Raw genomic sequence first — 288358 nt, forward strand, 5'->3', positions numbered from 1 at the left:
GAAGCAGTACTTTGTATATCCACATGAGAACCCACACAGGTGAGAAGCCATATCACTGTGATACATGTGGGAAAAGCTTCAGTCAAAGCAGTAATTTGTATATTCACAAGAAAACTCACACAGGTGAAAAACTGTTTGCTTGTGACACATGTGGCAAAAGCTTCACTGATAGAAGTACCTGGAAATACCACCTTATCACTCACACAGGTGAGAGGCCATATCCCTGTGATACATGTGGGAAAAGTTTTACTCGAAGCAGTCATTTGTATATTCACATGAGAACCCACACAGGTGAAAGGCCATATCCCTGTGATACATGTGGGAAAAGTTTCAGTTCAAGCAGTCGTTTGTATATTCACAGGAGAATCCACACAGGTGAAAAGCTGTTTACGTGTGAAACATGTGGGAAAAGTTTCAGTCGAAGCAGTACTTTGTATATTCACAAGAAAACTCACACAGGTGAGAGGCCGTATACCTGTGATACATGTGGGAAAAGTTTCAGTCGAAGCAGTCATTTGTATATTCACAAGAAAACTCACACAGGGGAGAGGCCGTATACTTGTGATACATGTGGGAAAAGTTTCAGTCGAAGCAGTACTTTGTATATTCACAAGAAAACTCACACAGGTGAGAGGCCGTATACCTGTGATACATGTGGGAAAAGCTTCAGTCAAAAAAGTAGCTTGATGTGTCACAAGAAAACTCACACAGCTGAGAAGCCAGAGGCTCATAAAACATTTCAGTGTGAGTAGGAATTTGATAGACTGCATGAGAACTCTCACAGGTTGTTTTCCAGAAATATCTGTCTTTTATGCTGTATTCCTGTTTGTGGTCACTGTTTTATTTGAGACTCAGAATCCCTCTGGCCTTTTCTGCCTGCTTTAGTCTGTAATGGTCTCTTTAGAGCACGTTGTTTCTTCTCATGCGTTCATTTATTTTTTGATTTCATCCACTTGTTTTGGGGTTTCTTTTCAGCCTTTAGAGGCGATAGTTAAACTTGTTTTTTTTTGCAGCAATATGTTAACATCCAGGCATCCATGAAAACCGAATTTATTAAATTTAACAAAGTTAGCCGGGAGTTAGCTCGCTAGCTTCCATCTAAGCATGATATAGCATGTTCTGACTGAGAGATTTCTGAATAAATTCAAACGTACAGCTCTGCTATCACTTCCAACATAAATGAAGACAGGAAACTAAACAGCAGTGACGTTTGTAGGGTTACTGAAGTTGGGCTAGCTGGTATATAATGATGCGCTACGTGATCGCTAGCGACACAGCTATGTTAGCATAACATAAACACAGTGAAGCTGGAGGACGAACGCTAACACTTTTCCACTCCATAAAAGTTAACGTGAAGGTTCCTCATGGTTGGAGACAAATGCAATCGCATAGCAGGATGCTGTAAACGGACCAAACTTCAGTCAGGAGAACAACTGAGATAATCCATCCACAATACGAGGTTAGTCATTAATATACTGCAACAACATGGGAATAGAGCAGCTGTGATAGAATACAGCATTGATGAATCAATGGTACAGAAGTGGAGGAAGCAAGAAGAATGAGCTAAGTAAAGTTTGACTCATCTGACTGTTTTGTTTCGCTTAAAGTGCCTTATAATCCAAAAAATACGGTATGTATAACACATAAAGGTGAACTGAAACTGGAGTCTGTTCCAAAGATGATTAAAACGCTGTACTGTTGTGCATATCCTGGCAGAATTCATGATTTCTTAACCATTTTTCAGACAAGTTTTTCTTTCACTCATGGTTAGTGGTTGGCTGAAGACGTTTATTGTCAAACAACTGTGTTTACTCTTTAAATCACGATCACTACACAAATTACCCAAATGATCCTGATCAAAAGTTTACATACCTGGTGAGTGGGCCTGATGACATACACAGAACTTGACACAAAAGGGTTAGAATGGCTATGAAAGGTAACTGTAGAAAGGACCGTGACCCGATACACTGTTCCCCTGGTTCGGCACATACGTCCACCAGCTGTCTGGCGCTCTCCCGTCTCTGGTCTCCAACCACAATATAAAACTTCATTAGCTTGATCATGTCCACCTGTGTTGTGTCCTGTAATGACTGTACCATATTGCACCACTAGTGGGTGGTGTCGTGAAATAAGAGTAAAGTGGAGTTGGTAAAATTTTAGAATATAGTTAAGATGGCTAACTGATAACTTGATGCGTCTCCCTATGATGTAAAGTCTGTGCTGAAATCATTAAAGAGCACTATTCCTTGATGAGGACTGGTTCATTACCGGCCGCTGCTACATTTTGGCAGCGAGTAACCCTGCGTGGTTTTTCTGCTTAGTTTTTTGCTGAGTCATCGTGGCTGCAAACGTCCATCCACCGCCGATGTTTTTGCCTTGCCCTGGAGATCCTGCTTTGCCCTTCAACATGTGGATGCGTATGTTCAACAATTATTTGCTTGTGATCAATGCAACAGGGAATGCTTGGCCTGAAGCACGAAGAGCTACTTTACTTCACTGCTTGGGAACAGAGGGACAAAGGATTTTCTACTCACTGCCAAATACAGGTGATACTTTCGCCTCTGCTGTTACTGAACAACACTTTTCAGCCAAGGTGAATGTTGTTGCTGATATCTCTGAACTGAGTTGCTTCTAAATGTGAGTTTGATGACAGGACAGAAGAAATGATCTGTGATCAGCTACATGTGTCTAGCCCCAGCATAAGAGAGACTCTTGCTTGAACCTCATTTGACGCTAACAACGGCCACAAAAAACAAAACCTTTGTACTGTTCAGTTTGTACTGCTGCTCATTCCTGTGCAATATCCCCTCTACCCCCCCTCACATTCCTATTTAAGATTTTCTTTATTCAATCACTAGTGTGTACATATATTTATATATACACATACATACATATATTTAGTCAGTTAACTGAAAATCTTTTTTCTTTTACTACATCTTATTAATATTTTGCTCTTTACTATTTTTCTATTTATTTTTTATTATTTTATTTTCTTCTACTGTACCATTCTGCTGAGTGACTGTCTTCTGCTCGTTAAAAAATACATTTCATTGCGATGATGACCCTGTGCTAACTTGCATATGACAAATAAAACTGAAACTGAGCTGCTGATTACAGTTCAATAAACCGAGATAACTTCAATAGATTGGTGGCTGTTTTATTCACATCCTGACCGCATGAGGCCACGGTGATAACAACCTCCACCTTCCTTTGAACCTCCTCATTAACAGCAGGTTTCCAACCTTATAAACAGTGTTTGCTCTTTGAACTGTCTTTATTTCACATTTCATATACAAGGCTCAGTACTACAGGCGCAAAAAATCGGTGTGCCATGGGTTCCCCAGTTTCACCCATTGTGGCTAATTTGGACATTCAGGAAGTAGCACTGGAGTACTGAAGTGCTCAGCAGCGGTGCTAGTTTCAGTCATTATGCAAATGTTCAGTTTTGTTGGAAGGTTGGGGAAACCTGCAGTCAGCTGAGGCTGAAGAAGTTACTTAGATGAGTTTCTCCAACTAAAAATGTCCAGTTGAACAGAATCTACTTTCTGTGGTAAAATAATCACGGTTTGTTCAGAATTGTCAAAGAGCTCAGGTTGTGTTCACATGCTGCCGAGTCCTCACTGAGCGGCCTCCACAGGTCTGAGTCTCTGCCTGAAAGTGCTGCGCTGGACATTTACCTGGGGTCAGATCTTCCTGCAGACAGACTGAGCCTGCAAGCTTCATAGGATGTTCTCTAAACTTAGTAAGGATTCAGTCTTTTTACATCGGATGAAGAATCATCACCACATCATCCATTTCCCGTCCTACAGCTCACAGTGACACATCACCTATGAAAGCAACAGGTTGGCTAAATATTCATTAATGTTGTGACTCACATTTCATTCCATGAGCTGCTGTTCGTGGTTGAACTGAGAAAAGAAGTAACTGGTGTTAGGATGGTGGAGCGCAGAGGGGGCTTGGAGATGGTGAGTATAACTGGTATTTTGCTTACTTGTAGCCGGAGTGGAGCTTGGCTTTGAGGGAAAGGCGGTGAGTAGCCAGGTAGGTTATTGGTATGAGCTGGCTGACCTGAGCTCTGCTGTGTCCGAGAGACTGAGAGATGGGGGAGGGCAGGCAGGTAAGGATCAGAGAGGTTTCCAGACTGGAGAGATTGTCCTAGAGAAGCTGCAGCTGAAGGTAAGTGGCGTGGAGAGTCCAGGTGAGTGGTGGCACAGGACAACAACTTAAGTGAAGTACAAAGAGCCAATAGCATGGAACATGGAGCCAATTACCAACTTGAGGTAGCTGACAAACTGGCGGTGAAGGAGAGTCAACGCAGAGCTTAAATCCTCAAACTGATTACCCAGAATCAGCTCCAGGTGTGTGGGACTCTACTAAATCTGATGTTGACATAGGGTGAACCTTTCCTGTCTCGTCCTTTGCCTTCTGTACCGTGTTGACAGCCTCTGTGTAACTTATGTTGTGAACTACTTTAACTTGTTTGACCTCCATGGCCTTCTTTCTGACTTCACAACGCCCATAATTCTGTGCTGCCCCCCACAGTTACTGCATTTATCCTGTACACTATCCCCACATTCCTCACACCTGTGTTCACCTCCACACCTGGGGCACCTGTGTTTCCCCTTGCAAACTGCAGCGATGTGCCCATATCTTTGACATTTATAGCACCCGAGGGGCAGGGGAACATATGCTCTAACAGGAAAGCTCATGCATCCTATTTGAACTCTATCTGGCAGGATAGCCTCCTGAATTCCAAAAGTGCTGACACGCTACCAGCCCTCTTCCCATTCATTGTTTTTAATAGTCTTTTACCCTGCTGACCTCACCACCATGAATAAACTGCTTGAGCTTTTCTAGATCCTCCTCTACTGCAATACCTATAATCTAAGAAGCCTTGGATGAACCGGGATGTTTGTCTCCTCCTGAAGGCCCGCAACACCGCCTTCAGGTCAGGAGATGCACACGCCTACAGCACAGCCAGGGCTAATCTAAAGAAGGGCATCAAAAAAGCCAAACACCATTACAAAAAGAAGGTAGAAGAACACTTCTCCAACTCCAACCCCCGACGCATGTGGCAAGGACTCCAGACCATCACAGACTACAGGACCACCAAACCCTCCCCCGCATCCTCTGATGTCTCCTTCCTCAACGAGCTCAACAACTTTTATGCTCGTTTTGAGCGAGGGAACCCCACAACCACAACCAAAGCAGACGTGACGCCAGACCACCAACCTCTGACTCTCTCCCCCACCGATGTAGGAGCGGTGCTGAGCAGGATCAATGTCCACAAGGCTGCAGGCCCTGATGGCATCCCCGGGCGTGTTCTCAGAGCGTGTTCTGGGGAGCTTACAGGAGTGCTGACAGACATATTCAATCTGTCCTTGGCCCACGCTGTGGTACCGGCCTGCTTCAAATCCACCTCCATCGTCCCGATACCCAAAAACTCCAACCCATCTAGCCTCAGTGATTACCGCCCAGTAGCACTCACCCCCATCAAGAACAACAACAACAACAATCTTTATTTATAGAGCACATTAAAAGCCAGGGGCATGCCAAAGTGCTTTACATAAAACAATAAAACAATAAAATGATTTACACTAAAACATCGGAGTCATATAAGTGTGGGATTATGTTCACAGGTAAAAACCACTAATAGGAATAATCTATAGCACACAGCTATAGCAAAGTAGAACTGTACCATCATACACAGTGATAGAGAACATAGACAACGCAACAATAAAATAATAAAAATAATTAGCACTATAACGTCAGAGTCATATAAGTGTGAGATTATGTTCACAGGTAAAGACCACTAATAAGAATAAACTATAGCACAGAGCTATAGCAGAGTAAAGCTGTAAAGCTGAACCATCAAACACAGTGATGGAAAACATTGACAGCGCAGGACAACGCAAAACAACCAGACACATTAATAGAATAACTCACAGAAGCGAGGCGAGAATTTAACTAGTGGAAAAAGCAAGTTCAAACAAATATGTTTTAAGCCGTGATTTAAAAGATTGAATAGAATCAGACGCCCGGATGCCAATCGGGAGATTGTTCCACAGCTCAGGTGCAGCTAGAGCAAACGCTCGATCACCTCTAGACTTCAAGCGAGATCTGGGCTGAACCAACAATAACTGTGAGGAAGATCTTAAGGCCCTCGTAGGAAGATATGAATTTAAGAGTTCCTTAAGATAACTTGGCCCTGTGTTATTAGTAATTTTAAAAGTAAACAACAGAATTTTGAATTGAATACGAAATTTCACAGGCAACCAGTGCAGATCAGCAAATCATCACTAAGTGCTTAGAGCAGCTGGTCCTAGCACACTTCAAATCCTGTCTCCCCCCCACCCTGGACCCCCACCAATTCGCATACCGCCAGAACAGGAGCACAGAGGATGCAGTCTCCATCGCACTGCACTCTGTCCTCTCACACCTGGACAACAACAACACCTACACCAGAATGCTGTTTATAGACTTCAGTTCAGCATTCAATACAATCCTTCCCTCACAACTCATCAGGAAACTGACAGACCTGGGCATCAGTTCCCTCATCTGCAAATGGTTACTGGACTTCCTGACCAACCGCCCCCAACATGTCCGGCTGGATAACCGCTGCTCATCTACCATCACAATGAACACCGGTGTAGCACAAGGCTGTGTGATGAGCCCTTTCCTCTACTCCCTCTTCACCCACGACTGCAGACCTGCTGATGGTTCCAACACCATCATTAAGTTTGCAGATGACACCACGGTGATTGGCCTCATCAGTGACAACGATGAGACCAGTCTGGTACGGGAACTGCTCTGCCTCGGACCGGAAGGCGTTGCAGAGGGTCGTGAAAACTGCCCAGCGCATCGCCGGAGCACCACTTCCTGCCATAAAAGACATCTACAGGAAGCGGTGTCTGAAAAGGGCTGGGAAAATCATCAAAGACCCCAGTCACCCATCACATGGACTCTTCACCCTCCTGCCCTCTGGGAGGCGCTACAGGAGCCTCCGGACTAAGACCACTAGGTACCGGAACAGCTTCTTCCCCACAGCTGTCAGACTCCTGAACTCTGCCTCCTGACATCTGACCAACGTTAACACATGGACTGAACATACACACACCCACAATGGACAACTGTACCCTCAAACACACAATAATAACATGGACTGAACCACCACTCACAACCACCAGCACTTTATATAGCCTCTGTAGAAACTATCCACACCCTCACTTATCTTAACTGCACTACTGTATAGCTCTGTGTAAATAATCATTCTGTACAATATGATAATTTTTAATCCTACAACTGTTTATAACCTGCATAGTTCCCATTTCTGTATAACTGTATATCTCAGATTTCTGTATAGTTTTTCATATTTATATCCTGTTCGTAGCCTGTACATAAAGTTCTGCTCAAGATGGAAAGTTTGAATCCACTGGAAGGGCTGAAACTAGTGGGGATGTCGACACCAGTCTCGGTTCATCAGTCTAAGCTGTATATGGCTGCCATGGGACTGGACTCTGAACCCGACACCAGGAAAATTGTGTTGCTGCTCACGGTGGCTGGTCCTCACACCGCTGAAGTCTTCAACACGTTCAAGTTCGAGGAAGTTGGTGACAGAAATAAGCGGTTGAAAAGTTGACCACAGAAGAACACAGTATATGATAGGTACATCTTCTGATCTCAGATGCAGCAACCAGAAGACACTTTTGATTGCTTTGTGACTGATCTGAAGCTTAAAGCACAGTCATGTGATTTTGGGGGGTAAAAAAATTCTGTGGTCTGTGATCCAATTGTGAATGTGATCCATGACAAACGGACTAGAGAACGGCTGCTCAGACGTGCCGAACCAACTGTGGATGAAGCAGAAAGACTGTGTCATGCAAGTGAGTTAGCTTCGCAGCATGCAAAGGCATTTAATGGAACAAGTGTCACTGCAGTGCACGACAGTGTGAAAATAGCTGTGGTTAAAAAGAAAATGAAGAAGAATGTGTCACCAGCAAAGATAATCCAATGTACTCCTGAATAGGGATGGGTATCGAAACCCGGTTCTTGTTGAGAACCGGTTCCCACTGTTTCAATTCCTTGGAATCGTTTGCCATTTTTGCAAACGATTCCTTTATCTATTCCAGTCGCCCCGAATGCAGAGCGTCATTTACCTGGCAGGAAACACGGCGCGTAAGCGGCTCAAAAGTTTGGTTATACTTTACGAGAACGGATGACAACAGGACAACTCGCAATACTTGCAAGTAGATATTTCATTTAAGGGAGGAAACACTACGAATATGCAAAAGCATTTGCTCACAAAACACGCGATGACCTTAAATGAATGTCGTGTTTTTAATTCTGCTCCGGACTCGTGAATCTCAACCGAGCAGCAGCGGTAACGTTTGCACGTCCTCTGCCGTTAATGCGGCAGGTAAATAATCAACTTAAGCTGGGCAGACACTGTGCGATTTTTTTCAGTCGCGCGATTCAGCTCCTGCTCAAACTGCACGATTGACTCGCAGGGGTTAGAAGTTCATAGGTCACGATGCAGGTCTCACACTATACCGCCCGATGCTCTGATGCGACCTGAGTGCTCACACTGTGCGTCCATAAAATGAAGGTTATAACAGAAATTATGTCGCTCTCTCTGTCTTTCACTCACACAGACACACCACTTTGATAAATTGCTAATGAAAAACATGATCAGCTGTGATTGAGCAGCATGTAGATCCAACTATTTTCACGGTTGTTGTGGTCGTGATAATTTTGTGAGGCCACATCGAAAAGGCTCGGATGAGCTTTCCAAAGCTCTACAAGTTGTGCCTCCATTGCTTGTGTCCAGTTCACGCGCTGCACAGCCGTGCTGCTCCGTCTTTTTCACCGACATTTATATGTTTGCACGTGAGCAGTGTGAGAAGCTGCGGTGACACCCTCACGACGGTCGTGAGGATTTCAACCAACCGACCAAGCGATTGATGATCGGGGGCTGGTCTTGAGGTGTAAATCGCTTCTCGTTACCCCACGTATACTACACGTCGTACGATTAAGGCCAAAATCGGGCCGATCACCAAAACGGTCGCACGACTGACAAATCGGCTCAAAATGGGCCAAAAAGCCGCACAGCGTAAGCCCAGCATAACAGTGCATATTATGTTAGCGCGATCTGCCTTATTACAAACCTGCCATCACTGTGCATTTAGATAACCATGATGAGAGACACAGAGTCTGGCTCAGATGCTGGCAGCTCTCGCTGCAGTCTGCCGGTAGCGTCTCCTTTCAGGCAGGATAGACGAATGTCACCGAGCAGTGACTCAGTTTGTGGTCAAAGGCTTGCAGCCGTTTGCCACAGCAGATGATTTTCGGTAAGTGAATGTGTTTAATTGTAGGCAGGGACATTACTGGATATTCTTGTGTAATTGCTACAGAATAATTTATGTTATACTTTGTTATTGCTACAGAAGAATATTTATTTTATTATTTTACATTTACAATGTTTTTCCTGGGGACCCTGTGACACCCCATTGAAGAGCCGCAGGCTGGATCTCTTAAGATCTCACTGTTGGGTTTGTAAGGCCATGTTACTCCTACATTTCTATCTTGTTCAAAGAGAAGATATAAAACAAAGTTCTGAGCTAATCGACCTTAGTGTTCTCCTTTTTTAAAGAGAATCGATAAAGAATCGATAAAGAATCGAATCGTTAAACAGAATCGAAAATGGAATCGGAATCGTGAAAATCGTATAAATACCCATGGACAAACGTCTCCGGGTGTATTCCAACCAGAAACCCTGGATGACTAAAGAGGTCCAGGTCCTGCTGAAGCAACGTGACGCCGCTTTTAGATCCGGTGATGGTATGCAGTACAGTGCAGCCAGATCTCAGTTGAAAAGAGGCATCAGAGAGGCCAAGGCAGCGTACAAGAGAAGGATCGAAGACCACTTCACCACCAACAACTCACGACAGGTATGGCAGGGAGTTCAGCACTTAACCAACTACAAACCTGGCAATACCACGTTGACTGAGGGTAACGCGGAGCTTGCAGAGGAGCTGAACCACTTCTTCGCACGCTTTGAGGTGAAGGGACCAGAGGCAGCAGCAGCAAAAACATCGGACAGCAGCAGCCCAAGCCTCATAGTGCAGGAATATGAGGTGAGGCGCACACTGAGGGCAGTGAACCCCAGGAAGGCCACCGGACCAGATGGGGTAACCGCAAAGGTCCTAAAAGAGTGTGCAGACCAGCTGGCTGGGGTCTTCACAAAGATCTTCAACACTTCACTGTCCCAGTCCTGCATCCCGCCGTGCCTAAAGTCAGCCACAATTGTCCCACTGCCAAAGCGTACCAACATTAGCAGCCTCAACAACTACCGACCAGTTGCTCTAACACCTGTTATAATGAAGTGCTTCGAGAAACTGGTCCGACGTCACATCATGTCCTGCCTGCCACCCACACTCGACCCGCTCCAGTTTGCATACAGAGCTAACAGATCAACTGAAGATGCCATTGCTACAACGCTCCACACCACCATCTCTCACCTGGAAGTGCAGGGCCGTTACGCCAGGCTGCTCTTTGTTGACTTTAGCTCTGCTTTCAATACGATACTCCCGGACAGACTAATAAATAAACTGCTGGAAATTGGACTTCCTTCCACCACCTGCCGCTGGATCAGAGACTTCCTCTCAGACCGTGTACAGAGAGTTAGAGTGGGGCCTCATCTTTCCTCAGCCCTCAGCCTCAACACCGGCTCTCCACAAGGCTGTGTACTGAGTCCCCTACTGTACACTCTGTACACACATGACTGTGTTAGTTCCCACCCAGACAACACAGTCATCAAGTTTGCAGATGATACCACTGTGGTGGGGCTCATCTCAGGGGGAGATGAGACTGCATACAGAGCTGAAGTTCAGAGGCTGTCAGATTGGTGTGCAGACAACAACCTGGACCTCAATACCACCAAAACAAAAGAACTGGTAGTTGACTTCAGAAGGAGGAAGTCCGAGCTGCAGCCTGTCAGCATCAACGGGGAGTGCGTGGAAAGGGTCTCCAGTTTCAAGTTTCTGGGTGTGCACATAGACACAGACCTCCAATGGAGCTCTAACACCTCTGCGGTCTTAAAGAAGGCCCAACAGCGTCTCCACTTTCTGAGAATCCTCAGAAAAATGGACCTGAAGAAGGAGCTGCTGACCGTCTTCTACTGCTGCTCCATTGAAAGTGTGCTGACATATTGCATCGGTGTGTGGTTCTCCAGCTGCACCACAGCACACAGAAAGGCACTCCAGAGGGTCATCAACATGGCCCAAAAAATCATTGGACATCCTCTTCCCTCCCTGAAGGACCTGTACAGCACTCGCTGTCTCAAGAGGGCACGCAGCATCCTACGGGACTGCACACACCCAGGACACCGGGTGTTTAAGCTGCTGCCGTCTGGCAGGAGGTTCAGGCTGCTGAGGTCCCGAACAAATAGACTCAAGGACAGCTTTTACAACAGGGCAATAGCCCTGATCAATGCTAACAGCTGACCTGACTGGATACCTCCCTGGACTTTTTAGGGGGAGGTAACAATGTTTAAAACGATAACAATAATATTTATATTTATAACAAGGTGCAATAATAATTAATGTGCAATAATAACAGTGTGCAATACACATACACTTATTCTTCTTTTTTATACTAAGTTAATATACTGTGTTGTGTTGTTTGTTGCGTTGTGATGTGTCATATCGTGTCGTGTTGTGTTATATGTAGTGCCGACGTAGGACAGTTTTTCCAATTTCATTGTACTACTGTACTATGTATGACTGTGCAATGACAATAAAGAGTTATCTTATCTTATCTTATCTTATCTTATCTTATCTTATCCCTACTCCTGAAAGCCATGTGGTGGCAGACATGAACCCTGACAGTGTCCTGCTTATGGGAAGGAGGTGCAACTTTCTTTGTGGGCACAGTGTCTCCTGGAAATGTAAAAACTGAACACAATAAAGCAGAAGAAAGTGAGAGGCACTCAGGTTATGAAGCATATACTCCCAATAACATTGTTATTTAAGTTATTAGGCTCAGCAACACACCTGTTAACGTCCGTTTGAAACAGTTATCAACATTAACAGACTGAACTGGGCTTAATAACAGGAGTGCATCATTTTAGCAGATTATTCTGGTGAGTATCAGCTGCGCTGGGTTTGTAAATCGGGCCGTCCAGCTGCGGTGCTGATCCGACGCCACTCGTGCCAAAAACCCGGACAAATGTCACTTGATCAAGGAGCAGATGTGCATCAGATGAGATCAGCTGACTGCATGCGCTGTGCACAGCGGTGTGTGCTCTGTGTGTTAACAAGGAAAACGCAGATAAGAAAGTGGTGCACAAAAGCAGAGTAGTGACAGAATCGATGCGCATTACTGATATTTGAAGCATGTGTACCTGCACCTAACACACGGGTACTGCGGAATATAGTTTTACTCACCTAAGGCGCTCGTGCTCTCGTCCACTCCCAGCAACAATTAGCAGCTGTGCGGCGTCTGTGGCGTCGGTGCTCTCATCACATGCGATGGAGTCAAAATCAAAAGCACAGCTTTGTCAGACAGTTGCAGTTTAATGTTGGCTGACGAGTCTTCAGTGCATCGCACGACTGGATTTCTGGACACGCTGACGTTGTTGAAGTCCTGCACTTTTTCCACATTATTTCGGTGACTTTAACGAGGCCGTGTTTTATGAGGTCTCCATCTGAAAAAGGCTCGCCATGTCTCGCGATGAGTTGGGCGACCTCATAGCGGCTATCGGAGCCTTTTCCTGGACCTTTCGAGCACGAGATAAATACTGTTGCTGACCCTGCGGGAGAGTTAATGTCTGCTCTGGCTCAGCACCAGTGCCGGATGCACAGGCCTGATGTTTGGCTTCATAATGACGTCGCACATTATCCTCTTTCATAACTGCCACAGTCTCAGTGCAGATCAAACAGACACACTTGAGTTCTTTGAAGAAATCTTCACTCTCCCACCGTGTCTGAAATTTTCTGCACTCACTTTCTACCTTTGGCTTCTTTGGTTCTGACCTGTTTAGTAACTTGGGGTACATTTCTTCTGTGATTGTCCTTTTTGGTGGAGCAACTGCCTTGATCAACAGTAGCTCCCCCTGGTGTTAAAACGAAGAAGTGCAATACACTCGCAAAAGTTGAAGTGCGGCCTTATTCTATTCTATGGTGTTGTTGCTCCCAATATTCTCTTAGACAACCTCTGAGGCCGTCACAGAGCAGCTGTATTTGTACTGACATTAGATTACACACAGGTGACTCTATTTAGTCATTAGCACTCATCAGGCAACATCTATGTGCAACTGACTGCACTCAGACCAAAGGGGGCTGAATAATTACGCACACCCCACTTTGCAGTTATTTATTTGTAACAAATGTTTGGAGTCATGTATGATTTTCGTTCCACTTCTCACGTGTGCACCACTTTGTGTTGGTCTTTCACCTGGAATTCCAATAAAATTGATTCATATTTGTGGCTGTAATGTGACAAAATGTGGGAAAGTTCAAGGGGGCCCAATACTTTTGCAAGCCACTGTACAGTGTCCAGCTGAAAGATGATGCGAAGCCGCTAATCCAGGCTCCACGGAGAGTCCCAGCTCCGCTTAGGGATCGTCTTAAAAAAAAAAAAAAAAAAAAAAAAGAGCTGGACAGGATGTCACAGTTGCAGCTCATCACAACAAGTGGAAGAACCGAACTCAATGCTGTGCATGGAGAAATGGAACAAAACTAAAAAAACTGCGAGTATGCATGGACCCTGGAGATTTAATCTAAGCATAAACAAGAGCACTGCCAGATACCACCACGTGATGAGATTAAAAGTGAAATGGCCAGAGACATATACTTCTTTAAGTTACATGCAACACGGGGTTTCTGCAAATAAAGCTGCGTGAGAAAAGTTAAAAAAACTGAACTTTTATTTTGTACTTGTAAATCAGATTGTGTAGTTGCGAATTTTGTAACCTTGTAAACCAAAATATGTGTCATACATACATCAGGATGCAGGTTTTTAGGATCACCTCTAAAGGCTGAAACAATAACAAGTGGATGAAATCAAAAAATAAATGAATGCATGAGAAGAAACAACGTGCTCTAAAGAGACCATTACAGACTAAAGCAGGCAGAAAGGGCCAGAGTATTTAGTATTTTAGTATTTATTTATTTATTGTCATTGTCAAGAACAATGAAATTGCGTTTGGGGCTTCCATACAACCCAAAAAAAGAAGAAAATAATAAATACCCCTTAAAACCCAAGTGTACATATTTAACCCAGTGTGACTCCAATGCAATAAGACAATCCTTAGCAATAATGTTCGTAGAAATTCAGACAAAGACCTGAGAAACATGACAAAATACAACAATGCAACCCATTCAATATTATTGTACTGTGAGATATGATATCAGATATGATAGTTATCTATTTAAGAAAGGGGGGGGGGGGGGGGGGGGGGGGGCAGGAGGGGGAAGAGAATAAAGATATGATGCACCAATGCAGACCAGTTCATTGCTATTAAGAAGTTGGATATGGTTATTGTCCGTGAGAGGGGGGCAGAGAGTTCAGGAGCCTCACAGCCTGTGGATACAGGCTGTTGGCCAGTCTGGATGTTCTGGCCTGTATAGACCTGTACCTTCTCCCTGAGGGCAGCAGATGGAAAAGGTGGCGCGCAGGGTGATGTTGGTCCCGCAGGATACTGTGCACCCTCCTCAGACAGCGAGTGGGGAAGATTCTGAGGGATTCTGAGTCTCAAATAAAACAGTGACCACAAACAGGAATACAGCATAAAAGACAGATATTTCTGGAAAACAACCTGTGAGAGTTCTCATGCAGTCTATCAAATTCCTACTCACACTGAAATGTTTTATGAGCCTCTGGCTTCTCAGCTGTGTGAGTTTTCTTGTGACACATCAAGCTACTTTTTTGACTGAAGCTTTTCCCACATGTATCACAGGTATACGGCCTCTCCCCTGTGTGAGTTTTCTTGTGAATATACAAAGTACTGCTTCGACTGAAACTTTTCCCACATGTATCACAAGTATACGGCCTCTCCCCTGTGTGAGTTTTCTTGTGAATATACAAAGTACTGCTTCGACTGAAACTTTTCCCACATGTATCACAGGGATATGGCCTCTCACCTGTGTGAGTTCTAAGGTGGCGTTTCCAGGTACTTCTATCACTGAAGCTTTTCCCACAGGTATTACAAGCAAACAGTTTTTCACCTGTGTGGGTTCTCCTGTGATTATACAAATAACTGCTGTGACTGAAGCTTTTCCCACAAGTGTCACATGGATACGGCCTCTCACCTGTGTGGGTTCTCATGTGGATAGATAAATTCATTTTTTTATGGAAACTTTTCCCACATGTATCACAGGGATATGGCCTCTCACCTGTGTGAGTTCTCATGTGATCATACAAGTGACTGCTTCGACTGAAACTTTTCCCACACGTATCACAGGGATATGGCCTCTCACCTGTGTGGGTTCTAAGGTGACGTTTCCACGTACTTCTATCACTGAAACTTTTCCCACATGTATCACAAGGATAGGGTTTCACATCAGCGTTGGGTTTCTTTCTTTGGGCCTGACTCTTGATGGATTTTTGGCAAACATCAGACTCTCTACCTGTGGCAGCATTGCAGGGACTCTCTGACACAGTCCAGCTCTCCACATCATCCTGACGTCTGTCTCGCTTCTTCCTCTTCTTTGGCACTGAGGTCACAGTTTCACTTAACCCTGACTCTTCACACTTGCTGGATTCTTCATCTGTGCTTTCACTTTGAGGAGAGTCATCACAGAGGAGCTGCTCCCCGTCTCCTCCTGGTTCACTGTGCTCTCCTTCCTCAACAACAGTCACCATAAAGGTACCAGGCTCCTCCTTCAGTCCCAGCTGCTCTCCCTCCTGACTGCTGCACAGTTCCTCCTCTTCCTCTTTAATCTGTGGAGCTTCTGGTTCCTCCTGCTCCACACTGGAGCTCCTCTCCTGGTTCCAGAGCTGCTGCTCAGGGAGAACCTCCTCCTCCTCATAGATATGGTGCTGTGGGACGTCTGGAGAGAAAAATCGGATACATGAAAATGGTGAATATATTCATTATGCTATCCATTTTCATAAACACTTCTGCATCACCCAGACAGCATCTCAGCTCCGGGCCTACTGAGTTCTCAATAAGCTCTACAAGGCATTTGATCAACTTCTCATTCTAGGAGCAGTCCTGAAACAGCTACTGCTGACATCACCAGTGAGCTGGGACCAACCTTATCACCATTCTTATCAGCAGTGATGCTCCTAACCCTATCTCCCATCCTCTCCAGTTAGAATGACTGGCCAGTATTGGAATCATGTACACAGCTTTACGATATTTTACATCCTTCCTATCTGACACAAAACAGCTCGTTCACAGCAGAACCGTCAGTGTTGGGACTCCTCTTATTTACAATCTCTCCCTTTACTCTCACAAATATTCCCCACCATTGAGAAGTACAGTTTCAATTTTATGCTGATGACACAACACTTTACATCATCTAAGTAGCTCGGAGAGAAAAGCGTCTGGACTTCTTTAAGTTGCTTAAAGTCGTTTCACCTCTGAACCAGTTTTTGTCAAGCACGACATCCCAGTGTATTTCACACCCAGCAACACACTCCGACAGAAACTGGACAGAAGTCCTAAACAAACTTAACAATGTGGTGTTTGCTGTACAGTGTAGCGAGGAATGCTCAGACCTCTACATTGGAGAGACCAAACAGCCACTTCATAAATGCATGGCACAACACAGAAGAGCCACCTCCACGAGACAAGACTCGGCCGTCCATTTACATTTAAAGGTCAAAGGTCACTCTTTGTAAACTTGTTAAGACTTACAAGACTGCGCTGTGATCGTGGCAGGAGACTTTAACCATGCAAACCTGAAATCTGTCCCGCCTGGATTCATTAAAAACGTTTCTGACGAGGGAAAACAACACACTGGACCAAGTCTGCACCAACATGTGTGGGAAGCGCATCTGTAACCTGAAGGTTGCCGGTTCGATTCCTGGGCTCTCTGGCCGACATATCCTCGGCATAACCATGTATAATATCCACAAAACTTAAAAAAGGTTATACACACAGTACGGTAATATTATGTTGAAGCACAGTACGTATTAGAGATGGCACGATACCACTTTTTTATGTCCGATACCGATATCATAAATTTGGATATCTGCTGATACCGATATGAATCCGATATAGTGTTTTTTAATCAACAAAACTGTTTTTTAAATATCTTGCTGCATTTTGTATAAGTTCATACTCAAGTTTAAAACAACAACTACACTAAAGCTATTCTGTTATACCTGTATGCAAAAAAAAAATATTTCATAGTTCAGCAATACTGATCAATCTAATAAACTTAAACCTACACCATCCTCCCTATTCTGGTATTTTAAAGAGTACTTAGCGTAAATATTAAGCAACCTAACTAATAGGGTTCCAACTCCCAGCAACAACAAAAATAAAAAAATAAAAAATAGGGAACCACCCCTCACGCTCCACCTCATGATGCTTAATCGACGTAATCAACCTTAATTTGATGTAGTGTGAAAAAAAATGCACAGAAATCAATTATTTTTCAAGAAATATTAAATAGATTCAACATCTTTCTTCAACAAAATTGCAGACTGCACAGATGGTACCTTCCCAAAGTAAAGAGTACTATAGCTTACTAGGGTATATATATTAGACTTAATAGTTACTATATACAGTAATTGACTTCTATTCATTTTACTTCAGATTAAAACTTTGGGTGTCAGATAATTATTTATTAAAAGCTCGACATTTTAAATGAGAATAAGAAAGAAAAGTATGTCTTTGTGCCCCCTTTTCCCTGTTAATGCCCTATCGGCCCCCCTGGCTAAACTCTGCTAGATCCGCCCCTGCACAGTTACGTCAGCTGTAGAAAAAGATCCTCGAGTAGAAAGTAATATTAAATACATTCTAACAACAGCTGATCAAGCTTAAACGTGCTGCTGTTGTTCAGCCACTGGTTTCCTCTTTCTGGTGCAAAGTGGACCAAAAACAAACAAGAGAGACGATCAGCTGATCATTGATCAGTTTCATGATTGAAGTAGCAGCCGGAGAGCGAGAGGCAGTCGCTTGTTAAGCTTAATGCAGGAATGCTTTACAAACATTCAGAGATGGACTTACACACTTGCTTTACTTCTCTCGGGATAACTTTGTCGGAGATGAAATGCCGGGTTGCTAGCGAAGCTCCACGTGCTATCCAGACCACCACAGGTCCCGCATGCCACAGCCGCTCTATCACGTGATGCATACTGCTCCGAGTGCTAACGTTCTGAGGTGAGTTACGGCGCGTTGCAAGTTTTGTGAGGTGCTTTCGTGATATTTAATGGATCGGATTACATTTTTTATTTTTCTCCGATATCCGATCCAGTAATTTAGGTCAGTATCGGACCGATACCGATACGTAATATCGGATCGGTCCATCTCTAGTACGTATCACTCCGCGAGGCTCCGCCTACGATAGCCGTAATGCTCCCACAATCCATCAAGCGGTGCGGCTTCGTAGCTCAGCAAAGTCGTACTGAAACATTTGACAGATTTTCGAGCGCCGTGCACATAAAATCGTTTCGAGGTCAGTAAACACAACCAGAGTTCATACATGAGGCACACGGGATTATAAGGGGCTCTGTCGACTTTCAGAAAAATCAAAGGATTGATTTTAAGTGCGCCGTATTTTCCAAACAACACGGTAATAACGACGGCCCGCTAGCATGCGCTACCAAAAATAGTGCTTTGTTGTATATCTGATGGACGAAAGCCAAACCAGTTCCACACCAGTGAAGCTGCAGCATTTTTACAAACCAGTTTTGGTTCATCGTTTCATTCAATGATCCGCTTTCGCTCTTCTCCTTCTGCGTCGCCGCCGTGTGCGTATGTAAACAAAGGCACTACGCATGCGCGTTTTACCCATATTCTATCTCCATGTTTCATTTTCCTATCGTTGCCCAACATTATACTATTACCGTGAACGGTATGATATGGCCCAGCCCTAACCCTAAACCAGTTCTTTATCTGCTTCAACCAACGAAACAGGGACACCATCACCCATCCTGCCGTTACAGAGAGGGACGACGCCCCCATCCAGCTGGAGCAGCATCAGGTCAGAGCCACACTGTGCAGAGTCAACGTGAGGAAGGCAGCTGGTCCTGACGGTGTAGCTGGTAGAGTGCTTGAAGCATGTGCAGACCAACTAGCAGAGGTTTTCACCACCATCTTCAGCCTCTCACTGCTACAGTCTGTAGTACCATCCTGCCTTAAGTCAGCCACCATCGTTTCAGTGGCCAAGAACACAGTGAGCTGCTTGAATGACCATCGTCCACGTGCTTGAGCAGCCATAATTACCAAATGTTTTGAACAGCTCATCATGTCCCACATTAAAGCTGCCATCCCTGCAGACCTCGATCCACACCAGTTTACATACTGGGCAAACAGGTCGACAGAGGACGCCATAATAACAGCTCTTCACACAGCCCTCACCTGGACAGTAGCAACACCTGTGTGAGAATGCTGTTTGTGGACCAGCTCTGCCTTCAACACAGTCCAACCCCACAAACTGGTTAATAAGCAACTCATGACTCAGCAGCTCACTGTGCAGCTGGATACTGGACTTCCTGCGTGACCCCAGAACATCAGGATGGGAGAGCACACCTCCTCCACCCTCATCCTGAATGTAGGTGTCCCACAGGGGTGTGTCCTCAGTCCCCTCTTATACTCACTTTTCTCCCATAACTGTTCACCAATCCACACCAGTAACACCATTATAAAATTTGCTGACACCACCATCATAGGACTGATCGACAACAGCGATGATTCAGCTACAGAGAGGAGGTTCAGCATCTGAAGCGATGACGACAACAACCTGCATCTGAACACAGCCGAGACCAAGGAGATGGTAATCGACTGAGCACTCCACCCTCTACATTGATGGAGGAGGTGGAAAGTTCCCCGGAGTCCACATCTCGGCCGGCCTCACCTGGTCCACAAACATCTCCCACCAGGTAGGGAAAGCACAACAAAGGCTGTACTTCCTCAGGAAACTACGTCAGGCCCAGTTACCCCAGAGACTGCTAATTAACCCCAACCGCTCCACCATCGAGAGCCTTCTGACCTCCTGCTGCACACTCTGGTTCAACTGCTGCACCATGGAGGGCAAGAGGAAACTGCAGCGGGTGGTGAGGGCAGCAGAGCGGGCAATCGGCACCTCACTGACCCCCCTCAGAGACATTTATACTGGCAGACTTCAGCAGAAAGCCCCCCCCCCCCCCGCCCCCCTTCCCTCTGGTAAACATTACAGGTCCATCAGGTCAAAAACAAACAGACTCAACAGAAGTTTTTACCCACAGGCTGTCAAACATGCCCTACCTCCACCCTGACTGGAGGATAAGTGCACCGCCAACACCCATAAATAAGGTGTAATGTCCATAAATCGTATTTCTATTTATACTTCAATGCAACCAACACCCCTACCTCTTTAAACTGTATTACACACACACACACACACACACACACACACACACACACACACACACACACACACACACACACGGGTCTAGAAATGCTTTTTGAGTAAAGGTTTAACTACAGCCAGCTTGAAGGCCTGTGGTACATAGCTGATCATTAGAGATAGGCTGATCATATTTAAGATCGAAGAATTAATTAATGGCAGGACTTCTTTGAGCAGTTTTGTAGGAATGGGGTCTAAAAGACACGTTGATGGTTTGGAGGAAGTAATTATTGAAGTTAACTCAGAAAGATCAATTAGAGAAAAAGAGTCTAACTTAACATCAATGGTACTAAGAGTAGCTGTAGATAATATTACATCTGTGGGATGATCATTGGTAATTTTTTGTGGTTCAGTGGTTGTTGATCAGTCATGAGAATTTGCATAATTAAGATTAATGAACTGACCTCACAGCCCATTGTCCTTCAGTGGGCTGGTTTCAGTCATTATGCAAATGTCCTGTTTATAAGATTGAAACCTGCAGTCAGCTGAGACTGAAGACGTCACCTGATGATGATAAAACGTTTCTCCCACAAAACGCTACGTCCAGATGAACAGAATCAACTCTTAATGACCTTACAGTAGGTCTGCCACGATCAGTCGACTATCAAAATTGTGTACGACTAATTTAATAGTCGATGCGTCGTTGGAAACTCTGTAAGATCCTGAAAGAATCAGGAATAAGTAGGATTTGAAAAACGCAATAACGAACTGAAACAGAAGATGGCAGCACTGCATCTACAAGCTGCCGTTAAATGCCAAGGAAGAAAAAAAAAAAAAAAAAAAAAAAGCAGTGTCCAAATTTAGGTGCCGCATCCTTCCGAGGGCGCAATTGTAGACCGATTAATTTCCCTTAGAGATCAATAAAGTATTCTGATTCTGATCACATGACAGCGACGTGACGAAGGCTGTCCAAATTTAGAGACCCCTCCAAATACACCCTTCATTTCCCCAGATTTGAAGGATGGGTCGGGTGTGTCCTTCGTGGCCCAACCTATCCCAGAATTCATAGCGCGGCCCAGCTCAGTTTCCAACAATGGCGGCAGCTAGTTAGTTTTAATGTTACTCTTATTATTCTTTCTGGGTCACAAAATAAACGTTTAACATATTTTCAGGCGAGAATGTAGCTGTGTAAACCTCAAATATCTGCTCAGTTTATCAAGACACCGCATATTTTCAAAAGCGCTCCGACGTTTTCGGAGACGTCTGTTACCCACTAGCTCGATAGCTAGCCGGGGGCTAGGCTCACTAGAGCCGTGAGAACACCGGACTCCCGGCAAATCGTTTTCAAACCCACCGCCGTCTTTCGCTACTCAGGTTAAACATGATATATGAGTCACTTAGATAACTTAAAATGTTATTGTTTGGCTTTTTTAGTATTTTATTTGTTCCTGAGTAAATCAGTTTGGCTGAGATTAAAGTTTTTACACAGCTGAATAAACGTCAAGCAGACAGCTGATTATCAGAAGTGTGAGATGCTCCAGAATTTACTCCGGTGTCCTGTTATATTCCAGTTTGGATTCAGGAGACAGACACTTTCTCTACTTTCAAGATCAGGCTTCAAACTTTTTTTTGCTAAAGCATATCGTTAGGGCTGGACCAGGTGACCCTGAATCCTCCCTTAGTTATGCTGCAAAAAGCCATCAGTCACCATGGTGATGTACCCAGTAAGAAGTGTGAGAGGAAAACCCCAACCCTGCCTCACAGCAGCGTCCTCGGGTGAGTTTAAAGCTGAATGTTTGTTTAAACAGAGACACATCCACCTTCTGTCCTCCAGAAACATCCCTGCAGCCTCAAAGTAAACGTCCCGCAGAGCTGTGATCAGGATCCTCCCTCAGAGGGACACTCACCTGTCCTGTGCAGCTTGATTTGGGGTTTCCAGGTGATATCCAGCAGTCTGCGCTGACGCTCCATCTCTTCCTCGTACTGCACAGGATCATTATGAACTTCAGGCTCCTCCTTCAGTCCCAGCTGCTCTCCCTGCTGACTGCTGCACAGTTCCTCCTGTTCCTCTTTAATCTGTGGAGCTTCTGGTTCCTCCTGCTCCACACTGGAGCTCCTCTCCTGGTTCCAGAGCTGCTGCTCAGGGAGAACCTCCTCCTCCTCACAGACCTGCTGCTGTGGGACGTCTGGAGGACAGAAGAAAGAAGTCACAACCACAGAAACATTAACAGGACTTTACAGCATGACTGCGTCGCTCGTGTGTGAGAGTAAAGCCGTCCAGTCAGCTGTAAGTCACTGATCTCAGATCTGCATTTATTCAGACGAACATCTGGAAGGTAAAGCCCCCTCAGCACAGCAGCAGCACCGCACTGCCACTACAGTTCATAAATTCAATATTAGGTGTCACTGTGCCGAGCTGCACATTAAACTCTGTGTCACTTCTTTCAGTCGCGTCCGTGACTCTGAACAACAACATGGTGGACTTTGTTGTTCTCACACGTGTGTAAATGTGACCACAGGAACCGTGCACGTGCTGTGTACCACTTTAGCTTTTATGTGACATCATCACAAAGGGCCCGGGCGACCACTCTGACGTCACTGATGGAGAAATAAAAAAGACGTATTGTTATGACGTTAACACTGAACTCTTTACAGCTCTGCAGAAGAAGAAAGGAAACCAAGGAAAAACCTTTTCAGGCTAGATTACTGAGTTTAGAAGGTGCACCTGAACGCACCATCAAACACACGTTTCACCGCCAAACAAAAAGTTTTTCAAACGATTCACAGGATTGAGTGATGGATCCAGGTCAGAGAAAAGCTCAAATCCAGGCTGATTTCAGCGCCTGCTGTTTGCATGGAGCGCAGCGCAGTCCTGTCCTCTGTTTGCTCTTTGTTAGCTCACATCTCCAAAAAGTCCTCACAATCAGAAACGTCCCGCAGAGCTGTGATCAGGATCCTCCCTCAGAGGGACACTCACCTGTCCTGTGCAGCTTGATTTGGGGTTTCCAGGTGATATCCAGCAGTCTGCGCTGACGGTCGATCTCTTCCTCGTACTGGACGATCGTTTTTTCAAACTCCAAGAATATTTGTTCAGCAGCAGCAGTTAGTCGCTCGTTGATGAACTCTCTCAGATACTGAACTGAAGGCATCGTTGCTGCCGCAGCTCACACACTCAGCTCACACACTCGGCTCACACACTCGGCTCACACACTCGGCTCACACACTCGGCTCACACACTCAGCTCACACACAGCACAAAGCCTCCAAAAGTTCACGCTGGAACAACCAAACTGCCGCTTTTAAAAATGTTTACTTCCGCCGGATGTCCCGCTCTGAAGTTCCGGCAGGAGGAGGATGTTCAAATACTTTGTTCCGCTTGGAATAAACGTCCTTCTTTCTTCCTAAAACCTATTTAAATGTACCAAACTGAGCCATAAATACATAAACAGCGTGTTACAAATAATAAAGGAGAGAAAATGGAAAGAAAAGGCCTCGTTCAGGTTTTTATCCATAATGAATCATATCCATTCTACTACTGATCATTCATATACTCAACACCAAAGAGTCTGACGTGAATGAATACTAACACACGGCTTTATTTTATTGTTTGATGTGGGTCTAAAATAAATGAGGAATTACACACGCTGTTCATTAAATGTGTTTGTGGCGTGCTCAGAGTCTTCATTGGTGGAAATCAGATCAAACTTCAGGATCTTCGACGTATTACTGCTGTGTGATTTTTATTACTATTAATGAAATGGATGAAAAGCTGACCCTGAGTAAATGTGGTTATCCCAGCTGGACTTTTGTCAAAGCTGGAGAAGAAAAAACCCTCAGTGATCCCGTATGTGTCAGCAGTATGGGAACAATTGAGACCCATTTTCTCTAAACACAGCGTCTTTGTGGCTTTTAAACCACAAAACAGGTGAACTCAGGTGCCTGTCCACATTCATGAGTGATGCAGTCATGCTGTAAAGTCCTGTTAATGTTTCTGCGGTTGCATCAGTAACTTCTTTCTTCTGTCGCTCCAGACGTCCCACAGCAGGAGGTCTGTGAGGAGGAGGAGGAGGTTCTCCCTGAGCAGCAGCTCTGGAACCAGGAGAGGAGCTCCAGTGTGGAGCAGGAGGAACTAGAACCTGATTTATTGCTATTACTGAAGGTCCGCGGCTCCGAACCATAGGAAAGGGACCTCTGACTAATACGTCGGGTTCGTGTCGGCTCGTAGCCGAAAAATAGCTTTACTTTGTTGTGTGGGTCAACTTTGCTAGCGAGAGACAGAGAGAGGCGTTGAAAGACTGCTGCAACAGAACTTATTGTTTCAGAGGAAAACACGAACACGGTGTACAGTCGAGTCTTAACAGCTTACTTTCAGCTGGGCTCGTCAGGCACTCTTCTTGGCTGCAGTGGTTATTATTATATTTACATGCTTCCAGCTCCCGTTTCTGCTCCGTGACAGCTCGTACTTTTCCTTTATCTCCCTCCCTCGCTCACAGACACATAACGAGTATGGCGGTCCATTCTCGCTGCAGCACGGACTATACTGCCCATGAGGCTACATTCTTTAGGGCGATGCCTGTAGCATTCTGCCTGTTAGCTTAGCCCAACAACAACAACAAAAAGGCGCTCTGTCACCCAGGAAACACACAGTCGCAGAGAGAGAGTGTCACCCTGTAACCATGGTAACCGTAACGCTGCCGCCTGGAACAACAGAACGTAGCTGTACACTTCTGTGGAACCAGCTTCCAGTTTGGATTCAGGAGACAGACACTATCTCTACTTTCAAGATTAGGCTTCAAACTTTCCTTTTTGCTAAAGCATATAGTTAGGGCTGGACCAGGTGACCCTGAATCCTCCCTTAGTTATGCTGCAATCCGGTTGTTCAGTGATGACGCGACGAATCCTACTTCCGGGTCTAAAGTAGTCTGCGTTTAATATGGCTTTTGTGTTGTTAACATGTTTAATGTTTTGTATTTTCTTCTATTTGATCTCAAAAAGCTCTTAAAACAGTCAGTGATCACTGTTGACCTCCCTCGGCTTTTATTACCGCTAATCATTTATTTAAGCTCAGTTTTTAAAACCTTAGGATGTAACTACAGCCCAGCCCATGCAGCAGTATATTAATGACTAACCTCGTATTGTGGATGGATTATCTCAGTTGTTCTCCTGGCTGAAGTTTGGTCCTTTTACAGCATCCTGCCATGCGATTACATTTGTTCCTGACCACCGAGAACACTCACGTTAACTTTTATCGAGTGGAAAAAAAGTTAGCTTGTTTATATTATGCTAAAATAGCTGTGTCGCTAGCGGTCACATAGCACATCATTATATACCAGCTAGCCCAACTTCAGTAACCCTACAAACGTCACTGCTGCTTAGTTTTCTGTCTTCATTTATGCTGGAAGTGATAACAGAGCTGTACGTTTGAATTTGTTTCCAAAACCCCGCAGTCAGGACATGCTATATTGTATTTAGATAGAAGCTAGCGAGCTAACTCCCTGCTAACTTCTAACTCCGTTAAATGTCATAAATTCGGTTTTCATGGATGCCTGGATGTTAAACTCAATTGTTACACCTGGTAGAGCAGAACGCTGATCATTTTATTAAAGATGAAAGACTTTAGACAGTTTTTCAACTCTCAGTAATGCCACAGTGATCGTTTGATATATGGACCTGCAGCGGAGTTTAGGTCCAGACACGGCTAGTGACGTCAGACTGAACAACCGGATAGACATAGGCTGCCGGGGGATTCCCATGATGCATTGAGTTTTTCCTTTCCAGTCACCTTTCTCACTCACTATGTATTAACAGACCTCTCTGCATTGAATCATATCTGTTATTAACCTCTGTCTCTCTTCCACAGCATGTCTTTATCCTGTCTTCCTTCTCTCACCCCAACCAATCACAGCAGATGGCCCCGCCCCTCCCTGAGCCTGGTTCTGCCGGAGGTTTCTTCCTGTTAAAAGGGAGTTTTTCCTTCCCACTGTTGCCAAAGTGCTTGCTCATAGGCGGTCATATGATTGTTGGGCTTTTCCTCTGTATTATTGTAGCTTCTACATTACAATATAAAACACCTTGAGACAACTGTTGTTGTGATTTGAAGCTGTGTAAATAAAATTGAATTGAATACATATGGCTAAAAGGATTCAAATGCAGCAAGTATACACGTTTCACATTAATGTAGTCTATAACCTAGTTATTTTCTGTAGCCTGCATAATTAACCTCCTAGGACCTGGCGTCCACATATGTGGACATCACATTTTGGGTTGCGTTGACCAAAATACAAAAGTTTTCTCTATAAGGGCCTGATATCCACTTATGAGGACATTACACTGCCACTGTCCTATCGAGATTTAAAATGAATATCCTCATATTTGGATCTAATTTTTCTCAGAAACGAAAATCAGGTGAAAAAAAAAATACATCAGGTAATTCTTTGTTTTAACATTCATCTGGTCTCAATCAGCCCAAATAGCATAAGAAATTAAAAATGCATGCCAGGGAAGAGTTCGGGTCTTAGGAGGTTAAACATCTCAGTTACATAAACATGTCATGTACTGTGTAGCCTTGTTAGAAAAATCACATTGTTACATGTTTACATTTACACAAAATGAAAGAAATCTGCACCTTCATAAACAAAAATTAAACCCAATTTTTCATGATTTGTTAGGTTCTCACTCTGGGGTCCAAAATATAATTGTCTATTTTGACTCCTTTTGGTTTTACATTATTTATATGTCACCTTCAAATGTTCTGACCTTTTTTGGTATCATTCTCTTCAGCTCAACCTCATGGTTCTGAATTTAGTTATTTTTTCATTGACATACTGTGTTAACACAACTGATCTGAAATCATAAAAAACAAAAACAAAATCCTAGCAGTAGTTATATTTTTTACTATAGAAATCACACCCGTTTAGTGAATTATTTTCATAACTTGAAATGCAAATATAAATTGTACATGTTGAAAACGTATGCACAAATTTTGTAAACAACTATTTATATAAAAATGCAATGCAATTTGTGTACAACCATTTAAAAATACTGCTATAACTAAATAAGAGAACAATCAGGTGTCACAATAAGATGGCCCACAAACTGTGCCAGTAAAAAGCCACAAGACAGAGGAGGACACCACAGACCTGAACCCTGCAGGCCTATAAATATAACGCTAAACAGCAAAAACAAACTTCACAACTAATTCTGAACTAGATTTTTCAAAATGAAAAGAAACAGCTCACAGTATAATTTGATAAATCCGTGGCAACAACACACTTCCTCTTTCCTGTAAAAGTTTGCATAGACAATTTCCCAAAAAATAAATAAATTACTACTTAATGAGATGCTTTTCTGTAAGAATCCAAAGGACAGCTTGACACCTCACCATTAGCATGAACTCTATCCTGTTGGCACATGTCATTAACATAATCACAGTGAAGCACAGTCCAAAGGTGCTTTCAGTATGAGGACTGCTTTTCTTTTCTACTTTGAAAAATGTATGCATCAAATAAGAACCTGCTACACGTGAGTCCTTTTCTAGTTTCCCACAACTACAGCGTCTCACCTGAGTGCCCTCTCATGTGGGCAGTAAAAATACCACGATCACTGAAACTTTTCCCACAAGTCTCACAGAAATACTACTTTGAGTGTGTTCTTACGTGGACTAACAAGAGTTCACGAGACCGGAAGCTTTTTCCGCAGAGCTCACAGGGATGTGTTTTCTCGCCTGTGTGGATCCTCATGTGGACAGACAGAATATTTTTCTGAATGAAGCTTTTCCCACATGTTTTGCAAACATACGGCTTCTCACCAGTATGAGTTCTGATGTGTCTTTTAAGTGTGGAGGAGTCAATGAATCTTTTCTCACAGATTTGACAGGGGTAAGGTCTCTCGCCCGTGTGTGTTCTCATGTGGATGTTTAAGTTATTACTTTGACAGAAACCTTTCCCACTAATTGTGCATGAGTACGGCTTCTCGCCCGTGTGAACCCTCATGTGATATTTCAGTGTTAGTGTGTCTCGGAAGGTTTTTTCACATACATTGCAGGGGAACGGTTTCTCCCCTTTGTGGATCTTCATGTGAACAGATAAATGGCAGTTTTGGCTGAATCGTTTCCCACATGTTTTGCATGAATACGGCTTCTCGCCTGTGTGCGTTCTGTAATGTATCTGCATCTGAGATTTTTTCTTGAAAGTTTTTTCACAAACGTAACATTTTACAGACTTCACACCTGTACCTGTGTTACTCTCGCTCTCTGACATAACTGAGCTGTCTGCATTGTTATTCCGATGCTTCTTTTTTGACTCTGACTCTACGGTTTTAGTTGATCTTGCTTCTTTATAATGTTCTGCTCGCTGATCTCTGCTGTTGTTGTTCACAGAACTCTCAAAGAGAAGCTGCTCCCTGTCTCCTTCTGGTTCACTGTGGTCACTTTCCTCATAAGTTTCAGTCACCATAAAGGTATCCGTCTCCTCCTTCAGTCCCAGCTGCTCTCCCTCCTGACTGCTGCACAGTTCCTCCTGTTCCTCTTTAATCTGTGGAGCTTCTGGTTCCTCCTGCTCCACACTGGAGCTCCTCTCCTGGTTCCAGAGCTGCTGCTCAGGGAGAACCTCCTCCTCCTCCTTACAGACAGGCTGCTGTTGGACGTCTGGAGTGTCAACAACAAATGAAAGAAGAGACATGATTAAAAACACAGCAAATAAACTCTGGTTAAAATCATAAACCATAGAATCCCCTGGTAAAATGCATATGTTTACAGCCCGATACAGAAACTGGTTTGGTTGCTACAGATACAACATCCTCCTGTATGGTGGACGATGTTGTTACAACTCACCTGTTTTCATTGGATTAAGGCTTAAATTTTACTAACTCAAGTCGTCTGTACAGAGCTCTTGAGTTGTGCTGTTGGTGTATTTCTAACGCAGAATCAAATCATTTGAATATGGTGACATGTCCACGCTATACAAAGAGAGAAGTACCTGTGGCCAAAAAGCTGAACCTCGGTCTCATTAGACCAAAATGTTTTTGGAAGACTTACTGTATTTTTATGCCAACTGTAGCCGGGCTTGGATGTTTTCCTTTGTTCGAAAAGGCTTCCCTCTTTGACACATCCCCCACAGTCCAGACTTATGAAGGGAGACGGCTGTCACTGCTTAACAGAAGTTCTTGCAGCTCCTTCGGTGATGCTGCAGGTCTTGCATCGCCACTGTCGTCCCATATTTTGTCTTCATTGTGTTCCAGGATAAATCTAATGCTGTGGAATTTATTTTCCTTTCTTCTGACTGATGTCTTTCAACAATGAGGTTGCTTTCATGCTTTGTGAGCTCTCTGTAAACTAAGACATTAACCCAAGAAGCCTGAAAGCAGTGACTAAATCACAGTATTAGTCTAAGTGTGAGCACACTCATGCAACCAGCTTGACCTGACAGATTTGTTGGACTGTACAGGTTAAAGGTCACGTCAAAGGTGGGAAGGTGCTTCCAGGTCCTGTTCCAGGTCTGCCCTGACCTGCTGTTCCAGGGTAACTACTGCTAGCTTAATGAAAGAAGAAACCAAATTAAAAATAAAGTGTCAAACACGCCTGATCACGCGCTCTGATGGACTGATGCAGAGGAGCTGTCACACTCCTCCACGACGCTGTAGAACACCTTAGAGATGCCACGAGAGCTTTGCAGATATTTACTGAGTGTGTAAGCAACAGCCAGGTGCTCATAACCAGCTTCACAATGAGCTGATCATTGGCAGTGTGAGCCTTGCTATGAAAGCAGATGTTTTGTTGGTCTCGAGCATTCAGGTGTGTGTTAACATGATGCTGAGGAGGAAAGACATCAGCAGTGATCTTAGAAAAGAAACTGCAGCTGCCCATCAACCTGGAAAGGTTATAAGATCATATCAAAATAAACCAAAGTCCATCATTCTGCAGTGCAGAAGATTAATGAAACAGGTCAGAGCATGCAACAGACCCAAGAGCTCATCTCAGACTCTTCAGTTTGCAGGTTTAAGCTTAAACTTCATGACAGTATGACTAAAAAAAAAGCAGGGGAAGGCCTCTTCTGTCTAAAGAGAAAGCCTCCTGGAGCAGTATCCTTCAGACAGACAAGACCAAAGTGGAGATGTTTGTCCATAACGCACAAAATCAAACCCAGCATATCAGCAAAAACACCTGAGAGCAGCTGTCAGCACGGTGGAGGAGGGACGATGATCTCAGTGCACCGTGAACTCTTGTCTAAGTGTTCTAGAGTCAGTGTGAGGCCGTCTGTCCCACAGCTGAAGCTCGGACCATCAGCAGCAGCACAAAGATCCAACAGAACGGCTGAAACAGGAACGAATGGAGCAACTACGATGGTTTGGTCAGAGTCCAGAGCTCAACCTGAGTGAGACGCTGTCAGGCTCTCAGGTTTGGATTCTGATGAGTGGCTGAGTAACTGGTTTTTATGTTGCTTTGTTTACATATTCCACACTCCGTATTCCAGATGTTGCATCTGTAGATTCCTCGTTTTCATTAAATGATCCTGTTGACAAGATTACAGAGCTCAGCAAAAAAAGGCCTCTATGTCCAGCTGCACTGTTATCTTCAGACAACAATGAAAGTCTTTTTATAAAAGTGAACAAAAAGGCCTCGGCCTCCTGTCTCTGTCTTTCTGTAACATCGATGAGGAGCCCACATTTTCCTCACCACACCACCGATCAGCTGGACAGCTGATTAAGTAGAACATGAGCAGAGAAATAAAAATGGGGAAGAGGTTAAAGTGGATTCAGCAGGAGGGAGAACCCTTGAACCCATCACAGTGCAGCAAACTCAGTTTGATTAGCAGCAGTTTTATGAACAAACACAATGTGACAGATTTAAAAACATGAGGACTTCCATGTGAACGACAACTTCCTCCAGCGAAACTCTGATAAAACATTAATTACTGGTCCCGACCATATGATCTCAGAAATTAGGCAGCATTTCAGCTTCTGTTAAACCAAGCCTTCGAGACCTCGGTGTCGTATTTGACAGCTCGATGTCGCTTGGTCCACAACTGCTTTCATCGTCTAAGGAATATCTCAAAACTCAGGCTAATGGTGTCAAAGGCTGAAGTGCAGATGATTATTAATGCTTTTATTTCTTCCGGTTTGGATTTTTGCAAAGGTCTTTCTACTTGTTTTAGTTCTAACCTTTCAGGCTCCCCAGTGCATATCGGACCTGCTGAAACTGCATTCATCGTCCCGAGCTCTGAGGTCATCAGGTCACAGACTGCTGGTCGCCGCACGCACTCCATTTAAACTCGTGGTGATCGGGCCTTTCAGGCTGTGGAATTCTCTTCTACTGTTTTTACGCTGAAGACATTTTTATATAGACAAGCTTTCAATTAATTTTTATGTTGTATTTGATTGTTTTACATTGTTATTTGTTGTATTTTGATTCCTAGTATTGTGAAGCACTTTATGATTTTTATCTGTGAAAAGCGCTGCATTACAGAAGTGTCGAGCTGCCACTCAGGCAAACAAAAACCAGAGCTACATCATGTTATAATGCAAAAACTTTATTGTTCTAATAATAAACTTTTCTGCCGCGCTTAGCAAACGTAAGCTTATAATACGGTAGGAACATCATGTCAATTCAGACTTTAGAAGCTTCTTCGGTATTTAATCCGGAAAAGGACTGAATTTGATGAATAAAGCGCCAAAATGTCACAGCGTGATAATAAAAGACCCTCGGCTAGCTCCAGAACAAAGCTACTGCTAAAGGCTAATGCTAGCCAAACAGCCGTGTTGGTAAACCAACAACTGCCGTGACTACTCGGCTATTTCACTACCTCTCCCAATAACTGAGGATGTGATGGGCGAGTTTCCACCTCTACCAGTCTCATCCAGCCAGTCTCCGGCGCCAAAGAAAGGCGTTGCGCTCAAAGGAAGATAGCGTGGATGTTGCTGAAACTATCAAAGCTAATAAACGAAAGAATGGATGACCTCGCGTTACAGATTGCCGGAGTCAGAAGAATGGTGGGCTTTGCATGTGAGAAGATAAAAGATGTCAAAGGCAGAGACAAGCTCCAAAGAGGAAGAGCGTATTACACGCCTTATAAAACACTTTATCGACGAGGCTAATACTGAGAATTCCTACAGCACAAAGTGGGAAATTTGAAACAAGTGTTGAGACGGTGTGGGGCAAAAAAAGTCGAGTGCAGCAGCAGAAGAAAATCAGATTGTTCTGTCATATATTGACTCCCACCAGACGAGGTCTCGGAGGAGGACAGATTACGTCTTAGGACCTTTCAATCTAAACTGGATGAGATTTGCGCCAGAAAGCTGAAGGAGCTTTTGTTCGTTCAGGAAAAAGATGGATGGACTTATTACTTTAATTCCCAAACCTAAGAAGGACCTACTTTCTACAGACAACTGGAGACCAACAAGCCTCCTAAATAATGATTGTACAATATTAACTCTATTGCTAGCTAGAAGAATTAAATATATTTTGGATGATATTGTAGATGAGACACAGTCTGGTTTTATGACAAACAGGCACATCTCCAATAATATTAGACTCGTCTTGGATATTCTGGACTACTCAGCATCTGATGACTCATTGATCCTTGTCCTGGACTTCCATAAAGCCTTTGACTCAACTGAGCATGAGTTTATATTTCTCACACTTCAGAAATGTGGTTTTGGTGATATCTTCTGCAGAGCTATCAAAACTCTGTATTCCAATGCTAATAGCTGTGTTAGAATGAAAAACAGCACCACTTCTCGTTTTAGTCTTAATCGAGGTGTAGGCCGATCAGCGCGGATCTTTTTACTTTGCACCCAAATTCTTGCCTCTCATATTTCGAATAGCCCTGTGAAGGGTATAAACATAGCAGTCAGTTGGCAGATGATACCACAACCTTTCTTTAAAATGCCAACCAGGTGCTGACTGCTTTACATTTACAGGATTTCTCAGAAGGGTCTGGATTGATGCTAAACTTCAATCAATAAATGTCAGTTATTACCTGTCAAAGAGTGTAATGTTCAGAGTCTTTGTAATATAACAGTTAAAAATGAAGCAACATATTTAGGTCTGATGAGCAAAGATAAAAAACAAAACAAAAACAACAGAATTTTACTAAATTTTCCCCAAATTATTAAAAAATCTCAAACCAAGTGAAATCAGTGGTTGCAGAGAGATTTAAGTTTAAAGGGGGGGTATTGCTCTGAAAAGCAGAAGGTCTGTCTCGACTGACTTATGCAGCAATTTCTCTGCATGTGGACGGCAAAACTTGTAAGGATGTTGACCGAATGCTCTTCCACTTCCTCTGGAAAAACGGGACACATTACATCAGCACGAGTGTAGTGATGAATGACGATGAACACAGAGGTTTTGGATTCCCTGCTCTAAACAATACATTAAAGATTAACCAGACAAAGCATTTTCCTAAAAATCAGGTCTCCATCTGGAATTGTATTCCTCACTACATTTTCTCTAAGTTTGGGGGTCTAAGTTTTGTCTTAGGTTGTGATTGTAATATAGATAAGCTTCCAGAAAACCTGTCGACGTTTCACAAACAAGTTCTATTAGCTTGGTCCCTTATATATAAACACAACTTTACTCCCCCAACGTGTTTAATCTGGAATAATAGGAACATAGTGCATAAAAATAAATCATTATTTTTTTCTAGGTGGGTTGAGAAACAGATTGTTTTAGTGAATCAGCTGTTTAATCCTAATGTGCAGCTTATGTCTTATCCAGAATTTTTAAACACTTATAAATTTTCAGCCACATCCAAACAATATGTCGTATTATTTGATGCAATACCTCCGCGTATTATAATGCTTTCTACAGGTATTCAACCTTGCATATCATCTGCCTCTCTGAACCCTGTGGGTTCACACACTGGAAGAATCTGTCTGCTAATACGAATATTCCTGCTTTGTTCCAGAGAGCATCTCTTATTGGAATTCCTTTGTCAGTGACATTAACGAGAAAAATTCCTAACAAGTATCTGGGAAAAATTAAAGTGAAATAAGTCTCATTTAAAATACTTCATAAATATTATCCTGCTAATCATTATATGACAAAGGTCAAAGGGGACATAAATATGAACTGTGGATGTTGTGGAAGCCATCCTGAGACTGCGCAGCACCTCTGATCTGTTCACATACAACGTTTTGGACTCCGGGACATTCATCACTGGACATCTCGACAAGGACTTTACTCTGAAACGGGAAAATGTTGGATTTTGTTTATTTCGAAGGCAAAAAAGAAGGTGATATATACTTTACAATAAATTTGTTAGTTATCTTAGCTAAATTTTATTTCCACAAATGCAAATACAGTATCCAAAACCTAATTTAAACTCTACTATAATGATACTCTCTTACATAAGATTGATTCGTGGATCACTTAATAAAAACGATTTTGTGCTATTTAAAATCATTTGAACATATGTAACTTCTTAATTCGTGCACATTCTCTGTATACTGTTTTTTAATAAAGGTTTTGGAAAAAAGAAAGAAGAGAAAAAGTCGGACCCGAGAGGAAACCGGAGCCGAGGCTCCACCTGCGCTCACCTGCCGTGATCTCCAGCAGAGCTGTGATCAGGATCCTCCCTCAGAGGGACACTCACCTGTCCTGTGCAGCTTGATTTGGGGTTTCCAGGTGATATCCAGCAGTCTGCGCTGACGGTCGATCTCTTCCTCGTACTGGACGATCGTTTTTTCAAACTCCAAGAATATTTGTTCAGCAGCAGCAGTTAGTCGCTCGTTGATGAACTCTCTCAGATACTGAACTGAAGGCATCGTTGCTGCCGCAGCTCACACACTCGGCTCACACACTCGGCTCACACCGGAGCAAAGCTAACGGTCCAGCCACCGGATGTCCGTCCTCACAGTTCCGGCAGCTCTTCTTCAACTTCCGGTGCATTACCGCCACCTTCTGGATGAGAACAGCTTTTTTGCTCTTAAAACCCTGAAACTACATCACCTGTGTCGCTTTGTAATATTTCTTTTATTCATAATTGAACTCTATTTTTCTGAAAGTCAGATTTGCCTTTCCCGTCTATATTAACCACATTCTAACATTACTTGCTCAGATGATCCTTTTTAGTGTCATATAAACTGTATGACCAAACCTTAGTGCTGAGATTATATCTTCTGCTCTATGACTTCTTCTGGAGTTTAATCTCTTTTCAGACGACAGAAAAACCCAAATGTTCTATTTAAAAGAAAACCATCAGTATTCATACGCTCTGTGATTTATTCCCACAGGCGTTGATTTAGTTCAGCTTTATCATCGCTCCGTCCTGACAGAGCTGTTTATCGAGCTCCGACTAAAGAATAAAAACAGAATTCAAACACAGGACTTAACGGGTACAAACGATCCTGTTTCAGGGTCACATATTAACAGTTGTAGAAAGCTGTTTGCTGCCAACAGGAAAAAGAAGAAAGGATAAATCTGAGAATCTGTTTTTCCTCCAGAGGCTCGTCACAGAAACACGAGACTTTGGAGAAATGTCTGGACCTCCTACGAGGGATCTTCCAGGAATGGTGGCGTTTTCCGGAGCTCTGATTGGTCAGCAGGCACTTTCATACCTGCTGATCTCAAAGCTGTTTGCAGCGTAGGTTACCATGGTGATATGCCCCAGTAAGAAGAAACCAGGGTTAACGCTGGTGACGTGGATTAGAGCTTTAGTGCACAAAAACAACCATAAATAAACTGAGTCGAGTCATTTTGTTGTTGTGGATCAAACAATGACGAGCTTCCAGCTGCTCGCCGCAGCAGGTCAGTCAATGTTTTATTGACTCGAGGGGGCAGAGTTCAGTCAGTGGATGGAGAGCATCCATGTATGTCTGAATCTGACGGGGTCATTCTAACATGTGAACTTGCTCAATCATTTTCAGTTATGCTCTATTCTGTTTACCCGTCACATAAAACCCCCAGCACATTTAAATTTGTGGCTGTGACGTGTGGAACAGCTCATAGGTCATAATCGTTCAGGGGGAGGGCAGCTTCTCTCAGAGTGCGAGGTGAGGGTGAGACCGCTGTGACTGAAACTTTCTCTTATTTCATAAACAGGGCAAAAGAAAAACATGATCACAATTTAGAAGAAACTTTATTTATACAGGTTACTTTAACAACAACCTACACTTTGTTAGTGTCACCTCTACAGTCTGAAATGATACAAAGTTACCGTAAGTATGACACACGAAGGGTAAAATGAAACTGGGAGGATTGCAGCCACGACAGAATCCAGGTCAGGAACCGTGGAGGAGAACATGACAGGAACAGAGCGCGTCGGTACGGTTACGGTTGGATGGACGAAGCAAAGGAAAACGGCTGCGTGAACGACACGAGCTGACGAGCTCCTTTGCCGTCGGAGCCAAAAGTCGAGGCGGGAGGCAGACGCCAACGCCCCGCTCCGACCTGCAGCTTTCCAGGCTACGACTCCTCACCTGTGTGAGTGTCCAGGTGCTCCAACAAGCTGCGACTAGACGGAAAAGTGGCGCTGCACGCGTCGCAGGGATACAGCTCCTCGCCGGCGTGCGTCTTCATGTGCACGGACAGGATGCTTTTCTGACGGAAACTTTTCCCGCAGCTCTTGCATGAGTACGGCTTCTCGCCCGTGTGCGTTCTCATGTGCACGGACAAGATGTTTTTTTGGCGGAAGCTCTTCCCACAGGCTTTGCAGGGATACGGCTTCTCGCCCGTGTGCGTTCGCTCGTGGATCGTCAGATCGCTTTTTTGAGCGAAACCTTTACCGCACGTTGTGCAGGAATACGGCTTCTCGCCCGTGTGAGTGCGCATGTGCACGGACAGAATCTTTTTCTGGCGGAAACTTTTCCCGCAGGCTTTGCAGGAATACGGCTTCTCGCCCGTGTGCGTTCTCATGTGCACCGACAAAGTGCCGCTGAATCGGAAACTCTTCCCACATTCTTCGCAGGTGTGCGGCTTCTCATCGGTGTGCGTTCTCACATGGACCAATAGGTGACCCCTCTGAATAAAACCTTTCCCGCATATTTCACAAGCGTATGGCTTCTCACCTGTGTGAAGCCGCATGTGGCTCAGCAGGTGACTGCTCTGAGTAAAACCTTTCCCGCACGTTTCACAGGAGTACGGCTTCTCGCCCGTGTGGGTTCTCATGTGACCCAACAGGTGAGCCCTCCGAGTGAAACTCTTCTCACATGTTTGGCAAGTATACGGCTTCTCGCCTGAGTGGATTTTCTGGTGTTCCTTTACGTAAGAGTTTTTCTTAAAGGCTTTTCCACAAACATTACATTTAAAAGGCTTTTTACTCGAGTCGGCGTCGCGCTGACTCTCTGACACCGGACAGCTGCCGGGAGCGCCGTCAGAGTGAAGCTGGTGACCGTTAGCCTCTGGTTCACTGTGGTCACTGTCATCAAAAGCAGTCACCAAGAAGGCGTCGGTCTCATCCTTCAGGACGAGCTGCTCATCCTCCTGGCTGGTGCGCACTTCCTCCTGTTCCTCTTTAATGTGTAGAGGCGTCGGCTCCTCCTGGTCCTCACTGGAGTTCATCTTCAGGTCACACAGCTGCTCCTCCTCACAGACAGAGAGACAAACCACGAAAACATTAGTTCAAACTACAAATGACACAACAGTGTCCTCACACACACACACACACACACACACACACACACACACGTATAGTTGTTGTCTGAAAACGAAGCATCTTTATTTCAGTTTCATTGCCACGGGATAAAACAGATTGGTTTTTAATTCAACACGTCGTCTTTTATACATTTCTGGGATTCCCTCATCCTCAGTCAGGTGATCTACGCTACGCTGCTCTTTGTGGACTTCAGCTCATGTCCTGGTCACAGACCGGTGACCAGCTGACGACCCCTCACTGCCTCACTTCTGTGTGATTGCTCCCAGGGTAGACGAGCGGGGCCCCACATCACCCGAGCCTAAACGCTGGCTCCACCCTTTACACCCACATCCACACCCCCACCCAGTCCAGCAATAGCATCATCAATTCTGAGGACGAGACAATCCCAGTGACACAGAGGAGGACCTGACCCGCAGCACAAGCACAGTACTGGTTTAAAAGCTGCTGTGTCCTCCTGTCACTGCAAAGGGAACGCCCGGACATGCTGTGTGGTTGTCCAACAGCACGGAGGAACGCACTCCCAGAACATCTGGAGATATATCGGCCCCGTTTGTGAAAGATGCGTCTCGAGCCGGACGCTTTGTGTTTGGAAGCTGCACATCAGGAACAAGGACAAACACTTTAAAAGACAACAAATCGTGCGAGACGTGGAAATGTCTGGAACATGTGCTGCTTTTGCGTTTCATAGAAAACGCCAAAAACCGTCTAATCAGAGGCGTTTGAAAGCTTTAATGACATCACTCATTTATGAGCTTGACCGTGCGGCACCTTTGAACACTAAAGAACCACGTGGACAATAAAGCGGCCGTATATACACGAGACAGGAAAGCATGTTCCTACAAAACATGTAACATCCGAAACAGAGACGACGATCACACAGCGTGGCGTATTGTGCCGCACGCCATGAATGATGACCTCCACTTGTGTCCCTAATCTAATTGTTTTGCCTTTAACAGAAACAACAACAGATCCCGACCCTCGCCTGTCTGCTTTGGTGGCACTGATGTCACATCCTGTCAGTATCTGGGAGTCGAGCTGGATGAGAAGCTGGAGAGGTCTGCCGGCCGGACGCCGCCTACAGAAAGAGTCTGAGCCGGCTCAGATCCTTCAGTGTGTGCAGCTCTGAAGCTCCCAGCCTGGAGGAGGTGATCAGTGACTCCCAGTTTCAGCAACAGGTTCCTTCAGCCTGGCTGTGTGAGGGAACAGGAGCTCGTTCCTTCTGCTGCTGTCATTCATCCACTGGTGTCAGATCCACACATGTGGAACGGGATTAGTCACACCTCATAGTTATCTATCAATATCTCTGCTTCTACGCTCGTTTTATACGAGCGCTTGTTGTTGGTTATATATTTGTTGCTATGACGACTTAATAAAGTCTCTCTGACTCTGACAGGGTTTCTGGAGTCATGCTCCACCTGGTGGCAGACGGCTGCATGACATGTAGGAGGAATGAAAACAAACAATGGGGGTTTCCTGTTCCGCCCTCTCTCATGACGGCCGCATAGACACACCTCCTCCGATCAAAAACAGAAACATGTCCTGCAAACTGAGATTTAAAACCTGTTTGATGTTAAAAACGCTGAAAGCAGGAAAAATGGAAACGAGAGGAAAAGAAAGAAGAACGTGACGCAGTAAGTGGATGAGGACTGGTGGGCCTGCTATGTGCTGGCAATGCTGAAGACAACATGAGGCAGACATCCCTCCAACCTGCCGGGCAAATACGGAGATTATCTTACAAGAAATTCAAGAATTTCAAAAGGAGAGCAAAACACACAGCTCGAAGATATAAAAGGTAATTTTACCTTAGATGTCTTAGACCAAGAGGAGAATCGGAGAGGTGGAAAACCGGACTGAAGCAGGCGAAAGCAGAGCTCAAATACTGGAGCAGGTGATGAAACATGTGCTCAAAGCTCCAGCCCGACACGATGGAGAACTTATGGGCCAGGAGGAGCCAGGAGAGACAATATTAGGATGTATAATGTCACAGAAAATGAAGAGGGGAGGTTTTGTGGAGAAACTCAGAGAAAACCTGGACAGTCCACCCGACACTGAGCTGCACACAGAGCGCTCACCTCCAAGCCTGCCTCCACTGAAAGACTCAGATCGATGGTGATCACATTTCACACTACGAAACAAAATTCTGCTTAAAGCACGTCTGTGAAGGTTCTCAGTCACGGATTAAGAAAGACATGAAGGCAACAAATTGGAGGATTTATTTCGATCATGATTATCTGACAGCGGTGCTGAATAAACAAAGAATACAACGAAGTGAAGCTGAAGAAAATCAGCTTCAATCTACCACTCAGCTGATGAGGCTACAAAAGACCCTGAAGGACCGAGGATCCCCGGTCAAAGACCCCCCAGTGGATCCTGTGGAGCAGCTGATCCAGCAAGCATGGAGCATCCCGGGAGAGAACACACCCCAGGGCAGCAGCAGAGACAAGCTCCAGGTCTGCTGAAGGAAATCTCCTCATAAGAACCAAAATAATAGTAAAAGGCAGTTACAGGCAAAAGGTGTGTACATCCCACCCTGCAGTACTTTCTCTTTTTACAAGCAGAAGTTGGTGATTAGCCAGTCTAAAGGTGCGTGGAGGTGATCTGAACATACACTTAAACCCCAAACAAACAGCTCCAACAAAACAACCGGTACAAAAGTGAAAGAGCTGATGGAGGACATGGGTTTGATTGGTGCTCCCTATTCCACACTCATCATATATCAGAATAGACCAACGCAGGGACAGATCAAGAGCTATCGAGTCGGACGTGGGAACAGTAGACCTGAGCGAATGCGCCCTGATAAATATTGTAGTCGACTAAAGAGAAACAACATGGAGACTTAGGCCCAGCCTACTTAACGATGCTAATCTTAGGAAAGAATGAAATTCAAAAGTACATGAAAGAAAATGATAATGGAGAGGTGTCCTCACAGATAAAATGACTGCAGCAGCCTCAAGGAAAAAGAAAGTTCAGCAGGAAAAACGTCACGATTCCCAAAAAGAGCTGGAAAACAGCCGTGCACTGAACCAGAATCTGAATACACTGAAACAAGAAATCAAAAGAACTTCACATACACTCGGGAGACTGAACAGAAGATGCTACTTTGTAGACAAAGACATAAATTATTGGCACAGAAACATCAATATACAAAAAGGAGATCAAGCTGGCTTTCAACATAAACCCAGGATGATACAAGACAACGGCACACAGAGCGGGCTGTGATCCTTGAAGAGGCTTTTGGCTCTGTTAGTTGGCAGTGCTGATACAGAGTACTGCAGAAGGCTGTGCCTCGTCTCCTCTTTGCTGCAACAGAAAAAAATCACAGGTGTTGCAATAAATGTCAATGATGTACGTTTATACTTCAAAACACCCGAGGAGTCCCTGCCTGAGGTAAAGAACTGCCTCAAAAACATTGGTCCAATGACAGGATGTAAACTGAGGTCCTATAATTACAGCCCATGTGAAAAACCCAAACAAGCAGACCCACTGAAATGGAAACAAAATTACAACCATTTATATTAAAGAGACAGGATCACACCTCCGAGCATAAGCTCCACAATAGAAACCATCAAAAGATTTCTGTATGTTTCAGTGCCTCCCACTCAGGATTAATCACAAAGATTTTACTGAACAGGATAAAACGATCTCTAGATTTATATGACAAAACATTAAAAGAGAACAGTGGCTGGGCCCACCGCGTTCAAAAAAATATTGTACTTGAGCAATGATGCACTGGTGGGATCCATCACATGGAACAACAATAACCAATACGCATGTACAGGCAGTGCTGGCAGACAACTCTACAGGGTAAAATGGTGATAAAAGAAAATAAGCTGGAGAAGGATACAAAATATCGAAATGTGTGCATATGATTCAGAATCTACACCAAATCAGATAGATGCTAGGTTTAAAAACTGGATAGAAAAAGGACTCCATATGTGGCGTTGTGAGGGAAGACGAAGTTTCCAAACTTTAAAGCAAACATTTCATTTAGAAAATCGAGACCACTACAGACATCTCCAGCTAAGAAACTTTATACTCGAAACATTAAAGGCCAAAAACCAGCGAGGCCGTTCATCCAACTCTTTCTAAATGCTGAAAGGTCAGAAACTAAGAAATATACAAAAGTCTTCATGATTTCAACAATCACTCAACAACAACTGTGGCCGAGGCAGCACACCACTACCATGCGTGTTGGGACTGTAAGCATATTAATAACTACTGCAGAGACGTTCAGGAAGTGATACAAAACATCTGTAGCACATATTTACTCTTTGATTTCAAATCCATGTTTGTAGGACACTAGGGCTGACACGATTAATCGACTAGTCACGATTACGATCAAAATCGTCCACGACTGATTTAATAGTCGACGCGTCGTTTGAAGCTTTGTAAGATCTTGAAAGCCGCAGGAATAAGTAGCAGGATTTAAGAGTGTAATAACGGACTGAAACAGAAGATGGCAGCACTGCATGTACAAGGATGCCAGCTGCCATTAAACCCCGAAGAAGAAGAAGAAGCAGCTGTGTCCCAGAATTCATAGCGCGGCCCAGCTCAGTTTCCAACAATGGCGGCAGCTAGTTAGTTTTAATATTACTCTTATTAATCTTTCTGGGTCACAAAATAAACGTTTAACATATTTTCAGGCGAGAATGTAGCTGTGTAAACCTCAAATATCTGCTCAGTTTATCAAGACACCGCATATTTTCAAAAGCGCTCCGACGTTTTCAGAGACGTCTGTTACCCACTAGCTCGATAGCTAGCCGGGGGCTAGGTCACTAGCGCCGTGAGAACACCGGACTCCCGGCAAATCGTTTTCAAACCCACCGCCGTCTTTCGCTACTCAGGTTAAACATGATATATGAGTCACTTAGATAACTTAAAATGTTATTGTTTGGCTTTTTTAGTATTTTATTTGTTCCTGAGTAAATCAGTTTGTCTGAGATTAAAGTTATAGTTTTTACACAGCTGAATAAACATCAAGCAGACAGCTGATTATCAGAAGTGTGAGATGCTCCAGAATTTACTCCGGTGTCCTGTTATATTTTAGATAGCAAGGAGTTTATTAAACTTCACCGAAACAATCTGCAAATTTCATTCAAATTCAATAAACTATCATCTTGTCTTTATTTTTAGTTAGCACCTTAAACACTTCAAGCTGTAAGCTAATGATAGTTATATAAGAGCAGATGCTGCTGGTGCAGTAAGCTGTACGTTGGATCATCTGATTAGTCGACTATCACAATAACCGTTTGTGGCGGCCCTAGAGGACACACGCCCTCAGACACACAGGGTGTAGATAAATACTTGGTGTGTTGCTGACCAAAAGATGGCCAACACAGGATCCACCAACATTACCCAGCTGGACTCATGTAACGTTACAGATTTATAAGATGGAAAAGATTACTTGACTTTAGAGTATGAGACACGGCTTCGCTGGATATTGCTGATTGTCATCATTGAAGGAATAAATGTTTAAATGTTTTTACTCTGTATAGTAACACGTACTAATGTCACCATGCATGTACGTAGTTACAAACTACATTTATCTGCACGTGTTGTTTTTTTCTGTCCTCACACCTGTGTGAAGGAAAAGTACCTGAAGTGAGTGCACACACCTAGACTACCATGCTCCTCTGTACTTATGAGTCTTAAAACTAAGGAAGCCGTTAAACGAGGTGCATTTCATTTCATGCATAACTTCAATAAACACTTAAAAAAGCAGATAAAAACAATAGGATTAAATAACTGTTACGTATGGTGACAATAGCAACAACGTGTAATAATAAGCAGCAATCAGCCGACAGCCGCGCAGCTCCAACAGCAGCACACCTGATGAACATCACGCAGCACCCACGCAGGTCGTGTTTCTGTCTGAGAGGAGGACGTTTGTGCCATCAGGGAGAACTCTGCTGATAATCTGCTGCGGGGTCCTGAGGACTGAGCCTCAGGTGGAGGCAGGGATTTATCTAGAGCTGCGTGCGAGGCACAGCTGACTGCACGTGAACACGGTTTGCTGTCAGAGCGAGCTCATGGCGTGGTGGTGCTGTACGGTTACACGGCGTTCATAACTCTGGGTTTTTCTTTCCCCAGCATGTGACAGCCTGACAGGCCCACAGTTAAGGATCCAGACACTCATCTGCGCCTGGTTGGAGCTGACCCCACGCCTATAAAACAGGTGGAGGTGGTGTGAGGCGGACTGAGCAGGTGTGCTCAGGTAAGTCGGTAGAGAGCTATTTTAAATCCCTGCTGCCTGAGAGCCCACGGGGCGTGTCCTCGCCCACGGGGCGTGTCCTCGCCCACGCTTTAATGAAGCCCGGGTTTATTTTCACAAACAGAGACAACATGGTGGTGACGTAGTTTGTCCTGTGCACTCATTGGCCGCCCGCGGCTCGCGCTCCAGGTCAGGGAAAGGAGACGGGCTCATCAAACAGACCGACGTCAGGGGCCACGTCCGGAGTTGATCGCGACAGTTTACCACGTGTGTACGCTGCAAATCGATCAGCTGATATTTGATCACGTGGCTGAGCTGTTGGCGACCTTCCAGAGAGCCCAGACCGCGCAGGACGCACGAGACCTTTTGTTCGGTGCGCGCGCGTCTGTGCGCAGACTTAACGTCCCGCAGAGCTGTGATCAGGATCCTCCCTCAGAGGGACACTCACCTGTCCTGTGCAGCTTGATTTGGGGTTTCCAGGTGATATCCAGCAGTCTGCGCTGACGGTCGATCTCTTCCTCGTACTGGACGATCGTTTTTTCAAACTCCAAGAATATTTGTTCAGCAGCAGCAGTTAGTCGCTCGTTGATGAACTCTCTCAGATACTGAACTGAAGGCATCGTTGCTGCCGCAGCTCACACACTCAGCTCACACAACAACACAAAGCCTCCAAAAGTTCACGCTGGAACAACCATACTGCCGCCTTTTCATTGTTTACTTCCACCGGATGTCCCGCTCTGAAGTTCCGGCAGGAGGAGGATGTTCAAATACTTTGTTCCGCTTGGAATAAACGTCCTTCTTTCTTCCTAAAACCTATTTAAATGTACCAAACTGAGCCATAAATACATAAACAGCGTGTTACAAATAATAAAGGAGAGAAAATGGAAAGAAAAGGCCTCGTTCAGGTTTTTATCCATAATGAATCATATCCATTCTACTACTGATCATTCATATACTCAACACCAAAGAGTCTGACGTGAATGAATACTAACACACGGCTTTATTTTATTGTTTGATGTGGGTCTAAAATAAATGAGGAATTAAGTGTGTTTGTGGCGTGCTCAGTCTTCATTAGCGGAAATCATTTGTAAAAAGTTCAAAACATAACGTCTAGATTTGAAAATGCAAACGCACACCTCTTTGTGCCAAATATAATGAGATGTGATGATGATTAAAGTATGTCCTGTTATGGAAATGTGAAATAAATCCACACAGACACAAACAGGTTTGAGTTAGCTTCACTCAGGGCACAAAGAGCAGCACAGAGCGTGGCAACAAGCTGACAGTCGTGTGTAGAGATGGGCCCAGCACAGCGTCACAGTGCACTCACAATATCTTCTACTGAAGGAGGCAGAGCGCGATGCTGTGGGGCCGTCGTTCAGCAGCTCAGGCTGACACAGAGAAGAGCAGCATCTTCACATATGCAACACATTCTAAGAGTTTTTATGTGTTTTGACTCGGGCACTCCTGAGGCTCTTCTATGACTGCGGGGGCATCGGCCATCTCCTGCGCTCGGGTCTGGGGACAGGACCAGACCGAAGACCGGTGAGGAGGGCAGGCCCTGTGCTGATGCAGTGGTGGAGGCGGTGAGTGAGGAGAATGGCTTCTCAGCTCTGATGGACCACACTTCCTGCCTCACATGCGATGTAGTGACATCAGCGGGCAGCTCCTTGCTGCGTCCATAGTCCACTCTGTACCACACTGTGAAATAACACTGCACCTCCTGTAAACGATGTAAGGCACGTGATCTGCTGTCTGCCTTTAAAACTCTGCGCACGCAGGTCCTCAGTCATGGAGTTGTGGTAGTCCTGTGGTCTGCTTAGCTTCTCTACAATCACAGCTTCTGTTAACATTCGGCCTGCAGCTGACCTACGACCTCCCTGTGCATAAATGTTACCTTGTTTATATAAGTCTGCTTCAGCTGTGTGCAAATAAAACTCATGATCTATAGATGAGTTATATAAGTACTTTGTAACCAATAATTACTGCAAACACTGCTGTGAATTCTCAGAAACACGCGATCATATGAATATACGCCCACAAAGGATTTGTGGTCTGTCTGCAGTTTAAGGAGACGCTGCTCTGATCCAACATCTTCAGCATGGAGGTATAAAAGTATCACGAGTGGAATAATGTAACAAACAGACCAACACGTGACTCGAAGGCTTTACCAGGGTTTGTGTGCCCAGTGTCCCCTAGAGGGCGCTAAAACACAAGCATAAATCTCCACAAACATGAAATAAGTAGCGCCACCAAACAATAAGATACAGACGCTTTAATAAACCAGTGAGGTGCTCAAACAATATCAGACTACCTGCCATAAAAAGGAGAAACTCGGATCCTGTAAGATTCTGTCAAAGCGTGTTGTAATTCTCTTAAATCAAGGAAACACGTGACTTCATGTTTTTACACCGATAGTTGCGCCAGCAGCTCAGTCACATCACTTAACCGCTAAAACCTTTTTTCCAGGAATGCAAGTAAATAACTTTAATGTGTCACTTTAATCAAATAATAATCGGATTTACTTTTTTCAGCTTTTTTGTAAAACTGTGAATTTTACGCTCATGTGTAACAACAATAAAACATCAAAGTGCACAGTGGCAGACGGAGCATGACAGGAATGCTGTGTCATAAACACGGACTGGATGCTGGTCTAGTACATTTGTGGAGCCAGTAGCGGTTCTTGATACGGGCGACACGGGCGGCAGCCCGGGGCGGGATCACGGGCGTCGGCAAAAAAAATGCTGCCCATGCTCATGCTGCCCGACATCAGCCAGCGCATAGTGGGAATGTCACAGGCACCGATCGGTTTTCTATCGCCCATTTGCTGGGAGTAAGGGCGCCCCCCGTTTGCGAGGTACGCCTGCTGCGTAGGGAGGAGAGGGCGGGGCGGCGGGGGAGTCTCTGGCTGGAGCAGCATCTAATAACCAACTCGCAAAATAAAACAAAACAACAAACACGAAAACACCAGACATCATGATACAGACTTATAATCTGCACCGATGTTTTTTCTATAGGGAAAAGTGAGCGCGAGAGCCCTCGGTGCGCCTGCGCGCTGCTGAAGTCAAAGTAAACTTTATTGTCATCTCCGCTACAGACAGTCCAGCATATAGAGACGAGACGACGAGGCTGCAGTTACAACAGTGCAAGTAAACAAACAATATATATAAGAAAATAAATATACACTTTAGGACTCGGGGTAAAGGATCAATAACAATTTAAAATTTACAGTTTGATGATTTAAAGTCTCCACACAACCCGTCGAAAGGGGAGGGGCCTGCTGCTTCCAAATAGAGCGTATTTCATTCATAATGATGTAAATCCAAGCTCATTATGGATTCATGATCTGAATCCTGGGTTGTGACAAAGTGAATCTGTGAACTAAGGTGTAGGTGTGTTAGGTTATGTTGTGGTGATCCTCGAGTTGAGGGATGGGTGTTCAAAATTAAAACCAAGATGGACAAGAAAAGTTCAAAATCATCAGGTGCTCAGTTTAGAAAAAGGAGAAAAGAAGTTGGTTTTAATCACTGAAAGAAAAATAATTAACAAATCAAAATAAAACAAAAGCATTTTGATCAGCCCTATTTCTACTCGATTAACAATAGATAACCATTAGGTGTCACATAAGATAAAGTATCCTTAGTTTTCAGAATTATTAGAGCTCTTTTTTCCTTTTAATTTACTTTGTCCAAACGATTTCTAAATGGCTTGACAGTACGTACAGAAACAGTTCCCGGAGTGGCTTGAAACTTGGAAAAATGGCTTCTTTGGAATGTTAGCTGACTTCTGAAGTGACGGACAGAGACAGAAGAAATGAAGTTCAAGCAGAAAGAAATCCTACAGCAGCTGAACCAACTTGGCAGATCCCGAACAAACCCAGAGTCCGACGTGGAGGGGCTCTGTGAAGGTGGTCTCTACCTTTGCAAGGAGAGTCATGGAGCCGGAGACGCTGTGGAAGGACAGGATACCTGCGCTCTGATCCACGTACACCCCGATCTTGCTGGACTGAGGAACCTGTAGGGACATGGTGGTGCTGTCATGTCTGAACTCGTTACTGTGACACCACAACGCCCACGACTTGTCGTTGAATCCGAATCCACTCTCACTTCCTGTTCTGCTGATGCTCTTGTAGGCGACCGCTATAGCAACAAACTTGCTCCACTTCACCTCCCAGTAACACCGTCCACTCAGAGCTTCTTTGCCGAGGACCTGAAGGCTGTCGAACCTCTCTGGGTGATCAGGGTACGACTGCTCCTTCTTCATGTACGTGACCTTCCTGTTCCCCTCAGACAGTGACAGCCATTTGCTCACTGTATTTGGATCCAGCGTGATTGGACACATATACTGTAAGAATTCGTTTCTGGTCTTGGGCTCTGTCGGCGGTGCAAAAGGTAGCGGCGGCGTCACCAAAGCTGGGTGTAGTGGGGCCAAAGCCGTGGGCTCTGCTGGAGGCACCACATGTTTCAATGAATTTTTGCGTGCTGCTGTTGCCAGAAAAGCTGTTAGATGTGGTGCTGGTGGAAAACGGGGTTGTTTCAAGAAACTCTTGGGCTCTGCTGGTGGAACCACACGTGGTTGTTGGAAGGCTGCTGATTTGACTTCTTCTTCTTTTGTTATGAAGGATGTTGGTGCTGGGACTATATGCGGTTGCTTCCCTGAACCCTCGAGCTCTGCTGGTCTCAGCGGCGCCTCTCCTTGGGTCCAGCCCTGACTCAGAAGGTCTTGGAGTTTGTCTTTGAGCTGCGATACCGCCGCCGTCACCTCCTCAAAGCTCAGAGGAGGGACGTTGACGCCGGTGTGTGTAGATTTGCCGAGTGCTGACAGCGAGTAGAAAGTGAGTAGAAAGCGGTGGTGGTCCTCGGTGTATGAAAGCTGCTTCAGCTCCGAGTCTTTCTTCTTTAACTTGGCGATCTCGTTCTGCAGCTTCTCCTCGAGCTCTTTGACCCGACGCGTTTCTGTTTCCTGCTGGATTCTGATCTGCTGCTGCACTTCGGAGCTTCGTCTCGCGATGAGTTGGGCCAGCTGGCTGAACACCATCTGGCTATTCCTTGCTGCTTCATCGGCAGAAATGTTGATGACCCCCACCTGCTTCTGAAGCACTGTCAGATCTTGCTCCAAGTCTTGGATTCTCTGCTGGATGTTCTGCCGACATGGATCGAGCTCATTCTGCCTCTCGGCCCGCTCTGCTGCCAGTGACACGACGTCGTGGCCTTTGTGTTCGCTGATAGAGCAGAGGTAGCAGATACACTGCTTGTCACTGCGGCAGAAAACTTCCTTCACTTTGTTGTGGAGAGAGCAGATTTTTTCTTGGAGGTTTGCTGAGGCTTCAACCAGTTTGTGGCTCTGAAAGGCCTGAGAATCGTAGTGAGGCTGGAGATGATCGTCGCAGTAGGAGGCCAGACACTGTAGACAGGACTTGGTGGCTCTCTGCTTCCTCCCAGTGCAGAAATCACAGGGCACATCTCCAGGTCCAGCATAGTTGTGATGAACAGGAGGAGCAGCTTGGAGTTCAGTTTTCTTCAGCTCCTCCACCATCTCTGCTAACATGGTGTTTTTGCCCAGCACTGGCCTCGGTATGAAGGTTTTCCTGCACTGGGGACAAGAGTGAACCCCCCTTTGATCCTCTCCATCCCAATGGTTGTTAATGCAGATCATGCAGTAGCTGTGCCCGCAGGGAAGAGTCACCGGATCCTTCAGCAGATCCAGACAGATCGAGCAGCACAACTTTTCTCTGTCCAGTTGAGGCATTTTAATTCTGAGAGACAGCCAAGAGTTTCTCTTCTTCTTAGCAGATTAAAGGCGAGTTCTGATCCGAACCCAAACTTGCGCCAGTCCGTCGCACGTCTGCAAGACACGACAGCAGCAGGAAATATGCGGACAGAAACCAGCTGCTGTGTTTAAGAGCAGGCAGCAGAAAGAAGCTATCAGGTTTAACTTCATTCCAGTCCAAATATGATGCCAACATGCATCACAAGACCACCCCCCTCCTCTTCCAGACCCAGTGAGCGCAGCTACCTGCATCACCAGGAGAGGACCGAGGTCATCACAGGTGATCGGGCCCTTCAGGAGCCCGCAGTGTGCTCATCTTTGTGAATACACTCAGCACTCATGCCTCCTATAACACACTGAGATCAACCTGCCTATCACAACTTGGAGCTTTACTCATATTTGCACATTTGTGCGTGTGCAGTGCAGAGCTGCTGTTAGAAGAACAGAAATCTGATCACTGTAGAGGAGCTGAAAATGAAGCATTCAGTCGATAATAATAATAATAATAATAATAATAATAATAATGATAATAATAATGATAATAATAAATGATCAGCGTGTAACGCACGAGCCTGGAACAGCTGTGCTGAGAAATCTGACACACAGAACAAGACGTGATTTCTACTTTAATAATGAGTGAATGTGTGCGGCCTGGCTCCGCACCGCTTCCTTCTCCTCAACTTGCCATGACAAGAATTTCATGACACTTGCTGAAAAATGCGAATGCTCGGCTGGGAAACCAGCAGGTCTGCAAACAGATCCAACAGTTTCTTTTAACTCTCCTGAATCTGATTTGCAGATAACAACACACACATCCAACACACAATGGTCGCCTCTCGTCTCTCTTATGTACAGTATTGCTACTATTGCACAACTGACATACAATTCTATTCAATTCTATTGTTTTTCTTAATTTTTGCTGCTCTTATCTTTGTATTGTCCACTTTGTTTCATGTTCAAGCAAATTTCCCTGATACAGGTTTGTCTTATCTTATGTCAGGTGTTTACATGCTTACAGTGTAGGAACAGGTTGATGAAAGGGGAAGATAAACCTCCTGTACTCACGAGTATGTGTTTAGTGCAGAGGACAGTATCGTCAGGTGTGCAGGCTGGATCACAGAGCACCCAACCTCTCCTCGCCTCCTCGTAACTCACGAGAACTGTAAATGTGAAATTACAGAACATGCACATGTTGTGTGCCGAGTCACGGAGAGCAGTCTTTGTTTTATTTGAGGATTACCTTCAGACAGGCAGAAGAAAAAGTGCAGTTTGGTGCACACAGAAAGCTGAGAAGCTGCAGAGGAGGAGGAGTTTATCAGGTTCATCTTCATTCCATGAAGTCACGGAGCGAGAAACTGCGACTGACAGCCTGATCTGGGAGTACAAACTCCTCTAAACAGAAAACCAGAAGACCAACGGAGGAAAGCTTTGACATCATTCAGACTCTTTGCTGTGCTTTCCTTGTTTTCCTTCATTGACACGTGCACAGAGGCTGACCGGAGACCAGCCACAGCAAACCCACCTGAATGTACAGAATTCAGGAAGCACAGAACGGTCACAGGCCTCTGGCCTCATACGGGTCGAGCACTCCATGTTGACCTTTAACGGCAGATTCATGTTGGGGAGTTCAGGTTTGATGATACTTTCTTGTAACTTTAATCCAAACAGTGAACTCACGTAGGAGAGCGACCCCCGGAGTCGTCGTTCGCAGAGCGCCTGCAGCCTCGAGTCAGCACGGTGGCACTTATGCTTAACTGATCTGCAGCCTCCTCTGCCAGCGCGATGCAAACTGATGGAAATGCTCAATAAACACATGTGCTGGCTTGAAGGCAGAGTCAGTGAATAAATCCTGAGCTGCAGCTTCGTCCTCGGCCTCCTGCTAGGACTCATTTCTGAGCGTTCACCATGGCAACTGGCTCATACAGAGCAGAGCATCTATTTTAACCCGGCGGAGCCAAGAAATGGCCGACTTCAGCGTTTCTGTCATAGATGAAGCTGCTTCTTTGATCTGGATCTTGAAATCCAGCTCTCAGCTGTGGCTAGCGGCTCTGCGCCTGTGAACCGTGGGTCAGAGGTCACGAGGCTGGACAGACGGGGGTGTCTGTGGCTCCGTCTGCTGTGGCGAGACACAGGAGCAGCTGAGAGGAACTTTGAAACAGACAGCACTGTTCATCTGTGTGTGATTCGGGGCGATTTAGATTCTGTTGTGCATTTAAAAAGCTGCCTGACAACATTCAGTGACTGTGTTCGTCGTGCGAACAGATCCGGACGCATTCAGCAGCCCACTATGACCCACAGCTAGTCCTAAAGTCATCTCAACCTAAGCTTCACTTCATCTCCAACAAGATGAGTGTGACCAAACCAAATCACTGCGATTACAGCAACATAAATGTTAATCACATGTACAGCTGCTTCCTGGAGCAGAAGCAGGGATCGTGCACGCGGATCCTTCACTGCTTACTCTTGCTCAAATATGTGGTCTGTCTGAGCGGACACGAGGGGATCAGGTTTAACATCATTCCAGGACGAGCAGGACAGTTTAACAAAACAGCAAACATCATCGCTGGAAATGTTCTGTCAAAACAACAAAAGCAGGCCAGCACGTTCCCATCAAGGCCGAGGCCGCGGACGCCGCTCTGACCTGCTGTCAGCTTTGGTCTCAGGGCTGCAGAGAGCCAGCTTTCTTTGGGTTAGCTGCTTTAACCAAACCCCAAAGCCTGTTAACATAATACAAGTCTTTGTTGTCATTGCACAGTCACACCAAGCACAACAATGCAACAACATCAAACTGTCCCATGTCGGCACTACGCACAACTAAACACAACACTGTAACTTGAAGTGCCAGAAAGGTAAGCACAAAAAAGGATGACTTGATAAACAAATAAAAGAATGAGTGCATGTTTATTATTATTGTTATTGCCCCCAAAAAGTCCAGGGGGGTAGCCAATCAGGTCAGCTGTGAGCATTGATCAGGGCTGTTGTAAAAGCTGTCGTGGAGTCTGTTCGTTCACAGATAATCAGTTTTACATAAGAAGAACCACAATTATTGTTCTGTTAGCCTAACCCAGAGCTTCAGAGCCATTGGGGGGGGGAGAACCCTTGGAGGACACTGCTAGCATAATGGACAGGTTTGTGATGAGGCGCCCACGCAAACGCAAAGCAGGAGATGAAGCATCGCTGAATATGTTTCTAAACCAACTTCATTCAAAGACTAGAAAATATGGTGAAGCAAATCTTCCCTTTGGCTTCACCTGCACAGGTGCGGAGGTAGGTCTCCCTGCAGGATTAGTTTCCCTGCGTCGGGAGCAGCGCTGGGCTTTTCAAATCACAGACAGGATCCCACATTCTTGATCTTTAGTTCACAAACACTTGTTGTAATGACTAACTACTCCTGACATGTTGGAGATGTTTGCTCTTTATACAGTAAAGTTGCAGCAGGATACAAATAACATCAGGCTGATCCTGCCACGATTTGTTCCTCCTGTCACAGACAAACAGGATCCCACAGCTGTTTATGTTTTTGAACACATTTTGCATGTTTTGAAAAATGTATTGAGATCAGTGTTGAATATTATTACACAGGAAAAAACAACTACATGTAAAATAATGACACCGTGACGCCTCTGCCTTTGTAAATGGAGGGACAGTAACTGCTGTAAAACCTGCAGACAGTCAGATTAACAGTATTTCGTCTCTATCATCCTGCTATTCATCTCATGTAAACAATAACGTGGCCACAGCGTGACGTGGAAAAGGCACATACCTTTGACGCTGCGTGACGAACTCTGTATTCCTCGTCCACACGGAAACGCAAAAAAGGAGTTTTAAAAATCTGTTTTCTGTGATTCGAAACGTCGTTTACGTGGACGAAACAGCTGCGTGTTCAAAAATACCCGTGTAGGTGCGGACGCAGCGTAAAAGAGTTTATTTTATTACTGCCTGCAGATTACTTGTGTTTGCTTAATTGTTTACTAAATGTTGGAGGTGAGAAATAAACCACAATGGAGCAAAACATGGGCGTGTGGTTGGAGGGTGTGTTTGTGCCTGTGCACGCGGGGGGGCGGGGGCGAACATTTTTGTTGTAAAACAAAGGGGGGCCAGTAAAAACAGTTTGGGAACCACTGCGTCATTAGTGTTCGATGGTGTGCGTCTCCTGGCACTGGGCGTAACTGCTAAATGAATTTCCTGAGTGGAGCTGTAATCATCACCCTGATTAAATCTGTCTGCTCCGTTTAGACCTTCATGGCCAAAGAAAGACGCGAGTTTAGAGAGAAGCTGGTCGTGCTCGGCGTCTGTGCTGCTCAGGTTACATAACACCACGCGACACAGCACGTTACATTTTATTTTAATAATAAAAGACCAAAATCACCTGAAATGCATCAAAATACACATGTACGGGTATTACTGTGGAGTATCAGGCGCTCTGTACACTGGCACACAGTGTCTCGTCCACAGGCTGCAGTACAGGGACGGCTCACCCCCAAATCAACACATTTTAGAGTAATTAGTGCAAAGAAAATAGTTCCTGAATGAAACGCTTGTTAAAAGCTCGGTGTCGGTGCATCTCCTCACATCCCCGTGAGGGAAGAGCAGTCGGACCTACAACACACCTGATTTTGAGGTGAACTGCTCCTTTAACGGCGCCCTGCAGGTCCTCGCACAGTTCATCCACAAGTGGGACAGTTTCACATTAAATCTGTCAGCTGGTTCACTGTGCACTCACACCACAGATCTCAAACATCGTTTTCCACCTGCAGTCTGACGTGCTCAGCGTGCTGACACTAGGTGGCGCTACAGGAACAGCCTCACTGTCCAGGAAGTCCGGTGCAGGGTTATCATCAGCTGTTTTTACATGCTCCTCAGAGGGCCACGCCACCGCTCTGACTAAGAGCGTGCCGTTAACGGCTGACCTCGTTACATGCAGGTGGCACTGACTCGCTGCACCCTGTGGGACAAACACAGGAGGGTCCGACTCCAGGCCTCGAGGGCCGGTGTCCTGCAGATCTCACCCTGGGTCAGCACACCTGAATCACATGATTAGTTCATCACCAGGCCTCTGGAGACCTTCAAGACATGTAAGGAGGTCATCATTTAGCCTGCAGGACGCCGGCCCTCGAGGCCTGGAGTCGGACCCTCCTGATCTGACAAGTTTCCTTCTCAGTCTGCTGACAGCTTTAGGCTACGTCCACACGTATTTTTGAAAACTGAGATTTTCCGTTCTCGTTTAAAAAAATAAAATAAAATAAAATAAAAAAAACCCGTCCACAGACGCAAAAATGAAGCAAAACGCTGCTATGAACATGCCAAAGCAACAGGTGGCGATATATTCCTAACCGTGTTGGCCAATCAGAGGCCTAGAAGCCTGGGTGGGAAAGAGTAAACAAAGACGGGGCATAGAAGCAGAACAGAGTGCTGTTTGTGGAGGCACAGCAACTGTGTAAGCATGTAAACACTGCAGAGAGTAAAATTAACAGCATTTTGTCCACGTCCGCCACTGTAGAAGTTCTCAATCTAACGGTGTTCACAGCCGACTCTGAAGTACGCTGTGGACGCTTGTGTTTACGCAAAGCTAAGCTAACCGCGGCCGGACTTCCTGCACAGTGTGGACTGTTCCTTTAACTTTGAGAGCTGCAGTGTTAATATGAAAGCATGCAAATGCAACACTGTTTACCTGAAGCTCCTGGCTCATACAGTATTTACACCCCAGTGCTACATAAAGGTACATACTGGCAAACAGAACCGAGGCACAGAAAACAAGGACAATAACCACGGTGCAAAAATACGTACTAATTACTTTCGGTCTTCTTTTAAAACTGACGAAGCTTTAAGGCAAAAAATCCGACAGGCTGGAAGCTTCAACCTGTCCAGCGTCTCCACAGCCGTTCATGTGCAGCACGTCTGGTTCTTTCTGGTCTCTCGCTGTCCAGGCTGTGCACAGAAGTGCACGCCGCGAGGTCGGCGCTCACAGGGAACCAGGACGACTGAAAATGAAGCAGAAATTAGAAAAATCTGAGCAGAACGTGATCGAGAATTCTACGAACACCAGGTTGGATATGCCCGTGCAGAGCAGCCTCACCTGCTGGGGGGGTCCCCGTTAGACAGGCCGCAGCCTGTAGCGGAAGCGGACATCTTCAGCTGGTAGCATGACTCCCAGGCCGGCTCTGCTGAGGTCCAAGGTGGCTTTGCTCTGGCCCTCCTCCAACTCCAGGTCCAAGTAAAGCAGGATCACGGACAGGAACTGTTTGATCTCATTGATTGCGAAGAAACGTCCGGGACACTTGCTGGCACCTGAGCCGAAAGGCATGAGGTAATGCTTGAGCTTCTGGCCACGCTTGTAGAAGTTGGTCTTCTTCTGGCCGTTCTGCACGTAGCGGTCGAACCGGAACGTCTGACGGCACAGAGAGAAGAACGACAGCGTGACGAACAACAGTCAAACGTGGCATCCCTTCACTGCAAATGACTGTTACAGCTTCGGCTATAAGCCCTGAGAGGAAGAAACCACCGACTTAATAAACCTGGGCTCAGATGGAGCCCTGCCACAGAATGATGACCTTTCACCCCGTCACTCCTGGGACAGGCTGGGGTGCTGATAAGCTGGAAAGCGGAAGAAAAATGGATGGAAGATGGAGTTTGACTAAAATGCCAACAGATGGCACTATTGTTCCCTGTGCTGCTTTAATAACCCATCATTTCCCCCAACAGCAGATAATCAGTCTGTGTGGATTTCAAAGGTTTCCAGACTTTCCTCTTAATTTGGAGTTGATCACATGACTGGATGAAAACACCTTAAAGTTACACAAAAACCAGAACTGTGATTCTGCAGGGATTCAAGGCTTCAGGGGTAACAGCCCCTCTGAATACAAACGCAAAGAAAGACATGCCACGCTGTCATTTGGATTTTTTAAAGTCTCACCTTAAGGCAGGTATGTAATCAGTTCAAAACAACAAATGCATGTATTAAGGTGCACTGGGTCCTTTTAAGTTGAAAAGTGGTCCAGCGTACCTGTGGGTCCTCGTAGATCTCGGGGTCCAGGTGCATAGCCTGAGGGTACAGGGCAATGATGTCTCCCTTTCTGACGGCCGCCGAGCGCTCGGCATCCAGACGCAGACTGAAGTCCTCCTGAGCCATCCGGATGTTCATGGAGGCCGAGCACAGGCGGAGGCTCTCCTCGATGGCGCTCTCTGTGGAGACAGTCGGGTCAATGATCTTCAGGTTCACATCTCTAAGTGTACGAATGCAGAATCTCTGTGTGCACGTACCCATGTAGAGAAGTTTCTCCAGGTGCGCTGGGGTCAGCATCACATCCTTATCTCTGCTGAATTCCACCCCACTGAGTCTCAGGACGTCCTCGAGCTCCCGACGGACGAACTGCAGCGCCTCAGGGTGACTCACCAGGTAATACGTGACCCAGAAAATAGCAGGAACCGTGTTCCCCAGAGACGCCCACAGGATGGCAAAGTGATGAGCTGAAACTCAGCAGGATGCAGAATGTCATCCACAAAAAGCTTCCACGCAGCATTTACACTCAGGTCACAAAAACAATTATTGTCTATATTGTGGGCTGTTGAGCTGCCAGTGGCACTGGTACACTGCACAGGGAGGGAAGAAAGGCCTAAATCCATCAGCAGCTGCAAACACATAAAGCAGGCCGACATTACGCTTCTGCAACAGCCTCCACAAAACCCCCGTCAAGTATTTGGGACTGTGCTTAAAAGCCGAGTCAGTTCAATTTAGATGAACTCTACCATTAAATAAACATCATCATATAGAGCCAAACTTGGTAGAAGCTTGATGATGGAAACCAAAAGCATTTGGTCAAGGTGGGATTTGCTGAGGGACATTTATTAGAAGCGTTCAAAGAAGTGATTCAAAACTTGAAATGACCAAGACAAGTTCGCGCCCACGATGGGTGGATGTTAACCTCCGACCACAGCTGCACATGAGCCACTCGAGGTCTGGGCTGTAGGGCAGCAGAAACATGTTTGCACAGCAGCTAATTATCTACCTGCTTTGTCGAAATCCCTCAGCGTGTCATACTGCTCAAACATCTCGAATCGTGTCCTGATGAACTCTGAAGAATGTGACCAGCAAGACATCTGGTGCGGCAGGAAGTAGTTGATGAGCCTCTCGCGGATCGCCCTAGTCCGTCCCAGCAGCCAGATGGGTATCTGAGCGACGAGGAGCGGAAACATCTTGTCAAACTTGATGAAGTCCGTCTCCAGGACGCTCATCCCGCTGTGGCGGCTGGCGGATGGCGGCTTGCCGTACATGGTGAGAAAGGTCGCCTCGAACATGATCGAGTTGCAGAGCTTGTACATGTAGGCGGTCTTCCAGCTGCTCTCCTGGTCCAGGTAGTCCTGACGAAATACCAGCATCAGGTTACCCATCATGCTCTCTGTCAGGGGCGTGAGGTTATCCCCTTGGAGGAGAATGAAGCCGCGTGTGATCTGCTCCTTCAGGCCGGGGAACTTGCTAGTAACAGGTGGATAGCCAAAGGCAAATGATGCCACCCTGTTGGAGAACTCGTGAAAGTCCAGCTGCCGGCCTTGTTTGATGATGTTGGGATACAGTAAAGGATCCATGATGAAGGTCATGTATTTACCTGTATTTATAAAAGATGCAAACCGTATCAGGTGTTTAATCTCAGACTGGAGCTTTTTAAGATAAAAGGTCAGCAAGTCTATAAAAAGTTGGGACAGAGCAAAAAAAAAAAAAAAAAACAGCTGGAAAGATCAGTGGTCCCGAAGAGAAACAGCTGGAGGAGCCGACTGATCACTTTGAGCATGTGCGTACATATATACACAAGATGGTATTCTCCTTCCTGTATATACAAGCGCGTATATACAGGAAGGAGAATACTATCTTCTAGCTCAAAGAGCAGTGGGAAGAAGTAACGTAGCTCAGCTCAGGCATGCAGCTTCTTCCTGAGTGTACGTAACATGTTCTATTATCATGCTGCCTCAGCCCATCACTGCATTTAAACCACGTCTTTATACACGATTTAACCCAAACACAGACTCACAAAAACCATTCCCAGACGTTCTCACCACGAGCACGTTAAAATCAACCATCTCTGTGGTCCAAAGGATCTTAAATATCAACTGGTAATAGATTACTTTGTGCTCTAAACATTATCTAACTCTAACAGCTCGAACACCAACTAACAAAGCCCTGAAGTTTTAATTATTTTGACTGTAAAAATAAGACATTTGTATGATGAAAATACCCATCTGTGTGTTATAAGAAGTGTCCTGAAAAGATAATTTTGTGCATTTTTATCATTATTTCCTCACAGCTCGACACTAAAACGTCTGCAGAGACAGTTATAATCTTTAATTTGGTCATGACTAGGTGTCTGATATTATCAATCCTAAGAATTTATTCTGCTTTACCATTTCAGCTTTTTCATTTTCTACTTGTGTCTGCGTCCCATCATTCACCTTAATTCTGTCTTATTCATCACCTACATTATTGATAAGTTCCTCAGAATCATTCCCAGAAAAAACATATTAGTATCACAAGTAAATAATATAAACTTTGACTATTTAGAAACCTTGAACATTGATATGTATAATGACCTGGAAACAGCGCACAGCTTCACTGGCTCGTGGTCACTCAGGTGATTGGGTATAGAAGGAGTGTGTCAAAAGTAGGGCTGCCACAAACGATTATTTTGAGTCGACTAGTCTGCGATTATTTTTGCGATTAGTCGACTAATCAGATCATCATCCATTACAGCTTATTGCACCAGCAGCATCTGCTCTTATATAACTATCATTAGCTTACAGCTTTAAGTGTTTAAGGTGCTAACTAAAAATAAAGACAAGATGATAGTTTATTAAATTTTAATGACATTTGCAGATTGTTTCGGTGAAGTTTAATAAACTCCTTGCTATCTAAAATATAACAGGACACCGGAGTAAATTCTGGAGCATCTCACACTTCTGATAATCAGCTGTCTGCTTGACGTTTATTCAGCTGTGTAAAAACTTTAATCTCAGCCAAACTGATTTACTCAGGAACAAATAAAATACTGAAAAAAGCCAAACAATAACATTTTAAGTTATCTAAGTGACTCATATATCATGTTTAACCTGAGTAGCGAAAGATGGCGGTGGGTTTGAAAACGATTTGCCGTGAGTCCGGTGTTCTCACGGCTCTAGTGAGCCTAGCCCCCGGCTAGCTATCGAGCTAGTGGGTAACAGACGCCTCCGAAAACGTCGGAGCGCTTTTGAAAATATGCGGTGTCCTGATAAACTGAGCAGATATTTGAGGTTTACACAGCTACATTCTCGCCTGAAAATATGTTAAACGTTTATTTTGTGACCCAGAAAGAATAATAAGAGTAATATTAAAACTAACTAGCTGCCGCCATTGTTGGAAACTGAGCAGTAGTGATGTTCGATTCGTGAACGAATCGTTCAATACTCAAGAATCACTTTACTGACTCGTGAATCATGATTCACAAGCCCAACTGACTCACTGACTCATCCCTGATGCTGTTAGCAAACTAATTCCATTAGTAGAAATATATCTAGCTTATAATTAAAATTGTGGGGGGGGGGGGGGGAAACAACAGCCAGTTTCGTAACAAAAGCATTTCTGCTCTGAACTGGAAGAAAAACCCCTGAGTAGAAGCTCACATCAAGAAAATAGCTCCTCCGTTCACAGTAGCATCGTGCTGCTAACATGCTAACATCACATTTGAGCTACTCACCCCCTCCCTCCTGTGCTGAATCAAAGAGCGAGCGAATCACTCAGGACTCACTAACCCCCTCCCTCCTGTGCTGAATCAAAGAGCGAGCGAATCACTCACGACTCGCTCACCCCCTCCCTCCTGTGCTGAATCATAGAGCGAGCGAACGAATCACTCAGGACTCACTCACCCCCTCCCTCCTGTGCTGAATCATAGAGCGAGCGAACGAATCACTCAGGACTCACTCACCCCCTCCCTCCTGTGGTGAATCAAAGAGCGAGCAAACGAATCACTCAGGACTCACTCACCCCCTCCCTCCTGTGCTGAATCAAAGAGCGAGCGAACGAATCACTCAGGACTCACTCACCCCCTCCCTCCTGTGCTGAATCAAAGAGCGAACGAATCACTCAGGACTCACTAACCCCCTCCCTCCTGTGCTGAATCAAAGAGCGAGCGAACGAATCACTCAGGACTCACTAACCCCCTCCCTCCTGTTCTGAATCAAAGAGCGAGCGAACGAATCACTCAGGACTCACTCAGGACTCACTCACCCCCTCCCTCCTGTGCTGAATCAAAGAGCGAACGAATCACTCAGGACTCGCTCACCCCTTCCCTCCTGTGCTGAATCAAAGAGCGAGCGAACGAATCACTCAGGACTCACTCACCCCCTCCCTCCTGTGCTGAATCAAAGAGCGAACGAATCACTCAGGACTCACTCACCCCCTCCCTCCTGTGCTGAATCAAAGAGCGAGCGAACGAATCACTCAGGACTCACTAACCCCCTCCCTCCTGTGCTGAATCAAAGAGCGAACGAATCACTCAGGACTCGCTCACCCCCTCCCTCCTGTGCTGAATCAAAGAGCGAGCGAACGAATCACTCAGGACTCACTAACCCCCTCCCTCCTGTGCTGAATCAAAGAGCGAGCGAATCACTCAGGACTCACTCACCCCCTCCCTCCTGTGCTGAATCAAAGAGCGAGCGAACGAATCACTCACTCACTCACCCCCTCCCTCCTGTGCTGAATCAAAGAGCGAGCGAACGAATCACTCAGGACTCACTCAGGACTCACTCACCCCCTCCCTCCTGTGCTGAATCAAAGAGCGAACGAATCACTCAGGACTCGCTCACCCCCTCCCTCCTGTGCTGAATCAAAGAGCGAGCGAACGAATCACTCAGGACTCGCTCACCCCCTCCCTCCTGTGCTGAATCAAAGAGCGAGCGAACGAATCACTCAGGACTCGCTCACCCCCTCCCTCCTGTGCTGAATCAAAGAGCGAGCGAACGAATCACTAAGGACTCACTCACCCCCTCCCTCCTGTGCTGAATCATAGAGCGAACGAATCACTCAGGACTCACTAACCCCCTCCCTCCTGTGCTGAATCAAAGAGCGAACGAATCACTCACTCACTCCCTCCCTCCTGTGCTGAATCAAAGAGCGAACGAATCACTCACTCACCCCCTCCCTCCTGTGCTGAATCAAAGAGCGAACGAATCACTCACTCACTCCCTCCCTCCTGGCTCACAGCTGCTTCTTCTTCTTCTTCTTCTTCTTGGTTGGCAACCAATGTTAAGGCGCATTACCGCTCCCTGGCTCACAGCGCAGTGGACATTTAGATGAGAAAATGTATATTTGACACACTTAAGGAAAATACTAATAAAATACAAATAAACAAAATAAATGTTTATTAAGCAATTTTGATAAGAAATTGCTTAATTTTAGAAATGTTTTTGCTCTTTTTTTCTCTATAAAATAGTTGGGTTTTTTTTGGGGTTTTTTTTAATCATTCATCTTAGCAGTGGGATTTACATGAAAAGGGAAACAAATTAAGTTTGAGTGAAAATGTAAAATTTTTGCACTCTCTGGTCGACTGACTCAGTGAATCAAATGACTCAAAACACTCGATTCACTTTGGTGAGTGACTCATTAACACTCGATTCAGAAAAAGAATCAAATTTACCATCACTACTGAGCTGGGCGGTGCTATGAATTCTGGGACACAGCTTCTTCTTCTTCGGGGTTTAACGGCAGCTGGCATCCTTGTACATGCAGTGCTGCCATCTTCTGTTTCAGTCCGTTATTACACTCTTAAATCCTGCTACTTATTCCTGCGTCTTTTGGGATCTTACAAAGCTTCAAACGACGCGTCGACTATTAAACTAGCCGTCGACGATTTTGATAGTCGATGTAATCGTGGCAGCCCTAGTCAAAAGCAAAGATGGACACAGGCTCACCCTGTCACCTGCTCCGTAATAATCTGTGCGTCACACTTGTATAATTTACAGGATTTTGATTTTTATGAATGACTGAAGTGCAGCCCGGGACTGTTTTAACGAGTTTGTGCTGCTAACGTGCAGACAGGCCGTCTCTCTTTAATGGGGCTGGTAGGGACGCTGGAAATACCAACCTGCTATCTGGACGGTAAACACATCTCCAAACTTCCTCTTATGTTCTTTCAGAAATTTGTGGGCATCTTTCCCAAATTCCAGAGCTTTTCCAATGAAAGGAATCCAGCCTTTTATTAAAGGGGGCTCATCTTCTCGTCTGCAAGCAACACACAAGAGAAACCACATTATTTCACCTCTGTGAGTTTGACATCAAACAGTTTATCTGGCGTCACACAGCGTGTCTGATCCTTTGAATCCTCCTGTGGACGGAGGCTCAGGTGTTCCTGTTCACTGAGATTGTGAAACTGTAATAAAGGGTAACCTCAGGCAGAAAAACACTCCCTCCTATAAAACACCTTCAGAGTCTGCTGCGGTTATTAAACAGACGTCTGCCTGCTGTGAGCTTCAGGATCTGTTTTCTATCGGCTCGCTGCTGTTCGGTCAGCTCACATGTAAACTTGCTTTTAAACAGAGAATCAGTCAGTGCAGTTTGATTTAATGCAAGGAGCCTAACATGCTGCATCAGCCGTGTGTGCACTGTGCCCCATTCCCTGGATTAATGGCCGTAATCCTGAGCAGTCCGGTGTTTACCCAGAGCTCTGCCGTGGAAGCCCGAATGTCGTGAAGGCATTTCTCAGGAAACACGAAAACGCGTCCGGGCCAGTCACAATCTGAGCTCGACTTCCTGACCTAACATCAACGGTTTAAGCGCCGAGTCTCCACTTTGATCCGAGTTACAAACCCTAAACGAGCTGCGAGTGCAGAAAGCCAGAAACACTCCACCCAGCTCCACGTTTGGACAGAAAGGTTCAGTTTGATAACACAGCAGGAAACAAACTATCACAACAAGCGTCACATTTACAGGGTTCATGCCTCAACAAGACTCCGATGTTCTGCATAATTAGCAAACAGGGAACGAAACCCTGAATTAACGAGGGACGAGGACACAGAATGACTTCAGCTCTCTGCCAGAGTTTGCAGCCGGATCACCTCGAAGCAGTCGTCGGTCACAGTGATGCTCTGTGTTCACACTACTGATGGACTCGTGTACACAAACAAGCACACACAACGTGACCCCAGAGAAGTGCAACACAAACACAGCATTTCTGAAAGCGATGCAAAGTGAGGCCTTTCTCTCCGAGCTGCTCCCTCCAGGAGTCACATCTTCTGTTCCAGCGTCCTCCTCTGTCACTGCATGTCCTCCTTCGCTACGTCCACAAACCCAAGGCTTTCCTTCACTCATTCCTACATTTACATCTGTCTTAATCACCTTCACCTGACCTTCAGGTAAAAAGGACGCACACAAAGGCAGAAAGTAACGAGATGTAAAGAGATGTCTTTAAACGTAACCAAGGAGTGAAACTAAGACTCCGCACGACTCCCACGGGCCGTGAGAGGAATCGTGACTCCGGGGGAACAAAGAGAAACGCGGCCCTGCCGGGTCCGAGCTGAAGGGCGCCTCACTGCCTCGAGAAAACAACTTGTACAAAGGACCGAGCAGCAGGGTCATTACTGCGCCGCATTCATGCGCAGCGGCTGGAAACGTTCCACCCTTTAACCAATCTGAGGTTCCCGCTGTGAGTTTCCTCCTGAGCTGCTAAGTGTTCCCCTGCACTTCCAGTCTTTGTGCCTCACACTGAGAGGAACTTCCTCCTGGGAGCAAAAGGTCACGGGACACCCTGGAGGCGGCCCAGTTGTCTTCAAACACAGACAGGAAGCCTTTCATTGGGGCCAGACAGCCAAACATCGCCGACACCATCAGTTAATCTGCTCTCATTACGTCATCTGAATACAAAACAACTTTATTTCTATCGCACATTTAAAACCAAAGGTAAACTAAAGTGCTTCACAACGAGGTTAAAACACAACAGATATCTGAATCAGACCAGAGAACCGGGTGTGAGTCTCTCCCGGTAGCTGGTTGGGTGTAAAGTATGAGTGCATCTGCAGAACGAGTCACCTGACCAACAGCCGGTGTGTGTGCACTAACGTGCGGCCAAACCTAACGAAGCCGTGTCTGCACATGCTCAAACATCAGCCTCCCACCTCCAGTCACTCCCTGCAGAGAGATCCCTGCGTGCCTTTCTATCCCACGCTGTGCCACGTGACCACACCGTCCGTCTCATCCAGGTGAAACCCGTGAAGCCGGGTTACTGATATTTCAGAGACATCGTCCCGTTTCATGTGCTCAGTTTAGATGAACCTGCAGCAGCTGTGTCAGACTGCAAAGTGTGGAAACTGAGGAATGACGCGCTGTGTGTCGGTCCAGACACAGAGTGTCTGCTGTGAGACGCCGAGTGTGTCAGAGACCAAGACGTGGAGGCGATCGGCGCTCTGAGAACGACCGCGGGGACAAAGAGTTCAAGAATGCAAGACAGAAATATTTGGAACATCCCACCAGATGGACATCAGCGCTCCCACTCAGCTGTGGGAATCCAGCATAAGGATCCAGAACAGGACAAAGCTGGACGGAGCGTGCAGTCTGAGGAGGCACTGTCCTGGAACAGCAGAGTTTGAAGCCTGAGCGTTTAAGTCCTTACAGTCGTTCGAAATGCTCGGAAACTCTGGATGTGCAACCACAAATCTGCTGCGAGAAGAAAGAAACCAGAGAAATCTGCCTTCAGAGTTTCTGTCGATGCTGCAGGATTCTCAGGGTTAGCCGCTCGCTTCAAACGCTGAGTGAACGACGTCACTCATGAGCCGAGGGCGTCTTCAAACACCCCACACTGTTCTGGAGTCAGCTTCACACCAGGCGCATCAATCAGATGCTCCTCGAATGATTCGGTGCCGACCAAATTCATCCAAACGTGGCTCAGAGATCTCACCTGTCCCACCTGCAAAAGCATTCGTCTATACTGCGCTGGAGCCGAGCACAAGCCGAAGGGAAGCCAGCCGTTCCCAAAACGTGTGATAAAGGCTGTGAGTGGCGTGCTGCTGTCCTCCATGATGGTCCGCCTTGCACCAGCGCTGAGAACCATGCGCTCCTGCTCAGGACGCTGAGCATGTGTTGAGCAGGAGGGATGGGATGACGTCACGCTGCATCAGAGACGGGATGCATCCCATTTCATTCTCATCTTTGGAAAAAGCAGCCGTCTCACCTGCTGATCTGGGGTCAGCTGAAACAGGTGGCTCCCATAAATCACGGCTGCATTTCTCCCCCTCACCGTACGCTCCTTCCCTCCAGCGGCAGGAGTCAACTTACTTAACCAGTGATCGCCGTCTACAGGGCAAACAGCTGTAACTCGCTGCAGTCGCCCGGCGCGGCGCGAAGGATGAGGGTGATGTCATGGTTCCTGCTGGAGGTGGGAATCACCATACATCCCACGATACGATGTTATTGCAATTTTTAAAAATATTTTGCGATATTCAGATTCTGTCCATAAAGTTAAACTTTATCAATATTCATTTTATCTAATATCAAAGTCTCACACTCAGTCTTTCTCTCATTTCAGTTTTATTGTTGACAAACTGAACGGTTTGTATTACAGTCTAGTCCAACTGAACTGAAAACATCTGGTACAATTACAGCTATTTATAAAAACTATGCAATATGAAAACTATGCAGCCCCTTCAGCAACTGAAGAATTTGAAAGTAAATTAAAACAAAATATAATTTTACATTAAATAAAAAAGTTTTAAACTTAATTAAAATAAAACATGTCTTAAATTAAAATAAGTAAACGGTCATGTTTATTGCTGCCATAAGAAAAGTTAAACACATTTGGACAGTGTCAGGATTGTTGCTCAGAAAAAGGATCAACGTGCTCTGAAGTCAGAGCACAAAAACCTTTTTTGTAACAAAATATCGATTTCTGCTGTCCCTGTATCGATACATTATTAGCAAACAAAATATCACGATGCTACACAGTATCGATTTTTCCCCCACCCCTAGTTCCTGCCATTAGTAACTGGGATGACCACGCTGGACCGATTTCCCCTCTGCAGGGCGATGACGGTTTGCCCCTCTGGTAATGCTGACACGTCCTCACACTCTCACTGCAGGAGTTTTGCGGCCCTCGGGTTTCTCCACCTCAGCTGATTGTTTTGCTCTTCTGTGGTTCATTAACTTTCACTGATTTGCTGCCTGTATTTTTCTTTTGCATTGATCGTCTCTCTGATCTGCTTCATTCATCTTATCGATGAGTCTGTCACCCGAGGATCATCGAGATGAAGCTCGATACCCGAAAGCTCAGTGCTGACAGACCTGAAGTCCTTTTGCACGAGTTCTGGGCTCTTCATCAGACCCGGAGTCTCCCGAGGGGAGCAGAAGCCTCTCCTTCAGCTACAGTTGTCCTGAGGAGGAGGTTTTGAGGAGATTCACGGCTGACCAGCCTGCGATACTGGGGTAGGGGCAGGTCACCATCCACCTGAAGCTGCCTCTAAGACTCAAACTAAGACTTCAGCGCAGCTCCTGTAGCGTCTCTGTGATGCACCGGGTCTGTGCGTGAGTCTGAGCTTCTCCCCACTTTGACCTCTGGTCGTCTCTCACTCAGTGACCTCATCCTCCATCTCTTTGTTTCCTTTCGTGTGCGTGTTGATCTTCTTCCACTTCCTGTGGCAGCATCGATCTCAACACACTTCCATCATGTGCCCGAGTCTGGAACGGGACAACGAGCACTTCCGTCCCGCAGTGACCCCAGGCTACCCCACCCTTTGCTTCGCTGCTGGGAAACATTACAGTCGGACTAGCAGTGAACGTGACCCGGGTCAAAACTACAGAACAAACACGAAAACATCGTTCATGAAAAATGTTACAATGCCGATAATCACCGACACGTTTCAGAGCCAACCAGATGCTCCGCGTGCAACAACTTTTCTCATCAACACAGACACGAAAAATCAGAGCCGAGCCGAGCCGAGCCGGGCCGAGCCGGACAGAGATGCGGGCGGACTCACCTCGTCCTGCCGCGCAGGACCAGCAGGAGCAGCGGCAGGAGCAGGCCGAGCACCAGCAGCAGCAGCGGGGACATGATCCTACCTCTCTCCGGGACTCACACCGGAGCGCTACTCTGCGGGAGCGCGCACACACACAGATACACGCGCACATCACCGGAAGCTTTCAAAATAAAACACACCAACTTCAGTTTGTTTTTATCGATCATATGGATGCCACATGTGACACACAGAATACAAAGTTATAAGAACAAAGATAAAAACGAGGCCGCGAAGACTCAAATCTCCTTCACTGAGTGCGTGTTCTTCGTGGATGTGGGGTTGGAGTGGAAGCTCGCTGTCAGCTGGGACAGTTGCAGTCCACGCCTGTGAAAACGGAGACCACCAACACTGTTAGGGACCGTGAAAAGAGCTCAGGCAGCTTTCTCTCTAATCACATCACCGTGTCTGATGAAGGGATGAAGGCAGATCAGGGTGTTTCCTTTCATGAGACCAAAATATACCTGACCTAATAAATAAGTCTCTGGGAAGTAAAACGAGTTTCATGGCTGTCACAACACTGCAGAGCGTTGTGTGTGTCGTCCTGTTCTGTCTTATCTTGTTTATTTGTGCATTTGTTTGCACATTGCACTTTACGTAGTCCTGTGTTTGTGTGTTACATGTCTGGTTGAAATGACAATAAAATCTGTCGATTCATTTCAATGAGAGTTTGTTTGTGGCAGAGACCAGCTAAGAGAACAACAGCATCCATTATTAACCAAACTTTGGATTTGCAGACTCAGCAGGTTTTGTTTTTCCACACAGTTAATCCAGGAAAGGCTTTAAAGTCATGCAGAAGTCAGACGGCCGAGTCCGCACCGCCTGCACCAACACACCGAGTTACATCCTGAGAGGACAGAAAACTGGCTTTCATGAAGTGATGCTTCTCAGCCGGGGAAAGCGCCACAGTGTTACTGATGATCGGTAACAGTCAAAGAAGTTCCTGTAAAATTAGCTGAAGTGCAATAAGAATACTTGTGACATAAAAACCAAAAACAATCATTTTAAGTGTTCTGTGAGTCTGTGTGCTCGGGCAGACTGTAACAGGAAGCAGGCCGAGCCAATCGAAACCAGATATCTGGAGGTACATTCATGGCTTTTCTGTCTCTGTATGAAGCACTGCCGTGTACCTGATAAAACACCGCCTCTCCTGAAAGCCTAGGAAACAAGCACTGCAAACAGCCGAGTGTGTGCGTGTGTGTTGTGCTGACATGAAAACTACTATCTAGGAACAGGAAGGAGACAGAACACGAGCTGAGGCGCTGCTCTGGTTCTGCAGCGTGACATAATGTAAGTGTAAACCTGCTCAGTGCACACTCACAGAGTCAAAGTCCACTCACAGAGGAAGCAGCGAGTCCCTGCTGTGTACCTTCTGCCTGCCAGACACGCGAGCTGTGCTCCACCCGCCAGCGGAGAAGAACAAAGGCCACGACTTCATGAAACTGCTGCACCGAGTATCAACAGGAGGACGTGTTTTTGCAGGGCACAAAAGAGAGACTGCAGTTTGGTGAAAGAGCCTCTGTAATATCTCTGATCTCAGATAACGTAGCTTTACAAATCATGGCTCTTACACCTGTGTTTGCGCAGGTAAATGTGTTTTAGATGAGTCCAGCGTGCAAAGGCAGCCCTCCCTGTATATGCAGGAGAAACCGGTCAGATGACCTGTGAGCACAGCTCCATAATTCAATTAACCTCTTAAGAGCCAAGTCTACCTGATCTCCTGCCTTTTGCCCCTGGAGGGGGGGGGGGGGGGGGGGGGGGGGGGGCGTTGGGGCTTAAGAGGTTAAAGGGAAGTTGCAGAAGTCCAAAATCTCCTCAGCTGGAGACAAAAATTACATTTATTCCCCAAAATCAAGTTTTGAGCTCTATGGACTGAGAAATTCTGACATTAGAGAGAAACCACCAATCAGATCAGACGATGCACAACGAACACTTAGAGAAGAATTTCCTTTTAACAGGAAGAACTTTGTTGGAACATGTTTCTGCAGTGAACTTTGCCGCTGGGATTCGCTCACAGATTTCACCTGTTGACTCTAAATCTGGACACTGTTCCCTGTTTTTTAGTTTGGAGCGTCTCAGTACTGGACAGCCTGGATGACCGAACAGGTTTCAGCTTTTAAGTCTGTGAAGCCAAACTGAAGGCAGGCTTTTGTTGGTCCTGAACTGATGCTCGACGATCACTCCAGAAGGAAACTGAATCAGGAGCAGAGCGCCGATGCTGAATGTCTCTGAACATCCACTTTAGACATTCTCATCTCGACTGTTTCCCACCAAGTCTGTCAGCGACGAGTGTGGAAAGAAATCATCTCAATCTGAGAGTGAAGGCATCCCAGCGTGATGGGTGACCAATGCCGGCTTGTGTAAAGAGACATTGCTCAAACATTTCTGAGACAGAAACACGCTTTAACGTGTCTCTGGCATTAGCGGCTCATGTGTTTGGAGATCGGCCGCTCCTCTTTACAGATCAGGAACTTTGCCACCTGAAATAAAAACATTAACGATCAGTGAAACAGCTGTTCTTAAATGTTTCTGTTATTATCGTTTTATTTTGTCGTCTAACCAGGGTTAGGTCTGTAAGTGAGCCGTGGCCACAAGCAGCACATGTTTGTCTATCAGCGTTAATGAAACACAAAGACAATAACAGTTAGTGGGAAATCGATAAAATTCCAGACATTGTGTTGACACATGAGCGAAACCTGACGTGGAAGCTTAACTCACATCAGTGAAAACGCTAATAAGAGCCTGTGTGAAGCTGCCAGCACAAACACAAGCAGTCATGTCACGCTGGTCCTGTGCAGAGACCGTTACCTGTAAACTCACGTTGCATGTCCTCTGATTACACCAACATTTGTTTCTTCTGCTCTGCACGGCTTTTATTTTGGAGGCGAACGCCGAGTTCTGCACTAGATGTGCTCGTCCTCACGCGGACAAACTGTCCCACAGCTGCTTCACAACAGATCCAGAATATGTCTGTTAAGTTACAGCACGTCAGCGATGACCTGCAGAAACACACAGTGCCAGCGTGGGCGCACGGACTCAAACCCTCGGCTCGCCGGGCCTCTGGGCTGGGATCGGGGTTCACGCTGTGATTGTCTGACCTGATTCTGCTGAGTGAAAGTGTGCGAGCAGCGGGTTGAGTTCAGTGCACGTGTATGTGCAGCCAACAGCCTGCAGTGTTAGAGGGATGACCCCTGTGGGCCGACACGAGGCGACAGCAGGAAGGAAAAACTCCCTTCCAACAGGAAGTTAAGAACCCGGATCAGGGTTGGGTTGTGAGAAAGGAGAGCATAAGGAAAGAGGACGTTTCCTCCTGTGCCATCAATGTGCAGGAAGTTACAGCTGTTCAGCCTTCAAAATAAAAGCCCAAATACTCTCAGCAACAGTTTTCAATTTGTTCGGTTATTTTTGAAACAGAAACGTTTGTATGGAGGTCAGAAGGAGTTTAATGTGTAGCCAGTGCTTTGTGCTGCATTTTTCTGAAGACTGTATATAAAAGATGGACATAACCACGACACAACATTCCTTGATGTTAGGATTTGTTAGAAAGCGACCTCCCAGATGTTTTTCTGTGAAGCGTCTTCTATTCTTTCTGAAACCGTTACGCTCAGAGGCGGGCTGAGGTCTCCAGTTGGAGCCTCGTCGGGCGTTTATTGAGATGCGTTAAACGTCGTGGGGCTGGAGCTCTGTCAGGACTCACTGAATAGATGCAGGACTTCAGCTCTCTGCTTGAGCAACAGTGTGAGAAAAAAAACTCTGTGAGCTTCAACATCACATCTGATGTAATCCGAGCGTTCCCGCAGGAGGCCGGCTCTTGTTGGGAAAGCAGCCGTCTGGTTCTCATTAACGGCTCCGAGCTTCACGTAGACTTCCACAAAATTGGATTACACTGAAAAGACGTCACTGATGTCTTCGTGTGGCTCTCAGCACAGTCATCGTTAACTATGTGAGGACGATGAATCATGACACTGTGTCAGGAAATGAACGAGGATCCAATTGCAGGCACTCATTGAATGTGGTTTATTGTAGAACAAAAGTGGAAATGGCAAAACGGAACAAAACTAATCTGTACTGAGACAAACTAAACTACTGAACAGCAAACATACACACAAAGGTACATGATGGTGACAGCAGGGAAACCACACAGCAGATACGCAGACGGCCCAACGACTACAACAACAGAAGACACGGCTTAAATACACTCAGAGAACAGGGACATTACACACAGGTCGGGAACACAGCTGCAAGTAACTGACAAGACGAGACAAGGAAGGCAAACTGAATACACACATAAGACACGGACTTTCACAATAAAACAGGAAACAAGAAACCATCACACAAGGACGCAGACTCGACACTGAGAGGCAGACAGAATATAACACATCGACCTCAAACTATGCTAAACATGAGACACAACCGAAGAACAAATCCTTAAACACAAAAACCAGAAACAGAACCAGCAGAGCACACGAGCATCAGAAAACAAACCGAAACACAAGAAACGACCCAGAACCGTGACACCGTCACAGGAAGCTCCTGCTCAGGTTCTCGGCTGGAATGAGTCTTTGATGAGTCAGCGTTTGCTCGGCGTCACAGACTTTCAGGCTGAAGGCTTAAAGTCAACACAGTCCTGTGAATAAAGAAGTCTGTGTGACTGTACGCTCGATCGCAGCTCGAACGCTCAGAGGAGGAAACTGGATGATTAAACACCCGCGTCCGTTACTCTCACATCCTCCCTCTGACCTGTCAATACTTTAGCCCCACCCTGCAGTACTGTGCAAAAGTCTCGCGCCACTCCTCATCTTTAAAAAGGAGCCAGACAGCGCTCTTCATCAGCAGTTGGCTGCATTTTCACAGCAGCTTTTTTTTATTGAGCCATTAACTCTGACCTGAGGTTCAAGCAAAGAAAGCTGTGGCTGTAGCCCAGAGCAGGAATCTGCCAATCAGAAGGTTGGTAGCTCGATTCCTGGGATATCTGAATCCTCGAATGTCCGAAAACCAGTAAAGCTCCACCAGTAAACCTCCACCAGCAAACCTCCACCAGCAAACCTCCAACAGTAAACCTCCACCAGCAAACCTCCACCAGCAAACCTCCAACAGTAAACCTCCACCAGTAAAGCTCCACCAGCAAACCTCCAACAGTAAACCTCCACCAGCAAACCTCCACCAGCAAACCTCCAACAGTAAACCTCCACCAGCAAACCTCCACCAGTAAAGCTCCACCAGCAAACCTCCACCAGTAAAGCTCCACCAGCAAACCTCCACCTTCAAACCTCCAACAGTAAAGCTCCACCAGCAAACCTCCACCAGTAAAGCTCCACCAGCAAACCTCCACCAGCAAACCTCCACCAGTAAAGCTCCACCAGCAAAGCTCCACCAGCAAACCTCCAACAGTAAACCTCCACCAGCAAACCTCCACCAGCAAACCTCCACCAGTAAAGCTCCACCAGCAAACCTCCACCAGCAAACCTCCACCAGTAAAGCTCCACCAGCAAACCTCCACCAGCAAACCTCCAACAGTAAAGCTCCACCAGCAAACCTCCACCAGTAAAGCTCCAACAGTAAACCTCCACCAGCAAACCTCCAACAGTAAACCTCCACCAGCAAACCTCCACCAGTAAAGCTCCAACAGTAAAGCTCCACCAGTAAACCTCCACCAGCAAACCTCCACCAGCAAACCTCCAACAGTAAACCTCCACCAGCAAACCTCCACCAGTAAAGCTCCAACAGTAAACCTCCACCAGCAAACCTCCAACAGTAAACCTCCACCAGCAAACCTCCACCAGCAAACCTCCACCAGTAAAGCTCCACCAGCAAACCTCCACCAGCAAACCTCCAACAGTAAAGCTCCACCAGCAAACCTCCACCAGCAAACCTCCACCAGTAAACCTCCAACAGTAAAGCTCCACCAGTAAACCTCCACCAGCAAACCTCCACCAGTAAAGCTCCAACAGTAAAGCTCCACCAGTAAACCTCCACCAGCAAACCTCCAACAGTAAACCTCCACCAGCAAACCTCCACCAGTAAAGCTCCAACAGTAAACCTCCACCAGCAAACCTCCAACAGTAAACCTCCACCAGCAAACCTCCACCAGTAAAGCTCCACCAGCAAACCTCCACCAGCAAACCTCCAACAGTAAAGCTCCACCAGCAAACCTCCACCAGCAAACCTCCACCAGTAAAGCTCCACCAGCAAACCTCCACCAGCAAACCTCCAACAGTAAAGCTCCACCAGCAAACCTCCACCAGCAAACCTCCACCAGTAAACCTCCAACAGTAAAGCTCCACCAGTAAACCTCCACCAGCAAACCTCCACCAGTAAACCTCCACCAGCAAAGCTCCACCAGCAAACCTCCAAACCTCCTTTTGTTCTGCCCGTTGTGCAGCTGCAGTAAGAGGATCTTACGTGGTCAGTACACACAAACAAAACAGTGAAGAAGGCGCAGCAGCGCCTCTTCTTTCTCAGGAGACTGAAAAGATTCGGCATGAGCCCCCGCATCCTCAGGACCTTCTATCACTGTGCCATTGAGAGCATCCTCACTGGATGCATCACCACCTGGTATGGCAACAGCACCGCCTACAACCGCAAAGCTCTCCAGCGAGTAGTGCGGTGCTCTGAACGGATAATTGGAGGTGAGCTTCCCTCCCTCCAAGACATCTACAGGAAGCGGTGCCTGAGGAAAGCGGGGAGGATCATCAAGGACTCCAGTCACCCCAGCCATAAACTGTTCAGACTGCTTCCATCAGGAAGGAGGTTCTGCAGCATCCGGTCCCGTACCAGCAGACTGAGAGACAGCTTTTTCCATCAGGCCATCAGACTGCTGAACACGTCATAGACACCTCAGCTTCACTACTGGAACTTCAACATTATGCACTCCACACTGTATATAAATGCCACTTGTTTTGCACATATTCAACTCTGTATATTTTATATATTTTATTATTATTATTATTATTATTTTTTTTTTACTATTTAATTTGTAAAAATGTGTATACACACACACACACACACACGTAGGAAAATATTTAGTATACACATCCAGAAATGCATACACTATTATATATTGTACATATATTTATTAGTTTCAGGTTGGCCATTCTTGTATTTTGCTCGTTTGTGTTGTTGTGTTTGCACATCTCTGTTGCTTGTGAAGCTCGCACACAAGAATTTCACTCGCATGTGCTGTGCCAGTGTGCCTGCACATGTGATGTGACAATAAAAGTGATTTGATTTGATTTGATTTGAGCTGGGACTCTCCAACCTCTAGGAAGGGAACGGGCACTGAAATAAGGGGTTATGGGTTATGACCACGATCTGCAGAAGAGCATCTCTGAGCCTTGAAGCAGGCGGGCTACAGCAGCAGGAGACCACGTCAGTGTCACTGCTGTCAGTGAGAACAGGAACCTGAGGCTACAGCTCACAGACTCGCACAACTGGACAACACAAGGTGGGAAAGCGCTTCCTGGTCTGAGGAGCCTCGGATGGCCTGTTTCAGTGTTCAGGCTGCTGCTGATTGGAGCTTCTTCTGAAGCTCGAATTAAACAGGATGGTGAGTTCACTGCACTCAGACGGCCTCCGCAGCCACAGATCTCAGTCCTGCAGAGCCGTTTGGGATGTGGGGGAACGGGAGAGTTGCATCAAGGATGGACCAGCTGTGTCATGATGTCGTGATGATATCATGTCAACAGGGACCAAAATCTGTGAGGAACATCTGAGCCATGAAGAATGAAACCAGCTCTGAGCTTCACCCTGACACTAGCAAGGTGTACCTAATAAAGTGACCAGCGTATTACTGTAGGGTCTGTACTTTACAATAAGCACCTTGAGACAGCAGTTAATGCTAAGTAAATCAAACTGAAGTGAGATTGGAGCGCTGCAGTACTCTCATGGCACTTAGACCCCACAGTGTACGATAAACTCAGTGTTTGTTTGACGCTGTGGGCGTCAGGCCCAAAATCTCTGCTGGAAAATAAACCAAAGCACACGGAGTGCTGAGGGTCATTTACCAGAAATAACACAAATGATATGCACTCATGAAGTTATGACAAATATTTGTAAATACAGCTGATAAACTTTCACAATAACTGCAGCAGCCGGTCCCGCAGTCAGCGTGTTAGTCTCTCCCTCACAGTGAATGCTGCCCATCAACCCATCAGGAGCTGAGTTCATTGTTTACGATGGGACCGCTGGATAACAGCTGCATGTTTATTTGAATGTGCAGGTGAGACTGCAGGAGATACTGTTCTCTGCTGTTCTCAGAGGACGACACGCTCACTGAAGGGAAAGCAAACGCAGGCAGTGCAGCAGCAGAAGAACGCTGAGGTTTGCACGCTGCTGGTAAAAACAGATTTCCAGATGAGACACGGTGAACACTTCAGCTGAGTGGAAATATCCCACAAAAGTCTCTCTGCAGGCTCGTGTCAGGGTGAGCAGTGAGATTATTTTAGGACAGTAAGAGGAGCGTGTTGTGTGCTGCAGAACATTCAGTGCTGGCTGACAAACTTTAAAATGCATTCAGATTGCTGATGAACGATTTGGACGCGGTTCAGAAAGAGTTCAACGAGCCAAAGACACCAGGACGGCGACCCTCGCCGACCCTCTCGCCTGCTGCTGCTGCGTCTGTGCCTCTGAGCTGTCCACAGCATGTGTGGTGTTTACGATTGTGTAACTCTGTGTGAGCTCATCGCGCTCGTGTTTTTGGACGCAGCACGGCCGGGCCTCCTCTGCGTGAACTGCAGTAACCTTTCAGCAGCACGAACAACAGCAGCTTTTCTTTTTCTGCACAGAGCTTAACAAAAGCTTCCTCTCAGCGGACGAGTCAAAGCCGCATTGAGCCAGAACACTCAGAGAAGCCGCCGCCCCTCTCTGAGCCCACTGCAGGTGGCGCCGACGACCTGCAGGCAGAGACGTGTCGACTCGTCTCATTTGCCTCTTCTCACTTTTGGATCTTTCTTACATTTGGAGCACAGCAAACCAACCCCACGCCTCACACCAGTACTGGGCCCACAGTGGGCTCTGCTCCCTCCTCCAGAGCTGATTTTTCCTGACATTCCCCCGGCGTTCATGCCTCCTCCCACACCCTAAGCAGGGATCTTTGCTTCAGTGAGACAAGTCATCACTAATCAGAATGAAAAAAACCAAAATGTTCGCACCAAACAGGTTATTCTGATTCAGAAAATGGAATCTAACCTGAAGACATGCCCTTCCTCCCTTCCTTCCTTCCTTCCCTTTCTCCTTTCATGGAGGTGTTGGATCAGTCCTTCCTCTGCCTCACACCTGATATTGTAATAAGACCTGTTCTGTGTTTCATCATCTCCACAGCAGACATGCTTCCCTTTTATTGCCTGATTATAAACCATGTGCCAGCAAACATGCCTGTGCAGGCCCACAGACGGCAACCCACACCGATCCCACAGAGGACCCAGGTGGGTGTGCCCACACTGCCCCACGGCAGCTTTGCTCCTCTGGGTCCTTATTCATGTTTTCTGTGGGAAAGCCCTGCATGGGCATGTTTTCCAGGTGACTGGCCCACAGCAGGTGTGGAAACAGGAACAGTGACAAACTCAGTCAGACTTTTGTGTTTCTGGATCGTTACCACAGAAAATCCCATTGTGAAATCTGTGAATCCTGAAACGGTGGAGTGGAGAAGATCAGCCCACTCACATCTTCACAGGTATATTCAAGCCGGTCGGCCGTCCTCCCAGTGCCACAGAAACCCTCAGTCAGCTCAGGCAATGACCTTCGACCTGTAGCACTTACATGCTTTATAAGGTAGAGACTGATCAAGGATCACATCACCTCAGCTCTTCAATCGGCTCCACGAGGATGCCTTATCCACCGAGGATGCCTTATCCACCGAGGATGCCTTATCCACCGAGGATGCCTTATCCACCGAGGATGCCTTATCCACCGAGGATGCCTTATCCACCGAGGATGCCTTACCCACCGAGGATGCCTTACCCACCGAGGATGCCTTATCCACCGAGGATGCCTTATCCACCGCACCGGAACAGCTCAGCTCAGCATGTAACACCACATCTCCCAGCAGCTGGTAAACAGACGGGGCCCACTCAGGATGAACCCACCCCTTCAAAACTGGATCCATGACTTCCTGACAAGCACACCTCAGTTTGTGCGGGACACAGGGACTCCACTTCCTGCCATTGAGGATGTCCACAAGAAGAGATGTCTACGCAGAGCACGCATCATTCTCAGGGACGCCTGTCATCCTGCCAATAAACTCTTCCAGCTCCGCCCCTCCAGGAGGCGCTACAGGACCCTTCAGACTAAAACCAGCAGGTTTAGGAAGATCTTCTTCCCCACAGCTGTCACCCCACTGAACCTTTCCATCCACACCCCCCTATCCCCCCCAGTGACCATGATGTCATTCATTCTCAACATTCACCACACGCTCACATTGGTTACTGACATAGTCTCTGTTACACTGCCCACACTGTTAGTCCAGAGAGCCACGCTCCCACTGATGCACTCACAGCACTCTGTAGATGTTCACCTCACACTGCGACATCTGTATAAATGTAACACATCTGTATATCCTGTATAACAATATCCTCCTGAGCACCGGGCCGCCTCAGGGCTGAGTCTTGAGCCCTTAAACGTTCAATGTTTGGTACCAATCACATCATTAAGCACAGACGCACAACAGCATCTGCTTTTTAAGGAGGCACACCCGAGTCCTCAGCACGTTCTACAGACGCTCCACTGACAGTGCTGACGGGCAGCATCTGTGCGCGTGCGCCCCGAGGAGAGCGGCGAGGTCGCCGAGAGGACCAGTGGGGCCACGGCGTCATCTGTTGAGAGCCCGACCACGGCCTGCTCTCACAGGAAACCTCTTTCCAACCGCCATCAGACTGCTGAACGAAGCAGCGGCCACTCTCGAGGTTACTACACAATCTGTCATTTATCCGTTTGGATATTTACCACTGTGTTTATGACATTTGAGGCCCGTGTGTGTTTTTGTGTGAGCAGTGCTGAGTGACAACACAACGAATCCGAAACATCAAACAGCGAGCGCGAGGTTCACCAGTTTTTATTCAGCAGTCACCACACAGACCGTTTCTACGGCAACACACATCACGATGAACACACGATGAAGAAAATGCACGAGTTTCAGCTGGTTTCAGCGAAGAAAACAAAAACATGACGTCAACACAACATCGAAGAAAAGCTTTTATTTCTGACACATGTGAAACTTCACACTTTGACCTGAGCAGAGGAAACAAGAGCAGAGCGCACGGGTGGAGAAGAGCGCGCACGGGTGGAGAAGAGCGCGCACGGGTGGAGAAGAGCGCGCACGGGTGGAGAAGAGCGCGCACGGGTGGAGAACAGCTCACCCATGTGCGCTGGGTGTTGTTTTAAAGATGCTTCGGTCACATGACCTGTAATAACGCTGTAAAACGCCGCAGTGCTCAGAGCTCGGCTTTAACACGAGCGTTTAGCGAGGCGGCAGAACCGTGATGTCACACAACACATCAGTCAAGAACCTGGAGGCGGGGCGTCGCCCTCCTCGGGAAGAGGCGGCTTCAGCGGTCCCGTGGTTACCATCAGAGCGGGACATCCTCAGGAACCCGAGGGTTGGAGCTCGACGCTCTGTGGAGGCTCTACGACGGGGCGTTTTATACAGCGTTTCCATGGAAACGCCAATGACATCACCGATGCGTTTACCTGCTGTCCTAGATTCAGCCGACACCGCGTTTGGATTCAACAGGCTACTCTGAATGTGATTGGACCGTGCGTTCTGTGGGTGGAGTTGTGAGCACACCTGGCAGGTACACAATTAACACAGAATGAGACGACAGCAGAAATCTGTATATGGAGGTCAAAGGTCACTTCCACTGCCAATCAAATCAGTTTGTTTCACTCTGAAATATCAACAATGAAGCTTCTGATTGGCCGCTGAGCGGAAACCACAGCGTGAGCGAGCGTTCAGGGGAAACAGGAAATGATGTCAGACTGTCAAAAGTTCTGCAAATTTCACTCCAATCGACTGTGCTTTGATTCTTTAACGAGCTCGTTAAAGCTCCTTGGACCTGATGCTCGGAGCGAGCGGTCACTGGATCGTGCTCCTGTTCCCCGCGTCGTCCACAGAGTAACACGCACGCCGTTTACACTCAGCAGCCTCACATTAAACCATGTTTAATAAAAAAAAGGTGGTGATTCCAACCCTTTGGTCTCCGAAGTGAAACAAAAGCAGGTAACATGTCTCCATAAACACGACGGTGGTCGGCAATCAAACCTGTGACCTTTCAGTTTCTCTGATCGGCCTGCAGCTTTTAAACTGACGCTCTCTGCTAAACGTGACGGCAGCGGGCGGCGTGATGGTGGACATGAGTGCAGAAAGGCTCGTGCATCTCATCACAGCCGGAGCAAGGACCCAGGCACCGTGTCGGACCGCCTGTTTGGATAACTGCAAACGTTCCTGTCCTGATTTGGAGGTGGTTGGGTGTGTGGGGACGACACACACACACACACACACACACACACACACACACACACACACCCCCCCCAGTCTGGAATCATCAGGTCACCTCCTGTTCATCAGCTGAACACATTTAAAAGCTGGATTCTTTTCAGGCGACTGCTGCCGTCTCCACACGTTCTTCCACTCCACGAGGACCACAGGTCAAACGTGGTTGGTCAGTGGAACTTGCACAACAGTGGACAGCAGGAACATGAAGTCCTCTGAGCTCTCAGTGAAGCTGTGAGCTGTCTGCCCACAGGGACACGAGTCAGGAGTTTTATAGCTGAAGTTAGCCAAGGTACGTGACGGTTCCCGTGGAAACCCCGAGGGCTGACTGATGGAGCAGCAGCTTCATTTTTTTTACCTGTGCAAACCCCCGCAGCTCCAACCTGTGCTTCTGACCCTGCAGGTCAGTAAACGCCTCTGCAGCAGAGGGTTAAAGCGGCCGCGTGCTCCTCTAATGACGCAGCCATGATCTGCTCCGTGTCCCCAGCACGCGGCACAAAGCCCTGAGGGGTCTCAGCTGACTGAGCTGTGGTTATGTCCTTCCTCACGTTAACACATCTGCCACATATGAGCGGAACAGTCGTTCACCTCTGACCCCGACACGCGGCTCACGTTACGAGCCCGCGCTCAGACATTACAGGAAACGCTCCGCTCGGCCCGGCGCAGTGTTTAACCACCTCTTCTTCTCTCGCTCGTGTTGGTCGGTCTCTGCAGCCCCAAAGGAAGCAGCAGGAAGTTTGTGATCAGAGAAACTGAAAGGCACGGCTCGCCGCCGCCGCTCCAACACGTCAAACGGCACGAGGGCGAATAAATAATAAACAATATAAAGGAGGAGGAGTCTCGTTTGTTCTGACTCGGCGTTTGTTCACTTCCTGTCTGTTAAGACATTTTGGTTTGTAACACAAGGACTGGTTCACGGAGAGGACGTCGCCACGTGCAGGTCAGACTGAGCGTGGGACCCCAGGAGGAAACGGTTTCCACGGCAACATTTCACACTTTGCGTCGTCTCTCCAGCTGAACATCCTGATTTGGCAGCTGTGAGTTTTTGTTCTGAGACGAGGACGAAGGTCCGACGGGGGGAGGCGGGGCCGCGGGGCAGCGCCGACCCTTCCGCCCGGTCACCAGTAGAAGGAGCGGGACAGGAAGTTGGCGGCGGCTCCGAGCCAGCTGTTTCCGTCCTGCCCCGATCCCACTCGGCTCACCGCCTTGTCGGGCTCCTGAGATGGGCTCTCCTCCTCCGGCAGGTAGTCCGGCAGGTCCACGTTCTGCTCCACCTCCACAGAGCCGTCCTCCGGGAACGGGATCAGGACCTGCACACACGGACGGGAACGCACACGTTAGACGCGCTGCGATAGGCTGCACACCTGTTCTTTAAGCATGACCCCGCCCCTTGGTTTTTGTGCGTCTTCCTGTCAGTGAACTCGTGCCCGTCATCTTGCCACGCTCACAAACATGAGCTACACCCACTCCCACTGATCCCACTTTGATGGTGTTATCAGCCGGGTGTAGTAAACCCGGCTGGTGCTCCACCTGTGGGAGGCCCACAGTGGGTGCAAACTGGGTGTTACTGTGTGAGCAGGAAATGTTGTAACGTGAAGTCTTTGATGCAGCAGGCCTGAGTGGGCACTCCACAGTGACAGCCGGCTGAGCGAGCACATTTCTAACTACCAGGTGTGAGTGTGTCTCTGCTGCCCCCTGCTGGCCACACAGTGTCTCAGCTCTTTAAAGCCCACAGCTGACAGCACTGCTCCACCTTCTCTTCTGGTGCTTTTAGGTGCAACGTCAGAGCGAACGACGAAGCTGCGAGCACGAGAGCAAGCGTGACGTGCCAACGAGCTGAGAGCCAAACTGACCTCGTCTCCGTCTTCTCCTTTCACCACCTGCAGCGCCTTCATCACCTCGGTGGCGGCGATCGCGGACGCCAGAGCCTGAACACAAAAACACCGTCAGTCATTCACAGACGACCTCCTGAAACTCACATTTCAGCAGCTGATTCACAGAAAATGACAGAAAAACTTCAACAAAGGAACAAAAGCAGATTTCAGGAGGAAGCTGTGATCACGTGATTATACAGCGAGAACCACGAGGGGGCGTGGTCTGGTCTGACCTCGGCCGTCAGGTCCGAGCGGATGCGGACGATGCACCTCTTCGCGGCCATCTGGAAGGTGAAGCTGATCACGCCTTTGATCTTCAGCAGCGCCTCCTCACACATACTCCTCCGACTCTGCAGGGTCACAAAACAAAACGCTCATGACTCCTCCCACCGCCCACGCCAAGGGAATCATTACTGAGTGAAAGGCGCGCTGACCGAGTCGTCCAGGCCGTCGATGTGGAGGACGACGGTCTTGGCTCTCTTGTTGCTTGAGCCCAGGAAGAACTGGGCTTTACGGCGGCTGCTGACGGCCTCCTCGGCCGGTTCGGAGTCGACGCTGCCGGACGCCTGCAGGAGCTCGTAGATCTCAGACGCCAGCAGCTTCGTCTCGCCGGGCGTGGTCGACCTGGATGGAAAGAGCAGAGCTGTGGAACCTCGTTTTCCCAGCAGCAGGAGCGTCAGCGCTCTGCTCACAGCGCTGCAAGTACGAGCGGGTGAGCAGGTTGGTCTCTACGTACACGTCACTGATATCGACGAGATAAAGCGCCACGATCAGCAGCGACTCACGACATTCCTTCTTCCTTTATTCTCCTCTAAACTTGTTTCTTAGAGCTCACAGCGAACAGGAAGTCACTTTGCTACTGTGCTTGCAGAAACCGGGATCAGCTCCATCAGACTCACTTCTGCATGACGTTCTGGAGGCTCAGCATCATCCCCAGCTCCGCCCTCAGCTTCTCCCGGTTGGCTCGACATTCTGCCAGGTAACGGATCGCCTGGAAGGACACCCGGAAAGAGTCAGAAACTGAATCAGAGAGACGGCTTCCCACACCAAACTCTATTCAAATATCGTCTGATTTAAAATAACAGATTCTGTTGCTGTTCGAGGCGTTTCAGCGCCGACGACCAGCAGCCTCCAACTCGTTCTGATGTTTGGGTTCAGACACCTGGAGCAGATCTTTGCACACAACAGGTGTTACATCAAGCTGAGCTGATCCGGGTGTCTGAAATCCTCATGTAAGCTCCGCCCTCTCTCTATTGGACAGAGTCTATGTGTTTCCACTGGACTGTGAGCTCACCAGCAGGGCGGAGTAGACCACCTGAGGGTTGGGGTGGTCCAGGAACAGGATGAGTCCGGGCAGGCAGCCCTGGTCCTGGACGATGGCCCTGCGGTTCATGGGGTCGGCGGCCAGGTCCCTCAGCTGGTTGACCACGGCCAGCGCGTCCGGCTCGGCGGTCATGGCTGCTGCCGTTCACTCGCCCATAAAAGAAGCAGCTGAGGGGCGAGCAGAGTAAGGTATTCTACGTCATTTATTTTCCTCTCACGACCTCTGACCTCTGAGAAACCCCAGACCATGAATATCACGGGAAACAGAAAACGTGTTTCCTTCACACACATTTTACTGTATTCACAGCCTGACAACAGCCTCTAAGAGCTTTACATCAGAAGGTAAACAGCATGACCTGGTGACCTCAGGATCAGAGGCAGCACGGGGGCGAGGAGATACGAGGACCGTAGTCAGACAGTTTTTATTAGACCCTGTGTCAGATTAAGTATTTTTAATCATCACAGAGGGCGTGGGACCGATTCAGGAAGGTCAGTGCAGGTGTTGCACTACGAACCAGAGCTGTACCCATCAAAGCCGCCGAGCTGTGAGAAACTAGCAATGTTTCCTCTGTTTCTATTCTAGTTCACCTGGTCTTCATTTTCACATCTACGTTAACTGGACGCTTTGTCACATCGCGCTCTAGTTTTCAGTTTAGTTGTAGTTAAGCTTGGTGCTGCTGGGGTGTTGGACAGCACAGTCCCATCAGCAGGAGGTAAGCCTTAGACCCTCGCTCTTGTTTGGAAACGACCCGGCCCCTCTCGTTTCCTCTCATCCTGCTCTGCAGCCGGTGATGGCTGTCCTGGTTCTGCAGCAGTGGGTGGAGAGGATGCTGGAGATGAAGCTCATCTGTGGGAGGACTCGTAGGAGATGCAGCTGGATGCAGGTGTCTGTAATAACCCGTCAGAGCGTTCAGCAGAGATATTAATGAGAGCACATCTGAGGCTGTAGAGGCCGGAGGGCTGTTTCCTGCTGGTGTCCGGCCTCCAGCTGATAAACTCATGTTGGATCTAAAGCTTCATGAACAGACACAGGAACGTCTTCCTTATAGCAGCCTCGCTGATGATGATGAAGAGAAATGCTTGCTGCTCGATAAACGTTCTGATATATTTGATTCTGACAGCTGTCAGACTGAAGTCTGGATGGACCCACCTGTCCTACCTCCCTGTATTTCATGTCAGTTGTTAATGTGCTGCCGAACCGACCGGAAACCTCCCCCGTGTCTGCCGTTTCTCCGTTATTGCGTCTTTGATCGTGTTTCTTTCTACAGAAGCCGGAAGAAGCTAAATCAGCTGATTCTCGCGCTAACTTTGGAGCCGGCCTGCGGTCGCGGCTCAGCGCGGGTCTCAGGCGCTGTGTTCGGCTGCCCGAGCCCCGGGAGCACTCACCTCTCTGACGGACACCGAGCGCCGGCTAGCGGCTAACTGGTCGCGTGGGCTGTCCGGTCGGCCTCTCCTCCGGCAGCCTCGCGCGGTGGTGACGAATCCGCACCTCTTCGGGGTTCGCGTGCGCGCGGATTTTCAGTCTCCGGCGCCGTTAACGACTCGAGGAAAACACCGTGAACCGAAGCAGCAATGCTTCCTGCTGAACGCCACCCGGCCGTCCACGGCGCAACATCAAAGCCTGCGATTGGCTGAGCCGAGACCACCTGATCGCGCCGACCAATGAGCTGCTTTGTTCCTACAGCTAATGGCGCCGCGCCCTGAAGGAACCGGAAATTGACGCAGGATCAGCTGGAGACAAAAACGTCACATTTATCTGAGTTTTAAAAAGTGGATTTAAAACACTTCCATGAGCTCATTTCCTGTTTTCACCTGTGGCACTATCTCACCTGCACATTTCTATCACGTGTTGGAGAAACTGTGGCCGCATCGTTTCCGGTGGACGTAGTAAAGCAGTTTAGCTTCCTGTTGTGAACACTGGAGGTGCGCAGAGCTGGCTCCGAGTGAGATGCTCACAGGAGGAAGCATATCCTGCCCGGTGACATTAATTTGGTGGCAGTTTCTACCAGAGTAAACATGTTTGCCTGGAAGCTCTCCTGGACCCGTGCGGGATGAAAATGAAGTGATCGGAGCTCCTGTGACTCCGAAGATTTAGCTTCGTGAAATGTTTCAAGTTTCTGTACAAAATAAATCAGCTGATCCTGAGGAGCTCAGCTCAGAGTTGACTCATAGACAAACACGTTTTATTAAAGCAAACATCAACCACTGTTTGACGTCAGACTTCAGGTAGCAGGTAAATGTGGAGCCAGTTACAGATCTGCAGGTGACGCTTTGTTGCTGCTTTGTCTTCATTGAACCCACACACCGTCAGACAGCCACGATCGTTCTGCATTTCCAGAGAAAATGAGTCATTGCGAGCTTTTACCGCGTGATTCTGGGTGACATGACGCGCACATGAATGCGGACTGCGGAGGTTTTCTCCTCAACCTGATTTTTTAAATCCCTGCATTAATATTTTCTTTGGACTTCGCTTTTAAACACACTAAAACAAATGTGTGCGAATTGAGGAAGTGACGAAGCACGTGACTGTGGCAGAGTGCACGTGTCAGCGTTCAGTGCTGTCCAGCAGAGGGCAGCAGAGGGCCACGCACAGGTGCCCAACAGCCTTTGTTTATGTCACTAGAACAAAAACACCCAAACAGGCACCAGGTGACAGCTGCCCTCACTGCTGTGTCTGCTTCGTCTACATTTTTATTAGGGAGGAAACATTTTCAAAATTGAAAATACGATCGAGGGCTGTTTTTCCAGCTGCTTCAGTCCAGCAGGTGGAGACAAAGCCAAAGACTGTAGTGCAAAGATGAGAGGAGAGCGTGAGGAGCTGCTGCAGCGTTCTGCTGTAAAACCAGCCCCTGACCTGCACACACCGCTGCTGATGACCCCCAGAATAAACTGTAAGGTTTGTGTGTGACTGTGAGGGTGGAGGGGGCGGTGGTGCAGAAGGAGTCCGATTGAGCTGACTGAGCGAGGACAGCTGTGGATGAAGAACGAAGAGCCGGGCGCTGTTCGCTGAGCTGAGGGAGGAACAGCTGCCGTGCTGCGAGGCCCACAGTGACAGCAAAGCCACAGTCGCTGCACAAAAAGCTTGTCAGGAAGGAGACGCACAAACAGCTGGTGCTGAACATGCAGCAGCTCTTCATCTGCTCCAGCAGGTCCAAACACATCTAGTACAACTCCAGCTTCACTACAAGCACGCCTCCCTTCATACTGCACGAAAAGCACATTCTAGCCGCAGGTCGTCGAGTCTGCAGGATCCCCCACTGCACCGCGAGGCCTAGACTGTGATTTCAGAATCATCAGAATCGTGTTTATTGGCCAAGTATATGTGCAGACACATACAGGGAATTTGGTTCCGGTAGATGGTGGCTCTCAAGCACACACACACACACACACACACACACACACACACACACACACACACACACACGCTGTGTAAATCAACTATAAATAACGAATCTAAACTTATATACATAAAATACAGAAATGAATGAGGTGGAATGAATACTACAAAATGTACATAAGGTGCAGCTGCAGTCTGGCAGTGGGAGCAGTGTGACAGGTCAACTGTTAAGAAGGGACTTGTTGAGGTTGCAGCAGCTTCATTTACAGATTACTCAAACAAGCCGGCAGCTACGGTTATTTAACGATAATATTAAGAACTCTGCAGACGGTCGGAACAGCGAATGAGCTCGTGCGCACAAGCCTGAATACACCGGGAGGGTTGCATCAGGAAGACGTTTGACCCAGGATAACAACAACTGTCTCCATGGAAACTGTGCTACTGCTGGCCAAAGGGGGTGGGGCTGTGAGATGATTAATGTTATCAGTGTGCACGCCTCACAGGTTGGAGACAAGAAGAACAGGAAGTGTGAAGTAAGTGGGACAGGTGTGCAGCAAACACAGGAAAGGATGTGCAGCAGCTTTAAGGACACAGGTGGAAATGTACTCATGAATGATGAGAGGCTGCTGAGAAGGTGAAGGAGCATTTAAGGAGCTGATGAATGTAGAAAATAAAAGAGGAGGATTGATGGATGGAGGACAGTCAACGAATCAGGAAGTGCAGAGGATTAGGAAGGAGGAAGCGAGGGCAGCTGAGGATGAGCTACAGTAACTACAGAGAGTTAAACCACCATGAAGATATGGGAAAGAGCTGCTGTAGGTTAAGGGAGGTGACGGAGAAGTTCAGAGAAGGTGGATCAGAGAAAACAGATGATTGGCTGCTGAGAGAGGAGCTGTGGTCCTGCATGAGGGAGTCAGGAGGACGACATGTATGAGGACAGAGACGGTGAATCTGCAAGGACCAGAGGAAGTGAAGGTAGAGTTTAAATACCTCGGGTCAACCGTCCACAGCAGCAGAGGACAGAGATGTACAGTAAGTGCTCCATCCTCCCTCCTCACAGGGATTCAACTGCTGCTAACAGTCTGTGAACCAGGAGGAAGAGGAAGTGAGAGAAGTGAGACTCAAAGAGGAGACAGAGGGCGACATCATCCAGTAGGCGGGGCTCTCCTTCTGCACTGTGTTCAACCATTGTGTCAATAATAAGTGCTGCTGTGAAGAGAACAATTCTCAGACTGAATGTTGAACATCAGCTAGTTTCTCCTGTTGATTTAAACCTTGTTGTACAGATGGAACATTGGCTGTGGATTATTCTTGCTGCTCTTTTCTTTGGTGAGATACAAACATCAACATGTTTCCTCTGCTTAAATAAATGTGTGAGTCTGATTAATGGTGAGTTTTTAATCATGTTTATTGATCCATCTCTTCCTCTGCATGTTCTGTTCTTCCTCAGAGTGTAAAGGAGAAGACAAAGTGATCCAGGAACAAGGAGATGTCATTGCTGCTGAAGGAGACACAGTTACACTTGGATGTAGATATGAAACCAGTGATCCAGGCCCGACTTTATTCTGGTACAAACAGGATGGAAACAACAGCCCCAAATTCATCCTGAGCCGTGTTAGCAGGGATGATGGAAACACAGCAGACGAGTTCAAGGAGAGATTTTCATCCACACTGGATTCCAGCATCAGATCAGTTCCTCTGAAGATCCAGAAGCTTCAGCTGTCTGACTCTGCTGTGTACTACTGTGCTCTGCGGCCCACAGTGACAGGAAACAGCAAAACTCTGTACAAAAACCTTTGGAGCAAAGACAACAGAATACTCCACAACATCCACTAGAGGGAGCCACACACTGTTAAACCTCTGATTCTTGTGTCATTGGACTGATGACAAAGACAACAGAGAAATGAAGCAGTAAAGATCAGAGACAGAGACAGAGCTGCTGTGGAAGGAAACTTTATTTATAAAGATCCTTTCACATCGACACGTCAAACAGCTCGTACAGTTTGTTAGTGTCAGCTCTAAAGACGGAAACGTTTAAAAAGATGTGAACTGAAAACAAAGCATGCTTGAAACACAAACTTCAACATCTGACTTCAATCCAAAAATCACTGAGGACACAAACCAAACATCTTCCACTAAACGTTCAGGTGCAAACAGAGTGATGGAGGTAAAGAAGAAAACCTCGATGCAGGCGGAAGATCAGAGCTGCATCTTTCTCATATTTACACTGTTGCCTCTGATTCTACTGAAGCAGAGACGTCATCGAACATGTTTTCTTCCAGAGTCTCAAAGAAATCCTACAAAACAGCTTTTATAGAAAACAGAGTGTGAAACAGCTGCGAGGTTATCATCTATAATCTGTCTGAGCCTGCAGGTCCCCGATCGCCGTGGCGATGGTGGAGAGCCACGAGGCGGCGCTTCAGTCCCTGCTGACTGTGCTCAGTCACAGTCAGGGGGGTGCGCCCTCTCCTTTTTCAAATATCACTGAAATATCGAAGGTCACCTCAGCCCGTTTCATTTTCTCATGAAAGTTGGTTTCCTTGGAGACCACCTGGGCAACGTGGCGCGCGCCGCTGCCCGAGGAGGCGGGAGCAGCTCAGCCGCCTCTCATCACTCCAATAAAACTGCAGTTATGTATTCAGTGACACGTTATTTAGCTTTCACTGTGCGGTCTATTTTCATTTTTACTTCAGTCAACTAAAATTTTAGCTCAGCTCGAGTTTCTGCAGTTGAGGAAATGTTAGAACAGCCCTGCATGAACCCTTCAGGTCACCAACTGTCACACTCGTCAAACCCAGTAACATGAATTAAAGCCACGAGTGTTTCAACATGTCTGTGAAGGTTCTCGGTCATCCAGGTCATCCTAGTCTAAGAAAAGCGCCGGGACGCCTTTAAGACGTTTCATCCAAGAAGCCCAGTGGGAGTTTCCCCCCAAGAGGGACAATGACCCCCTGATGATAGTCCACCTAATCACATGGGCCATGGCGTGAAAGCGGGTGTGGGTCCCAATCAGCCAGGGTTTCAGGTGAGCTCACTGTGAAACCTGGCCCCACCCTATCATGTGACTTCCTGAGGTCAGATGGCCCAGGATGTGAGTGGGCGTTAAGGCGTCTGGGGAGGGATCTCCAAACTGGATTATAGATGGCAGAGAGTTGGTGTGGTAAGCCCCGCCCTCTGTCCTCTCTGTCCAAAATGTGAACATTGGCATCCTCAGAGAGTGACCTTTGACCTTTAGCTGCAGGTATACTGATGAGTCTTGTCCTGTAGGGCTTAAATCCGTGACTCTCCACCAGTTGCTCTTAGAACTGAAGAAGCTTCTCGGATTAAACGTCTTCAAGGCAACTTAAAGACGTCCAAAGGTTTCCTTTCAAAGCTCCTCAGATCAACGTTTAAACAGCTGCGTGTCGAACATCAGTGAAACGTCAGCACAGCTGCACAGTCGCCTCTCAGAAGAACAGCTTCACTTCCATCTCTTCATCATATCACAACTCACCACCTCTCATTCATACTAACAGAGTTCCAAGACTCGACGTGATGTTGTCTAGAAGAAGAAAAGTAAATTAATACATGAGCACGCCTCCCCCAAGTCAAACTGATCATGTGACCAACCTCACCGAGCGACTCCAACAAACTGAGTCTAAAAAGTGTGTTTGAACCTGAATGCATTCTTGGACTACGACTTCTCCCCCGTGTGAGTCTTCATGTGGCGTAACATGTGATTGCTCCGTGCGAACGTTTTCCCGCATGTTTTACAGGAATACGGCTTCTCGCCTGTGTGGATCCTCATGTGGACGTACAGATTCCCGCTCTGACTGAAGGTCTTTCCACACGTCAGGCAGGAGTACGACTTCTCCTTAGTGTGGATTATCATGTGGCGCAGCATGGTGCTCTTTTGAGTAAAGCTTCTCTGACATATTTTACAGGAATGCGGTTTCTCTCCTGTGTGGATTTTGCGATGCTCTTTGACTTGGCATTTTTTCTTGAAGGCTCTTCCACAAACATCACACTTTAAAGTCTTTTTACCTGCGTCAGAGTTCTTCTGACGCGCTAACATGCGAGCGTGTGCAGGATTGTTACAGTGAATTCGATATATAATTCTAGTCGGTCCCGAGTCTGCACTCCTGCCTCCTTCCTGATCCTGGCTCTCAGCTCCAGCAGAGCTGTGACAGAGGAGCTGCTCCTCGTCTCCTCCTGGTTCACTGTGCTCTCCTTCCTCAGCAGCAGTCACCATGAAGGTGTCCGTCTCCTCCTTCAGTCCCAGCTGCTCTCCCTGCTGACTGCTGCACAGTTCCTCCTGTTCCTCTTTAATCTGTGGAGCTTCTGGTTCCTCCTGCTCCACACTGGAGCTCCTCTCCTGGTTCCAGAGCTGCTGCTCAGCGAGAACCTCCTCCTCCTCCTTACAGACATGTTCCTGTGGGACGTCTGGTGGACAGAAACATAAATATGGCTCCTTTTAATCAGTAACGAGGCTCTGCAGTAAAAGCTAACTGGACTGGTTCCTGTGTCCTCTACCCGACACGCCGTCAAACAGCAGTTAGCTGCTGTGACAGCGGCCACATGCTGCTCACAGCGGAGGTTATAACTGTGTCAAACAGGGACTCCGTGATTTAAAGGCAGGTTTTAGATGAAGACACAGACTCACCTGCTGTGTGCAGCTTGATTTGGGGTTTCCAGGTGATATCCAGCAGTCTGCGCTGACGGTCGATCTCTTCCTCGTACTGGACGATCGTTTTTTCAAACTCCAAGAATATTTGTTCAGCAGCAGCAGTTAGTCGCTCGTTGATGAACTCTCTCAGATACTGAACTGAAGGCATCGTTGCTGCTGCAGCTCACACAACAACACACTCTCTGCTCACAAAACGGGGCTTCCGCCTCTTCTTTGTATACTTCCGCCTGGTGTCACACAGTCAAGTTCCGGCAGAAGAGCGCACTGAGCTTTGTTCCGCCTCTGCAGCTCCTTGCGCCTGCAGATTTGAGATCGGACGTGTTCTTCATGAGCAAAATACAGAAATACACACGAACAGAGTCATGAAACAATTCTAAAACAAAACAGAAAGTAAAAAACATTATTATGTAATAACATAAATGAAAAACATGTTAACAGTTGAGCAAACCTGACACACACATGGTCTTGATGGAGTCCATCTGTTACCACGATTATTAATCAAACCTAAGATCAATCATGAAATCTATGAAACGTGTTTGAGGCCCTGAAGGTCTCCAACATTCAGTTTTTCTCATTAAGTTATTGATGAAGAAATGTTTGTAATTTGAGCTCATGAAATGCTTTTCTTAAATGTAGACTTAGTATAAACGTTTGAATGTAACCTTATAAACAGTCTGCCAACTCTGAACCTGATCTGTGCCAACCTCAAACTGTTCAGTCAACTTAATCTGATTTATAGCATCAAATCACAACAGCTGTTTTTAGGCACTTTATATTGTAAAGTCAAGACAATAATACAGAGAAAACTCAACAATCAGATGACCCACTGTGGGAAAGCACTTTGGTGACAGTGGGTTTGATGTGAGAGGAGGAAGACAGGACAAAAGAAGCGAAGAAGAAACACTCAGTGCATCATGGGAATGCCGAGGAGAATATATTATATTAGTACATTATGTGGTCTGAGTTTGTGTGAGAGTGATCCCAGTGATGGTTACTCAGGCCCGGACTGGTGGTTGGTTCCAGATTTGGAACGTCCAAACCTCGCTTAACAGATAATCACACTTATGGACACGTTCTCTCCATATCAGACTGCCTTATCAACGGAGGGAAATGTACTAAACTGTGTGTGAAGCAGGCAGCGTTGGACCCAAACACAGACGCGTCGCGCAGGCAAAAAGTAAACTCAAAAGCAGCTTTACTGCTGAACACAAGGATTACAACATTAACTAATGTGGGACTACAAAACAAACCAGGCAGATTGCAGGACACACGGAGGACGGAGACGCTGACATGAATACACAGAAGGACAACGAGGACGTGAGAAGACACGAGGAACAGCTGACGTGAATTATTAACATGACGCCACAGGAGAAACATGGGCTGCGTCCCAATTCAGGGTCTGCACGCTTGAAGTACGCGCACTACGCGTACTACGTACGGTGCGTACTATGAGTACGAGAAGTGCGGAAGTGAGAGGCGTGTGAAATGGGACGGTCTAGCCTGCGTCGCGCTGTTCCGGTTGCCTAGCAACCATGATACTAACCGCGAGACACGTTACAGCTTTGTGTGACAGAAACTAAGGAGAAAAATGTTTTGTTGGTCATTCATTTTTGTCATGACATCACTTTGATTAGCTGAGTATCTGAGGCTGAGACCACAGGACTGTAAGTGTGTGTGTGTGTGTGTGTGTGTGTGTGTGTGTGTGTGTGTGTGTGTGTGTGTGTTACAGCAGTGAGCTTGAACTTGAAAGATTCAAGTTGCAGTTATTTATATTTCCTATCACCTTAAATCTTCACTCAAAAGTGTATGTACATATGTCTTATACATAAGACACAAATATTGTTCCTTCAGTATGTTGGCATTACTAAATTTGGCTCAATGCTTACATATGTAACGGAGCGGAAAGGCTGATTTTATTCCCACAGTGTCGTTTTTTTAAAGGAAGGAAACCTTCCTCCAAACGGACAGAGCAGTGGAGCCGCCAAGGGAAAGCACACGATTAAAAAAACTGTATAATTAAAATATAATTTATTATATTTAAATAGTTAAAAATGCAAAATGAATTAAACCAACCTTGGCCAAGGGGTAACACAATAAAAAGCAATAAAACACAACATCAACAGTCCAGTGGCATCCGCCACGATATAAAAGTCCAAACGGTGCAGAAACCAACAGGATTGTCGCCGTCCTGTCGGCCTCTTCATTCTGATGCCAACTAGAAAAAGGAGAGAGGGCCAGCGGCAGTCACCATTCTTAAATTCCACTGGAGGTTCGTCTTAGACGGGATGAATCGGGACTTACCCCAGATGGGCAAAGCTCCTAACTCCGCCCACCACTGTGTTGTGCTTCACACGCGTAGCCATAGACTCGCCGTCCCGGGGACATAAGGCGCCATCCCGCTGCCTCTCTATCCCCTGCCGTGGGCCTCTCTCGGCGAGGAGCTACCTCCCGTCAACACCAGCACAGACCTCTCCGCTCAGCTCCGATCACTCCCTCCAGTGCGCGGTCGTCCGCGATCTCTGGTCTCGTTCTCCTTTGCCGCACGCCTTAGCCAGCTGCCTATAGCCGGGCCTCTGTGCCGCTCTGCGCGGCCGTCGCCCACACCTGTTACCATGCCATGTCGCTCCTCCTCTCAAGCCTTCTCTCAAGCTTTTTCTCCCCCCTGTGCTCTATGGTCTGCCAGGCCCTCTTATTGGCCTCTCTGGAATCTCTCGCAGGTGTGATCAGTTTACTATCAGGTAGGGGCGGAGTCTTTACAGGACAGGTGTTCAATTTAAATAAGATAAAAACATGCAATAAAGCTCATACAAACAAACCCAATATACAATATTAAAATATTAAAACAGATAAAACATTGCAAAACATGCACAATAAAACTCTAAATAACTTGTCCCGTTTCACCCCGTGACACATACATGTGTAGAAAGCAAATGTAGGAGCTGTGATAACTGTGTCTGATAGAATGAAGAGTCGACTGATATATGAAATATTCCTTTATTGGGTGAGAAAATCAGACCATGTCATAACTGCTGTAAGTCACACAGAATAGATATCAGAGCCTTAAACAGGCTGACGTCTGCTAAATGGGTCAAACTGGGCAGAAAGTCTACAAACACATAACATCCTTATAGAATATGATGTAACACTATAGATCAACTTAGCTCTTATGACTGACTTTAATTATCCATAAATCATCACAGTCTCTGTAAGATTAAGGTCGACTATATATATATGTAAAGGCTTTAAAACCAAGTTAGTACAAACATCACTAACGTCACATAACTTTGCCGACATGTGGTCAACAGTAATGTTTAAATGTTCTTCATTATTAAACATTTGAACATCATATTCAGTACTTACTTTTAAAAGTTTACTCTTCAGCCGTATTATTCGGCAAAACTATCCACACCCGCCGCCGCGCTATGAATTGTGGGATATATGGGCCCATGAAGTGTCCACCGGACCACGCTTCAAATTTGGGGGTGATTCTGGGAAGATGGCGGAGTGAGCGGTCCAACTTGAGGGCTCCGAGGCTTTTCCTGAAAAGAACCTTCTTTATGTTTTGACTGCAGTCAAGTAAACCGGAGTTAGAAGCAGACTAGTTACTGTATCCTTCATCTCTAGAACTCAAAACCTTCCTCCCTGTGTTTCTCTCTGTCTTTCTCAATACTTTCCATACTTCCTAGTACGCGCCGTACGTAGTACGCAAACTGCGCGGACTAGGAAGCGTGCGGTCGCTGGATTGGGACATGACGCCATGACGGGGAAACAGAATGGAACACAAAGAGGGAAACGAGACACAAGGACTCACACAAGCACACAGAGGGAATCTAACAATCAAAATCTGAACAACAACCCAGGCACTATAGTATAAACTCCAGACTAACAGAGTGGATTTGTTAGGACATACACTGAACAAAAATATAAACGCAACACCTTTGTTACTGCTCCCATTCCCCATGGGATGGACGTAGAGACCTAAAATTCATTCCAGATACACAATATAACCATCCCTCCCAAACAGTGGTCACAAATCAGTCCAAATGTGTGGTAGTGGGCACATCTGCTATATTGAGATAATCCATCCCACCTCACAGGTGTGCCACATCAGGATGCTGATCTGACATCATGAGTAGTGTAGATCCAGTTTTACTGGATCTCAGTGCAGCATTTGATACAGTTGACCACAACATATTACTCAAACGACTGGAGAACTGGGCAGGTCTTTCAGGAACTGTACTAAACTGGTTCAAAACATACTTAGAAAACAGGAAATACTTTGTATCAATAGGTAACTTCACATCCGAGCAGACAAGTATCACATGTGGAGTTCCCCAAGGTTCCATCTTGGGACCCCTTCTGTTTAACATCTACATGCTCCCACTGGCACAGATTATAAACAACAACAAAATAAACTATCACAGCTATGCAGATGACACACAAATATATATCACAATGTCACCAGGAGACCGAGGCCCTGTACAGGCTCTTGGTAAATGCATTGAGGAAATCAATGACTGGTTGTGCCACAATTTTCTCCAGCTAAACAAAAACAAAACTGAGGTAATAGTCTTTGGCGCCAAAGAAAAACGATTACAGGTCACCAGAGAACTTCAATCTATACATCTAAAAACCACAAACCAGGCGAGAAATTTGGGTGTAGTGATGGATGCAGACCTAAACTTAGAAAAACACATTAAGACAATAACAAAGTCAGCTTACTATCACCTCAAGAATATTTCAAGGATAAAAGATCTGATGTCTCAACAGGACCTGGAAAAACTAGTCCATGCATTCATCTTTAGTAGGCTTGATTACTGTAACAGCATCTTTACAGGTCTACCTAAAAAATCAGTCAGACAACTACAGCTCATTCAGAACTCTGCTGCTCGAGTCCTCACTAAGACCAAAAAAGTGGACCACATCAGTCCAGCTCTGAGGTCCTTACACTGGCTGCCTGTCCGTCAGAGGATAGACTTTAAAGTTCTGATGCTGGCCTATAAAGCTCTGAATGGTTTAGGACCAAAATACATCAATGACCTCCTGACCCAGTATGAACCATCCAGATCCCTCAGGTCATCTGGATCCGGTCTTTTATCAGTTCCCAGAGTCAGAACCAGACACGGAGAAGCTGCATTCAGCTTTTATGCTCCTTATATCTGGAACAAACTCCCAGAAAGCCTCAGATCAGCTGAAACACTCAGTTTATTTAAATCCAGGTTGAAGACTCACCTGTTCTCAGCTGCATTTGAATAAAGCACCAAATCCACACTTTAAGCTTAAATTTCAAAACTTACATTTAACTACTGATTTTATCTATTGTTCTGATTTTATCTGTTTTGATTTTATATACTGTTGTTTGTTTGTTTGTTTGTTAAGTGGGTTTAGAGCTCTGGGTAGCTCCCCAGCTGGGTCTAGACTGGGTCTAGAGAGTATTTTAAATTCAGGGAATTTAAAATAGAAAGTAGCTCGTCCACAGAAGGACTGGTAGCTCCCCTTACGATAAGGGTTCAGATCGTGCGAACAGGTGTGAAATGTGTGTGTTTAGTTAGTTTGTTTGTTTGTTTTAATCAATTTTAAATCATGCTTTTTATTTGTTTTTGTTTCTAATGTCTCTGTAAAGCACTTTGAATCACCTTGTTGTTGAATTGTGCTATACAAATAAATTTGCCTTGCCTTGCCTTGCCTAGTGCACAGGTGTACCTCAGACTGCCCACAACAAAAGGCCACCCTGGAATGTGCAGTTTTTTGCGCTATTGGGGGTCTGGGGACCCAGAACCGGTCAGTATCTGGTGTGACCACCATTTGCCTCATGCAGTGCAACACATCGTCGCATGGAGTCTATCAGATTGTCAATTGTGGCCTGTGGAATGTTGGTCCACTCCACTTCAATGGCTGTGCGAGGTTGTCGGATATTCGTGGGAACTGGTACACGCTGTCGTATACGCCGGTCAAGCACATCCCGAACATGCTCAATGGGTGACATGTCCGGTGAGTATGCTGGCCATGCAAGAACTGGGACATTCTCAGCTGCCATCTGCCCTGAACAACGTGAACCATGATTCATCCGTGAAGCGCACACCTCTCCAACGTGCCAGACACCATCGAATGTGAGCATTTGCCCACACAAGTCTGTTACGGAGATGAGCTGGAGTCAGGTCAAGACCCCGATGAGGACGACGGGCATGCAGTTGAGCGTCCCTGAGACGGTTTCTGACAGTTTGTGCAGAAATTGTTTGGTTGTGCAAACCAATTGTTCCAGCAGCTGTCTGGGTGGCTGGTCTCAGACGATCTTGGAGGTGAACCTGCTGGATGTGGAGGTCCTGGGCTGGTGTGGTTACACGAGGTCTGCGGTTGTGAGGCCGGTTGGATGCGCTGCCATATTCTCTGAAACGCCTGTGGAGACGGCTTATGGTTGAGAAATGAACATTCAATGCACGGGCGACAGATCTGGTTGACATTCCTGCTGTCAGCATGCCAGTTGCACGCTCCCTCATTGTTTGTGGCATCTGTGGCATTTTGCTGTGAGACAAAACTGCACATTCCAGGGTGGCCTTTTGTTGTGGGCAGTCTGAGGTACACCTGTGCACTACTCATGATGTCAGATCAGCATCCTGATGTGGCACACCTGTGAGGTGGGATGGATTATCTCAATATGGCAGATGTGCCCACTACCACACATTTGGACTGATTTGTGACCACTGTTTGGGAGGGATGGTTATATTGTGTATCTGGAATGAATTTTAGGTCTCTACGTCCATCCCATGGGGAATGGGAGCAGTAACAAAGGTGTTGCGTTTATATTTTTGTTCAGTGTAAATTATAATAATGAAAAAACACAAGAAAACTCAAAACACTGGGAGAACTGACCCAGGACCAGCAGATCATCAGCTTTGCCTCTGAGTTTATCTGGAGGAAGAGTTCTCAGTGGGAAACATTTCGTCGCTCATCCAGGTGACTTCTTCAGTCTCAGCTGACTGCAGCTTTCCCCTGAAGGCCCCTGAAGGCCCTGAGTAAATGTGGTTATCCCAGCTGGACTTTTGTCAAAGCTGGGAAGGCGCCAAAAGAAAGCTCCAGCCGACCCAGGAGAGAAGGACAACCGCTGCCTAAGAGAAAACCTGTAGTGATCCCATATGTGTCAGAGTATCGGAGCAGCTGAGACACAATTTTTCTAAACACCAGGTCTCTGTGGCTTTCAAACCCCAAAACACGCTGCGCCAAAAACTGGTCCTCCCCAAGGATCGGGTCCCCGACACAAACAGAGTAACATAGTGTACGCTGTTAAGTGCAGGAGGACTGGCAGGATTTATACATCGGGGAAACCAAACAACCTCTGGCTACAACACAGCAGAGCCACCTCATCAGGACTCTGCAGTCTATGCACACCTACAGGCCAGTGGACACTCTTTCAATTATGAGGATGTAACATCCTGGACAGGGAGGAACGCTGGTTTGCGGGCGGAGTCAAGGAGGCCATTTACGTGAAAAGGGAAAGACCATCTCTGAATGGAGGAGGGGCCTAATGGTACAACTGTCACCGGCTGTATCCCAATTCAGGGTCTGCAGCCTTAAAGTACGCAGCCTCAACGATCCTCAAGGGCCGCGTACTCAAAGACCGCTAAGGCCGGAAGTGCGAGGCTTGTGAAATGGGACGGTCTAGCCTCCGTTGCGCTGCCCAGGTTGCCTAGCAACCATGATACTAACAGCTGGAAACGTGTCATACAGCTGTGTTTGACAGAGATGAAGGAGAAAATCTTTTGTTCATTTGTTTGTTTCTACATGATCTTTGATTATTCTCTGTAGGATTGAGCTCAGCTATTGAACGGCGTATATTTTAAAGTAAAGGCTTTAAAACCAAGTTAGTACAAACGTCACTAATGTCACATGACTTTGTCGACATGTGGCCAACAGGAATGTTTAATGTTCTTCATTATTAAATATTTGCACATAAATAAGTGACATAATATTCAGTACTTAGTTAAAGTTTACTCTTCGGCCGCCCCTCATCCGCCGTTTTTTTTCAGCAAAATTATCCACACCCACCGCCGCGCTATGCATTCTGGGATATGTTGGGCCACAAAGTCTACACCGCCACATCCTTAAAATTCAGGGAAATGAAGGACGCATTTGAGGGCCGCATTTCGAGCAGCCTTTGAATTGGGACAGCCTTCGGCGCGTCGCTGTGACGTAATCGGCCTTAAAATGCGGCCTTTAAGGCTGCAGACCCTGGATTGGGATACAGCCACCATCTTACATGCTGTGATTGCAGCCATTCCCCAACTCTCTGTGAATGGTGCTCATGGACACTGATCAATGGTTGTTGATCAGTGGTCATCACAATCTGCATATTAATGATCAAGAAACTGACCTCCCAGGCCGTTGTGTCAGGGGGCGGGTCTGTGACCCAGCGTTTTTAGTTTATGTGGTATTTTTGATTTCTTATGTTAATGTTTAGTTTGCGTGATGTTGTCAGTTTGGTTCAGTTATTTTGTATTTTTGATTACTTATGAAATAATGTTTTCTAGTTTTACTATTAGTTTGTCTTCGTTGAGTCTGAGTCTGGTTTATGTTTCTTGTGGGTCTCTGTGTTTATGAGTTGTTTCCTGTCTTCTGTCTTGTCTGTCTTGTCTTTAACGTGTGAGTTATGTCCGTGCCTTCGTCCCACTTATCTGTTTCCAGTTACCTCTCCTTGTGTTCCTGTCATGTGTTTCATGTCTACACGCTGCATTGTCTCGCCATGTTTCCTGTGTTAAACACTAACAAGGCTAAAGAGTGGTGCTGAGTGTGAAGCTGTCAGCAGGGGGAATAACACAGGGCTGTGAATGAGTCCTGTCACTGTGATCAGGCTCCTCCTTCTAATCCACCAACTTAGTGTTGATGAAGACTAAACAGAGAGATCACAGCTTCTTTATACTTGCTGTAGCTCACAGTTACTCTACACTGCAGATATGACGCCTCTGTTCATCTCAGTGCTGCTGGCTGCTATGTGCCTCGGTATGAACACAACTCTGTTTCTTTGATATCAACATTGACGTGATTCTTTAACAGCACACTGATACTGTTTGTTGGTGTTTTACAGAATGCAGAGCACAAAAAGACAACGTGCTGCAAGCAAAAGGAGAAGAGACTGCTGCTGCAGGAGGCACAGTGACACTTGACTGTCTCTATAACAGCAGCAGTTTATCAAATGATTATCTCTACTGGTACAAACAGGATGGAAACAACAGCCCCAAATTCATCCTGAGTCGCTTTAAAGTTGGTGAGGGGAAAAACGAGGCTGGAGACAGATTTTCATCCACACTGGATTCCAGCATCAGATCAGTTCCTCTGAAGATCCAGAAGCTTCAGCTGTCTGACTCTGCTGTGTACTACTGTGCTCTGCAGCCCACAGTGACAGGAAACAGCAAAACTCTGTACAAAAACCTTTGGAGCAAAGACAACAGAATACTCCACAACATCCACTAGAGGGAGCCACACACTGTTAAACCTCTGATTCTTGTGTCATTGGACTGATGACAAAGACAACAGAGAAATGAAGCAGTAAAGATCAGAGACAGAGACAGAGCTGCTGTGGAAGCACAAAACTATTTGATTGGCTGAGCTATTACACTGGCCCCGCCCACTGAACCTGAGCTCATCCAATGACATTATTTGTTGGTCATTGTGCTGCAGTGGAAGAACATTGTTCATGTGCTGTCTGTCTGGCTTTAATAACTCCAAAGACATGTTGCTGCACCTCTTTTTGCTTCTATCTCACATTATAGGTGAGTTTAAGAACAGGGATTAAAGTTTAGTTGAAGCTGCTGCATTAAGCAGATATACAGACTGCATTTCACTACTTTTCTTCTTTCTTTTTCCAGGACTAACAGCTGGAGACTCAATCACTCCTCAACAACCTGAAGTCACTGAAACAGAAGGAAAATCTGTCACACTCACATGTAGCTATGAGACAGATGCAGATGGTGTTGAGCTTCACTGGTACAGACATGATTCTGACCTTCAGGCTCCTCAGTTTATACTCTGGAAAGATGCAAGATCATGGAGTGCTGAATATATCCCTGATAAACGATATCGATCAGAAACATCAGATCGATCAACTGATCTGACCATAGCAGCCCTAACCCTGGCAGACACAGCTCTCTACTACTGTGCTCTACAAACACAGTGATACAAAGTGTAGAAGAGGCTGTACAAAAACCTGAACACAGATATCTGACTACTCTTCAAAGAGGAGGGAAGTGGTATTCAAAGCACAGCTTCATATCAGATGGATTCTGCTAATTCCTGTTTTATCAGAGTCACTGTGGTTACAGCTGCTAATGAAACACTGTGGGAGGATTCACATGAGCAGCAAATCCACATCAACCACAAACCAACTGCAGGAACGTTCAGACATGAAGACATTTTATTCCTTATTTAGTGATGATGTGTGTAAAAAGCATCAGAAGTCAAATAAAGTAACTAGTAATAAACTCCCAACATTGTTGGTGCATTAATGATGTTTTACAGCTGAAAGATTTACTTTGTTATTCTCACATTTTCTCCAGAAGGGTTTAAACTTTTCCTTATTTTGTAAGAATCACCTCTTTGTGTGATGTCATACATACAGTTTCTCCTCTGTGTTCTGATTGGACATTTACAGCAGACGTTGTTCCATAAAAATGTGGCACAAAAAGAAAAAGCTTGCTCCCCAATAATCTTTTTTCTGGCTTTAGGAACTCTTAGAAGGTCAGTATCCTGAGATCAGAGCACGGGAAGGAAAATAGAGGTGCAAAAGCTCAGAGAGATATGAAGGCGCCAAAACGTTTAAAGCCTTGTAGGTGAGCAACAGGACCTTAAAATCAGCTTGAACCTGACAATGAACCAGTGAAGAGATTTGAGTCCTGGGGTAATGCACTCACATTTCCCAGTTTTGGTTAAAATGTGAGCAGCTGCATTTTGTACCATCTGTAAACCTCTAAAACTTTTCTTGGTAACCCAGAAAGAAGAGCGTTACAATAATCAATGTAACACAAATGCATGCATAAGAACCTGTGCGGTGTCACGTGATAAAACCTGTCTGACTTTAGCAACGTTCCTTAGGTGATAACAGGTCCTTGTTGTTTATCCACGAGTTTCTCTGTGAATTTCCCATTACGTCGTAGCTACTCGGTGCTTGTTTGGAAGTTTAGGGGTTTTTTTCGCTGTAAAAAGAAGTTTTCTTCCCACGCACAGCGGACACAAATGTTTTTGTCACTTTTTATGGAATCAAACTCAAAGTAAGGTCAGTACTTCCACACTTTAAACGCTGCACGCTCATACTCTCTCTGCACTCGATATATGAACCACTGTTGATCTGCACACAGCTGTTGTCACTAACGGCGCACTCGCTTACGTCACTGTCATGAGACATTCTCACAAAAAAATCACGGTTTTAGTAACGCAGTAACGCAGCGTTCCTACGGGAAAGTAACGGTAATCTAATTACCGTTTTTGCAATAGTAATCCCTTACTTTGCTCGTTACTTGAAAAAAGTAATTGGATTACCCAACTCTGCTAGTGACCCTCGAGCTCCCAGCTAGCTATCGAGCTGGTGGGTAGCAGACGCCTCCGAAAACATCGAAGCACTTTTGCAAATATGTGATATCTTGATAAACCGAGCAGATATTTGATGTTTACACAACTACTTTCTCGCCTGAAAATATCTTAAAAGTTTATTTTGTGACCCAGAAAGATTAATAAGAGTAATATTAAAAACTTAGTAGCGGCCGCCATTGCTGGAAACTGGAGTTTGGCTGGGCCGCGCTATGAATTCTGGGATATGGTGGGCCACAAAGGACACACCTGACCCATCCTTCGAATTCGGGGAAAAGGGGGACGCATTTTTCGGAGCCTTTGCCGCGTCGCTGTGACGTAATCGGTCTACCAATGCGGCCTCAGGAGGATGCAGCCCATGAATTTGGACACCCTCATAAACTTTTCAGAACCGAGAGACAGCATGCCATGACACCCGGCGCCATCTTTAGCGGGAAAACACTGATTAGTACCTGTACATAAAATAATCAGCTGAAAACAATTTCAGTAACATCATCTTCACTGTAGCTTTCTCTCCACTACTGCACATCAAGTGAAACACACAAAAACACTCAAAGTTAAAGACTTAAAAGATGTGCTTCCATTCAAGGTCAAGCTCTCAACCAGCCTCCACCCACAGCTTATGTCTGTAAATGTTAAATGTTCACAATCGCACGTGAAACTTATCAGGACAAAACATTTATTAGTGGAAGAAAAGAAAATATGTCAAAATGAACCACAAACCAACTGTAGGAACGTTTAAACACAAAGAAACAAGAACAGTTATTAAATAAAGTCATTTAAAATGACTCATCAGATTAAGCTTATTGGATAAAATCTGTTGTTTTTTTTTTAGCAGGTTTATCTCTTTAAGGTCAAAAATGTTACATGAAGTGATAAATATAACCAGGAACTCACACGAGCCCATCAGCTGAGTGATGCTCTCCTTCAGATACGTTTGATGGAGCTCATCACTGTTCCAGCTGTAAATCTAATTGACTCTGCTGTGAGGCCCACAGTGACAGCAAACCCACAGAGATGCTCCACTGGAGGGCGACATCATCCAGTAGGCGGGGCTCTCCTTCTGCACTGTGTTCAACCATTGTGTCAATAATAAGTGCTGCTGTGAAGAGAACAATTCTCAGACTGAATGTTGAACATCAGCTAGTTTCTCCTGTTGATTTAAACCTTGTTGTACAGATGGAACATTGGCTGTGGATTATTCTTGCTGCTCTTTTCTTTGGTGAGATACAAACATCAACATGTTTCCTCTGCTTAAATAAATGTGTGAGTCTGATTAATGGTGAGTTTTTAATCATGTTTATTGATCCATCTCTTCCTCTGCATGTTCTGTTCTTCCTCAGAGTGTAAAGGAGAAGACAAAGTGATCCAGGAACAAGGAGATGTCATTGCTGCTGAAGGAGACACAGTTACACTTGACTGCAAATACGAAACAACTTCTGCATATGCATATTTGTTCTGGTACAAACAAGAAGTTAACAAATTTCCAAAATATGTTTTAAGACGTGACACAGCATGAGAGGACAACGATCAAGAGTTCCCAAAAAACAGATTTGATGCTGAAATCAACAAGACATCAGTTCCTCTGAAGATCCAGAAGCTTCAGCTGTCTGACTCTGCTGTGTACTACTGTGCTCTGCAGCCCACAGTGACAGGAAACAGCAAAACTCTGTACAAAAACCTTTGGAGCAAAGACAACAGAATACTCCACAACATCCACTAGAGGGAGCCACACACTGTTAAACCTCTGATTCTTGTGTCATTGGACTGATGACAAAGACAACAGAGAAATGAAGCAGTAAAGATCAGAGACAGAGACAGAGCTGCTGTGGAAGCACAGAACTGTTTGATTGGCTGATCCAATTAGTCCCATCACTTCTCTCTAGTCTAAAAGAAAAGTTGATGCAAACACAAAAATCATAGGACCCTGGAATGAAATGATATCAATGATACTGTCCTCTGTGCTCCAGGCCTGGTGCCTCAACAGAAGGATTGTAGACAGTAACTGCTCAGCGGACTTACAGGCCATTCCAATTAGGTGTAGGTGCTTCTGTCTACCTTGCGAGCTCACTGCAGCCATACTTACCATTGTTTACATCACCCCTGATGCTGAGGTGAGCTCAACACTCAATCACCTCCAACTTGTTATCAGCAGCGAGAGCACTCTGTTGTTGTCGGGGACTTTCATGAGGCATGTTTGAAATCTGCACTCCCCAAATTCCACCAACATGTTGAAGGTCCTACCAGGGGACAGGACCCTGGACCACGCTTGCAGAGCCACACCCCTCTCCCACCTGGGTGTCCTGGTCCTGCTCAGTGACCCAGTGTTTTATGTTGGTTATTATTAAGTCTTTTTGTCTTATTTTGAATCTCTAGTCTTTGGTTTCTGTCTGTGTTCCCTGTCAGACATATCCCCTTGTCAACTCCGTGTCTGTGTCGTTTCCTGTTTTACTTCTGTGTCCTACATCACTGCTCTGCTTTGCGTCCATTGTCTCGTTGTGTGTTCTAATCTTTGTGAGGAGAGAAACTGGAGAGAAGCTGCAGATGTCGGCCAGGACGTGCCCGTTGTCTCTGTGTGGATACAATCCAACAGGAAAGGACTGAAAGAAACAGCTGGAATCCAGATCTTCTTGACTTTATAGTCCCACATGTCAAAAATGTTCAGGGAACAAGACAAAACGTTCACTGTGCTGGCCTTGGTTGCTCCTCTGCTGTAACTTGCTCTGATTTCTACCTGTGGGCTCCGCGGGCCAAATCTAATCATTCCAAGAACCAGAGGCAGTGGCAGCTCCAAAAGGTCCCGGGTGCCTTCTTTTACACTTCTTTGCCGTTTTGCCTCCCCCACTCACTCCTCTGGACATGACAGCTTCTGAGATTACATCTGGTCTCATCCACTGTGACATCCGATCATTGCTGCTGACGTCTATCGACCGATGTCCAGCTTATCATCCTCTCTGAGTTTATTACATACAGGACTTAAAACAAAGCTTAAACTTTGAAATCACTTCATCTCATTTTCTTCTTTTTGATGTTTTACTTCACATAATTTGCCAAGAATTCAATCACACATGAAGGTTCAGTCAGATATGAATATTTTATGGACATAAATATTTAATTAATTAATTTATCATGAAGTCCGTCTCACATGAACAGATCTCTTTAATTCAGTTATGTAGGAACACTCTCTCACTCTTTCACTTCAGAACGATAAATCTAACTTTCTCTGAACACTACAGACCTCAGGACGCTCTGTGCTGTTTACATTGTTTTTGTTGCTCCCTCCTCAAACACATCTGGATAATGAGCAGAGTGAACATGTTTATGTGGTTCATAGTGATGCATGTCAGAGTTTACATGGATGAATGATGCTTGGATCTGTGAATACAATGTTGTACAGCAGTCCAGCTTCCTGTGGCTTAGTTCATCAGACTTTGGACCATTTCAGATCTTAAGCTCTCATTAGAGCTCTGAAACGCTGAACTGGACCCAGTTAAACATTAAAGCTTACAGTCCCAAAGTCTGATCACAGATTTGCTTTAGTCTGCAGCAAACAGATTCATTTTATTGTTTTTGTGTTTTTGTAATAGCTGCAATTCATCCATCCACACATCTTCTTCCACTTATCCGGGGCCGGGTGGCAGCGACAGCAGCCTAAGCAGAGAAGCCCAGACCTCCCCCAGCCAAGAGATACAGGCTACGTCCACACTAATGCGCTTTTGTTTTAAAACACATTGTTCACAGCCAATGTTCACATTTTGGACAGAGAGGACAGATGGTTTGAAAGAGGAGTGAAAGAAGCATCTATGGCCACTGTGAGCGACCATCTTTGAACAGAGGCGGGGCTTACGACACCAACTCTCTGCCATCTATAATCCAGTTTTGAGATCCTTCCCAGACGCCTTAACGCCCACTCACATCCTGGGCCATCTGATCTCAGGAATTCGCATGATAAGGTGGGGCCAGGTTTCACAATGAACTCACCCGAAACTCTGGCTGATTGGGACCCACACCCAGTTTCCCACCTTGGGTCAGGTGATTAGAGGATCATCAGGGGGTCCTTTTGTCCCTCTGTGGGGGGAAACTCCCACTAGGTTTATATCTGGGACTCTCCACCATTTGACCTTAGAACTGAAGAAGCTTCTCGGATGAGAGGTGAAACGTCTTCAAGCAACTTAAAGAAGTCCAGACGCTTTTCTTTGCAAGCTCCTTTGACTACGATGACCTGGATGACTGAGAACCTTCACAGACATTTAAAACACATTGTTTTCTCTCCATTTTGGCCTCCTGTCCACACTGAGACGGCGTGTTCACTGATGGAAAACGCAGCGTTTTGAAAACGCTCTTGAAAACGGTGCTTTCACGCCGCAGTGTGGACAGTGAAAACGGAGACTTTCTAAAACGATGAGCCGCAGCACCAGTCCATCGGTCGATCTCCCGCTCTCTTCTCCCGTCACAAGTTACCATGGTGATGTAGCCAGGTAAAAAAGAACACGTGTGATGAAAACGTCTGACCTTTACAACAACATGTGTGACTTTTTTACATGTGCCGAAAAAACATTACGATGTCTGAAAGCTTCCCCGCATGTTTCACAACGATATGGTTTCTCGCCTGTGTGAATTCTTATGTGATCTCTTAAATGAGAGTGACATCTGAACCATTTCCCACACGTTTTGCATTGATATGGTTTCACACCTGTGTGAATTCTGGTGTGCGTCACTAAATTACGATTACTTCCAAACTTTTTCCCACATGTTTTACAAGTATATGGCTTCACATCGGAGTGCGTTCTTAGGTGCTTCTTCAAAAAGCTGCTGCATCTGAACATTTTTCCACACACTGTACAAGCGAACGGTCTCTCACCTGTGTGGATTGAATAATGATCCTTCATTTGATAATTAAACTTGAAGGTTTTTCCACAAACATCACATTTTAAAGACTTACTACTTTTATCAAAGTTACAGTGACTCTCTGACATAGCGGGATTTTCTGCATTGTTGTGACTTTTGTGTCTTTCTCTACTTGATCTTGAATCTGCGTTCTTGTTTCCTCCCAGATCTTGACTGTCAGCTACAGCAAAGTTGTGAGTGAGGAGCTGCTCCCTGCCTGCTTCTGGTTCACTGTGCTCTCCTTCCTCAGCAGCAGTCACCATGAAGGTATCCGTCTCCTCCTTCAGTCCCAGCTGCTCTCCCTCCTGACTGCTGCACAGTTCCTCCTGTTCCTCTTTAATCTGTGGAGCTTCTGGTTCCTCCTGCTCCACACTGGAGCTCCTCTCCTGGTTCCAGAGCTGCTGCTCAGGGAGAACCTCCTCCTCCTCCTCCTCCTCCTCTTCCTCACAGACAGGCTGCTGTGGGACATCTGGAGGGACAGAAGGAGATAAGAAAAAGAAAATCATCTGAGTAACTATTACTAATAAAGTATAATAATAAAGGAGAATGGCCACAAATTCAGGCTGCGAGAGTGAATTGTCCCACTCCAGAATAAAGCTCATCAACAGAGGGACATCAGCAGTAAGGGCAGAGCGAGGATGAACTACCAGCTGCTGTAGAAAGGCTGAAATAAATATCCTGCAATGAGCTGATAAATAACCGGTGAGGTCTCAATGGATCCTAATCTGTAAGATGAGGGTTAAAAACTGAGAAGCTGAATAATTCACTGAACTAAGTAAAAATAAGTTGCTGACAAACGTTACTAAATGGAAGCAGGTGCAACAAATCAAACGTGAGTTACATCCAACATTCTCCAGCATGTTTATAATCACATCACAGGAAACAGAACTTTTGATCTTCTCGATTCATCTCCATAATGTTCATAACTGCTGTGATCCTTTGTTCATTACGTGCTGCGGGCTTTTGGGTGGCTCTCAGCACATTCTAGCTTTAGCTTCAACCACTTTGCCTTTGTTAGCTTCTTTTAAATGACCATAGGTTTTTTTATTAAGCATGTTTTCATGGACACGCCCTAATAGCTGAACTAAGGGGAAGTTTGCATCTTCACTCACAGTGAAAAGCTTCCAAGCTAACAGCATGTTAGCATGTGACAATTTGGCTAAACCACTGTCTATGGCCAACTGCAGCCCGCGGGCCATTTTTAATTGATTAATTAAATTTATAAATAGCATAGAATAAGGCCGCACTTCAACTTTTGCTTGAGTGTATTGCACTTCTTTGTTTTAACACCAGGGGAGCTGCTGTTGATCAAGGCTCCACCAAAAAGGACAATCACAGAAGAAATGTACCCCAAGTTACTAAACAGGTCAGAACCAAAGAAGCCAAAGGTAGAAAGTGAGTGCAGAAAATTTCAGACACGGTGGGAGAGTGAAGATTTCTTCAAAGAACTCAAGTGTGTCTGTTTGATCTGCACTGAGACTGTGGCAGTTATGAAAGAGGATAATGTGCGACGTCATTATGAAGCCAAACAGGCCTGTGCATCCGACACTGGTGCTGAGCCAGAGCAGACATTAACTCTCCTGCAGGGTCAGCAGCAGTATTTATCTCGTGCTCGAAAGGTCCAGGAAAAGGCTCCGATAGCCGCTATGAGGTCGCCCAACTCATCGCGAGACATGGCGAGCCTTTTTCAGATGGAGACCTCATAAAACACGGCCTCGTTAAAGTCACCGAAATAATGTGGAAAAAGTGCAGAACTTCAACAACGTCAGCGTGTCCAGAAATCCAGTCGTGCGACGCACTGAAGACTCGTCAGCCAACATTAAACTGCACCTGTCTGACAAAGCTGTGCTTTTGATTTTGACTCCATCGCATGCGATGAGAGCACCGACGCCACAGACGCCGCACAGCTGCTAATTGTTGCTGGGAGTGGACGAGAGCACGAGCGCCTTAGGTGAGTAAAAACTATATTCCACAGTAGCCGTGTGTTAGGTGCAGGTACACATGCTTCAAATATCAGTAATGCGCATCGATTCTGTCACTACTCTGCTTTTGTGCACCACTTTCTTACCTGCGTTTTCCTTGTTAACACACAGAGCACACACCGCTGTGCACAGCGCATGCAGTCAGCTGATCTCATCTGATGCACATCTGCTCCTTGATCAAGTGACATTTGTCCGGGTTTTTGGCACGAGTGGCGTCGGATCAGCACCGCAGCTGGACGGCCCGATTTACAAACCCAGCGCAGCTGATACTCACCAGAATAATCTGCTAAAATGATGCACTCCTGTTATTAAGCCCAGTTCAGTCTGTTAATGTTGATAACTGTTTCAAACGGACGTTAACAGGTGTGTTGCTGAGCCTAATAACTTAAATAACAAGCTTTATTTATTGCTTTTTCTCTGTGCTGTAAATCTTCAGTCCAAGAAGAAATCTGAGGCTGCTGTGAAAACGAGCTACCAAAGCTTTTTCTGGATAAATCAACAAAGATCCGTTTATGGAAAGATGGGATGAAGGCAGTTTTGTCTTTAATTATATTCAACAATATAACATATTTGACCACTTTTAAGTGATTTTTCTAACTTTAATACAGTAAAGTTAAGGTTATATACCTCATTTCTAGTAACTGGCCCCGCCCCTCCTATATTTTTATGTATGTTGGCGTCAGTGAAAACGTTTGGACACGCCTGGTTTAGGGCTGTTGATATAACCATATATATCGGACGACGATATAAAAACATGTCGTTTGTTTCGTGGTGTCGTAAAATAAACGCCCATTAAGTTGATTTTTAATTATGATTTTAGTGTTTCAATAGTAACCAAGTGAAAAGTGATGGAAAACCACCATCAGAGTTCAACAGTGATTCAATATCAGACTCTAACGCTGTTCCAACAGAACTGCCTGATGTTGATTTAACATTGTTTCAATGGATATGTGCTCTCGGGGCCGTCATGTCCCCTCATGTAAAATGTGCTGTTCTTCTTTAAACACAAACGTAAGTAACAGCTGATTAACATTAAAAATCTTTGAATTCGAAGGAAACCTTTCCTCCGGGAGCAGAAACAACATGCTGACACATGTGAACAGCTGAAGGCTGCTGCAGCATTGATCAAATTAGGTTTTTAATATCGATTCTCTTCCAAACCCCAGCAGTCCAGTGTTGATTTTAGGGGTCTGCAAAAATAAAATAGCAGCGTTCTAACGTCTCACCTGCTTGTTTTTACTCAATAAGCAGCGTGAGCTGTGCATACATGTATACGATTTTTATTAAGAGAGATTAAGCTTGTGTTTCCTTCATGAAGCTTATTAGACATTATGAAACAGATCAAGTGCTCAAAATACCTTTTTCATACATCTTTTTCTTAAAGAAATCTACTACGTCACGTGTAATTTCCATTGCAAATATTAATCACAGTTCAGCAGGGATGCAGTAAAAACTCTGTGTGATGTCATCAAGTACGCTGCTGCTCAGCTGTGGAATGATCGCGCTGTTTTCTCGCACTCTCGGGAAGTCCGGACTCCCGTGTGAACTTACGAAGTCTGGACTGGCTGCACGAGTATTGAGAAACGGCCCATGAGTAAAATTCCTCCCTCAGAGGGACACTCACCTGTCCTGTGCAGCTTGATTTGGGGTTTCCAGGTGATATCCAGCAGTCTGCGCTGACGCTCCATCTCTTCCTCGTACTGCACAGGATCATTATGAACTTCAGGCTCCTCCTTCAGTCCCAGCTGCTCTCCCTGCTGACTGCTGCACAGTTCCTCCTGTTCCTCTTTAATCTGTGGAGCTTCTGGTTCCTCCTGCTCCACACTGGAGCTCCTCTCCTGGTTCCAGAGCTGCTGCTCAGGGAGAACCTCCTCCTCCTCCTCCTCCTCACAGACCTGCTGCTGTGGGACGTCTGGAGGACAGAAGAAAGAAGTCACAACCACAGAAACATTAACAGGACTTTACAGCATGACTGCGTCGCTCGTGTGTGAGAGTAAAGCCGTCCAGTCAGCTGTAAGTCACTGATCTCAGATCTGCATTTATTCAGACGAACATCTGGAAGGTAAAGCCCCCTCAGCACAGCAGCAGCACCGCACTGCCACTACAGTTCATAAATTCAATATTAGGTGTCACTGTGCCGAGCTGCACATTAAACTCTGTGTCACTTCTTTCAGTCGCGTCCGTGACTCTGAACAACAACATGGTGGACTTTGTTGTTCTCACACGTGTGTAAATGTGACCACAGGAACCGTGCACGTGCTGTGTACCACTTTAGCTTTTATGTGACATCATCACAAAGGGCCCGGGCGACCACTCTGACGTCACTGATGGAGAAATAAAAAAGACGTATTGTTATGACGTTAACACTGAACTCTTTACAGCTCTGCAGAAGAAGAAAGGAAACCAAGGAAAAACCTTTTCAGGCTAGATTACTGAGTTTAGAAGGTGCACCTGAACGCACCATCAAACACACGTTTCACCGCCAAACAAAAAGTTTTTCAAACGATTCACAGGATTGAGTGATGGATCCAGGTCAGAGAAAAGCTCAAATCCAGGCTGATTTCAGCGCCTGCTGTTTGAATGCAGCGCAGCGCAGTCCTGTCCTCTGTTTGCTCTTTGTTAGCTCACATCTCCAAAAAGTCCTCACAATCAGAAACGTCCCGCAGAGCTGTGATCAGGATGCTCCCTCAGAGGGACACTCACCTGTCCTGTGCAGCTTGATTTGGGGTTTCCAGGTGATATCCAGCAGTCTGCGCTGACGGTCGATCTCTTCCTCGTACTGGACGATCGTTTTTTCAAACTCCAAGAATATTTGTTCAGCAGCAGCAGTTAGTCGCTTGTTGATGAACTCTCTCAGATACTGAACTGAAGGCATCGTTGCTGCCGCGGCTCACACACTCAGCTCACACACTCAGCTCACACACTCAGCTCACACACTCAGCTCACACAACAACAACAGTCTCTGGAAAGCTAACGCAATTTGCGCCTTTCCTTTGTTTACTTCCGCCTGGTGTCACGTGATTAACGCACCTCCCCCTCTCTCTTATTAATGAATGTAAAGTATTACAGAGAGCTCGGTGAGTCAGTGCAAAGCCGCTAACACCACAGTGATGTGCTGACTCTTTCGGTCCCACACTCCCGGCTCTGTTCACACACGCGCCTTTCCTTTCTTTATTTCCGCTTGGTGTCACACGGTTGTTGCGCCGGCAGAGGGCATTTACCTTTAACTGTTCCGCTGTCGAAGATTTCTCTGTTTCAAATCAATTTCCAGCTGAAATCAATTTTTTTCTACATCCACGGAAAACAAGAAAATCGCAGATATTCTCATTTGAATTTTAAGCTTTCTGGTTTGAAATGATCTGAATACGTTTCTTATATTGAACTTTAACATGATCCCTATAAAAAGAGTTACTGTTTGATCTGGTGAGCTCAGAACAAACAAACAAAAATGTGCTTTCTGATCAAAATATATAAAGTTTGATTAAAAACTTACAAAGTAATGCCAGAATAAGTTATTAATTATTATTATTGTTTGACTGGCCACAAATAAATTTTTATTATATTCAGTTGTTAAACATTTGGCATATTGTTTATTAAATTAGAACCTCTGGTGCTGGTTCTAATTTCAGCTAGGCCTTCAAGCTAGCTGTAGTTAAACCTTTACTCAAAAAGCATCTCTAGACCCAGCAGTCTTAGCTAATTATAGGCCAATCTCCAACCTTCCTTTCATATCAAAGATCTTTGAAAGAGTAGTTGTCAAACAGCTAACAGATCATCTGCAGAGGAATGGTTTATTTGAAGAGTTTCAGTCAGGTTTCAGAGCTCATCACAGCACAGAAACAGCTTTAGTGAAGGTTACAAATGATCTTCTTATGGCCTCTGACAGTGGACTCATCTCTGTGCTTGTCCTGCTAGACCTCAGTGCAGCGTTCGATACTGTCGACCATAATATCCTCTTAGAGCGATTAGAACATGCTGTAGGTATTACAGGTGCTGCACTGCAGTGGTTTGTATCATATCTATCTAATAGACTCCAGTTTGTGCATGTAAATGGAGAGTCCTCTTCACACACTGAGGTTAATTATGGAGTTCCACAGGGTTCAGTGCTAGGACCAATTCTGTTTACATTATACATGCTTCCCTTAGGCAGTATCATTAGAAGACATAGCATACATTTACACTGCTATGCTGATGACACCCAGCTCTATCTGTCCATGAAGCCAGATAACACACACCAATGAGTTAAACTGCAGGAATGTCTTAAAGACATAAAGACCTGGATGGCCGCTAACTTTCTGCTTCTTAATTCAGATCAAACTGAGGTTATTGTACTCGGCCCTGAAAACCTTAGAAATATGGTCTCTAAGCAGATTCTTACTCTGGATGGCATTACCTTGGCCTCCAGTAACACTGTGAGGAACCTTGGAGTCATTTTTGACCAGGACATGTCCTTCAACGCACATATTAAACAAATATGTAAGACTGCGTTCTTCCATTTGCGCAACATCTCTAAAGTTAGAAATATCCTGTCTCAGAGTGACACTGAAAAACTAGTTCATGCATTTATTACTTCCAGGCTGGACGACTGTGATTCATTATTATCAGGATGTCCTAAAAACTCCCTGAAAAGCCTTCAGCTAATCCAAAATGCTGCAGCAAGAGTCCTGACAGGGACTAGAAAGAGAGAGCATATTTCTCCTGTTTTGGCTTCCTGTTAAATCCAGAATTCAAAATCCTGCTCCTCACATACAAGGTCTTAAATAATCAGGCCCCATCTTATCTTAATGACCTTGTAGTACCATATCACCCTATTAGAGCACTTCGCTCTCGCTCTGCAGGCCTACTTGTTGTTCCTAGAGTATTTAAAAGTAGAATGGGAGGCAGAGCCTTCAGTTTTCAGGCCCCTCTTCTGTGGAACCAGCTTCCAGTTTGGATTCAGGAGACAGACACTATCTCTACTTTCAAGATTAGGCTTCAAACTTTCCTTTTTGCTAAAGCATATAGTTAGGGCTGGACCAGGTGACCCTGAGTCCTCCCTTAGTTATGCTGCAATAGACGTAGGCTGCCGGGGGATTCCCATGATGCATTGAGTTTTTCCTTTCCAGTCACCTTTCTCACTCACTATGTATTAACAGACCTCTCTGCATTGAATCATATCTGTTATTAACCTCTGTCTCTCTTCCACAGCATGTCTTTATCCTGTCTTCCTTCTCTCACCCCAACCGGTCGCAGCAGATGGCCCCGCCCCTCCCTGAGCCTGGTTCTGCTGGAGGTTTCTTCCTGTTAAAAGGGAGTTTTTCCTTCCCACTGTTGCCAAAGTGCTGCTCATAGGGGGTCATATGATTGTTGGGTTTTTTTCTCTGTATCTATGAAGCGCCTTGAGGCGACTTATGTTGTGATTTGGCGCTATATAAATAAAATTGAATTGAATTGAATTGAATTGGTCACCAGCAGCTCCCTCACAGGGAAATCTTCAAAACTCCTCCGTAGGCCCACCCAGAAGATGGATAAACTCAGCATTTCATGAACACTGTGATGGAGATGTTTGTGTAATGTTATAAATACTCGGATACTCCTCAGAGGCTCCGGACATAAAGATATTATATTCAGTCCTGTAGAAAGTTATATATTTACAAATATATTATCATCTCTGGTTACTGTGGTATGAATGACTCTGAATTACTTTATGGTAAACAACACGCTACTGTCAAAAAACAGTGAAAGAATTCCAGATCACAAGTTTGTAGTTAAACATACAAGTGACGACCTTTGACCTTCCTCAGGTTTTATTTAATTGTGTCTGAGAAAATCTCATGTACTCTTCATGCAGCTGAGTACATTCAGTGCACATTCTTATCTCTCGCCTCAGTCTTGAATCCTCCTCACCTGATTCATCACTGACCCCAACCAGCAAAGGCATAAGAGCTTGATCCACATAGCTGGAAAGAAAGCGAATTTGTTCCTGGTGGGTGTTGGACTCTGCGCTCTGCAGATATGAGGAAACAGTGACAGGAAACAGAGCTCAGCAAGAGGAGGAGCTACAGCAGTGAACATGAAAGGCTTCATTTAGGAGCTGAAGAGCTGCTGTGTTCTCTCTATTGTTCATTCAGTCCAAGAGAAAATCATGTTGCTGCTTTTCATTTGGATGATGATAGTCTCCTTTCAGACTGGTGAGTCATCAAAAGATGGAGTGAGATGTAAAAGGAGATGATGGACATGAAAATATCTGGATGTTGTTTGAATTGATTCACTTTTTATAAACTAAGTTTAAAGATGCAGAAACATGATGGTGAAATATGTCTTTGTTGTTTTCAGGATCCTCTGAGGATTTACTGACACCATCTAAAGATGTAGTGACGAGTTTGGAAGGAGGCACTGTGACTCTCTCCTGCAACTATTCAGGTTATGTTCAGAACCTTTTCTGGTACCATCAGAAGTCTGGTTCACATCCACAGCTTGTTATGGCAGAACATTCAGAGCAAACAGAAAAGCTGAAGTTTATACATGACAAAGAAAAACAGGAGTTTCATCTGGAGATCTCCTCTGCTGCAGTGTCTGACTCTGCTGTGTACTACTGTGCTCTGCAGCCCACAGTGACAGGAAACAGCAAAACTCTGTACAAAAACCTTTGGAGCAAAGACAACAGAATACTCCACAACATCCACTAGAGGGAGCCACACACTGTTAAACCTCTGATTCTTGTGTCATTGGACTGATGACAAAGACAACAGAGAAATGAAGCAGTAAAGATCAGAGACAGAGACAGAGCTGCTGTGGAAGCACAAAACTGTTTGATTGGCTGAGCTATTAAAATGGCCCCGCCCACTGAAGTTGAGCTCATCCAATGAATTATTTGTTGGTCATTGTGCTGCAGTGGAAGAACATTGTTCATGTGCTGTCTGTCTGGCTTTAATAACTCCAAAGACATGTTGCTGCACCTCTTTTTGCTTCTATCTCACATTATAGGTGAGTTTAAGAACAGGGATTAAAGTTTAGTTGAAGCTGCTGCATTAAGCAGATATACAGACTGCATTTCACTACTTTTCTTCTTTCTTTTTCCAGGACTAACAGCTGGAGACTCAATCACTCCTCAACAACCTGAAGTCACTAAAACAGAAGGAGAATCTGTCACACTCACATGTGACTATCAGACGGGTTATGATACTCCTTGGCTTTATTGGTACAGACATGATTCTGACCTTCAGGCTCCTCAGTTTATACTCTGGAAAGGAGCAAAACGCAGCACAAGTGAATATATTCCCAATAATCGATATGGATCCCAAACATCACCAACAACAACTAATCTGACCATAGCAGCCCTAACCCTGGCAGACACAGCTCTCTACTACTGTGCTCTAGAAACACAGTGATACAAAGTGTAGAAGAGGCTGTACAAAAACCTGAACACAGATATCTGACTACTCTTCAAAGAGGAGGGAAGTGGTATTCAAAGCACAGCTTCATATCAGATGGATTCTGCTAATTCCTGTTTTATCAGAGTCACTGTGGTTACAGCTGCTAATGAAACACTGTGGGAGGATTCACATGAGCAGCAAATCCACATCAACCACAAACCAACTGCAGGAACGTTCAGACACAATAAAAACTGTCAAACATCAAAAGCTGCTCATTTACACTATTTTATATTTAGTGGATGAGGACATGCAGAAATGCAGCAGAAGCAAAATAAACAGAGTAACAGAGGTTTATCTCTTTAAGGTAAAATCTCTCACATGAAGCTAAAAGTCCAACCAGGAAGACCATCTCATGCTTGTTCCATTTATTCTCTTTGAACTCATCACATCAGATGATGATGCTCTCCTTCATCATTGTCCTGCTCTCATGTTTAAGTGTTTCCCCTCTCAGTGTCAGATGGATGCAGCCCTCCTCCACCCCACACATTTCATCAGGACCAGAGTCTGTGGGTCCTTCCACTGAGTTCTTCAGCAGTCCTGCTCCACCACCAGGCTCCCTCTGATCTAAACACTGAGGACTGCTCACACATTTCTGCAGCAGCAGGGAGAGTTTCCACTCAGCAGAGTTCATGAGTTCACATATTTTCTTTCACAGGAACTGCAGCAACATTTCAACATCACAGCCTCTTTAGATTTTATAATTTTACAGAGATTATAAAAGACAAAAGTATGACTTTGGACGCAGGATTCCACAATAGCAAACTTTAAATCTGATGAACCAGCAAAGACAGACTCGACATAGCTGCTGTAAACCAAGAAGAAAACACATGGAGGAAACCTGACAGCATTACTGTATATGTGTGAAACCAACAAGGCAAAACAAGCACAGAGTAAACATCCAATTTATCAGGAAGTGGGGACAAGGAAAGCACTAGAAATGAAGAGGATTAGGTAGACGGGGAAGCATCAGAAACATGAGGAAATAGTAAAGAGAAGAAAAACAGGAGAAGCTGTGAATGTGACAACCTGTGAGATTTGAACTAAAGACATGCTGGAACAGTGGGGACGAGATTTTCTCACCTTATTGTTTTGTACAAGAATATTTAAGGCATTCACACAGCTCAGTTAGATGTGGTCAATATAATGTGACTGGTACATGGTCAATGAACCTGATGGAGGAAATCAGAGATGACCCGGAGCCTGCGAGCAGAACCAGGTCCTGCATTTTTAGCTCCTGAGCTTGATACAAGCAGCAGAAATTAACAGTTGGTCTTCTTTCTTTTAAATTCATAATCTTTTGACAAACAAACATTTGTGTTAGTTGAAATTTGGCGGCTCAAACTGGTGCTGCTTGAAAGCTAACTCTTGGTCTGGTTTATGTCCCGAGTCTAACACACTGATCATGAGGAAGTTTTGGATTTTTAATGAAGGGTTTTCCCCTGACGCTGCTTCTTCAGGAAATCATCTGATCTACACTTATTATCTGTCCTAATGCAACATTTACCTGCAGGCCAGGTTTGACGCAGCATTGCTGAGCGGCCTCATTCTTCTGCTGGGAGTCAAAAAGAAAACGATCTATTAATTCAAACTTTGACCCTGGCAGTCCCATGAAGACAGTGAAGCAGGACACAAACAGCCTGAAACTGTGACCTCTTCCAGTATTTCAGTGTTCCTTCCAACTAATGTTAGCTACACTGTCAAAAGCACAAAGCTTCCATCCAACAACCAAACACAAGCCCAGGTTTGGTGCAAAAGTGCAAATAGCCAGAACCCGTTCCAGCGAAGCAACTCTCCTGTCCACCAGCAAAAATCCCAACATAAAGGCATCAAGCTGGGGGAAACAGATGTATCCACCCTGGTTATCGCCAGGGCCTCCAACTTTGGCTGCCACCTAACCCACACTCTCTGTGGAGCCCCTCCCCTGGGCCTGGTCCAGCTTAGAGCCTCAGAAACCCCATCCCACGTACCCAGACATGGTCCACTGGTCAATGCAGCATGGATGTCTTCTGATTCATTCTTAGTCTTACCCCTCTCTCAGGACCAGTGTGCATATAGGGACCCTGCCAGGGGCAAATTACCATTGAAAACAGAGCTCCTGGTATCATTTGGCACCATATCCCTCCACCATGATAAGGTGGAGATTCGTGGAGGAACATTACATCAAGTAGTTCCTGAATTATCTCTAAACATGTCCATGAGTTAATCGGTGAAGAAGCAAACGTATCACCTGTGTAAAGGAAAGCGAGCCTCATTCCTGTGTTTGTTCTGGCATATTGTGAAACCAGTTCGGTGAGTTTCTTTTCAGGAAACTGGAAACCTCCCAAACAGCCAAAGCAAAACCAGTTTGGTCCAAAGAACTCAGCCTTCACGTTATCATGAAGAAGAACAATTCTAACTAGATTCCAGCTCAGTATAAAAGAGCATCCAGTCAGTCAGTCAGTCAGCAGGTGTTTCCAGTGCAGGTACAGTTGAGTCCTTCTTTTCTGAGCAGTCTGAGCTCTTTAATCAGAGGACAACCAGGACTCAGCATCTCTGCTGTAAGTCTCTGATTCTTCATTTCTCATTTGTCTTAGCAGCAGCAGCAGATGTTGTTTCTGTTTTACTTTGAAGAAGGTTTTTCTTTCATCTGTCACATCAGAGATGGAGGATGTTGCAAAGAAAGAAGACATGAGAGGAACATGATTATTTTGTGTTCTTATTGTGAAACATCTTGGGACAGAAATGACATTATTCAGATTTTATGTCAGTGAAAGTGTTAAGTTTGCAGTACTGTGGTAAAGCTGAGAGGGGTAAACTTGGACTGGTGAAGAGTAGCTGAGCTGTTTGCATACATTTAATCAGAGATTGTTTAACTGTGAGGTGCTGTTTGAGTTAATTCACCAAATTCTAGGTTTTTTGGGTTTTCGTAGTGGCTGGAAGCTGGAAATATGTAACATCTGAATTCGGTCGGCTAAATCCACAAAGAGCAGCTTCAGCTGATCACAACCTGGATACAAAGAAAACCTGAGTGGAGCTTCCAGTACAGGGTCTCATTTCCAAGTCGCCCACGCTGCCCCACTGCACCTGGGCTTAGAGTTTCCCCACCTGCCAAATCTCACTTTGATGCCTGATTAGGATCCCGTGTGTCTACATTCAATAGTCTTCAGGTTTATTAGGCTCAAGTCTTATTATCTATTAATCAGTATCAGCAATACATTTTCTCATTAATATTTTTAAAAATCAGTCCTGAATAATCCACAAGAAGCAGAGATGATGTGATGCACAGTGAAAATCCCAAGAGCTGATGTGATGTGACACATTCTGTCCCTCCAGCTCAACATGTCCTCTGATTTCTTTCTAGGTCAGAGATGGAGACGTGGACAGACAGTCAGGGTAAAAAAGTATGTTACTGTATGATTCATATGAGATATGTTGATTGTTTGATCTTAGCCTCTTGTAGTAACTTCCAAACCAATAATAATAATAATTACTGCAAATGACTGCATAAAAAAATCAGCTTGTGTTAAAATAATCTGAAGAGTTTCTGTTTGGTCTCTCAGATTTACCCAGTGACTCAACAATCACAGTCAAATCGCATCGCCCTGCTGATCAACACTGAAACGTTTAATACAAGTTTATACAAATGTAGAGCTGCGAAAGATGAGAAAGTCATGCAAAGTCTACTTCAAACTCTTGGATATGAGGTAGTGAGATGTGGGGACATCACTGCAAAGGTAACTTTTAAAAGCAGAAAAGGTTTCTTCACTTGCACCCAGTTTTACAAACTGGTTAAATGATCCAGTGACGGATTTCTTCTCACAGATGATCGATAAACCTCTGAAAGAATTTTCTGAACACCCAAAACTGGCCCTCACAGACAGCGTGTTTGTGACTTTGGTGTGTTATGGAGGCACGGGAACTGAGGAGTTTGAACTTGACCAAATCTTTCAGCACTTAAACTCAAAGAACTGTCCTGCACTGAAGGACAAACCAAAGATCGTCATTATTCACGCCTGCAGAGGAGGTGATTCTCATCTGTCCTCACACACCCAACAAACAGCATGAATGAATCTTCAATGAATTTACTGTTAATATTTGTTCATTTGAAAAGGTAAAAGATCGACACGTTTCAGTAAGTCTGTGTGTTTGTTTCAGTGGGGGAGGAATCGGTGGATTTACTTGATAGGACACAATTTGTGCCCACAGACGACATCGAATCTCTGTCAGTGAACTCTGTCAAAGGTCCTCGGACACACAATGAAAAGGATTTCATCATTTTTCATTCCAGCACCACTTGTAAGTGCACCACCCTCCAATAAGTAACATTTAGAACAATCAAACACCGCCTAACTACAGATATGATCTGGTTCTGTTTGCTTGCAGACACAGGTTCATACACTCATGAAACATACGGTTCTGCCTTCATCCAACACATCTGTGAGGCTGTCAAAAAGCACTGCCTTAGAGATGACATTGAGGAAATATTCAGAACGGTAAGTTTGGCAAGTGGAATATATGGAATACACAAATATATACATATCTATCTATCTATCTATCTATCTATCTATCTATCTATCTATCTATCTATCTATCTATCTATCTATCTATCTATCTATCTATCTATCTATCTATCTATCTATCTATCTATCTATCTATCTATCTATCTATCTATCTATCTATCTATCTATCTGTGTGTGGAATCATGTTAAGTGCAGTCTAACCAACAGGTCATGCAAAGCTTTGAAGAATTCCCATCTGAGCAGATGCCAACCAAAGAGAGAGACACTTTGACAAAGCGCTTCTACGTGTTTCAAAGTGAGTGTTACAGGTTTTTGATGTGACTTTAAGATATTGTGTTGTTTTGGGATGACAGGACACACGAGACTGCATGAAATGTTCAGTCTGGTTTATTCACATCGATGAGCGACTGATGGAACTAAAGAGCAATGATGATGATGATGATGAACAAAACAGAAAAGCATCCCACAGCATTAAGTTCCCAGTGGACAGTTCTGCGTGGCATCAGTCCATATGAGAGTCCTCCATGATCCCACAGGGCTTCAATATTGAGGTCCAGGCTCTGAGGAAGCCGGTGCATGGCTCACAGTGTTTCATTGTGTTTGTGTTTGTGAAGTTCACCTGATCGACACACCAGCTGTCAACAACTGTACCATCCGTGCTCCAGTTATGTTGAGTCTTCCCAGGCACCTCAACCCCTACTCACATCTTGCGTCTCAATGGGTCACATGATAGAGTGAGGCAAGGTTTCACCATAGTTTCATCCAAAAGCTCTGCTGATAATGACCCACACCTTTTTTTATAACTTGGATCTTGTGATGAGGCACATGATCAATAGTGTGCCTATGATCCTCTTAAGTGGACAACTCCCACTAGAGTTTAAACACCAAAGGAGAAACCTCTTCAAAAAGCTTCATGAGGTCCAGTCGCCGTCTTCCAAAGCTGCTTAGATCGAATAAACGGTAAATGGACTGGTTCTTATTTAACTCAACACAACGTGCCTCATTCACCTTTTCTATATAAGAGCTTTCTATCTAACATGCACACATATTTATATTCTGATGGATGCGTTGAATCCATCAATCTTCTTCAGTAGTTTATGTAGACTAAAAATGACCATGACAAGCAGAGGACGAATGTCAGCACATCAAAGTCTCTTGGTGGCTTTACTGCTTCCACTCAACTGATATATGAGGAAAAAACACTTTGACTTCCTACTTTTGTTCTGTTTCATTCAAAAAAACAAAACATGTAGGTGTTGTGAAAATTGTAATATTTGATTTTAAAAGAGCAATTCTGATTCAAGATGCACCTGAAGAAGTGAAGCAGTGGTCTGCAGGAAAGGAGTCTCTAAACAGGTATGAACAGATCCCTTCACTCAGCCTGTTTGTTTTATGCAGATGTAAGAGCTACATGAAGTCTTCCCTCTGTGACAGTATGAGTGATGATGTCCATGTTAGCATGTTGCCAACGACTGTGCTGGTTTCACCCCTCCTCTCCCTGCAGGGTGGAGCCTGATGGCGTCCGACGGGTGAGCTCGGATCTGAAGAAGTGTACGTTTGATTTTATGATGATTCTTGGAAACAAATCCAACCGTCTTTAAACTACTGTGTCGCTCATTCATATCTCTGATATCAGGAGTCACCATCAAAGAGCCGATCAACGAATAGATGATCGATCAATAACTGCAGCTGGATTTATTTGTTCTCTCTATCAGATTCCTATCAACTCACAATCGACCCAAACACAGTATACAAATGGATCCAGCTGTCTGACAGCAACAGAGAGGTGATGCGTTTGAATGCACAGCAGCCATATCCTGATCATCCAGAGAGATTTGACCGCCCTCAGCTGCTGTGCACAGACGGGCTGACTGGTCCTTGTTACTGGGAGGTTGAGTGGAGTGGATATGTTTCTATAGCAGTGAGCTACAAAGGAATCAAACGGAGAGGACACAGTGATGACTGCTTGTTTGGACTGAACAGTCAGTCCTGGAGCCTGGACTGCTCTTACTCTTACTCTGTCTTGCACAATAACACAGAAACCTTCATCCCCAAAGACGTTGTCTCCAACAGAGTAGCAGTGTATGTGGACCATCCTGCCGGCACGCTGTCCTTCTACAATATCTTCTTGGACTCTCTGATCCACCTCCACACCTTCAACACGACATTCACTGAACCTCTGTATCCTGGATTTGGAGTCTGGTCTCATAATTCTTCAGTGAGAATAATGAAGCCGGTTCATGTGCACTGCTCTCCTCCAACAGAGTAGCAGTGTATGTGGACCGTCCTGCCGGCACAGCAAACAACCTCTATCCTGGATTTGAAGCTTGGTTTCATAATTCTTCAGTCAGTCTGTGCTTAGTTCAGTATAAAACTCTGAGAAGCACTGCTAAATAGACCTTTCAGTCTGCATCTTGCACTCAAAAACACTTTCAGATTCATGGATTCAATGATTTAATGTTTTAAACTCCTCTAAATGATTCCTTCTTAATTTCAATCCGTTGAAGATTGAAGCTTCCAGCAACCGTAGAGTGTGAGCCAGGGTCCAAGCTGGACAGGTCACCAATCTGAGACAGGGCTGACATTAACTTCATTCCACTAACTGCATGTCTTTGGACTGTGAGAGGAAGCTGGAGCACCCAGAGAGAATCCAAACAAACAAGCTGAGAACATACAAACTCCACACATGAAGGTGAAGCTGGACTCGGGACTTTGTTGCTGTGAGGTGACGGTGCTGACCTCTGCACCAAAGCTCTTCTGACATGGGGCTGAGAAAATATTTTGCACTGCTGATCAGAAAGAGAAATTCCTGCTTGAACAATGTTCTTTGTGTGATAGAGACTAAATATATATTGATCTTCAGTTTTCTTTACTGATGTGCTTTGTGTGAAGTGTGTTTCTTCTGCTTCGAGTATTTTAAAGTCACTGATACAACAACCACGTTTTTCCTCACCTGGAGCCTTTCAATGAGAGCTTTAGATGAGAAATTCATCATGATGTTTAAATTGAATTCAACTTTATTTACACAGCACCAAATCACAACAACAGCCGCCTCAAGGTGCTTTATATTATAAGGTCGACCCTACAATATTACACGCAGAGAGAAACCCAGCAATCATATGAAGTCCAGATATGTAATAGTCATTAACATGATCAGAGCCACGAGTGGTTTTAATCTCAGGAAGTTTATACAACAACTTGTAGCACCAACTGTAGTTAAATGAGGCTGCACAACATGAAATGCAGACTACAGAATTTCACTTTAATAATACTGAATGAGAGGAGCAGCAGCTAAGTCGTCTACATAAACCTGGAACAGTGTTTATTGATAGGCTGCGGACACTGCGCTGGTTGCCTGGGGTCAGGAAACTCTCAGGGTTTGCCTGCTCTCGTTGTGCCTAACTGAGCTAGTCTGGGTAAACAGGCACAACATTCACTGGCTTCATCTGGACTGAACCACGGGGAGAACCGGTGACAAGAACACTCTTCCTCCTGGAAGAGGGAGCATGGCTCCTCATCCTCCCACCACAACCACTGATGATGAAGCTGGTTCATTCATGGAACTGTCTGGAATGCCGAATAACAGGAGCTCTTACAAGCTGGGCACCAGCGTCACAGCTTGAATGCTGGGTGGCAGCGGTGATGGTGGTGACCTGGGTGACCGGTGCAATAAGACTGCTGACTAAGAAGGCAGCAACAGACGAACTCCAGAAAACTCATCTCCAGTCAACCAGGGAACACATGATGGTAGGTCAACATAGACTGACACAGACACTGAGGAATAAACAGCACTATTTAAACACCCGAGGGTCAGAGGCATCAGGAGAAACAAGAGTGTAACAAGACGCAGGTGAGGATCATCAGAAGCAATGAGACAGAAGGTAAAACTAGACCAGCAACCGTCAGGACGTCAGAACCTTTAACTAGGGGAGCTGACACGAGAGGACACGATCGGAAAGGGAACAAATTAAACTCTGAACCAGGTGAACAACATTACTGCAAATACTTTGTGTTACAAATATTTTTCAGAGTCACCTATTTTAATGCAGCCCTTCACTCTGACAGTGTAATTTCACAGGATTAACTAATTTATTTGGATCACGTTTGAAATGTCATGATTTTTGCTGTAGATTAACAGATGGGAGCATTCAGACCACTGCAGTAGCAACAACCAGTTCAGTCAGCGCTACTTTCTCCTGAGATGAAGCCAAAATGTTCCTTTCTTTCTTTCCGTGTTTAGAAGCATCTGGACCTGCTCGTCATCACTCGTGTCCACTTCTTACACTTACAGTGCATTTTTGAGGAACACCTTTACTGTGTATATATCACGGTTATTATAGTGAACTAATATAATCTGCATGTGAAAAGCCTTTTGGTTAACTAAAACAAAAATAAAAACTAGACCTGAAATTATTTTGTGAACTTGGAAAAAAGAAAGATTAACGGTGGAAATCCCCGTAGTTTCAATATTTGTGAATTTGATCAAAACGTTCAAAATGTGCTTTATGAGGCTTTATGAGGCTTTATGAGGCTTTATGAGGCTTTATGTGACGTTTGCCATCCAGGCAATAATAATTAATAAAGACTAAAACAGACAATGACAGTTAAAAATAATTATTCTTAAACATTGCAAACTAAACTGAAATGATTCAACTCAATCTAAAAACTTATTAAACCTACATTGAATTAAAAGCCAAATGTGATGGTCTCTGTCGTCTCCGGCTGATTTCTCGGTTTGTTTGCTGTCTGTCTCTGGACTTTAGTTTTCTCTCTCTCCTCTGTCTGTGTTCCTTTGTTGTTGTTTGTGTTCCTTTGTTGTTGTTTGTGTTCCTTTGTTGTTGTTTGTGTCATTCTTCACTGGACTGTTGGATTAGAGTTAGTGAAGCCCTGGCTCCTCCTGCTCAGTGTTTGTGCTGCTTCTGATGCTTCAAGATACTTGCTGTGTGTTTCTTCTGTGTAGACTCCTGGTTTTGATCTTCCCAGGTGTGTGGTAAGACAAACCCTGAGTTGAGAGAGTGTTGTGTGGACTCCTTTCCTCCCTGGACTCCCTGGAGCACTATACGCCTCCAATGAACTTTACAAATCATATATTTGAGTCCAACCTGCCTACCAACACAGATACACAAAGTCAAAATATGTAATGTAAAGCCTTAAGACTGCATTATAATAAACAACTAAATGTTCCAAAATGCAAAACAGAACTACGAATGTTGAACAACCTTAAAAGTTCAAACATTATTAATCGCACCAAATCTCAACAACAGTCCCCTCAAGGTGCTTTATATGGTGAGGTAGACCCTACAATAATCAGACCCAAGATCATGTGCAGCCGATATTTTACAGAATCTGTCCTCTGTGTTGGAAAGGCTGTCAACTGTGTGTGGGAGCCCCCTTGTGGCGAGAGGGCACAGGTGCACTATTGAACACATGTTCCAGGGATCAGAGTTTGAGCGGACTGACTCAGCGGGGGATGTCGACACACAGTGTGAGTCGTGCGCGTTGCTAAAGAACTGAGTGGACGTGGAGCCCTGCCTGGAAAGGACAGCTTTAGTCTTTTAGGCATTTAGTGGATGTAGAAGTGCAATGTGTATTGGCCTGTTCACCTGTGTGGCTAGTTCATGCTGCTAATGTTGTACACAATAATAATAATGCACACTTTGTATTGATCCCTGTGGGGAAATTCACTCAGTGAAGCAGTGGGCAGACACCAGTGCAGCGCCCGGGGAGCACTGTGTGGGGATGGTACCTTGCTCAGGGGTACCTCAGGGTAGCCGTTCAGGGGATTCGAACCCCTGACCTTACCATCATGGGGCAACCGCTTTGGTTGATTGGCTGTTTTGTGTTGTTGGGTGTATTGGCAATTAATGTCATGGACTGTAAGGTTTTCTGAGTAGTGCATGGAGATCTTCATATCGGAATTTCCATTTGTAGTTCTGGTTAGACTGGAAGAAAGCTCATGAATCTTAATTCATGACTTAAATGTTTGTTATATTCAGTATTTTGTATATGTTCTGCTCTTGTTAGCTAACAGCTAACAGCCCCCCACCTACGAGTTCTTGTACATCCTCTGAAAGCCTGCGGTTGCATTACTGTGCTGCTGTGCTGTGCTGTTAAGCTACAGAATCACAGTAAAGACGGAATAACCTTATTTGTGCGTCCTGTGTGTTCTGACACCACAAGGTGAACACCACTGCTATTCAGCCAACGCCGATACAGTCCTGGGTTCAACCCAAATTACCTCAGAATCAGAACAGAAGCAGAAAGAATGGCTTCTAAGTACACAGCAGATTGTCTCTCTCACTCACTGTCTGACTGCTACAACTATCACAGCCGAACATAAACACAGGTTCAGATATGCTTTTTTCCCTGCTGTCAAATAATTGTGTAGTTATCAGTGAATTCACTGTCACTGATGATTCCAGGGAATCCTCTCCTCCCCAAACTTTACAGTCTGAACGGGAAACTTGTGCAGACACTGATGTGGAGAAGCCAGCCGTAAAAGTCACTGTCTGGATGTACTTGTACTTGTAACTGCACCTCTTTAGTTTCTTTTAACACCAGCAGATGTTTCGCTGTTCATAAAGACTCTAAACAGGTTTCTGTCTGGCTCCACCCACTGATGCTGAACTCAGCCAATGAGATGGTCTCTTCCTGCAGAACTCCAGCCAGCCTGATGTTGAGGAGAAGGCTGTGCAGCAGAGAGGCTGCTTAGTCTTTTCATTCTGCTGAACTTTGTTCATCTGCTGTGTGACTTCAGCACCTGAAACATGTTCCTTTATCTGTTTGTACTTTTCTCTCACTGCATAGGTGAGTGTTAGAACACAGAAAAGTCTCATTGTGACAAGATTTGATCAGGAAATAAAAACCAGAGGAGACACAGATTCAGGGAGGAGCTGAGCTGCGACTGAAGAGCAGACGAGACAGAGAAACCTCCACATTCAACACAGAAGATTCAGTCCAACATGTTGTTGTTGGGCTGTTATGAAACTTCTCTGTTAATCATCATGATTCTAACAGGTACATGTGAAAAAACTTCATCCTAATATTTTAATTATTATTCACGATTTCTTTGTAAAATATTTACAGATTTCTGTTTCTTTAGGTGTCAGCTGTCAACAACTCACTGCCAGCAAAACTGAAGAGTCCAGTTTGGAAGGCAGCACAGCTACTCTGTCCTACAGATACTCCAGACAAGCAACTGGAAGTGATCAGTTCTACTGGTATCGACAATATCCTGGAAAACCACCAGAGTTCCTGACCTTTAACTTGGGAACACAAAACACAACAAATTCCAAACTTTCTGTCAGAATGGTCGATGACAGAAATGGTCTGAACCTTCAGATCTCCTCTGCTGCAGTGTCTGACTCTGCTGTGTACTACTGTGCTGTGAGGCCCACAGTGACAGGAAACAGCAAAACTCTGTACAAAAACCTTTGGAGCAAAGACAACAGAATACTCCACAACATCCACTAGAGGGAGCCACACACTGTTAAACCTCTGTAGACTCTGAGAGAATGAGCCACAGCTGTGACAGCGAACTTCAGCAGCTACAATAACGTCACGAGTCTCCTGAGTCTTGTAATCACAGTGTTCAGCTCAGGTGAAGCCTGTCATGCAGCAGCAGAGCAGCAGAGCTGGAAGAAACACAGCCGTGGGAACATTCCTGTTTCAAACCAAACACTCATCTTTCTCTGTTTTGTTTGCTCACAGAATATTAAGAATATTTTAATAGATGATTTTAGCTCTTGCAGATGATTCATTCAGCAGATTACAACTAGAAAACAGATTTTTACGGGAGGCTTTGATTAACCTGAAATTGCTCTTTGAGTATAAATGTGTGTGAAAGGGTGAACGAGGCTGTTGTATGAAGCACTCTGAGCGCTCAAGTAGAAAAGTGCTTTATGAGAAGCAGGAAGCTGAAGCTGATAAATGGAGCAAGTCTTGTTTTTCTTCATTTTACTGAAGCTCTTTATAAACCTTTTCCTTCTTAAGGCTTTTTTCTTTTGTATGAAAAATAAATTCCTCGCTAATACACACGTCAATGCCAGACTTAATAATTAACCTACTTTAAAAACATGCACATTACATTACATGACCTAAAAGGTGGTGTCAAAGACTTATCCACGTTCTATCTGAACATATTAATGCTCACAAAGATGAAAGTTTCCAAAGGCACGAGCATGTACATGAGCTTCCTCTTTTATTCCTGCTGAAACATTTGTTCACAACATTACCGGAGAAGATACGCCAAAGACAGGGTCATGGCCAAACGCTACTGTTGCTCAGTGCATAACACAACAGAGACCATTTGTGACACACGTCTTCCTCTGATCAGATTTCAAAGCCAAAACATTTTAGAATAAATTTACTTACAATATTTATTAATTACACACTTATTTATTACCTTTATGTAACTAAATCATGTCCTGAACTAATTACTGTCTTTGAGCAACACAGCAAACACAGAGCAGAGAGGAGGAGCAGAGATTCAGGGAGGAGCTGAGCTGTTACTGAACTATAGAAGAGAGAAAAACCTCCACATTCAACAGAGTTCAACACAAAACAAACTTTATGTTCCTCAACATGCTGTCATTAGATCACTGTGTGTTTCCTCTGATTCTTCTCACTCTCACAGGTCTGCTCACCTACACAGGAAACTATGTTCAATTCAATGATTACTGTAAATTTTGTGTAACTGATTAATAACAATATTCCTTTTTCTTCAGTTATCAGATGTGAAGAACTCACTCCAACCAAAGAAAAAGAATTTACTTTAGAAGCCAGCGCTGTTGCTCTGTCCTATAGATACTCCAAAGCTGCTGTTGGAACTGATTACTTCTTCTGGTATCGACAATATCCTGGAAAACCACCAGAGTTCCTGATCTCTCATTTTGGAACAGGAGACAGAATATCAGATCCAGTTCCTGGAATAACGTTTAAAGTGAGTGGAGATAAAACACTGATGACTCTTCAGATCTCCTCTGCTGCAGTGACTGACTCTGCTGTGTACTACTGTGCTGTGAGGCCCACAGTGACAGGAAACAGCAAAACTCTGTACAAAAACCTTTGGAGCAAAGACAACAGAATACTCCACAACATCCACTAGAGGGAGCCACACACTGTTACACCTCTGATTCTTGTGTCATTGGACTGATGACAAAGACAACAGAGAAATGAAGCAGTAAAGATCAGAGACAGAGACAGAGCTGCTGTGGAAGCACAAAAAAAATTAAGAGTTTCATGTTTTGAATTGAAACATTAATCTGAGCCACCGGAGGACAATCATGATGTACTTTAGAGTGCTAGTGTAAATGTGCTATATGCACTATTGTAAAAAAAAGTAGGTTCAGTACGACATGTTTACATTGATCAGAGTACCATCATATCAAACTTTAACCCGCAGCAGGTCAGCTGGGAGATTAAAGCATATCTTACATGTTTGAACTGAACTCTCCTCTGTGACCGCTTTCACTTATGATCAGTCACAGCTCTCTGCAGCCTTCAGTGTCAATCTGTCGTTTCTACATTACAACTTTACAAAGACTTTATGTTTAGAATGAATATATGACATCACAAAAACAACAGGCACTGATAGCTGTATCGATTACTAACACTAATGATGCTCTGAGAAAAAGCCTTTAACTCCTCAGCTTGAAAAAAGAAAACACTGACATCATTCATCATTACAGAGACATTTTATTTCTTTTCTTTTTTTAAATACAGAGTCTTTTACAACAACATGCTGGACATCTTTATTCTGCTTTTGTTACATATGAGGGTTGGAAAAAAATGTTCACAATATCAATTGTATCCAGTTGGCAATGAGATCATTTTAATATTCATTATGTTTTCCATTTGGAGTTTTCTTTCATCCTCATGATGGCAGTGAAGTGTGACACAGATGGAACAAAACTCACATGATCACAGTTGGAGTGCACTCTAATAAACCTTGAATAGTAATAACACTAACCATGAATCTCTTTTTTTCCTAGTTTGGAGTCGCTTTGGATGTCTTCTCTAGAAAAATTTCAAGACTATGGGGTCTCATCTGTGTGAGTTTTCATGTGTCGCAACAAAACACTATTACGTGTGAACATTTTCCCACAGATTTTACAAATATATGGTTTCTCACCTGTGTGAGTTCTTATGTGAACTAACAAATGACTACTACATGTGAACTTTTTCCCGCATGTGTTACAAAGATACGGCTTCTCACCTGTGTGTGTTCTCATGTGCTCCAGCAAATTACTGCTTCGTGAGAACATTTTCCCACATCTTTTACAATGAAAGGGTTTCTCACCTGTGTGCGTTCTTAAGTGCGCTGTCAAATGCGTACTACATGTGAACTTTTTCCCACAGGTTTCACAAGGATACGGCTTCTCACCTGTGTGGATTCTCATGTGGACCAGCAGATGACTGTTCTGACTGAAGGTTTTTCCACATGTCTGGCAGGAATGTAACTTCTCTTTCGTGTGGATTCTCATGTGGCGCACCAAATTGCTCCTATGAGAAAAACCTCTCTGACATATTTTACAAGAATGTGGCTTCTCACCAGTGTGGATTCTGTAATGCTCTTTTATTTGGGACCTTTTCTTAAAGCTTTTTCCACAAATATCACATTTTAAAGACTTTTTACCTGTTTCAGTTTTACATTGACTACCTGACATGGGACAGTCTTCAGCATTGTTACTGGCTCTTCTGTTCGTATTTCCAGTTGATCCTGGATCTACTTTCTTGCTTCCTTCCTGATCCTGGGTGTGAGTTTCAGGACAGCTGTGAGGGAGTGGCCTCTCTCTGTCTGGTTCACTGTGCTCTCCTTCCTCAGCAGCAGTCACCATAAAGGTATCAGTCTCCTCCTTCAGTCCCAGCTGCTCTCCATCCTGACTGCTGCACAGTTCCTCCTGTTCCTCTTTAATCTGTGGAAGTTCTGGTTCCTCCTGCTCCACACTCAGCTGGAGTGCCTGATTAGTGAGATCCTCCTCTTCCTTAAAAATGTGTTGCTGTTGGAGGTCTGCAAGGATGAAAGGAGAGAAGAAAAACGCATATTAAAATATCGATTGTAATAAGGCTCCACAGTGTGAGTCAGTAAAGAAATCCATAAAAAAATGTCCTCTTCTAGTCACTGCTGATGATCGCTGCTGTCAGCTGTTAAAAATATTGGAGAATGAGTGTTGATGTTGGAATCCTCACAGTCAGTTGTGAAGTGAGAAAGTCGCATCAAGATTATTAGAAGGAGAAAGGCCACAGCTGAGAATACACACCCTACTGCACAATTAAGAACAGAAAAGACTGCCTTTTATTGTCATAATACAGATGAACAGTGTGTATTAAAAAATAGCAATTATACAAATATTGGAAAAAATTATTGTTATATCTTTACAGTGCGGGCTATTGCACATAAATTAAATGTCGCACAGTGGTGATGTTAGTTGAGTGGTAGTCTGTGTATAGAAGTCCTTGAATTGGGGGGTGGAACTGTGTGGTCAGTGCTTGTGTGAGTTCAGGCTGGTTATGGCTCTTTGAAAGAAACAGTTTTTTAGTCAGTCGGTCTTTGTGCTGATGCACCTGTAGTGCTGCCCTGAGGGAAGCAGGCTGAAGAGGTCAAAGCCAGGGGGGGGAGCTGTCCTTGATAATGTTTGCTGCTCTGCTGAGGAGGAATAAATGTCCATCAGGGAGGCGAGAGGGCAGTCAATGATCTTCTGTGCTGCCTTAACTACACTCTGAAGCCTCGCTCTGTCCGCCTTAGTACAGCTGCCGAACCATACTGTGATGCAGTATCTCAGCAGGCTCTCAATGGACGAGCGGTAGAAGGTCAGCAGCAGGTTGGAGTCCAGTTTGTACTTCCTGAGGACCCTCAGGAAGTGTAGTCGCTGTTGGGTCTTCTTGATGACCATTGTGATATTGTCTGTCCAGGAGATGTCAGTGGAGATGACGACTCGGAGAAACCAGAAGGTATGGACTCTCTCCACACAGTCTGCATTGATGTAAAGGGGGACTAAGTCAGTGCTGTGGCTCCTGAAGTCGACAATGACCTCTTTGGTTTTCTTGGTGTTCAGTGCCAGGTTGTTCTCTGAACACCATGCTGCCAACTTCAGGACGACTTCTCTGTAGAAGAAGGGATGGCTACCTGATCTAGTGAGAGGCTGCAGATTCTTGTGAAGATGAGGGTGAGCTGGTGGGTGCATGCTCTTAGCACCTTGCCAGGTACTCTGTCTGGATCAGCAGCCTTCCTGGGGTTCACTGCTTGGAACACCTGTGTGACATCGTGCTCTGGTACAGTGAGTGGAGCGGTGCAGGAACCAGGTGAAGGTCAGGGTGAGGATGGGAACAGGGCTGAAGCAGCTGAGTGCTGCTGTTGTGGTGTTTCGGAGCAGGTGAAGAAGCAATTTATCTCCTCTGCCAGCGGTTCACTCAGGCTCACCAACAGAGGAACATCAGCAGAAGTACAGCAGTAAGAGAGGGAAGTTAAAATGCAAGATACAGCTGAAAAGCTGCTGGCAATAAATAATATATATGTTCAATGACTGAATAATCAACATGAAATGTGTGGATGTTAAATGGAAAGCTTGTGGTGATTGTTTTGAATTAGCGTCCTTCAGCATATACTCTAAAATAAAAGCACTGTTTCCGGTTACATTAACATTCAGGGCTAAAATTCTACAGACTGCTCTCTTGCCTGATCTCTACATTAGCAGGAAGAGTACGCTTGGAATCAGCATCACATATAAAGGAAATTTTTAAATGCTGCAGTAAAATGAGAAAAAGTAATAATTATAATTTTAGTAAGATCTAATACATATATTAAAAGATCAGAGGAGAAATTCTGTCCATTAGGGCTGGGCGATATGGCCTAAAATCCATATCACGGTATAATTTGAAGCATGCGTGGTAACGATACATATCGCGATATGTTATTTTCTTCTGTATAACGTATTTTACACACTTAAAATCCTTTCATTTTCTCAAAAATCTACAGTGCGCCTTATGTATGAATTCTGGTTGTGCTTACTGACCTTGAACTGATTTTATGTGCTACACGGCGCTCACAAATCTGTCAAAATGTAGCTTTGGTAAGCTACGAAGCCGCACCGCTTGATACCATTGATTTGTTGTGTGGTAGTAACAGGTAAATGAACTTTTTTTTTTTTATTATTTGAATCTATATGAGTGCTTGTGTATAAATACACAAACAATACACACATGCTTTCCATTGTGTAATTTAAGTGATCTAGTAGCGCTGTTTTGGAAGTTCAGTTAACGCTAGAAATGTGCTTTGGACTTTGTGCATGCTTTGTCTCTGGGGGCCACCGCATATATTTATATATAAACATATATAAATAAAACCACTTTCTTTTACATTAGTAATTCCTTATTTATTATTGTTAATAATAAATTAATTAAAGCAACAAAACAACCTGAAGAGCCGGTTCGGAGCTGAACGATCCGACTCTTTTTTGTCACGATCCTGGGTCTTATGACCCAGTGTTTTGAGTTTAGTTTATTTGGATGTTTATATGATTAAACTCATGAGTTTAATCATATAAACATCGTGACACTTTTTAATGATCCGAGCCGAAAGAGCCGGTTCTCTAAAAAGAGCCGCAAATCCCATCACTACTTTCGACCACAACAGGCGCAGCTTGATGACATCATCAACATGCGGTAGAGCGGTATAGTCAAAATCTGTACCGTTGGCCAAATTTATATTGTTTCTACCGTTTACCGGTTATACCGCCCACCCCTACTGTCCATTACAAATCGTAACAGATCCCTCCGGAAGGACAGATCGAGTACCCTGGCACTGACCTTCCTGTGAAGACTGAAGAGATGCCAGCTCAGCAGGTGGTGGTGATCAGCTGACAGCTCAGTTTCAGTTTTCAGTTTTATTTGTCATATGCAAGTTAGCACAGGGTCAACATCGCAATGAAATGTATTTGACGAGCAGAAGACAGTCACTCAGCAGAATGGTACAGTAGAAGAAAAAATAAATAAAAAATAAAAATAAAACAAATAAAATAAAAATAGTAAAGAGCAAAATATTAAGAAGATGTAGTAAAGGAAAAAAAGAGAAATTTCCAGTTAACTGACTGAATATATGTATGTATATATAAATATATGTACACACTAGTGATTAAATAAAGAAAATCTTAAATAGGAATGTGTGTGTGGGGGGCAGATGGGACACTGCACAGGGATGAGCAGCAGTACAAACTTTACAAAGTTTTGTTTTTTTGTGGCACTTGTTACAGTATTGCACTTTTTAAAAATATAACTATCAATAAAGTGGAGTGACCAGTGCAGATTAAACAGAGAACTTGTGAAGCTGCAGCTTCTGAGTGCGTCCCGTGGACTGTGTGTGTTGAAGTGTTGTGGTTGAGGCGTCGTATGGCTTGATGGTAGAAACTGTTTAAGTCTTGTAGTCCGAGCAGACAGACTCCTGTAACGTCTGCCAGATGCTCTCTACACCCAGCTGACAACAACGCACCGTTACAAAATCAGCTGAGAGCTTTAACCACAAATCAAGCTGCATTAGCCGGACTGTCTGTGTGCTAGCTGACTCACCAAAACTTTAAACTCCAATCAGAGATAACGGGTATCACAGGGCTAGTTATCAACTCTCACCGGCTGAGAGACAGACTGTCTGCCCACTGAGGTTTCCTGAGCCTCGGTGTGGGGTCCCTGTGCTCACCCTGACAGCAGCTGCAGGACAAACTCCTCGTTTAAAACGGCGTTAATGAGAATCACGGAAGCATCAGAGTGACTCACCTGCTGTGTGCAGCTTGATTTGGGGTTTCCAGGTGATATCCAGCAGTCTGCGCTGACGGTCGATCTCTTCCTCGTACTGGACGATCGTTTTTTCAAACTCCAAGAATATTTGTTCAGCAGCAGCAGTTAGTCGCTCGTTGATGAACTCTCTCAGATACTGAACTGAAGGCATCGTTGCTGCCGCAGCTCACACACTCAGCTCACACACGCCGCTGATTCAACACAGGAGGAAAGCTACTTCCGCCTTTCCTTTGTTTACTTCCGCCTGGTGTCACACGGTCAAGCTCCGGCAGACAAGGGCTTCCGTTCCACTTCGTTTACGTAACAGCTCAGTTTCTAGTAGGAGGGAATATTAGTTACACATTCCTGAAAAATAAAAGGTTTCGGTAACATCATAAGTGGATTTTTCCCACCTTGATGCTCTGATTCCCAGTTTGAATCCAGTGGCTCCAGAGACTGTTTGGTATCACAGGCTGTGGATCTCTGTGGTGAACAGGGTTTGGAATATAAACAAGAATAAGATGCTCTCTGCTGAGTAAGCTGTACCTGTGCAGGCCGCCTCCTCTTACATCCCACCATCAAACACCACATCTCACACTTTATGGAGCACGTGGCAAAAGGACTAACACCTCAGCTCACCTCCATTCACCTGATTCAGGTGTGTTGACCCAGGGTGAGATCTAAAACCTGCAGGGAAACCGGCCCTCGTGGACTAGAGTTGGGGACCCCTGCCTTACAATAATAAGCTTCTTGAAGCTTAATATTGCTCTGATTTGGCACTATATGAACAAAATTGAACTGAGTTCATTTAATTGATGATTTTAAATTGGTTTAGCTGAAGAGAAAGGACCCAGAAAACTGTTTGACGTACTTTTCATTGGTATATATTTTTTTAAAAAGATACATAAAACACAACTGTTAATATGAGTATAACATCTATGTATGTTTTAATGGAACCTGTACCTGGAAACCAACTGTGTGGTGTTCATGTGCCTGAATATGGGACTAATTTATTTGTGCATGTATGTTTTTAATTTTCAGTGGAATATCTAATAAAGTAAGGAAAAGGCAAACATGTTAATCCATTCAGGCATCACGCTGCATGTATAGAGTAGAGAGGTTCCTTCACTGGTCCTGCTGCTCATTCTGTACAGGCAGCTGAAGGAGTTTAGGTCAGGAAACCAATTTGTTGACACAGACAAGCATGGAGACAGAACACAGACACGGTCTGCTTTTCATTTGGATGATGATAGTCTCCTTTCAGACTGGTGAGTCATCAAAAGATGGAGTGAGATGTAAAAGGAGATGATGGACATGAAAATATCTGGATGTTGTTTGAATTGATTCACTTTTTATAAACTAAGTTTAAAGATTCAGAAACATGATGGTGAAATATGTCTTTGTTGTTTTCAGGATCCTCTGAGGATTTACTGACACCATCTAAAGATGTAGTGACGAGTTTGGAAGGAGGCACTGTGACTCTCTCCTGCAACTATTCAGGCTCTGTCCTCAACCTCTACTGGTATCATCAGAAGTCTGGTTCACATCCACAGCTTCTCATAGATGAACATTCAGAGAAAATAGAAAAGCTGAAGTTTAGAAAAGATCAAGACAAAAGCGATTTTTATCTGGAGATCTCCTCTGCTGCAGTGTCTGACTCTGCTGTGTACTACTGTGCTCTGCAGCCCACAGTGACAGGAAACAGCAAAACTCTGTAAAAACCTTTGTAGAGACAGAGCTGCTGTGGAAACACAAAACTATTTGATTGGCTCAGCTATTAAACTGGCCCCGCCCACTGAAGTTGAGCTCATCCAATGACATTATTTGTTGGTCATTGTGCTGCAGTGGAAGAACATTGTTCATGTGCTGTCTGTCTGGCTTTAATAACTCCAAAGACATGTTGCTGCACCTCTTTTTGCTTCTATCTCACATTATAGGTGAGTTTAAGAACAGGGATTAAAGTTTAGTTGAAGCTGCTGCATTAAGCAGATATACAGACTGCATTTCACTACTTTTCTTCTTTCTTTTTCCAGGACTAACAGCTGGAGACTCAATCACTCCTCAACAACCTGAAGTCACTAAAACAGAAGGAGAATCTGTCAAACTCACATGTAGCTATGAGACAACATCAGAGCATGTACGCCTTTACTGGTACAGACATCATTCTGACCTTCAGGCTCCTCAGTTTATACTCTACAAAGGAGCAAGATCATGGAGTGCTGAATATATTCCTGATAATCGATATGAATCAAAAACATCACGTACAACAACTACTCTGACCATAGCAGCCCTAACCCTGGCAGACACAGCTCTCTACTACTGTGCTCTAGAAACACAGTGATACAAAGTGTAGAAGAGGCTGTACAAAAACCTGAACACAGATATCTGACTACTCTTCAAAGAGGAGGGAAGTGGTATTCAAAGCACAGCTTCATATCAGATGGATTCTGCTAATTCCTGTTTTATCAGAGTCACTGTGGTTACAGCTGCTAATGAAACACTGTGGGAGGATTCACATGAGCAGCAAATCCACATCAACCACAAACCAACACTTTATATCAGCATCAACAGTCAGGAGGAAACATCGTTGCTGTCTGTGGTCCTGAAATGTATCTGAAATGTAAATGTTGTGAAACGAAGGGGTTTCTGTGTCTCTGAGCCCAGGACACTCTGACAAAAGACATTCTTCATCTCTAGAATTTCACTTCCTGATTTAAGTTAACAGTTCAGTATTAATTCTGACACACTGTGGCTTCTGATTCTGTGAAGTGTCTTCATCTTCAGCTCTGCATCTTTACTGCGGCTTTGATTTATAAATCATGAAACAGACAAAAAAACTTTAGAAAGAGCTTTTTATAAGAGCATGGTGAAAATCTACAACTTCCTAGTTTCACTTCTAAATCCTGAACAATCAAAATTAGTTGAACACAAAACAGAAGAACAAAAAGTGATACATGCTTTCCACAAATAAAAGACTCGTGTGGTCAGTGAGCACTACAGGATTTCTCAGCTTCAGTATCTCAGGTCACAATCCAAATATCTGAGGTAGAGTAAAAACAAGGGAAAGAAATCATACGTAGATCAGAATATGACAGAATACAATGGAAACATTTCATACATCCAATTTTCCAACCAAGTTCAAATACACACACAAACTTAACTGATGGCGGTAAAAGGAAAACAAAGCCAGTCTAACTCTGCAGGGAAAGAAGCTGCTTTAAAAACTAAGAGTTGCCGAGCAACGCCTCCACTTGTACCTTTTTATATTTACATTGTTGTGACAGAAAACTGCAGCAAACTCACAGAACTTAGCAACTACAGGAAACACTTCGGTTCATATTACACGCATTTTTCTTCCAGAGTGTGTGAGTGCTGGAAAACACAGATTTTATAATAAAACAGAACAAATGTACTTCTTTCTATGGCCGGCTTTAACAAGATTTTATATCATGAAACACCAACTGTAATTCAGTGGCAGTCCGCACATCCAATGGTACACTGCACAAACAAACTTAACACAATTCAAACAAAAAATGACCTTGTGTGAGAGTCATCATGTTTCACTGGAGAATTAAAAACCCTCATCATGAGAGCGCCACAGCGTGACACAGAAGCAACACCGAGTCGTCTAAAGTTGCGTCTCTGCTGCACGTGAGAGAAAATAAAAGTAATAACACATAAAATTGTCACATTGTGTTGATCAGTAGCTTGTAGGGCAGTGAAATGATCAGATTTCAGCCTTGAATTTGATTTCGGCTTCCTTCTATGAAATGATGATCATGGAACAAAACTGAAACTGTGTGCTCGACAAACAGAACACAAAAGCACATCAAGCACTTCCTGAATCACAGCTGTTCTCTGAAGGTTTCCTGAACTCGTCTGCACGAGTAACACTGTGTTAAGACACATATAACAAAACTGAGCTGTGCTGTACAGCAGAGGGGGAGGAGCTTGTCGTTCAGCATCATACTCTGTTGTTTTGAAATACTTTGAATTTAATGGAAGAGACGTAATGAAGACGAAATCACGTGTGAAGAGTGCTTTAACCTCCTAAGACCCGAACTCTTCCACGGCAGCGTTTTTAATTTCTCTTTGATATTTGGTCACATTGGGGCCCGATGAATGTAAAAACAAAGAATTGCCAGATTTTTTTTTTAAAACCTATTTTTGTTTTTAAGAAAAATGAGAGCCACATATGAGGATATTCGTTTAAAATTCTGATAGAACAGTAGCAGTATAACGTCCTTGTAAGTGGATATCAGGCCCTTGTAGAGCAAAACTGAGTATTTTGGTCTAAATAACCCAAAATGTGACGTCCACATGTGGACGGCAGGTCCCAGGAGGTTAATCGCCTGAAAACAATCCACGAACTGCAGCACGACTGACGCACAAAGGCTAAAAAAATAAAGAAATGGTTACTGACGTGAATTATCCGACATTGACTCGTCATGTCCACATTAAAGGTTTCAGCACACGGACTCGCTCACTCAGTTCTTTTCCTGAAGAGGAGATACCTGCACTGCATGCAAAAGCACGCAGGGAAACGCAGAGGGAGGTCAGAGCTGTCGATCTACATCCATCATGCAGGTACAGTGAATGCAGGGAAAGACTTTACATTTAGTGTTAAGTGGATGCGCTTACATCAGGCTTGCACCATATCGGTCTGGAAAAGTGTTTTAATTAATTCGTTAATATATATATATTTTTTGGAATGTGGGTGAGTAATATTAGGAATGTTGCATTATGGATGTAAAAGCAGTGTTATGTTTACATGCAGTAAATGCCTTTTGTCACTAAAATACATGAATAATCACAACAATTAATCATGATCACAATATTGATCAAAAATCTCCTCAACAAACAGTTTTGATCCTTTCGTTAGTCATATGTTCAAACTCACAGCACCGCGGCTGTTCACACTGCAAAAACAATACAGCTGCATCTTAGTCACCTACACTAGCCAAATGCTTTTTAATGGCCAACAGTCATTTCATATTTATTTTATAGTTTGTTTGAGATCTGCTGCTGAGAATGATTCAATTTTAGATTTACATGTTTGTTCGATCACGGCTGCAGAAATGAGGATGAACTCTGCTGCAGACGCACAGGATAATACACCCAATCTTTGTTTTCATCACGAAGAGGAGTGAGTGTGTGTTAAAGTGGGAAACACATTAGTCGAAATCTTACACTTTTTCTTCACCTACTGTTTCTGCTTTTACACACACACATATATATAAAAAACATAAATAACTGTAAAGTTAAAAATCAGACAAATGTTAGTTCCTAATACTGTTTTACCTTCATATGTTTACAGAATGAGATCATTCGTCATCTGAACTAAAGACATGTTAAGTGCCAGTATGGATATGGGACTCTACTTCCCGCCTCCTATTTTCCCATTTCTGAAACAGGCGTGAGCATCTACAGTGTTCATACTAAGTGCTATCGTCTACAGGCTGCTGTTGAATAGAAGAATATCAGAAGACTACAAGTAAGCTATTAGGTTAGCGCTGGTTCACATCACTACATCTTAATATACATAAATCTGCATCATCACCGGTGAGAGCCGAGAACACGCAGAAAAACTGACGTTTAAATTGTGATGTTTTTTTGTTTGCCAGATTTCATTATTTCATCACATTTATGGAACATATATGAGCTTTTGAGATCAGTCATGACCTTAATTTCAGACTTTTAAAGACCTTTTATTGAGCAGCAGGAAGTGTGTAAAGCCAGCTCTGATTGTGAAAGCTTTACTGTTAACGGGTTCGATACTTTTGTCAAGCTCGGCTTCATAAATACACTGTTCCCTGCTAAATATTCAGAACTAAAACTTTTTCCCTGCGTGAGTTTTCATGTGGACTACCAAACCACCTCTTTGGGTAAAACTTTTCCCACATACTTTGCAAGTGTATGGCTTCTCACCGGTGTGAATTCTCACGTGCACCAATAAAGTACATTTTTTAGTGAAACTTTTCCCACATGTTTTGCAAGAATACGGCTTCTCTCCTGAGTGGATCCTCATGTGGACCAACAAACTGCCCCTTTGAGTGAACGTTTTCCCGCACGTTGTGCAAAAAAATGGATTTTCACCTGTGTGCACCGCCTTGTGCTTTTTAAGTGCTAATAAGTAACAAAATCTTTCACCACAGGTGTTACAGGTATACGGTTTCTCACCCGAGTGGGTCCTCATGTGAACCAACAGACTACCGCCTTGAGTAAAACTTTTCCCACACGTTTCACAAAGATAGGGCTTCTCGCCTGTGTGGATTCTGTGATGTTCGTGTATTTTGTATTTATTCTTAAACAATTTTCCACAAACATTGCATGTTACCGACTTTTTACCTATGTGAGTGTTACACTGACCCTCTGACGTGGGAGAGTCTTCTGCATCGGTACTGTGACTTCTGTTTGCACTATGTGCTGATCCTAAATCTACATAGTTGCTTCCTCCCTGATCTTGACCCTCAGCTATCAGGAAGCTGTGAGAGAGGAGCTGCTCCCTGTCTGGTCCTGGTTCACCGTGGGCTCTTTCCTCATAAGCAGCAGTCACCATAAAGGTATCAATGTCCTCCTTCAGTGCAAGCTGCTGTCCCTCCTGACTGCTGTAGAAATCCTCCTGTTCATGTTTGATCTGGAGAGGCTCCGGTTCCCCGCGGTTCTCCTCATTACAGAGCTGCTGGTTAATGAGAAATTCCTCCTCCTTATAGACATGCTGCTGCTGGAGGCCTAGAACGAAGCCAACATAAAGAAAACTGATGTGATGACAGAAAAACTCCTCTGAGCAATCATTAAAATAAACACACACAATGTTTCCGCTTCTTCTAAAAGTCTGGTCGGATGTGTAAAAAAAAGCTAAAAATCATGTCTGGAAAAAGGTTTATTTGTTTTTTGTGGGGATAGACTGTTTATTTTACAGCATTACCTCAATAATGGAGTGGATTTATATAGCGCTTTTCAAGGCACCCAAAGCGCTTTACAATGCCACTATTCATTCACTCTCACATTCACACACTGGTGGAGGCAGCTACAGTTGTAGCCACAGCTGCCCTGGGGCAGACTGACAGAGGCGAGGCTGCCATATCGCGCCATCGGCCCCTCTGGCCAACACCAGTAGGCGGTAGGGTAAAGTGTCTTGCCCAAGGACACAACGACCAGGACAGAGAGCCCAGGGATCGAACCGGCGACCTTCCGGTTACAGATGCGATTCCCAACCCCCTGAGCCACAGTTGCCCCAATAAACCCACACACAGGGTTAAAAAGGTAGTAAAGAGCTCCATAAAATTACATTTATAATATATTAAAACTCAAAGAAACCTACAGAACCAAACTCACTAATATAACTACATGCCCAGGCACATAAGGAAAAGGCCTTTTATATTCTTATTTCTTGGTGTCAGTGAAAATCCAGGCAGGGCGTTCTGAATCAGCTGAGAAGACAGTTAAAAAAGTTTTTAAAAAATGAAAGTATGGACGACCTTGTGAGAGTCATCAGCTGTTCTTGTTTTTTTGTTTTGCTTCTGTGTGTTTTTGGCTTTGAAGCAGAGCTTAAATATAACAACTAACATTAAATATAAAGCGCTTTGAGGCAATTGTTGCTGTGCTTTGGTGCTATATAAATAAAACCAAAGTGAAGTGAAGTGCTATTGCAGATCAATATTATATTTCCATCATCTGTTCATGTGTTTTATTTGATCATTTCTCGTTCACTCTGAGAGTTACTGAGAGCACCAGGGGGATAAGTGGATGCTACCGACAGTAACGTCAGGCTCAAAAAGCAGCACCACTGCTCTCATTCTCTCCTCTCAGTGTGCACACAGACACGCATGGTAGTGGGTAACCATGGTAACCGTTCAGGTTATTATTTCCATGCAAAAGAAAGAACACAAGTACCGCTGTTGTCTAACCGAGTAACTAATATACTGTGCATGTATATAGTGCATGTTACTTTACAAAGTCAGTGTGCACTCTGTGACAATAATGTGACTTCAGAAGAAGAAAATAAGCCCTTCATTTGAAAAAATGTGATTGACTCAAAATAAAATACATAAGATGTGTGTGAAACAGAAGAGGAAGTGATGCAGCTGTGAAGACATGTTTCACTGGATGGAAAAGAACCCGGTAATAAAAAGCAACAGATGTGTTGGATGCACATCTGTAGCTGCATGAAATATTGGCCTGTAGTCGGCAGCGGACCTGACGACAGTTCAGTTCTTATGGTAGGAAATACTGTCTAAATATTTCCCTTTATGCAATGTTTTTAAATAATTAGCTGACTCAATGAAAAAATAATCTGATGCTAAGTAACCAATCATCACGTTGCACTATTTTTACAACCAGGGGTCCGTTCTTCGTACCTCGCTAAGTTAGCTGGATTAGATTGTTGACGATTTCGCGTGATCCTGGATCGTTCGGTTCCCCGAAGCTCATCCGGGACTTGCTGTCATAGCAACAGAGCCGTAAGCGTAAACCTGCTGGGGAGCAGGTTTACTTTATGTAAACAGGAGGTATGTCCGCTTCATTTATACGAAAGCAACAGCAATATTCCACCACTGTTTCACCATAAATAAATATTCTCAATGTAACCAAAGACAATGCAGCACCTGATCCATTTATTGATGTCACACAGATACATACAGGTCATTTCCTAAAAAAGGGAAATGTACTATTAACATTCTATTACATGTATGTGATTATTACAGATGTAATTCATATTTCAGAGTAGTAATAGTAAATTACTTCGTGTAATCAAGATGAGAGACCACGGCTATAAAAGCGAAGGTGGATTTGGGAAGTCTGTCGCAGCCATATCCTGTCCGTATACGCGAGCAACCCATTGTGGAAGGTGCAAGATTGATAAGGAGAGTCCTCAGAATTCAGCGTATATTGCGGGACAGACAGGATCCTTTAGCTCAGCGCGACAGTGTGCTCATAGAGAAATATCGATATTCCCGTGAGGGTATTATTTACTTAACCAACTTGTTGACGAGGGGGTGCAGGACCACCACCTGTCTTTTTTTGCTCTGCCCTTTTCTTGGTTGCTGTTATGAACAAACAAACAGATTATTTCAGGGTCTCTTTCCAAGAGACTAAAAGCAATATAAGTGATAAATATTACCATTCTGTAGGATATTCTTATATTTCACTTTTACTTGTTCCCATGTTCTAGTGGGTCCTGTTGTGGCTCTAATGTGAAAGGGGATATAATATAACATATTATAATATAATATAATATAATATAACATATTATAATATAATGTAATATAATATAATATAACATATTATAATATAATGCAATATAATATTGGATAATATAGTGTAATATAATAAATCTACCCTACCGCCTACTGGTGTTGGCCAGAGGGGCCGATGGCGCGATATGGCAGCCTCGCTTCTGTCAGTCTGCCCCAGGGCAGCTGTGGCTACAACCGTAGCTGCCTCCACCAGTGTGTGAATGTGAGAGTGAATGAATAGTGGCATTGTAAAGTGCTTTGGGTGCCTTGAAAAGCGCTATATCAATCCACTCCATTATTATTGTTATTATTAAATTACTTACGAGTTTAATTTGTCAGCAACTTCCTGCCAGCCCTCTCTCCTTGCTTTTGCAGCCTTTGCAGTGTTCTCTTGCGTTTTAATTAAACCCTGAAACTCCTGAAATCCCTCAATCAAGAGTTCTTGCTCTGCTGCCGAAAAATACCGAGCCGAGCGCGCTCCTTCGACATTTTCGCCGACCAATCAAAGGGTTGCCGATCAATGTTTCTACTATCGATGCGTAGCCCCTTTTACGACACCCAGTGATCTCACATTACTTCATCCAGCTGTACTAATCGTCAACAACAGGTGTGTTCGGAGAACCGGAATAGCGAGCTCAGAGTTAGCGCGATGATTTGATCTTGGATGTAGTGAGCGACGTACGAAGAACGGACCCCAGGACAATAAGAGAGAGCAGAGGTGATGACGAGTGCGGGAGTGAAGAAGAGCTGAACATCCCAAAGCAATAATATGATAAACATATAAAACATAGCAAATAACTTTAAAATGAGTGAGACTCGTTCATGTGTGAGTTCATCCATCAGAGTGAGACTCGCCTGCTGTGTGCAGCTTTATCTCGGGTTTCCAGGTGATATCCAGCAGTCTGCGCTGACGGTCGATCACTTCCTCGTACTGGACGATCGTTTTTTCAAACTCTGAGAAGATTTCTTCCGCAGCAGCAGTTAGTCGCTCGTTGATAAACTCTCTTAGATACTGAACTGAAGACATGGTTGCTCAAACGGCTCAAAGATTCAGCTGAGAGACGACAACAATACGACCGTCTTCCTTCTCTGTCACACAGGAGAAAAGCTAACGGAACTTCCGCTCTTTCCTGTTTACTTCCGCCTGGTGTTACACAGTAAAGTTCCGACAGAGAAGGACAGGTTTCGTTCCCAAATCAGGTTATAGTACGAAGTTCTATATTTATTTGTTTTTACCGCATTTCACAAAAACAAAACATTATTTTAACCATAATAAGTTAAATTTCAACTTAGAAAATTCTCTGTTTAAACTGAAAACTGATTGTTAGTTTGAGTTCTTCTCATTTTTATAAGCGAAATAGATTATTGGTTGGTCGACTCACGTTGTGTTCAGCTGCTCCATAAGAATAACAGATTTTCCTTTTATTGTTTTGTTTTAATTTTTTCCCCCGTAAATTTATTTAACTGTGTGCTGGCTTGGTGAAGCACTTTAGTTCAAGTGCTTAAATTAAAGTAAGCGACTGGACTTCTATAAATTTCTTGAAGACGTTTCACTTCCTGTTATTAGGAGGATTTTAGACACCTAAACATATTATTATTGTTGTTGTTGTTAATAATAATAATAATAATAATAATAAATTCTATTTCAAAGCGCCTTTATAGACACCCAATGACACTTAATGATAGAATAAAACACACAATAGAACATTGGCAGTGAAGAAAAATAAGAAAACAAAAGCACAAGATAAAATAAACAGGTTCACAGTGACTATGCAGATTTGAATAGGTGGGCAGTAGGAGGAGGGATTTAAACCGGGGGAGAGAATCAAGGTTTCTTATATCTGGGGGTAGAGAGTTCCACGGCCTGGGAGCAGAGCAGCTGAAAGCGATGCCTGCCATGGTGCTGAGGTGGAAAGAAGGCACAGCAAGCTGGATAGAAGAAGATGATCGAAGAGATAGTGCTTAACAGGTCAGCAAGGTAGGCAGGAGTGAGGTTGTGAAGGACCTTGTAGGTGAATAGAAGAAGTTTGTTCAAGGTTCAAGGTTCTTTATTTGTCACATGCATAGTTATACAAGTATAACACACAGTGAAATGTAGCCTGACACGCTCCTCGACATGTGCAAAAATGGGGGGGGGGGGGGGGGGGGGGGTGTAGAGGAAGAACATTATATATATATATATATATATATATATATATATATATATATATAAAAACACCCAGCACGCCCCTGTGGGCGGTTTATCCTTCAAGCTCGGGTCCTCTACCAGAGGCCTGGGAGCTTGAGGGTCCTGCGCAGTATCTTAGCTGTTCCCAGGACTGCGCTCTTCTGGACAGAGATCTCCGATGTTATTCCCGGGATCTGCTGGAGCCACTCGCCTAGCTTGGGAGTCACCGCACCTAGTGCTCCGATTACCACGGGGACCACCGTCACCTTCACCCTCCACATCCTCTCGAGCTCTTCTCTGAGCCCTTGGTATTTCTCCAGCTTCTCGTGTTCCTTCTTCCTGATATTGCTGTCATTCGGAACCGCTACATCGATCACTACGGCCGTCTTCTTCTGTTTGTCTACCACCACTATGTCCGGTTGGTTAGCCACCACCATTTTGTCCGTCTGTATCTGGAAGTCCCACAGGATCTTAGCTCGGTCATTCTCCACCACCCTTGGGGGCATCTCCCATTTTGACCTCGGGACTTCTAGGTTATACTCGGCACAGATGTTCCTGTACACTATGCCGGCCATTTGGTTATGGCGTTCCATGTATGCCTTGCCTGCTAGCATCTTGCACCCTGCTGTTATGTGCTGGATAGTCTCTGGGGCATCTTTACACAGCCTGCACCTGGGGTCTTGCCTGGTGTGATAGACCCCAGCCTCTATGGATCTTGTACTCAGAGCTGGGTGTTGTGCTGCCATGATTAGTGCCTCTGTGCTGTCTTTCAGTCCAGCTTTGTCCAGCCACTGGTAGGATTTCTGGATATCAGCCACCTCCTCTATCTGCCGGTGGTACATACCGTGCAGGGGCCTGTCCTTCCATGATGGTTCCTCGTCTCCCTCCTCTTTCTTGGGTTTCTGCTGCCTGAGGTATTCACTGAGCACTCGGTCAGTTGGGGCCATCTTCCCAATGTATTCTTGGATGTTCGTTGTCTCATCCTGGACTGTGGTGCTGACACTCACCAGTCCCCGGCCCCCTTCCTTCCGCTTAGCGTACAGCCTCAGGGTGCTGGACTTGGGGTGAAACCCTCCATGCATGGTCAGGAGCTTTCTTGTCTTTATGTCAGTGGCTTCTATCTCCTCCTTTGGCCAGCCTATTACCCCAGCAGGGTACCTGATCACGGGCAGGGCGTATGTGTTGATGGCCCGGATCTTGTTCTTACCATTCAGCTGACTCCTCAGGACTTGCCTGACCCTCTGCAGGTACTTGGTGGTTGCAGCCTTTCTAGCGGCCTCTTCATGGTTCCCATTTGCCTGCGGGATCCCCAGGTACTTGTAACTGTCCTCTATGTCTGCAATGTTGCCTTCTGGTAGTTCAATCCCCTCAGTTCTGACTACCTTCCCTCTCTTTGTTACCATCCGACTACACTTCTCCAGTCCGAACGACATTCCAATGTCATTGCTGTATAGCCTGGTAGTGTGGATCAGTGAATCGATGTCTCGTTCACTCTTGGCATACAGCTTGATGTCATCCATGTACAGGAGGTGGCTGACAACTGCTCCGTTCCGTAGTCGGTATCCGTAGCCAGTCTTGTTAATGATCTCACTGAGGGGGTTCAGGCCTATGCAGAACAGCAGTGGGGACAGAGCATCTCCTTGGTAGATCCCGCACTTGATGGTAACTTGTGCTATGGGCTTGGAGTTGGCCTCTAGTGTTGTACGCCACATCCCCATTGAGTTCCTGATGAAGGCTCTTAGGGTCCCATTGATCTTGTACAATTCTAGGCATTCCAGTATCCAGCTGTGGGGCATTGAGTCATAGGCCTTCTTGTAATCAATCCAGGCAGTGCACAGGTTGGTCAGTCTGGTCTTGCAGTCTCGGCTGATTGTTCTGTCTACCAGTAGCTGGTGTATATATATATATATATATATATATATATATATATATATATATATAGTATATACATTGGGTGAATGTGCAGTAGTAGCAGCAAGCAGGTGAATTCTGTACATTAATATGAATAGACATCTGACTATTTTACAGGATAGACAATATAAACATATTTAAAATGAAAGGAATTGAAATGTACATTGTGCCTTGGTTTAGTGTCTGGAAGAGTCCTGTCTCAGTCAATTATAGATGATGTGAGAGGGCGGGTGTGTGTGTTTAGGGCACGGATGGCTTGGGGATAGAAGCTCCTCTTGTACACTATCTGGAATTTCACAGGGAGCCAGTGAAGCTCCTGGAGAACAGGGGTGATGTTCTGGTCGGAGGGGGTTCTTGTAATAATGCAGCTGAGTTTTGAACCAGTTGAAGTTGGAGATATTTTTGGGGGAGACCATGCAAGAGAGGATTACACTAGTCAATACGTGAGTTAACGAGACTGTGGACATGAATGGACATAAAACAGTAATTATTCATAGATCCTTGTATGTTGACGACATTCACCATTTAGAAGCATTAAATATGTATATATCTATTTTAACATCCAATTTCTTAAACTCCAGCAGCTAAAACTGAATCCCCCCTTTCCAAACTAAAATTATGGCAGAATTAAAAGTTAGAAAATTATAATCTTTTATGTTGTTTTTTTCCTCTGCATCCATGCTTGTTCTCTCTGGGTAATAAAAAAACAAACTCTGCAGGAGGGGGAGATACAGGAGAGGTGGAGGAAGATCTCAGCCTGGGCGTCTATTGTCTTGTGTAGTCTGGAAGGTGAGTGGATGACGGGGTGGGTGCAGTTTTCGTCGGGTCGGGTGGACTGTCCCGGGCTCTGTGGGGCCGGGTGGCGCTGTTGTTCTGGGCCCCGGTCCGGATGGGCCTGAGCCCCCTTTCCCTGGCGGGTTGCAGAGTATGGGGGTGCCTACTGGGGTCAGCGGGGGAGCTGTATAGCGAAAAGCGCTATATAAATGCAATCCATTATTATTATTATTACCCGACTGCAATCTGGAAATATTAAATATTTGGTAAAAATGCGCATTATTCCTCAAGGTGTCCCTTCAGTTCTCATGTGCTTTCACTAGCAACATCTAAACCCTCCCTCCTTGACATAGCCATTCGAGACCACTCTCCAAGCCGACTCGCGGTTCTGACGACATTCAAAATGGAATTATCATCTTCTGTGAGGTTCGTGGAATCAGGTGGCGCTCTGCCAGTTTTGGGGGTTATGATTATAGAAGGTGGTTTTACTCTAATCAGTTCGCAAACCCGTCCAAAGCTGCTGACTGTCACCTCTGTTCATTTCAGAAATTGGTGCCGTTCAGAGTCGATCCACGTCGATACCTGATCGAGGGTTCCCCTCATTCATCCGTTAAGGTTTTCTCTTCTCCCAAAATTCATTCCTAATTGTCTGAGCCCATCCACTTGATTCTATGGAATCCTGGACCGATTTATTGAGGACACGGACTGTTCATCTTTGCTAGCCTTCCCACCAGTTATATTCCTCTCCTCTGGGTGGTGATGTCACTTGGTGTTCATCCTGTCTTCCTTCTCTCACTCCAACCAATCACAGCAGATGGCCCCGCCCCTCCCTGAGCCTGGTTATGCTGGAGGTTTCTTCCTGTTAAAAGGGAGTTTATCCTTCCCACTGTCGCCAAAATACTTGCTCATAGGGGGTCATGTGATTGTTGGGTTTTTCTCTGTAGGTATTATTGTAGGGTCTTGAGGAGACTGTTGTTGTGATTTGCCGCTGTATAAATAAGTTGAATTGAAAATTGAATAATTACTGCAGAGGTCTTTGACCGTACAGTTAGTACTGCTTCTAGGGGATGCCTTCTTTGGGCATCTGTCCGGTCTGGGTGCCACCGCCAGTCCTCTTCAAGGCCTTCCCCAAACTGCAGATCAATTCATGTCTAAGAATTCAACTTTACCTGATAAAAACGCCGTTAAACCTAAAATGAGGACTTCGGCCCAATGAGTGTAATGTGCCTCATCATGTGTAAATGAATTCATACTGAAATCCAACAGTAACTCTCTAAATCCATGGTAAAACCAAAAACCTAATCAGTTCTTAGTTCTTCAGTTTTGTCCCATGCGTGGAGAAGTCTCCAGATTCTCTGAATTTGTGGTAAAGACGAGCAATTCTGGCAAACCATCAGACGACTTGGGAGGAAAGCAGCGCTCTGCTGGGTCTGGGATTGTCTGCTTAGGCTGTTGCCCCCGCTACCCGCCTCTGATAAATGGAAAAAAATCAATTCAGTTTTATTTATACAACAGAAAAATCACAACAACAGCCTCAAAGTGCTTTATATTGTAAGCTAGGGTAAGAAAATGGAGCCATTACTGTTTGTATATCACATTTACAGTATTTTTGGCAACAGTGTAATAATGGAGCTTGAGAGTCATTAAGGCAGTAATGGCAGACCTGGGAAACAAACCATCCTTAAATATTATAACATACCAAGCTTCTGTGTTTGAATGCAAAACAAACACGTTGTTGAGCTCGAACGCGCGTGTGTGGCTGAAAAATAATTAAATGACATATTGATTATCAGTAATGTAACCTACAAAATAAAGTTATTGGAAGCTTAAAATGAATTTCAAAATTATTACATTTCAGACTTTTTTTATAGCAACGTTTGTAAAGTTTTGATTGTATAAAAATGAAATAAAATAATAATAATTGGTTCATATTTGAAGTATTATTGAATAACAGTACTGTACAATAACTACAGTAGTGGCAGCACATTTATTGTTCAGTAGAAAAATGTCCAGTATGTTGGCTGACATACTTTTTTTCCTTTGAAAATATAAATGGGCTGATTGTAATCGTACTGTAAGTGTCAGCAAACCCACAGTCTGTCTACAAAACACAGGAAGCATTTTCCACACTGCTCAGCTCCACTAGAGGGCGACATCATCCAGTAGGCGGGGCTCTCCTTCTGCACTGTGTTCAACCATTGTGTCAATAATAAGTGCTGCTGTGAAGAGAACAATTCTCAGACTGAATGTTGAACATCAGCTAGTTTCTCCTGTTGATTTAAACCTTGTTGTACAGATGGAACATTGGCTGTGGATTATTCTTGCTGCTCTTTTCTTTGGTGAGATACAAACATCAACATGTTTCCTCTGTTTAAATCAATGTGTGAGTCTGATTAATGGTGAGTTTTTAATCATGTTTATTGATCCATCTCTTCCTCTGCATGTTCTGTTCTTCCTCAGAGTGTAAAGGAGAAGACAAAGTGATCCAGGAACAAGGAGATGTCATTGCTGCTGAAGGAGACACAGTTACACTTGGATGTAACTTTGAAACAACTGATACATATCCATATTTGTTCTGGTACAAACAAGAAGTAAATGACTTTCCAAAATATGTTTTACGACGTGATAAAACAGCCGGCGATAATGCTCAAGAATTCCCAAAGAACAGATTTGATGCTGAACTCAAAGAAAAGTCAGTCCCACTGAAAATCCAGAAGCTTCAGCTGTCTGACTCTGCTGTGTACTACTGTGCTGTGAGGCCCACAGTGACAGGAAACAGCAAAACTCTGCACAAAAACCTTTGGAGCAAAGACAACAGAATACTCCACAACATCCACTAGAGGGAGCCACACACTGTTAAACCTCTGATTCTTGTGTCATTGGACTGATGACAAAGACAACAGAGAAATGAAGCAGTAAAGATCAGAGACAGAGACAGAGCTGCTGTGGAAGCACAGAACTATTTGATTGGCTGAGCTATTAAAATGGCCCCGCCCACTGAAGTTGAGCTCATCCAATGACATTATTTGTTGGTCATTGTGCTGCAGTGGAAGAACATTGTTCATGTGCTGTCTGTCTGGCTTTAATAACTCCAAAGACATGTTGCTGCACCTCTTTTTGCTTCTATCTCACATTATAGGTGAGTTTAAGAACAGGGATTAAAGTTTAGTTGAAGCTGCTGCATTAAGCAGATATACAGACTGCATTTCACTACTTTTCTTCTTTCTTTTTCCAGGACTAACAGCTGGAGACTCAATCACTCCTCAACAACCTGAAGTCACTGAAACAGAAGGAGAATCTGTCACACTCACATGTAGCTATGAGACGAGTGATGATACTCCTTGGCTTTATTGGTACAGACATGATTCTGACCTTCAGGCTCCTCAGTTTATACTCTGGAAAAGAGCAAAAGACAGCACAAGTGATTATATTCCCAATAATCAATATGGATCCCAAACATCACCTACAACAACTAATCTGACCATAGCAGCCCTAACCCTGGCAGACACAGCTCTCTACTACTGTGCTCTACAAACACAGTGATACAAAGTGTAGAAGAGGCTGTACAAAAACCTGAACACAGATATCTGACTACTCTTCAAAGAGGAGGGAAGTGGTATTCAAAGCACAGCTTCATATCAGATGGATTCTGCTAATTCCTGTTTTATCAGAGTCACTGTGGTTACAGCTGCTAATGAAACACTGTGGGAGGATTCACATGAGCAGCAAATCCACATCAACCACAAACCAACTGCAGGAACGTTCAGACGCAAAGAAACAATAATGAAATAACTACAAACAGTAAAAACTGTTCATGTGAAATATGTACAGTATACAATATGCTTTCTAACTTTTATTCATATGCATTCACACTCCGATGGATGTATCAGAGAGCAAATCGGGGTTAGTATCTTGCCCAAGGACATTTGGCATGCAATCTGGGGGAGGCAGGGATCAAACCACCAACCTCCCGATCAGCGGCTGACCTGCTCTACCGTCTGAGCTACAGCCACCCCTAAAGGTCATCAGGATATAACTTTCTTATTTATTGGATGACAGTGTTTAAAAATCAGAAACAAAATAAAATAACTCAGTTTCACATGTAACAAAGTCACAACATAATAATCTAATCTAAAGGTGCTTCATGCCTGCATGACCTACTTTGACATTCTCACAGTGTTTTTCTATCGTGGCTTGAACATCTGCTTTAAACTTTCCTTACATTTGACACAAATCCTCTGTGTGAGTCTGATTTTTCAGTGATGTCATGTATATAGTTTCTCACCTGTGTGTTTGTTCTGATTGGGTGTTTACTGCCGTTTCATTGTTCACTCACTCGCTCCCCAATAGATATTTCATAAATAATTAGAAATAATAATAATATCAATCAATCCAAGCTTTATTCGCCACATGCAGGTTTCTCTGCAGTGAAATGGGACCCCCCCCCCCCCCCCCCCCCCCGACCTTACACACACACAACACAGACATCACATGGGGATACAGGTTGGAGATCGGTAGCGTTACAGAAAAACACTGAAATATACACTACAATGGGAAAGTACAAGAGGAAAAAAAGAGAGCTCTACTCATGCTGTGCTTCCATGGTAGGACAGCATGAGAACAGTAATAATAATAACACAATTAGCAAAGAAGTCAAGTATGTAAAACATGTTAAAAGTGAAAATGAAAACCTGATTAAAATTCAATACATGTAAAATGTGACTATGGTGGTTTGGGTTCTTTCTTCTTCTTCTTTTTTGAGTTTTTCTATCTTAAAATGCTTAGTAGTGTCTTTTATGATTTATTTAGTTAATTCTATATACTGTTCCCATTCTTTTCCATCAGTCTCTGTGTTTATCTTTTATTTGTTCTCGTTGTGCTGTTTTCCCTTTTTTGGCAGCTTTTGTTTTTTTCTGTCTTGTGTTTGCTTATTTTGTAATACCTGACTTTCTCTTTGCATTTTTTGGCTTTATAAGTTGTCCTGACAAATCCAGACTAAGTACTTGTTGGAGTCCTGCCACCACCATGTTGCATTTGTGTCCATAAGATATCACCACATAGCTAATTATGACACACAGCACATGTCAGATGTCCTGAAAGTGTATGGTAATAACTGAGTGTAAAGTGTTGTTACGGTGCCGGCCAGAGATGGGCAGTAACGCGTTACTGTAATCTGATTACTTTTTTCAAGTAACGAGTAAAGTAAGGGATTACTATTGCAAAAAAGGTAATTAGATTACTGTTACTTTCCCGTGGGAATGCTGCGTTACTGCGTTACTAAAACCGTGATTTCTTTGCGAGAATGTCTCACGACAGTGACGTAAGCGAGTGCGACGTTCGTGACAACAGCTGTGTGCAGATCAACAATGGATCACATATCGAGTGCAGAGAGAGTATGAGCGTGCAGCGTTTAAAGCGTGGAAGTACTGACCTTACTTTGAGTTTGATTCCATAAAAAGTGACAAAAACATTAGTGCCCGCTGTGCGTGGGAAGAAAACTTCTTTTTACAGCGAAAAAACCCCCTAAACTTCCAACAAGCACTGAGTAGCTACGACGTAATGGGAAACTCACAGAGAAACTCACGGATTCTTCCACTGACCGCGGCACACCTGCACCAGGGTAAACCTCCGCCTACCTCAGTCCTGCTTTACAGGTGAAAATAGAGCAACAGGACCGCTGAGTCTTTGACTTTATTTATTTTCTGCTGTGTTTTACTTGCATCTATTTGAAAGACTGAGTGTAAACACACAAAATATTTTATTTTATGAGCTGGAATGTGCAGAAAATAGGTTTAAATGTTAAACTAATTTCTTCCAGTCAGAGAATGTTGCAGATAATTTAATTTTTGCTTGATGCATAAAGTTAAAAGATTAAAACTAATAAACAAGTTTTAAAAAGAGACTTTTCCATTTGATTACATTTTGTATGATGGATTATGCAGAAAAAGTAGAATTGGGCTGAAAGATCTATCGCTTTATCACCTACTCAGGTTGTAAATCGTGTTTTTAAAAAGTAACTAAGTAACTAAGTAATTAATTACTTTTGAAAATAAGTAATGAGTAAAGTAACAGGATTACTTTTTTGGGGAAGTAATCAGTAATTAGTTACGGATTACTTTTTTCAAGTAACTTGACCAACACTGGTTCCGGCTGAGACAAACAGCTGATTCTGTGTCATAAAGAATTATTTCATGAAGTGTGAGAGATTATCTGTATCTGTGCTTGTGTCAGTGGAGCTGGAGCAGCCTGTTAGACAAGGAGCTCTTACTGTAAGAGGCTGATAGATAACAGCTTGTGCAGTGACCTTCTCTCCACCACAGCTTCCTGTATATCCAGTTTGCATTAAGCCTTCCTCATCACTTTATTCAGTTTGTTGGTGTCACCAGAAATGTGGCTTACGATTGTTACGATTTTCCCCCAGTATACATTCTGCTGTCTTCACAGAAGAGGTGATCATTAGGGGTGGGCTTTGATAATCGATTTATCGATTAATATCGATTCTGGCTTGGATAACGTGATATCGATTCATTAAAATCCTGAATCGATTTTTTAATATAAATTTATTTTGCCCAAAATGCCAGAATCTCAGGTTAAACCTCACAAAATTTCAACAACCACCAAACAGCTAAAACAGTAAATGAGAGCAGGAACACGGCTTCTGCACAAAGATGTAAACACAAAGCGCGGACCCGCCGACGGATCAGAATCACTGAGATGTCGCGTTTCTCACCCGACGGCACGGACACGGTCGGGGCTGAAAGCCGACAGCTCGCTGATTCTGATGTTTCGGCGGGTCCGCGCTTTGTGTTTACGTCGTTTTTGCGCTGATTCTAAAGCTGTTAGTTTTATCTCTCTCCAAACAATATTGACTGAACCAGCAGCAAAAGAAGATCCAAACTTCACATAAACATTGTCATGGACTCCCTCTGACTTTTGCTGTTTTGCTTCCACCAGGATAAAATCACACTTCATGCACAGCTCTCTCTCTGTCTCTGTACTTCAAGAACAGTTTCCTGTCTAAAAATGTTTTCTGCATTATTTGCTTGCTTGTTACGCAGAAGTCTACCGTTGTTTACAGCGCTGTCGGTCGCTGTTTTTTTTTCTTTGACTTACTTCCGAAAAATAAACCAAATTTCTGCTGTTCAGTAGGCTACTGAACAAATGTAAACTTTTAAAAATTATGCAAAATGTGTCTGTGTTTTATCTTCAGCTACTTTGACACAAAGGCCTCTGCTGTGATGCTCACACCTTTGATAAAGTCTTGCAAGTGTCAGCTTCCTTTTTTATAGATACAAAAATATATAAATGTACTGATCTGAATAATAATATTTCTGACTGTCTGAGGCAAAATTTCCCAGATTCAAATCTAACCGAATCGTGAATCGAATCGATTCTAGAAATCAGTGACGATACCCAGCCCCAGTGATCATTGTTACCTGTGTGGACTCTGAGCTGTGTATTTACATTCAGGACTTATTCTTTCAGATTTATTCCCAAATATCCCATGTGTCAGAAACACATCAACTCCCTATCTCCATTGTCACACTGAATATGTAGGCAGGGAGGGTGATGTCTTCTTTTTGGCTTGGACACGTACAGCGCTACATTTGGAGTTGATCCTGAGTCTAATATTCACTTCCTATCTGATCTTGACTTTCAGCTTCAGCAGAGTTTTAATTGTGTTTCTATTAAAAAAATTTGTCTTTGAGACTCTCAAAGTGCCGAACACTACAAGCCACACTCGCCCTTCACACACTGATGTGTTTAAGGATCATTGACTTTTCACTTTGTAGACTTCCTGCTGCCAAGGAAAGCAGAGCAGCAGAAAGACGTGCTGAGTGTGAAGCTGTCAGCAGGGGGAATAACACAGGGCTGTGAATGAGTCCTGTCACTGTGATCAGGCTCCTCCTTCTAATCCACCAACTTAGTGTTGATGAAGACTAAACAGAGAGATCACAGCTTCTTTATACTTGCTGTAGCTCACAGTTACTCTACACTGCAGATATGACGCCTCTGTTCATCTCAGTGCTGCTGGCTGCTATGTGCCTCGGTATGAACACAACTCTGTTTCTTTGATATCAACATTGACGTGATTCTTTAACAGCACACTGATACTGTTTGTTGGTGTTTTACAGAATGCAGAGCACAAAAAGACAACGTGCTGCAAGCAAAAGGAGAAGAGACTGCTGCTGCAGGAGGCACAGTGACACTTCACTGTCTCTATAACACCAGCAGTTTAACAGGTACTTCTCTCTTCTGGTACAAACAGGATGGAAACAACAGCCCCAAATTCATCCTGAGTCGTGTTAGTGGGGATCAAGGAAACACAGCAGACGAGTTCAAGGAGAGATTTTCATCCACACTGGATTCCAGCATCAGATCAGTTCCTCTGAAGATCCAGAAGCTTCAGCTGTCTGACTCTGCTGTGTACTACTGTGCTCTGCAGCCCACAGTGACAGGAAACAGCAAAACTCTGTACAAAAACCTTTGGAGCAAAGACAACAGAATACTCCACAACATCCACTAGAGGGAGCCACACACTGTTAAACCTCTGCCCAGTTGGGTTTGTTGTAGTGACAATTTGAGTGAATAATGTTTATTGTGTAAAATAACAGAAATTATTCAAGATAATCAGTCATGTGACACAAGCTACTCACTGAAATACAATAACAGCTAGCTAACGTCATACTTCTATTATTTTGTGATGAATCTACTTCCTGCTTCTTCAAAATGTTTGTTCATACAGCAGCAGAGGTAAGGATGAAACAGAAAGACAGAACTGTGTCACATGACCACAGATGTTTCTGCAAAAGCTGCTGCCCACATTCTGCAAGAATACAATGAATCTAACCCCACTAACTGCATGGAGGAAGCCAGAGAAAACCCAACCCAATAAATAAGGATGTGAGTTATTGTCTCTTCACTGAGGATAGACTGACAAGAAACTTTTTTCTCAAACACAGTAAGTACAGGAGATTTTAACAGGTGAAATGTTTAATTTAACGCTTGCAGAGGAACAGAAATCATCAATGAAAATGCTAACTACCTCTATATATGAGCGTCCCACCACGTCTTGAGTCTAAAACTCTACAAAAAAGCTAAAAGTAACAGAAAACGAGTGTCAATGAATTAAATGACCAAAAGAAAATGAGACAAATGAATGATATAAACAGCAACATTAAAAAATTATATCTAAATGAGCTTTCAAGTTATTCTTATTAAAAGAATTGGAAAAGCAGCATGATGGTGCAGTGGTTAGCACATTTTTTAAAAATCTCAAATTTATCACAGTGTAGTCTGACAGCTGGAGGTTCGACTGATCTCACAGGATTCCACTCAACAAACTAGAACACAGGGTAAAGCTGTACTCTGCGGAAACACAAATCTAAAATAAATATTGTATTTCCATTTATTTTATCACTCACTGGCCTTTCCATGCTGCTGGATGCACGTTTGAAATTTTTACAAGACACCTTTAAACATCAAAGGTTACTGTCCAGAACCAGAGCACAAACAAACAACCTGAAATGAAAAAAAATCAAAAAGAAATTAATTTCATTGATGAAGCAGGTCTTCTCGGTGTGTGTTCTGTTTTGTGATGTAGTAGCTGCAATGACAGCAATGCAAAAGAGATATAAGAGCAGAAACCAAATGTTTGCACTTCATTCGGTTAGGAAACAGTTTAAAGACTTCTACATAGAAAATGTATTCCTCAGTACTGTTGGGCAAGTTACTTTGAAAAAGTAATTAGCTATAGTTACTTCTTGAAAAAAGTAAGTTATTAACTAAGTTACAATATTATAAAAGTAACTAAATACAAAGAAAAGTAACTATGGTGTTACTTTAGAAAAAAAAGTTTAACCCTCTGAGGTCCAGGGTTGATTTGACCTCTACATTTCACCTTTCAAGAACTATTTATCATGCCTTGTTTGGTATCATTCTTTTCAGCACAAACTCACATCTGAATTTACAGTTATGTTTTCAATAATACAATTGATTAAAAAAATATGTAAATAACCAAAACAAACAACCCCCACCCCCATGAAATCTTTTTTTTTTTTTACTGTAACAACAATAAACATTTAACAAATCATTTTCATAACATGAAATGCAAATAGACATTGTACATTTTAAAAACCTATGCAGGAGTTTTGCAAATAAAAAAGTTATATGCAACTATTTACCAAAAAAATGCAGCAAAGACTTTGTTAATAACCATTTTAAACTATTTACAGAACACTCTGCATCAAATAAGATGCCACACAAATTATTTGTGCCACCACGTTATCTTAAATTGGTCATGTAATTGGTTTACCATGACTACTTTATCCTTCCTCAGCCAACCAGTGGGACTTGTGGGACTGTTTCGCCCCACTAGCTCCCAGCAAGATGAACACAGCTTCAACCAACTGTGTGTTGAGAAACTGTAACGTGCCTGCACCGCATTTTCTTCATAGTAACAGTAACAGCAACAGCATTATAACGATAGAAATAGTAATTAGTTAGATTACTAATTACTGAAAAAAGCAATGGTGTTATCCCCATCACTGTTGCTTGGGTAAAGAATTGATAATGCTCTTAAAACATTTTGTAAATGGAATAATTTGTAAAAATGTGCCACTTCCACCTGCTTTTAAAATGAAACTCTAACCATGACCTCCTCACTACCATGCTGTGCTTACCATTAGTTCCCATGCTGACTTATGTTTAACTTTGCACTCAACACAGCTTACTAAACTGTTAATTTTGTTAAAAGAGTACACCTCTATATGTGTATTTTCATGTGACGCAACAAGTGAGCACGATATCTAAATGAATTCCCACAGGTTTTACAATGATATGGTTTCTCACCTGTGTGTATTCTTATGTGCTCTTTTAAATGACTGTTACGCTTGAACATTTTCCCACATGTTTTACAATGATATGGTTTCTCACCTGTGTGACGTTTTGTGTGTATCAAAAACAAGTTTCTAAGTGGAAATGTTTTCCCACATGTTTTACAATAATAAGGTTTCTCACTTGTGTGAACTTTTTTGTGCCTCAATAAGCCATTACTACGTGCAAACATTTTCCCACATATTTCACAGTGATACCGCTTCTCACCTGTGTGCGTGATCATGTGGACAGTTAAACCATTTGTCTGTCTAAAACTTTTCCCACACACTTTGCAAGAATATGGTTTCTCACCTGTGTGGATTCTCATGTGCTGCACTACAGAACCACTACGTGCAAACATTTTCCCACATGTTTTACAGGAAAACGGCTTCTCCCCTGTATGGATTCTATAATGTCTTTCCATTTCATAATTATATTTGTAGGCTTTTCCACAAACATCACATTTTAAAGACTTTTTACTTTTGTCAGACTTGCACTGACTGTCTGGCGTAGGTTGGTGTTCTACATTATTGTGACCTTTTTTTTTATTTCTTCGTGATTGTGAATCTTTCTTCCTTCCTCCCTGATATTGTCTCACTGCTACAGCAGAGCTGACACAGTTGAGTTGGTCTCTTGTTGGTTCTGGTTCACTGTGGTCTCTTTTTTCAGCAGCAGTCACCATAAAGGTATGATTCTCCTCCTTTAGTACCAGCTGCTCTCCTTCCTGACTGCTACAGAGTTGCTCCTGTTCCTCTTTAATCTGTGGAGCTTCTGGTTCCTCTTGGTCCAGATTGGAGCTCCTCTCCTGGTTCCAGAGCTGCTGATCAGCGATAACTTCCTCCTCCCTACAGAAATGCTGCTGATCAGCGATAACTTCCTCCTCCCTACAGAAATGCTGCTGATCAGCGATAACTTCCTCCTCCTTACAGAAATGCTGCTGTGGGACATCTGGAGGGGAAAAAGGAGACAATTAAAAGAAAGGTGATGTGAAAATAGAAAAAAAATCATACTGAGCAAATATACTGCACAAAAAATAAAGGAAGACTTTGAACATGTATCAGATCAAAATGGAAAATTAAATTAAGCTTGATATCTATAGTGCCATGGACTGGGTATGTGTTCGGAATAGAACTGCACGATTAATCGTTGGAAAATCGCGATCTCGATTCATACTTATGTGCGATCTCATTTCCAAATGACAACGATTTAAAAAAATAAAAAATAAAAAGACGACGATTGTACCGCATTTTGATCCGGGACATAATCTGCATGAAAACAAGCGCTCACTCTTCCTGCTCAACAAATGACAAGGGCGGAGCCTTATACCACGTGATACAGAAGCTGTGCTGTGTGATGCTAAAATTAGCAGGAAAACACAATGGAGAGCACGTCAGGGATGACGAGAAAGTGACAGGAGAAAATCCGTCCCGGTCAACCACCCAAACATCAATAACAGGAACCTTATACAGCGCTTCCCTATACCCGTCGAACTCCTGCAGGCACAAAGAAATCACGGAGGCTATCACTTATCACCTGACCAAAGATATGGCTCCCATCAACACTGTGCAAAACGAGGGATTTAGGAAAATGATCAACACCCTAGACAAACGCTACACAGTGCCGTCCCGCAACTATTTTTCTATTGTTGCACTACCTGCTCTGTACACGCAGCGTCGAGCAACGGTAGAGACGGAATTACAAGCAGTACAACATTTTACGGCAACAACAAAACGTGAGACATTTGTTGTTTTTATGTTTATTTATTGTTTTTATGTTCAGTCTCAACTGTTACGAAGTTGATGTGCAGTTAATAAGTACAATAAATATTTATACTGGAAAAGAAAATCGTGAGAGAATCGTGATCTCAATTCTAAGCCAAAAAAAAATCGTGATTCTCATTTTATGCAAAATCGTGCAGCCCTAGTTGGGAATGAAAGGATGCCGTGTGGCTGAATTCAAGGACTCCCTAAAAATTTTACTGTAACCACTCAAAATGGTACTCAGTAGTTCAATTGGCCCTATTTGCTTGTAGGGCAGGGGTGTCCAACTCCAGTCCTTGAGAGCTACTGTCCTGCAGCTTTTAGATGCAGCCTTGTTCCAACACAACTGAATCTAATGAATGACTTGTTACCAGGCCTTTGCCAAACTTGATGGCATGCTGAAGAGGTATTCCAACCATTTGATTAAGCTGTGCTGGGGTAGGGATGCATCTAAAAGCTGCAGGATAGTAGCCCTCGAGGACTGGAGTTGGACACCCCTGTTGTAGGGCATGAAATGACAGATGCGTCCAGGGGAATCCCCCCCTAGATCTCGATCTGCCCATCACTGAGCTCCTGGACAGAGTTGTAACCTCGTAGTACCAGATGGAATGAAACATAACATCCCAGATATGAATGGAAATTAAGAAGAATTTAGTGATTCCAACTGATTATTGATAACGCTTAATGTTCCAATTTTGTATCAATTCTGTCTTCGATCCTTATTGCCTCTGCTTTGAGAGTCACCGCTATCATTAAGCAGCACATCAAAGACATTACTTCATACAAATTAATTTGTGCATGTAAGAGGTATTTCTCCTTTGTTGTGATCAGTGCTGGGGTGGTAAATGACAAAAACCCCAAAACAAAACAAAACGTTGCTACACATATTACATGGAGCACTTAAAATTAATTTGAATTAGTACAGTACTGCAGTATTTACTACTAGAAGAAAGTAACTCATTGTACTAGTCATTACAAAACTTTAATGTTAATGGGGTCAGCTCTCAGCTGCAGCGTCACTCTGGGCTCTTGGCTAGCTTAGCATTAGCATGCTGACTGCACAGGTGCTTGCAGAGTCATAGTTGTGTTAGCAGCCGTTTTGTCCTGGATCCAGTTTCTACTTTACCATCATGTTCTCATCCTTTTGTGCAATAAAAATAAATGTAATGTCCATAATCATGTTGCAGAGTGCGCCGCTATTTCACTCCTCTCACACGCAAACTAAAATCACCTGATTGTAGTGCAAGAACAGTGGGATCAATAACCAGACAGACTAACAATTGAATTACTTGAATTGGATTACCAGGAACCAGTTCTTGAGGACAGCCAGTGCCCAGCAGTCCAGGTCCTTGGATTCCCGTCCCTAACCCACTCTGCTACTTAACTGACCAGATCAATATGCCAGTAGTTTGACTGACCTGATGCTATACTCTGGTTAAAAAGCATTCCTTTACTTTTTCAAGCAGTGCATACTGTTAAAACAAGGCTTAAAAGTAGGAATGTCAGTCAGAAAAACACAGAAAGTTTACACCTCTTGTCAGTGCTGATGATGACTGACATCAGCTGTTGAAAATACGAGAGAAATGCAGAAATGTTGGCTGGATCCTCACAGTTAACAGATAAATCAACTCTCATTAAAAATCAGCTACAAGGAAAAAGGCCACAAATGAATACAGAGAGAATACAGACCCTACTCCACAAGTTAGCCCATGAACAGAGAAAGTCCTGTAAATTCACAGTAACTGCCGTCTCCTTACACACTTATACAGACTGTATATAACTCCAGCCATGTTGATGGATTGCCTATATTGGCTGGAAATATTCATTTCCGGAGGAAAGGACACAGGCAGACGATGCTTACAGGATGTGATGTGACAACACTAATGAAATATTGATGTGTCATATTTGTCCAAGGCGTATTTCATTGTTATGGAAAAAGAGAATATTAAAATCATGATGACCAATTGGAGTGGTGATTTCTATGACTATGTGTATATAATTTGGAATTTTGTACAAATGTAGGCCAATAAGGAATATATGATATCATTTCATTCTTCAAAGGTTTCTTTGCATGACGCACAAACAGACACAATTGAAAGGTACAAATGTGCATGACACGAATTCAAACGTGGTGCAGATGTGTGTCACAGGCTGATCTGGCTGTAGGCTGTGGCACGTGGCCAGAGGTGGCGCTGGTTGACTCGAGTCCATGTTAGTGCACAAAGTAAACTGCTCGCTGTAGTTGTGGAGCAAAAACGCTGAAACCGGAGAAATAAAACGATAACGGCGACAAGAGTCTGTCCCGTGAACAACATCGGCGTGGCGTTAATTGTTTGCTGTTTTCGCGATCGCGTCGCACATGAGGACATAACCAAGTGGTACATAAGTACATTTTCTTACTTAAGTCTCCAAAAAGTCCTCACAATCAGAAACGTTGTTAGCAGAGCTGCTCTGTGCAGCGTTATGGCATAATAATTTTAAGGGAGAATAAAAAGTCGACACACATATCTCATTCCTGACGGAGGACTCTACCACTACACTTCTCCAGTCCATTCACAGAGTCGTTGCATGGTAAGACATGGATAGAGAGTGGGCGGAGCCTTTTACCGTCATTTTATTACGACGCAAAGTACAAACACCTGTGGACACACAATCCAACACCCCCACTTGTACACAGGTTGGGGAAAAACAATCCTCCGAAAAAACATCTTACATTCCAAACACAAATACAGAGAATTTTTCTAACTTAGACTTTGAAACTGGTTTCGTCATCTGTTCATTTTCACACTCTTTCACATCTGTGATATAATCACTCAAATAATCAGGTCTCTTTCTGATTCTGGATGGATAACGTGTAGCTCCAGCATCTACTTTATCATCGGTTTTAACCTCGGACTCAGTTTGACTGCTTTCACTACCATCTGGAATATCCTCATCCTTCGTCTGTTTGGGTTCACCATCTTTTCTGGATTCATAAACCTCATCTTCATACATCTGATCACTCTGTGTTTGTTGATCCATTGTCGCGGGATTTAGTATTTTTATCAATCTGTGCTTTTCAACTTTCCCAGTTTTTGGGAAATAGATCAAATATGCTGGACTATTTTTGTCATATCCCAAGAAAACACCTTTGTCGCATCTTGGATCCAGCTTTCCCCTATTTTGTTTATAAGCATAGCACAATGATCCGAATTTTTTCATTCTAGAAAGATCAGGTCTTTTTCCAGTTAACATCTTATACGCTGTCTGACCTGTGCGTTTGTTAAAACATCGGTTCCGAATCACTCCCGCGGTTTGTACTGCATATGGCCATAAAGACTTTGGCAATTCGCTCTCAACTAACATGCATCTCGCCATGTCAAAAAGTGTACGCCAGTTCCTCTCTGCTGTTCCGTTTTGATGAGGCGAATATGGCGCTGAAGTTTCCTGCCTAATGCCGTGTCTACTTAATAAATCTCTGAACTGTCTGCTTGTAAATTCAGTTCCATTATCAGAACGAATGCACTTGATTTTCCCATATGACGCCACCTCTGCAATAAATCTTTCAGTTGCTTGAGTTGTATCACTTTTGTGTTTCAGATTATATACAAATGTTGCACCTGAATAATCATCAACAAACGACAGAACATACTTAAACCCTTCTTTAGAGTTTGGCGTAATCGGACCAGCTAAATCCGTATGTACCAACTCTAATGCTGCCCTGGCCTTTTCATCCGGTTCTCGGTTCCTAGTTTGAGTAAACTTCCCTTGTATACAGGCTTCACATTGCATATTTTTGTTGATTTTACCCTTAATTTCCATTCCATCAACGACATTTTGCAGATTTTGAACATCCTCATAATTACAGTGTCCTAGAATTTCATGCCACGTTTGCATATCAAAACATCCATTACATTTCTCTTCAAACTCTTGCACAGTGTTTATAAAGAACAGTCTCTCGTGTTCATATATAGGGAATTTTGTTCCATCAACATGTTTAAGAAAACTGTCCCCGTGTTTGAAAACCACAGTGGCTCCGTTACTAGTAGCTGCTTTTACTGACAAAATGTCCTGTGGAAACGATGGAATGTAGAGTGCTTGTTTCAATGTTACCTTGTGACTGCGTCCTTTACTGTCAATCATACTTATCTCAGCATCTCCTCGCCGCTTTGCAGCTCCTCTGCTCCGCCTTCCGTCAGCCAACTCTACACAATGAGCCTCGGGTCGAAATGTGTCATCAAGAGTCTTAAAACTCTCGATCTTCGTAAAGATATGTGACGTCGCTCCCGTATCCACCAGTAGCTGGTTATTCAGCATCTCTTGGCCGCCGTCCGGGACCCTCTGGGGTTTGGAGCCCGTCTTGAACGCGTAGTCCTTCTCCACAACCCCTCTCGCTTCATCCCGTCTTAGCTTCCTTCTACAGGTCGCATCTTTGTGTGTACTACTCCGGCAAAAACTGCACCATACTCTGGATCGGCACGTTCTTGCAGTGTGTCCCTTTAGTCCACATTTAAAACACACAATCTCATTATTCTTTGATCTTCGGTCATCTGCTCGCCATGAAGTAGAATCCTGGTCTAATTGCACTTTTGTCCTCATTACGTTGTCATCAGTTACAGCCGCACGCATTCTCTCGGTTTCTTCATAACTTCTGAGTTTTACTTTAAACTCTGAGAATGTGATTTTTGCTTCGCTCTGTGTAACGTGCACAATCAGGGGTTTAAACCTCTCTGGTAGACCTCTCATTATCATTGCGATCAGAAGTCCATCAGTTAATGACTCACTTTTTAACGCTGTGATAATTGCTTCTGCTCGGATAATATAGTCCGTCACACTTTCATTCTTTTCATTTGTGAGAGAAGTAAGTTCGGTGTACAGACTTATGATCCTTGGCTTGCCCACTCCTGCATAATGACCTCTCAAAATTTTTAGGGCTTTCCGTCCGTCATCAACTGCATCTCTCATAACTAACGATAAACTTTTGTCATCCAGAAATTGTATCAACTCTGCATATGCTTCTGCATTTTTGTCATCATCTTCACCATCGGCTTCTTCATCACCCTCAGCCTTTAAGATGACATCTTTCAAACCTTGTAGTCTGAGATGACCAAGGAACTTCGTTTCCCATATCTCATATTTCCTTTCATCTCCATCAAACTGCAAACGGGAATATCGACTGCCCGACTCTGCCGTGCGTCTGCTCATGATGCACAAAAACGCTTACTCACTCAATCGTGCCAAACTTTTAACACCTGCCGGTAACCTGCGGCTTTCCAGGAAACGCTGCCCTTCCTTTGGCAGTTACAGGATCTCTTTACTGCTGCTCTGGGCCCATAACCTGTTAGCAGAGCTGCTCTGGGCAGCGTTATGGCACGATAATCTTAAGGGAGAATAAAAAGTCGACACACATATCTCATTCCTGACGGAGGACTCTACCACTACACTTCTCCAGTGCATTCACAGAGTCGTTGCATGGTAAGACATGGATAGAGAGTGGGCGGAGCCTTTTACCGTCATTTTATTACGACGCAAAGTACAAAGACCTGTGGACACACAATCCAACAAACGTCCCGCAGAGCTGTGATCAGGATCCTCCCTCAGAGGGACACTCACCTGTCCTGTGCAGCTTGATTTGGGGTTTCCAGGTGATATCCAGCAGTCTGCGCTGACGGTCGATCTCTTCCTCGTACTGGACGATCGTTTTTTCAAACTCCAAGAATATTTGTTCAGCAGCAGCAGTTAGTCGCTCGTTGATGAACTCTCTCAGATACTGAACTGAAGGCATCGTTGCTGCCGCAGCTCACACACTCAGCTCACACACTCAGCTCACACACGTGGGACGGTAATGACGCCTTTGTTTGTTTACTTCCGCCTGTGTCACGCGGTGAGGTTCCGGCAGTACACGAGTGTTGCCTTTAGTTCCTTTAACGTCTCAGTTTGTTGCAGTAAATGAATAAATGATTGTGAGCAGCAAGGCTGCAGTGAGAAGAGAAAACAGATCCATGAATGACTGAAGCTCCATGCAGGATGTGGAATAAAAACAAAGGAAATTATTTTGACTGTTTAGCTTTCAGTGCTGACTTTCATTTAATTTTTAATACACAACTAAACAAATCCATCATACTCATACAAAAATATCAAAGACAAAAGAGCAGAAACTGCAGCAGCTTCTTTTTCGGCTGCTGTATCAGATAAAAGGAGCAAAATCTCCTTCATCTGTGTCACTGCGTTAGTTTTCAGGTCTTTCAAATCTGACTCAGTTTTCTCAGTGTTACACTTATTATTACACAAACTGTAAATGTTTATTTTTTACAGATTTACATAAATGTAACGTTTTATTTTCAAAGTGGAGCCCAGACGTGAGTGTTTAGTGGATGTTCTTTGGCTCAGACACCACAGAGAGAAGAACCAGATGCTCTGTGTGAACAAATTGAAGCAGGAAAACTTTAAAGAGCAGCATCACATCACATGAGAGCAAAAGCTCCTCCTCCTCCTGACTGCAGAAACCTGTCTGACTCCAGCTGTGAACATCAGACCACTCACAGCTCATAACTCCAAAGACATGTTGCTGCACCTCTTTTTGCTTCTATCTCACATTATAGGTGAGTTTAAGAACAGGGATTAAAGTTTAGTTGAAGCTGCTGCATTAAGCAGATATACAGACTGCATTTCACTACTTTTCTTCTTTCTTTTTCCAGGACTAACAGCTGGAGACTCAATCACTCCTCAACAACCTGAAGTCACTAAAACAGAAGGAAAATCTGTCACACTCACATGTAGCTATGAGACAAGTGATAGTGTTGCCGTGCTTCACTGGTACAGACATCATTCTGACCTTCATTCTGACCTTCAGGCTCCTGTCCATCCTTTTCTGGAAACAAGGAAAAGGATGGACAGCTCAATATATCCCTAATAGACGATATGACTCAGAAACATCTTCTACAACAACTAATCTGACCATAGCAGCCCTAACCCTGGCAGACACAGCTCTCTACTACTGTGCTCTAGAAACACAGTGATACAAAGTGTAGAAGAGGCTGTACAAAAACCGGAACACAGATATCTGACTACTCTTCAAAGAGGAGGGAAGTGGTATTCAAAGCACAGCTTCATATCAGATGGATTCTGCTAATTCCTGTTTTATCAGAGTCACTGTGGTTACAGCTGCTAATGAAACACTGTGGGAGGATTCACATGAGCAGCAAATCCACATCAACCACAAACCAACTGTAGGCTGACCAACCTAAAACAACACAAAATAATGTGTATATTAATTATTTCATTTTAAGGCTGGCTGGGTGTGGTCTTGCCCCTTGGCTGCAGAGGAGGGGTGGTGCAGCAGGTTCAGAGGCAGTGCCAGGGGAGGCAGCTATCATTAACTGCCTCATCATGCCTTCACTGTTTTTGCAATAGTCTGCTAGCAGTTAGGGAGAGAGCTGAGACTCTGCAAAGATTAAGTGGAAGCAGACAAACAAATCCACTGCAATGAATTGTATGTGTTGTACATATTGTAAATAAAATGATGCTCATTAACAGCATGGACTGTGTGCTGTGCTGAGAGTTGTAACACACAATGAGTCGAGGAACCATTCAGACTGTTTCACTAACTTGGGAGTAGCGAGAAAGACAATAACCAAGAAATTCATGAACAAATGTTCAAAAGGAAACAGGAATCAGTGACTCATCCTTGATTTTAATGCTTTTCAATCTACAGCGCACCGCCATTAGTAACAAAGCTTCCACTGTGGCTGACCTAAAACATTTAAACCCTACAGAGCTGGACAATAAAATCACATTGCTCCATCTTAGGAATCATAAAGTTTCTCAGTAATATTAAACCCGATTCTTTGATCCCCATGATAGAACAGAGAAGACCCGACTCAGAGTGGTCAAAACATTTATAATTCTTTATTCAATCATCTTCCCTGCGCAGCCCAAAGCCAGCTGCAGAATCTCTAACATTAGAAGCTCAAGATGAGTCTCATATGCATGTTATTTTAGTACTTCAGACGTCACACACAGTTTCAACACAAACAACTCCTACTTAGTTCCTTTGTGTCTTACTTCCTGTGCAGCTTGCAATAACTTCCCTTTTCTGAGGTCTGTTGCCAGGGCAACCTGTCACCCTTCATCTGAACTTAGATTCACTCGGTCTGCTCCTCATATACTGCAAAAACATGCAGTTTCCTGTCAGCCTGTGACCTAGTCAAGTCTGGGCCTCTCATAAAACAATCTAATCAGCAAATGAGCATTAAGAATATATATTTATTTCTTAACAGTAACAATGAAAAAAGATGATCTGATTTTATGTTTGGCTCAGGATGCAAATGGAAATCCAGCTGAGTGGACTCCAGCAGCACATTTAAAAACATTCCTGTCATAAAAGTGAAAATGAGAAAGTTACAGGAGTCTAATGTGGCCTCGAGAAGAGAGAAACACGCTGAAGGGTTGGAAATGGCTCCGATTCTGCAAGTAGAATAGGCAGGAAGACAAAGTCTGCAGCCCATCAGACCTGTTCCGGTAACAAAGTCAGAAACCCCAACCCCTGCAGCTCCTGCCTTTGCCTTTTTAGTCCTTATGAAATCTCAGCGACAGGCCAGAAGTTCTGACTTTATAAGTCATATTTGTTTCAGTGTGCACATTTGTAAATTCAATATACAGCTGGAGAGGTCAAACTGATCTCACAGTGTAACAAACTGGAAGACCAGCCAAAGGTTGTTTGACTCTGAACCTTTATAACGTTGTACATGTTTTTTCAGCCTCGCCTTCCAGACACCGTTTTCTCTAGAAAGACTCCGACTTCTGACCTCAGGGGCAGACGATGAATGAAGATCAACACAGCCAGGCTTCCTGTGTGTAAACTGACCTAACAAAAAGTAAAATCAGGCAGAGAAAACAGTTTTACGACAGTCGACGTGAACTTTTTATTTAAGCCGGGCTTTCTGCTTCCGACTCTGAGCCTGCTCACTTCTTCCAAAGTGTGAGTATAACCTACTCCATCAGACATGAACAGATGACGATAAAGTGATTTAAAAAATCTATAAAGAACATAGAAATGTAAGTTAAACAGAACACGACGTAAAGATATGATAAAAGGTTAACGCAGCAAAAAACTAGTGCATTGAGCAGTAAAATAAACATTTTAATGTGATAATTATTTTCTCTTTGAGTGTGCGCTCAGCTCTCATTAGAGCTCTGAACTGGACCCATGAAACATTAAAGCTTACAGTCCCAAAGCCTGACAAAAGATTTGCTTCAGTCTGTAGCAAAGTGAAATTCATTTTATTGTTTTTGTGTTTTTGTAATAGCTACAATTCAATCTGTGTAAAAGAGACTTAGCAGCAGATTAGAATCAAGTACAACAACATACTTTACATTTGCTGCATTATTAAATTACACATACGGGGGTCACATTCTGGCCACTTTTAAACTGAACCTCCGAACATTACCCGCTTTCGACCAGTTTATTTATATGTTCAGTGTAAGTTACCATGGTGATTTAGCCAGGTAAAAACTGGCCAGGTAAAGACTTTAGAGACACAAACATGTGGTTTCAGCTCAAAGCAGCTCACTAAGCCAATAATCTTGGTTGAGGAAACACTTCTCTCTGTGAGTTTTCATGTTTTACAGCATGTGTGTTTTTGTGTTCCTGTCATGTTGGGGTCAAATCTGACAGATTTACAACTTAAAGCACTCATAAATATTGTGTTTTACATACAATTGCCTTATGCTAATTTAAGAGCTGTGAAAACAGACCGGTCAATTCTGACTGGGAACACTAAAGGAAAGGGGGCGGGACTCTGGAGGATTAAAGCTACTTCTGAATATTTTTCCATGTTTTATGAGATGGTTTCAAACCTGCATGAACTCTCATGTGCTTGAATAAAGAACTACTATATCCAAACACTTTCCCACATGTTTTACAATGATATGGTTTCTCACCTGTGTGACTTCTTGAGTGTTTTAGTAGATCCCTATTATATGCAAACATTTTCCCACATGTTGGACAAGAACAACACTTTTCACCTGTGTGAGTCATTATGTGCTCTGTTAAGTGAGAGCTACGTTTGAACATCTTCCCACATATTGTACAAGAAAATGGCTTACCACCTGTGTGGGTTCTTATGTGCTTTGACAAAGAATTATTACATCTGAACATTTTCCCACACATCTTACAAGCAAACGGCCTCTCACCTGTGTGCATCCTGTAATGGATTTTAATTTGATAATTAAACTCAAAGGTTTTTCCACAAACATCACATTTTAGAGACTTTTTACATTTAGCAGAGTTACACCGACTCCCTGATGCAGTGGGGCTTTCTTTATTTTTGTGATTTTTATTTCTTTTTCTACTTGATCTTGAATTCTTGCCTCCTTCCTGATCCTGACTCTCAGCTCCAGCAGAGCTGGGAGAGGGGAGCTGCTCCCCGTCTCCTCCTGGTTCACTGTGGTCTCTTTCCTCAGCAGCAGTCACCATGAAGGTATCCGTCTCCTCCTTCAGTCCCAGCTGCTCTCCCTCCTGACTGCTGCACAGTTCCTCCTGTTCCTCTTTAATCTGTGGAGGTTCTGGTTCCTCCTGCTCCACACTGGAGCTCCTCTCCTGGTTCCAGAGCTGCTGCTCAGGGAGAACCTCCTCCTCCTCCTCCTCCTCCTCACAGACAGGCTGCTGTGGGACGTCTGGAGGAACTGAAGGAGACAAAAAAAGAAAAAAGAAAAGTAATGTGACAACAGAAAAACATATCTGAGCAAATATACCGTCAAAATAAGGCTCTACAGTGAGAACATGTTCCTCAGAAAGTTGCCACCTCTCGTCAGTGCTGACAATCACTCACGTCTGCTTTTGAAACCACTGGAGAAATGGATGCTGTTCGCACAATCCTCACAGTTAAAGAAAATTCAGCTACAAGGAGAAAGACCACAAATGAAGGCTGCAACAGAGAATACACATCCTACTGTAGAGTTAAGCTCACCATTAGACCAATAAGACCAATAAGGGTCAAGTGAGGTTAGGTAATACATTTACTGTAGTGAGCTGCTAAATCAAACCAAGAACTGACACACAGGCACTCAGATGTTGCGTGTACAGAGTTGAGAGACAGAGGGAGGGGCGGGAAGCTTGCAGAGTATTAAGAGGCTGTGATTTGGAAATAACTGACTGTAAAGCGCTATACAAATGCATTTTGTTCCTCCAGGAGACGATCATCCTGAACAAATGATTACAGCAAACAGTCACAGTTGGATTATAAAGTAAAAGGAGGACAGATTCTGATGTTTGTGACCTGTTAATACAGACTTTTGCTGATTTCAATTTTCTTTCTAAAAACTATCACTGATAACATATACAAGGAGAAATCTCTGTGAAGGTTCTCAGTCATTCAGGTCATCGTAGTCAAAGGAGCTTGCAAAGAAAAGCGTCTGGACTTCTTTAAGTTGCTTGAAGACGTTTCACCTCTCATCCGAGAAGCTTCTTCAGTTCTAAGGTCAAATGGTGGAGAGTCCCAGATTTAAACCCAGTGGGAGTAACCCCCCACAGAGGGACAAAAGGACCCCTGATGATCCTCTAATCGCCTGAGCCAAGGTGTGAAACTGGGTGTGGGTCCCAATCAGCCAGAGTTTCGGGTGAGCTCACTGTGAAACCTGGCCCCACCTTATCATGCGATTTCCTGAGGTCAGATGGCCCAGGATGTGAGTGGGCGTTAAGGAGTCTGGGGAGGGATCTCAAAACTGGATTATAGATGGCAGAGAGTTGGTGTCGTAAGCCCCGCCCTCTGTTCAAAGATGGTCGCTCACAGTGGACATAGATGCTTCTTTCACTCCTCTTTCAAACCATCTGTCCTCTCTGTCCAAAATGTGAACGTTGGCATCTTCGAAAGAGTGACCTTTGACTAGGGCTGGGCGATATATCGAGTTTTTAAAAATATCAATATATTTTCATACGAGATATAAGATGTGACAATATCGTTTATATCGATATAGTCTATGTTACATTATAATTATACTTGCGGAGCCGCAAGTTTGCCTCTCTTTCGTCCACTTTTGTCTCTACGCAACGTTACTCGGCCTCGCCTCTCCTTCACTGAACACAACTCCGCCTCCCCCATAGCTTCACCTGCAGGCAATAACAAGATGAAAGCGGAAAATCTCCGTTAGCGAGTTACCGTGCGTGGGGCTGGACGGCGTCAACGTGTTAGCGAGCTAACCGCGCTAACGACATGCAGCCAGGAGGGGCTGCACGGCCTAAAATCCTTTCATTTTCTCAAAAATCGACAGTGCGCCTTATGTATGAATTCTGGTTGTGCTTACTGACCGCGAACCGATTTTATGTGGTACACAGCGCTCAGCAATCTGTCAAAAAATGTTTTAATATGACTTTGCTAAGCTACGGCGCTGCACCGCTTGATGGATTGTCGGAGGATTACGGCTACCGGGGAGGAGCCTCGCGGAGTGATACGTACTGTGTTTTTATAAGGACCACAAATGGCACCTGTTCAGAGACGTGGTGCAGCTGTGAAATCTGTCTCTTTGTTATTACGCTCAGCGTCTATTAGTTTACATTTTGACTGCACAATTGTGAGCTTTTTGTTATGCACAAAAACAACATTGTTTTCTTTTATTTGTGGACCACGATTATTTATTAAATGCTGATAATTAATTTTTGAGTAATTTCTTCATGTACATCTACGCTGTATGTAAATAAAAGTGCCCGTGTGACATCTGGGACACAGTGTGACTAAGAACTCTCTTTTTGTTCTTAACTTATGGCTTAAAAAATAAATATCGAGATATATATCTTATATCGCCATCCAGCTAAAAAATATCGAGATATGAGTTTTGGGTCATATCGCCCAGCCCTACCTTTGACCTTTAGATGCAGATGGACTGCTGAGTCTTGTCCTGTGGAGGTGGCTCTTCTGTGTTGTGCCATGCGCTTGTGAAGTGGCTGTTTGGTCTCTCCAATGTAGAGGTCTGGGCATTCCTTGCTGCACTGTACAGCATACACCACATTGTTAAGACAATGGGGTGTATTGTCAAAAACTGGTTCACCCAAAAGACAAAACTCCTAAACACAGACTTAACAATGTGGTGTATGCTGTACAGTGCAGCGAGGAATGCCCAGAAATTGAACTTGCAAATTTGAATGTCACACAGCTGCAGACCACAAGATAAACTAGATCTACGCTCATGGGTGGGACGATTGACTGACTGGACAAGATTAACAGAGTCAATAAGATTCAGGAAGTCTCTAACCAGAGGTTTTTGGTAGCAGCAAACATGAATATTAAAATTCCCAAGGATTAAAACGCTGTCAAATCTTGGTAAGATCCCCGATAAAAATACAAAGTCTTGAATAAAATCTTCGTTAAACTTCGGTGTAAGATATGCAAGTGCACACAGCACAGGCGAATGCAGATCCAACCGAAATAATTGTTGTTCAAAGCTGCCATAAATGAGCGGTGAGCTGTCGTCATTTAAAAGTTTTTTAAAAACAGTTGCTTAAAACCTCCGCCACGACCACTTTCCCGCAGGGAGTTGAAAAACTGGCAGCTAGAGGGAATGAGTTCAGAGGAAGCGCTTAACTCACCTGTCATGGTCCTGTCACATCAACACCGTGGTGAAAAAGGCCCGACAGCGTCTCTACCACCTCAGACGCTTGAGAGACTTCCAACTGCCCTCCAAGGTGCTCAGGAACTTTTACTCGTGCACCATAGAGAGCATCCTGACGGGAAACATCTCAACCTGGTTCGGGAACAGCACCATGCAGGACAGACGAGCTCTACAGAGGGTTGTGCGGTCAGCTGAGCGCACCATCCGCTCCGAGCTCCCTGACCTGCACTCAATCTACAGCAGGCGGTGCTGGACCAAGGCCAGGAAGATGGTGAAGGACCTCAGCCATCCCAACAACAGACTGTTCTCTCTGTTCTCTCGGCACAAGAGACCCTGTGCCGAGGGTCTCTTGACCCTCTGTGCCGAGGGTCAAGAAAGTGATTCCGCTCCCTGAAGACCAACACAGAGAGACTGAGGAGCAGCTTCTTCCCGCAGGCGATACGGTCTCTCGGTCACACCACCATACAGTACTGACCCACACATGTGGTTCTTACACACACACTGGACATTCTGGACATTTGTTTACACTAGTGGCCACTGCACAACTACACTGCCTGGTCATCTAATCAGATCACTCACTTAGTCACAGGTCACTTAAATAAATCACTTTTAAGCATATTTAGGGGCGACCGTGGCTCAGGGGGTTGGGAAGCGTATCTATAACCGGAAGGTCGCCAGTTTGCTCCCCAGCTCTTTCTGTCCTGGTCGTTGTGTCCTTGGGCAAGACACTTCACCTACCGCCTATTGGTGTTGGCCAGAGGGGCCGATGGCGCGATATGGCAGCCTCGCTTCTGTCAGTCTGCCCCAGGGCAGCTGTGGCTACAACTGCGGCTGCCTCCACCAGTGTGTGAATGCGAGAGTGAATGAATAGTGGTATTGTAAAGCGCTTTGGGTGCCTTGAAAAGCGCTATATAAATCCTATCCATTATTATTATTATATTTGCACTACACAAGACACTTAAATATGTGGATTGCACAACGCTGGACATTACATTTCTTTCATTACTTGTACTGCTGCTCTTATTGTTCTATTTTATTTTATTCTTTCCTAGTTAAATTTACCCTTCATTTTAATTTTCAGATTTATTTCCTATCCTATTCAGTCTTTTAATTTAGGTCACGAGCAGATGTCTAAGCATTTCACTGCATATCGTACTGTGTATGTGACAAATAAAATTTGAATTTATTTATAGAAATACAAACAAACTACAGGTACTTCCATTATTTTACAGCATGTGTATAATGTCAGTTAAAATAACAGGACATACCGAGGCTGCCGGCTGCGAGCTCTGGCTAGCTTTAGCTTTAGCCACTTTGCCTTTGTTAGATTCTTTAAAATGTCCATATTTTGCTGATTAATGGAGATTTAAGCATCAGATCAAGTTTGTTGCTACCAGTTTCCTTTAGGTCCTCCCGTGGTTTACTTTGGCGATGGTTGTGTCTTCACTCACAGTGAAGACCTTCCATGGTACCAGCATGAAATTATCTGAAATGTCTTGGTATGTTGAAGAAATAAAAGTTCCTTTGACTGGAACTAAAGGGCAAAACCCAACTCCCGAAAAACAACCTCCTTCACCAGAGTTACACAATGCAGTTAGGTGAGTCCAGTTTCCCTGCCAACCCTGGAAACGCCTCATCAAGCCCAAAGGGGGAGGACACACACACACACACACACACACACACACACACACACACACACACACACACACACACACACACACACACAACTCTCATAGTGTGAGCTAATAATTGTCAGGTGGTGTAATCAAATAAAATATTAATTAAAATCCCAAAATAATCATTTTTTTGTACTCTCTACAATACTTTATGCATTTATATTTGTATTTTTCTGTGTTTACATACTACATTGAAGAATAAAAACAGAAATATTTACCGTTAGAACACAATTATTACAATTTCCAAAAAACAATCAAACAGAAAATAATGTGATCTGCACTGCAGACAATCAAAGGGACGTTATTTATTTTAATTCGGCTGAACCACCTGACAGTTTTGTGGTGCTGAATAGAAAAATGGGGACGAAATAGTAAACTGAAGAAAATTCTAAAGATGTTAAAAGAGAAACAGCCTGCAGATAAATCACCAAACACATTTTATTATTGCAGCTCATATTATGTTTCCAACACTTTCCAATTAAACACTGTTTTACTTCATCATCATCATCATCATCATCTCTAGCTTTCTCAATCATTGGTCGTTATTATCATCATTATGATTATTATTACAACAACTACTAATTATTAATCTCTGGCTCTCTTCCACAGCTGTCTTTGTCCTGTTTTCCTCCCCTCACTCCCACATGGCCGCCCCTCCCTGAGCCTGGTTCTGCTGGAGGTCTCTTCCTGTTAAAAGGTTGGTTTTCCGTCCCACTGTCACCAAAGCGCTTGCTCAAATTGCGTCATATGATTGCTGGGGTTTCCTTGTATTACTGCAGGACCCATACTTTACAATATAAAGTGGCTTGAGGCGGCTATTTTGAGTTGGTGCTATATAAATCAGGTTGAATAAAATGCTTAAATCCGGCCTGATTTCAAACAGGAAGAGAGGGACTGAGCGGGGAGGAAACGGCCCTGGACCGAGTCCAACCCTGACTCTTCCGGGGGCTTTTCGGCACATGGGCCCCCCTCTGAACCAGACTCACAAATCTTCTGATCCTAACTTTGTTTCACTAAATAATCAAGAGAGAAATCCAGGCTGATTTCAGCGCCTGCTGTTTGAATGCAGCGCAGCGCAGTCCTGTCCTCTGTTTGCTCTTTGTTAGCTCACATCTCCAAAAAGTCCTCACAATCAGAAACGTCCCGCAGAGCTGTGATCAGGATCCTCCCTCAGAGGGACACTCACCTGTCCTGTGCAGCTTGATTTGGGGTTTCCAGGTGATATCCAGCAGTCTGCGCTGACGGTCGATCTCTTCCTCGTACTGGACGATCGTTTTTTCAAACTCCAAGAATATTTGTTCAGCAGCAGCAGTTAGTCGCTCGTTGATGAACTCTCTCAGATACTGAACTGAAGGCATCGTTGCTGCCGCAGCTCACACACTCAGCTCACACAACAACACAACAGTCCCTGTGCTCAGGCACACACACGTGGAAAGCTAACGGTATTAGCGCCTTTCCTTTGTTTTCTTCCGCCTGGTGTCACGTGGTGAGCTTCCGGCAGAGCACACGTGTTGCCTTTAGTTCCTATGTGTACATTTTTAAACTCACCGTTGCAGTAAATGAACAGATTCTAAGCAGCAAGGCTACAGTGCGAAGAGAAAACAGATCCATCAAAAACAAATTATCCTTTTGCCATAAGCATTGTTGCATTGTGTGAAACTAAAACCGGTGAGCATTAGTTTGGTGATGAGAGAGCTCAGAGGAGAACCATCAGACAGGTTGGAGCTGACAGAAAGAACAGCTGTGAACATCAGTCTTATCCAGGGACTCTTCAACATGTGCATTGAAGGAGAGGTAGATCAAACTACCAACGGATAGATTTCACTTTATAGACTTCCTGCTGCAAGATCTCCAAGCAAAGCAGAGCAGCAGAAAGACGTGCTGAGTGTGAAGCTGTCAGCAGGGGGAATAACACAGGGCTGTGAATGAGTCCTGTCACTGTGATCAGGCTCCTCCTTCTAATCCACCAACTTAGTGTTGATGAAGACTAAACAGAGAGATCACAGCTTCTTTATACTTGCTGTAGCTCACAGTTACTCTACACTGCAGATATGACGCCTCTGTTCATCTCAGTGCTGCTGGCTGCTATGTGCCTCGGTATGAACACAACTCTGTTTCTTTGATATCAACATTGACGTGATTCTTTAACAGCACACTGATACTGTTTGTTGGTGTTTTACAGAATGCAGAGCACAAAAAGACAACGTGCTGCAAGCAAAAGGAGAAGAGACTGCTGCTGCAGGAGGCACAGTGACACTTGACTGTCAGTATAACACCAGCTCATCAAATCATTATCTCTACTGGTACAAACAGGATGGAAACAACAGCCCCAAATTCATCCTGAGTCGCTTTAAAGTTGGTGAGGGGGAAAACGAGGCTGGAGACAGATTTTCATCCACACTGGATTCCAGCATCAGATCAGTTCCTCTGAAGATCCAGAAGCTTCAGCTGTCTGACTCTGCTGTGTACTACTGTGCTCTGCAGCCCACAGTGACAGGAAACAGCAAAACTCTGTACAAAAACCTTTGGAGCAAAGACAACAGAATACTCCACAACATCCACTAGAGGGAGCCACACACTGTTAAACTTCTCTCCAGTCAGAATTACAGTCTTTACTTGTTTGATCACATTGATGGAAAGCGTTAAGGCCTATTATTTTCTCTCTTCTTTCTACATTTTTCATTTCAGTGTCTGATCGATGCACTCCTCCACTTTTCATCAGGACCAAATTCTGTGGGTCCTTCCAATATTTGCCAGTGAAATATAGTACAGTGGTCCCTCGGAACATGGGGAACAGAGCCTTCAGTTGCTCTCTTCCTCAAGCCATAAGAAATAAAAACTCTCTTCCTGTGTTTAAGTCACAGCTCAAAACACATCTGTTCAAACTGGTTTATTCACTTTAGTGCTGATTTTATCTGCTGTCAAGTTCTGTTTTGCAATTTTAACTTATTCTATGTATTTTATGACTATTGCTCCTTTTATTAATTTTGTTTTTTTGTAAGGTGACCTTGGGTTTTTGAAAGGCGCCCACAAATAAAATGTACTATTATTATTATTATTATTACTTCTCTACCGTGGTGATGGGATTTCCGGCTCTTTTTAGAGAGCCGGCTCTTTCAGCTCCCAACCGGCTCTTCAGGTTGTTTTGTTGCTTTAAATAATTTATTATTAACAACAATATAAAATTATGCACTAAAGGAATTACTAATGTAAAAAAAAGTGGTTTTATTTAGAGACAGAGCAGGTACAAACTCCAAAACACATTTCTAGCGTTAACTGAACTTCCAAAACAGAGCTACCTAGATCACTTAAATTACACAATTGAAAGCATGAAAGCATGTGTGTATAGTTATATTCAAATAATTAAAGAAAAAATGTTCATTTACCTGTTACTACCACACACCAAATCCGGTCATTGGTACTTTCTGGCTTGTGTAGCCACTACGTAACAAAAGCTCAACACTGTGCCTAGCATCCTGGAGCACGTCTGTTGTGTTTTGTACGTGCTTTGGAGCTTGTATGTGCTTTGTCTCTAAAAAAACAAAAACAAAACATGGCTCGCGTCATTCACGTCAAAGATCCGGCTCTAAGAGCTGTTTCGTTCGCAACCGACACATCACTACTCTACGAGACTGAAACTGTGAGAAGAACATTGGACTAGTTTCCCTTTGACTGTACAAATGTAGTTGTACTTTTTTAGTTGTTATTTAGCTCATGAGTATCTTACACAATGCCAGTCTTACATTCCTGTTGCATCTCATAGTATTAGACCCTTACCTGGCACTTCTATTTTAACTCTGTTATTTGTTGTTTATTGTATACTGCACATTTTTTACTCATTCTCATCCTGCTGCTGTAACACAGTTTTACCTGTGAGATCAAAAAAGTCAAACTTAAAATCACACATGCAAACGTGTGAGTGTGAATATTCTGTCTCTGTTAGACCTGTGATAGACGGCCAACCTGCTCAGTGATCACCACAGTGGTTAGGTTGGCCGTCATGTTTGAGTTTTGGGTGGATAAAAAACAAAGAATGAAAACAAACAGCTGTTGTGCATTTTTGGTTTATAACATAATTGTAAAATTCTAACTTTAATTCAACAACACAGTAGATTTCCATGTGTATCAAAAAACTGAAAAGACAAAACAACAACAAATAAAAACATTAAAAATTGATCACATCGCAGTCTGACAGCTGAAGACATCAGGCTGATCTGACTGTTCAGGACAATAATGCAGAGGCTTCCTGCGCCGTAACAGTGGGTGTACAACAAGTTTCTGTAAAAAACGGTCGTGGTGGTGAGAAAAATGACCGTTACAGCAGGTATACTACTGCGTTAAGGTGGTTTAACTCTGAACCTTTAGAAACTCTCTACTTAGACACTGTTTTCTCTAAAAAGACTTCTAACCTGAGGGGTAGATTATGAATGGTAAATGGCCTATATTTATATAGCACTTTTACTAGTCCCTAAGGACCCCAAAGCGCTTTACATATCCAGTCATCCACCCATTCACACACTGGTGATGGCAGCTACATTGTAGCCACAGCCACCCTGGGACACACTGACAGAGGCGAAGATGATATTAAGGGAACAACTGCACATTAGAGACCTGAAACTTACAGCAGCAAAAACTAAGAACAGATTTGCTTTAGCTTGTGGCAAATCTAAATTAATTGTATTACTTTCTTGTGTTGTGTGTTCTAATTGCTACAATTTAATCAGTGTTAAAGAGATTTAGCAGCAGATTAGAATGAGGTATAACAGCACAGTCACTTTTAAAGTGAAACTCTGAACACATTACCTGCTCCTGACCAGGTTATTAGTGTAAGTTACCACAGCGAATTAGATAAAAACAGCTACTTTTGTGACACAAACCTCTGACTTTTAGCTCAACACAGCTGAGCAATTAACCTTGTGTCAAAATACACCTCTCAGTGTGAGTTCTCATATGGCGCCACAACTGTGTTCTGGTTTTGAATCTTTTATTACATCTTTGACAACAAAGCCACTGGCCAAGTGGAATACCTGGGAGTGTCCTCAAAACCTGCGCTTGCTGGCTCCTGTGTTCACCAGACTATTCAACATTTACCTGTCACATGCCACTGTCTCACATTGCCTCAAATCAGCAACAATAATCCCACAGTCCCCAAGTCCACCACCATCAGTGGCCTCAACGACTACAGAACCATCGCTCTGACTCCAGTAGTTGCTAAGTGCTTTGAGAAGCTCGTTTTAATGCACATAAAAGACTACCTCTCACCCAGCTTCGACCCCCACCAGGTTTGCCTATAAGGCAAACAGGTCCAACTTAAGATGCAACTTCCACTGCCCTCCTGGGACTTCAGTAAGGATGCTCTTCATTGATTTCAGCTCGGCCATTAATACCATCATCCCAGACATCGTTATTGACAAGCTTGTAAACTTGGACTCCACCCCACATGTGTATGGATCAAAAACTTTCTTACAGACCGATGAAAATATGTCAAGGTTGGCAACCAGAGATCATCCACCCTGTCACTCAGCACTGGCTCACCACAGGGATGTGTGCTGAGTCCACTCCTGTACACCATCTACACCAGTGACTGCACCCCCACTAGTGCTGAGCGATATGACGATAAATATCGTGTGGACTATCGTGCCATTTGTCTTCTATCGTTTCTAACCTAATTTTAGAATTTATTACATAAAATATAACCTTTAAAACCGGTCGGAGTGGGAACGCTCTGTTTTGCATAACTATTTTTAAATCCCTGTAGAACTGGAATCACTTAAGCTAGCGCAATAATTTTTGGAGGAGTTGTACTTACATCTGATGCCATCAGCTTGCCCTAGGCCACGGTTTCCTTCCACATTTAGCTTTGCAAAAACTGCATAAAAAGCACTTGCAGTAACAAAAACATAATATTCCAGAAACACCGATCTGATCAGCTGTTCATAACACTACCCTGGTTGGAACAGACGTCAGCACGAACTATTGCATGTCCGCCATTACCTGCCCGAAACTGGAAGAGACGTCATTTTCGAGGAAAATGTAGTTTTTTACCTTCAGGGCCTTATAAGCCTATGCTGGTGTTTTTGAAAGTCATGTTTGACTTTTTGCTTTTCTGAATCATTTTCAGGATGCTTAGAACTCAAATTACACTGCTGGAAATAGTTTATTTTGGTGCACATGCTGTCTTTTTGCAAATTTGCATTGTAATATTTATTTTCATTTTTCCTGCAGTATATAAAAATTTGCACACCGAGGGAACAGTTTACCCTGCCCGGGATAGGGTTACCGGGGCCCCGCCCTGGAGCCAGGCCCGGGGAGGGTGCCCGAGGGCGAGCGTCTGGTGGCCGGGCCTTAGTCCATGGGGCCCGGCCGGGCACAGCCCGAAGAGGAGACATGGGCCCATCCACCCGCAGGAGGCGCCATAGGGGTCAGGTGCATTGTGTGCCGGGTGGCGGCCAGGAGCGGAGGCCCTGGAGGACTGACCCCCGGCTGCCAAGACAAGCAATAGGGACATGGAATGTCACCTCTCTGGTGGGGAAGGAGCCTGAGTTAGTGCGTGAGGTTGAGAGGTACCGGCTAGATATAGTCGGGCTCACCTCTACACATGGCTTGGGCTCTGGAACCAGTCTCCTGGAGAGGGGCTGGACTCTGTCTCAGTCTGGAGTTGCCCCTGGTGAGAGGCGGCGGGCTGGGGTGGGTATCCTAATATCCTGACGTCGACTGAGAAAATTGTCAGGCGGTGGAAGGAATACTTCGAGGACCTCCTTAATCCCACTGACACGTCTTCCGAGGAGGAAGCAGAGTCTGGGGATGAGGGGAATGACCCGCCAATTTCCGGGGGCGAGGTCACTGAGGCAGTTAAACAACTCCTTGGTGGCAGAGCCCCTGGTGTTGATGAGGTCTGAAGGCTCTGGACGTTGTAGGGCTGTCCTGGTTGACACGCCTCTGCAATGTTGCGTGGAGATCAGGGGCAGTACCTGTGGACTGGCAGACCGGGGTGGTGGTCCCCATCAGTCGAGATCTGGGCTGAACCAACAGTAACTGTGTGGATGACCTTAAAGCCCTAGCAGGAGCATATGGGTTTAAAAGTTCCTTAAGATAGCTTGGTGCAGTGTTATTGGTAATTTTAAAAGTAAACAACAAAATTTTAAATTGAATACGATATTTGACAGGCAACCAGTGCAGATCAGCAAGGACAGGAGTAATGTGGGCAAACTTCCTGGTTTTAGTTAGAATGCGTGCTGCAGCATTCTGAACTGTCTGTAATCTATGTAAAAGGGAAGAGTGGAGACCACAATAAAGTGAATTGCAGTAATCAAGCCTTGACGTTACAAAGGCGTGGATGAGCTTTTCTAGGTCTTTATACGGGATATAGTGCCTTTTCATACACATTAAAAAAAACTGTATCACCAACGTAGCCTGGACAACATTTGCTAGTTAGATGAAGTCAGCTATCTCATCTTAGCATATTTATATGCATATTTATAATTATACGGTTCTTGGAGTGAGTGCATACACTCATGAAGTTTAGTAACTTCAGGTCACTGCAACAAGCCCAGGTACAGTTTACCGCTGGATGGGTGCAGGACCTTGAAATGCACCATGTAGAACGAAAGACCATCGTACGTATCATAAGTTTACCAGTCTCACAAATCGTCGTCATAAATACACATTCGTTAACCGTTTATTAATAGGACCTTTGAGCTCAACGGTAATTAATTAGTAGTGGAAATAATTTCTGGTAGCATCACAGAAATGTAGCAGTGACAATAAGACTGTATGCTGTAATCGTACTGGGCAATTAGTGATACAAAACAACTGTTTTATCCTGTGAATAAAAGTAAATGTTTTTGTCAATGTACCATAATAACAGAAGCGAAACGCAATATTGTGTCAGGACAATTCACTATTTATGCACAATAAACAAAGGAGCATAGCGCGAGAATTTCTGTTCAGCGCCAGACTTGCTTGTAACCTATATCACCAATTATGTTAAGAAAAATGACGTATTAACTACAACAGCAGACTGACCTTCGTGTAAATGCTTGGAGCAGACTAACCTGTGAGCTGGAGTGTTCTGGGACGTTATATTTGGTCTTTGAATGGCTGCAATCCAGTCGCGTCTTTGTTACTTCGGAAACATGGCTCGAACAATTTCTCTTCAACGACGTAATCCGATAACAACCGATCTCTTTACCCGTCGGCTTCCCGTGGCTGTCATGCGACCGACTATTGCAGTTAATAATACAACAGCTTCTTGCCATTTTTGTGTTTCTTTTTATCGCTGTGTGACTGATTTTAATTGAAAGCCTGCGTGCGCTAGTACCGCTTGCCACGAGTTCCCAGAATCCTTTGCGGTTCTACCCGTGAATGACGTCACATTTTCAATCTCTATATAATATGCATGTTAAATTTTATATTTGGGGTCAAATATCAAGTCTTTTCAAGTAAACCGGTTCAAGTCCAATTCAAGTCCCAAGTCATTGGTGTTTCAGTCCAAGTCAAGTCACAAGTCTTAGAACATTTTTTCAAGTCAAGTCTAAAGTCATAAAATTAATGACTCGAGTCTGACTCGAGTCCAAGTCATGTGACTCGAGTCCACACCTCTGCTGATCAATGATCAGCTGTTGCGAGTCCGTCTCTCTTGTTTGTTTTTGGCCCACTTTGTGCCAGAAAGAGGAAACCAGCAGATAAACAACAGCAGCACGTTTAAGCTTGATAAGCTGTTGTTAGATTTTATTTCATATTACTTTCTACACCAGGATCCTTTTCTATGCAGCTGACGGCTGGTAACTGTGCAGGGGCGGATCTAGCAAAGTTTAGCCAGGGGGGCAGGTAGGGAAAGGGGGGGCCCAAAATTACATTTCTTTCTTACTGTCATTTCTAGCTTTTAATAAATAATTATCTGAATCTTAAAACCAAAGTTTTCATCTGATGTAAAATGTATGGAAATCCATTACTGTATATAGTAACTGTTCAGTCAAACTTATAACCTACTAAGCTGTAGTACTTTTTCCTTTGGGAACCATCTGTGCAGTCTGCAGTTCTGTTGAAGAAAGATGTTCAATCCATTTAATTATTCTTGAAAAATTATTGATTTCTGTTTTTTGTTTTTTTATACGTGCATCAAATTAAAGTTGATTACGTCGATTAAGCATCATGAGGGTGGGGGGTGGTTCCCTATTTTTTTTCTTTTGCTGGGAGTTTGCAGCCCTGTTAGTTAGGTTGTTTAATATTTCTGCTAAGTACTCTTTAAAACACCAGAATAGGGAGGATGGTGCAGGTTTAAGTTTATTAGATTGATCAGTTTTGCTGAACTATGAAACATTTTGGGTGCAGTGTGTTTTTTGCATACAAGTGTAACAGAATAGCTTTAGTTTAGTTTAGTTTTTAACTTGAGTATGAACTTATACAAAATGCAGCAAGATATTTAAAAAAACATTTTATTGATCATAAAATATGCTATATCGGATTCATATCGGTATCGGCAGATATCCAACTTTATGATATCGGAATCGGACATAAAAAAGTGGTATCGTGCCATCTCTACATATCACCCCATTAGAGCACTTCGCTCTGGCACTGCAGGCTTACTTGTTGTTCTTAGAGTATTTAAAAGTAAGTCCGCCTAAACACACTCATTCAGTGATGGATTCAGGTTGAATAAAATACTAAAATCCGGCCTGATTTCAAAGTTTTACAAGAATTATTCTATAGGATTCTTTTATAATAATAATGGATTGGATTTATATAGCGCTTTTCAAGGCACCCAAAGCGCTTTACAATACCACTATTCATTCCCTCTCACATTCACACACTGGTGGAGGCAGCTACGGCTGTAGCCACAGCTGCCCTGGGGCAGACTGACAGAAGCGAGGCTGCCATATCGCGCCATCGGCCCCTCTGGCCAACACCAGTAGGCGGTAGGTGAAGTGTCTTGCCCAAGGACACAACGACCAGGACAGAGAGCCCGGGGATCGAACCGGTGTTCCAGATCTACTGGCGTTTAGATCAACTGGCGTTGGTCGAACAGATGTGTGGCAGTCTTGCGTTTCAGGAGCTGCTACCGACAAACCAGCAAAAAAAAACACCAAATGTGTCACCTGTGACACTTGTGAGGTTGTCTCAAACACACTCCGTCAGTCGTGATGCTGTTGAACAACAAAATGTTTAAAAATGTGGCGAGTTTACCTGGTGATATCCTCACGCGCGACACAATCGCGAAAACAGCAAACAAGTAACACCACGCCGATGTTGTTCAGGGGACAGCAAGACTCAACGATCGGGAGACTCTAGTCGTCGTCATCGTTCCCCTCGCACGGTTTGTTTCTCCGGTTTCAGCGTTTTTGCTTCACAACTACAGCGAGCAGTTTACTTTGTGCACTAACATGGACTCGAGTCAACCAGCGTGGCGCTGTAGTGCCACAGCCTACAGCCAGATCAGCCTGTGACACACATCTGCACCACGTTTGAATCGGTGTCATGCACATTTGTACCTTTCAATTGTGTCTGTTTGTGCGTCATGCAAATAAACCTTTGAAAAGAATGAAATGATATCATATATTCCTTATTGGCCTACATTTGTACAAAATTCCAAATTATATACACAAAGTCATAGAAATCACCACTCCAATTGGTCATCATGATTTTGATATTCTCTTTTTCCATAACAATGAAATACGCCTTGGACAAATATGACACATCAATATTTCATTAGTGTTGTCACATCACATCCTGTAAGCATCGTCTGCCTGTGTCTTTTACCTGGAAATTAATATTTCCAGCCAATATAGGCAACCCATCAACATGGCTGGAGTTATATACAGTCTGTATAAGTGTGGTCAAGCTAATGAAGATTTGTAAGGAGACGGCAGTTACTGTGAATTCACAGCAGTTACACAGTGATTAGTAATAAACAGCCAGTGAGAGTGAGTGGATTTAAGAAAGTCAGTGACTCAGGTGTGTCGCTTGGTTTGTCATCTGTTTGTGAGACTGGAGGAGACGTAGAAATCCTTTGTTTTAAATCTTAGTTAGGAAGATTCCTGTTTGAAAACAAGCACGTTTTGTGAGAAATGCAAGAAGCACATCTGCAGAAAGCACACAGTTACATTCTGTCCATCATGTGGACAAAACTGAAAATGTTGAGCATTGAAAAACTGAGAACGTCGGGCAAGTTCAACAGAAATGTGTTTGTAAGAACGAAAAACCAAACTGTTCCTAAAATAGTTATGGAAAGTCTAACTGTTGTATGTCTGTGTTCTACATGTTTATCTGATGGGAAATAAAGTTGCTATTGTTTTATTGCAGTTTTTGGATAATTCTGAGTGGATTTACACAGTACGGGTCAAAATGACCGCAACAAAATCAATGTCACTCTTTTGTTCTTCAACATAATACAAGGGTTCATTTCCAAAACTTGCTTATGATCTTCAATTTGTAGCAGATCCACTATCACACAGCAGCTGGAGCAGTTTCAAATGGAGCTCAGTCCACTGCTGCCATAGCCCACTACTAGATTAACTTGTGACACATCTGCACCTGCTGCTATGATGAGTAGAGGCTGAGTGGCTGCACTTACCCCTGGTACATCCAGATCTACCCACAAACATGTTGAAAGATGCAATGGCAGCAATGTGGATTGTCAACACTGAAAACAATCAGTAAGCAAAGACAACAGGGATCATTTGTTTCTGTTTATTTAGCACCCACAACATTTGTAGTCGCCTTCTGCACAGGGGACGTCCACACACACTGTGTGGTACCACTTTCCACAGAAGGTGCATTCAGTCTGCAAGATTGAATGAGATTGTCAGAGTCATTGTCTGACTGTTTATTACTAATCACTGTGTAACTGCTGTACATTCACAGTAACTGCCATCTCCTTACAAATGATCATTAGAGTAACCACACTTATACAGACTGTATATCACAACCAACTCTAACATGTTTGTTTGCAGAGAAAAGACACAGACAGACTACGCTAACGACATGTGATGTTACAACACTAGTGAAATATTAGTGTCATTTCATTCATTTCAAAGGTTTATTTGCATGACGCACAAACAGACACAATTGAAAGGTACAAATGTGCATGAAACGAATTCAAACGTGGTGCAGATGTGTGTCACAGGCTGATCTGGCTGTAGGCTGTGGCACGTGGCCAGAGGTGGCGCTGGTTGACTCGAGTCCATGTTAGTGCACAAAGTAAACTGCTCGCTGCTCGAGGATATCACCAGGTAAACTCGCCACATTTTTAAACATTTTGTTGTTCAACAGTATCAAGACTGACGGAGTGTGTTTGAGACAACCTCACAAGTGTCACAGGTGACACATTTGGCGTTTTTTTGCTGGTTTGTCGGTAGCAGCTCCTGAAACACAAGACTACCACACATCTGTTCGACCAACGCCAGTTGATCTGGAACACCGGCGACCTTCCGGTTACAGATGCGATTCCCAACCCCCTGAGCCACGGTCGCCCCTGGAGCGCAAACACGAAAAGAGAGGGACAGAGCGGGGAGGAAGCGGCCCAGGGTGGACTCCAACCACAACACGTCCGGGAGCTTTTCGGCACATCGGTCCCTCTCTGAACCAGACTCACAAATCTCCTGATCCTAACTTTGTTTCACTAAATAATCAAGAGAGAAATCCAGGCTGATTTCAGCGCCTGCTGTTTGCATGCAGCGCAGCGCAGTCCTGTCCTCTGTTTGCTCTTTGTTAGCTCACATCAAAAAGTCCTCACAATCAGAAACGTCCCGCAGAGCTGTGATCAGGATCCTCCCTCACCGTGTGTTCACACCGAACGCGATGGGCGCGTGAAAAAACGCCAAAACGCCCCTAACTTGACGCCTGCACATTCGCGACCTCTACGCGTGTCCAAGAAAAATCGCTCGCGCCCCAAAATATCATATTTTCACGCGCGTGAACCGGAAATGTGGGAGGGATGTGGGAGGGATGTGGGAGGAAGTTGTGCTAGACCGGTATCTTTGAAAGATGGCAGCTGTCGAGCTAGCGCTTGAAGAGAGAGTCTCCCTTCTTTATTTACTGTGGAGAGCAGAGCAGCGGCGTAAGAGACGTCCTCGCCGTACCTGGGTCCATCAGGTCCTCGAGACGCGTGATCAGTTTGGTGAGTTTCACCATTTGCTACAGGAGCTGCGCCTGGATGACGGCAGATTCCAGCGATATCATCGCCTGTCACTCGGCCAGTTTGAGGACCTGCTTTCCCGCGTCGGTCCCAGAATTGCCCGCCTAGACACCAATTACAGGCGCTCAATTCCACCAGCAGAGCGCCTGTCCATCTGCCTGAGGTTAGTAAAAGTGTTTAATACGGTAGTCCTGTAATGATACCTGCGCTAATATATGCTAAACCATCCATTTATACACTGCTAACATGGATGTGCTATGCTAAGAGTGAATGCTCTCGGTGTTTACCGATAGCAAACTGGTACGACACGACTTCACAATATTTGTAGTGATACACTGACGGTCTCATCAGGTCCCGATTTAATTCGATTTATGCTGTTATCAGTGTTTGAATGATAGCATGGCTGTGGTGTCATAGGTATGCTCTCGGTGTTTGCTGATATCAAACTTGTACTAGGACCAATGTGGGTTAACCTTTGTAGTGATACTCACTCCTTTTCACATCTAGACCTGGTTTAATTCTGGGATAGTTGAATATTTGTTTAAAATCACGGCAGATTGTTCCAGATTATACCAAATATATATCATGTAATTATCCTTATATTTACAAAATTTTCTATGCAAGATTCATGTTTTGTAATTTCTATAATGTATTTTGTAACTGAAGTACACATAATACTCATTTTGAACACTGTTGTCCAGGTTCCTTGCCACCGGGGACTCCTTCAGGACCATCGCGTTCAGTTTTCGAGTCGGTGTGTCCACGGTGAGCCAGATCATCCCCCAGGTAGCGACGGCCATCTGGGACTGTCTAGTGGACGATTTCATGGCTGTGCCTTCAACTCAAGACTGGCGGTCCATTGCAGAGGGATTCCAGGAGCGCTGGAACTTCCCTCTCTGCTGTGGAGCTCTGGATGGGAAGCACGTCCAGACGAAGGCACCCCCCAACTCAGGATCCATGTTCCACAACTACAAGGGAACTTTTTCCATTGTTCTCCTTGCGGTTGTGGATGCAGAGCATCGCTTCCGCGTCATTGATGTTGGGGGGTACGGGAGGACCAGCGACGGTGGTATCCTGGCCAACTCCACCTTTGGTCAGGCTCTTCGGGCTGGGACTCTCCATCTGCCTCCAGACCAGCCTCTACCTGGTGGAGAACACCGTGGAGCCCAGCCCCACGTCTTTGTGGCTGATGAAGCGTTCCCGCTGCGGCGTGAGCTCATGAGACCTTTCCCTGGACGCCTCCTCCCTTTACAGAAGAGGGTCTTTAATTATCGCCTTTCCAGGGCCAGGATGATAGTGGAGGGTGCCTTCGGTATCCTCTCCTCACAGTGGAGGTTGTATCGGCGCGCCATGGAGCTCCGTCCTGAAATTGCCGAGAAGTGTGTGAAGGCAACGTGTGTTCTCCACAACTTTCTGCGCTGTGTGGACGAGAGAGGGGCACCTGCTGTGGGAGGTGTGGCGCCTGCTGTGGTGGAGCCGTTGCAAGGCCTGGGTCGTGTGGCAGCAAACAACTCCTCCAGAGAGGCTGTCCTGGTGAGGGAGAAGTTCATGGCTCACTTCTCGGCAGAGGGAGCTGTGTCTTGGCAACCAAAGGAGTAGCCTGTTTGAAGTCTGAACGACTTCCCCACAACGGCTCTTTTAAGAGCCACCCACAAACCTCTAAAGAGTGTTCCTGTCTTTTTAACATTTTCTTAATGAATGGAGCTCTACTCCAAAATAAACTAACCTCTTTTTACTCTGCAACTTGTCTTCACTATGTTCCTATATACAGTGTGGTGCAAAAGTTTGGGCAACCTTATTATTAGTGTCTGTGAAGGTTCACAGTCATTATTTTCCTGTATGAATCGCTGTTACAGTAAAAAATGTTACTTACATATATCATATAGGAGACACACACATTGATATACACTACATATTTATGTTATTCCTCTTTTTTTGTGTTGCCAATTTATGCACCTGCTTCATTTAGTTTAAAGTTATTGCACTTTCTGTAAATCCAGTGAACTGCATTTCACTTCTCAAATATCACTGTGTGTCTCCTATATGATGTATTTAACTGACAATTTTTATTGTGACAACCAACGATTTGTACAGGAAAATAATTACTTTTCACAATGTTGCCCAAACTTATGCATCCCACTGTATTAGTATGTTTTGTTATTGGTGTAATATGAAATAAATTCTACTTTTGTCAAGTCCGGTGCCAATATTTGCTGTGTAGTAGAACAAAGACATTTGTCAGTATAAATGTTTATTTGATAAAATATATAAATTCAGTAACAAAAGGATAAATATATGACATCAACTATTTACAGACAGACAGGAATAAAATATACAAATTCAGTAACAAAAGGACATAAATAACATAAATATATGAGATCTAACTATTTACAGAGAGACAGGGATAAAAAGGACCCAGCTTGGAGTGGAAGAGCCTCAGGGAGAAGGAGGAGAAACATAAGAACATTGTTTCTGCCCTGGAGAGCTGCTGCCTCATCAGTAAACTACTGATCATTAGGGTCCAATGTTTCCAAATTTAGCACAGCTGTGCTGTTTTCAAAAACTGATTTATAAATTTGGAATTTCACGAATTCTCGTGTCTGAGGCGGCATAATAGGTAGCATCGTATAATTCTGGATGATTTGCCACAGCACTGATTAGTTTCTCCTCCATTTTGAATGCAGAATGAATGGCTTTGGCTGGATCTGCCCCTTTGAACTAGGTAACAGCCACGTCACCAGGCTCCTGATTGGTTGTCGCGGCGCGATTTTACGCTGGAGTTCAGATTTTTCCAACTCGAGCGGGGGAGGCGAAACGCGCGTATGCACAAAATGCAACACATAAACTCACGCGCGTGGATTTTTTCGCGAGTCAAACGCCTGAAACGCCCTACACTCACGCGCGTTTCTGGCGTTTTTGCGTTTTCGCAACGCCAAAACGCTTCCGAATTTTCGCGGGGGCCGCAATCGCGGGTCAGCGCGCCTTTCCATTGACTTTACATGTAAACCTGACGCTCCGCCTGCCTCTATCGCGTTCGGTGTGAACACACCGTCAGAGGGACACTCACCTGTCCTGTGCAGCTTGATTTGGGGTTTCCAGGTGATATCCAGCAGTCTGCGCTGACGGTCGATCTCTTCCTCGTACTGGACGATCGTTTTTTCAAACTCCAAGAATATTTGTTCAGCAGCAGCAGTTAGTCGCTCGTTGATGAACTCTCTCAGATACTGAACTGAAGGCATCGTTGCTGCCGCAGCTCACACACTCAGCTCACACACAACAACAACACAACAGTCTCTGTGCTCAGGCACACACACGTGGGACGGTAATGACGCCTTTGTTTGTTTACTTCCGCCTGTGTCACATGGTGAGCTTCCGGCAGTAGACAATAGCTACCTTTTGTTCCTGGTTAAAGTCTAATTTTGTGGCAGTCCAAATCCAATTTATTTTTAAAGCACATTTAAAAAACAGAAAGTTTGCCCAAAGTGCTTCACAAAGATAAAAGATAAACACTCACATAAAATAAAACAAAGAGAATAAAAAGATTACATCAGCTCACACCGGTCCAAACACTATTGAAAGAAAAGATGTGTTTCAAAAGAGAATTAAAAGCTGGAAGCAAAGATGGCCGTCTGATATTTGAAGGCAACGTTTTCCAGGTTTGGGAGCCTCAACTGAAAAAGCTCGTTCTCCTCCAAGTTCCAGTCTAGTTTTTGGGGACAACCAAAAGCAGCCGGACGGCTGATCTAAGGGAATATGAGGCTGAAGTATATTATTAGTCCTTTATTTTTCCAGTTAAAAATCTCACTGAGATTAAAATTCTCGTTTCCAAGAGAGACCTGGCAAAGGTATCAGAAAGGTATGTAGGAGCAAGACCATTTAGGCATTTACGAGCCAACGTTAGGACTTTGAAATTAATTCTGAGATAAACAGGAAGCCAGTGAAGAGAGGACAGGTGAGATATGTTGATGCCTGTGTGTACCAGTTAAGAGACGACACAGAACTGATTTGTTCATTATATTTAAAATCCGAGTCCACAATGACTCCCAGATTTGTGACATGCTGTTCGATGTATGACCCAAGTCAACCACAATTAATAAACGGATTGCACGAGTTATTATTAGTGCTGGATGTAATTACTTCTGTTTTGCTGTCATTGAAGCTCAAAAAGTTCAGAGCCATCCAAGCTTTGACCTCTTCAAGGTAGTTTAAAAGGAGTTGTATGGAGCCTGGATTATTAGGTGTTAAAGGAAGGTAAATTAGGCAGTCATCTGCGTGGCAGTGGAAGGATATCTCAGTTTGTTGCAGTAAATGAATAAATGATTGTGAGCAGCAAGGCTGCAGTGAGAAGAGAAAACAGATCCATGAATGACTGAAGCTCCATGCAGGATGTGGAATAAAAACAAAGGAAATTATTTTGACTGTTTAGCTTTCAGTGCTGACTTTCATTTAATTTTTAATACACAACTGAACAAATCCATCATACTCATACAAAAATATCAAAGACAAAAGAGCAGAAACTGCAGCAGCTTCTTTTTCGGCTGCTGTATCAAATAAAAGGAGCAAAATCTCCTTCATCTGTGTCACTGCGTTAGTTTTCAGGTCTTTCAAATCTGACTCCAACAGTTTTCTCGGTGTTATATTTATTATTACACAAGCTGTAAATGTTCATTGGTTATAGATTTAATTACATTTAACATTTTACTTTCAAAGTGGAGCCCAGACGTGAGTGTTTAGTGGATGTTCTTTGGCTCAGACACCACACAGAGAAGAACCAGATGCTCTGTGTGAACAAATTGAAGCAGGAAAACTTTAAAAGCAGCATCACATCACATGAGAGCAAAAGCAGCTCCTCCTCCTGACTGCAGAAACCTGTCTGACTCCAGCTGTGAACATCAGACCACTCACAGCTAACTCCCAGTGAACATCACTTCCAACATTTCTCCTCTGGAAACATGGAAAAACTGGCTGTGATTTGGATCTTTGCAGCTCTCGTAGGTACGTATGTTTCTGACAGGAACACCTGAAATTCAAAGACATGTTTACAGCGTTACGGATCCAGTTTGGACTTTCTTTGAGCTCACTGTGTTTTTCCAATGATGGACATGTGACTGTGGAACAGAGCTGTAAATATAACATGTTGTTTCATCAGCAGGTAACAGCTTGGAAGATGATATTACTGCCAGCAGTGCTGAAGTGTTTTCATCAGAGGGCCGTACAGTTACTGTGTCCTGTAACTATTCAGTTCAAGCTGATAATCTCCAGTGGTATCGACAGGATCCTGGATCAGCTCCTCAGTTCCTTCTCCTCATCACTGATACGAGTGAGCCGAGTGTGCTGAGAGCAACCCCCCCAAACCCTCGACTGACTGCTGCACTGGACAAGGAGAGAAATCGAGTCAATCTGGAGATCTCCTCTGCTGCAGTGTCTGACTCTGCTGTGTACTACTGTGCTCTGCAGCCCACAGTGACAGGAAACAGCAAAACTCTGTACAAAAACCTTTGGAGCAAACAGAATACTCCACAACATCCACTAGAGGGAGCCACACACTGTTAAACCTCTGATTCTTGTGTCATTGGACTGATGACAAAGACAACAGAGAAATGAAGCAGTAAAGATCAGAGACAGAGACAGAGCTGCTGTGGAAGCAGAAAACTATTTGATTGGCTGAGCTATTAAACTGGCCCCGCCCACTGAAGTTGAGCTCATCCAATGACATTATTTGTTGGTCATTGTGCTGCAGTGGAAGAACATTGTTCATGTGCTGTCTGTCTGGCTTTAATAACTCCAAAGACATGTTGCTGCACCTCTTTTTGCTTCTATCTCACATTATAGGTGAGTTTAAGAACAGGGATTAAAGTTTAGTTGAAGCTGCTGCATTAAGCAGATATACAGACTGCATTTCACTACTTTTCTTCTTTCTTTTTCCAGGACTAACAGCTGGAGACTCAATCACTCCTCAACAACCTGAAGTCACTGAAACAGAAGGAGAATCTGTCAAACTCACATGTAGCTATGAGACGAGTGATGACATAGTTTACCTTCACTGGTACAGACATGATTCTGACCTTCAAGCTCCTCAGTTTATAATCTGGAAAGGAGCAAGATCTCGGAGTGATCGTCAATATATTCCTGATAAACGTTATAAAACCCAAACATCTTCTACATCAACTAATCTGACCATAGCAGCCCTAACCCTGGCAGACACAGCTCTCTACTACTGTGCTCTACAAACACAGTGATACAAAGTGTAGAAGAGGCTGTACAAAAACCTGAACACAGATATCTGACTACTCTTCAAAGAGGAGGGAAGTGGTATTCAAAGCACAGCTTCATATCAGATGGATTCTGCTAATTCCTGTTTTATCAGAGTCACTGTGGTTACAGCTGCTAATGAAACACTGTGGGAGGATTCACATGAGCAGCAAATCCACATCAACCACAAACCAACTGCAGGAACGTTCAGACACAATAAAAACTGTCAAACATCAAAAGCTGCTCATTTACACTATTTTATATTTAGTGGATGAGGACATGCAGAAATGCAGCAGAAGCAAAATAAACAGAGTAACAGAGGTTTATCTCTTTAAGGTAAAATCTCTCACATGAAGCTAAAAGTCCAACCAGGAAGACCATCTCATGCTTGTTCCATTTATTCTCTTTGAACTCATCACATCAGATGATGATGCTCTCCTTCATCATTGTCCTGCTCTGGTACTTTGTGATGTTCCCCCTCTGGCAGGTCCAGACTCTCCTCTGTGCTTCTGCTCTGAACAACATTTCAGAGGGCCTGGCCTTCTTGAGGTCTCTGAGCAGGATCCTGGACGCTGCATCATCTGGTAACTCTATTGTGCTTCTGAGGACTTTATGTGTCCGAGTGACACAATGGTGGTTTCTGTTTTACTGGACTTGTGTGCTAACCACAGTATAGGTTATGCTTGACGCCTGTGTTTTTAAATCTGTTTATGACTGCCATCAGATTTCTTTTTCCTCTTTTTCCAGCTTTGAACTACAGCTTTTTAAACTAAACTCATCCACTCCGTTACTGATTGCAGTGGTATATCGTCCTCCCAAATTTAACAAGGACTTTATCAGTGAGTTTGGGGAATTTCTTTCAGGGCTTTCAGTAGATTTTGATCATTTTCTTATTGTTGGTGACCTGAATATTCATGTGTGCTGTCCATCTAAACCCCTGGTTAGAGACTTTGTTTCACTGTTGGATTCCTTCAACCTTACTCAGTGTGTGTCTGGCTCCACACATGAGAAGGGTCACACTTTGGACCTTGTCATGTCTCACGGCTTGGGTATCCACATCTCTGAAATTTGTGCGAGTGCGTGTATCTCCGATCATTTTCCTGTTCTATTTTCTGCCACTGCACATTGTTCTGATGCTGCAGTTAAACCTCCCTCACGCCGTCACCGGATCATCAATACCCATGTACCATCTCAGTTTTCTGCTGCTTTTAGCAACTCTGAGCTCTCCACGGTGGACTGGATTGATTCCTTGTGTGCAGAAGATTTAACTGCTCTTTTTAACTCAACATGTACTTCTATTTTGGACCTCATCGCTCCCTTAAAAACACTCCGTCCCAAAGCTCACGCTGAACCCTGGATTACAGACTCTGTTCGTGCTCTCAGGCGCACCTGTAGGTGTGCTGAGAGAAAATGGAAAAAGGACAAGCTGCACATTTCTTTTAATATCCTCAGAGACTCTCTTTTAACCTATCAGAAAGCCGTTAAAGAGGCCAAGTCCTCCTACATATCAAACCTGGTTAGCAGTAGTGTCCATAAACCTCAGACTCTGTTTCGTGTTTTAAATTCCATTGTAAATCCTTACACATCCACCAGCCTCACACCTTCTGCCACCCTCTGTAATGACTTTCTAAAGTTCTTTGTAAACAAGATTTCCTCCCTGCAGTCTGTCATTCCATCTCCACCTTCCAATCCCTGTGTTTTTTCTTTGTGCCATTCTGCCTTTAATCAGTTCGAACCAATCTCTCTCTCTCAGCTGCATGAAATAGTCTGCAAGGTTAAGACTACCAACTGTTCCACCGATGCTATCCCCTCTCGGCTTCTGAAGCAAGTTCTGGACTCAGTCGGACCTTTCCTTCTGGTCCTGATCAATGCCTGCCTCAGTTCTGGTTGCTTTCCAACACCCTTCAAGCACGCTGTTGTTCAACCTCTCCTTAAAAAGCCTAATCTAGATCCATCCCTACTCTCTAACTATAGGCCCATTTCCAACCTCCCTTTTCTGTCCAAAGTACTGGAACGAGCCGCCCTCACGCAGCTCCAGCTATTTCTTGACAACAACAATCTCTATGAGAAGTTCCAGTCTGGTTTTAGAGCTCGGCATAGCACAGAAACCGCCCTACTGAGAGTTTTTAATGATTTGCTTTTAACTGTTGACTCTGGTTGTGCTGCTGTCTTAGTAACCTTGGACCTGACAGCAGCCTTCGACACTGTAGATCACAACATACTGCTAGCCCGCCTTCAACATTGTGTCGGTTTAAAGGGCACTGTCTTAAAGTTTTTCCAGTCCTATTTGAATAATAGGAGTTTTTCTGTTCACCTTGGTGAACTGTCATCTCCCAGAGCTCCTTTCACCTGTGGCGTACCTCAGGGGTCCATACTAGGCCCCCTGTTGTTTATTCTGTACTTGCTCCCTCTGGGCGATGTGCTCCGTAAACATAATGTGTCCTTCCACATCTTTGCCGATGATATTCAGATCTACCTCCCTCTGAGGTTGAACTGCAATGTTTCTTTGCAGCCGCTACTCTCCTGCTTGTCTGACATTAAGACTTGGATGACTCTTAACTTCTTACACCTTAATGAAAGCAAAACTGAAGTCATTGTGTTTGGGCTTCCTAAAGATCCCAACTTCTCTCTTGACTTTTTGGGACCCCTAACCTCCGATTGCACTTCTTCCATTAAGAGTCTTGGAGTTATTTTTGACAATGCTTTTAAACTTGATAAACAAATCAGCTCTGTAGTTAAGGGATCTTTTTATCATTTACGGATTTTAGCCAAAGTCAAGTCTTACCTTTGCAGGAACGATATAGAAAGAGTGGTCCATGCTTTTATTACTTCACGGCTGGACTACTGTAATTCCCTCTATGCTGGCCTAGATCGTTCCTGTCTACATCGCCTTCAACTGGTGCAGAACGCTGCCGCTCGCCTGTTGACCGGTTCAAAAAAAAGAGACCACATCACTCCGGTTCTCTACTCTCTCCACTGGCTCCCAGTTGCTTTTAGGATTGATTTTAAAATCTTACTGCTGGCTTTTAAGGTTTTAAATGGCACTGCACCTTCTTACCTGTCAGAACTCCTTAGTACTTATCGCCCCAGGAGATCTTTGAGGTCAGCCGATCTGATGCTTTTAGATGTTCCCAGGTATAAGTTAAAGACAAAGGGAGAGAGGGCGTTTGCTGTGGCTGCACCCAGACTGTGGAACAGTTTACCTCCTCACGTCAGATTCTCCAAAAGCCTAGAAACTTTTAAAACTGCTCTTAAAACTCACCTCTTTTCATTGGCTTTTAGAAAGGTTTAATTTATTTGTTTATTTATTTTTTATTTGATCAGCGAGGTGTTTTACGAAATTGTGTTCTATTGTATTTTTATCTGTATTTACTGTACAGCACTTTGGTCAGCCTTGGTTGTTTTTAAATGTGCTCTATAAATAAACTTGACTTGACTTGACTCTGTAATTGCATCATCAGGTCTGCAGCAGTGTGTTCTGGACACTCTGGTGAAGAGAGGAGCTGAGCTGTCATCTGATCACCATCTGGGGGTGAGTTGAGTCAGGTGGTGGGGGAGAATGCTGGACAGGCCTGGCGTATCAAAGTGGTTCAGGTGATCTTCAACTCCCACCTCCAGCAGAGCTTTGGCAGCAGTCTGAGTGAGGCTGGGGACTCATTGCTGATGGGGCTGTGCAGAGCTTTGACTGCAAGCTGGTTGGTGCTTGTAGTGTTGCTAACCTCCTAACCAGATCTCATTAACTCCTCGTGTTTTGGGGAATGAAAGGTCCAGCTGAAACATCCACTCTTTGTCAGATTGTTGTCTTCATTCTGGTGGTAATTCAGCTTTAATTTATGACTTATGAGTTTGTGCTTGTAGCTTCTGTTACCTCACCATGTTCTCTTGTGTCTGCTCATAGCTCTGTGGACTTGAGTTACCTGAAACCTGAAGGATTGTCTCATTGCCTGCTGTTTGGAAAGGACTGACTTGTAACAGAGCTGGAAAACTCACCTGCCCATCCACTCTCCACCCACTCAGCCTTCTGAAGCCTTCACTTACCTCCCTGACACAGAAACTCTAAAAGTGAAACACAAGAAAGGACTCTAATAAATACTATATAAGCAATTCTGACTGCACTGATACTCAGCAGTCGTTCTCTCGGGCAGTTCTCTGGTGTCTCCCTGCTCTGTCCCTCTGCAGGAAACCTACTTACCTGCCCCCCTGTCTTTGAACCTTCTCAAAATAAAAGCATGTAAAGCTTTAGCCTCATGTGGGCTGCGTTAGAGTCGATGCATTCCTGTAATCATGACACTGAGAGGTTGCTCCAGGGATTTAAATCATGTATTAATCGTAGTGGAGAGAAATTAATATGAATATTTCCTGTGTGAAGATGATGGTGTGATATCAGGGCTGCCACATGAAGGGGCAACGTGAACAAGTTTATGAATACCTCAGAAAAAAAGCTTCAATGAGTATAAATGATCTTCTGATATTAACGATATCCTGGAACACCAACATGCACGCTCAGTCATCCAGCAAATCCCAAAAAGTTGATTCTGTTCATCTGGATGTTTTCAGTGGGAGAAACGTTTCATCATCATCAGGTGACGTCTTCAGTCTCAGCTGACTGCAGGTTTCCAACCTTAGAAACGGGACATTTGCACAATGACTGAAACCAGCAGCACTGAATGAACACTGGGCTGTGAGGTCAGTTTATGACCATTAATATGCAAATCGTCACAACCATTGATCAACAACCACTGATCAATGGTCACGAGTACCACTCTCTGTTTATCATACTAAGCTGCTGTGGAATCAGAAAAGTATTTGATTGGCTGAGATGAAGTTACAAAAAATATTAGAGCTCCTCCCACCTGAAAGTGAAGATGCTGCTACTAGTGTGTAAAGCAGGAGGAAGTGAGAGAAGTTCAAATCCAGATCAGAGAGGAGGAGGAGAGATTCAGGGAGGAGCTGAGCTGTTACTGAACTAGAAGAGAGAGAAACCTCCACATTCAACAGAGTTCAACACAAACCATAAACTTTACCTTCATTCAACATGTTGTCTTTGGACTATTTTGCACTTTCTTTACTGATTCTGACCATTCTAACAGGTACGTTACAATCTGTGTGTTTAAAGAAACACATTTGAATTGTGATGATTTATAAAAGAATAAAACATGTTTCTGTTCCTTTAGGTGTCAGCTGTGAAGATCTCACTCCAACCAACAAAGAAGTGTTCAGTGTAGAAGGCAGCACTGCTACTCTGTCCTTTAGATACTCCAAAAAGGCAACTGGAAGTGACGAGTTTTACTGGTATCGACAATATCCTGGAAAACCACCAGAGTTCCTGATCTCTCATTTGGGATCAGGAAGTGTAATGAAAGAAGAAATCTCTGGACTGTCTGTTCAAGTTGTGGATGATCAAAAACAAATCGATCTCAACATCTCCTCTGCTGCAGTGTCTGACTCTGCTGTGTACTACTGTGCTGTGAGGCCCACAGTGACAGGAAACAGCAAAACTCTGTACAAAAACCTTTGGAGCAAAGACAACAGAATACTCCACAACATCCACTAGAGGGAGCCACACACTGTTAAACCTCTGATTCTTGTGTCATTGGACTGATGACAAAGACAACAGAGAAATGAAGCAGTAAAGATCAGAGACAGAGACAGAGCTGCTGTGGAAGCACAAAACTGTTTGATTGGCTGAGCTATTAAACTGGCCCCGCCCATTGAAGTTGAGCTCACCCAATGACATTATTTGTTGGTCATTGTGCTGCAGTGGAAGAACATTGTTCATGTGCTGTCTGTCTGGCTTTAATAACTCCAAAGACATGTTGCTGCACCTCTTTTTGCTTCTATCTCACATTATAGGTGAGTTTAAGAACAGGGATTAAAGTTTAGTTGAAGCTGCTGCATTAAGCAGATATACAGACTGCATTTCACTACTTTTCTTCTTTCTTTTTCCAGGACTAACAGCTGGAGACTCAATCACTCCTCAACAACCTGAAGTCACTGAAACAGAAGGAGAATCTGTCAAACTCACATGTAGCTATGAGACAGATGCAGGTGGTGCTTTACTTCACTGGTACAGACATCATTCTGACCTTCAAGCTCCTCAGTTTATACTCTGGAAACAAGGAAAAGGAGGCAGTGCTGAATATATTCCTGATAATCGATATAAATCAGAAACATCTTCTACATCAACTAATCTGACCATAACAGCCCTAACCCTGGCAGACACAGCTCTCTACTACTGTGCTCTACAAACACAGTGATACAAAGTGTAGAAGAGGCTGTACAAAAACCTGAACACAGATATCTGACTACTCTTCAAAGAGGAGGGAAGTGGTATTCAAAGCACAGCTTCATATCAGATGGATTCTGCTAATTCCTGTTTTATCAGAGTCACTGTGGTTACAGCTGCTAATGAAACACTGTGGGAGGATTCACATGAGCAGCAAATCCACATCAACCACAAACCAACTGCAGGAACAATAAAATGTGACATTTTCTTATTAAAAGCATTTCTTTCTTTCTTTTCCAAAATAAAGTTCTTCCAAAGAGTGCTACATATAAATGGTAAAATGGTCTGTATTTGTATAGCGCTTTACTTGGTCCTAAGGACCCCAAAGCGCTTTACATTATACACAGTCATCTACCCATTCGCACACACATTCACACACTGGTGATGGCAGCTACAGTGTAGCCACAGCCACCCTTGCCAAAAAGGCTAAAATGACCAAAGAAAAAGTGGAAAACAGCTAAACATGATAGGTTTTTGGACAAAGTTGGTGTTTCCCCCCCCCATTGCTTAAGCATTGCTTCCAGCCAAGAGTGATACCATAAATCCCCTATAGCTGCAGAAAAGGCTAACATTGTTTTCTTTTTACAAAAAAAAAAAAAAAAAAACAGTTATAAGAGGTTTTTGGACAAAGTTTGTTCTTCATTCCTTAAGCACCAGCACCGTTTCAAAAGTACCGGTTTGGTACTGGTATCGGATAAAACCTAAACGATACCCATCCCTAGTTAAGACATGGTCTGATTTTCTCACCCAATAAAGGAATATTTAATATGTCAGTCTACTCTTCATTCTATCAGAAACAGTTATCACAGCTCGTACATTTTCTTTTTACACATACAGTGGGGCAAAAAAGTATTTAGTCAGCCACCGATTGTGCAAGTTCCCCCACTTAAAATGATGACAGAGGTCAGTAATTTGCACCAAAGGTACACTTCAACTGTGAGAGACAGAATGTGAAAAAAAATCCATGAATCCACATGGTAGGATTTGTAAAGAATTTATTCGTAAATCAGGGTGGAAAATAAGTATTTGGTCACCTCAAACAAGGAAAATCTCTGGCTCTCACAGACCTGTAACGTCTTCTGTAAGAAGCTTTTCTGTCCCCCACTCGTTACCTGTATGAATGGCACCTGTTTGAACTCATCATCTGTATAAAAGACACCTGTCCACAGCCTCAAACAGTCAGACTCCAAACTCCGCCATGGCCAAGACCAAAGAGCTTTCGAAGGACACCAGGAAAAGTATTGTAGACCTGCACCAGACTGGGAAGAGTGAATCTACAATAGGCAAGCAGCTTGGTGTGAAAAAATCAACTGTGGGAGCAATCATCAGAAAATGGAAGACATACAAGACCACTGATAATCTCCCTTGATCTGGGGCTCCACGCAAGATCTCATCCCGTGGGGTCAAAATGATCATGAGAACGGTGAGCAAAGATCCCAGAACCACACGGGGGGACCTGGTGAATGACCTGCAGAGAGCTGGGACCAAAGTAACAAAGGTCACCATCAGTAACACACTACAACGGCAGGGAATCAAATCCCGCAGTGCCAGACGTGTTCCGCTGCTGAAGCCAGTGCATGTCCAGGCCCGTCTGAAGTTTGCCAGAGAGCACATGGATGATACAGCAGAGGATTGGGAGAATGTCATGTGGTCAGATGAAACCAAAGTAGAACTTTTTGGTATAAACTCAACTCGTCGTGTTTGGAGGAAGAAGAATACTGAGTTGCATCCCAAGAACACCATACCTACTGTGAAGCATGGGGGTGGAAACATCATGCTATGGGGCTGTTTTTCTGCCAAGGGGACAGGACGACTGATCCGTGTTAAGGACAGAATGAATGGGGCCATGTATCGTGAGATTTTGAGCCAAAACCTCCTTCCATCAGTGAGAACTTTGAAGATGAAACGAGGCTGGGTCTTCCAACATGACAATGATCCAAAACACACCGCCCGGGCAACAAAGGAGTGGCTCCGTAAGAAGCATTTGAAAGTCCTGGAGTGGCCTAGCCAGTCTCCAGACCTCAACCCCATAGAAAATCTGTGGCGGGAGTTGAAAGTCCGTGTTGCTCGGCGACAGCCCCAAAACATCACTGCTCTCGAGAAGATCTGCATGGAGGAATGGGCCAAAATACCAGCTACTGTGTGTGCAAACCTGGTAAAGACCTATAGTAAACGTTTGACCTCTGTTATTGCCAACAAAGGTTATGTTACAAAGTATTGAGTTGTATTTTTGTTATTGACCAAATACTTATTTTCCACCCTGATTTACCAATAAATTCTTTACAAATCCTACCATGTGGATTCATGGATTTTTTTTTCACATTCTGTCTCTCACAGTTGAAGTGTACCTCTGGTGCAAATTACTGACCTCTGTCATCATTTTAGGTGGGGGAACTTGCACAATCGGTGGCTAACTAAATACTTTTTTGCCCCACTGTATATGTAAGCATTGAGCCAAAAGTAATAATGCCACCATATTAAATGAACAATATATTTGTCTCTTATATATAATACATCTAGACATACACTGTCAAAGATACTTATCTTTGAGTGAAGATTTAAGGTGATGGGAAATTTGAATAAATGCAACTTGAATCTTTACTGAAGCTCAGTATTTGACACAGAGTCCAAGTTCACTGCTGTAATAACTTTAATATTGGCCATATTATATTCACCCAAAGTGAGAGGACTTTGGTCTCATGAACAACATTAGCTAATTGTTATTTACTAGCTAATCTTAAAATGGGTGTTCAGTGCAGTAATGAAGCCCAATAATCATGTTTTCACAGTCCCGTGATCTCAGCCTCAGATACTTATTAAAATCACACAAAGCTCATGTAGAAACAAATGAACAAAAGGTTTTCTCCTTCATTTCTGTCAAACAAAGCTGTATGAAACGTTTCCAGCTGTTAGTATCATGGTTGCTAGGCAACCTGGGCAGCGCAACCGAGGCTAGACCATCCCATTTCACAAGCCTCGCACTTCCGGCCTTAGCGGTTATGGGGTCCACGGCCCTTGTGGACCATTAAGACTGTGTAAGGCTGAAAACTCTGAGTAGACATGGGATCAGAGACTAAACACAGGCTAAGATAAATACTAAGTAAGGAAGGACTAGAATTACAAACTAAAGAAAACCAAAACCATGAACAAGAGGCTTTGTAAAATATACATGATACTGTATATACACTATATTTCCACATTTCTATTATGGCTTTCATACATAGGTACATACATAAAGAGAGAGAGAGAGAGAGAGAGAGAGAGAGAGAGAGAGAGAGAGAGAGAGCAAGAAAAGGATTAGCAATTTACTGCTTAGAAGCCTCAAATAAAGACCTGATTTAGACAGAAAAAAATCTGTATTTACTGAAGGCAGACATTTAAGAAACCTTTTGGTCATATACAATGAGTACAGGAGAGTTTAACTACAGGTTTAGTGCTTTATTTAATGCGTGCAGAACAAGAAATGAAAATGTTACGCTTACACCTATCTATCTTTGAACCTGAGGTTCTCACAGCAAGTCTAGATTCTTAAACAACTTAAAATTAACAGTAAATTAATATAAATGCACTAAATGAGCTAAATAAACAAAACATATGAATACAAAAGACCACCCCAATTAAAACAAAACAAAGATCTTCTATTTATTCAAAAAGAAACCAGCAGCACGTTGTCGCAGTGGCTTGCACCGTCCCATCACAGTAAGAAGGTCCTGGTTGGCTCAGGCCTCCCTGTGTGGAGTCTGCATGTTCTCTCTGGGTACTCCAGCTTCCTCCCACAGTCCAAAGACATGAATGTTGTTCTAAACAGTGATTATATTTACCACAGGTGAGAGTGTAACTGGTTTACTCTCTGATAGACTGTCAACCACATCATCACCACAGTGGACAGCATCATGTTTAAGATTTAGATGGAAAAACATAGAAACAGCTCCTAGATTTCAGTTTTGCGATACAGAGCACCCCCCTTTAGAAAAAAAAAGAAGCATATACTATCAATGAAGATCAACACACCAGGCTTCCTTTATATAAACAGAATTAACAAAACTAAAATCTCAGTCAGAATAAACAGACATTATCAGATGTCGATAAAATGATTAAAAAATTATAGAAAACATAAAGAAAATATACCAATAAAACACTTGCTGAAAATATGACAAGAGTGTGCACTCGGCTCTCACTAGAGCTCTGATACTTTAAACTGGACCCATTTAAATGTTAAAGCTTATAGTTCCAAAGCCCAAGAAAATATTTGCTTTACTTTGTTGCAAACTAAAGTAATTGTTTTGTTTTTTGTGATCCATCTTCTAATAGCTACAATTAAATTAGTGTAACAGATTTAGCAGCAGATTCAGCAGAGAATCAAGTACAACATTTCCACGTTTTCTGCATACTTGAATATATATATGAATATATGCACATTCCAGTTAAACCTCTCAACTTTACCTGCTCTTTAACAGCTTATGTGTTCAGTGTAAGTTACCATAATCTTTAAATCAGTATTTATATTCATACCTCTTTCAATTATTCATAGCTGAACAGGGTAATTAAAACCAGATTTTAAAAAAGTAACTTTTGTGACACAAACCTCTGACTTTTAGCTCAAAGCAGCTCACTAAGCCAATAATCTTGTATCGATAGTGCACCGCTTAGCGTGAGTTTTCATGTGGCGCAACAAATGAGTTCTAGAGTTAAACCTTTTCCCACATGTTTTGCATTCATACGGTTTCTCACCTGTGTGTGTTCTTGTGTGTTCTGTCAAAATAGAGTTACGGGTGAACGATTTCCCACAAGTTTTACAATGATATGGTTTAACACCTGTATGCATTCTCATGTGTTTCAATAAGGAACTACTATATGCAAATACTTTCCCACAAGTTTTACAATGATATGGTCTCTCACCAGTGTGCATCCTCGTGTGTTTCACTAAATCACTATTAGAAGCAAACATTTTCCCACATGTTTTACAATGATGTGGTTTCACACCTGTGTGAATTCCCATGTGTTTTAACAGAGAACTACTGTATCCGAACATTTTCCCACATGTTTTACAATGATATGGCTTTTCACCTGTATGAGCTCTTGTGTGCTTCAGTAAATCACCATTATAAGCAAACATTTTCCCACATGTTTTACATCCATATGGTTTCTCACCTGTGTGAGTCCGCATGTGTTTCAGTAAATTACTATTATATAGAAACATTTTCCCACATCTTTTACAATGATATGGTTTCTCACCAGTGTGCGTCTTCAGGTGTCTCAGTAAATCACTGTTATAAGCAAACTTTTTCCCACATGTTATACAAGAATAAGGCTTCTCACCTGTGTGAGCTCTTCTGTGCTTTGCTAAAGAGCCAGTACATACGAAACCTTTGCCACAAATAGTGCATGAATACGGTTTCTCGCCTGTGTGGATTCTATAATGTCTTGTCATTTCATAATTATATCGGAATACTTTTCCACAAACATCACATTTTAGATACTTTGTACTTTTATCAGAGTTACACCTACTCCCTGATGTTGTCGGGTCTTCTTTATTCTTGTGACTTTTGTTCGTAAATCGAATTGATTGTAAATCAAGTTTCTCGCTTCGTCCCTGATCTTGGTTCTCAGCTACAGCAGAGCTTAGAAACAGGAGCTGCTGCCCACCTGTTTCGGTTTGGTCACTTTTGTCGCAAGTAGCGGTCACCATAAAGGTATCCGTCTCCTCCTTCAGTATAAGCTGCTCTCCCTCCTGACTGCTGCAGAGTTCCTCCGGTTCCTCCTTAATCTGTGGAGATTCTGGTTTCCCGTGTTTCAGACTGGAGTTGTTATCCTGATTACAGAGCTGCTGCTCCGTCGGTACCACCTCCTTCTTAGGAACATGTTGCTGTAAGACATCTGGAGGGACAAAAGGAGACATCGCAAAGAAAGTGATATGATGTTATACCAGAAAAACAGAAGCAAATTTACTTTTAAATAAACTAAAGAACAGCAATAAGGGTAAACCATCATTAAACTACAAGCTGATGTCTTTAAAAAAAAAAGCACTCCATGAAGCTAGTACATCTTTTTATTTACCTTAGAATAAAATGACAACAATTCCAGGTTTCTCTTTAGCACTGTAGCTAGCCTGTTAGGCTGTCCAGTCCATGCACTGTTGAGCCAATGTTGAGCCAGTTAGTGAGCAGAATGATTTCAAAAGTCAGCAGCGCAGGAGTCGCAGTAGAAGAGCAGAATATGGACACTGCTAACTACCAAAATACAAAACATTATTTGGTCAATCCTTGTTTTCTTTCTTTTAGAACATTTTACCATCTCATCCTCTCTCTAAGGGAAAGGCTAGCAACCCATTGGAGGAAGCTCATTTCCGCCGCTTGTATCCACAATCATTTTCTTTCAGTCACTACCCACAGCTCGTGACCATAGGTGAGGGTAGGGATATAGATTGATCAGTAAATTTAGAGCTTCGCATTTACAGTCAGCTCTTTCTTCACCACAACAGAGCGGTACAGCGTCCACATTACTGTGGCCACAGCACCAATCCCATCTGTTGATCTCCTGCACCCTTTTCCCTTCAATCGTGAACAAGACCACGAGATAGTTAAACTCCTCCACTTGAGGCAAGAACTAATCTTCTAATTATTTGCCTTGTTAGTTTAGAGAAAAAAAGGAGCATAAGCTATGTTATGTCAATTTGTAAAAACTACAATCATGATACTTGCTCTTAATAAAGATATTTGAAACAGAACTAATCTTCTACCCAGATTGGGCACTCTACCCTTTTCCAGCTGAGGACCATGGCCTCAGATTTGGAGGTGCTGATTCTCATTCCCACCGCTTCACACTCAGCTGTGAAGCGTTCCAAAGTGAGCTGAAGGCCATCACCCAATGAAGCCAACAGAACCACATCATCCGCAAAAAGCATAGATGAGGTTCTGAGCCCACCCAAGTGAAAGCCTTCTGCCACTTGGCTAAGCCTAGAAATCCTGTCCACCCCTGGGGTGGGGGAGCACCAGCAACAGTGTGACCACTCTTCAGATGGCCTTGTTAAACATGAGGTCACTGGCTAATAAGACTTTTGTCTTAAATGATTTTATTCGCTCATCCGGACTTGACTTGTTATTCTTGACTGATACTTGGCTTCGCCCTGGTGAAGCCAAGTTTCATTCTCAGAACTGCTTCCACCCAATTTCACTGTTCTGAGCTCACCCCGAACCATTGGCAGAGGTGGAGGGCTAGCTTCAGTTTTTAAAAACAAATTTCGATGTCGGCAGCTGTCATCTGTTCTGTACCCCAGCTTCGAGGTGCAGTTATTGGAACTGAACCGCATCCCTTCATTTCTTTGTGCTTTGGTGTATTGCCCCCCGAAATTTGTTAAGGATTTTATTTCTGAATTTGCTGACTTACTGAGGAGTGTTGTCTTACGCTATGATCGTATTTTAATTGTTGGGGATTTTAACATTCATGTTTGTTGCAAAGACGACTCACTAGTCAAAGACTTCCTTACTCTTATTAATTCGTTTAATCTCACCCAGTGGGTAAGTGATCCAACTCACACAAAAGGTCACACACTCAACTTGGTACTGTCAAATGGTTTGGATATCTGCATCACAGACATCACGGATAAAGTTGTATGGGAAACGATTAAACATTATCCTTTTCTTTTCTCCGATTGGTGATCGCTTTAAATTGGGAGAACCTCAGGATTTCGGACCATTTTGTTTAATACTGTTATTAACAATGTTGATTTGTATAGTGATGGTTCTCTACGGCAAACACGCTAGATGAGCTCTCAGTCAATTGCTCATTTCACTGCTGCTTTTTTTGATTCCCCTCTTTTTGATGTTAATGGTATTGCGGATTTATCAGCGGAGGAACTTACCAACCTTTTTAATACTAGATGTGCCGACATTCTTAATTCGGTGGCACCTCTGAGGACATAAAGTGCCGAATTGTTACGCCAACCCTGGCTTAATGACACTACCCGCGCCCTTAGGTGTGAATGCCGGCACACTGAGCAAAAATGGAAAAAAGATAAACTCCATGTCTCGCTGGACATGCTGCCAAATCTACCTTCTTCTCTGGTATTATTAGGTCTAACTGCCATAATCCCCAAGCCCTTTTTAGTATTTTTAATTTCTTGATAAACCCTTGCCCCTTTACTTATAGGGATGCCTCCCCTGTACTTTGTAATAAATTTTTAAATATTTCACTGGCAAAATTTCAGTTCTGAGGGCATCTCTCTCATCTCCATCATTGTTAGTTTCTGACCCTGTTCCAGTCCCTGAATGCTTGACTGTCTTTCAACAGTTCCAGCCACTGTCTGATTCTGATTTAACAGCTATAATTGATCATCTCAAAATCTCGAATTCCCCCCATGATATCCTTCCCTCTCGTTTTCTTAAGGAAGCTTTGCCCACTGTTGGTCCCTGTATCCAACTGTTACTGAATATATCACTGTCATCAGGTTGTGTACCGTCAGTATTTAAGCACGCTGTCGTGCAACCCATTATAAAGAAAAAGAACACATGCTGCCGTTGGGATTACACTTCCTTTCACTGCTACGCCGACGACATACAATTTTATTTCCCTTTGACATCGGATGTCTCTACTTCCTTGCAACCCCTATTTGACTGTCTAAATGAGGCCAAAACTTGGTTATCATGTAGCTCGCTCACACTGAACGAGGATAAGACAGAAGTTATAGTTTTTGATAGTCACACCCCGCTGGAACAACTAACTGATGCCTTAGGGCTCCTTGCTAGCCATCTCTCACCCACTGTTAGAAACCTTGGTGTTTTCCTGGGCAGCTCTTTTAAACTCAAGAAACAGATCTCTCCTGTGGGAAAAAAAAAGTTTCTACCACCTGCGTCAGACATCTAAAGCTAAACTATACCTCACTTTGAAGGTCCTTGAAAAGCTCATTCACGCTTTTATCACTTCCAAATTAGACTACTGTAACTCTCTCTACTTGGGCCTTCTATTTTTCTCTATTCACCGGCTCCAGTTAGTTCAAAACGCAGCTGCGTGTCTCTTAACTGGTACTAGAAATTATGTCCACATCACACCAGTTTTAGCCAACCTACATGGGCTCCTTGTTGATTATTGTATCAATTTCAAAATTCTTTTGCTTACCTTTAAAATTTTAAATAATTTGGATCCCAGCTATCTATGTGAACTCGTTCATTTGTATATCCCTAATAAGGCACTTAGATCTTCCAATCAAATGCTCCTGATGCAACCAAGGTCTTGTCTGAAGTCCAGAGGTGATCGGGCCTTTGCTGTCGTAGCTCCCAGACTCTAGAATAACCTCCCTCCTTATATTCGTTCCTCCGAGTCCATCCAGTCTTTTAAATTGTGTCTTAAAACTTATTATTTTAGTGTCGCTTTTGATTTAAACTAGTATGTTATTTCGTGGCCAGTTTTTGTTTCAAACAATTGTCATATTGTTTCCTGCCCTCCTTTAAACTGTTTCTTTTTTTTAATTCTGTCTTATGGTATTGCTCTGACCGACTGTGAAACACTTTGGTCAACTTTGTTGTATTTTTATGTGCTATAGAAATACATTTTGATTTTTTTGGGGGGGATATAATAACGAACAAAGGGCAGCCCTGCCGGAGCCCATCACCCACCAGGAACGAGTCCGACTTATTGCCAGCCAGTCACCCCATATTCCCGGAGCACCCCCACAGAAGACCCTGGGAATCTCTCTCCAAATCACCAAAACACACGTAGACTGGTTGGGCAAACTCCCATGCACCCTCAAGTATCATTGAGAAGGATCTATACAGTGTTCCACGACTAGGATGAAAACAGCATTGTTCCTCCTGTACTCAAGGTTTGACTAACGGATGGACTCTCCTTTCCAGCAACCTGGCATAGACCTTCCCATGGAGGCCGAGGAGTGCGATTTCCCTACAGTTGGAACACACCCTCCGGTCCCCCTTCTTAAAGATGTACAGTAGATCGTACAATAATACATACAGAGAAAAACCCAACAATCATATGACCCCTATGAGCAAGCACTTTGGCAACAGTGGGAAGGAAAAACTCCCTTTTAACAGGAAGAAACCTCCGGCAGAACCAGGCTCAGGGAGGGGCGGCCATCTGCTGTGATTGGTTGGGGTGAGAGAAGGAAGACAGGATAAAGACATGCTGTGGAAGAGAGACAGAGATTAATAACAGATATGATTCAATGCACAGAGGTCTGTTAACACATAGTGAGTGAGAAAGATGACTGGAAAGGAAAAACTCAATGCATCATGGGAATCCCCCGGCAGCCTAAGTCTATTGCAGCATAACTAAGGGCGGATTCAGGGTCACCTGGTCCAGCCCTAACTATATAATAATAATAATAATAATGGATACTTTATTGATCCCCATGGGGAAATTACTTGTTTTTCTCTGCATTTGACCCATTCACTCAGTGAAGCAGTGGGCAGCCCACTAAGCAGGCGCCCGGGGAGCAGTGTGTAGGGACGGTACCTTGCTCAGGGGTACCTCAGGGTAGCCGTTAAGTGGATTCGAACCGCCGACCTTCCGATCATGGGGCGACCACTTTACCTACTGAGCTATCCCTGCCCCATATGCTTTAGCAAAAAGGAAAGTTTGAAGCCTAATCTTAAAAGTAGAGATAGTGTCTGTCTCCTGAATCCAAACTGGAGGCTGGTTCCACAGAAGAGGGGCCTGAGAACTGAAGGCTCTCCCTCCCATTCTACTTTTAAATACTCTAGGCACAACAAGTAGGCCTGCAGTGTGAGAGCGAAGTGCTCTAATAGGGTGATATGGTACTACAAGGTCATTAAGATAAGATGGGGCCTGATTATTTAAGACCTTGTATGTGAGGAGCAGGATTTTGAATTCTGGATTTAACAGGAAGCCAATGAAGGGAAGCCAATACAGGAGAAATATGCTCTCTCTTTCTAGTCCCTGTCAGGACTCTTGCTGCAGCATTTTGGATTAACTGAAGGCTTTTCAGGGAGTTTTTAGGACTTCCTGATAATAATGAATTACAGTAGTCCAGCCTGGAAGTAATAAATGCATGAACTAGTTTTTCAGCGTCACTCTGAGACAGGATATTTCTAACTTTAGAGATGTTGCACAAATGGAAGAAAGCAGTCTTACATATTTGTTTAATATGTGCTTTGAAGGACATGTCCTGGTCAAAAATGACTCCAAGGTTCCTCACAGTGTTACTGGAGGCCAAGGTAATGCCATCCAGAGTAAGAATCTGGTTAGATACCATATTTCTAGGCTTTTCAGGGCCGAGTACAATAACCTCAGTTTGATCTGAATTAAGAAGCAGAAAGTTAGCGGCCATCCAGGTCTTTATGTCTTTAAGACATTCCTGCAGTTTAACTCATTGGTGTGTGTTATCTGGCTTCATGGACAGATAGAGCTGGGTGTCATCGGCATAGCAGTGTAAATGTATGCTATGTCTTCTAATGATGCTGCCTAAGGGAAGCATGTATAATGTAAACAGAATTGGTCCTAGCACTGAACCCTGTGGAACTCCATAATTAACCTCAGTGTGTGAAGAGGACTCTCCATTTACATGCACAAACTGGAGTCTATTAGATAGATATGATACAAACCACTGCAGTGCAGTACCTGTAATACCTACAGCATGTTCTAATCGCTCTAATAGGATATTATGGTCGACAGTATCGAACGCTGCACTAAGGTCTAGCAGGACAAGCACAGAGATGAGTCCACTGTCAGAGGCCATAAGAAGATAAGAAGTCTTTTCAGTGTTTGAAATGAACAATCATTGGCGATTGTGGCTCAAGAGTTGGGAGTTCGCCTTGTAATCGGAAGGTTGCCGGTTCGAGCCCCGGCTCGGACAGTCTCGGTCGTTGTGTCCTTGGGCGAGACACTTCACCCGTTGCCTACTGGTGGTGGTCAGAGGGCCCAGTGGCGCCAGTGTCCGGCAGCCTCGCCTCTATCAGTGCGCCCCAGGGTGGCTGTGGCTACAATGTAGCTTGCCATCACCAGTGTGTGAATGTGTGTGTGAATGGGTGGATGACTGGATATGTAAAGCGCTTTGGGGTCCATAGGGACTAGTAAAGCGCTATATAAATACAGGCCATTTACCATTTACAACAATCAACTTCATTTTCAAGAGGAAAAGAAAATGGATTACAGTGGTAGAATAAAAACACCAGAACAAATTACGGCTTTTAAAACAGACTTAGAAAATTATGACTGGCAAAATGTTTATGTGGAAGACACTAATGATGCTTACAATGCGTTTTTGGATATATTTTTGTCAATCTATGACAGCCATTGTCCAATTAAAGTTTTCTAAAAATTATAAAAAGAAAAAACCATGGTTTACACAAGGTCTGGAAAGAGCCTGTAAAAAGAAAAATAGGTTATACAGGATTTTTTTTGACACATAGAACAAAGGAAAATGAAGACAAATATAAGAAATATCGAAATAAATTAACATCTATTATGCGATATGAAAAGAAAAGATATTATGAACAGCTGCTTCAAAAACATAAAAGTAATATTAAGGCTACCTGGAGTGTATTAAATAGGATAATAAAAAATCAACATAATACATGTTCTCCAACACATATTGTAACAAGAGGTAACGTAGTGATTGAGAATACTGAGAGCATAGTTAATGAATTTAATGATTACTTTGTTAATGTAGGTCCCAACTTGGCAAAAGAGATTTCTGTACCAGGAGGAAATGATGAAGTAGATTCTACTTCTTCTAAATGTAACTCAATGTTTCTTGGTGGAGTCTGTGAGAGTGACATTGTAGAAGTGGTGAGTAAATTCAAGAGTAAAAAATCCACGGATTGTGATGAACTTGACATGTCACTAATTAAAGAAGTTCTTCATAGTGTCCTTCAGCCGTTAACATATATTTGTAACAAATCATTTCAAACTGGAATTTTTCCAGATAAAATGAAAATTGCCGAAGTGATCCCACTATATAAAACTGGTGATAAACAGATTGTGTCAAACTATAGACCGGTATCTTTACTGCCTCAGTTTTCAAAGATTCTTGAAAAACTATTTGCAAACAAACTAGATTCTTTTATTGATAAATATGATTTATTGAATGATCATCAGTATGGGTTCAGAAGAAATCGCTCAACATCTCTAGCTGTGATGGAATTTATTGAAAATATTGCAACGGCTGTGGATGAAAAACAGTTTGGAATAGGTGTGTTCATTGATTTACGTAAAGCCTTTGATACGATAGATCATTCTTTACTTTTACAGAAGTGTGAAAGGTATGGTTTAAGAGGTGTTGTACAATTTTGGTTAAATAGTTACTTGAATAATAGGTTCCAATATGTGAGTATTAATAACATGAAATCTAAACTTAGAAAAGTAACTTGTGGAGTTCCGCAAGGATCTGTTTTGGGACCTAAGTTATTTTTACTTTATATAAATGATATTTGTACAGCCAGTGATACTTTAAAATATGTGATGTTTGCTGATGATACAAACTTATTTTGCTCAGGAAAAGACATAAAGAAATTACTGAAAACAGTAGAAACAGAACTCATGAAGTTAAATAGATGGTTTGTATTTAATAAACTATCATTGAATGAAAGTAAAACAAAATTTATGTTATTTGGAGGTAGTAAAAGTAATATTAAAGTAGAATTGAATTTAAATAATGTTGAAATTGAAAGAGTATATGAGACAAAATTTTTAGGAGTAATTATTGATGATAAACTTTGTTGGAAGCCCCACATAGAACATGTGAAACGAAAATTATCCATGTCTATTTCTATTCTTTATAAAACAAGAGATTTTTTGAATAAGAACTGCCTTTATTTATTGTATACTTCCCTTTGTTTGCCTTATATGACCTACCGTGCAGAAATTTGGGGGAACACATACAAAACATATTTGGATTCAATATTTAAATTGCAAAAAAGAGCTATTAGAATAATAAATAAAGTTGGATATAGGGAGTCCACCAACCAGTTTTTTGTAGGATCATCTATGTTAAAATTCATGGACATTATATATTCTAAAACTTTAGAAATGATATATCGTGTCATGAAAAAGAATGTTCCAATTTGTATTTTAAGTATGTTTCAACTAAGAGATGGAAAATATGATTTGAGGGGGTCTTATAAGTTTGAAATGCCTAAAGTGAGAACCAATGTTAAGTATAGATGTGTGTCAGTTTTGGGAGTGAAATTATGGAATGGACTTAATGATGAACTGAAGATGTGTTTTTCTTTGTCATTCTTCAGGAAGATTTTAAAAACTTAGTATTATACAAGGTTATAGAAATTTGGTTTGTTAAATTTTTTTTGTGTTGATTTAATTTCTTGATTTATCATTGATTTCTTTTCAAACTGTTATACAACTTATTTATCAATGATATTTATTTTCTTGGTTATGGATTTGATTATTTCTATGGGGGTAAGGGATAGGATAAGTATAAGCCATAAGGCTTCAGCCTATTCCTTTTTCGGTTTCTGTTTGAGTACTTTTATGTAAAATTATAATCTGTTGTTGTTGTTGACTGAAATAAATTTCAATTCAATTCAATTCAAGATCATTTATAACCTTCACTAAAGCTGTTTCTGTGCTGTGATGAGCTCTGAAACCTGACTGAAACTCTTCAAATAAACCTCTGCAGATGATCTGTTAGCTGTTTGACAACTACTCTTTCAAGGATGTTTGATATAAAGGAAGGTTGGAGATTGGCCTATAACTAGCTAAGACTGCTGGGTCTAGAGATGCTTTTTGAGTAAAGGTTTAACTACAGCCAGCTTGAAGGCCTGTGCTACATAGCTGATTATTAGAGATAGGTTGATCATATTTAAGATTGAAGCATTAAAGCCCCTGGGGTGGACCTCATCCACCCTAGGGGCTCTGCCACCAAGGAGTTATTTAACTGCCTCAGTGGTCTAAGGAGCATGGAAAAAAGTGTCAGGACTCCTTTAAGTTGCTTGAAGACGTTTCACCTCTCATCTGAGAAGCTTCTTCAGTTCTAGGGTCAAGTGGTGGGGAGTCCCAGATTTCAGCCCTGTGGGAGTGCCCCCCTCCTCCCTGAGAGGGACAGTGGACCCCCTAATGATCCTCTACCTAATCACATGAGCCAAGGTGTAAAAACGGATGTAGGTCTACCTTATCATGTGATGTCCTGAGGTCAGATGGCCCAGGATGTGAGTGGGAGTTTAGGCGTCTGGAAAGGGATCTCAAAACTGGATTATAGATGGCACAGTGTCGTAAATCACCTTCTCTGTTCAAAGATGGTCGTGCACAGTGGATATAAATGGCTTCTTTTACTCATTCAAACCATTAATCTTCTCTGTCCAATATGTGTACATTGGCATCCCTGAAAGAGTGACCTTTGTCCTTTAGATGCAGATTGACCGTTGAGTCTTGTCCCATGGAGTTGGGTCCTCCACGGAACACCTCCATGGGACAAGACTTGGCGGTAAATATGGTAAACCTCTCTACTTGTAAGCTTTGTACCACAGGTCTGCGCTAACTTAATCATTACTTTAAAAGCCACAGTAAGTCAGATAATCAGTGTTGGGGAGTAACGGAATACATGTACTGGCATTGTGTATTTCAAATACAAAATTTGAGTGACTATATTCTGTTACAGTCACCATTTTTAAAAAGTTATTCAGAATACAGTTACTTTGTTGAAATAAATGGATTACACTGCAGTCTTTTCCTGTTTCATGTTAGGCTATGCCCTCTCTATTTTTGGTAATTCCACATCGGTGGAAACCCAAACAAAACCCGCATTAAGAGGCTCTAATGCCTGTGTCTCAATCTTGCAGCCCATGAAGTGAAGAAATATTTTTTAATAATTTAAAAAAAATTTTTTAATTATTATTCAAAAAATTATTTAATATGAAGGCAATAGTTGGAGTGTTACAGGCATAATCCTAAAGAATATAGCCTCATGGGCAGTGTAGTCTGTGCTGCAGGGAGAATGGACTGCCATACCAGTTATGTAAATGGTCTGATTCTTATATAGCGTTTTTGTACTCTCACGGAGTACTCAAAGCGCTCTATACAACATGCCTCATTCACCCAATCACACCCATTCTCACAAGCACTTTATCTATACATAGTGCTTACTAACGACATTCACACACATTCATACTCCAGGGTTAGTATCTTGACATGCAGACTGGAAGAGCCAGGGATCAAACCACCAACCTCCCGATCAGTAGGTGACCACCTCTACCTCCTGAGCTACAGCCACCATGTCTGTGAGCGTGAGGGAGGGAGAAAAGGGAGAGGGGGAAAGAGTTGACGAGTTGTCACCGAGCAGAAACGGGAGTTGGAAGCATGCAAATATAATAATAACCACTGCAGCCAAAAAGAGAGCCTGACAAGCCCAGTTGAAAGTAAGCTATTAGGACTTGACTGTACACTGTGTTCGTGTTTTCCTCCAAAACAATAAGTTTTGTTGGAGCAGCCTTTCAATGCCTCTCTCTGTCTCTCGCTAGCAAAGTCGACCCAGACAACATATTAAAGCTAGTTTTCGGCTATGAGCCCAACAAGGAACCCGACATATTAGCCAGAACTCCCTTCACTACGGTTTGGAGCTGCTGACCTTTTTTATATATGTGCGGAAAGGTTTTCTATAAGAGATCGCTGCTAAAAGTGCAGCCTTACCTAATGTCCACCCTACTGTTACTCATTGTATATTAAGATTTAAAAATGTAGTTGGTGTTGGTTTGGCGACTAACTAGGGCTGGGCGATATGACCCACGATCCATATCACGGTATAATTAGAAGCATGTGCGGTAACGATAAATATTGCGATATATTCTTTTTTCTGTATAACATATTTTCCATCCTAAAGATCATTTAATCCCCCCCCCCACACACACACACACAGACAAAACATTAAGGATTGTACATTAACATAAAACTGTTGTACACACACACACACACACACACACACACACACACACACACACACGAAGAGAGAGAGTATGCATTGTATGCAAACAGCTACCAAACGGCCATCATAATTCGTCATACAATGAGAACAGGACAAATCAACAATTAACAATGACTGATTAATATTAAAATCTGTAACATAATGTATTGTTTGGAGTTTAGTCTGTTACTGTTAATATTTTTACCATTTCTTCTTGGAGCAACTGTAACCCACATAATTTCCTTAGGGATTAATAAAGTATTCTGATAGTTTCAGGATGACCTGCCATTATCCAATCACACATCTGCTTACCTGCATCTTTGCTCGTTTCTCCTCCTCTTCTTTTCTCTTTTTTCTAAACTGAGCACCTGATGGCTTTGAACTTTTCTTGTCCATCTTCCATTGGTTTTAATTTTGCACTCCAGTATGAACACAAATCCCTCAACTCGAGGATCACCACAACATGATCTAACAGACCTACACCTTAGTTCACAGATTCACTTTGTCACAACCCAGGATTCAGATCATGAATCCATAATGAGCTTGGATTTACATCATTATGAATGAAATACGCTCTATTTGGAAGCAGCAGGCCCCTCCCCTTTCGACGGGTTGTGTGGAGACTTTAAATCATCAAACTGTAAATTTTAAATTGTTATTGATCCTTTACCCCGAGTCCTAAAGTGTATATTTATTTTCTTATATATATTGTTTGTTTACTTGCACTGCTGTAACTGGAGCCTCGTCGTCTCGTCTCTATATGCTGGACTGTCTGTAGCGGAGATGTCTGGTGTTTTCGTGTTTGTTGCTTTGTTTTTATTTTGTTTGATTTTGCGAGTTGGTTATTAGATGCTGCTCCAGCCAGAGACTCCCCCGCCGCCCCGCCCTCTCTTCCCTGTGCCGCCAGCAGCGGGCGCACCTCGCAAACGGGGGGGGGCGCCCTTACTCCCAGCAAATGGGCGATAGAAAACCGATCGGTGCCTGTGACATTCCCACTATGCGCTGGCTGACGTCGGGCAGCATGAGTACCAGCAATTTTTTTTTGTGCCAATACCCGTGATACCGCCCCGGGCAACCGCCCGTGTCGCCCGTATCTAAAACCGCTACTGTGCTCAGCCTTGTGTATATACAGATGTATTGCACAACTAATGTTGCCGTATTTGTTTATATTGTTGTTGATGAATAAAATTCACTTAAAAAAAAAGCTTAACAGGAAACATGAAGCTGTTTAAAATGATTCCGCCTAAACAAACCCATTCATTGATGAATTCAGGTTGAATAAATGCTCAAATCCGGCCTGATTACAAAGCATTACATTAACTATTCTATAGAAAGGAAAAGCGGGACAGAGCGGGGAGGAAACGGACCAGGTCGGAATGCAACCACGACACGTCCGGGGGCTTTTCGGCACATGGGCCCCCCTCTGAACCAGACTCACAAATCTTCTAATCCTAACTTTGTTTCACTAAATAATCAAGAGAGAAATCCAGGCTGATTTCAGCGCCTGCTGTTTGAATGCAGCGCAGCGCAGTCCTGTCCTCTGTTTGCTCTTTGTTAGCTCACATCTCCAAAAAGTCCTCACAATCAGAAACGTCCCGCAGAGCTGTGATCAGGATCCTCCCTCAGAGGGACACTCACCTGTCCTGTGCAGCTTGATTTGGGGTTTCCAGGTGATATCCAGCAGTCTGCGCTGACGGTCGATCTCTTCCTCGTACTGGACGATCGTTTTTTCAAACTCCAAGAATATTTGTTCAGCAGCAGCAGTTAGTCGCTCGTTGATGAACTCTCTCAGATACTGAACTGAAGGCATCGTTGCTGCCGCAGCTCACACACTCAGCTCACACAACAACACAACAGTCCCTGTGCTCAGGCACACACACGTGGAAAGCTAACGGTATTAGCGCCTTTCCTTTGTTTTCTTCCGCCTGGTGTCACGTGGTGAGCTTCCGGCAGAGCACACGTGTTGCCTTTAGTTCCTATGTGTACATTTTTAAACTCACCGTTGCAGTAAATGAACAGATTCTAAGCAGCAAGGCTACAGTGCGAAGAGAAAACAGATCCATCAAAAACAAATTATCCTTTTGCCATAAGCATTGTTGCATTGTGTGAAACTAAAACCGGTGAGCATTAGTTTGGTGATGAGAGAGCTCAGAGGAGAACAATCAGACAGGTTGGAGCTGACAGAAAGAACAGCTGTGAACATCAGTCTTATCCAGGGACTCTTCAACATGTGCATTGAAGGAGAGGTAGATCAAACTACCAACGGATAGATTTCACTTTATAGACTTCCTGCTGCAAGATCTCCAAGCAAAGCAGAGCAGCAGAAAGACGTGCTGAGTGTGAAGCTGTCAGCAGGGGGAATAACACAGCGCTGTGAATGAGTCCTGTCACTGTGATCAGGCTCCTCCTTCTAATCCACCAACTTAGTGTTGATGAAGACTAAACAGAGAGATCACAGCTTCTTTATACTTGCTGTAGCTCACAGTTACTCTACACTGCAGATATGACGCCTCTGTTCATCTCAGTGCTGCTGGCTGCTATGTGCCTCGGTATGAACACAACTCTGTTTCTTTGATATCAACATTGACGTGATTCTTTAACAGCACACTGATACTGTTTGTTGGTGTTTTACAGAATGCAGAGCACAAAAAGACAACGTGCTGCAAGCAAAAGGAGAAGAGACTGCTGCTGCAGGAGGCACAGTAACACTTGACTGTCTCTATAACACCAGCTCATCAAATCATTATCTCTACTGGTACAAACAGGATGGAAACAACAGCCCCAAATTCATCCTGAGTCGCTTTAAAGTTGGTGAGGGGGAAAACGAGGCTGGAGACAGATTTTCATCCACACTGGATTCCAGCATCAGATCAGTTCCTCTGAAGATCCAGAAGCTTCAGCTGTCTGACTCTGCTGTGTACTACTGTGCTCTGCAGCCCACAGTGACAGGAAACAGCAAAACTCTGTACAAAAACCTTTGGAGCAAAGACAACAGAATACTCCACAACATCCACTAGAGGGAGCCACACACTGTTAAACCTCTCTCCAGTCAGAATGACAGTCTTTACTTGTTTGATCACATTGATGGAAAGCGTTAAGGCCTATTATTTTCTCTCTTCTTTCTACATTTTTCATTTCAGTGTCTGATCGATGCACTCCTCCACTTTTCATCAGGACCAAATTCTGTGGGTCCTTCCAATATTTGCCAGTGAAATATAGTACAGTGGTCCCTCGGAACATGGGGAACAGAGCCTTCAGTTGCTCTCTTCCTCAAGCCATAAGAAATAAAAACTCTCTTCCTGTGTTTAAGTCACAGCTCAAAACACATCTGTTCAAACTGGTTTATTCACTTTAGTGCTGATTTTATCTGCTGTCAAGTTCTGTTTTGCAATTTTAACTTATTTTATGTATTTTATGACTATTGCTCCTTTTATTAATTTTGTTCTTTTGTAAGGTGACCTTGGGTTTTTGAAAGGCGCCCACAAATAAAATGTATTATTATTATTATTACTTCTCTACCGTGGTGATGGGATTTCCGGCTCTTTTTAGAGAGCCGGCTCTTTCAGCTCCCAACCGGCTCTTCAGGTTGTTTTGTTGCTTTAAATAATTTATTATTAACAACAATATAAAATTATGCACTAAAGGAATTACTAATGTAAAAAAAGTGGTTTTATTTAGAGACAGAGCAGGTACAAACTCCAAAACACATTTCTAGCGTTAACTGAACTTCCAAAACAGAGCTACCTAGATCACTTAAATTACACAATTGAAAGCATGAAAGCATGTGTGTATAGTTATATTCAAATAATTAAAGAAAAAATGTTCATTTACCTGTTACTACCACACACCAAATCCGGTCATTGGTACTTTCTGGCTTGTGTAGCCACTACGTAACAAAAGCTCAACACTGCGCCTAGCATCCTGGAGCACGTCTGTTGTGTTTTGTACGTGTTTTGGAGCTTGTATGTGCTTTGTCTCTAAAAAAAAAAAAAAAAAACATGGCTCGCGTCATTCACGTCAAAGATCCGGCTCTAAGAGCTGTTTCGTTCGCAACCGACACATCACTACTCTACGAGACTGAAACTGTGAGAAGAACATTGGACTAGTTTCCCTTTGACTGTACAAATGTAGTTGTACTTTTTTAGTTGTTATTTAGCTCATGAGTATCTTACACAATGCCAGTCTTACATTCCTGTTGCATCTCATAGTATTAGACCCTTACCTGGCACTTCTATTTTAACTCTGTTATTTGTTGTTTATTGTATACTGCACATTTTTTACTCATTCTCATCCTGCTGCTGTAACACAGTTTTACCTGTGAGATCAAAAAAGTCAAACTTAAAATCACACATGCAAACGTGTGAGTGTGAATATTCTGTCTCTGTTAGACCTGTGATAGACGGCCAACCTGCTCCCTTACTCAGTGATCACCACAGTGGTTAGGTTGGCCGTCATGTTTGAGTTTTGGGTGGATAAAAAACAAAGAATGAAAACAAACAGCTGTTGTGCATTTTTGGTTTATAACATAATTGTAAAATTCTAACTTTAATTCAACAACACAGTAGATTTCCATGTGTATCAAAAAACTGAAAAGACAAAACAACAACAAATAAAAACATTAAAAATTGATCACATCGCAGTCTGTCAGCTGAAGACATCAGGCTGATCTGACTGTTCAGGACAATAATGCAGAGGCTTCCTGCGCCGTAACAGTGGGTGTACAACAAGTTTCTGTAAAAAACGGTCGTGGTGGTGAGAAAAATGACCGTTACAGCAGGTATACTACTGCGTTAAGGTGGTTTAACTCTGAACCTTTAGAAACTCTCTACTTAGACACTGTTTTCTCTAAAAAGACTTCTAACCTGAGGGGTAGATTATGAATGGTAAATGGCCTATATTTATATAGCACTTTTACTAGTCCCTAAGGACCCCAAAGCGCTTTACATATCCAGTCATCCACCCATTCACACACTGGTGATGGCAGCTACATTGTAGCCACAGCCACCCTGGGACACACTGACAGAGGCGAAGATGATATTAAGGGAACAACTGCACATTAGAGACCTGAAACTTACAGCAGCAAAAACTAAGAAAAGATTTGCTTTAGCTTGTGGCAAATCTAAATTAATTGTATTACTTTCTTGTGTTGTGTGTTCTAATTGCTACAATTTAATCAGTGTTAAAGAGATTTAGCAGCAGATTAGAATGAGGTATAACAGCACAGTCACTTTTAAAGTGAAACTCTGAACACATTACCTGCTCCTGACCAGGTTATTCAGTGTAAGTTACCACAGCAAATTAGATAAAAACAGCTACTTTTGTGACACAAACCTCTGACTTTTAGCTCAACACAGCTGAGCAATTAACCTTGTATCAAAATACACCTCTCAGTGTGAGTTCTCATATGGCGCCACAACTGTGTTCTGGTTTTGAACCTTTTTTCACATCTTTGACAACAAAGCCACTGGGTTCAACAGCACCAACACGGAGCAGAAGACGCCTATTTAGCTATGCTATAAAACTATTCCTGCACCCGATGGCAACACAACAAATCTCTTCTATCACTTATAGAAGGTCCACAAAAAAGAATACTCAAGAATCCAGAAAATCCAAGCTAAACCAAGTTGTGGAACGACGGGAGCAAGTTGGGAAAATAAAAACTATACCAGCGGAAGATACAGCAGTCTTTCACACAAGGCCCTCATGAGAAAACGTCCCAGCGCCATAAACAAATCACAGGAGCCGTCTCACATTACATTTGTAAAGGCATGGCCCCGGTTTATGTAGTTGAGAAGGACAGCTTTCTGCTGCTTTGTGTGTGAGTTTCTTTTTGTTTCCGTACAATATTCTGCTCCTGCTGTGCAATATTTCAGCTATATGTGCAATCTCCATCCCTTAATGACCATAGCCCTTCCACCCTTATTTATTATTTACAATGTTTTATTATGACGTCTACATCATGTTTATAGTGTACATAGTGTTCTTATATTGTCTGTTCTTCTTCTTCCTTGTATATTGTTTTCTTTATTTTCACACTATGTGGTATTGCTTCAAAATTTCAGTGTGCAAGCAACTGTACATTGACAATAAGAGTTCTAAGTCCTGAGTTCCTCACCTGTGTGAGTTCTTATGTGCTCCGTTAAATGACAGTTACGTTTGAACGTCTTCCCACATGTTTTACAATTATATGGCTTCACACCTGTGTGCATTCTCATATGCGTCAATAAAGAACTACTATATCCAAACACTTTGCCACATGTTGCACAATGATATGGTTTCTCCCCAGTGTGTGATCTTGTGTGTTTCAGTAAATCACTGTTATATGAAAACCTTTTCCCACAAGTTGTGCAACAAAATGGCTTAACACCTGAGTGAGTTTTTGTGTGCTTCAACAAAGAACTAGCAGATATAAACGTTTTCCCACACATTTTACAAGAGAACGGCCTCTCACCTGTGTGGACTCGATAATGCCTTCTCATTATATAATCATACTTAAAGGCTTTTCCACAAACATCACAGTTTGAGGACTTTTTACTTTTATCAGAGTTACATTGACTTCCTGAGGTAGGTGGATATTCTGCATTGTTGTGACTTTTGTTTCCATTTCCAGCTGATCCTGAATCAAACTTCTTCCTTATTTCCTGATATTGGCTCTCACCTACAGCAGAGCTGTGAGAGAGAAGCTGGTTACTCTTTTGTTCTGGTTCACTGTGGTCACTTTCCTCATAATCAGCAGTCACCATGAAGGTATCAGTCTCCTCCTTCAGTATAACCTGTCTTCTCTCCTGATTGCTGTAAAGTTGCTCCTGTTCCTCGTTAATATGAGGAAGCTCTGATTCCTTCTGGTTGAGACTCTCCCAGTTACAGAGCTGCTGGTCAGTGAGAAGCTCCTCCTTACAGACATGCTGCTGTGGGACGTCTGGAGAGACAAAAGGAGACAAGACAAAGAAATTATACAAGAAAAACACATGGGAGGAAATATACTGTGAAAACCAGCAAAAGTGCAGCAGTAAGGATAGACACACATTAAACTACGAGCTGATGTTGAAGATAGTTTGTTGCTTTATAAGAAAGCCCTCCGCAAAACCAGAACATCTTACTATTCATCACTGATTGCAGAAAATAAGAACAACCCCAGGTTTCTCTTCAGCTTTGTAGCCAGGCTGACAAACAGTCAGAGCTCTGTTGAGCCAACCATCCCTTTAATGTTAACTAGTAATGACTTCATGAACTTCTTCACACATAAAATTTAAACCATTAGAGAAAAAATTACTCAACCATCCCACAGATGTAATATTATCTACAGCTACTTTCAGTACCATTGATATTCATTTAGACTCTTTTTCTCTAATTGATCTTTCCGAGTTAACTTCAATAATTACTTCCTCCAAACCATCAACATGTCTTTTAGACCCCATTCCTACAAAACTGCTCAAAGAAGTCCTGCCATTAATTAGTGGTTCGATCTCTAATAATCAGCTATGTACCAATTCAATTTTATTTATATAGCGCCAAATCACAACAAAAGTCACCTCAAGGCGCTTCATAGGTACAGAGAAAAACCCAACAATCATATGACCCCATATGAGCAAGCACTTTGGCAACAGTGGGAAGGAAAAACTCCCTTTTAACAGGAAGAAACCTCCGGCAGAACCAGGCTCAGGGAGGGGCGGGGCCATCTGCTGCGACCGGTTGGGGTGAGAGAAGGAAGACAGGATAAAGACATGCTGTGGAAGAGAGACAGAGGTTAATAACAGATATGATTCAATGCAGAGAGGTCTGTTAATACATAGTGAGTGAGAAAGGTGACTGGAAAGGAAAAACTCAATGCATCATGGGAATCCCCGGCAGCCTACGTCTATTGCAGCATAACTAAGGGAGGATTCAGGGTCACCTGGTCCAGCCCTAACTATATGCTTTAGAAAAAAGGAAAGTTTGAAGCCTGATCTTGAAAGTAGAGATAGTGTCTGTCTCCTGAATCCAAACTGGAAGCTGGTTCCACAGAAGAGGGGCCTGAAAACTGAAGGCTCTGCCTCCCATTCTACTTTTAAATACTCTAGGAACAACAAGTAGGCCTGCAGAGCGAGAGCGAAGTGCTCTAATAGGGTGATATGGTACTACAAGGTCATTAAGATAAGATGGGGCCTGATTATTTAAGACCTTGTATGTGAGGAGCAGGATTTTGAATTCTGGATTTAACAGGAAGCCAAAACAGGAGAAATCTGCTCTCTCTTTCTAGTCCCTGTCAGGACTCTTGCTGCAGCATTTTGGATCAGCTGAAGGCTTTTCAGGGAGTTTTTAGGACATCCTGATAATAATGAATTACAGTCGTCCAGCCTGGAAGTAATAAATGCATGAACTAGTTTTTCAGCGTCACTCTGAGACAGGATATTTCTAACTTTAGAGATGTTGCACAAATGGAAGAAAGCAGTCTTACATATTTGTTTAATATGTGCATTGAAGGACATGTCCTGGTCAAACATGACTCCAAGGTTCCTCACAGCGTTACTGGAGGCCAAGGTAATGCCATCCAGAGTAAGAATCTGGTTAGATACCATATTTCTAAGATTTTCAGGGCCGAGTACAATAACCTCAGTTTTATCTGAATTAAGAAGCAGAAAGTTAGCGGCCATCCAGGTCTTTATGTCTTTAAGACATTCCTGCAGTTTAACTCATTGGTGTGTGTTATCTGGCTTCATGGACAGATAGAGCTGGGTGTCATCAGCATAGCAGTGAAAATGTATGCTATGTCTTCTAATGATGCTGCCTAAGGGAAGCATGTATAATGTAAACAGAATTGGTCCTAGCACTGAACCCTGTGGAACTCCATAATTAACCTCAGTGTGTGAAGAGGACTCTCCATTTACATGCACAAACTGGAGTCTATTAGATAGATATGATACAAACCACTGCAGTGCAGTACCTGTAATACCTACAGCATGTTCTAATCGCTCTAATAGGATATTATGGTCGACAGTATCGAACGCTGCACTGAGGTCTAAGGGACAAGCACAGAGATGAGTCCACTGTCAGAGGCCATAAGAAGATCATTTGTAACCTTCACTAAAGCTGTTTCTGTGCTGTGATGAGCTCTGAAACCTGACTGAAACTCTTCAATAAGCCTCTGCAGATGATCTGTTAGCTGTTTGACAACTACTCTTTCAAGGATGTTTGATATAAAGGAAGGTTGGAGATTGGCCTATAATTAGCTAAGACTGCTGGGTCTAGAGATGCTTTTTGAGTAAAGGTTTAACTACAGCCAGCTTGAAGGCCTGTGGTACATAGCTGATTATTAGAGATAGGTTGATCATATTTAAGATCGAAGCATTAATTAATGGCAGGACTTCTTTGAGCAGTTTTGTAGGAATGGGGTCTAAAAGACACGTTGATGGTTTGGAGGAAGTAATTATTGAAGTTAACTCAGAAAGATCAATTAGAGAAAAAGAGTCTAACTTAACATCAATGGTACTAAGAGTAACTGTAGATAATATTACATCTGTGGGATGATTACTGGTAATTTTTTCTCTAATGATAAAAAAATTATTTGTGAAGAAGTTCATGAAGTCATTACTAGTTAACGTTAAAGGGATGGTTGGCTCAAAAGAGCTCTGACTTTTTGTCAGCCTGGCTACAGAGCTGAAGAGAAACCTGGGGTTGTTCTTATTTTCTTCAATCAGTGATGAATAGTAAGATGTTCTGGCTTTGCAGAGGGCTTTCTTATAAAGCAGCAAACTATTTCTCCAGGCTAAATGATGATCCTCTAAATTTGTGACACGCCATTTCCTCTCCAGATTATGAGTCATCTGCTTCAGGCTACGTGTTTTAGAATTATACCACGGAGTCAGGTACTTCTGATTAGAGACCTTAGTTTTCACAGGAGCTACAGTATCCAGAGTTGTACGTAGTGAGGAGGTGAAATTATTACCAAGATAATCGACCTCTGTTGGGGTAGCGTTCAGATAGCTGCTCCGCTCTGTGTTGGTACAGGGCACAGGCCTTCAAGCTGGCTGTAGTTAAACCTTTACTCAAAAAGCATCTCTAGACCCAGCAGTCTTAGCTAATTATAGGCCAATCTCCAACCTTCCTTTCGTTTCAAAGATCCTTGAAAGAGTAGTTGTCAAACAGCTAACAGATCATCTGCAGAGGAATGGCCAAACCCCCGCAGCTGCCAACCCAATGTGGGAGTGAAAAGAGGAGGTAAGTGACGGAAGTGACGGACAAGGTAAGCGACTCATGTTGTAACTGACGTCAGACGCCGGAGATTTTGGCAGAAAATTAAAGCAAATGGTAGTTTAGATTTGAATAAATTCATTTAAGCTTCAGTATTACCAAATGCACCTATCAATTGTCTTATAACTAACAATACTTGTCCAAATCATCTCCAACACCCTGGAGAACAACGGGGAGAGTTTAGAGGCTCTCCAAAATTACATTGATCAGTGCTTCCAGGATCTCGTTATGAAGAAGGCTCAAAGTGCATCTTCCCCGGCCAAATCTGAGACGCCGTTGTCGAAAAGATGTCGAGAATCCCTGGAGTACAGCCAGCAGCAGGTGGAAACGCTCGCTGCTGAAAGTGCCACGCTAAGGGAGTCGGTGAAATGTCTCACAGACAATGTTACTCAGCTAAATAGAGAAAATAAAAAAATAAAAGAGACAGTTATTGATCTACAAGCTTGTGGCATGCGTAATAATCTTGTATGTTCTGGTATTCCAGAAGCCGCTGGAGTAGACGTGGAGACTACGGTAAAAAGCTTCATCAAAACCAACCTGAAGCTGCCGGAGGACACGGTGAAGAACATCACCTTTGATAGAGTGGATTGCATCGGCCCCATGCGGGCTGTGACCGGGAGACCACGTCCTATTGTGGCCAAATTCGGCCACTTCAAACAAAAGCAACATGTGAAAAGCCGCGGCAGGGAATTAAAAGGAACGGACTTCAGCGTGAACGACCAGTTCCCCAAAGAGATCTTGGAACGACGCAGGGTCCTCTTCCCAATCCGACGCGGCTTCATCCAGAAGGGCTCCCGTGCTGTCATCGCTGTGGACCAGCTGTACGTGGACGGACAGCTCCACCGCGACCCCAACATCACTCCGTGGCTGTATTAACCTCACACCAGATAAGAATCAGCTGCACCATTTCCCTATCCACTCACACTAACTTGCATTAACATCTGTTTAACTTACCAGCATCAAATCGCATCTTAAAGTGTGATTTCATAGCAGAATTAACACCGTCACTCTCCGTCAGTGATTTAATGGTTTAGTGTTTCCGTTTTTTTTTCTTCTCGTCCCCCACCCTCCTTTTCCCCCTCTTGTTTTTATGCTGCTAACCCTTGTCCTTGATTTCTTTCTTTTTTACTTTCTTTCACTGCTTCGATCACCTGCTTCCAGACTCATCCACAAACAACATCCTTTATTTCGATTGTCATCAATTTAGGTGGGGGAACTTGCACAATCGGTGGCTGACTAAATACTTTTTTGCCCCACTGTATGTATGTATGTATGTATATATATATATATATATATATATATATATATATATATATATATATATATATATATGAAGAGAAAACAAATTAAAATGATTTATTATTCCAGATCAATATTATGTTTCCGACATTTGTCCACACTAGATTTTGCTCGACTAGACATTTACAAAATTGTACTTCATCCTCATCATCCTCATCTCTCTCATCATTAATATTCTCATATTAGAAAACTGAAGCAGCAAGAACCAAATGAAGTGTTGCTGCCACGTGAAAGACTTCAACTGGATCCTTTTTTTTTATTTATGATGTTTGCAACTTTCACAAGTTTCACAGGACACATGAAGCTGTTTAAAATGATTCCGCCTAAACAAACTCATTCAGTGATGAATTCAGGTTGAATAAAATGCTCAAATCCGGCCTGATTTCAAAGCTTTACAAGAATTATTCAATAGAAAGGAAAAGCGGGACAGAGCGGGGAGGAAACGACCCAGGGTGGACACGACACTTCCGGGAGCTTTTCGGCACATCGGTCCCTCTCTGAACCAGACTCACAAATCTCCTGATCCTAACTTTGTTTCACTAAATAATTAAGAGAGAAATCCAGGCTGATTTCAGCGCCTGCTGTTTGAATGCAGCGCAGCGCAGTCCTGTCCTCTGTTTGCTCTTTGTTAGCTCACATCAAAAAGTCCTCACAATCAGAAACGTCCCGCAGAGCTGTGATCAGGATCCTCCCTCAGAGGGACACTCACCTGTCCTGTGCAGCTTGATTTGGGGTTTCCAGGTGATATCCAGCAGTCTGCGCTGACGGTCGATCTCTTCCTCGTACTGGACGATCGTTTTTTCAAACTCCAAGAATATTTGTTCAGCAGCAGCAGTTAGTCGCTCGTTGATGAACTCTCTCAGATACTGAACTGAAGGCATCGTTGCTGCCGCAGCTCACACACTCAGCTCACACACAACAACAACACAACAGTCTCTGTGCTCAGGCACACACACGTGGGACGGTAATGACGCCTTTGTTTGTTTACTTCCGCCTGTGTCACATGGTGAGCTTCCGGCAGTAGACAATAGCTACCTTTTGTTCCTGGTTAAAGTCTAATTTTGTGGCAGTCCAAATCCAATTTATTTTTAAAGCACATTTAAAAAACAGAAAGTTTGCCCAAAGTGCTTCACAAAGATAAAAGATAAACACTCACATAAAATAAAACAAAGAGAATAAAAAGATTACATCAGCTCACACCGGTCCAAACGCTATTGAAAGAAAAGATGTGTTTCAAAAGAGACCAAAGGAGCTTGCAAAGAAAAGCGTCTGGACTTCTTTAAGTTGCTTGAAGACGTTTCACCTCTCATCCGAGAAGCTTCTTCAGTTCTAAGGTCAAATGGTGGAGAGTCCCAGATATAAACCTAGTGGGAGTTTCCCCCCACAGAGGGACAAAAGGACCCCTGATGATCCTCTAATCGCCTGAGCCAAGGTGGGAAACTGGGTGTGGGTCCCAATCAGCCAGAGTTTCGGGTGTGTTCATTGTGAAACCTGGCCCCACCTTATCATGCGAATTCCTGAGGTCAGATGGCCCAGGATGTGAGTGGGCGTTAAGGCGTCTGGGAAGGGATCTCAAAACTGGATTATAGATGGCAGACAGTTGGTGTCGTAAACCCCGCCTCTGTTCAAAGATGGTTGCTCACAGTGGACATAGATGCTTCTTTCACTCCTCTTTCAAACCATCTGTCCTCTCTGTCCAAAATGTGAACATTGGCATCCTTGATCCTGTTTCAAAAGAGAATTAAAAGCTGGAAGCAAAGATGGCCGTCTGATATTTGAAGGCAACGTTTTCCAGGTTTGGGAGCCTCAACTGAAAAAGCTCGTTCTCCTCCAAGTTCCAGTCTAGTTTTTGGGGACAACCAAAAGCAGCCGGATGGCTGATCTAAGGGAATATGAGGCTGAAGTATATTATTAGTCCTTTATTTTTCCAGTTAAAAATCTCACTGAGATTAAAATTCTCGTTTCCAAGAGAGACCTGGCAAAGGTATCAGAAAGGTATGTAGGAGCAAGACCATTTAGGCATTTACGAGCCAACGTTAGGACTTTGAAATTAATTCTGAGATAAACAGGAAGCCAGTGAAGAGAGGACAGGTGAGATATGTTGATGCCTGTGTGTACCAGTTAAGAGACGACACAGAACTGATTTGTTCATTATATTTAAAATCCGAGTCCACAATGACTCCCAGATTTGTGACATGCTGTTCGATGTATGACCCAAGTCAACCACAATTAATAAGCGGATTGCACGAGTTATTATTAGTGCTGGATGTAATTACTTCTGTTTTGCTGTCATTGAAGCTCAAAAAGTTCAGAGCCATCCAAGCTTTGACCTCTTCAAGGTAGTTTAAAAGGAGTTGTATGGAGCCTGGATTATTAGGTGTTAAAGGAAGGTAAATTAGGCAGTCATCTGCGTGGCAGTGGAAGGATATCTCAGTTTGTTGCAGTAAATGAATAAATGATTGTGAGCAGCAAGGCTGCAGTGAGAAGAGAAAACAGATCCATGAATGACTGAAGCTCCATGCAGGATGTGGAATAAAAACAAAGGAAATTATTTTGACTGTTTAGCTTTCAGTGCTGACTTTCATTTAATTTTTAATACACAACTAAACAAATCCATCATACTCATACAAAAATATCAAAGACAAAAGAGCAGAAACTGCAGCAGCTTCTTTTTCGGCTGCTGTATCAAATAAAAGGAGCAAAATCTCCTTCATCTGTGTCACTGCGTTAGTTTTCAGGTCTTTCAAATCTGACTCCAACAGTTTTCTCGGTGTTATATTTATTATTACACAAGCTGTAAATGTTCATTGGTTATAGATTTAATTACATTTAACATTTTACTTTCAAAGTGGAGCCCAGACGTGAGTGTTTAGTGGATGTTCTTTGGCTCAGACACCACAGAGAGAAGAACCAGATGCTCTGTGTGAACAGATTGAAGCAGGAAAACTTTAAAAGCAGCATCACATCACATGAGAGCAAAAGCAGCTCCTCCTCCTGACTGCAGAAACCTGTCTGACTCCAGCTGTGAACATCAGACCACTCACAGCTAACTCCCAGTGAACATCACTTCCAACATTTCTCCTCTGGAAACATGGAAAAACTGGCTGTGATCTGGATCTTTGCAGCTCTCGTAGGTACGTATGTTTCTGACAGGAACACCTGAAATTCAAAGACATGTTTACAGCGTTACAGATCCAGTTTGGACTTTCTTTGAGCTCACTGTGTTTTTCCAATGATGGACATGTGACTGTGGAACAGAGCTGTAAATATAACATGTTGTTTCATCAGCAGGTAACAGCTTGGAAGATGATATTACTGCCAGCAGTGCTGAAGTGTTTTCATCAGAGGGCCGTACAGTTACTGTGTCCTGTAAATATTCAGTTCAAGCCCAGAATCTCCAGTGGTATCGACAGGATCCTGGATCAGCTCCTCAGTTCCTTCTCCTCATCACTGATACGAGTGAGCCGAGTGTGCTGAGAGCAACCCCCCCAAACCCTCGACTGACTGCTGCACTGGACAAGGAGAGAAATCGAGTCAATCTGGAGATCTCCTCTGCTGCAGTGTCTGACTCTGCTGTGTACTACTGTGCTCTGCGGCCCACAGTGACAGGAAACAGCAAAACTCTGTACAAAAACCTTTGGAGCAAAGACAACAGAATACTCCACAACATCCACTAGAGGGAGCCACACACTGTTAAACCTCTGATTCTTGTGTCATTGGACTGATGACAAAGACAACAGAGAAATGAAGCAGTAAAGATCAGAGACAGAGACAGAGACAGAGCTGCTGTGGAAGCACAAAACTATTTGATTGGCTCAGGAATTAAACTGGCCCCGCCCACTAAAGTTGAGCTCATCCAATGACATTATTTGTTGGTCATTGTGCTGCAGTGGAAGAACATTGTTCATGTGCTGTCTGTCTGGCTTTAATAACTCCAAAGACATGTTGCTGCACCTCTTTTTGCTTCTATCTCACATTATAGGTGAGTTTAAGAACAGGGATTAAAGTTTAGTTGAAGCTGCTGCATTAAGCAGATATACAGACTGCATTTCACTACTTTTCTTCTTTCTTTTTCCAGGACTAACAGCTGGAGACTCAATCACTCCTCAACAACCTGAAGTCACTGAGACAGAAGGAGAATCTGTCAAACTCACATGTAGCTATGAGACGAGTGATGACATAGTTTACCTTCACTGGTACAGACATGATTCTGACCTTCAAGCTCCTCAGTTTATACTCTGGAAAGGAGCAAGATCTCGGAGTGATCGTCAATATATTCCTGATAAACGTTATAAAACCCAAACATCACCTACATCAACTAATCTGACCATAGCAGCCCTAACCCTGGCAGACACAGCTCTCTACTACTGTGCTCTAGAAACACAGTGATACAAAGTGTAGAAGAGGCTGTACAAAAACCTGAACACAGATATCTGACTACTCTTCGAAGAGGAGGGAAGTGGTATTCAAAGCACAGCTTCATATCAGATGGATTCTGCTAATTCCTGTTTTATCAGAGTCACTGTGGTTACAGCTGCTAATGAAACACTGTGGGAGGATTCACATGAGCAGCAAATCCACATCAACCACAAACCAACACTTCATATCAGCACCAACAGTCAGGAGGAAACATCGTCGCTGTCTGTGGTCCTGAAATGGAAAGAATCTGATATTTAAATGTTGTGAAAGTTTTAGTGTCTCTGGTCACAGGACAGTCTGACAAATGAGATCCCAACCCCTTCATAAAATTTCAGTATTTCTTTGTTTTTTCTCTTTTGGTTTAAGGGATGGCATGAAGCCAGGGCTCTGCTTGACTTCTTGAAAATATGTGTTGGTGACAGAATTACAGAAGTTGCTCTTGCAGGAAATCAAAAATAAATTTTGATAAATAAAAGAAGAATAATCTTCCTTTGATTTTAGTGTCTTCTCTGGTGTCATGTGTTACAAAATGTAGTTAGATTTACCGTAAAATACTGGCAGCTGTGGTTGCTAGAACTTTACCATAACCACAGGGGAATACGATATTACTGTTTGTTTTTGTCAGTTTTATGTATTTCACATTTTTGAATGGTTCTCAGTAAAGAACATTAGAGTTGGCTGGCATTTTACAGCCAACAATGCTTATGGTTAAATCCAAAGGAAATCGCAGAAATCATAGATCTGTTGTAAACCAAGATACAAGTTCATAAAGCAGTGTTGAAATCTTTGCACATATAAATATGAAGGATAATCCATAGTGTCATGAAAACAATAATAAATTAACGACCCACAACATGGAGATTTATGCCCACCAAACTGAAGGATCTCAAAGTTCAAACTTCAAGGATCTTTTACACTCATACGGAGAAGAACATTTACTGCATGATGAAGAGCAGTAATATTTCCATACACAGTCAATCAATAAATATGAATATAAACTAACTGCATGCAATGATGGATGGTGTCACAGGCAAACCTCCCCCCTGCCAAATATGTTTCTTCTACATAGTGGAAGAGGTTCTCCTCTTTTTCATTACAATGGGACAAAAGCATCTCCTGAGCACCCTCCACATACCTGGAACATACTCATGAACCTGTCAATGTACAGGCTATGATCAGCTGACCTGCTGCTCTTTGTCGATTTAAACAACAGATTTTAGATGTCAGCAGATGTTTCACAGCTGTCCTCTCTGATTTCCGATCCCTTATTGTGATTTTAACACAATACTGCAAACTAACCTGTGTATCCTGCACAAAACTACTAAACATTATTTTCACACAAAATTTCAATAACAACGTTAGTATATCAGTATGCCTCACAACATGAAAATGCATAATTTATCAAAACACATCATAAACATATCAAAAACCTGGCCTCCTGCTCCGAGTCAACCCACCTTACCTGCTGGTACAAAACGGGCCCCAGCCCTCTGTTCAAAGCGTCAGTCAGCAGAATAAAAGGGAGGGAGAAGTTAGGTGTGTGTAGCAGGGGTTCCCCTCAAAGAGCTTTCTCCACCTGCACAAACGCCACCTGGCACAGCTCCATCCACCACACCAGATGTGGGGCACCCTTTCAGGTGGTCAGGTCCACAAAGCCGGGCATGAACCAATAGTAGTAACCGTCCACCCCCAAGAACCGACTCACCTCCTTTTTGTCTTGGGATGCGGACGCACCTGCCCACCTCCAATAGTATACGTCCCTCTGTGTAACTGCACACTTCTCCGGGTTGGCCTTGAGCCCCGCCTGCCTCGAAGACTCCAGGACCCCAGCGACCCTTGCACATAGAATAGAATAGAATAGAATAGAATAGCCTTTATTGTCATTGTACAGAGTATAATGAAATTGGAGTGCCACTCCCTTGGTGCAAGATAAATAATAAATATAAATGTAAAATATAAAAAGTACAATAAAACAATCGCAAGTACTCAAACAATAGTAAGTACGATATATACAGAATAGCAGCATTAATATAATGACAGTATGAATAGCAGCATAATATAATGGCAGTGACGGTATGGTATAGCTAAGCAGGTTCAATTGTTTTTGTGCTTATTTACTACAGTGATAGCTCTGGGAAAGAAGCTATCCCTGAATCTGTTTGTCCTGGTTTTATGTGACCTGTACCGTCGGCCTGACGGTAATAGTTCAAACAGTTGATTGCTGGGGTGAGAGTGGTCCTTGATGATATTGCCAGCTCTGCTGAGGTACCGAGAGTTTGCAGTGACCTCCAGGCTGGGCAGAGAGCAGCCAGTGATCTTCTGGGCTGTGTTGATGACCCTCTGCAGTACTTTCCTGTCCGCAGCTGAGCACCCTGCATACCATGTTGTTAGGATGCTCTCTATGGTGGCTCTGTAAAATGTCACCAGCAGCCTCTCCTCCAGGTTGTTCCTCCTGAGCACTCTCAGAAAGTGGAGACGCTGCTGGGCCTTTTTAACCACCGCTGTAGTATTTGCAGTCCAGGAGAGGTCATCAGATATCTGCACGCCCAGAAACCTCATGGAGTGTACCCTCTCCACATAGTTCCCGTGAATGTAAAGTGGGGCCGGGTCTGCTCTGCCCTTCCTGAAGTCCAAGATAAGTTCTTTAGTTTTCGTGGTGTTCAGTTGGAGGTTGTTAACTGAACACCACTCAGTCAGTCTGTTGACCTCATCTCTGTAATTCAATTCAATTCAATTCAATTTTATTTATATAGCGCCAAATCACAACATAAGTCGCCTCAAGGCGCTTCATAGTCCGACTCTGTAGTCCGACTCATCCCCCCTTGAGATGAGTCCAACCACTGTGATGTCATCCGCGAACTTTATGATGGTGTTTGAGAGATGGGTAGGGGAGCAGTCGGATGTGTAGAGCGTAAACAGGAGGGGACTCAAAACACATCCTTTTTTTTTTTTTTTTTTTTTTTGCCTGTCCCGTTTGCCATCAGAATTGTTGTCTAAAGGCAAAGAAAGATGCCCAACGGATTTACTTTACCAAATTGACCATCCCAGCCTTGCCGTAATGGTCCATTTGATTCACCTTTTATTGTTTATTTGATTTTCACTTGCTGAATACGGGACAGACTTGACTGGAGGAAAGAAGGGGAGAAAGAAAGAGGGAAAGAGAAACAATGCATAAATCGATCACCTGGATCACCTGTTGAGAAAGAAAAAAGAAAAAAAGCAGAAGAGAACAAGAGTAATAGAATAAACAACATCACAATGATATATGGGAATATGACAGTAAATACTAAATATTAAACATTATTGTGCAGCACATAAGATCAACAGAACACAGTGTGCTTTGAGGTAGGAGCCAAAAAGGGTGTAGTTTGTGGGTGTGATCACCCGTGTGTACACCTGTGAGTATGGACGCGCTTGTTTTTTTAAAAGGTTCCTTCATGTAATGATCTGCTAGAGGGTGTGGGGGGGCCACAGCCCCGTCCTCCAGGGCATGAAGCAGGTATGGAGGAGATCAAAACTCCAGACATCCAGAGGCCCCCAGAACACAAGAGACCAAGGAAGACCAACAGAGGGGCAGCCGCGCCACTGTCCCAGAAAGAGCTGAGGAGAGTCCCAGATGAGGGCTCACTCATCAGCCGCGGAGCAGAAGCCAGGGGGAGTTGCAGTGACGCGCCCGTGAGCTCCGCCGGCAGCCAGCTGTGCCTGAGTGACCGAGCCCCAGGCCGAGAGGCCGGGGGCACCCCACCTCCGAAGTGGCCCGAGCGAGCCCCAGGCTCCAGGCCCCGATAAGCGGTCGCCAAGGGGTGAGCCGGTGTGTACCTGGACGCCCATCCCCGGACACAAAGAACCACCAACGCACCGATGTCTGAGGGAGTCCGCCACTGGCAGGGGAAGTGGTGGTAGGGGGAGATAGGCCTCCATACCTTGGAGGGCCTAAGATGTCCCCAGAGAGGTGGCACCTGACACCCAACCTGACATATAGACACAGACATACAGGCACACACAGACACAAACATCCATTCCCACCCTCATGCTCTCATATGCACTTACTCCACACTCAACCAACGTGGAGACAGACATAAAGAGACGTTGTACACACGATCACACTCCCCAAGCGTACTCTACGAACCGGGTCTAGGTACCCTTGCCCCTGGAGGGGGGAACTGCACCCAGACCCAGGTGGTGTTACCCTTTTCCCTGCGGTGGGGGGAGGCAGACCGCCCCGACTCCGCAGCAGCAGGGAGGCCCCACACCCCAGACCGCAGCCGGACGGCCAACTCCTCCTCCTAGCCCCCCCGCTCCAGCAGGTCGCAGAGAATGGGGGTGAGAAAAGACTCCGAACCTCCCTCCACCCGCTCATTGTAGTGTTGATGCATGTGTGTTCTAAGGTGCATTTAAAACCCAGGAGGGCTTGGAGCTACCTGCCAGAGAGCAGCAGGTAAGCGCATGGTCCCTCCTGCTAGCCCTCAATGTCTACGTGTATTTAAAATTGAGAGGTGGGCAACGACGCCAGGGGTGAGGTGTACACCCTGATGGTACTTTGGATTCCGTGTATCGTGCCCACCCCCAAGATCCTATATGTATGTGTAATGAGAGTGTGAGTAATGTGAATGTCTAAGTTGTGGGATAAAATTGAGGCAGAGGCATCCAGAAGGGGACGGGGGGGGGGGGGGGGGGGGGGGGGGATGCCTCCTCTGCACCCTGGTGACATACCCCTACTCCAAGGCCCTGCATGTGTGGGTGGTTGTGGTGGAGCGGGAAGAGGGAGGCAGCTGGAGATGGGGAGGGAAGGAAGGGAGGGGCAAGTGACCCCTCCCTGGGGCCAGCTCCCCCGCTGACCCCAGTAGGCACCCCCATACTCCGTGACCCGCCAGGGAAAGGGGGCCCAGGCCCATCCAGACCGGGGCCCAGTGCAGCAGCGCCGCCCGGCCCCACAGAGCCCGGGACAGTCCACCCAACCCCACCACAGAGAAAACTGCACCCACCCCACCATCCACTCATCTTCCAGACTACATAAGACAATAAACACCCAGGCTGAGATCTTCCTCCACCTCTCCTGTATCTCCCCCTCCTGCAGAGAGTTCCTGAGGAGAGGAAAGCTCCTGCAAGATGTGAGAAACCATTAGCAAGATAAGGTGAGAGGTGGCGGAGGTAAGTGACGGAAGTGACGGACAAGGTAAGCGACTCATGTTGTAACTGACGTCAGACGCCGGAGATTTTGGCGGAAAATTAAAGCAAATGGTAGTTTAGATTTGAACAAATTCATTTAAGCTTCAGTATTACCAAATACACTTATCAATTGTCTTATAACTAACAATATTTGTCTAAATAATCTCCAACACCCTGGAGAACAACGGGGAGAGTTTAGAGGCTCTCCAAGATTATATTGATCAGTGCTTTCAGGATCTCGTGATGAAGAAGGCTCAGAGTGCAGCTTCCCCGGCCAAACCTGAGACGCCGTCATCGAAAAGACAACGCTCCAAGGTTTGGAGGCCTATCTCCCCCCACCACCACTTCCCCTGCCAGTGGCGGACTCCCTCAGGTGTCGGTGCGTTGGTGGTTCTTTGTGTCTGGGGGTGGGCGTCCGGGTACACACCGGCTCACTCCTTGGCGGCCGTCTCTTCTCCCCTTTGGTTTTCTTTCTCTCCCTCTCTTTCTTTCATTCTTTCTCCCTGTCCTATCCCCCAGTCATGTCTGTCCCGTTTGTAGCAACTGAAAATAAAATAAATTCATAATTATAATAAAGGTCAATCAAATGGACCAATATGGCAAGGCCATGATGATCCACTTGGTAAAATAAATCTGCTTGGCATCTTTCTTGGCCTTAAGACAACAATTCTGGTGGCTAAATATCCAAACGGGACACACAAAAAAAAACAAAAAAAAAACATCCACATAGATGGCAGGACCCAAGGTTTCCCAGCAGAACATTGCCCAAAGAATTATACTGTTTCTTCGCACAGTGCATGATAAGCGATGCACACACACACACAGCTATCTGATGTAAAAGAAAATTTGACTCATCAGACAAGGGCACCCTCTTCTATTTCTATGTGGTCCAGATCTGATATATTCTGATACGCATATGTCCCTGTTGTTGGCACTTTTGTTGGCAGACAGGTATCAGTATGGGCACCCTCACTGGTCTGCACCTATGCAGCCCCATACGCAATAAACTGTGATGCACTGTCTATCCTGACACCTTTCTATCAGAACCAACATTAACATGTTGGAACAGTCCAAAGTAATTCCACACTATGTGAATAATCATAAGTCCATAACCTAGACACCTATTGCTGATGTGCTTTGTGCAGTGGATCCGTGAAAGTATCACTAAACTGGCCTACATTAAAAAAAAAAAAAGAAAAAAAAAAAAAAAGGAAAGACAACGCCCGGCAGATTCCCCCGGCTCAACATCGCCAGCCGGCAAAGATATTGCCGACATACTGGAGTCAATCGACAAGCGATTGTCCAGTTTCAATGCAAGGCTGTCCTTGGTGGAGATTCTTCACCGAGAATTTAAATGCTTGCGAGAATCCCTGGAGTTCAGCCAGCAGCAGGTGGAAACGCTTGCTGCTGAAAATGCCACGCTAAGGGAGTCGGTGAATTGTCTCACAGAAAATGTTACCCAGCTCAATAGAGAAAATAAAAAAATAAAAGAAACAGTTATTGATCTACAAGCTCATAGCATGCGTGATAATCTGGTATTTTCTGGTATTCCAGAAGCCACTGGAGAGGACGCGGAGACCACGGTAAAAAGCTTCATCAAAACCCACCTGAAGCTGCCGGAGGACACTGTGAAGAACATCGTCTTCAATCGGGTACATCGCATCGGCCCCATTCGGGATACGGCCGGGAGACCACGTCCTATCGTGGCCAAATTCGGCCACTTCAAACAAAAGCAACATGTGAAAAGCCGCGGCAGGGAATTAAAAGGAACGGACTTCAGCGTGAACGACCAGTTCCCCAAAGAGATCTTGGAACGACGCAGGGTCCTCTTCCCAATCCGACGCGGCTTCATCCAGAAGGGCTCCCGCGCTGTCATCGCTGTGGACCGGCTGTACGTGGACGGACAGCTCCACTGCGACCCCAACATCACTCCGTGGCTGTATTAACCTCACACCAGATAAGAATCAACTGCACCATTTCCCTATCCACTCACACTAACTTGCATTAACATCTGTTTAACTTACCAGCATCAAATCGCATCTTAAAGTGTGATTTCATAGCAGAATTAACACCATCACTCTCCGTCAGTGATTTAATTGGAATGTTTACGTTTTGTTTCTGTTTTTTTCTTCTCGTTTTTTTTTTTTCCTCTCTTTTCCCCCTCTTGGTTTTATGCTGCTCACCCCTGTCCTTGGTTTCTTTCTTTATTCCTTTCACTGCCTCGATCACCTGCTTCGACACTCATCCACAAACATCCTTTATTTCGACACATACGCACCATGCGCTCAACGGCAGCACATTTACTTCAGTCAGACAGCGCACACAGTCGTTTAGGATACACACACTTAAGCCAAGCCTACTCATATTAGTAAATATGCAAACACAAAGTCAGACTCAGGGAGCATCTCGCCACACATTTTTTCTCTCTCTCCTTCTCTTTATTTATGAACAAGTGACGTATTCTCTCCACCTGTCTAAGCGACGCACACAGCATACATCCCTAGTTATACACAAACATCTATGGGTGCACTGAGGTTCATTACATGGAATATAAATGGAGTTGGCTCCAGAGAAAAGAGGTTAAAAATATTTAACCAACTCAAAAAACTACAGGCAGATGTTGTCCTATTACAAGAGACCCACAGACCTCTTAGACGTTCCAATGAACTTAAAACACCTGAGTTTCCTAATGTGTTCTCAGCTTGTTATAATTCTAGACAAAGGGGAGCAGCAATTTTAATACATAAAAATATTTATTTCACAGTACTCGATACAGTTATAGATCCAGAGGGCAGATTCTTAATCATTAAACTATCTATACTTGATAAAAAGCTATGTATTGCAAGTGTATATGGTCCAAATGTTGATGATCCCTCATTCTTTCACGGTTTTTTCAGTGCACTCTCTGAACACTTAGATGACACACTCAAAACACATCCGTGTGGAGACCCGGTGCTGATTGTGATGGTGCTGGACCGGTGGGGGCCGAGTCTGACAGACTGTGGTCTATTTGTCAGGAAGTCCTTGATCCAGAGGCAGATGGGGTGGAGAGTCCCAGGTGAGACAGTTTCTGGACCAGGATCTCCGGGATGATATGATTGAATACTGAACTAAAGTCAAGAAAGAGCATTCTCACATAGCTTCCTCGGTGCTCCAGGTGACTCAGCGCAGTGTGGAGCGCTATGGTGATAGCGTCCTCAGTGGATCGATTTGTCCTGTAGGCAAATTGGTGGGGGTCCAGAGTGGGAGGCAGACCGGCCCAATGTTGCTTTGGATGATAACATCATCCAGGTATGCAGCAGCATATGTAGCGTGCAGCCACAGCACCCGGTCCATGAGGTGCTGGAAAGTAATAGTCCAAATAAGCTGAACAGAAGTGTGATGAATTAATACAACCCATACGGCGTGGAAAAGGCAGTTTTTTCTTAGACTTTGCAAACAAGGGAATCTGCCAGTTGCCCTTGGTTAAATGCAGCATTGTGAAAAAACCCAGCAGCGCATAACTGGTTCAGGAGCTCGTCGACCGAGCGCATGGGATAAGCATCAAAGCGAGACACTTCATTCACCTTTCAGTAGTCCACACAGAGAACCATCTTCCTTCACTACAAGAACTATGGGGATACACCAAGCACTGTGCGACTCTTCTGTTACTCCCAGCTAAACATTTCAGTCAATTCCTTTTATGCAATTTGTCTCTTGTGCTCAGGTAACCTGTAGGTCTGTGAATTCAGAGTCATGCTAGGCAGTGTTTCAAAGTGATGCTCCATGAGATTCAGGTGAGATGATACTCACCTGGATAGTACAGCTCATCCATCTTATTAACCAGAGACGTTTAGTTACGTCTAAAAATAACCCACGATAGGTGAAATCCACAAAGTAGCCAACTTTATTTTTTACAATTATTAGAGATGTTTTAAGGCTGTAAAACCCCTCACTACACACTTTATACACTTTTCTCAGACAGGCATGAACATTTTCACACTTCTCTCGTTTAAACACTCTCAAAGTTCAAACCTTCGTAGAAAAATAAGCGCAGTATTAGTATTAAACGTTTCATTGACATTTTTGTGTTTGTTGGAAAAAGCTTACAAACATACAGTACAGCACTTTAGTCACACTGCTAGCGACTGAAGATTTAGGTAAATTTGACAAGCTGAATGCATTCTGTACTGTACAGGAGACACTGCAGGAGATTGATTGATAATGGTCTACAGCCAATCAGGATGCAGGACACAATGTGCTTTAAAAAAAAAAAAAAAAAAAAAAAAAGCATGTAAAATTGCACAAAAGAAATCTGTGAAAGGTGAACCACATAGCGAGGGACCACTGTATTATTATTTCATATCATTATCACAACATACTAACTTTAATTACACAACACAGAGATTGACAGTTATCCAATATACAGCAAGTAAAGGAAAACATTTCCAAAAACAAACAAAACTTAAAGTTTTGGAACAGGTTAGACCAATCTCACATCTAATAAACTGGAAGACCTTGGCTTCCATGATATCATTTTCTCTCTAGAAAGAGTACGACTTCTGACTTGTGTGAGTTTTCATGTGGCGCAACAATGAACAACTAAAACCAAACATTTTCCCGCATGCTTTACAATGATATGGCTTCTCACCAGTGTGAACTCTCATGTGCTTCCTTACATCACTACTGTATGCAAACATTTTCCCACATGCTTTACAAGCATATGGCTTCTCTCCCGTGTGCGTTCTCATGTGGCTCGATAAAGAACTTGTACTTGCAAACATTTTCAAACAGGTTTTACAAGGAAATGGTTTCTCACCAGTGTGAACTCTCATGTGCTTCAGTAAATCACCACTCCATGCAAACATTTTGTTGCATGTTTTACAAGGATATGGTTTCTCACCAGTATGGATTCTATAATGTCTTTTGATTTCATAATTCTGCTTAAAGGCTTTTCCACAAACATCACATTTGAAAGCCCTTTTGCTTGTGTCAGAGTGATTCTCTGATGTAGGTGAATCATCTGCATTCTTGTGACTTTTTTTTCTATTTCTAGTTGATCCTGAATCTACAGTCTTGCTTCTTTCCTGAGACTGTCTTTCAGTTACATCAGAGCTGTGAGAGAGAAGTTGATCCCAGCTGACTGGGTCTGGTTTGCTGTGGTCACTTTCCTTATGAATAAAAGTCACCATAAAGGTATCCGTCTCCTCCTTCAGTCCCAGCTGCTCTCCCTCCTGACTGCTGCACAGTTCCTCCTCTTCCTCTTTAATCTTTGGAGGTTCTGGTTCCTCCTGCTCCACACTGGAGCTCCTCTCCTGGTTACAAAGCTGCTGCTCAGGGAGAACCTCCTCCTCCGAGGAGACGTGTTGCTGTGGGACGTCTAGAGGGACGAAAGGAGAAAACAAATATACTTGAGATTCTCTAAACTCAAGTCACTAATTTTAAGGGTGGAGAAAGCAAAACGATGCAATGGAGTATTAGGGACATATCAAAAAATATATATGTCATTGATCATTTTGAGAAAAAGTCAAAATGTGGAGATGTTTTAAGAAACTGCCGTTGCTGCTGTACTCTATAAAATGCCTTGTGCAGATGAGTCCTGTGAGACAACATCGATCCTCTTTACTCTACGAGGTTGTAACCATCGATGACCTCACATTTGTCCACGACTAGCTGTTTCATTTTGTGTAAATCTCCTTCATGTTTCATGCACAGCTTTCTGTACCATCTCTTCAGCCCTGACTTTATAAACTGAAAGCCAAATCATTCAAGTACGGCCTCACTAACTCAGAGAACAGTTTGTCTTGAAACAACTAATCTTCACATTGATTTTTTTCTCTAAATACAATTTTGATTTTTTGACCTATACGACCTATAAAGAACTGAAAGACAAAAGAAAGTGCCGTCAGATCACAAGCTGTCCCAGTGGCTTCAAGCGCACATTCAGGCCTGTGAGACTCATTTAGACACACTGAGCCATGGCTCTGTGCTATATGCACACATTTCTGCATCTCTGCCATTCAAACACACGTCATCCGCCATCCTTTTCAGGGTCGCGAGCCTATCATATAAACACACGTCATATATAGTTTATTTTACGTAATATTCAAATGTTGTCTTTCTCAAGCACTTTTCATTTTGTGTTTCCATAAGTCTTATTTAGTGCATTTATTACTAATAGAGAGAACGCACATTTTAAGACCAGACACGTTTGAAACCTTTTGTCCTCCACAGTGAAAAATGGCTGAAAATAAAAGCAGCTGCTAGTTTGATCAATTCTGCAGCTTTGCAGTCTCCAGTATCACTGAAATGCAGCCAGATGTTTGTTTTATGTTTCTTCACTTTTTCCCGACATGCTTGAATTTAAATCCGGCTCCCGTCTCTCTGTGTGCCTGCCTGTAGCACTACATATGCTGTCTTCAAAACGTCTGCCCCCCTTTATTCTTCCACGTAATGGTATGGTCCCAGTGTGTCTTTCCATGTGATTGGCCACATGGTGTGCCCATCAAAATAAAGTCCCACCCCTGTCTGCATGGATTCTAAGCAGGCTAAAGATTCAGCTCCGACATATAGACGGGCGATTACAGTTTTGCTGAATTGCTAAAACACTAAATCCCATTGTAAAAATTATACTGCCAACTATGAAAACTCTTTCATTAAATCAATCCCACAGATGCCAAAATCTGAAACACTGTTCATCTGGTCAGGACACCATTTGCAAATCTGAATCTCCCATTTACCAAACTCTAAACTTTCAAACTCAAAACACATTTAGCAGTGTGGCGCACTTGTACCCAGAATGATGGACACAGGCAACAGAAGCGAAACACAACTAACACACAGTTTTCATCATTAACACACTACCACTCATAATTTAAAACACATGTTGCAACCAACAGCTTCATCCACAAAGATGTATTCACAAGGCCTAACCGTTGAGTCAAGCTCAAAGATTCTCTGTACACAACAAACTCATTTTAGTTCTGTAAATGAAATAGTCTGATATACTTGCATAGCACATGTTTACATCATACTATCTTATGCCACGTTATACCTCTAAGTAAAGATTGTGAAATCATTATGTAGTTTTAGGCTGCATTATTCTCCTGACTTAGAAGAAGGTGATAACTATTACATTTATTAAACTGATTTGTATTACATGAGACTGCTGCTTTATTGTGGATGAATTACATTGTTTATGATGCATTATACTGCTGATTCATAAGTAAAACTGTTTTCAGAGAATCATGGCGTTATTTGTCTGATTAGGAAGAACAGAACACACTGCACAGGAAGCCAAGGTCATAACTTAGGCTCACTGAGAGAGTAAGAATGTGGATGTTTAGGTTTTATGACTGTGGAAGGGGGGGCCAAAGCTCTAAGAATGCGAGAAACGGTCAGACACTTTGGCTACGTTCACACTGCAGGCGAAAGCGCATCAAATCCAACTTTTTTGACCCTATGCGACTCATATCCGATCATGGTGTGACAGTGTGAACGGCACAAATCCGATATTTTCAAATCCGATCTGGGTCACTTTCGTATGTGCTATTTACATTATTATGTAAATAACAAAATAACTTAAAGCAAAAATTGGGAAACATAAAGTCCGAAGTCTTTATATTAAGAGCCATCAGTCAAACATATTGTTTGGTCTGGGTCTAAACAGAGCGCGTTGTGTGTGACGTCTTCTTTTGCGCATGTGGTCGCTTTGAGCGTTCACACTAGAGCGCGTTTGAAGTCGCATTTTATTTGTAGTGTGAACAAGCAGACGGAAAAAAAATTGGATTTGATCAAAAAATCGGAATTGAGCATTAAGACCTGCAGTGTGAACGTAGCCTTTGAGATCTGGCAGACGCCTTCCAGTCCACATCTCCCATCTAGACGTTTTTTAATGCTCAAAGTGTTGTATGACATAAAGAGATTGTTGATTGAGCATTTATACACCAGGTGTTGTTCTTCCTTCAGCCCAAAGAATTGGGAGATTTAACAATACTTATAACTAAATGGTATTTTGCTTAGAATTGAAAGATGGCCAAATGAGGGTGGAAGAACACGCATGTGCTCACAACACCAGTAGGGCTGGGCGAAATGATTATTTTCCCTAATCGATGAATCTAGCGATTAATTTTACAATCCGATTCTATTTTAATTTTATTCGATTATAAGCACTTTAACAATGTTGTAATAGTGTCCACTATGCTTAGCAGGTGGTGCATTATCCTCGTTAACATTTTTCCTGCGGCCAATTCGCTGTCTCACATTTTCGTCTTTCGCAGATTCCCATAATCAGCCTGCGCGCATTCCGACTCATTTTGCCAGCATGGGCCACAAATAAAAACCAACTAAACAGCAGCTTAAATGAGTTTTGCATTTACGGAGGTTGAGTGTTTTTCTCTGTTTCTATGAGTGAGTGTATGCCTACGAGGGGGGTGTCTGGATGAATTAAAGAGTAAAAAGCAGTGTTGGTAAAAAAGTTGAAAACATACGGTGGTTTGTCCTTTGCAGAAGCTGCTCCTGGATGCTGTCGTTTGAGGTGCTGGTGCATAGCCGTCGTGCTTTTATGATAGGCCATTTCCACCTTACAAAGTCGGCAAATGACTGAAACACTTCCTTTTCTGTTAAAATATCCCCATACTGTAGAATTGCGAATTCGGGTGGATTGATTTAAGTCGACTGCGGCTGCCTCAATCATGTTGCTGCTACTCGCTGCCGCCATGTCTGTTTTGAAAGTGACGACGCATCGACGCACGTTTTTTTTTTTTTTTTTTTTTAACGTCGACGTAATCGATTACGTCGACACATCGTCCCAGCCCTAAACACCAGGAGACACTTATTGTGGATATGGTCTGTCAAAATAATGCAATTTGACTGCATGAAATGCAGCAAGGGAATATAGAAGACAACATACATGTTGAATCTAGCAAAAAGGAGAAGAAAAGGTTGCAATGTCATAGGTCAATGTGCCACTATTGAACTGCATGGCCAGCGTGGTGGAAATGTAACTGTGCTGCCATCAGCAGCTGTGGGTTTCTCCACAGTCATGTTACTGTTGGGCTGTACAACAACGAACTTATAGCAACATTCCTGGATGGTCTACAGGATGCTTTGCTTGAGTAGAGAGACCGCGAGCAGGCAGAGCATCCCATATCATTTGGGACAATGTGAGCTTTCACTGTGGTTCAAAATTATGCAACTGGTTTCACAATGAGCAGCATTTTATCAATGTGTGTCTTCCACCATACTCTCCCTTTTGAACCCTATTGAGGTGTTTTTCTCAGCACGGAGATGGAAAGTATACGACCGAAACCCTTACACACAGGAAAATCTACTTCAAGCAAAGAATGGAGCATGTGGTGAGATGGGACTGGAATCTTCTCAGGGCTGGATCTGGAATCTCGTTGCCTTGCAAGGCAGACCATAACATATGATGTGGATGAAGTCCTGTGGCCTGACCCAGCACAGAGGTGTGATGCTGAGGCAGATTAAGTTACCTGAATATGCTGTAAAAATATATAATTTTTTAACGTATAAATATATATATATATATATATATATTTTTTTTTTTTTACGGCAGTTTTCTTTTTGTCAAAATGTGAGAATAAATGAATGAACAGATAAATATTATTTTCCAGCTCTCTCACAGTGTTTTGTATTTATTTCTGTAGTGTGTAATCGTTGCTAAGTCGTGTTTGCACACTGGCTGGTTTTGTGTGGTTTTTGACAGTAGTGCTTGATTTTGACAAAAGTTAAAATAGTTTTGGGTCAAATGTTTGGTTTTGCAAGACAAGTCGAAGATTTTGTGTGTGTAGCTTGAATTTTGGAGTTTGTGTTTAGTGTTTTGAGACAAAGAGATGAGATTTAAGGAAATGTGTTTTAGCAATTCAGAAAAACCGTAATAACTCACATAAGAAATTATCACGGGGGCTGGATATTAGGGCTGCTCAATTATGGCAAAAATGATAATCACGATTATTTTCACTGAAATTGAGATCTCGATTATTTGACGATATTTATTTAACCCTTAAGACCTACCATAGAACCAAGTCTGCCAGAGCTTATATTATATTTTTACATGTTGTAGTGCCATTGGTGGGAGCATTTCAAGTTGCTATACAACTGTTATAGCTCATATTTTAATAATATGTATGCATTAAGTCCATAGTAACTACATTAATTGCAAAAAAGTGCAATAAACTACAAAAAAAAATGAAAATCGTTTTTGGGTTTTTTTTTACATATATTTCTACTTTGAGAAATTTAAGAGGTTTATCCCTCAAAACTTTAAATACAAAAAAGTTGCAAAAAATAGTTTACAACAACAGGAAATTTATTTTGAGTGTCTTCATAGTTTTATTTTGGAGATACATTAATTTTTATATACTGCAGGAAAAACGAAAAAACAATCCTATGATGCAAATTTGCAAAGAAAACAGCAGGTGCATCAAAATAAATTTCCGCGAAAATGACGTCACTTTCGGGCAGGAAATGGCGGACATGTGACAGTTCGCGCTGACATCTGTTTAACTGTGGGAAGTGTTACGAACAGCTGATCGGATCGGCAAAGCGTGTCTCTGGAATATTATGTTTTTGTTCCTGCAAGCGCTTTTTATGCAGTTTTTGCAAAGCTTTATGTGGAAGGAAACCGTGACCGAGGACAAGCTGATGGCATCAGATGTAAGTACAACTCCTCTGGTTTATTGCGCTAGCTTACACGGTTCTGGTTCTACAGGGATTTAAAAATAGTTACACAAAACGGAGCGTGCTGCTCTGACCGGTTTTAAAGGGTTAACAATGACTTTAAAAAATAATATAAAATAGTGTGCAACACCACTGAAGTTTTTTTTTTTTAAACTCTCTTTTCAACCAACAGCAGTCACTCTCCTCTCCAAATAACTTCTGCTTAGCTTTCCGAGCTTCCCTCGGGTCCTCTTAATCAGCGGTCTCCAACCTTTTTTGCGCCACGGACGGTTTATGCCCGACAATATTTTCACGGACCGGCCTTTAAGGTGTCGCGGATAAATGAGGGAGGGGCTAATAATTGGCTCAGTCATTTTTAATGATCGTTGAAAGCCCAGATCGTAATCGTGATTAAAATTCGATTAATTGAGCAGCCCTACTGGATATAGCTGTATTCTAGGCCGAATGTGGCCCGCGGGCTATAAGTTTGACGCCCCGGATTTAACACATTCACACAGGTTCATTATTTCCTGCATTTTCACAGACATTTCACTTTTATTAGTTACAGGTTCAGCTGAGAGAATTTGCTTGCCGTTTACACACGGCTGAGAAAATGGAGTTAAACTTGTTCTCTGCTTCAGTAAAACCATTAAAGCATCACTGAGGAGCAACGCGAGGGCTCGACTCTAAACACTCAATGTGAGAACTGATGAAGAGTTGGGATCTGAAAAACTGGATTATAGGTGGCAGACAGTTGGTGTTGTAAGCCACCGCCTCCAGTTCTGAGATCCTTCCCAGATGCCTTAACGCCCACTCACATCCTGGCCACTTAAAGAAATCCAGACACTTTTCTTTCAAAGCTCCTTAGACTACGATGACCTGGAGGACTGAGAACCTTCACAGACCTTTGTAATGAATAGTTTTCATATTTTGTTGTTGTTTATATGAGCTGTGTGAAACAACAGGGTTATAACTGTCTGTGGTGAATAAAGATGTATTTTATAGTCCACCCTCTGCACATTGCAATTTGAATTTGAGTTGAAGTGAGTTCACCCATCAGAGCGAAACTCGCCTGTCCTCTGTTTGCTCTTTGTTAGCTCACATCAAAAAGTCCTCACAATCAGAAACGTCCCGCAGAGCTGTGATCAGGATGCTCCCTCAGAGGGACACTCACCTGTCCTGTGCAGCTTGATTTGGGGTTTCCAGGTGATATCCAGCAGTCTGCGCTGACGGTCGATCTCTTCCTCGTACTGGACGATCGTTTTTTCAAACTCCAAGAATATTTGTTCAGCAGCAGCAGTTAGTCGCTCGTTGATGAACTCTCTCAGATACTGAACTGAAGGCATCGTTGCTGCCGCAGCTCACACACTCAGCTCACACACGCAGCTCACACAACAACACTCGGCTCGGTCACATAGGAACAAAGCTAATGCTACTTCCGCATTTGTGCAGTTCACTTCCGTCTACTGTTGCACAAGGGAAGTTCCGCCAAAACAGGACATTTTACTCGTTGTTCCGCCTTTAAAAAAGTTCTTATCGTTGAGGTTTTAGTTGGGATATTTTTTCTGGATTTCTTAATAACAAAAATACATCCGAACAGATTCTAAACATGAAACAGTGACGAAAAAGATCGTTCATGAATAAAACACTGTGAATTTCATCTTGCAAACTTTCTCATGATATTCAACTCATGTCTCATCTAATCGTGGATGGAAATCAGTTTTTGTGTTAGTGTCGGCGTACATGAGCAGCGTAAAATAGAAAAAGGGTTTATTCATGTATTTGCTAACAGAAAGAGTGATCAATCCTACTGAATCCAGCCTGTCAGTAATGTTTAATACTTAACATCACTGTATATTTTACTGTTTCACTCACTTCGATGTTGGAGGTTCAAAATCATCCACAGGCCCCGCCCACATACGTCCAGCTCAACCAATGAGATGATTTCTGTCTGGAGAGCAAAAAGTTTGAGGAAATAAAAGCACAACCTGGTGAATCTGCTGCAGTGGAAGAACGTTGTTCATGTGCTGTCTGTCTGTCTTCAGCAGCTCCAAAGACATGTTGCTGCACCTCTTTTTGTTTTCATCTCACTTCATAGGTGAACTTTTGTCTCTTTCTCAGAACGCAACATTTCTTTCTCTGCTCTGAACTCTGCTAGAAATGAATCATTGGTCTGGAGGATTTTAGATTTTTACTTCTGTCCTACTTTTCCTCATTTCCACTGTCTTCTCCTCTCAGCCTCATGGACAATGTTAGTCTGATGGCTTCATTTTCTCTACTTTTTCCAGGACTAACAGCTGGAGACTCAATCACTCCTCAACGAGATAAAGTCACTGCAACAGAAGGAGAATCTGTCAAACTCACATGTAGCTATGAGACAACTTCAAGTTATCCTCTACTTCACTGGTACAGACATCATTCTGACCTTCAGGCTCCTCAGTTTATACTCTGGAAACAAGGAAAAGGAGGCAGTGCTGAATATATTCCTGATAAACGTTATAAATCAGAAACATCACGTACAACAACTAATCTGACCATAGCAGCCCTAACCCTGGCAGACACAGCTCTCTACTACTGTGCTCTACAAACACAGTGATACAAAGTGTAGAAGAGGCTGTACAAAAACCTGAACACAGATATCTGACTACTCTTCAAAGAGGAGGGAAGTGGTATTCAAAGCACAGCTTCATATCAGATGGATTCTGCTAATTCCTGTTTTATCAGAGTCACTGTGGTTACAGCTGCTAATGAAACACTGTGGGAGGATTCACATGAGCAGCAAATCCACATCAACCACAAACCACCTGCAGGAACGTTCAGACATGAAGTTTTCTGTTTCTTTAAAATAAGCTTCAGTTTCTCACTGATTGAATTAAAACTGAATTATCTGGATGTTCTTTCACTCTATTTTTTATTTATTTATTTTTTTTGCCTGTCCCATTTGGTTCTTTAGCTGTCAGAATTGTTGTCTGAAGACCAACAAGGATACCCAATGGATTTACTTTGCCAATTGGATCATCGTGGCATTCCCTTATTGGTCCATGTGGTCGATCTTTGTTTTTATTATTTATTATATTTTATTTTCAGATGTTACAGACGGGACAGACATGAGTGAGGGATAGGAAAGGGAGAAAGAAAGAGGAAGGTAAGGAAAAACAGAAGGGGAGAGGGACAGTGAGAAAGGGGGGGAGAAAAAAAATAAGAATCTCCTGGATCACCTGTTGAGAGAAGAATAGAAAACAAGCAAAAAAACAAAAAAAAAAACCAAAGCAACATACTAAACACAACACCATCGCATTAATCTAGCTAAGTGTAAACAGCAGTAAATACTAAATATTCAATGTTGTTGTGCAGCACGCAGGACAGATGTGCTTCGAAGTAGCAGCCAAGAAAGGTGTAATTTAAGTCTACGAGCAGTGAACACCCGTGTGCATACCTGTGTGGATCAGCGCGCTTGTATTCCAAAGGTTTCTCCATGTAACGATCTGCTAGGGAGTGTGGGGGGGCCACAGCCCCGTCCTCCAGGGTATGAAGCAGGTATGGAGGAGATCAAAACTCCAGACATCCAGAGGCCCCCAGAACACAAGAGACCAAGGAAGACCAACAGAGGGGCAGCCGCGCCACTGTCCCAGTAAGAGCTGAGGAGAGTCCCAGATGAGGGCTCACTCAGCAGCCGCGGAGCAGAAGCCAGGGGGAGTTGCAGTGACGCGCCCGTGAGCTCCGCCGGCAGCCAGCCGTGCCTGAGTGACCGAGCCCCAGGCCGAGAGGCCGGGGGCACCCCACCTCCGAAGTGGCCCGAGCGAGCCCCAGGTTCCAGGCCCCGATAAGCGGCCGCCAAGGAGTGAGCCGGTGTGTACCTGGACGCCCACCCCTAGACACAAAGAACCACCAACGCACCGACACCTGAGGGAGTCCGCCACTGGCAGGGGAAGTGGTGGTGGGTGGAGATAGGCCTCCAAACCTTGGAGGGCCTGAGGTGTCCCCAGAGAGGTGGCGTCTGATACCCAACCTGACATATAGACACAGACATACAGGCACACACAGATACAAACATCCATTCCCACCCTCATGCTCTCATATGCACTTACTCCACACTCAACCAACGTGGAGACAGACATAAAGAGACGCTGTACACACGATCACACTCCCCAAGCGTACTCTACAAACCGGGTCTAGGTACCCTTGCCCCTGGAGGGGGGAACTGCACCCAGACCCAGGTGGTGTTACCCTTTTCCCTGCGGTGGGGAGAGGCAGACCGCCCCGACTCCGCAGCAGCAGGGAGGCCCCACACCCCAGACCGCAGTCGGACGGCCAACTCCTCCTCCTAGCCCCCCCGCTCCAGCAGGCCGCAGAGAATGGGGGTGGGAGAAGACTCCAAACCTCCCTCCACCCGCTCATTGTAGTGTTGATGCATGTGTGTTCTAAGGTGCAATTAAAACCCAGGAGGGCTTGGATGTTCTTTCACTCTAAAACATTAGTATTTTGCTGCAGGGCGACTTGCATGTGACAAATAAAGGCTTTCTTGAATCTTGAGAAACAGGTGCAGCAAGGTATAATACACAAATATATGAGTGGAGTCTTATGTCCTGACAGGTGTGCTCTCCCGTCACAGAAAGAAGAGTTTCTGTACAGAGGAGAGTAGGAATCATTTCCTGATTTTCTTCTTTATGTCAGTGAGGTTGAATCAGCCTGAGGGAGAAGGAGTTCTGCTGCCTCTAAGGTTGAGTGGATCAGGTGTGATGGGTTGTCCATGATGGAGAGCAGTTCAGTAACCGCTGACCCTCACTGACTTAAATACATCCAAATTCTGACCAATCATGTTTCCAGCCTTGTGAAGGTTGTTGATCCTGATGTATCGCTGGCACTGCTGCTGCCCTGAGCTTCCTCTTGTACAGCATCACTGTTGGTCCTTCAGCCCAGTCTGTCATTCAGGTGAAAACCCAGGTACCTGCAGCTATCCACTGTTTCTGCTTCTTCACACATGATGCTGATGGGTCTATTTGCAGTTTTTATCCTCCAAAAATCAACCACCATCTCTTTTGTCTTGTTGACAAGGCAGAGCATCTTATAGTGAAGGAGGATGATGATACCTTAATGGTGACTCTTACTTATGGGGAAAGTGACAGTGAAACAGAGCTGACATGATTTATTCCGGACAGCTCCACAAAGTTCTCCACCAGCTCCCTGTACTCCGACTCCTGCCCATACTAAACACACCCAACTGCAGAGTCACTAAGACTTCTGCAAGTGGCACGTTTCACTGTTGTACTGGAAATCTGAGGTGTACACGGTAAACAGGAATGGAGATAGGACCATGCCTTATGGTGCCCCAGTATTACTGATCACCCCAGACAAAGAGCCGCTCAGCCATACAAACTGAGGCATCTCTGACAGATAATCAGCAATCCAGGAGACAGTAGAAGTGGTAACACCCATTCTGAGCAGCTTCTCACTCAGCAGAAGTTGTTTTATTGAATCAAAGCCACTCAAAAACAAAAGGATTCTCACAGTTCCACCAGTACCATCCAGGTGAGAGTCAGCATGCTGCAATAGGCAGAAAACACCATGACTCAATTCAATTTTATTTATACAATGCCAAATCATAACAACAGTTGAGTGTCGCATGAATCCAAACTGGAAGCTGGTCCACAGAAGAGGGGCCTGAAAACTGAAGGCTCTGCCTCCCATTCTACTTTTAAATACTCTAGGAACAACAAGTAGGCCTGCAGAGCGAGAGCGAAGTGCTCTAATAGGGTGATATGGTACTACAAGGTCATTGAGATAAGATGGAGCCTGATTATTTAAGACCTTGTATGTAAGGAGCAGGACTTTTTCCCCGTCTGCAAGTCTAAATATCTTTAGTCAAGATACTAACCCCATGGTGCTCTCCAATGCATCCATCTGTGTGTGAATGTTAGATAGAAAGATCATAGAAGTGCTTGTGTGATTGAGGCAAGCTATACCAGTCCATTTATCTAGAAGAGACACCAGTACAAGATAAATCTGCTCTCTCTTTCTAGTCCCTGTCAGGACTCTTGCTGCAGCATTTTTGGATTAACTGAAGGCTTTTTAGGGAGTTTTTAGGACATCCTGATAATAATGAATTACAGTCGTCCAGCCTGGAAGTAATAAATGCATGAACTAGTTTTTCAGCGTCACTCTGAGACAGGATGTCTAACGAGCTTGGAAAGAAAAGAGTCTGCTTGAAGACGTTTCACCTCTCATCCGAGAAGCTTCTTCAGTTAAACTAACTGAAGAAGCTTCTCAAGCAACTTAAAGAAGTCCAGACACTTTTCTTTCCAAGCTCCTTAGACTACGATGACCTGGATGACTGAGAACCTTCACAGACATCTGAGACGGGATATTTCTAATTTTAGAGATGTTGCACAAATGAAAAGAAGCAGTCCTACATGTTTGTTTAATACAAAGATCCAACCATGCAAAATATGATTTTTTTTTTGCCATTTTTTAAGAGGTCTTGAACTTTTGATCATGATTGTGTGTGCATTGAAGGGCATATACTGGTAAAACATTACTCCAAGGTTCTTCACAGTGTTACTGGAGGCCAAGGTAATGCCATCCAGAGTAAGAAACTGGCTAGATACCATATTTCTTAGATTTTCAGGGCTGAGTACAATAATCTCAGTTTGATCTGAATTAAGAAGCATAAAATTAGATATCATCCAGGTATCTTATGTTTTTAAGACATTCCTTCAAATTGATTGGTGTGTGTTATCTGGCTTTATGGATATATAAAGTTGGGTTTTGTCTATATAGCAATGAACATGTATATTATGTCTTCTAATGATGCTGCCTAAGGGAAGCATGTATGGTGTAAATAGAATTGGTCGTAGCACTGAACCCTGTGGAACTCCATAATTAACCTCAGTGTGTGAAGAGGACTCTCCATTTACATGCACAAACTGGAGTCTATTAGATAGATATGATACAAACCACTGCAGCACAGTACCTGTAATACCTACAGCATGTTCTAATCGCTCTAATCCGATTGTTAAGTGATGACGTGATGAATCCTACTTCCGGGTCTAAAGTAGTCTGCGTTTAATATGGCTTTTGTGTTGTTAACATGTTTAATGTTTTGTATTTTCTTCTATTTGATCTCAAAAAGCTCCTAAAACAGTCAGTGATCACTGTTGACCTCCCTCGGCTTTTATTACCGCTAATCATTTATTTAAGCTCAGTTTTTAAAACCTTAGGATGTAACTACAGCCCAGCCCATGCAGCAGTATATGAATGACTAACCTCGTATTGTGGATGGATTATCTCAGTTGTTCTCCTGGCTGAAGTTTGGTCCTTTTACAGCATCCTGCCATGCGATTACATTTGTTCCTGACCACCGAGAACACTCACGTTAACTTTTATCGAGTGGAAAAAAAGTTAGCTTGTTTATATTATGCTAACATAGCTGTGTCGCTAGCGGTCACGTAGCACATCATTATATACCAGCTAGCCAAACTTCAGTAACCCTACAAACGTCACTGCTGTTTAGTTTTCTGTCTTCATTTATGTTGGAAGTGATAACAGAGCTGTACGTTTTAATTTGTTTCCAAAACCCCGCAGTCAGGACATGCTATATTGTATTTAGATAGAAGCTAGCGAGCTAACTCCCTGCTAACTTCTAACTCCGTTAAATGTCATAAATTCCGTTTTCATGGATGCCTGGATGTTAAACTCAATTGTTACACCTGGTAGAGCAGAACGCTGATCATTTTATTAAAGATGAAAGACTTTTGACAGTTTTTCAACTCTCAGTAATGCCATAGTGATCGTTTGATATATGGACCTGTAGCGGAGTTTAGGCCCAGACACGGCTAGTGACGTCAGACTGAACAACCGGATAGGATATTATGGTCGACAGTATCGAACGCTGCACTGAGGTCTAGCAGGACAAGCACAGAGATGAGTCCACTGTCAGAGGCCATAAGAAGATCATTTGTAACCTTCACTAAAGCCGTTTCTGTGCTGTGATGAGCTCTGAAACCTGACTGAAACTCTTCAAATAAGCCATTCCTCTGCAGATGAGCCGTTAGCTTTTTTATAACTACTCTTTCAAGAATTTTTGACCACAACCACAACAGGCTGGTAAGCAAACTGAACAGAGTCGAGAACATGTTTCACCTGCAAGATAAGTCAGGTAAGCCAAGCTTCTGGTGGGGTTGGAGAGCAGAAGAAAATTAATTGATGCGCACACAAAAAAAATAGCTCCTATATATTATTTTATATAATTTTCACACAATATAAACTTTTAATTCCACAAAACAGAAATTGTCAGCTATCAAATATGCGGCAAGTAAAAGAAAAACAAAAAAATCCAAAAAGCAAAAATCTGAACTTCAACAATGTTACGTCTGAAAGTTCAGGAAAAGGTTAAACCTATCTCACATGTAACAAACCAACACATTTTCAAGTGGTTTTTTTTTTTTCAAGCTTGGCTTCCATGATAATATTTTTTCTGTACAAAGACTACAATTTCTGGCCCGTGTGAGTTTTCATGTGGCGCAACAAATGACTACTAGATATGAACATCTTCCCACAAGTTTTACAATGATACGGCCTCTCGCCTGTGTGAGTTCTTATATGCACCAATAAATGACTACTACATCTGAACATTTTCCCGCATGTTTTACAAGTATAAGGTTTCTCACCTGTGTGAGTTCTCATGTGCTTCAATAATGAACTATTACATGCAAACATTTTCCCACAGCTGTTACACAGATAAGGTTTCTCACCTGTATGAGTTCTCGTGTGCTTTAACAAATAATTTCTAGATGCAAACATTTTACCACATGTTTTACAATGATAAGGTTTCTCGCCTGTGTGAGTCCTCATGTGGATAGATAAAGAACTGCTACAGGCAAACATTTTCAAACAAGTTTTACAAGGATATGGTTTCTCACCTGTGTGAATTCGCCTGTGCTTCAGTGAATCGCTACTGTATGCAAACATTTTTCCACATGTTTTACAGGAATATGGTTTCTCACCTGTGTGAATTCTCATGTGGTAAGTCAAAACACCCCTCTGAGTAAAACCTTTCCCACAAGTTTTGCAAAAATACAGTTTCTCACCTGTGTGAACTGTGTAATGTCTTTTCATTTCATAATTCTGCTTAAAAACTTTTCCACAAATCTCACATTCTAAAGACTTTTTACATTTGTCAGAGTTACACTGATTCTTCGACGTAGGGGAATCTACTGCATGGTTGTGACTTTTGGTTCTATTTGTATTTGACCCTGAATCTACATCCATGCTTCCTTCCTGATTTTGGCTCTCAGCAACAGCAGAGCTATGAGAGAGGAGATGATTGCCGTTTGATTCTGGTTCATTTTGCTCACTTTCCTCATAAACAGCAGTCACCATAGAGGTATCAGTCTCCTCCTGACTGCTGCACAGTTCCTCCTGTTCCTCTTTAATCTGTGGAGGTTCCGGTTCCTCCTGCTCCACACTGGAGCTCCTCTCCTGGTTCCAGAGCTGCTGCTCAGGGAGAACCTCCTCCTCCTCTTTAAAGACAGGCTGCTGTGGGACATCTGGAGGGACGAAAGGAGAAAACAAAAAGGAAAGTGGTGTGGTAGAAAATCATCTCAGTAAATATACTAGCAAAATAATTTTCTACAACATGAACATGTTGTTCAGAAATACACAAAAAGCTTCCATTTCTGGTCAATGATCACTGATGTCAGTCTAGTCTTTATTCCAACCTTCCCAAATTTTTATTTTTTCTCTTTTTTTTTTATTTTTTATTTTTTTTTAAATAGGAAAAGAAGTGATAATAATTTTTAAAGAACTATCAATTAGATGTATTTTGGGCAATTTCCATTGTAAATATTCAGGGGAAAAGAGAAAGGTAGAGTGGAGCTGAGCTGTGATGTCATCGAGTACAACACTGTTTCAATCATAAAATAACCACAGTGAGTCCTCGAGTACTTGAAAGTCTGGACTAATTGGTGAACTTGTAAAGAATGAACTAAGAAATACACAAGTATGAACCTGACTCACATGGCATTAAGAAAAGACCATTTACAGTATGGAGAGGGAGGGAGGGGTGAGACATTTGTAGACCAGTGAGGGGCTGTGATTCAGAAAGAACTGATGTACCATCCTGAAGAAATGATTACAACAGAAAATCGTATTTGGATGAGCAAGGAGCAGAGATGGAAATTTTGGATCACACTCTCAGGCCCCCTCCTGTATCTGAACAGTGTCTCAGCTGCTCAGATACATGAATGCCTGGCTTTCACTTAGGGAGCAGTTGGAGAATAAATGGAGCGCAGTGCCGTCCTGTCCTCTGTTTGCTCTTTGTTAGCTCACGTCTCCAAAAAGTCCTCACAATCAGAAACGTCCCGCAGAGCTGTGATCAGGATCCTCCCTCAGAGGGACACTCACCTGTCCTGTGCAGCTTGATTTGGGGTTTCCAGGTGATATCCAGCAGTCTGTGCTGACGGTCGATCTCTTCCTCGTACTGGACAGATTCATTCATATCTGCTAATATTTCTTTAGATTTGGACGGAATAAATGTATCAGGATCCTGAGAGAGGAGCTGCTTCCTGTGTGGTTCTGGTTCACTGTGCTCTCTTTCCTCAGCAGCAGTCACCATGAAGGTATCCGTCTCCTCCTTCAGTCCCAGCTGCTCTCCCTCCTGACTGCTGCACAGTTCCTCCTGTTCCTCTTTAATCTGTGGAGCTTCTGGTTCCTCCTGCTCCACACTGGAGCTCCTCTTCTTACAGACATAATGCTGTGGGAGTTCTGGAGAAAGACAGGGACACATGCCAAAAGAAAGTGATGACGATAAACTCTGGACTCTTACTGCATTTAAAATTGTGGAATGATTGTGTCTGAGGCAGGTCCTTAGTTAAAGTTTGAGCTCTAGAACAAAGTCTTAGCTTCAGCTCTTTGTAGACTGACTAAATTGTAGCTCTGTTGAGTTGTCTGGAATGTAAATGGCCTGTATTTGTATAGCGCTTTACACATTCAGTCATTCACCCATTCTCACACACCTACCTAAATAACCTCCTCTCTGAGACTGATTGAAGATGTCATTATTGGTCGATAGCATGTCAAAATGCTTCCTAACTGCTGATATTTATTCGTTTTGGTGGCTCCATAATGTGCTAACAGTCTCCGTGCACGCTCGTGATGATCCTCAGAATCACTTAGATCCCGTTCATGCATAAAACTAATTCCCAGGTCTTTTCATCAGCTCGAATCACATAACGAGGCAGTCGCACATTTCAGAGAAACGGGGCCTCGTTTATCTTTGGTCATGTGATATTAACAGACCTCGACACTGGTTTCATTTGGACACGCCCCTTTTAATCAACACAGGCCTCAGTGCCAGACATATCATCACCACTTGCGTGGTTTGTTCTGGGGAAGGAGCTTAAGCTTTGTAAGCCTGAGTTTTGCTCCTGAAGAGGAGCTCAAGGTGGAGCGCAAGAGTAAAGGCTGGACAGTAGCCCAACAGCCACAGGGCTAGCCTGTGGGATTTTGTTTAGTTGATTTATTCATTCATTTAAGTTTCCTTTGTTTTTTGTGTTTTTTTTTACAGTTCTTAATTTGTTTGTACAAGTTTGTTTTTGGTCGTTCATGCCACCGGCCTGTGCGGCCATCACTGTGGGTTTTTGTAAGGAAATTGCACGTCAGGTGAAGAGAATGCCTGCCTCCACCTGTGCTTACTCCACCACACCTGCAGCCCCCTTACGAGCTAACAGAGTCAACAAGGCAGTATTTATGATTTTTATAATCAGCACAGTGTGTTGCCAAGGAGACGATAGTGACATTGACATGCATTTGAAATTCATCGACATCTTTATCTTTCGTATACTTACAATAATAATAATAATAAAGTATTTTCCTCTATTCTAAAGAGTTTTATTGCTGCTAGTTAAAGACACTGAAATATAGTCATTCATGGTGCTTTTATTATTCTCTCATAATAAGACTTGAAAATGATCATAGATGAACCCGAGAACACGTTTAATCAGAAAACATGCTGATTTTCATTTTTTATAAATGGTTGAATATGTGCTGATTGCAGCAGAGAACAGGGAAAATTTTGTGATTTCTATGATGTAATAATTTCAGATTTCGACAGATATTAAACTTGAAAATGATCCTTGATTCACCCGAGGACGACTTGAACAAGAATGTAGGGTTATCATTGATAACAGGTTGGTTGTTATATTCTTAGACATGCATAATTGTGCCGGTGTGTATTTTGTATTTCCCTTTTAGTTTTGGTAAAACAAAAACGTTATCACGTGTTAAATCTTGTGGAATTTGATGATCAAAAATTGCCACTGAATTATATTACACACTGCAACAAAAGGAACGGCGACGTACTAACAGATCATCCCAACAGGAAGAGGAAACAACCTTTTGGAATACAGATTGTGAACTTTCGAGCTGCATGTAAATGCATCATCAAATGCAGCCGCATATTGAACAGCACATAACCATGTAAAATTACTTACACGTAGACTACATCATGTGTTCATCCATCGATCAGAGTGTGTTGGAGCCATTTGTTCTTTATTTTTATTATATTTTGAAATTTGTTAAAGTTTGTTGTTAGTTTACTTATATTTTGGGGTTTATTTACAAGTTTATTTGTAGGTTAATATTTGTTTGGCGTTATTTTGTTAAATCAGTCAGTAAGAGCTGTAGGGCCATTTTGTTTCTATAAATAAAGAGACTGGTATAGGACCAGCATGCACTGGGGTGGGCCTATTTTTATTTTTTTATTAAACCAGAGCAGCACAAGCAGCAGGAAGTAACAAAAAATTAGATCTTGTTGCCAAACTGGATGAATAAACCATAAAAACGCAACGTTCAAGTGTGGACAGTGGACTTCTTTTGCCTGCGTACAAAATATTATCTCAGTGCAGCAGTGGCTTGTGGGCTTTTAATTGTGGGATGTTTGGTTGGTCAAACAAAAGGAATTGCCACAACAGAGTAAAAAACCTGCCTGTGGACCAAAGGAATAATCCATTAATGGATACGTTGGATATATGGATTTCAAGGATCACTGTCGAACTCGAACAAAAGTTACTGGATCATCTGAGAGTAACTCCAGACCGATTTGGTGTTGAGGCCTGGATCAACATGTCACTCGTTCATCAAAACTGGAGAGTGATAATATCGTTTAACCCGTAAAGGAAAACAGTGAAGCTATTGGAGTTTAAAGACATTATTTCACTACAAAGTCTGATGAACTGAGTTTTGATGTACTAAACTGGTGCATAATTGGATTGCTAATAGACCCTGTGCACGAGAATATGCTTTCTTCCTGGTTTGAGACCGGGTGTGGGGTTGTACATTTCTGGTAGCTTTACTTTGCGGTCAATCGATACTGCGAAGATATCCTCCACAACCATGTCCAAAACGGAAAGATGGCATTAAGTTACAAAGAGCAGAAGGTGGGAACGCTCACCATTACTATGTCATAAAAAAATAATGATCAATTTTGACGTTTAAAGAGTTTAGATCGATCAGTTGTTTACATCACTCAACACAAGCAGAACTGCATCACTGCAGCAGAAGACACATCGTCCACATTCAGAAGCACATCTCTGTGTAGTGACTGGTCTCATGATTTAAACAGGCAAATGTTCAGCATTCAAAATACAGGTGAAGAATAGTCAAACCAGATGTCAAAGGAGCTTGCAAAGAAAAGCGTCTGGACTTCTTTAAGTTGCTTGAAGACGTTTCACCTCTCATCCGAGAAGCTTCTTCAGTTCTAAGGTCAAATGGTGGAGAGTCCCAGATATACATCTCTCCACCATTTGACATTAGAACTGAAGAAGCTTCTCGGATGAGAGGTGAAACGTCTTCAAGCAACTTAAAGAAGTCCAGACGCTTTTCTTTGCAAGCTCCTTTGACTACGATGACCTGGATGACTGAGAACCTTCACAGACAGTCAAACCAGATGTTTCCCCGTTATGTCGATATCAGCTAGTCAAGTACACACCTACACAGCATGAAAAAAAGTCCATGAAAAAAGCCACACAAAAATGAATGATTGCTGGTAAGGGTTTCTATACATTAGTATTTACGAAGGGTATGTTGTCAGCCGCAGCTTTAAAGTTTCAAGTTCCACCAAGCAAAGAAAAAAGGGAAGTAATTTTGCCACTAATGTCAGTTCAGTTCCAGGAGTCAAAACTCAATCCACTGGAAGCAGAACAAATCCCACCGTTTGTTTTGTTCACACAGCAATCATTTACTAGAGAATTGCAAGCAGTTCAAAGCTAAAATGCATCGGGATGAGTTGACTTTTATCAAGGAAAGGGGAATTTGTTTTTGTTGTTTGAAAGTTGGTCACACAAGCAAAGACTGTAGGAGTCGTTTGGATTGCAACGTGTGTCACCAGGGGTTCTTCATATAGAGCGGAGAGTTCCATGTGCATCCTCAGGTCATGAAGTTGATGCATTTTCTTTTCTATTTTTCCAGTTCAAGTTAAGAGCCAAAAGAGCAATAAAACTGTGCAAACCTTTGCATTTTTGGATCCTGGAAGTTCAGGTACATTCTGTACAGAAACTCTGGCAAAAAGACTGAATCTAAAAGGTAAAAAGACCAATATCCTTTTGAGAACAATGAGTCAAAATAGGATTGTTGGTGCACAAGTTCTGTCTGGTCTGGAAGTGTCTGGTATGGAAGCAAATGATTTCATGGCGTTGCCAGATGTTTTGACTCAAGAGACTATGCCAGTTTCTACGGTAAATATTCCCCAGTAAGGCGACATCAATCAGTGGCCTCATCTTAAACCTGTTAAACTTCACAACATTGATGCAGACGTGGAGCTACTGATAGGCACTGATGCTTCCAACGTTTGAGAGCCATGGAAGGTGATAAACAGTGTGGAGGGTGGACCTTATGCTGTAAAAACCAAAGTTGGCTGGGTCATAAATGGTCCCCTGTGCACTGGAAGTAACAGCGGAAATAAAAACTGCACTGCTGTAACAGCCAATAGGATTTCTGTTGAGCGTCTTGAAGAAATGTTGATTAAACAGTACAATCATGATTTTAATGAAAGCTCCTCAGAGGAGCAGACTGAAGTCCAGAGAGGATCTGTGTTTCATGGATATTGTTAGTAGCTCAATAAAACGTATTGGAAATCATTATCACATGGATTTGCCTTTCAGGAGAGAAGGTCCCAGCTTGCCAAATAACCTCTGTGTCGCGGAGCAGCGTCTCCAGAGTCTCAGACGGAGATTTGAAAAGGATGCTCGTTATAAAGATGAATACACTGAATGTGTAAACAACATGCTTGAACGAGGATATGCCGAGCTTGTGCCTGCAGAGGAGTTGCACAAAGATGATGGAAAGGTGTGGTACATCCCTCATCACGGAGTGTATCATCCCACAAAGGGCAAGTTAAGAGTTGTATTTGACTGTGGAACAACTTACAAAGGAGCATCATTGAACAGCCAGCTTCTACAGGGACCTGATCTCACAAACTCGCTGGTTGGAGTTCTGATCAGATTTAGACAAGAGGTTGTTGCATTAATGGCGGACATTGATTCCATGTTTCACCAAGTGCACGTCTCAGAAAAACACGTCAACTTTCTCCGTTTCCTGTGGTGGCAACATGGCGACACTTCAAGGTTGGCACAGGAATACAGGATGAAGGTGCATTTGTTTGGAGCTGTATCTTCGCCAAGCTGTGCAAATTATGCTCTACAGAGAACTGCAGATGATAATGCACAACAGTTTCCAGCTGAAGTGGTTGATACAGTCAAAAGAAACTTTTATGTGGATGATTGTTTGAAATCTGTTGCTTCAGAAGAGGAGGCAGTGCACATGGTGAAGAGGCTGACAGATATCTGCGCTAAAGGAGGATTTAAGCTTTCAAAATGGATCAGCAACAGTCGCACAGTGCTCATGTCAATCCCAGAGGAAAGAAGAGCAAAGGAAATTAAGGATCTGGATTTGGACACAGATCAGCTTCCAGTTGAGAGAGCACTGGGTTTACAGTGGTGCATAGAAACAGACAAGTTCCAGTTCAGAACCTCCCTGCAGGACCGTCCAACAACCAGAAGGGGCATTTTGTCTGTGGTCAGCTCACTGTATGATCCTTTGGGAATCATGTCTCCCTTCAGTTTGCCAGCTAAAGTGTTGCTACAAGAGCTTTGCTGACAAAATTTAAGTGGGATGAAGTTATTCCCCACTCTCTTTCCCAGCGGTGGCGTGATTGGCTGGAGGATCTCCAGCTGATTTCAAAGTTCAAAGTGGAACGTTGCATTAAACCAAGTTGCTTTGGAAGACCAGATAAGGCACAACTTCATCATTTTCTGATGCAAGTCAAGATGGTTATGGAACGGTGTCATATTTAAAGTTGGAAAAGAAAAACCTCAGATGTTGCTTTTATCCTGGGAGAAGCTAGAGTTGCTCCTCTCAAGCAAACTACAATTCCCAGGCTGGAAGTGACGGCTGCAGTTCTTGCAGTTCGAGTGAATATGCTTCTGCAAAAGGAGCTGCAGGTAAGGTTGGAAGAATCAGTTTTTCGGACTGATAGTACAACAGTACTGAAATACATCTCCAATGAAACCTGAAGATTTAATACTTTTGTTGCAAACAGAATTGCTGTCAATCGAGAAGCAACAGATGTGAAGCAGTGGAGATACGTTTCTTCCAAGGAGAATCCTGCAGATGACGCTTCCAGAGGCATGAGAGCTGAGGATTTCCTCAAATGTAGGAGATGAATTAAAGGGACAGAATTTCTCTATAAGTCAGAAAAGGAATGGCCTAAACTGGATGTGGAGTACAGTGCAATTTCTGCAGATGACCCAGAGGTCAAAGAGGACCTGACAATGAATGTCGTTGTGAAGGAATTACAAAATCCTACCAACTATCTTATCCATTACTTCTCGTCTTGGGCAAAACTTAAAATCTCTGTAGCCTGGCTTTTAAAGCTGAAAGAGGCCTTGGTGCTGCTGGTGCAGAAGAGGACAGAGTTGCTTGCTGCAGGTTTGAATAAGAATGATCTGGAAAGTCAGAAAGAAGTGGAGATAAGAATGGAAAGGTTTAAGACCACTTTGAAGAAAGGAAATATGACTCCAGAATATGTAGCAAAGACAGAACGAGCTATTATTCAATATGCACAACAACAGAAATTTAAAACTGAAATGGCTTTAATCAGCAATGGCCTGAAAGGAGTCTCCAAGGGAAGTAGTCTCTACAAACTTGATCCAGTGTTGGATGCAGGAATCCTCTGAGGGGGTGGCCGAATGACTAAAGCAGCCACGACTATGGAAGTAAGCATCCTGCAATTTTGACAAAGCATATGCATGAGTCACTGATTTTACGCCATATCGATCAAAGGTTGGGACTCGCAGGAAGAGCGACATGCTGTCAAAACTGAGACAAAAATACTGGATACTAAATGCAAATTCTGCTGCCAGGACAATCATTTCTCGTTGGTCAAACAAAAGGAATTGCCACTACAGAGGGACACTCACCTGTCCTGTGCAGCTTGATTTGGGGTTTCCAGGTGATATCCAGCAGTCTGCGCTGACGGTCGATCTCTTCCTCGTACTGGACGATCGTTTTTTCAAACTCCAAGAATATTTGTTCAGCAGCAGCAGTTAGTCGCTCGTTGATGAACTCTCTCAGATACTGAACTGAAGGCATCGTTGCTGCCGCAGCTCACACACTCAGCTCACACACTCAGCTCACACAACAACATAACTGACCTCCAGCTCAGTCACACAGACAGCTAACACTACTTCCGCTTTTTCCTTGTTCACTTCCGTCTAGTGTCGCACAGTAAAGTTCCGCCAGAACAGCACATAAGATCTATCGTACAGTTTTAGTTTGGATATTATTTCTGCTCCCGTATGAACAGATTCATCTGTAAATAAAGTTCACGTCCAAATAAAAGTCAAATAATCAGATATTTGTGATGCAGCTCATCAGAGTTACAGCTGTAAATGTCCATCAGCTTAAATACATTAAACAGCCAATCATATAGCCGCAGACATTTAAAACTCCACCCTGTGGATCACCAACATTAATATTGTTCTTCGGACTCTGAATCTTTTAATGTTGTAATTGTAACCGAGGACAAGGGAAGAGTAAACGGGGCACAGAAATAAAATGATAATTTATTTATTACATTAGTTAAACATACAAAGTCCCAGTTATTTCCAGACAGGACTTACAACATCCTGCTGATATCCCAGCTGCACATGAGACTTACCACACAAATGGTGTGCAAATTACACAACGCTGCAAACCCTTACACCCCGTTTAGCAACACTGCAACCGATTCACCTGCGGCACGCACTGCAAACAATTCGGGTCTCAGCACAGCTGGGAAGCAGCGCTATGCATGGCCTGTAATATAAAGGGAAGTGACACAAACAAATAAAAAAACTAAGGAGGTTAGTCCGCCCTTACACAACTCACTGCCAATCAATAACCGTCTTTACAGCTGGACGGACTAACCAAAACAATCAAAAGAACGAAGGACAGCAGAGACAGCACAGCTGAAAAACACAAACAACATTATCGATTAAAATATTACCCAATAAAATATCAATATTATGAAACCATTCAAAGTCAAAGCTAAAACAAACACTCAATATGCCTACAATATTGATCAGTCTCCCTGCGCGCAGTCGATCTGGGGCTTGATCAATTCTTCCATTAAAAAAGTCCAACGACACATTAAAAATCGGCACCTACAATATGATCCAAACAAAATGGCAAAAGTCTCTTACCGGTAGTAGAACCACTCGCACCCGAGTGAATTAATCGCCTCTGGGTTTTTTCCACAGAAGAGCGCTGACTTCACCCCACACACCCACTACCCTTTCACAGCTCTTCAGCCAATCACCTGGCAGAGAGCAACAACCTGCAGGTTGAACTGTAGATGATGAATCTGAGAAACATAATTGTTTGATTCCTTTCGCAGAGAGTGGATCGCTCTAACTCTGACACTCTCAGCCTCTCTGGGACGATCTTTTTATCCACACGTTAATAAAGCAGCTCATTCATGTCACGTGTTCAGCCTCTTCTTCCTTTGAATCACACTTTTCCAGTCTATTGTTGCCCCACCCTCACTTAAAAAACACGATGGGACAATAAGTAATGAAACAAGCTCAGATTTGTCAGATAATGAATAAATATTATCTTCATAATATTTTACATAGATGTAGGCTCTCTGTACAATTTGAATGCCACAAAGAAGTGTCTGATAAAGAGGGTAGATACTTACTAATTAAAGGGAAATTGGAAAATAAACTAGTTACCCTGGTTAATATCTACGCCCCACCAGGAAGTAAGAAAAGTGATTACAAAGATTTATTCAATTTAGTGACACAAGAATCTGAAGGTCTGGTGATATGTGCAGGGGATTACAATGTTGTGCTAAATCGGGATATTGACACTACCAGCGCTGCAACATGTAAACATCGTTTGCCTAATTTTATGAATACAATATTACAAGAGGTGGGACTGATTGATGTATGGAGAACACGTAATCCTCAAACCAGGGACTACACCCACTACTCTGCACCTCATGCCACATATTCGAGAATTGATTATTTTCTAATTAATATTGAAGAACTTCATAATGTTATAGATTGTAAAATAGGTGTGGCAGATGTCTCAGACCATAGTTTGATTAGTCTAGAAATCAGTCTCGATAATAGGAAAATACATACAGCATGGAGACTTAATTTGGGTATTTTAAATAGGGATGAACATGTTAAGAAAATTAAAGAAGATATAAAAATGTATATAGAAGACAATGATACCGGAGATGTGAGCCCAACTATACTTTGGGATGCATTAAAGGCAGTCTTAAGGGGAAAACTCATAGCCCTAACAGCAGCACAAAAAAAAGCGCGACTGGCCCTATATAAAAATTTGATAGAAAAACTTAAACATCTGGAGAGGGAACATAAACTACTTAAAAATCCTGAAATTCTAGAAGAAATATCAGACATCAGAAACCAAATTGATGAATTACTAAAAGAAGAAGTAGAAAAAAAGGCTAGGTATATGCAACAAACCTATTACGAATCAGGGCCCAAAGCAACTAAAATACTTGCCAGTAGACTGCGTAAAAAGCAGAGATCAAGGATTATTGATAAAGTAAGAAATTTGGATAGTAACAAATTATACTATATGCCTAATGAGATAGAAAATGAATTTAAAAAATATTACACGAGACTGTATTCACAACCGGCAGCCGCAGACCTTGAGACAATAAAAAATTTTCTTGACCCGCTGGATCTGCCCTCCATAGGAGATACCCAAAACAAGTTACTGATTTCACAGATTACAGATAAGGAACTAGATACAGTTATTGCCGAACAAAAAACAAATAAAGCCCCAGGAAGCGATGGCTTTCAGGCTGAATTTTACAAAGTTTTCAAAGAAGAACTCAAGCCACTTCTTCTATCTTGCTTCAACTGGACTCTGAATCAGGGAATAGCTCCACCATCATGGGGAGAAGCTATTATAACAATCTTACCCAAAGAAGGAAAAAACAAAGAATACTGCAAGAATTATAGACCCATTTCCCTCCTAAATAACGACTATAAATTGTACGCTTCGATCATTAGCAAAAGACTCCAAAAATTTGTACCAGATCTGATAGAAGTGGATCAAACTGGATTCATCAAGGGACGTCAGGCACAGGACAATATAAGGAGAGTCCTTCACATTATTGACAATGCAGAAAAAACGAATATCAGTACTGTGTTAATTAGCTTAGATCAAGAAAAGGCATTTGATAGCGTAAGCTGGCTCTTCCTATTTGGAGTATTGGAAAAATTCGGGTTTAAGGACAGCTCAATACAATGTATAAGGACAATCTATAATCACCCTACAGCTAGAATCAAGGTGAATGGTAGTCTGACAGATAGAATTCGGCTATATAGAGGCACAAAACAGGGCTGTGTCTTGTCACCAATTCTTTTTGCTTTATATGTTGAGCCACTAGCACAAGCAGTGCGACAACATTCAAAGTTGGAGGGGGTCTCCCTTGCTGGACAAAAACACCTTATTGGATTGTTTGCTGATGACGTTATTATTTTTCTACGAAACCCTGACAAGTGCTTCCCAATTTTGATGCAACTATTCCATACCTTTGAATACTTATCAGGCTATAAAATTAATGTATCCAAAACACAAATTCTATCATTCAATTATATACCCTCCCAAAAGATCAGAGACGAATACAAATTAAATTGGCACTCGAACAACATGAAATATTTGGGCGTAACCTTGACAAAATCATTATCAGATATGGCGGACATAAACTATAATCAGGTGGAGGGCAACATTAGAAAAGATCTAGAACGGTGGTCGGCAACACCTACAAACTTCTACTCAAGAATCCAAATAATAAAGATGAATGTTCTCCCAAGACTGTTATACATGTTTCAGTCACTCCCACTTCCTATAGCTCAAAAAAAATTCTAAATATGGGACAAGATGATATCAAGGTTTATTTGGGGTGGGAAGAAGCCCAGAATAAGACTAACAACACTGCAACTCCCGAAGCGCAAGGGAGGGATGGCCTTGCCGAACCTAAGGGAATACTTCTATGCAGCCCAACTCAGACCACTTGCTGGTTGGTGTAGACCAGAATATGAGGCAAGATGGAAGGAAATTGAGAAAGAAATCGAGGGAAACAACATTCAAATTTTTATCTCTGACAAACATTTAATGACAAAGAATAAAAGTGGAATGAATCAAATTGTGAAATTTACATTAGACATATGGCACACAGTAATAGAAAAATGTCAGTTAAAAGAACAATTATTTATACTCAGATGGTTTAGACATGATAAAAATTTCAAGGCAGGACAATTGGACCAAACATTCAAACAGTGGGAACTAAAAGGGATTACAGCAGTTTGTACCCTTATGAAAAACGGAGGACTAATGAGTTTCCAACAACTAAAAAACAAATACAAATTGGAAAATAGAGATTTCTTTAGATATTTGCAAGTTAGGGACTACTACGCAAAACAAATAAAATCTGACTGGCTTGGGAAACCACTGGGGGTTGTCGGAAAAGTAAAAGATTGCTATGAACATAAACAATTTAAAACTATTTCCACCTTCTATAGGTCATTAGAAGAAAATAGACAAGATTCAACACTCTATATTAAAAAGAAATGGGAAGTTGAACTGACCATAAAAATAACAGAGAAAGAATGGCTCAATATGTGTGAATTGCAACACAGTACAACTAATTCGCCGTTGTGGAGGGAATTTTGTTGGAAAAATTTGACACGTTTTTTCATTACACCCAAAATAAAAAGCAAACTGACCTCAAGTTTACAAAATTGTTGGAGATTGTGTGGAGAAATGGAAGCGGATCATTCTCATGTATTCTGGAAATGCATTAAAATTAAAAAGTATTGGGAAGACTTAAAAATGAATATGGATAATATTTTGAGTTATACATTCCCAAATACTTGCCAAGTGATGTATCTAGGAAACATAAAAGAATACATACAAAAAGAGGACGTGTATTTAGTCAAAATAATTCTGGCCGCAACAAAAAAAGCAATTACAAAGAAGTGGTTACATCCAGATCCTCCCACCCAGCGGGATTGGATCAGTATTGTAGAGGATATCTCAGAGATGGAAAAAATAACACTCAACATTAGACTGATGGGAGGTAAATACGACAGACTATGGAGGAAGTGGAAAACATTCAGAAGTGACACAAATGAAATAACATAATAGGTTTTCTTTTTTTTTTCTGCAATGTGATAAATGGAGAAAGATATGTAAACTCCAGACTCTATGTTTGTTTATATGTATGTCTGTTTGTTATTTTCTTTACTGTATGTCCACAATGATAAAATAACCTAATAAAAATCAAAGTAAAAAAAAAAAAAAAAAACATAGATGTAGGCTTGAAGGTGCTCACAAATCCTTGTAAAGCTAGTTTCAGCTGCTCTCTTAACCACAGGAGTTTTGTCACAGTAGGTTTGCTTAGTCCAATTTTTACATTTGATGCTCTTCCTGATGCAAAATCAGTATCGTCCTTTAGAGAAAGCTGCTCTCTCTTGTGACTGCTGCAGAGTTCCTCCTGGACTGCAGGGACAAAAGGAGATCAGAAGAAAACTGACATAAATCTTGCCTAGGGCGCCAGATTGGTTAGGGCCGTTTCTGCTTTGTATACATGTGTGCCTGTGTATGACGTCATATGTTAATGAACTTATGCATATTCATGTATGAAAGGAGTGCTACAGGGAACCTGGCTGAGAGTCTGACGGAGGTCAGGTGGCTCCAGTTGGGTCTCCCTCATGCATGAGTAACACAAAGAACTTTGGTGACTTGCGTCTTGCTTTTTGCTGTTGTAGTAAAATTGTCTCATTCCAGCGAAGGGCTGTGCTACACAGACCCATCACATTTCATTTACTTTGTTCATGCATTTGTGATCCATCCTAGTGAATCCAGCCTCCAGCCTGAAAGCTAAAGTGCTTCTATTGGTTCACTAACAGGAAGTGTAAGAAAGAAGTGAAAAAATATATAAAACAGGAAACAGCGATTCGGGGAGGAGCACGGAGGAGTGACTGAACTGCAGAGGAGAGAAAACCTTCCACGTTTCATTAACAGACCACAAAGGTTAAAGATTTCCAACATGCTGCCTCTGGACTGTTATCTTATTTCTCTACTGATTATGACTTGTCTAACAGGTACGATATTATGTGTTGTATACATTTAAAAATATTTTAGTCATTGATAAATATGATTACACTGAAGAAAATGGGACATTGTACAAACATATTTGTCTCATTTTAGGAGTCAGATGTGAAGAACTCACTGCAGACAAGGAAGACACGTCCAGTTTGGAAGGCAGCGCTGTTACTCTGTCCTACAGATACTCCAAACAAGCGTATGAAAGCGATGAATTTTACTGGTATCGACAACATGCAGGAAAAGCACCTGAGCTCCTGATCGCTCACGTGGGATCAAAGAATTTAATGAAACGAGAATCCTCCAGAGTGTCTTTCAAAGTGGTCGATGACAGAAGACAAATAACGATCTCCTCTGCTGCAGTGTCTGACTCTGCTGTGTACTACTGTGCTCTGCAGCCCACAGTGACAGGAAACAGCAAAACTCTGTACAAAAACCTTTGGAGCAAAGACAACAGAATACTCCACAACATCCACTAGAGGGAGCCACACACCTTTGTTAGGATACAGACTAACACATAACACAGCTGTGATGAAGAGCTTCAGGTGAAGTTAATGTGATTTGAGCCTCCTCCTCCTCCTGACTGCAGAAACCTGTCTGACTCCAGCTGTGAACATCAGACCACTCACAGCTAACTCCCAGTGAACATCACTTCCAACATTTCTCCTCTGGAAACATGGAAAAACTGGCTGTGATCTGGATCTTTGCAGCTCTCGTAGGTACGTATGTTTCTGACAGGAACACCTGAAATTCAAAGACATGTTTACAGCGTTACGGATCCAGTTTGGATTTTCTTTGAGCTCAAGTTTGGAGTGATGATTAAACAGAAAAACATTTCAATTCTGAAATCAGAGAAACGTCAGAGAAACCAGAAGTAAAATGTGTTTAAAAAAACACAGTAATACTCACAGATACTCAGCCTCATGGACAATGTTAGTCTGATGGCTTCATTTTCTCTACTTTTCCAGGACTAACAGCTGGAGACTCAATCACTCCTCAGCGAGATAAAGTCACTGAAACAGAAGGAGAATCTGTCACACTCACATGTAGCTATGAGACAGGTTACAGAAATATTTACCTTCACTGGTACAGACATGATTCTGACCTTCAGGCTCCTCAGTTTATACTCTACAAAGGAGCAAAAGACTATAGTCGTTATGAATATATTCCCAATAATCGATATGGATCCCAAACATCACCTACAACAACTAATCTGACCATAGCAGCCCTAACCCTGGCAGACACAGCTCTCTACTACTGTGCTCTAGAAACACAGTGATACAAAGTGTAGAAGAGGCTGTACAAAAACCTGAACACAGATATCTGACTACTCTTCAAAGAGGAGGGAAGTGGTATTCAAAGCACAGCTTCATATCAGATGGATTCTGCTAATTCCTGTTTTATCAGAGTCACTGTGGTTACAGCTGCTAATGAAACACTGTGGGAGGATTCACATGAGCAGCAAATCCACATCAACCACAAACCACCTGCAGGAACGTTCAGACATTTCAGAATCAGAGAAAATTTGTTAATCCCAGAGGGAAATTGAGTTGTCATGGCAGCAAATATATAACAAACAACAAGCACTTATCTAAAATGAGTGTAGAAACAGAGTAGTGATAGATAAATAGATAAATATAGAGATATAGGTATAAACATAAATTGACATTAGTGATGAGGTGTGTGTCTGTGTGTGTGTGTGTGTAAGAAAAAAGCATCAGAAGTCAAATACAGTAACTAGTAATAAACTCCCAACATTGTTGGTGCATTAATGATGTTTTACAGCTGAAACTTTTACTTTGTTATTCTCACATTTTCTCCAGAAGGGTTTAAACTTGTAATTGAGACCTAAACTGATTGCACTGGCACATGAAAGTCACCAAGGGATTGTGCACACAAAACAAAGATGAAGAGATCTCTAACCCTAACCCTTTTGATACTGCAATACCTGCTTGTAGATTTGTCATAACTTTGACTGACAGCTACTCCAAATGGCCTGAGCTTTCCTTTTCACCTTCTGCTACTACTAATGATGTTATTCACTTTCTCTCATCTGTCTTTTGTCATCATGGCAACCAGAGACCATCGTAACAGACAATGGTACACAGTTCACCTCTGTAATGTTCCCCTCATTCCTCCAGAATAGAGGCACCTCCCACAGCAGAACATCTGTCTACTACCCAGCTGCAGACGGAGCAATCGAACGGTTTCATCGTGCCCTCCGCACCTGTATCCAGACAGCAATCCAGCAGTCAAAACCATGGAAGGAGACTGCGCTGGATTGGCTTCCAGTTTACCGTGCAACACTGCATGCAACACCACGTGCAACTACTCTCCTCTCTCCCTATGATCCTATTATCTCGCCTTTCCTGCTTGTTAATGCTCGCACCTGACTCTTAGACTCTATTTTTCCTTATACATATTTTTTACGACTTGTGCTTTTATTATGTTTTTATTTTAATATGCATATTATATTACCCCTGTGTATTAGTGGCATTGACCTGTGAGTATATTTGATACTTTGCTAAGGCCTTATAATAGGGGAGACCGGGGATAGTTGTAACTAGAGATGGACCGATCCGATATTACGTATCGGTATCGGTCCGATACTGACTTAAATTACTGGATCGGATATCGGAGAAAAATAAAAAATGTAATCGATCCATTAAATATCACGAAAGCACCTCACAAAACTTGCAACACACAGTAACTCACCTCAGAACGTTAGCACGTCGGAGCAGTATGCATTACGTGATAGAGCGGCTGTGGCATGCGGGACCTGTCTGTGGTCTGGATAGCATTTGGAGCTTCGCTAGCAACCCGGCATTTCATCTCCGACAAAGTTATCCCGAGAGAAGTAAAGCAAGTGTGTAAGTCCATCTCTGAATGTTTGTAAAGCATTCCTGCATTAAGCTTACCAAACGATATATGGAGCGACTGCCTCTTCTTGCTGCTACTTCAATCATGAAACTGCTTAATGATCAGCTGATCGGCTTTTCTGTCGCGAGTCCGTCTCTCTTGTTTGTTTTAGGCCCACTTTGCACCAGAAAGAGGAAACCAGCGGCTGAACAACAGCAGCACGTTTAAGCTTGATCAGCTGTTGTTAGAATTTATTTAATATTACTTTCTACTCGAGGATCTTTTTCTACAGCTGACGTAACTGTGCAGGGGCGGATCTAGCAAAGTTTAGCCAGGGGGGCCGATAGGGCATGAACAGGGAAAAGGGGGCACAAAGACATACTTTTCTTTCTTATTCTCATTTAAAATGTCGAGCTTTTAATAAATAATTATCTGACACCCAAAGTTTTAATCTGAAGTAAAATGAATAGAAGTCCATTACTGTATATAGTGACTATTAAGTCTAATATATATACCCTAGTAAGATATAGTACTTTTTCCTTTGGGAAGGTACCATCTGTGCAGTCTGCAATTTTGTTGAAGAAAGATGTTGAATCTATTTAATATTTCTTGAAAAATAATTTATTTCTGTGCATTTTTTTCACACTGCATCAAATTAAGGTTGATTACGTCGATTAAGCATCATGAGGTGGAGCGTGAGGGGTGGTTCCCTATTTTTTATTTATTTATTTTTGTTGTTGCTGGGAGTTGGAACCCTATTAGTTAGGTTGCTTAATATTTACGCTAAGTACTCTTTAAAATACCAGAATAGGGAGGATGGTGTAGGTTTAAGTTTATTAGATTGATCAGTATTGCTGTACTATGAAATATTTTTTTTTGCATACAGGTATAACAGAATAGCTTTAGTGTAGTTGTTGTTTTAAACTTGAGTATGAACTTATACAAAACGCAGCAAGATATTTAAAAAACAGTTTTGTTGATTAAAAAACACTATATCGGATTCATATCGGTATCGGCAGATATCCAAATTTATGATATCGGTATCGGACATAAAAAAGTGGTATCGTGCCATCTCTAGTTGTAACACTTCCAATTTCTCCAATCAGGGCTAAGTTTCAAAGGATGTGACTCTTCCTGTGCATGCCCAACTCAGTTCTGCTATCACATGTGAAAAATCAGCACATTTTGTCAAACACAGACAATTTAACACGAAAAAAAGTAATTTGTATGCCAAAAAGTAAGTTTTTCTACTTTATTTCAATGTGTAATAGCATTATCTGCTTTGCAGTTATACTCATCAAATTTAAATTGTGTTATTTGTATGTCTATGGGGATATATTCTGTGTAGGTCTTTAGTGCTAATGTTTTAGCCGTTGGCTGTAATGTTAGCTAGTTCATGGCTATAGGAGTCTGGGTCAGTTGTAACAGCAACAGTCGGGGTCAGTTGTAACAATAATGCAGATGTTACAAGTTACCACACTATTACTTTAACTTATATTAAACAAGTTGGGGCAACGACATCAGCAGAGAGAGGTTCACTGGTCGCTTTTGTATATGCGGTTAATGCCATTGGCAACACAATTCCTCCACTGTTTGTGTTCCCACACATACATTATGCAGACCACTGTGTCAGAGATGGACCAGTAGGAAGTACTGGTAGTGGAAATAAATCAGGATGGGTGCAAGAAACAGATTTCCTCATCTTTCTGAAGCACTTTGCAAACCACACCAAGGTAAGCCATGATAAAAAGTAATGGAATTGTGATGCTGGTGCACAACAAAATTTTTCAGCTTCATTGTTATGTTCAAAAGTTGTTGCAAGAGTTGTAGGTTATAATGCCCACTGAGCCAATGAGGCCAAACTCAAGGAAGACCAACCAAAATTAATGAAATATTCAGTTGCAGAAAATTCCATAATTTGTCTTTTTATTCCAATATGTTCAAAGTTAGATTTCTGCATTCTGTCTCACACACACACACACACACACACACACACACACACACACACACACACACACACACACACACACACACACACACACACACACACAGCTACATAAATGGCTCTAAGTGCATTCATGTGTTGAATAAACAAAGATTACATGTTAATGTTTTGTTAGTACCCTTATTTCATTGTGTTACATTTCACCCCAGGATATGTTACAACTAACCCAGACTATGGGGTCAATTGTAACATTTCACTCTTTGTGTTTGAGGCCATACCATGCAATGGGTAATTGTGCTGCAGAGAAAATAGCTGCACTATTTAATAGCAGAGACATGTAAATACTTTGCATTACATTTTGAATCCACTACCTTAAACGAGCTTCAATTTACAGACAGAAATGTCAAAAATGTTACAACTATCCCCGGTCTCCCCTACTTGTGTTACTTCTCTGTCTCTTATGTTAAGCACTTTGGTATACCGCTGGTTTTTAAATGTGCTCTATAAATAAAGATTGTTGTTGTTGTTATGAACTCCTGTATGGCAGGAAGATGCGTACTAAACTGGATGTACTCCCTTTGCCTTCTGCTGGCTGTGTCTCCACTGTTGCACGTCACTCAGTTCAGAGACGTCAGTTGAAAATGCAATGTTACACTGATGGTAGGCGTCACGGAAACCTTCTTTTCTACCAGGAGAGAGTGTGAGGATAAGGAAATCACACAAAGTTGCCAAAGGACATCCCAGATTTACTCCTGTAACAGTAACAAAGGCTCAAAGGCTCAAAGGCCTTCTTGCTGAGTGATGGAAAGATTTGGGATGCCACTCATCGAGCACGCTGTCGCCCAGAGACTGAAAAGAACGCTGACGCTGTGAGGCTGCACCACACTGGCTCACCTACTGCCAGAAGACTGCCACGCGTCAAGTACAAGCCTCGCTGGCACAAAGACTATATTGCATCATAATGGTTTTTCTTGATAAAAGGAAATTAGAGAAATGTTATTAATTGTTCTATTTTAGTTTAACAGAACTGATTTACTGCTGCCAGTGCACTAGGAACTAAAAAAATGAAATGGAAATAAATGGAATAATAATTTCTTTTTTCATTTTACATAGTAGTGCAACATAATTTCAGGTTTACTTAGCTTTGCTAGTTGTAGTATTCTGATGTTACAGCTGTTACTACAATTTAAGTTTACAAGCGTATTGTTGATTTGCTAAATGTTGAATTACTTCATCTTGGTGCTGCGCTAGGTGGTGATAATTTTTTACGATGAAGTCTCTTTGATAAAGAGGGAGGAGCTGTTGTGTTATACAATATTGCACCATTAGAGGGTGTTGTCATGAAAAAGTGCTGTTGAAAATACAGAGTTAGAAAACAGAGTTAAGATGGCGAACTGGAAAACATGTAACACCCTGCTACCTTTACGATTAAGGTTATGTGCTGCATTAATTAAAGAGCACTTGTTTATAACCAGCCATTGTTACAGGACACTCTGCTCTTTGTTTACCCGTCGCCATGGTAAACCCTGTATCAGAGCTCCATTGATGATTTCTTTCTTCCTCGACTCACAGTTCAGTCTGTTAAACCTGCTTCCTGCAATAGGAGCAAATATCCACTGAAAGCAGCAGAAAGACGTGCTGAGTGTGAAGCTGTCAGCAGGGGGAATAACACAGCGCTGTGAATGAGTCCTGTCACTGTGATCAGGCTCCTCCTTCTAATCCACCAACTTAGTGTTGATGAAGACTAAACAGAGAGATCACAGCTTCTTTATACTTGCTGTAGCTCACAGTTACTCTACACTGCAGATATGACGCCTCTGTTCATCTCAGTGCTGCTGGCTGCTATGTGCCTCGGTATGAACACAACTCTGTTTCTTTGATATCAACATTGACGTGATTCTTTAACAGCACACTGATACTGTTTGTTGGTGTTTTACAGAATGCAGAGCACAAAAAGACAACGTGCTGCAAGCAAAAGGAGAAGAGACTGCTGCTGCAGGAGGCACAGTGACACTTGGCTGTCTCTATAACACCAGCTCATCAAATATTAATCTCTTCTGGTACAAACAGGATGGAAACAACAGCCCCAAATTCATCCTGATGCGCTATAGTGGGGATGATGGAAACACAGCAGAGGAGTTCAAGGAGAGATTTTCCTCCACACTGGATTCCAGCATCAGATCAGTTCCTCTGAAGATCCAGAAGCTTCAGCTGTCTGACTCTGCTGTGTACTACTGTGCTCTGCAGCCCACAGTGACAGGAAACAGCAAAACTCTGTACAAAAACCTTTGGAGCAAAGACAACAGAATACTCCACAACATCCACTAGAGGGAGCCACACACTGTTAAACCATTTCAGTCTCATCTTTACTCAAATCTTCATCTTTCTCTCCAACAGAAATCAACCTGTCACTGATCAATAACAACATGATAAATGATTGATCACTGATCCCACAGAGGTGGTTGTAGGTAAAGTACAGACATCCAGGACTTTTTCCATCAACTTCTTTACTCCAAAGGGAAAAAGTGCAGAGTTAACTGAACCTTGTGCTACATTAATGTAAATGAATGCTATCAGCACACAGGAACACAAACTTTATTTCAGTGTAAATCTGAATTATATTAAAATCACTTCATTAGACTGAATCAGTGAAGTCGAACATGAGCAGAGAAAAAGAGGGAAAATGAAGACATTTCTGTTTTCTGTTGGCTCCATTAGAGAGTGACTGTGCCTCTCACAGGAACATGAGCAGAGAACAGGTTAAAGTGGATTCAGCAGGTGGGAACCCTAAAATCAGCTGTAGTGGCTCAGTGTGGGGAAAAGAATCAAACTCACAATCAGTTCTGCTGAGAGCTCCAGTAGATTTGATTCAAGTACAGGCTGTGATCAGCTGATCTCAGCTTCACTGCTCTTTGTAATGTGAATTCAACCAGATGTGAGCAGGTGTTTGCGAGGATTCTGTCCGTGTGCTCCAGCTTCCTCCCACAGTCCAAAGACGTGCGCTTAGTGGGGTTAGGTTAGCTGGTGATTCTAAATTGCCCATAAGTGTGAATGGTTGTGTGTCTCTCTGTGTTACCCTGCCATAGACCAGTGACCTGTCCAGGCTGTGCCCCGCCTCTCGTCCTACAGTAGCTGGGATGGCTCCGCCCCCCTAAATCGGATCAGTGGAAGAGAATGGATGGATGGACGTAAGCAGATGTTTCTGGGCTGATTTGCATCCTCTACACTGACAGTACACTGATTCTGCTGTCTTTATTCTGCACTACACAGTTGGTGTGAAGGTGGAAATCAGTGAATGGATCTCAGCATCATCGGCTACAATTCATCTGAACTTCACATCGTTTACACACTTAAAGGGAGTCACATGCAAGCTTTACATTTTCAGTTCATCAGATAACTCTAACATACTCTGGTGATTAATCCATGAATGGGGCTGCCTTACATGTGTTACTGTTTAGCCTCAACCTTCCCTAAAGCTGCTTTGTGGAACAGACAGAGTGGAGTCAGGTTGGGGAGCATCCTCCAGCTCATGGAAGCTGGACGAAAAGACCAAACTGTTGATGAAATGACTTCACCTGCGTTTGTTAACACTGCTAGTTCATCAGTTTTCCCCTTTGACTGTCTGGAGACACTGCTGACCTTTGACCTTTTGTACTTATTATTATTCTTTTGATTCCTATCATAACTATTATTATGTGCTGACCTGTTGTAGGATTCAGGCCATCGCTCTCCACACCTCTGGTTCTCCAGTGTATACAGTGTTGGGAAGGTTACTTTTAAAATGTATTCCATTACAGAATACAGAATACATGCCCCAAAATGTATTCTGTAACCTATTCCGTTACGTTACTCAATGACAGTAACGTATTCTGAATACTTTGGATTACTTAATATATTGTGGCGAGTTCAGACAAGGAGGAGACGGAGGTATCGTTTGGTCTTGCTTCCCGTGAGCTAGCCAGGGAGCACAGCCGTTTATTACATTTGCAGAAGAACACACTGCCACTAGCTAACTGCTCAGCGCGGCAACCACAACACACATAGGGCGCCCTCTGACCCCGGAAGGACACACCGTCGCAGCGAGAGGGCGTCACCCGTCACCATGGCAACATACACAAAACATAACTGTACAAGCAGAACCCCAAACAGCCCTGACCCGCTACAATATTATCATGCTTTTTACAACAACGTGAATGTACTATTGCTGTGTGATTTATTACTATTACTGAAGGTCCGCGACTCCGAACTGTAGTAAAGGGACCTCTGACTAATGCTGGGCTCACACTGTGCGATTTTTGGCCCATTTTGAGCCGATTTTTGAGTCGTGCGATCGTTTTGGCGATCGGCCCGATTTTGGCCTTCATCGTGCGTCGTGCATCGTGTAGTATACGTGGGGTAACGAGAAGCGATTGACACCTCACGACCAGCTCCCGATCATCAATCGCTTGGTCGTGAGGGTGTCACCGCAGTTTGCCACACTGCGCACGCGCAAACACAAATGTCAGCGAAAAAGACGGCGTAGCACGGCAGTGCAGCGTGTGATCTGGACACAAGCGATGGAGGCACAACCTGTAGAACCATCCGAGCCCTTTCGATGTGGCCTCACAAAATTATCACGACCACAACAACCGTGAAAATAGTTGGATCGACACTGCTGCTCAATCACAGCTGCCTGATCAATGTTTTTCATTAGCAATTTAGCAAAGTTGATGGTGGTGGTGTGTCTGTGTGAGTGAAAGACGGAGAGGGAGAGCGAGCGACAGAATTTCTGTTATAACCTTCATTTTTATGGACGCACAGTGTGAGCACTCAGGTCGCATCAGAGCGTCGGGCCGTATAGTGTGAGACCTGCATCGTGACCTATGAACTTCTAACCCCTGCGAGTCAATCGTACAGTTTGAGCAGGAGCTGAATCGCGCGACTGAAAAAATCGCACAGTGTAAGCCCAGCATAATACGGCGGGGTCCCTGTCGGCTCGTAGCCGAAAAATAGCTCTACTTTGTTGTGTGGGTCAACTTTGCTAGCAGAGACAGAGAGAGGCGTTGAAAGGCTGCTCCAACGGAACTTATTGTTTTCGGAGGGAAACACAAACACAGTGTACAGTCGAGTCTTAACAGCTTACTTACAGCTGGGCTCGTCAGGCTCTCTTCTTGGCTGCAGTGGTTATTATTATATTTACATGCTTCCAGCTCCTGTTTCTGCTCGATGACAACTCGTACCTTTCCACTCCCCTACTCATTCCAGACATTGTTGGAATGAGTAGGACAGATGTGGAGTCCGGCTCGAGGTACCAAGCTGTTGGAACAACTCTTCAACAAATGGAGAAACACAAGAGATGTGACTTTAAAGCTTTTAGTGACTTCAAGTGAGCAGCAGCAGCAACCATAACTTTGTGCGAGCGCTCTCTGGGGACGGCTCAGCGAGCTTCTTTTCTACAGACAAAGAGGATTTGTGTAGCATGTTGCATATCACCCTGGGACAGATGTGTAGGAGGACTTTCTCAGGAGTTGTATCTCCTGGGAACTTGCTGTGCTTTCGGTTACATGTGATAAGAGCCACGACACACAATTCTGACTTCTCACAATATTTCATGTGTTAAACAAAGACGTTGTATCATATCTAGTACGTTTTTCTAACGCCTGCTTTAACAGTCACTGTGTTCTGGTCACATCTTCCTCATAAACGAACACAAGTGGAGGAAACTCTCTCATCTACCACACACTCTCTCATGGCACCTTCAGCTATCACAGCCATGTCCAAAACATAATAGGATACGTTCAGTGCTCCCAGTGTTAATAACAGTGTAGGAACAGATTTATCTCTAAATCTCAGTGAATTATTATTTTTATTAGTTGTTCAAATACTCTCCTCCCAAAACGTTTCAGTCTGAAAGAAACACACATGCAACAAGGACAGCTGTAAAAACAACCAGCAGATGTTTCGCTGTTCATAAAGACTCTAAACAGGTTTCTCTCTGGCTCCACCCACTGATGCAGAACTCAGCCAATGAGATGGTCTCTTCCTGCAGAACTACAGCCTGATGTTGAGGAGAAGGCTGTGCAGCAGAGAGGCTGCTTAGTCTTTTCATTCTGCTGAATTTGTTCATCTGCTGTGTGACTTCAGCACCTGAAACATGTTCCTTTACCTGTTTGTACTTTTCTCTCACTGCATAGGTGAGTGTTGGAACACAGGAAAGTCTCATTGTGACAAGATTTGATCAGAGTTATTATTAGCAGATTTCTTCATCTCATTATGCTCACAAAGGAAGAAAAAGACTGACTGACATGAATCATTCATTTGCAGCTTTGGGCTCCATGAACAGCATAAAGCAGGAACGTGCTGAAGAAGCTGTTGCAGAGCGAGGAAACATCAACCTGACCTGTACATATGATGGTTCTATCTACAATATCCAGTGGTACCGACAATACCAGAGATCCAGACCAGAGTTCCTGCTCTACATCACAGAGGGAGGATCAGTTCATCGAGCTGTGTCGGGATTCTCAGCTCACATTGACAAAACAGAGAAACGTGCAGATCTGGAGATCTCCTCTGCTGCAGTGTCTGACTCTGCTGTGTACTACTGTGCTCTGCAGCCCACAGTGACAGGAAACAGCAAAACTCTGTACAAAAACCTTTGGAGCAAAGACAACAGAATACTCCACAAC

At 43.5% G+C, this 288358-nt stretch overlaps 16 protein-coding genes, 2 long non-coding RNA genes and 2 gene segments (V, D, J or C); 5 read left to right on the forward strand and 15 right to left on the reverse strand.

The window, feature by feature from the left end:
* LOC101466228 (uncharacterized) overlaps positions 1-3603 on the forward strand; it is an 88813-nt gene extending 85210 nt beyond the window's left edge. The window contains exon 5 of one of the 2 annotated variants that reach the window (XM_076876666.1): positions 1-3595. This exon is cut by the window's left edge and continues 705 nt beyond it. In XM_076876666.1, coding sequence (XP_076732781.1) covers positions 1-752 — 752 coding nt within the window. In that variant the 3' untranslated portion in view covers positions 753-3595. The other variant, XM_024799592.2, reaches the window with a different exon arrangement.
* Positions 3604-14457: 10854 nt separating this feature from the next.
* On the reverse strand, positions 14458-24647 carry LOC112431040 (uncharacterized). The gene is made up of 4 exons (XM_076876674.1): positions 23750-24647; positions 23479-23685; positions 22409-22687; positions 14458-16049 (listed from the first exon to the last, which is right to left on the reverse strand). The coding sequence occupies exons 2-4, from the start codon at positions 23648-23650 to the stop codon at positions 14848-14850; spliced, it is 1653 nt and encodes a 550-aa protein (XP_076732789.1). The 5' UTR covers positions 23651-23685; positions 23750-24647; the 3' UTR covers positions 14458-14847.
* A 2313-nt stretch (positions 24648-26960) lies between these two features.
* LOC101486969 (uncharacterized) lies at positions 26961-29526 on the reverse strand. The gene has a single exon (XM_076876695.1). The coding sequence runs from the start codon at positions 29221-29223 to the stop codon at positions 28135-28137; it is 1089 nt and encodes a 362-aa protein (XP_076732810.1). The 5' UTR covers positions 29224-29526; the 3' UTR covers positions 26961-28134.
* Positions 29527-36554: 7028 nt separating this feature from the next.
* Positions 36555-45200, reverse strand: LOC101468665 (uncharacterized). Of its 5 annotated transcripts, none has more exons than XM_076876694.1 (2): positions 44748-45200; positions 36555-38009 (listed from the first exon to the last, which is right to left on the reverse strand). In XM_076876694.1, the coding sequence occupies exon 2, from the start codon at positions 37992-37994 to the stop codon at positions 36900-36902; it is 1095 nt and encodes a 364-aa protein (XP_076732809.1). In that variant the 5' UTR covers positions 37995-38009; positions 44748-45200; the 3' UTR covers positions 36555-36899. The 5 variants fall into 5 exon arrangements, with proteins under 5 accessions (XP_076732809.1, XP_024655363.1, XP_014266906.1 ...); XM_024799595.2 differs by having other exon boundaries at positions 36555-38015; positions 44748-45199; XM_014411420.4 differs by having other exon boundaries at positions 36555-38018; positions 44748-45193.
* A 1359-nt stretch (positions 45201-46559) lies between these two features.
* Positions 46560-54301, reverse strand: LOC101467271 (E3 ubiquitin/ISG15 ligase TRIM25-like). The gene is made up of 2 exons (XM_076876669.1): positions 51134-54301; positions 46560-50143 (listed from the first exon to the last, which is right to left on the reverse strand). Exon 2 carries the CDS (start codon positions 50045-50047, stop codon positions 48137-48139), a length of 1911 nt encoding a protein of 636 aa, XP_076732784.1. The 5' UTR covers positions 50048-50143; positions 51134-54301; the 3' UTR covers positions 46560-48136.
* A 100-nt stretch (positions 54302-54401) lies between these two features.
* On the reverse strand, positions 54402-68198 carry cyp7b1 (cytochrome P450, family 7, subfamily B, polypeptide 1). Its single transcript, XM_004572387.6, has 7 exons — positions 68048-68198; positions 63172-63308; positions 58075-58671; positions 57329-57535; positions 57072-57250; positions 56145-56456; positions 54402-56049 (listed from the first exon to the last, which is right to left on the reverse strand). Exons 1-6 carry the CDS (start codon positions 68119-68121, stop codon positions 56163-56165), a joined length of 1488 nt encoding a protein of 495 aa, XP_004572444.2. The 5' UTR covers positions 68122-68198; the 3' UTR covers positions 54402-56049; positions 56145-56162.
* A 10915-nt stretch (positions 68199-79113) lies between these two features.
* On the reverse strand, positions 79114-85488 carry LOC101467873 (armadillo repeat-containing protein 1). The gene is made up of 7 exons (XM_076876725.1): positions 85151-85488; positions 83736-83932; positions 83341-83432; positions 82876-83065; positions 82675-82791; positions 82421-82495; positions 79114-81877 (listed from the first exon to the last, which is right to left on the reverse strand). The coding sequence occupies exons 2-7, from the start codon at positions 83895-83897 to the stop codon at positions 81686-81688; spliced, it is 828 nt and encodes a 275-aa protein (XP_076732840.1). The 5' UTR covers positions 83898-83932; positions 85151-85488; the 3' UTR covers positions 79114-81685.
* Positions 85489-89038: 3550 nt separating this feature from the next.
* Positions 89039-113733, reverse strand: LOC101468375 (uncharacterized). Of its 2 annotated transcripts, none has more exons than XM_076876716.1 (3): positions 113120-113733; positions 91744-91923; positions 89039-91523 (listed from the first exon to the last, which is right to left on the reverse strand). In XM_076876716.1, the coding sequence occupies exons 2-3, from the start codon at positions 91913-91915 to the stop codon at positions 90775-90777; spliced, it is 921 nt and encodes a 306-aa protein (XP_076732831.1). In that variant the 5' UTR covers positions 91916-91923; positions 113120-113733; the 3' UTR covers positions 89039-90774. The 2 variants fall into 2 exon arrangements, with proteins under 2 accessions (XP_076732831.1, XP_012780509.2); XM_012925055.2 differs by lacking the exon at positions 113120-113733 and having other exon boundaries at positions 89039-90642; positions 90758-91523; positions 91744-92147.
* Positions 104625-113123, reverse strand: LOC143413495 (uncharacterized). The gene is made up of 3 exons (XM_076876685.1): positions 112914-113123; positions 111835-112122; positions 104625-108697 (listed from the first exon to the last, which is right to left on the reverse strand). Exons 1-3 carry the CDS (start codon positions 113083-113085, stop codon positions 107856-107858), a joined length of 1302 nt encoding a protein of 433 aa, XP_076732800.1. The 5' UTR covers positions 113086-113123; the 3' UTR covers positions 104625-107855.
* Positions 113734-120029: 6296 nt separating the features above from the next.
* Positions 120030-122854, forward strand: LOC143413655 (caspase-1-like). Its single transcript, XM_076876966.1, has 8 exons — positions 120030-120162; positions 120966-121005; positions 121165-121338; positions 121427-121628; positions 121760-121900; positions 121988-122097; positions 122332-122419; positions 122739-122854. Exons 2-8 carry the CDS (start codon positions 120973-120975, stop codon positions 122852-122854), a joined length of 864 nt encoding a protein of 287 aa, XP_076733081.1. The 5' UTR covers positions 120030-120162; positions 120966-120972.
* A 67-nt stretch (positions 122855-122921) lies between these two features.
* LOC143413529 (uncharacterized) lies at positions 122922-124991 on the forward strand. The gene is made up of 3 exons (XR_013094131.1): positions 122922-123480; positions 123629-123675; positions 123840-124991. It is a non-coding gene; the product is annotated as an uncharacterized LOC143413529 (long non-coding RNA).
* Positions 124992-125938: 947 nt separating this feature from the next.
* Positions 125939-131810, forward strand: LOC112431324 (T cell receptor alpha variable 3-like). The segment is given in 4 exon segments: positions 125939-126107; positions 128932-129141; positions 129227-129328; positions 130956-131810. Coding segments are annotated over 3 exon segments (432 nt in total).
* Positions 131811-131824: 14 nt separating this feature from the next.
* On the reverse strand, positions 131825-147248 carry LOC101473518 (uncharacterized). Its single transcript, XM_076876967.1, has 6 exons — positions 146982-147248; positions 142722-143622; positions 141791-141809; positions 137304-137373; positions 136891-137076; positions 131825-133135 (listed from the first exon to the last, which is right to left on the reverse strand). The coding sequence occupies exons 1-6, from the start codon at positions 147151-147153 to the stop codon at positions 132159-132161; spliced, it is 2325 nt and encodes a 774-aa protein (XP_076733082.1). The 5' UTR covers positions 147154-147248; the 3' UTR covers positions 131825-132158.
* Positions 147249-159902: 12654 nt separating this feature from the next.
* Positions 159903-169426, reverse strand: LOC106676378 (uncharacterized). 2 transcript variants are annotated; one of them, XM_076876689.1, is made up of 3 exons: positions 169206-169426; positions 162166-162801; positions 159911-160585 (listed from the first exon to the last, which is right to left on the reverse strand). In XM_076876689.1, the coding sequence occupies exons 1-3, from the start codon at positions 169375-169377 to the stop codon at positions 160461-160463; spliced, it is 933 nt and encodes a 310-aa protein (XP_076732804.1). In that variant the 5' UTR covers positions 169378-169426; the 3' UTR covers positions 159911-160460. The 2 variants fall into 2 exon arrangements, with proteins under 2 accessions (XP_076732803.1, XP_076732804.1); XM_076876688.1 differs by having other exon boundaries at positions 159903-162801.
* A 3432-nt stretch (positions 169427-172858) lies between these two features.
* On the reverse strand, positions 172859-180368 carry LOC111501487 (uncharacterized). 3 transcript variants are annotated; one of them, XM_076876699.1, is made up of 2 exons: positions 180060-180368; positions 172859-174269 (listed from the first exon to the last, which is right to left on the reverse strand). In XM_076876699.1, the coding sequence occupies exons 1-2, from the start codon at positions 180229-180231 to the stop codon at positions 173407-173409; spliced, it is 1035 nt and encodes a 344-aa protein (XP_076732814.1). In that variant the 5' UTR covers positions 180232-180368; the 3' UTR covers positions 172859-173406. The 3 variants fall into 3 exon arrangements, with proteins under 3 accessions (XP_076732814.1, XP_076732813.1, XP_076732815.1); XM_076876698.1 differs by having other exon boundaries at positions 172859-174278; XM_076876700.1 differs by lacking the exon at positions 180060-180368 and adding an exon at positions 176448-177210 and having other exon boundaries at positions 172859-174278.
* A 27601-nt stretch (positions 180369-207969) lies between these two features.
* Positions 207970-223765, reverse strand: LOC106676376 (uncharacterized). Of its 3 annotated transcripts, none has more exons than XM_076876682.1 (3): positions 223067-223396; positions 210193-210423; positions 207970-208346 (listed from the first exon to the last, which is right to left on the reverse strand). In XM_076876682.1, the coding sequence occupies exons 1-3, from the start codon at positions 223236-223238 to the stop codon at positions 208189-208191; spliced, it is 561 nt and encodes a 186-aa protein (XP_076732797.1). In that variant the 5' UTR covers positions 223239-223396; the 3' UTR covers positions 207970-208188. The 3 variants fall into 3 exon arrangements, with proteins under 3 accessions (XP_076732797.1, XP_076732796.1, XP_024655666.1); XM_076876681.1 differs by adding an exon at positions 210604-210679 and having other exon boundaries at positions 207970-210423; positions 223067-223202; XM_024799898.2 differs by having other exon boundaries at positions 207970-210423; positions 223067-223765.
* A 2203-nt stretch (positions 223766-225968) lies between these two features.
* On the reverse strand, positions 225969-233877 carry LOC143413501 (uncharacterized). 2 transcript variants are annotated; one of them, XM_076876703.1, is made up of 3 exons: positions 233667-233877; positions 228169-228347; positions 225970-228097 (listed from the first exon to the last, which is right to left on the reverse strand). In XM_076876703.1, the coding sequence occupies exons 1-3, from the start codon at positions 233836-233838 to the stop codon at positions 228083-228085; spliced, it is 366 nt and encodes a 121-aa protein (XP_076732818.1). In that variant the 5' UTR covers positions 233839-233877; the 3' UTR covers positions 225970-228082. The 2 variants fall into 2 exon arrangements, with proteins under 2 accessions (XP_076732817.1, XP_076732818.1); XM_076876702.1 differs by having other exon boundaries at positions 225969-228347.
* Positions 233878-246413: 12536 nt separating this feature from the next.
* LOC105940505 (uncharacterized) lies at positions 246414-271891 on the reverse strand. The gene is made up of 8 exons (XM_076876968.1): positions 270676-271891; positions 263606-263965; positions 261693-262749; positions 258727-258748; positions 258346-258411; positions 255080-255155; positions 254379-254564; positions 246414-247904 (listed from the first exon to the last, which is right to left on the reverse strand). The coding sequence occupies exons 1-8, from the start codon at positions 270845-270847 to the stop codon at positions 247069-247071; spliced, it is 2775 nt and encodes a 924-aa protein (XP_076733083.1). The 5' UTR covers positions 270848-271891; the 3' UTR covers positions 246414-247068.
* Positions 271892-276794: 4903 nt separating this feature from the next.
* Positions 276795-277608, forward strand: LOC143413516 (T cell receptor alpha variable 12-3-like). The segment is given in 2 exon segments: positions 276795-276888; positions 276995-277608. Coding segments are annotated over 2 exon segments (429 nt in total).
* On the reverse strand, positions 277542-284844 carry LOC143413530 (uncharacterized). Its single transcript, XR_013094132.1, has 3 exons — positions 284770-284844; positions 277799-277902; positions 277542-277633 (listed from the first exon to the last, which is right to left on the reverse strand). It is a non-coding gene; the product is annotated as an uncharacterized LOC143413530 (long non-coding RNA).
* Between the last annotated feature and the right edge of the window lie 3514 nt (positions 284845-288358).

This window comes from Maylandia zebra, linkage group LG18 (assembly GCF_041146795.1).
Source record: "Maylandia zebra isolate NMK-2024a linkage group LG18, Mzebra_GT3a, whole genome shotgun sequence".
Classification (NCBI taxonomy): Eukaryota; Metazoa; Chordata; class Actinopteri; order Cichliformes; family Cichlidae; genus Maylandia; species Maylandia zebra.

Coding starts and splice junctions, on each gene's coding strand:
- LOC112431040 (XM_076876674.1), bottom strand. CDS start 23,650: ATGCCTTCAGTTCAGTATCTGAGAGAGTTCATCAACGAGCGACTAACT. Junction 22,688..23,478: donor AATCAAGCTGCACAGGACAG/GTGAGTGTCCCT, acceptor TCTGTCCTCCAG/ACGTCCCACAGCAGCAGGTC. Junction 16,050..22,408: donor AATCAAGCTGCACAGGACAG/GTGAGTGTCCCT, acceptor TTTTCTCTCCAG/ACGTCCCACAGCACCATATC.
- LOC101486969 (XM_076876695.1), bottom strand. CDS start 29,223: ATGGTTTATGATTTTAACCAGAGTTTATTTGCTGTGTTTTTAATCATG.
- LOC101468665 (XM_076876692.1), bottom strand. CDS start 43,983: ATGGCACAAACGTCCTCCTCTCAGACAGAAACACGACCTGCGTGGGTG. Junction 38,019..43,917: donor TGCTGCGTGATGTTCATCAG/GTGTGCTGCTGT, acceptor TCTGTCTGTGAG/GAGGAGCAGCTGTGTGACCT.
- LOC101467271 (XM_076876669.1), bottom strand. CDS start 50,047: ATGCCTCAACTGGACAGAGAAAAGTTGTGCTGCTCGATCTGTCTGGAT.
- cyp7b1 (XM_004572387.6), bottom strand. CDS start 68,121: ATGTCCCCGCTGCTGCTGCTGGTGCTCGGCCTGCTCCTGCCGCTGCTC. Junction 58,672..63,171: donor GTTTACCGTCCAGATAGCAG/GTTGGTATTTCC, acceptor TTATAAATACAG/GTAAATACATGACCTTCATC. Junction 56,457..57,071: donor AGATCTACGAGGACCCACAG/GTACGCTGGACC, acceptor CTGTGCCGTCAG/ACGTTCCGGTTCGACCGCTA.
- LOC101467873 (XM_076876725.1), bottom strand. CDS start 83,897: ATGACCGCCGAGCCGGACGCGCTGGCCGTGGTCAACCAGCTGAGGGAC. Junction 83,433..83,735: donor TGGTCTACTCCGCCCTGCTG/GTGAGCTCACAG, acceptor GTGTCCTTCCAG/GCGATCCGTTACCTGGCAGA. Junction 82,792..82,875: donor TCGACGGCCTGGACGACTCG/GTCAGCGCGCCT, acceptor GTGACCCTGCAG/AGTCGGAGGAGTATGTGTGA.
- LOC101468375 (XM_076876716.1), bottom strand. CDS start 91,915: ATGCCTTCAGTTCAGTATCTGAGAGAGTTCATCAACGAGCGACTAACT. Junction 91,524..91,743: donor AATCAAGCTGCACACAGCAG/GTGAGTCTGTGT, acceptor TCTGTCCACCAG/ACGTCCCACAGGAACATGTC.
- LOC143413495 (XM_076876685.1), bottom strand. CDS start 113,085: ATGCCTTCAGTTCAGTATCTGAGAGAGTTCATCAACAAGCGACTAACT. Junction 112,123..112,913: donor AATCAAGCTGCACAGGACAG/GTGAGTGTCCCT, acceptor TCTGTCCTCCAG/ACGTCCCACAGCAGCAGGTC. Junction 108,698..111,834: donor AATCAAGCTGCACAGGACAG/GTGAGTGTCCCT, acceptor CTGTCCCTCCAG/ATGTCCCACAGCAGCCTGTC.
- LOC143413655 (XM_076876966.1), top strand. CDS start 120,973: ATGGAGACGTGGACAGACAGTCAGGGTAAAAAA. Junction 121,339..121,426: donor GTGGGGACATCACTGCAAAG/GTAACTTTTAAA, acceptor TTCTTCTCACAG/ATGATCGATAAACCTCTGAA. Junction 121,901..121,987: donor TTTTCATTCCAGCACCACTT/GTAAGTGCACCA, acceptor GTTTGCTTGCAG/ACACAGGTTCATACACTCAT.
- LOC101473518 (XM_076876967.1), bottom strand. CDS start 147,153: ATGTCTTCAGTTCAGTATCTAAGAGAGTTTATCAACGAGCGACTAACT. Junction 143,623..146,981: donor GATAAAGCTGCACACAGCAG/GCGAGTCTCACT, acceptor GCTTCGTTCTAG/GCCTCCAGCAGCAGCATGTC. Junction 137,077..137,303: donor CTGGGAATCAGAGCATCAAG/GTGGGAAAAATC, acceptor TGAGTGTGTGAG/CTGCGGCAGCAACGATGCCT.
- LOC106676378 (XM_076876688.1), bottom strand. CDS start 169,377: ATGCCTTCAGTTCAGTATCTGAGAGAGTTCATCAACGAGCGACTAACT. Junction 162,802..169,205: donor AATCAAGCTGCACAGGACAG/GTGAGTGTCCCT, acceptor TTTCCCCTCCAG/ATGTCCCACAGCAGCATTTC.
- LOC111501487 (XM_076876698.1), bottom strand. CDS start 180,231: ATGCCTTCAGTTCAGTATCTGAGAGAGTTCATCAACGAGCGACTAACT. Junction 174,279..180,059: donor AATCAAGCTGCACAGGACAG/GTGAGTGTCCCT, acceptor TGTCTCCTTCAG/TTCCTCCAGACGTCCCACAG.
- LOC106676376 (XM_024799898.2), bottom strand. CDS start 223,238: ATGCCTTCAGTTCAGTATCTGAGAGAGTTCATCAACGAGCGACTAACT. Junction 210,424..223,066: donor AATCAAGCTGCACAGGACAG/GTGAGTGTCCCT, acceptor TTGTCCCTCCAG/ATGTCTTACAGCAACATGTT.
- LOC143413501 (XM_076876702.1), bottom strand. CDS start 233,838: ATGCCTTCAGTTCAGTATCTGAGAGAGTTCATCAACGAGCGACTAACT. Junction 228,348..233,666: donor AATCAAGCTGCACAGGACAG/GTGAGTGTCCCT, acceptor TTGTCTCTCCAG/ACGTCCCACAGCAGCATGTC.
- LOC105940505 (XM_076876968.1), bottom strand. CDS start 270,847: ATGCCTTCAGTTCAGTATCTGAGAGAGTTCATCAACGAGCGACTAACT. Junction 258,412..258,726: donor TGCTGACTCTCACCTGGATG/GTACTGGTGGAA, acceptor GGGTGTGTTTAG/TATGGGCAGGAGTCGGAGTA. Junction 254,565..255,079: donor TTTGAACCTCCAACATCGAA/GTGAGTGAAACA, acceptor TGAGTGTGTGAG/CTGCGGCAGCAACGATGCCT.